General features: G+C 36.6%; 18 protein-coding genes and 1 non-coding gene across 38 annotated transcripts in view; 7 read left to right on the top strand and 12 right to left on the bottom strand.

Moving 5' to 3' along the window:
• Positions 1-89,631, bottom strand: part of LOC110382458 (dopamine receptor 2) — a 145,783-nt gene extending 56,152 nt beyond the window's left edge. For all 3 annotated transcript variants that reach the window (XM_064040884.1, XM_064040886.1, XM_064040885.1), the window contains exon 1: positions 89,322-89,631. The gene's annotated coding sequence lies outside the window, so the exon portion shown is untranslated. The remainder of the gene's footprint in view (positions 1-89,321) is intronic.
• A 4,924-nt stretch (positions 89,632-94,555) lies between these two features.
• Positions 94,556-94,627, top strand: Trnap-agg (transfer RNA proline (anticodon AGG)). Its single transcript has one exon. It is a non-coding gene; the product is annotated as a tRNA-Pro (tRNA).
• Positions 94,628-99,111: 4,484 nt separating this feature from the next.
• On the bottom strand, positions 99,112-113,467 carry LOC110376842 (endochitinase). Its single transcript, XM_049837535.2, has 11 exons — positions 113,381-113,467; positions 106,078-106,142; positions 105,100-105,269; positions 104,642-104,807; positions 103,102-103,324; positions 102,272-102,395; positions 101,740-101,937; positions 101,178-101,474; positions 100,607-100,894; positions 100,454-100,528; positions 99,112-100,312 (listed from the first exon to the last, which is right to left on the bottom strand). Exons 2-11 carry the CDS (start codon positions 106,133-106,135, stop codon positions 100,190-100,192), a joined length of 1,722 nt encoding a protein of 573 aa, XP_049693492.2. The 5' UTR covers positions 106,136-106,142; positions 113,381-113,467; the 3' UTR covers positions 99,112-100,189.
• A 4,805-nt stretch (positions 113,468-118,272) lies between these two features.
• LOC110376861 (putative mediator of RNA polymerase II transcription subunit 26) lies at positions 118,273-174,142 on the bottom strand. Of its 10 annotated transcripts, XR_007510636.2 has the most exons (24): positions 173,877-174,132; positions 166,633-166,832; positions 135,617-136,899; positions 135,252-135,459; positions 135,117-135,162; positions 134,773-134,858; positions 133,788-134,688; positions 133,019-133,708; positions 132,695-132,890; positions 128,043-128,272; positions 127,839-127,961; positions 127,511-127,687; positions 127,120-127,364; positions 126,880-127,037; positions 126,626-126,792; positions 126,151-126,283; positions 125,683-125,805; positions 125,106-125,327; positions 124,299-124,996; positions 123,723-123,899; positions 123,122-123,217; positions 122,311-122,407; positions 121,526-121,845; positions 118,273-121,379 (listed from the first exon to the last, which is right to left on the bottom strand). XR_007510636.2 is itself a non-coding variant. In XM_049837640.2 (23 exons), the coding sequence occupies exons 2-23, from the start codon at positions 166,716-166,718 to the stop codon at positions 121,270-121,272; spliced, it is 6,249 nt and encodes a 2,082-aa protein (XP_049693597.2). In that variant the 5' UTR covers positions 166,719-166,832; positions 173,877-174,133; the 3' UTR covers positions 118,273-121,269. The 10 variants fall into 10 exon arrangements, 9 of the variants coding, with proteins under 9 accessions (XP_049693597.2, XP_021191154.3, XP_049693598.2 ...); XM_049837640.2 differs by lacking the exon at positions 121,526-121,845 and having other exon boundaries at positions 123,723-123,896; positions 173,877-174,133; XM_021335479.3 differs by lacking the exon at positions 121,526-121,845.
• Positions 174,143-175,867: 1,725 nt separating this feature from the next.
• Positions 175,868-178,416, top strand: LOC110376840 (aurora kinase B). The gene is made up of 6 exons (XM_049837654.2): positions 175,868-176,048; positions 176,131-176,322; positions 176,428-176,584; positions 177,155-177,291; positions 177,764-177,995; positions 178,275-178,416. The coding sequence occupies exons 1-6, from the start codon at positions 175,981-175,983 to the stop codon at positions 178,362-178,364; spliced, it is 876 nt and encodes a 291-aa protein (XP_049693611.1). The 5' UTR covers positions 175,868-175,980; the 3' UTR covers positions 178,365-178,416.
• A 164-nt stretch (positions 178,417-178,580) lies between these two features.
• Positions 178,581-180,201, bottom strand: LOC110376841 (putative hydroxypyruvate isomerase). The gene is made up of 4 exons (XM_021335452.3): positions 179,931-180,201; positions 179,557-179,841; positions 179,265-179,395; positions 178,581-178,771 (listed from the first exon to the last, which is right to left on the bottom strand). Exons 1-4 carry the CDS (start codon positions 180,118-180,120, stop codon positions 178,595-178,597), a joined length of 783 nt encoding a protein of 260 aa, XP_021191127.3. The 5' UTR covers positions 180,121-180,201; the 3' UTR covers positions 178,581-178,594.
• Positions 180,202-180,838: 637 nt separating this feature from the next.
• On the bottom strand, positions 180,839-209,266 carry LOC110376828 (ecdysone 20-monooxygenase). Its single transcript, XM_021335437.3, has 9 exons — positions 208,991-209,266; positions 189,688-189,901; positions 188,629-188,827; positions 186,872-187,062; positions 185,370-185,565; positions 184,164-184,326; positions 183,633-183,866; positions 183,068-183,265; positions 180,839-182,738 (listed from the first exon to the last, which is right to left on the bottom strand). Exons 1-9 carry the CDS (start codon positions 209,039-209,041, stop codon positions 182,634-182,636), a joined length of 1,551 nt encoding a protein of 516 aa, XP_021191112.3. The 5' UTR covers positions 209,042-209,266; the 3' UTR covers positions 180,839-182,633.
• A 2,064-nt stretch (positions 209,267-211,330) lies between these two features.
• On the top strand, positions 211,331-213,045 carry LOC110376826 (pseudouridine-5'-phosphatase). The gene is made up of 4 exons (XM_021335435.3): positions 211,331-211,516; positions 211,601-211,819; positions 212,169-212,401; positions 212,561-213,045. Exons 1-4 carry the CDS (start codon positions 211,462-211,464, stop codon positions 212,738-212,740), a joined length of 687 nt encoding a protein of 228 aa, XP_021191110.3. The 5' UTR covers positions 211,331-211,461; the 3' UTR covers positions 212,741-213,045.
• On the bottom strand, positions 213,034-222,926 carry LOC110376824 (pseudouridine-5'-phosphatase). The gene is made up of 6 exons (XM_064040905.1): positions 222,817-222,926; positions 216,521-216,634; positions 215,995-216,213; positions 214,163-214,381; positions 213,801-214,033; positions 213,034-213,519 (listed from the first exon to the last, which is right to left on the bottom strand). The coding sequence occupies exons 2-6, from the start codon at positions 216,573-216,575 to the stop codon at positions 213,340-213,342; spliced, it is 906 nt and encodes a 301-aa protein (XP_063896975.1). The 5' UTR covers positions 216,576-216,634; positions 222,817-222,926; the 3' UTR covers positions 213,034-213,339.
• LOC135118543 (uncharacterized) lies at positions 217,129-219,944 on the top strand. The gene is made up of 6 exons (XM_064040895.1): positions 217,129-217,340; positions 217,426-217,637; positions 217,929-218,006; positions 218,671-218,736; positions 219,438-219,524; positions 219,742-219,944. Exons 1-6 carry the CDS (start codon positions 217,324-217,326, stop codon positions 219,927-219,929), a joined length of 648 nt encoding a protein of 215 aa, XP_063896965.1. The 5' UTR covers positions 217,129-217,323; the 3' UTR covers positions 219,930-219,944.
• Positions 222,927-223,343: 417 nt separating the features above from the next.
• Positions 223,344-233,797, top strand: LOC110376860 (myosin-6). The gene is made up of 19 exons (XM_064040904.1): positions 223,344-223,785; positions 223,894-224,002; positions 224,171-224,386; positions 224,519-224,592; positions 224,931-225,075; positions 225,436-225,593; positions 225,855-225,904; positions 226,058-226,124; positions 226,200-226,418; positions 226,714-226,849; positions 226,939-227,044; positions 227,915-228,137; positions 228,586-228,765; positions 229,575-229,839; positions 229,991-230,101; positions 230,267-230,472; positions 231,210-231,785; positions 232,061-232,234; positions 232,682-233,797. The coding sequence occupies exons 1-19, from the start codon at positions 223,666-223,668 to the stop codon at positions 232,763-232,765; spliced, it is 3,219 nt and encodes a 1,072-aa protein (XP_063896974.1). The 5' UTR covers positions 223,344-223,665; the 3' UTR covers positions 232,766-233,797.
• On the bottom strand, positions 233,786-235,270 carry LOC110376822 (aminomethyltransferase, mitochondrial). Its single transcript, XM_021335429.3, has one exon. It carries the CDS (start codon positions 235,041-235,043, stop codon positions 233,808-233,810), a length of 1,236 nt encoding a protein of 411 aa, XP_021191104.3. The 5' UTR covers positions 235,044-235,270; the 3' UTR covers positions 233,786-233,807.
• A 389-nt stretch (positions 235,271-235,659) lies between these two features.
• Positions 235,660-236,942, bottom strand: LOC110376823 (uncharacterized protein). Its single transcript, XM_064040903.1, has 2 exons — positions 236,696-236,942; positions 235,660-236,444 (listed from the first exon to the last, which is right to left on the bottom strand). The coding sequence occupies exon 2, from the start codon at positions 236,227-236,229 to the stop codon at positions 235,675-235,677; it is 555 nt and encodes a 184-aa protein (XP_063896973.1). The 5' UTR covers positions 236,230-236,444; positions 236,696-236,942; the 3' UTR covers positions 235,660-235,674.
• A 777-nt stretch (positions 236,943-237,719) lies between these two features.
• Positions 237,720-255,361, bottom strand: LOC110376814 (sarcalumenin). Of its 3 annotated transcripts, none has more exons than XM_021335419.3 (11): positions 255,204-255,361; positions 254,771-254,925; positions 252,152-252,238; positions 250,166-250,459; positions 249,171-249,874; positions 248,598-248,919; positions 248,350-248,522; positions 248,038-248,229; positions 238,944-239,207; positions 238,538-238,701; positions 237,720-238,456 (listed from the first exon to the last, which is right to left on the bottom strand). In XM_021335419.3, the coding sequence occupies exons 2-11, from the start codon at positions 254,850-254,852 to the stop codon at positions 238,246-238,248; spliced, it is 2,493 nt and encodes an 830-aa protein (XP_021191094.3). In that variant the 5' UTR covers positions 254,853-254,925; positions 255,204-255,361; the 3' UTR covers positions 237,720-238,245. The 3 variants fall into 3 exon arrangements, with proteins under 3 accessions (XP_021191094.3, XP_021191092.3, XP_021191095.3); XM_021335417.3 differs by having other exon boundaries at positions 254,771-254,949; positions 255,204-255,356; XM_021335420.3 differs by having other exon boundaries at positions 254,771-254,944; positions 255,204-255,329.
• A 2,426-nt stretch (positions 255,362-257,787) lies between these two features.
• Positions 257,788-258,667, bottom strand: LOC110376854 (DNA-directed RNA polymerases I, II, and III subunit RPABC2). The gene is made up of 2 exons (XM_021335467.3): positions 258,317-258,667; positions 257,788-258,141 (listed from the first exon to the last, which is right to left on the bottom strand). The coding sequence occupies exons 1-2, from the start codon at positions 258,522-258,524 to the stop codon at positions 257,954-257,956; spliced, it is 396 nt and encodes a 131-aa protein (XP_021191142.1). The 5' UTR covers positions 258,525-258,667; the 3' UTR covers positions 257,788-257,953.
• A 352-nt stretch (positions 258,668-259,019) lies between these two features.
• On the top strand, positions 259,020-260,911 carry LOC110376834 (small ribosomal subunit protein eS27). Its single transcript, XM_021335444.3, has 3 exons — positions 259,020-259,161; positions 259,505-259,724; positions 260,753-260,911. The coding sequence occupies exons 1-3, from the start codon at positions 259,156-259,158 to the stop codon at positions 260,779-260,781; spliced, it is 255 nt and encodes an 84-aa protein (XP_021191119.1). The 5' UTR covers positions 259,020-259,155; the 3' UTR covers positions 260,782-260,911.
• A 35-nt stretch (positions 260,912-260,946) lies between these two features.
• On the bottom strand, positions 260,947-268,058 carry LOC110376833 (riboflavin kinase). Its single transcript, XM_021335443.3, has 3 exons — positions 267,694-268,058; positions 267,040-267,191; positions 260,947-261,618 (listed from the first exon to the last, which is right to left on the bottom strand). Exons 1-3 carry the CDS (start codon positions 267,830-267,832, stop codon positions 261,406-261,408), a joined length of 504 nt encoding a protein of 167 aa, XP_021191118.2. The 5' UTR covers positions 267,833-268,058; the 3' UTR covers positions 260,947-261,405.
• Positions 268,059-268,482: 424 nt separating this feature from the next.
• Positions 268,483-285,055, top strand: LOC110376800 (uncharacterized). 7 transcript variants are annotated; one of them, XM_049837646.2, is made up of 13 exons: positions 268,483-268,911; positions 270,064-271,517; positions 271,586-271,711; positions 272,255-272,436; positions 278,386-278,531; positions 279,103-279,194; positions 280,664-280,756; positions 281,586-281,647; positions 281,910-281,972; positions 282,194-282,287; positions 283,425-283,621; positions 283,956-284,087; positions 284,652-285,055. In XM_049837646.2, exons 1-12 carry the CDS (start codon positions 268,785-268,787, stop codon positions 284,077-284,079), a joined length of 2,760 nt encoding a protein of 919 aa, XP_049693603.2. In that variant the 5' UTR covers positions 268,483-268,784; the 3' UTR covers positions 284,080-284,087; positions 284,652-285,055. The 7 variants fall into 7 exon arrangements, with proteins under 7 accessions (XP_049693603.2, XP_021191076.3, XP_049693602.2 ...); XM_021335401.3 differs by having other exon boundaries at positions 268,484-268,911; positions 272,252-272,436; positions 283,428-283,621; XM_049837645.2 differs by having other exon boundaries at positions 268,484-268,911; positions 272,252-272,436.
• Positions 284,230-286,421, bottom strand: LOC110376799 (uncharacterized). The gene is made up of 4 exons (XM_021335400.3): positions 285,972-286,421; positions 285,648-285,796; positions 285,076-285,187; positions 284,230-284,742 (listed from the first exon to the last, which is right to left on the bottom strand). The coding sequence occupies exons 1-4, from the start codon at positions 286,241-286,243 to the stop codon at positions 284,595-284,597; spliced, it is 681 nt and encodes a 226-aa protein (XP_021191075.1). The 5' UTR covers positions 286,244-286,421; the 3' UTR covers positions 284,230-284,594.
• Positions 286,422-288,358: the final 1,937 nt, after the last annotated feature.

The following is a 288,358-nucleotide window of genomic DNA, read 5'->3' as shown; positions in this document are numbered from 1 at the left end:
ATTTATAGAACAATAAAAAATTAACTATGTCTCGTGTACACTCCGATATACAATCCGATATACAATGTGCACTCCGATATACAACGGGTTAAAAAAGACGTGAAGGAATAAAGGTAGCCAAACACAACCGGAAAAGGTAGCAAGCACTTCAAAAATAAAATAAAAACAGAACTTAAAAAATATTTAATATTACCTACTTGTTAAAAACTGAGCGGGTATAAGTACCCGGTACTCGTGCTACTCCGAGAAAACGCAGAGAACTTCCGTAGAAATCGGATTAAGTACTTTTGCTGGCCGCTACTGTTCCGATGGTATTTTAAAGTTAGGCTGCAAAAAGAAACGAACGGTTTTGTACCGATTTTGTTTGCCTTTTCTAAGTGCCTCTTTAGCCTTTTCTGGTCAAAATATTTTGGTTTTCAAATGTAGGTACGGAGGTTTTTGGTATTAATTGCTTTAATAGGGTTTGTTTTCTCATTTTAAGCTCGATACTAGTAGTACCTATCAGTCCAACGGGCTAATGCATTTAAGTCAAACCTTTATCTAGAAGTAAATGTGCTTAACAAAAATATGCATTTACAATGTACTTATATTTAATAACATTCTTAAAGTACAAAACTATATTTAAATTCTCAAATACTGATATTTCGCGTTCAGTCACGAGCGAGTCCGGCCAAAATAATGATGCACTTTTGATAGCAAAGCACGTTAGTCGTGTCTCTTGCGGTTGGATTATCAAAGTCTTTATAATAACGATGTGAAACAGTATGAAATCCAACGTTTGAGAGTCACAAATACTTTCAACACCTACATAAATTCTGTCATATTTCAAACATGTTTATCGTAGTATTTTGAGATTTTCGTCACCTCGACAATTTAATCAATAAAACAGTTTACATAACATATTATTAAATATTAAAATCACAGTTTAGAAATGACAGCATTTTACAGATGATTAAACATAAACGGATTTCCTCGAATCAGCCATAAAACCGAGGTTTTTCTGTCTAAATCACACACAAACATGTTTTTCACACACGTCTACGGTGACCCGAACCATAGAGCTACAAAAACTATCAATCAACCACGTGTGTCGGGACTATGAAACGAGTAGACAAGACATTCATCACTGCGCGATCGTTCATCAGCTGGATTCTGCCCACAGCTGCCACTGTGACTATATAAAACAAAAAGTTACGCAAGATTTGTGCTGTCGACTCCATGTCAGTGATATGCGGTCGGAATTATAAACTTTTTCGTAACTGAAATGTCGCTATTGAGTAGTTTGATGCACAATATTTGATTTCGATAAATGCTTTTATGTAGATTTTATTAATATTTTCGATATCATTTTTGTTAAACCTAACGAGGCTACATAATAGCGCTCAAGTCTCAAGCAATAAAAAAATTAAATAAACTGAAACTTTATAAGACGGATCAAAAATGTTACCGTAAAACTCCGGTAAAATATAAAATATGAAAACGCATATTTCGGCGCTGGCCGTACATATTATGTCTACACAAAAGTAGAAAATAATACAATTTGCATGTCTTAGAATTCAATAAAAGAAAGCGATAAATATTAATCAAGTTAATCATTAAAATGAAATGTATTGGAATAAAACCAAGTTCAAACGCAGTCGATTTTTATCACCGCAATAAAATTCGGGGCCTTGAAATTATTAATATGAAAACTGGTCAAAAACACCATAAAAATGTCAATGGAATAATGAAATTAGATTAAGACAAAACTTACATAATTTATCTTTCTATTTCTCATAACAAACCTTGCTAATATTATAATGCCGAAAGTAATTCAATTTGTCCGTTGGTCTCACTTTCATGTCAAAACCACTAAACCGATTCAAATGGATACCCATAGTCTAGAGCCCGAGAAAGGGCATAAGCTACTTTTTCCTCGAGATGTTCCCTCGATATGCAGGTGGGCACAGCGAACGACTAGTAGGCTAATAAAAACAAATGACTGTCCAACTGACATAACCTGACGGCCTCATTACGTAACACAAATAAAGGCCTACATCATTAGCTTTAAAAATAGCCTAAATATAGCCTATGCAGGGCTAATATGGAAGTTCCCGGTAAATAATTTCAAACAGTGCTTCTGTGAAATGCTGTAGTTTGCTGATCGATAACATGTGGTAGAAGCTTCGTGGCCACATGAACACGCATTGGAAATGCATAGATATTGTTTTTTTATTTATTTCTAATAATAGGAAAAAATATGCTTAGAGTTAGTGCTTACGATTTTAGAACAATAGGCAATTATAATATTAGCAGTCGATAAAGGTCATAATATACTGATCTATTCATAGCGAAAACTGGCGAAAACTAACTGTAACTGGGACTAGGTTACTTAAAGTGTTCAAGCCTTAAATCTTCCACATATTAGGAGAGCAGCTTTAAAAACCGCGAAAATGATTAAAATAATGATAAAGTTCTCTCAATCAAATATTCAGTCACAAAAATATTAAATTTTATTACAAGACAGGTAAATGACACTAATTTCTTACAAACCACAAAATCAATTGAATTAACTTAATTGAATTTACTCCATTCCAAGTTCCTTCATCTACCAACTCCTATAAAAGTACAAATACTCATGTAAAACATCTCATTTGTAGGTGTGAGTCAAAAACTTGGTAACTCGGTAATTGAGCTTCGATCTGTGATGGCACACATTAAGTTGATTCGTTACGGAGCCCTCGGGAAATATCGTCGTGTTCATATCATTCATATGTACTTGAATAGGGACATCTATACGGTACGGTACGGTTAGTTAGCAAGGAAGAAAAGCATTTGTTATTTTGTCGTATTTCTAACCTTTAAGAGTGTCTAGGTGTAATGTTGTAGGATTACGCCTTTTCAGAATAAAACGATGTGAAAATAGTTTGTTAATACTTGGCAGAGGTTCCTACTATAAGGGCGTAGTCCAATATTTTTTCAATAAGAAATGAACTTCTTGGACATTTAAACATTCGAATATGAAAATAGAAAAAGCTTCTCACTTTTCAACATTATACTGAAATAATTATTTGGCCAGCATTCAACCATCAAACTAAAAACACATGTTTAACTTACCGTTTTTATCAGAAATTCTAAAATAAGGCGCTTAGTTGTATCGGTAATATTTTCTATGTTAAAAATGTCGACTTACTAGACCTGCGAATGAGTAACGGTCTGATTGATTCCAATGGTCGGTTAAAACATCGAACACTAAACACATATTATGGAGGACCTGCGAAAATCTTCAATTCAATTAAAATTCTACTTTAAAAAAACCGGGCCAACATACAACAAATACACAAGCTTATTTAAGTTGTGACATGTCATCACAGAGAAACAGATGTTTCACTGCGTATGTTTTTAGATTACTTTTTGAATGCCTACATGCGTGAATGTCACTTCAATGTGCTGTCACAGAGCGACCTATATTTGTGTTTCGTTATTAATAAAAGGCGCAGTTGTAATTATTATCGTGTGTAGTGTACATACTGTTTGTTTGATTGCACTGTGTGCGGTGCAATTGCTGTGTGATTTAGCTGGAAATATAATTAGGGCAGAATTGGAACTTATAGAAGCATTTTTGAAACTTTGTAAAAGAAGGATTGCCGAGTATTTTATTTTGCAAGAAATTATTTTTCTATTGAATAGATTATGTACTTACAGTGAAGCTATAATGGTCTGTTTAGCCTTTTCAAAAATATGTTCTTCCCGTCTTACCAGACGCATTTAAGTATTAGTAACGTCAAACACATTGTCAGACTTTCTGGCTTCTTACTATCCGTAGCGTCTACCAAATATAGTCAAAAGACAGCTAAGGAACTCGAGCAAGGTCAAATAGGATCAAAATATAACTTTGATCTCGTCACAGTCTCTCTGTCTTTCCTTCTATGTATTCCACATGGTGGTGGAGTCAGCTTTCCAAATTTTTCTTCTCCACTTCGCTCTATCGCAATAAAATATAAAAACCCGACCATATTTAAAATGTACCCACACACTTACAGCTTAAATAAATCCCTAGACCAACACCATTTAGACGCGTATTGGTTATGTATACGAGGATTAATAGGAATGAACTCGTGGAGCGATATTTATCGATAGTCAAACCCCGGCTTGATCGAGTGTCAATAAACCGCAAAGCTTCAACTTTGCTTGTTTTATTTAAAGTTTTGATCATCCATATCGCTGTCGTGTCAACCTGTGGCTAGTATTATTTATTTTTCGGTTATAAAGAAGCTGTTTTTTACATTTTAATCCGTATGTAGAGGGAATTTCTTCACTTTCCGGATGAAATACATAGCCTTTAAATCACAAAATATTGTGGCTTTTTCTCGGTAAAATCGTTTACAAAATCGGATCCGCAGATCAAGAGTCATGACAAAATCACAAACTTTTCAAACATACAAAAAAAGCAAAATTATCTTTGATTAGTTAATAGTTTCATCGTCATTTTGAATCGCTGAATACAAATAGTCAACAATTAAAAATGTTTAAAGATTAGATGCCACAAAAATACCAGCAAACCAAATATTACGGGCAAAGTCGTGATAATAAGCTAGTCATATTTATAAGCACTAAGCTATATCTTCCATTACCTAGACGAGACCGCCTAAAATTATTTTGCCGCAGCTGTCTTAAGAAATTACAATACATAAATATTTAATGCTTTTCCATAATAACAGTTAGACCGATATTACTTATTAAGGCCTGTCTAATGCTATGTTTGTGGCTAATGTACGATAGACCAATTGTTTTTAGATACGCAATCAATCTTTTGCTTGTCAACTGTCAGAAACAGGATTTTTCCAGAAAATTAATCGTGTGAGAGAGTCATGGAGATTTGTGTTTAGGTAAATAAATAAACATGTAAATAGATATACAGTCGTTTAAAACTTCAACTAATCTTATGTAATAATTTATTTATTTATATGCTTGGTCGTTTCTTCAGATTAGAATAAGGTAATTAAATACTAAATTTTCATAACCTACAGCAAATACATACATTATATTCCGTCCAAAACTGACATCTGTCTTAAAGCTGATTTCAATATGCCATCTATATTGATTTGCTTTGAGATACAAATTTAATGTCAAATTCCTATCTCTAATACCTAAACCAATTAGCAAAAAGATAGGTTATCAAAATCCTCCTTAAAGCAACTATAAAAAGTCAGTCCGCAAATACCCTGACCGTTTCTATAAATATTTCAAATTTGAATTTCGAAAATGGAAAAGGTAATTTTATCGATGGCAGTCAGATGCGGTCGGTGGCGCTTTTTCAATAATTGGAATGTCAATTGAGCTTTAAGCTGTATTAAGCGCATCTGTAGCCATAGATAAGATTGCACAGGTGATATAGCTCTGTGGATATCATTATTTATTTGCGATAATACTTGTTTGGATTAGATGTTGGTCGCAGCTTTGTTACTATTTGATAAAGACGCTAATAGTTAAAAAAAAATCTAATATACCTATATTTGTAAATGAATTATATTATAATGCACACGATTATGTAATTGTGCGCATACATCTTCCACATTTTTCTCATCTATGCAAACTTATAGTTTTCCATTTAATATTAAGAACCTCTGAACAATATTAAATATACCGATTAGCACAATTGTGTTCTAATGACATCAATCCATGGCATCACATGAGTGAACATTAAAAAAAATACTAATTTATGTTGACATCGACATCATTGCTTTTCATACGGCCTACTAAGTAGTAAGTAGCAATAATTTACAGGTCGTTACACTACTTATTAACTTGTTTGTGAATCATGTGTAATAAAGAGAAAAATTTCATGTTTGGTGAATTCATAATTGAATAAGTAAGTTAACGCAATAATTAAACTATCATATTTTATTTACTTTGCACAGTAACAGTTAGCTTTATAAAAACGTTAAGTTCACTCAAGTCTATTTTTAACGATTATTCATGAAGCTAACTACTTCTACCCTAAATGAAAACAAATCTTTGCTATCAATTTCTAGCCCGAAACCAAAATTCATTGATTCTTCAGAGTCACGTCAAAAACCGTCGAATCGCTCTATTTGCGTGGAAAACGCAGCGATTCAGATACCTATAGAATTGCGCGAGAGCGTTGCGTACTCATCCGCGACTCGACGACGCAACAAAAGTCTGTCGGACAATACGCGTCCGAGTCGCACGTACAAATTGACATATTTCTGACCATTTCGTTACTATGTACTGATACGTACATACAGTACGTGATACGTATCAGTACATAGTGTAGTACTGTATGTACTGTATGTATATGTACTGATATGTACTGATACTATGTACTATCTTATATTCTGATATGTGTGTACTTGCCGTTCCTCACTGTTTCACACGAGTTCCGAAAGAATTACTTCCTATGAAACCGGGTAAAAAGTAGCCTATGTCCTTGGTCAGACTATATGAGTACCATTTTTGTATACTTTGATATATGTATTTAACAAGATGGGCCAACCTCTCAAGTATGACTATGGTTTCGATTCCAGGTTAAGCAGTGCCAATATAACTTTTCTAAGTTTGTATGTACTTTCTAAGTATATCTTGGATACTAGACTAGTAAAATTAAAACAAGTTAATTTATTCCATTTTTTTATTAATTAACTAAATATGTATTTTTATTAACATTTTTAAAGTTCATAACAGTAGGTACATGTTTCATTGGCAGTGTAAATTTCTCAAGACGAGACTTACACCGACAAGTAAGAATGTTCATTACAAATTCCTAGACTTAAAGTCTTAACTCGGTCCTTTGGTGTCGTTCAACACGAATATTTTCAAAAGTCACCCGAAAATATAAGCACTTCATCTTTTAGCTTATACTTAATTAAATATTTAAGATCATGTACTGCTTAATTAACTGCTGTTTAGTGGCATAGCGAGAAGATAATAATGTTTTATCTACTTTTTTAAAAGAAGTAATAAATACGCTATAATATCATGGCATGGCTTAACTTAAACGGTTCTGTGGCGAACAGTAAGTATTTAAATAATTAAATGATAATGATTAGAATGCTTGAATTAAGCCGTATCTGCTATTCGCATGCCCTTTCAGATATTTTTCATTTGTAAAAACCGATATTGAACTCAATTACTTGTGACTATGTGACTAATGATATTGTTTTAACTCCCACGCTATCATCATATGCCTATCCTTTTCCCAAGTATGTTGGGGTCGGCTTTCAGTCTAACCAGACACAGCTGAGTACCAGTGTATTACAAGGAGCGACTGCCTATCTGACCTCTTCAACCCGGGCCGCCCAATACCCCTAGTTAAGATTGGTTGTCAGGCTTACTGGCTTCAGAAGCCGCCCACAAAATACCCACAATATCCCACGCGATATTTCAGAAAAATAAATAGATGCATCAATTCCCATATCTTATTTTTCACCCACATTCTTAGAAACTCAACCTCCGCTGATAAAAGTCATTCAACATCGCCCCAAGGATTGTCTTAGGTCCAAAATTCTCAAGAACCCACAGTGTGTGGGTTTATCTAAATTCAAACATCGATTGAACTTTAAAATATTGAATGAATTGTTATTGTTTCAGCATAGAGGTCAGTTATTTAAAGAAGGTTCCAATCGAAGCGATTGATTCAATGCTTTTAACTGCCAGTGATGTGCAATGTCAATTTGAGAATGAATTTGAACATTTACGTCATAGAGAAGTTATATTTTCTGTTCTTTTTTTAAAGCGGTTTTCAATAATCTATTTATTTGTTGGGTTATTTACTAACAGCCGGTTTCTTCATCAAAAGTGAAAGCCAAAGTAAAAGTCAAAGTAATGTCTAAAATAAAAGTAACGGTCAAATTCATTTTTTCTATTAGTTTTGCTGTCACTTTAGCCTTGAAAAAACGAATTTGACCGTTACTTTTACTTTAGACATTACTTTGACTTTTACTATTGATGAAGAAACTGGCCGTATGACTTCCAGATACCTTATTCACACACGGTTTGTTAACCCCATGGCAAGCTATTAATTATCCTTCGGGTCTCAACCGAAGACGATTACATTTTACTTGCAGCATTACATGATATGATGCTATCTTCGTCACACCTTTAAAGCTATAATATCTAAAAAAAAAAAGAAACCTGTATCTTCTGTCTCACTCCCCCCTACTCCCGAGTGCGCCCGCCACTGCTTGTCATTACGTGTTTTTGTGTTATCGGAATCACACCTACTTTCGTAACGGCTTTCAGTAATTTGAAAAATGGGAAAAAGAAAGCGGTCAAGGTCGAGAGATAGTGATTATAATAGTATTTTGCGGAAAGTTAAGAAGTTGGAATCAAAATTAAGGAAAAGACAGCGTTTATCATCATCGGAAGAAAGCGACCACGCGGTTCGTTATTATGATGAATATGAACAATACGCGGATATGCCAGGTAAATAAAAACCTTATTACAAGTGCATAATACTTATAAATTTGGTCAGTTTTCATGCAAATATAATTTAGTGATTACCAAGTACCCACAAATTGTAATATTTAATTTTGTGAGCAATTTGATCGTCGTAGTTAGCCATTCCTACATAATGATAAATAATCATAAGTACCCACTGGTAGCTCCATGTGCACCATGATGAGGAAATAAATATTTACTTCACGTAAATCGTGTAAGTACTATCACTGTGAAAACTGTGTATTAGTTTTTTCTCCGCGTACATCGTGTCGAGACTTGTTCGTGTTCTCTCCACATTCGTGTTGAGGCTACTTCTCCACATAAATTGTGTCGAGGCTTTTATTTCTCCACGTAAATCGTGTTGAGGTGTTTCTTCTTTTTCTCCACGTAAATCGTGTTGAGGTGTTTTTTTCTTTCTCCACGTAAATCGTGTTGAGGCAATTTCTCCACGTAAAACGTGTTGAGGCATCATCTCCATGCACCTATAGCATGTTGAGGCATCACTCCCACGCAAAGCGGTGTCGAGGGTGTATTTCCACGTTAACCCAGCATTTGCATTAATCTGATTGTCTGAGATCTGATTTCGTTTATTGTATTGCTTCCCCTTAGGAGAAGATACCGCAAATGAGGTCATAAACATCCACGATGATTCTCCGTCGGACCCAGCAGAACCAATCGCCGGACCGTCTACACTGGTTTCAGTGACGGCACCACCTACTGTGCCTACAGCAGAATCGGTAGCATCTGCGCAGGCTGGCCAGTCGATAACGATTGCAGAAGAAGCCCAAGCATCACCGACGGTAGATGAGAATATATTTACATTAGATCCAGATATTCTACAACTACTAGGCGAGGACCCTACCAATCAAAAAAATTATGGAGATAGTCTTCATAAAGACATTGCGTCAAGGTGGACGCATATATTAGTCAACGGGTTATCTAAGGAAACACAAATGGAGCTAATGAAATGCTACTTACCACCAGAAAATTGTCCCAACATGAAAGCTCCTAAATTAAATTTAGAAATCAAGGCAGCTCTGTCAGATGTTAATATTAAGAAAGATCTATACAGTCAAAGCAAACAAAATCAACTTGCTAGTAGTCTTGCAGCTATAGGACGAGCTTTGAATTGGGCCTTGTCATCTAATAATACAGTACCTCAGGATATTATTAAATCCCTCAGCGATGCCGGTCGGCTCGTATGTGATAGCCATTATAAAGAGTCGCTATCTCGGCGTTATGCAGCGCTTAGTACTCTCAATAGAAGCATTAAAGATACCGTCAAAAATACAAACATCGATGAGCATCTGTTTGGATCTGCATTATCAGAACATATTAAGACCTCGAAAGCCATAAACAAGACTGGTTCTGAAATTAAACAAAAAATTCAGCGTCCTCAGTATAGGACCCTGTCAGCAACACAAACTAGGGGTGCTTTAAACTCGAGGGGGGCGCCGCCGCACGTAGCAGCAGCGGTCCAGCCGCGGCCGACCCCAGCACCGCGTCGACCACCGAGGGACCGCCGACAGGAGGCGCCGCGAGTCCGCCGCCCACCAGCAACGCGCGGCACCAGACGCGGAGACGATAGACGAAGAGGACGTCAGACAGGTACCTGTTGCAGGCCGCTTATCATATTTTTATGATAAATGGCATGACATTACTAAAGATCAGATCATTTTGAGTTGGATTCAGGGGTATAAAATACCCTTCATTGTAGAACCCTCACAAACATCGGAGCCACAAAATAATGCATGTAACTCGCAATCACAAATTAAAATAATTGATCAATGTGTTTCTCAACTACTAAGTGCTGAGTTCATATCACCTTGCGAGTTTTGTGAAAACCAGTTTGTATCGCCAATTTTCACAGTGCCTAAGCCGAACGGAACTCATCGTTTCATATTGAATTTAAAAGAACTTAATAAATTTATTAAAACTGATCATTTTAAAATGGAGGATTACCGGACGGCACTCAGACTATTGAATCGAAATGATTTCATGGCTACAATAGATATTAAAGATGCATATTTTTTGATTAGAATAAATAAACCTGACAGAAAAAAGTTACGATTTCGATGGAAGTCACAATTATACGAATTTAACGTCCTTCCGTTCGGCCTTTGCACAGCACCGTTGGTTTTCACAAAAATTCTCAAGCCCGTCTTAGAATACCTACGTTTATCTGGTTTTCTATCAGTCAATTATCTTGATGATTTTTTATGCCTGGCCAGCTCGTACTCTGACTGCTTAAAAAACGTCAGCAATACCTGTGCTCTTCTGGAATCTTTAGGGTTCATCATCAATATTAAGAAAAGTGTCATGGTACCTACTCAGACTTGTAAATTCTTAGGTTTTATCTTTAACACCACGGACATGACTATTAAATTACCAGACGAGAAGAAAATTCGGATAAAAATCGAGCATCGGAGATCTTAGGTAAAACTAGATGTACCATTAGGTTTTGCCGAATTCATAGGACTTTGACTGCCGCATGCCCAGCTGTCAGTTACGGCTGGATGTACACTAAATTGTTTGAAAGAGAAAATTCTTGGCGTTAGATTATACAGACAACTATAACAAACTTATGAAATTAGAGGAAAGCCTTAAACATGATCTTTTATGGTGGACAAATAAAATTATGACTTCTTTTTCACCTATTCGTAAAAATGACTATTATTTATTGGAAATTTTCACTGACGCCTCAAGTACTGGCTGGGGTGCGGCATGCGGCAATCAATGTGCTAATGGCAACTGGTCATCAAACGAATTGGCCCTTCACATAAATGAAAAGGAGTTACAAGCCGCATTTTATGGGCTAAAATATTTACTACTAACTTACAAGAATGCAATATTTTATTACGAATTGACAACACAACGGCCATTTCATACATAAATCGAATGGGGGGCATTCAATACCCACATTTAAATGATCTTGCACGAAAGATATGGCAATGGTGTGAGTCAAAAAGGATCTTCGTATTTGCATCTTATGTCAAGTCGTCTGATAATATTTTAGCAGATCGAGAATCTCGGCGAATCAATATCGATACGGAATGGGAAGTTTCAGATTATGTCTTTTCGCAAATTATCAAGTCCTTAGGAGAACCAGAATTTGATCTCTTTGCTAGTGCTCAAAATTATAAATGTAGAAGATACGCGTCGTGGAAACTTGACCCTTATTCTGAGGTTGTAGACGCATTCACAATTTGTTGGAAAAATATAAACTTTTACGCATTCCCCCCGTTTTGCTTGATCACAAGAGTGCTCGAAAAAATTATAACGGAAAAAGCAATAGGTATCGTTGTGGCACCTTATTGGCCATCCCAGCCTTGGTACCCTTTATGGTCCAGGCTTGTTGTATCCGAAAAAATGTACTTCGGACCAGATAAATTCTTACTACTTTCTCCTTTCAGAATTCACCATCCACTCCATACGAGTCTTATCCTGGTGGCAGCCAGATTGTCAGGCAATCAATGATTAAGCGCGGCGTTCCACCAGCGTCCTTAGACATAATGATAGCTTCCTTTGCAGCTAGTACTTTAAATCAATATAGTAGTTCTTTTAAATCTTGGTGGATATATTGTAAAGACAAAAATTTGGATATTTTCGAAGCTGATAGTTCCAAAGTTTTGTCCTTTTTAACATTAAAATTTGAAGAAGGTGCGAGCTATAGTAGTTTAAATACACACAGGTCTGCTTTATCAATTATATTAGGCACTCATGTTACGGTTAATGACTGTGTCAATCGTTTCCTCAAGGGCGTGTATAGGCTAGCTCCTCCAACTCCAAAATATAGTACTACGTGGGACACAAATATAGTGCTGAACTATCTTTCAACAATGTATCCCTATGATAATATTGATTTAGTTGATTTATCACACAAAACTTGTTCTCTTTTAGCAATTGCATCTGCGCAAAGGATGCAAACTATTAGTCTTATAAAATTAAAAAATATATCAAAACATGACAATGAAATTGTGATTAAAATTAGCGATTTAATTAAAACTTCAAAGCCCGGGGCTTGCCAACCACTCATCAGATTGCCCTTTATTCGCACAAACCCCAGTATTTGTCCGGCTCTGGCAGTTGAAACATATATTGAAAAGACCAGAGATTTGCGGCATAATTTGCCTGAGGAACACTTGTTTATTGGAGTGCGTAGACCTCATAAAAAAGTTTGTTCTCAGACGTTAGCACGCTGGGTTAAAACAGTGTTGCAGGCAAGCGGCATAGATATTTCCGTATTTGGAGCTCACAGTACCCGCTCGGCTTCCACATCTGCCGCTTACCGATCTGGAGTTAATCTAGAGGTGGTCCGCAAGGCCGCGGGTTGGAGTAATACCTCCAACGTATTTTTTAAATACTACCGTAGGGATACTGCTAACAGTAATAATAATGATTTTGTAAATGCCTTATTCGGCACGTAAATAATTGTGATAATATAGCTCGTAACTGCAGTATCAATTGCATTTATTTTATTAACAAATTATGTTAAGAAAACGATAAATGTATATTGTCTGGTAATAAATGTTCTTATGTTATATGATTAAGCTGTACAAAATCTAGCAATTTTGTTCTTCAATTAAAATTTTCCTAATTTTCTAACGTATTTTTTATTTATTTTTTTTGATTTACGTTGCTCTAAACATCTGCAAGTAAAATGTAATCGTCTTCGGTTGAGACCCGAAGGATAATTAAGAATCAAACGAACTTACCTGGTGAAGTTTGATTCCAATTATGCGAGGGTCTCAACCGAAGACGATTACATCCCATCCCACCCTACCCAGAAAAATAAAAAATAAATATTTGCAATAACACAAAAAGTACTCTAAATAATGACAAGCAGTGGCGGGCGCACTCGGGAGTAGGGGGGAGTGAGACAGAAGATACAGGTTTCTTTTTTTTTTTAGATATTATAGCTTTAAAGGTGTGACGAAGATAGCATCATATCATGTAATGCTGCAAGTAAAATGTAATCGTCTTCGGTTGAGACCCTCGCATAATTGGAATCAAACTTCACCAGGTAAGTTCGTTTGATTCTTAATTAACTTGTTTTATGGGAGCTAACACAACTGATAAACTACAACACAGCGAGACCACAGCGCACAACCATATTCATATCACACAAATGTTGCCTGTACCCTGTACTGAATCAAACCCGTGATCTTAGGTTCGGCAGTCTGGCACGATGGCCATTGCGTCAACGGGGACGTAATTTGTAGATCAATGCATTAGCCCCCTAAAAGTCAAATTCCTATCTTTAATAAGCAATTCAAAAGACAGATAGGTTACTGAATTCCACGGTTAATCGCTGGTAATCGTATGATAATCTCCTTTAGATTAGTATAAGATGAATCGTGCTTAAATAACGTGAAATCGAAATCCTTCTTAATCTTGTTTCTTTGATAAAGAAAATCTCTTTCGAATTGAATTGACATTAACAAATTATTTTATCTTTCTTTTTTTTCGTTCTATTTTAGTATTATATTTCTTTCGTTTTTTTTTCTAGTTAATAATGATTTTATATTGTCTTGCTATTTAATTAATTGGGTAGTTGGTGAGGTCAAAATTAAATTCCATTGTCATATATTCATTTGGTAAAGCATCTTAAAATTTTGTCACTTTCATTTATCGTTTCAGTGGAATGATGTGAACAAATGCTCGCGTTTTCATACATATGTATTGCATAGATAATAAGCGTTTTTGAGAGTTCAAGAAATGTGTCAACTTGACTCGTTAGAAACTACCGTATTGTCAGAATGGATAAAAACTGTTTGGTCAGGAATCCTTTTCGTAACTTCTAAGTTTTCGCTTAAAAACAGTCTTCAAGTATCACCTACTGATAACGCCCCTCGCTCACTGTTGTTGTGTTCCCCAAACGAATCGCATTGATAACATTTAACGACTGTATCTGTCAACTGCGATATCTTTTTACAGCTCGAAAGCGCAATATGTTACGCTTTATTTACTACCGGCAATAAATTTACTTTTATGACTGTCTTATTTTCACAGGAAAAGTTGGGAAAAGCAACGCAGTGTCGGAATTTTCCCTTTTTTTCATTCGTTGCGAGCGTCCCCGTCAATAAACAATTTTATTGGTGTTTTGTGACGTGAAACGTCCACCCAACAAAAATCACCATCGGGTGAATGTTGTATTAACTTTAAAATTGCATTTTTGTACTTCTCCTGCGCATGAGTTTTGATTTTTATCTGTTTTAAAAAGATTTGCTGTTTAGGCAATCGACCTTTGAGACTTAACAGAAAATTATCCTAAATAACATTTATTTCGCTTATTAATTACGTATTATATAAAGGTATTTATTACCCACGACGGAACGGAGCAGGTATATTTGACATGTCTGCTACAAACAAAACGTTCGCAATATTCCCCAAAAATAACCTCCTACGGAATTAATAAAAAAGTTCAAAAATATTAAGTCCGAAACCAGCCAATCAGGGGCCGCGATAACATCACGAAACATTTGCATTTTATTGAAATACACTCCGATTTGCATCACAAAAGATATCGATACCCGATTATACAAACATAAGCCAAACGGAATCAACGAAGTAATTTAATATATATCGGCTCTGTGTGAAAATAAATAAATTGTAGACTTATCCTTCAATCAAATGTAATGGAATAAAGAATCGACTTTGATCTCGGAATATCATTAGTTTAATTATAAGGAAAATCTGGCAAGGAAAAACGTTTAATTTTGAATAAAGTCTTCTACTGGATATTATTTTCATTGTGAGGCTAGCTGAACTTTTTAACTTGGCACTGGTAACTTAATTTTCAGTATTAAGAGATGAGGTTTAAATGCCTTTCACATACGATATTCCATATACAGGAATGAATTTTAAGAAGAGCAAAAACTTTGTCAAGTTAAACAAGTTAAATAAGTTTTGTAGATACGTATATTTTTATTTTGTTGTGTTTTAATACAAAAAATAATAGCTATTGATAGCGACCTGTATACGAATTTGTAGCAAACTCGTAGCAATGTAGCCGCTACGGGTTTTTAGTTAATTAAAAAATACTTTTATCCGCAGCTACACACAGTTATTTTTATAGCCATAGCGGCCATACAAACTAAAACTTCGTTCAATTTCTTGTTAAGTTATTTTGCTTTAAAAAAATACAATTAATTAGTACTGTCTTTTACACAAAGTTTTTTTTTTAACTGCCTAAATGACTACAGGTCTTAAAAGCTTCACTCAACTGTAGTTATAAAACTGTAAAACAACCATGAATAAACTGACACAGTTTTAAAGTAACAAACGTAATGATACAAATGTATTGCCTATAAAACACAACATTGTTTAGGGAACAAATAAACCCAGTTGTATATAAAAGCTTGTTCACAATATACTTTCATAGACCACTAAACCCAAGTTGAGTGGTAATCCACTATGAATATAAACCGTTTCTGACAGACTGACTGACAAACAACTTCAGGACATCCAAGTTTTAGGGTGTCATAACATTTTTCATTGGTAATTTTTCCTTTAAAACATCACATACTCTGTATTTAAGGGAATATAACTTGTTTCTCGCAGTTTCAGTCGCGTTCTGAGCTACCTCCTTCCCTTAACCGGATAAAATATAGAATTACTAGCTTTGCTAGCTTCACCCGCGTCGAGTTCGGTTATATCGCGTTTCAAAGAAAACTGTTCAAAAGTCCGGTATAATAACTATATGTTCTTTCTCAAGGTCAACTCTATCTGTGCACCAAATTTTATTACAATCAGTTCAGTGGTTTAGACGTGAAAGCGTAACAGACAGAGTTACTTTCGCATTTGTAATATTAGTAGGGATATGACACTTACAAACTTAGCTTTCTATTGGTAAAATTTTCAAAATCGTTTTAGTACTTCCAGAGAAATCCCACTATAAAGTGGGTATCTTACAAACTTAACCTTTTTACAATATTAGTCAAAGTTGAAAGCACCCAAACTCAAGTTTTTATTAAAATTTCAAACTTCTTCCCTTCCCAGCTACAATGTTGGTTGTCTTATAGAACAAAAGAATTCTGCATCCGCAAGATGTCAATGACCTCAAAGTAGATAGAAAAGTGCATTTTGCATTCACTTTAATTTTCGTATTGAGGGCGAATATTACTAGAGGACACTTCAACTATTGTTGCTAACTCTATAGTGGGTTGACTATGGTAATCAGGACTTTATCTTGCCATATTTCTTGACAAATGTTTTATTTTAATAAAGTTTTTAGAGGAATAAGAAAGGGATGTAGAACAATGAATGTATAAGTTATAGGTGTATTGAAAGTTTTGTGTTGTTATTGTTTTTTACTTACTGTGTCGTTTTTACTAAATTATATTTTGTCATAATTGATAATGATAAAGGAGAACATTCATTTCGTACCCAAAATTGAAAGTGCCGGCCAGAAGAAAAAAATAGTAGATTCTTGTAGAGGATAATGCCCTGAAGATTTTTTACTATCACAAGAATTGTGTACAATTAACCCCCAGGCTGCTATTTGACTTTGAAAATACCAAAAAATCCCACAATGTTTGGAGCATTACATTACAGCCCCAAACTGGACAAGCCAGCCGTTGCCTTCAAACGACTCCTATTCGACCTGGGAAGTCATCAAATGACCCCCCTCTCGCCATGAGAAATTCAGATTCTTACTGACTAAAACCCATCATGGGGAAACCAGGGCCGCGATAATCCTTTCGAAGAATCCCGCATCCCCGATAGGCCTTGTCCCCGCAAAAATATCGTACTATTCTTGTCGAGGATGCCCTGAAGATTTTTTATATTGTAAGGAACGTCTTCGGTTAACCCTCAGACTGCTATTTGAGTTTATCGTGAATAAAAATCTATACTTGAATGTTACGGCAAATAACGTCCACAGCAGCCCCGGCAGGTTTTGGTCACCTGGGGTTTGCTGACTCTCTCTTGTCTCCATGAGAGAGACAGAGGGACGATGAGCCACTCGAAATTCTATATTGGCGAGGGGGAATGGGATGCCTTCGTCTCCTTCTGCGAAGCATGCCAGAGAAGGAGGCAGTGGAATAACTGAGAGTTCGCGCCTCTCATCCCAGCCGCTGAGGTGGACGTGGAAGAAACCACGCGCGTCGGGTGTCGAGAAGACTCCCGCCACAGTAGACGTCGGTCTGTGGGCGGTGAGTTTAGAGAGGCTCATCGTCCCTTCGCCGCCTTGGAGACTACAGGCCCGTGTCGGCGGCGAGCGTTGACCCAAGTCCTCCTCAGACAGTCAGCAGCAGTCCCACCAGGGTCAGAACCTGCCGGGGCTGCGAGATTGTGCGAAAGAGTTACCGCGGCCCCGGTACAATATCAGAAGGAACATGATGGGTTTAAATCAGTAAGTCTCCTCTGTGTAGTAGGAGGGGAGGTGGTAAATGGTAGACGTTCAATTAGTAAAAAAAATACTTTGGACGTTATTTGCTGTAACAGTCAAGTATAGATTTTTATTCACGATAAACTCAAATAGCAGTCTGAGAGTTAACCGAAGACGTTCCTTATAATAGTAAAAAATCTTCAGGGCATCCTCGACAAGAATAGTACGATATTTTTGCGGGGACAAGGCCTATCGAGGCTGCGGGATTGTTCGAAAGAATTACCGCGGGCCTGGTTTCCCCATGATGGGTTTTAGTCAGTAAGAGTCTGACTTTCCCACAGCGAGAAGGGAGTCATTTGATGACTTCCTAGGTCGGGCAGGAGTCGGTTGAAGGCAGCGGCTGGCTTGTCCAGTTTGGGGCCGTAATGTAATGCTCCAAACATTGTGGGATTTTTTGGGATTTTCAAAGTCATATAGCAGCCTAGGGGTTAATTGTAGCCAATTCTTGTAATAGTAAAAAATCTTCAGGGCATTATCCTTTACAAGAATCTACTATTTTTTTCTTCTGGCCGGCACTTTCATTTTTGGGTACAAAATGTTCGAGACTTGAATGATCTCCTTTTAGCAAAACTATTCCCAGTTACAAAAAAAAATCTTCTAGATCTTGTTAATAAATAAGAGATGAAATTAACTATATGACTAAAGGAAAAAACGTCGAAATTGGTCCCTTCACTTGACAGCATCAACGTCACACACAACGTAAAACAGCCAATCATGGTTTCACATTACAAAAGTCAACAGAACAAATTATAAAACATATGAAAAACAACATAAAATACAAAATTATTCAGCAGAGAACACGCCACGGGAATGACTGACAACCGTAATAAGTGTATGCAAATACAACATTCTTTATACTTGTACTTTTTAATTTAAAAACGCGGTTTTTGTAGCATTTTTCCTTTTACGGGGGTTTGTGTTATGTGTGTCACTGAAACACTCGTAAACATAAACAAATTAAATGTGTAAACTTACCTATCTATGCCTTTTAATATTATAAAACTGAAAGGTTTGTTTGCTTGCTAGTTTGAACGCGCTAATCTCGCGAACTATTCGTCCAGCTGAAAAAAATCTTTTCAGTGTATCTAACACTGAAAAGTTTTTTTCACGGGTTGAATTTTTTAACTAAACGCGTATCAACCGTGTAAAGTAATTCAATCTTTACTCTTTCTATGCGATCGAATGCAATGCAAAGGGAATATTAAAACTCCAGTTACTCCAAAATTAGCAATATGAATTCCGCAAAACCGTACAAATAACCCAATTCGAATGTAAATTCGTGTAAAAAATAAACCGAAAATTCGTATTACTGAATAAATCAATATTGCTTTATCGGGATCTCTTTGTGTTCACCATGATTTGACAGCTGCCATCAGACGTACCACAACTGTGAACGATCACACCGCCAGCAAGAAATACGAATAGAAAGAAAATCTTATTATATTACAATAATGTACTGAAGGAACTTACTTGTATTATGTTTCATTGAGTGGTGACATTGCGAAGATATAATACGTCGGTATGTAAGTTGTTAGACATTTTTAAGTAAGCAAAGAATTCATTTAAAAGAACATAAAATGAGAAAATGTAAAACATTAAAAGAAGTCTTATAATGATTAGATGAATTGAATTTAAGCAACCATGTACATAATGTACTTAATTAGAACTCCTTTGAAAATGTGGGTATGTAGGTATATCTAAATAAAATTAAGATTTTGATGAATCTTTTTTATACCTAAAGGCTCTTATTGCTATTATCTGAACCTCAATTAACGTAACCCACTCATCAACAAACTCATTATTTGAATAAATTTTCGCTCGCTCCCTAGCACACTATTTAATAATAATATTTTACAAGACACGCCAGCCTCAGGATAAAAGTACACGCAAACTGAAAACTTTTAGTCGCAGCTGATAGTTTGTTTGAGCTCATAAACCAGTATAAAGATGAATGGTAGTATAGATATCGGCACGAATCTTGAGCTTTGACCTACATCTGCGCAGAAGTGATTTATTAGCAAAGAACCAATCCCGAGTGACGGCTATCACGCGATGCACTGTGGGCCAATCACCGCTTTAGCGCGCCCCCGCACCTCACTTCATACCACAAAAGGGACCCAATAAATTAACAACACGTAACAACTATCAGGTATTTGTCCGGTATCAGACCAACTAAAAACTTTGATTGAATTCACTATTTTCTTCAAAAATATATTTTTTTACAACTACCAGGTCAACAGTTGGCCCACTGTTTAGTCTTCAGTGTGCGCGTAGGTTAAGTAAAGCAATTTAGAACATCGAACTCGCGCTCATAAGTAATGAAAATGATCCTATTTGACATTGCCGACGCAGACCCGATAAATAACTAGTCTTATAACAAAATAAATGTTTCAAATTATAACAAATGATTTTTAATTGTTCTCATTATGAAGATTCTGGTTAAATAACTACGGTTGAACTGGGAATTCTTGCTATTTGTTAACGTAGCTCTGTTAATACTATCATTTTAAATAAGATTTTCTTTTTAATGAACTGTTCTACAATACTTTGTTACGTGACTTTTTAAGTAAAACAAAAAGGTTGACAAGATTTTTGCTCGCGCCCTTTCGAGTTTCGATGACACTAATTAATATAAAGCACAAACGTAGGTATGTATCATGCTTCATGTTATAGTAGATCAAATTACATTAATATATTTCCGAATAAATAAAAAAACAAACTATATATTTCAAGCGTTTAAATACATATTAGTTGATATTAGTTACAAATATCATTACCAGTAAAAACCTAAATGACTATTAAACATTTCTCTGATTCCACGATAAAGCTCTGTTGACATGTATCCATTATAGAATAAGCAGAAAGGCACTCGTTCCATGTATTTGCCGATTGCAGTTCGCATGCGAGATGATAATTACGATTGCATATAGCTGCGAGTAAATACGACTGCATAGGAAATCATAGCGCGGGCTATTTGCAAACAAAACTGATTGTTGAAATACCCACCTTAATGCGGAAAATTGCTGTTCATTTAACATGCTAATTGAACTTTATTGAAGTCTGTGTGAAGTAGCTGAAATACTATATTATTTGATAAATGCAAATATCGTAAGTCCTCACTCATTTATTGAACGCAACTATAAGACTACAGTTTAGGAGGCTTTAGTTTACAAACAAAAAAAACTCTCTTTATTATGTAAGGGAAGATTTCTACATTCCACGCGGCTGTAATGCCACAACATTATATGACTAGGTACTTGGTATCAAACAAACATTATAAACGCAATTTGTATTTGTGTACTATTTATGGCTGTTAGTTACTCTTTCACGCAAAATCTATTGAAGGGCTCATTGATACGATACTCCTTATTTACTCGCTCATGAGAGAAGTCCCCGAAATTGCAACTACTATCCGAGAACACATGTTAGCAGTGACGCGACGCGGTCATTTTTTTTTCGTAAACAATTTTGGTGAAATTTCGCCATCTCGCCATTAGTGAAACTCAAAAATTCCTAGTGTTCTTGAGTTATAAAATTCTTAGTGTCATGTAAATAGTAGAGAGTTCCACACTGTCGGTGCTCACCGCAGTCACCGCTAATGAGAATAATATGGCCCACTTTGCCTGTCTAAACAAGAGTTTGTCTCAACCATACTTTACTAAAATGTTGTGCCATTAAGCTGTATTAACGAGAGAAAACATCACTAATCCTTTTCGTTCTACGTAATTCTGTAAGCACATTATGAACTTAAAATAAATAGTTAAGTAGGCAACTCATAATATTGTAAATGTGAGTTTGTTTCGTTTTCTCTGTAAAATTGCTGTACCGATTTGTATGCTGACAGTCAAAGGCAGCAAGCAGCATATACAGTAGGATGCGGATAATATTGATTTAATTTTCTGTGTGTAGCTAACATTAAGTTCAATATTCATCAATTATACAAATTCTGTAATTAGTATCAATAGAGACATCAACTCCATATTCCAGATTCAACTATTTCAAATTAAATACCATTCTAGGAATTAGGTTAATAAATGCACATGCTAATGCTATATTTTAGGAAAATTCTTGGTTCTATTATTGACTGTTTCGCCCACATAGCTGGGCGTTTAATGCTCGCTGCCGCGGCTGCGGTTGACCTCAAATGTACGAAATACGTTCAGTTACAGTATTAGCCACGATATTTTCAAACCATTTGATGCAGTTTCCGTACTATTGTTTAGCGGTATGTTATATAGGAATTTAACTTATAGGCGAATTGCTGTTTCACCGCGGCTTCACCCGCGTGTCGGAGGAACTTTTGCACATACCCGGATAAAATACCTACCTATGTTACTCGGGGATACAGGAAATTCCCAACAATTATTCTTTTTTAATCACTCCAGTTTCCAAGCCTTTAGGGTAGGTAAAGTAAACATCTTCGTTATTCGGATATCAAAAAGTATAGTTTTGTTATATCAGTAACTTTAAGACGATTAATTTAAAAAGGTCTGCCCATTTTTTACTTTTGTTAACCAGGTGAAAAATATAAGCAAATAAATACAGTATAAATCAAAGCAGGCTTCACGCGAACCCCTGTTTACATAACTACCCGAATTATGACTCATGCAATAATTTAATTATATTAGGTAAGTAAATAAATACACAGTTTCAGAGAATACTCGGTTAATTATGAGGTACAGGTGTGTTCTGACAGTGTACGATATATCAAAAGTATACTAGATTCTAGACACGCGAACATTATTCGTTATAAGCCTTTGATATAGTAGGTATGTTATTGTTTTTATTATAATTATTGTGCTCTGGTATGAAATGTAGCAAACGTCAAACAGCTTCAAATCAGGCAATAAGTGCGAGAGAAAGTTTAATGAGTTATTAACTTTGAGTGCATATGGGCATTTTTTTTGTTTAACTTGACTACAAATATGTAAACAAACTATGAATTTATTGTTATCAAAATTAACACTCATACCTTGATGGGTATATTCCATCCCGAGATCAAGCATTTCATTACTGAAGAACAGCTTAAAAGAACATACAAAATTACAAACATCCGAATTGAAAACCTCCCCTTTTTTCAGAAATCGGTTAAAAACCAACCTCATTGGTTCGTACCCACCCTCGCATTTTAGCTGATGATATCAAAACCTAGTTTCCTCTGACTGCACCTATTTCACATTAATTGAGCTATACATTAGGTTTAATTTATTGGAAAGTAATTACAGCTTATTGGAAATCGATTTCATTACAAAATATCGCAATACAGTTATTGCTGAAAGGTTTATTATTTTCCACGATCATGTCATTAAAATCACCTTCATACGTTTTCCTGGTAAAGTATAACTAAATAGAGAAACGTGTAAATAATACTAAGTATATATTGTACAAATTCTAGCGCAAATCAGGAGAAAATAATTTTGGAAACACGACTATTTTGTATGATATTTCATAAATATTTGATCATACGCTGGCCGGAGCTATAATTCTCTGCATCTCGATACTTATCAAATATGTAGACGTCACATTGATATATTTGCAAATAAAAATGAGTTATGGCTATACTTTTATAATTCACACCAGGATAGCACGATTTACTATTATTTAGGGTACGTAAGGGGTGTAAGGAGGAAAATGTGGGGAAACTTACTTCGCCCTGCCCCAATTGCCAACCTTCTGAAAAAACAGTCGAGGCTCTGGCCACCTGGTGGAGGTATAACTACCACGGAGTACCAAGTGGGACATCAAATGTATGTACTTATATATTCCCCTTAAGTACTACCTTATGTACTTCCTTATAAATTCCCCTTATGTTCTTTCTCATGTAATGTAATGTCCTTTCGTGTACTCCCCTTGTGTATTCCCTTATATACTTCCTTATGTACTCCCGTTATGTACTCCCCTTATGTACTTCCTTATGTACTCCACTTATGAACTTCCTTATGTACTCCCCTTATGTACTTCCTCATATATTCCCTATAAACTTCCTTAGGTTTTACCTTATGTACTCATACACAATGTCCAATTTAACATTTGTCGTTTTCATAAAAGAAACTGTAGAATCTATCATTTGATTCAGACATTCAGTTCTACGATGTTTTACATAACAAAAAACAATTGTAACTAGTTAATCAGGTCACATCGCCCAAAGTAACAGTCGTATTCGCGTCGCATGTCACAAAATTATAAAATAAATCATATTATAAGTGTCTAACTGAACACGAAATTACAGCACTCTGTTACCATCATAAGTTTAATTATAATGAACTCTATTCCCTTAAAATAAAGTTTATTATTAAGTGGAGGACTTCGGACTGGATTAAAAGCTTAGTGGAGCTCGTATTTGGCTGTCTCCGAAAAGAAAGGGTTAAAATTTGGGCCATGATGTTTAGCTTTTTTCTCATTTCTGTTTGGGTAACATTTTAATCCTAATGACACTTTTACTGTCTTATCACGATGAAGCCTCTTGCTTGTTTTTTTGGCGCTCTGATAAATTAATTTGTGTTTTTCTTCTGTTGGGCGCTAATGATGCTGTCTTGTTACTTTTGAGATTATTAGTATGTGTTACACAATAAACTATACCTGACAGTGTAAGTACATAAAGTTAAACAGGCATTTTACACGTGTCTAAGAAAATGTTTTTATTTATTACTCTCACTTACGGCTTATACAGGATTTAGACTCAAGGCGACAACGTATGTAACTACTAACATAAAAAGTAATCTTTATATGAAATCATATAAAGTATAAGATTTTATTAAAACACGTGTCTAACTTTTTTTATAATAACACTATATCATTTTAGGCAGTCCTTTTGATACATAAAATGATTCAAAAAGCATTTCGAAGATTTACCTACCAGAAAACCTGCCATCTAATTTTTATCGATAACTTTAAAGATAGAATTCCCCACAAGTCCCACTACTTAAACTGGAAACAAAACACAATATTGATACGCTATCCTCATTGATATAACCAACCAATAGTAGGTTCGATTCAATTGTACGTAAGTAGCCTTGGTGCAGCCGCGAGTGCCTGCAATACTAAGGGCTCATACGCACTATGCGGGTAGCCGCATTACGGCTAGCCGCGCGGCTGACCGCAAGCAGAATTATGTACGTAATATACATTTCTATGCGCACTGCGATGCGGCTACCCGCAGACCGCTCCGGTCGCTCGGAGGGCTGCGGCCCGAGTGACGGCCAGCCGGACGGTTGCTATACGCACTGTGCGGTTCAGTCTGCGGCTGCCCGCCATTGAGTGACTGCTTTTTAGTTCTTCGAAAAATATTGCAAAATGCTTGCTCTCATCTCGTGTTTGCAAATAAGGATGCACCCAGTACTTCTTTCTTTGTTTTTTCTTCTTTACGTAACGTGTGTAAATGTAGTAAATGGCTGCACCTTCTTCCACGTCCATCTTTGAAATGGATCGATATGACCGCAAATCGCAACGGTTCTTCAACCGCACGTTGCGGTTGCGAATGCGGCTGCCCGCGATCCGGCTGGCCGCATTCGCAACCACATCCTGCGGTCAGCCGCGCGGCTAGCCGTAATGCGGCTACCCGCATAGTGCGTATGTACCCTAAGTGTACCAGCAAACTGCAAACTTTAAGTCGGCCGATAGTTTGTTTGGGCTCGTAAAATAGTATGAAGGTGAATGGTAATACGCACGTTACAAAGATGAAGTATTTACCCGGTTTAAAGGTACGCTTTGTATTCTTGCTGCCGGCTGCGACTACCGACCGCAAATGCCGCGACTGCATGAGGTCGTCCGCAGCTGCACTACTAGTCCGTATGTATTTACATACATTTATTTATTTAAAACACCCTAAACTACTTTCAAAGAACATATCTTAATGCTACAGCTGAGAACTTAACATTATTTAAAAACTACATTATTTACAAACATGGTATTACCTACGTCTAAGTATTTAATGAAGTTTGCAGTGGCTACAGCACGTACAGTCGCTGTCAGATATCTGACATCTGACACCGATTTTTGTCAATGAACATTATTTTATTTTATTTTTTACATGTGACAGCTTTGTTGTCAACCAACGAGTCAACTGTCACTGCAACTCAGCAGTGGTACTCAGCACTGGTACTAAGCACTGGTACTCAGCACTGGGACTCAGCTATATCCGGTTAGACTGGAAGCCGACCCCAACATGGTTGGGAAAAAGGCTCGGAGGATGATGATCGGGTCAACTGTCGGCCGACTGTTTAATCTGCAGTCTGCAGGTTACTCTAAACAGTAGCAGCTATCTACCAACTAGTTGGTTAGCTGTTGCATCACCTCCCCGGTGGCTTCGTAGCTTTATAGCCACAAGGGGTGGTAAACTCGGGGAACTTATTTTTATTTCGTTCTTGTGGTTTCAGGGTGGTATTGTCGGTTGAGTTAATGTTATCCTACTAATGTTGTAAGTGTGAATGTTTGTGAGTTTGCATGTATTGATTTTCATATATTTTTTGTCAGTTTCAGTAAAGGGAGTTCTCCTGGGACGCGGATTTAACTGCGAGCCAAAACTGCTTAGTATTTGTGTTCTGTTTTTAGTGTACAATCGAATTCGGAAAACTATTATAAAAACAAGATATAAGTATTATTAAAATTCTATTATTGAGAATATCAAAATAATACCTAATTTACAAACTCGATGGATTTAAATAATGTAATTAATTGGTAAACAAAAGCGGCAAGTTAAAGTTAAATACCCAATGAAGTGAAAATTAACTCTATTATTACAATAATTTCGCCAGATTTACATTGAAACTTTCAAGTACTTATATTAACGTAACAGATTGGATACTGGTATATTAATAAGACTCCCACACTATTTCATGAACTGTTGATATTTAAATGTTAATAAAACCATATAAAATGGTGAATGTGGGCAATTTAGGCTAATAAACTCAATTTAGATATCTGTAGATTTATTCTCGATGTGGGTGGATAACAATTTTTGATCTCTTTTGTTTATAAAGGATTTGTATTAGAATCTCTCTGCCAATTATAATAAGCCTACCCAATAATGGCATTGATAAAATAACGATTCATAATTATGCAAATAAATTGAATAGATAATAAACAGATGTACTGACCTCTCCTATATAACATTTCATCTAAAAGAAGAAAAGTAGCGATAGGTATTTGTTCACGTAAAAAACAAAAGGCTTAGGAACAATATTGTCATTAAATAGGCAGTGTCTGTAATATTCGAAAATGGAATCAAAGGATTACATTCTGAATTGGTTTTGTTTTCTAACTGAAATATCACTAATAATGACATTGTAGTAGTCCTCATAAGTAATTTACTTACATCGTAATTTTTGTCGTACAGGTTACGAAGGCTTTTTTTTCTTTACATATTTAAATATCTGTCTGTTTACCATTCACATCGTGAATTTCGTGGCGTTCCCGGAAGGTGAGCAAAAGTCGGATGTGTGCATGTGTTGCAAATAGGGACGCGACGCTTTCAGAATTGCAATTGCCGCTGCATATTGCTGTATTTAGGGCTTGTGTAGGTATAAGATATGTATAACTGATTTAAGAAATAAACTAAGTCATTAAACAGAGGTATCGCTTAATAATTTTGCCAAACCATGAAAAATATATGAAAGCTTAAAGTCGAGCAGCATGTTTCTCTATAGATTTCAAATAAGCAAAGTAACATTTTTACTTTAAGTAGAGTCACATGAAAAATTCCTGTAAATGTCAGTCAATCGTGCCGCAAAGAGATTTATAGTAAAAGTAGTTTCAACAAAATAGCTCTATACCTATATAACAGCACCTGAGAACATACGAAATAACGCACAATTTATATTCTCGAGCTTATTCTAAATCCTAACAAGAACTAGGAACTCCCAAGCGAACAACTCAGATTCAGGTGTAGACGCAAAACTATTTTACATATACATACACAATTTTAACTAAAATGCTTTTACGCGAAAATGTTCGCGTTTCTAGCACAAAGAACTAGGTACATCTGTCTAAATCTTAGATCTGTATTGAAAAGCGTGGCGCTTGAATCGTTCTTCTTTTGTCGACTGTGTATGTCGCTAAATGCTTTTTGATGTACAACGTAACTGTACACTTTTGTAAACAACTTAAGCTTAAGCCAGCGGTTTTACCCGCGTCCTGTGGGAAATACTTCGAGTATTGGAATAAAAAGGATACCTACTTAAATAGGCAATCTAACACTGGAAAAATCTTCAAATCGGACCAGCGGTTGCTGAGTTCAAACAAACGACCTCATCAATATTTTCAATGCTTAAAAAGTTAATAGTCATGTAATATAAAATTCATACTTAAATTACATATGCGAAAGTAACTGTCTGTTCGTTTGTCGCGCTTTCACACCAAAACGTGCTGCTACTGTGTAGTTAGGGAAATATGCCTGAGTATGCTTACCCACACGTGATTCCAGGGTACCTAGACACGAAATCGCGGACACAGCTAGTATCTAAGCTATAAAATAAAGTATATATATTGTCCCCAATATTAAGCTTATTATACATATTTGTGGTTATATTTATTTATAGTCTATAATAAACTGTAAAATCTCATTTTATGCAAGTGATTCACTTTCGAGGAGTCGAAATAGCGAAACGTCGCGTCGCAATACAAAATACATACACGAACATTCACAGAACGCGCGTTTCTTTTGTTTATTAAGTCTGTGGATGGCTTTGTCGCGACTGTATGCATGCAATAAAAAGTTTAGTCCTTGTCATGTACCGTCGAAACGCTTTCATGACGGTAACATTGGCTCACTAGATTTATATCTGCTCTTTTGTGTTGTACGTCTCTAAAACGCCCCCCGTGCGTAGCTATCTCGGTTTAGTAGCTTTGCATTTTTGCATAAGTATTCGTATTGATATGTGTGTGTGTAAAATATTTTAGTTCAGAATTTGGATACTGCACATTACTGTACAATCCTTGAGGTACTGGGTAAGAATCCACTATTATAATTTTTTCATAAGGGTTCAGATTATACATATATTACTCTAGTTACGAGGTTTACAAATACAACTAATTCTTAATGATTAACTGGATACTTACATATTTGAAGTTACTTAGGCAATTCGTGTATTTTCCTTTTTTATTAACCTTTAATAAAAAAACGACTACGTATGAAGTACCTATTCATTACTCTGGCACCGAAACAAAACACGCTACTTGAAAATCGTATCACCAAAACAAAAACCTGACCTACAATTTCAATTCGCTCCAACAATATAATTTGTAATTAATTTTTACAATATGTCACGCGACAAAAGGGGAGGGAACAAAAGAACCAGATAGCCGAGGCTGGCTTACCGCGATTAATTCAAACCGGGTATGAAATCTGAAATATATCAGACAAATTAATTCATAAAAACTCGTTATTATGACCCTTTGTTTCATATTTAGAGGCCAAAAAGTATTTATTGGATTGTTTATTTGTTCGATTCTGTGATAACTTTGATGATGTGATTTATGTATATCCTAAAACAATATATGCTTACATTAACTGAGGGTTCGTGTAATAAAAGGGACGCTTTTGATCATATTTGACAATTATTTACAGAAAGATCTGTTTAAATAAGGTGTTTATGAAATAAGGAAATTTTATAAAGCAGATCGCTTTAATTAAGTTCCTAAGTAGATTTAATAAATCTCAAATAACGCAGCAGTATTGTTTACAATCAAAATCAATGCTCTATTCATCAAAGTTATCAACTCAAGTTAGGTAAGTCATTAATTCGCCACAACTGGTTGGTCAAACTTCAGTCTGAATTAACGAAACTCCGACTTTGACTTGTAACTTAACTTAAGCAAGTCAATAAAGAAAAGCTGTTAAATATTTGGATTAATTTATTGACATGGTTATAAATAATTTACCCGCATTAACGTTCAATCCCTCTCCATGTGAGAGGAGGCCTGTGCCCAGCAGTGAGACGATGAAAAGGCTGATAACTATGTTTATGAGGTGCGGTGCCACTAGCTTCACCCGCGTCCCGTGGGAATTCATCATCATCATCATCTCAGCTATAGGACGTCCACTGCTGAACATAGACCTCCCCCTTAGATCTCCACAGATACCTGTTGGAATTACTTCAATATAATAGCCTTCTTCTAACACTGAACTAATTGTTCAAATAGATCCAGTGGTTCCTGAGATTAGAGAGTTCAAACAAACTATTCCGCTCTGTAAGCAAAGCTTATTTACAAACATTTTCGCCCAAATACATGTAACTTATTTGCAGTAATTTGGTACTTCTGTGCTTCCACCCTTATGAATGTGCTTCAAAATTGCAAAGTCTTATAACCTAAATCCAGATATAGATTTCGAAAGACCGACTCACTAACCTTTAAATCACACAATGTCTGTTCGTTTATTAAATTTTAAACAAGCAACTCGTTAGCTAAAAATAAGTATAATAAAATCGATCGGGGCTTTAATGTCGTACCTACTATTTATGACCCTTAAAATTTCACTTCAATTCGACGGAGCCGTCCCACTTTGTTCAAAGTAGATTCGATGACTCGCTATTGATTTGATTGGCAATCCCGGTTCAACTTTAGCTTCGAAATATCATTTATAGCTTACCAAGAATTTATAAAGGCGGTCCGGCATTTGAAAATGGAATAAACTTTTTGCTTTTTATTTATTTATTGACTCGATCGGTTTTTCCAGATTCAAAAGCCGTGAAGAGATAACCTTTTTTCTTTTTGATAGAACGTTTCGTTTCGGTCGTTTCTAAGAAGGTTTTATTATTTTTAATTGGCGATTTGAGTATTCAAATAAGGCAAAAAGGCTGTATGATTACTTTTCTTTTATCCGATCGTTTTTATCCTTGAGTGTTCCTTGAGGTTTCTGCTCAATTAAGATTTTAAGGATGCTTTGAAAATTATGGCAGTAATATAAAACTCCATTGAAATGTATATTTTCCTCTCATGTACACATTTTTGTAAGGCTGTTAAGTAGCATGTTAGTATTTTCTTTTACCTATGCTAAAACGATATTAAAAACAGTACTCTATAAAGGTATTTTTCTCTGAACTGAAATGTATCATATTTGCAAACACACTAAATTGGAAAGGAAAGGCTCACTGCATCTTTCGTATCAAAATGTTACTTATGCCAGATGCAGTAAATTCACCTGGCGTTTCCACTCATTATGTATGCCTATGTAACTTGATGCATCTTATATTATTAACACGACTACTAGGTATACGATCACAATAACAAAATTAGTAAGTAATACGTACACACGCCAGCTGGTCAACCTACCCAAATCTATCAAATACCAATCGAACATTGACCTTCTACTACCTATTGTTATAAAATGAAAATCTGTTGAAAAAATTGTCAGTCTGTACATTACATGATGAACAAACGGACGTTCTAAATCACGCCTCGAGTCTTTGGTCTACTTCCAACATAATACTTCCAAATAAATACTCCTTGCTTTGGCAACCGAGAGCGACTGTTTAACGTGCCCTTTATAGAGCTCGTGGGACCTATAAACTTTTATAATGATTAGGTAAATACATATATACTCGTACTGTAGCTTTAATCATAACGAAGAGGTTTGGCATTAAAGGATTAGCTTTGTCTTTCAAAATCAGTTTTTTAAATTATTCTTGATTTTATTCATATATTATTTGGTAGCTACAAATTGTTCTAAAATGACGCTTGCATCTCTACATTTCTAAAAATTTTGTATAAAAAGAAAACATTGAAAATATAAAACAGTGACCCAATGGCTTCGGTAACATGTACCAATGAGCCCTGATAATTAATTATTGGGGAATGGGAATACTGACAAACATAAATAAGGTACCTATATTCACACTTATTGACAACCTTATATCATAACTTTATCATTCGATATGTGAAAGAGTGCTATGAAAATACACCCTGGGTGTGTTGACTCGGGCAGACGGCGCGGGTGTGAAGTTATCAAAATGTTATTCTACTTACATATCGATACGTTAATGCATTTCAGTAGGTATCTACAATTTTAACTTCACTCGAGGCAAAAGGCATAAGATAGGTGTTCTATATGTACTTTTTGTTGACATTACATAAAGAACTTTGTACTAAGTGTTTTGTCAGTTTTCTATCATCCATTTATGGTTATTCAGTTAAAACTTTTAACGAAGTATCAAAACATTGAAAAACTTACTCTCTATAAGTTTTTCAAAATCCTAAAGAAGTTGCTTCATTTTCCTCAATTACACAACTAAAAGACTTTAATATGGATTAGCTGTTATCGAAAAACAGGTTGAGTTAAAAAAAATATATATTAAAAAAAGAAAATTTATTGACATGGCGTTCTCAACTAATTGGGGAAGGAAATAAATAACCCCATAGACCCCCTGAACCGCTGGGCACGAACTAATGACCAACATGAGAACATCCCATGCCAAGGGTCGACCTTCGGGTATCTTATTGCTTACTCGAAAATTGCCCAGATCTATAGGCCTTAATGCTTTTTGTTCCAGTGATTATATTCAATAGGCTTTATTATATACCTTTTTGGAAAGGTCCTTCAAAAAGTTTAGGGGTCACATAACACTTTATGGCGATCCAGATTGAACCAGATTCTATTGAGAGAGAGAGATGGGGCTATACAAAATGAATAGCGGCGTCTCTTTTTCTCCAAATTGAGCTCAGTAAACCTTATCGGAGGTTCATAACATGGCCCGAGTGTTGGAAAGTACTGACATCTGAGCCATACAAACGTATCAAAAAGATATTTGGTGCGTTAACTCGATTTGTTCCCAGATTTATATATTTGTTTAATGTTCTTATAATTTCAAATTATCAGCAACTACATTTGATTGTAAAATCTAAAAGAAAGCATCGATTTTATTCACATTTGAACCGCTATTGAGAATCATTATGTAACCACTGCCGAAGATGTTCTTTTGTCAGTTGGAACCTACAGTTTATAGTGCGCTCCGAAACCCAGTCATTGGTGTCCAAGACATACTTAGAAAGTACATACAAACTTAGAAAAGTTACATTGGTGCTTGCCTTACCTGGAATCGAACCCACCCTCATATATAAGAGATTGGTTCTTTACCCACTCAGCCACCACGACTTTAAAAAATGCAACGTGAAACTTTTAAACAGTTCTCTTCAAAACACATTTAGAACAAAACTTATAATTTGCAGCCACACATTAAACGCATTAAAATCTACTAAAACTTTAAAGTCCCGCAACAGCATATCACATTTGCGTCATTATTAACGGGTATTTCAGCTAATGAATTTAATGTTCACACGTGGCTGTTAGAATTAAATAGGTTAAAATGATATGTTAGTATGGTGAAACAGAGTTTAGTGTAGTCGGATATTTTACGCCCTATTAAATGAGGTATTTTGGGCAGTATTGTGCGTTAGTTTGTTTAAAATTAAGTGTTAAGTTTTGAATTATAAATTATGAAAATAAATATTATGGTTCTTAGTAATTGTTTTTTGTGGTGTATGTACTTCACAAGCAATCTCGTCCTCACTCCGAAGTTAGATTACTCTGTGTAACGGGATAAAAATGCGCCTATATCTTAGAACAAGAATAATTTATTTATTAATGTTTTGGATTGTAAAAAAAAGCTTTACAAGCCAAATTTAAATAAAGATTGAAAGGCAAACACTATTCAAGCCAACATTTAAGTGTCATTGGAGCAGCAATCCTGGCATCCAGCATACATCATTATCTATGGCACATATCGAGGGCATATCACACTCGTGTCACATATCGGTGCGTCTATCACACCTCTTAGCCTTGCCGTTACAATGGAGACGTGCTAAGATGCTAAGCTAAGGATGTGGTAAGATTTTTGTAAGGTACAGTTTAGAATGCAGAGGAAAGGTATGATGGGTTTTTTATTAGCTAATTAAGGGGCATGTAGAAATGATCAGACTTATGGTTGCACATATTGACTCACATTCACATTTTTGCCGTAGTTTTTTTCCCATATCGATTTGAAAAAATAAACTTTTTGCTGCAAAAAGGACACAAATAAATTACATACAACTTATTTGCAGTTTAGTTCTATCGAAACAGCAAAAATAGCTTTCAGGCTATCTGAGCGGTATCTCATATCTTTAGTATAACCACAGCCTTATAAAGCTACCTCTATGAATTCAGCCTCACCAGCAATTCTTATCGTGATGCATAAAGCCTGCGACGGCGACAAACGCAACTTTGCAGTATGAAAATGCTCTTCAAAATTATTTCTTCCTTTGGAAAGATGACATGAATATGGATAGAGTGAAGAAAATGTTTAGATCTTACTTTCCTATATCAAACTTATGTGTTTTTAATATTCATAGATATTAATTTATTGCGAAACTAAGATGGATATTTTTAACAATAAATGATCTGACTAGAAAAAAGTTAATACATTATTTTCTTGAATACATGACGAACATCTGTTTAACTTTTTTGTAGTAAGTTATTTTATTATTTATTTAGATTTTTAAACTCTTTTGTGGATTTTTATATCTCACCGTATTCAACACCAATACAAACAAAAATTAAAAAAATTGTACTAACTTCACAACATCCGAAAACAATTGAATACGCCAACAAGTAGTTATACCTGAAACAAAAAACAAACAAATATTTCAAATGCTCTCGTGGTAAAATCGAATTGATATTAATCTAAATTGAATACGTCGAAAAAAATCAAGAAAGCCAAAAGGCCTTTAAGAAAGGTTTTGCAGTAATGGTGATATTATACAAACGATTGAAGAGCTATAAACCTTGGGTACGAATCAGCATGACGGTTCAGAACCGAGTCTATTTTTATCCGTTTTGTTCGGCAAATTCATGTAGTGCGTGGGTAACATAAGGTTTATTGTCTATAGCCAGTGCTTGGATAATATAAATAGATTTTACTACATGAGTTATTCTTTTCAGGCGTAGTAGCAAAATCACCCTCAATTACGAGTGTGCAGCTTCGATTCCACATCAAGTAGGTACCAACATAACTTTTCTAAGTGTACCTAGGAATTAATGACATGACGGTGTAATCGTGAAATAAAACATCTTGAGGAGAACTATATAGATTTTAAGAGACTAAAATCGCCAATGCACCTTGAATAAGCGTTTTGATTAATGTTTATTCTTTCTCAGTGCATTGATTGCGTTGGAACAATAAAAAAGCTGGTGATGTTAAACTAAGAAAAGAACCCGCATAAATACATTAATTTCCAGATAAGATAGGTAACCTAATCCAAGCTTTAAGCCCGTTTATAAATTACATTGTTCTTTACATCAGCTATTTCCAAATCGTCTATCTACATTTGAATGTGAGACCATGCTCGAGAAGGAGGAGGCGGAACGCCAGAGAGTTCGCACCTCTCATCCCGGCCGCCGCGCTGGACCAGGTAGACACCATGGGCGCCGGGTGTCGCGAGATGACTCCCGGCCACCGTAGGCGTGGGTCTGTGGGCGGTGAGTTCGGGTGGCTCATCGTCCCTCTGTCTTTCTAGACGACAGACCCGTGTCGACGGCGCGCGTTGTTCCACGCGCTCCTCAAAGAGACGTCAGCAACCCCAGCGGGGCCCAGCAGGGCCAAGGCCTGCCGGGGCTGCGGGTTGTTCGAAAGAGATACCGCGGCCCTGGTACATAAAAGGCCTATGACGGAACACGACGATTTTAGTCAGTAAGAGTCTGACACTCCCTCACCGCTGCTAACCCACAGCGGGAGGGGTCATTTGATGATTTTACGTCGATAAAAAAAAAAAAAAAAAAGACCAGTACGTTGCTACGCCGTAGCAGATGACGTCACGGCTACGCTAGTTATCAATTCGTAGCAAATTACCGATTTGCTACGCGCTGGCTCATTTCCCCGAGTCTCACATGTCAAATACAGGATTTTTCTCGATAACTTTCTAACAGATTAAATTATTACATTCAAGGTAATATTTCTTTATAGTCATCATTACATACATCATTCTAATTTCAATTACTGATAAAACGAATTTTATAAAAAGTAGCAAAGATTGTTTAAAAATATATAAATTTTATTTCAAAATGTCTGTCTCGCTGTAAAAATATTTATTTGGACCTCCATAATTTTACTTGAGGCCAAACTTTTTAACTTTATAAATCCAGGGCTATGTTATGAGGACATGAAGCTATGATTGTTGTGCCGGGAAATGTTTTCATATGTTTGTCTCATGGTTTATATCCTCGAGGAGCTACTTTATGTATCTTGATACAATCTCCAGACTGAATCTCTGTGAAAATTGCTTGTGTCAGTTCAGTAAAATCATAAGAAATAAAAAAAAGAACTTATACATTCAAATATTAACTAAGAATCATCAATAACAGATTCATCCATACTGGTGTAGTGTTATATAATATTCAATAACTATAAAACAGTACAAAGCCACCTGCATCGATAAATATCTCCTTATAAATTAATTCTACAATGTACCGGAGCGAACACAGCAACTTGTAGATTACCTAACGTAATTGACAATAAGTGTTACTGAGAGAAAATGCAGTGCACGTAGTATGCAACGATGATAGTCTGAGGGAAAAGTAGAAATTGTATACTCTATTAGTATTTGATAGCTTATGCTGCACGTGCTATGGAATATCTGGTCTTGGTATAAATTGTATAAGACTTTTCTTCGTAATTATAATATGAATTACTTATCTTACCTTCTTATCATGAATGTACACATCAAAATCATCTACTTTTAAAAACAATGAGAAAAATCTAAAACTTAGGTACAAAATAAGCGATTTTAATTTTGATTAAATAATAAACTTTAATTAAGCAATATTAAATAAGTTTCTTCGATATCATAACTGTTAGGAACTTGATAAGTAAGTACCTAATTTCAATTAGATTATTATTAATTATTGTTCATTGCTTCTTGATTCGGCATTAATCAAAGTTCTTTCAACATTACCATGTCATCTTCTTTTTTGTGTTAAAAAACTGTAGTTTTCTAGAACCAAATAGAACCTTTGTCGTCAAGACGCATCGTAAATCACGATCCAGCCTGTAATGGAACGTCACAATTTTTGCAGTTCACCGCGTAACGAAACTCAAGCGACGAGAGGATAATAGGATCGCGGTTATGTGGACCAAAGGGTTTAATTATATTACACTAAGTTTTAGAAAGAGGGTTTTTAATTAGTTAAAACCTCTCACAAATTACATGTGAGGATTAATTCTACTATACTGTGTGATTTTTCTCGTCGTGATTTATTTTAAGGTACTTATTTAAAGAGTAATGTAGAAAAATGTTCTTATCATAATCTGATTTATAGATAGATCATCATCTGCTTAGCCCTTTCCCAAACTATGTTGGAGTCGACCTCCAGTCTAACCAATCGCAGGTGAATACCCGTGTTTTAATGGAGCGACTGTCTATCTGACCTACACAACTCAGTTACCCAGGTTTGATATATTGATCATCCTTGTAGACTACTTTGACTTTGATACGTAAGCTTAAGAGCTTACGTATCAAAGTACGTACCAAATTTGATGATGCATTCGTCAAAATACGCACTATATAAATTCGTCAAAAAACTAAATGGTAGAAAAACTAAAATATTTTTCATTAATTAGTGGAGCAATCAACGTGCCTCCATTTTGAATTGCAGGAGGCACTCCGCGTTTTCAAGAGACCAAGTTGAGCCTCAAAAAGAGCTTAAAAAGGTTTCATTTTATCGAATGGATTACTTCACTGAACATTTTTCAGCAACTTTTAATTAATTATGAATAAAATATTTCGCATTTATTTAATCATTTTGAGAGTAAAAAGTCAAAATCAGTAATGAGACTGTAAAACAGTCTAGCGCTTCAAAGAGACATGAAGCCTCGTTTTTGTGCATTCAAAAAAATTAGTTCTAATTATTTTACTTAATTTCTGAAGAACGCAGATCATTTTTACATCAGATTATGTTCTGTCTGCTGATTATATATTTTTTAATGATAGAAACAAAAGAACTTTTTGACCAGGCCAACATTAATTTAATGTCAAAACCTTTTTTTATCATTCTGTGTCTATTTCAAAAGAGATTCAAAATATAGCAATCATCTACCATAAAATATGAGCTCAAACCTTGTGATAACCACATTCGAAACTTGGAAATTAAGTTTCATAACTGACAGACGAAGTACAGACAAGACGAATATCTTTACAACTGCAGTTTCAGCTTTTCTTTCCACAGTTATTCCGCCATTTTCCATTGTTCGTCTTCCACTCTAATTGAAATTTTCCATCCACTATTGTCATTTACTTTTTTAGGGTTCCGTACCCAAAGGGTAAAAGGAGACCCTACGGTTTTCGCTCCTCTGTCCGTCCGTCCGTCTGTCACCAGGCGGAATCTCATGAGCCGTGATAGTTAGAGAACTGAAAGAACAATGTCAGGTTTCGGCCCACCCAATCAACTTTTAAAACTAAATTCTCACGGACACAAAGTTCTTTACTACAACAATTTAAATATAAAATACTAACTTCTTATCAAATATTTAATTGTTATCTAGAACTTTTCCTAAAAAAAAGATCATTTTAATAAGTAATTATTTTGTTTATCAAATTCAGGTTTTCGTTTGAATAATTTGGAAATATATATACAACATACAACTAACTTATTACCTAATATATACACTTACTATAAATAAAAATATTTAAAAAATTGCATCAAAAAACTCCTCATCGCTGCCCACCGGGAGTGTACCCAAGAGGCTGGCAGCATTGCCACGTTGGATGGCAATGCTTATTTTTTGGCCAAAATAAAAACCAGCCCTTGGGTCACCAGAAGTGTGGAATTTGGAATTTGGAATAATTTGGTTTTGAGAAGTTCGATGCAAAAGTGGAAAACATAGAAAAGCTTCTGACATTAAACAACACAAAAAACTGTAAGAATTTTCACTGTACATGAAATATTTTTATTGAGCCTAAGTTACTATGGACGACTGGCATTGTTATTTTCACCCATGATGTATTTTTGTTGCCGCTATAACAACAAAAACTAGAATTAAATCAATATTTTGGGGGGCTCCCATACAACAAACGTGATAGCTCATTTTCCAAACAATGGTAGGTACGGAACACTTCGTGCGCGAATCCGACTCGCACTTAGCCGGGTTTTTTTCAAGTTATTTTGCTTGATTCCCATTGAATCCGCCCAAATTGAAAAGTAACGACGGGTACCATTACAATGGTTAATAAGGGTTAAAATTGAAAGTGGATTTTGGTCGAGTTCCTTAGATTTGGGAGCTCATTTTCCTTTTGTTGGGTTGATTCCGATCTTTGCGATCAAGAGACGAATGGTATGTGCTGCTTATAATACAATAAAAGGGATATCAATGCGTGGGATTCATTCGCTTGTAAATTAAATAACGACGTAGACATTTGCACAAAAGGATCTTGAGAGTCAGTACGTCATACGGGCCGATTTATAATATTTTAATATTTATTCATAATCTGTGTAGGTACATCGCTACATTTCGCAAATGAGGACATGATCAAAATTAAACGCATAGGTAAGCACTAGATATTCATAGAATAATAAATTGAACAACATGGAGCAATAGCATACAATACGCGTTCAAGTTTAATAATTGGCTATCAACAAAATTTTACATTTGTCGTTCTAAATTCTGAGATTAAGTTATTATTTTGTTAAAAACCAGGCTTCAAAATTACCAGTCACAGTTTATCACTACAGCTTACTCGTCGGCGCGCCTCAAGAAAAATGCGCCGTATTTTATTTTAAACTCAGTAAGCCTGATAAAGTAATTGAACAAGCATGTTTACATAGTCAACAGCTATAAGGCTCGAGGAAGCTCGTTAGCTAACGTGAGGCACCGAACTAACAGTTTAAGGAGTGTTAACATTTAGCCAGTCATAAAGTCTGCGCTTTCCTGAACATTATACGAAGGAAAAAGCTGCCTGCTTCGCCGAAACATCTCACTTGTATTGTGTTTTATCACTTCGACAGACATTAACTGAAATTTATAGCCAGCCAATTTTAGAAGGGATTTGAGTACTGTCCTGTTACCCGCATACTGTAGGCTAAACAGTTGGCCGATAGTCGGCTCGATGGTTAGGACAAGATTTATTTTATTAAAATCTTGAATATTCAATCAAAGTTTTTGTCAGTCTGATACCGGCCAAATACCTGATCGTTGTTATGTGTGCACTAACAGTTACCTGTCGCTGTCGCTCTTTACCGATCCCCTCGAAATACATACTAAAGAGTTGCTACCTAATTGCTACCAGCTACTATTAGTTGCTACCAATTGCTTTCATACAGATCAAACTGTCGGTCGACTAAAAGTTTGCAGAGTACGTACTCTTAATGTGCGTGACAAACCTTACAGACCAGTCGATTTTACAAAAGTGATGGAAACAAAATATTTTTATTGCCACGCTATCGCGACTCCGCCGCGGTCGCTCGGATATCGCTTTAAGCGAATATTTTGACAGCCAATGGAGGGTCTGTGTAAAAATAAAATAGCTTTAGAATGGTTTCTACGCTTGAGTGGTATCTGTGAGAGAATGTTAGGCATTTTGATTGTTCAACTAAAACCTTAGATTGTATCGTCTATGTATATCTGCTCTATGTGTAGATATAAATTGGTAAGCTTTATACATGTTATAGGATCCTAGCTATAAATAGGTTTTGATAGTATGTAAGGTGCTTCGGGATAACTGTGATGTAATACAACGCCTAACTCTATTTATATCAAATTATCTGCTTTAACATACCAAACTTAGTTAATATTTTTCAGATTTAAATAGTTTATTTCTAGTTAAAACCTTTAACCTTATAACATTATTACTATGTAATCACCTAGTCCTTCTTGTCATCATCCTATAAGTTTGACACTTAACCTTTCACATGTAATAGGTTAAGTAGACCTTTAATGGCCCGCACTATGAATTAAAGGATTTATTTAACTTTTGCTGAAGGAGGTTAGAAGCAGCAGGGTCTACCCTTCACCAAAATTAGCCACTAAATGATCCGTGAATACCAACATCGTTTAATGTATTTTTGCGTAAATATCAACAAACGCTTTTTTAATACCCATATTTCTTAATCTTAAACTTACAAATCTGGTTAATGTTTTGTTATAGAATATCTTTTGTCATAAAACCAATCTAACATTGACATTCTTATGCTATATTCAAGATTCAAGTTACTTAAAACTTACTCAAAACTCCATTTTAAATGGGTTCATATTAGCGCTAGATTATGTATATGTTACCGGCCGAACCCGATTTTAGGACAAACCAGTTTTGCCTAGGCTCAACTAGTTCTTCCTATACGCGTTAGGATTAACTAGTATAGCCTAGTCCAAACTAATTTGTCCTAAGCCCGATAGGACGGTCCAGTTTAGGCTAGGCAAAACTAGTTGATCCTAATATCAATACGCACACTCTAGGATAAACTGCTATGGCCTAGTCTAAACAATAAACAAATGTAGCGAGGTCGGAAAGTAATACTGTTGGATCAGGCCAAGGTTTTGTAAGATGCAGCTGCAACAAGAACTGTTCCACAAACAGATGCCACTGCAAGAAGGCAATGATACAACGACGAATCATTATAGTTTAATAAAGATGATTATTTTCTAAACACGGAGTAGTTTATTTAGTTCATCTATTTATTTAGACTTTTAGATATGTATATGTTTTGACTAGGCTATACCAGTTTATTCTAGAGTGTGCGTACTTATATAAGGATCAATTAGTTTTGCCTAGCCTAAACTGGTCCGTCCTATCGGGCTTAGGACAAATTAGTTTGGACGAGGCTATACTAGTTAATCCTAACGCGTGTAGGAAGAACTAGTTGAGCCTAGGCAAAACTGGTTTGTCCTAAAATCGGGTTCGGCCGGTAACATATACAAAATCTCCTTTATGCTTGTCGGATATCATGATTGTTGCACAAAATCTCTCTGACGATATTTGACCGAAACATGTTCGAACAGTGTTCAACAAAAGCTCACATCATCGTGATTTATCCACAAACACATGATTGGCTTTTCTGTAATTAACAACGCGATAACGTTCGCGTTGCTATCCGCAAGCGAAATCTTTCGATATTGACAACTAGCAATATGAAGCTGCCGGCTGTTAGTTCAATTTATTCACTACTGATTCGCTGAACCAATAATCTGCATCTAGTTGATATAGTCTGCGATGATAATAGCTGGGTATATCCTGTGGTGTAATAATGATTCATCCTCATCATCCTCCGAGCCTTTTCCCAATCACGTTGGGGTCGGCTTCCAGTCTAACCGGATTCAGCTGAGTACCAGTGCTTTACAAGAAGCGACTGCCTATCTGACCTCCTCAACCCAGTAACCCGGGCAACCCGATACCCCTTGGTTAGACTGGTGTCAGACTTTCTGGCTTCTGACTACCCGTAACGACTGCCAAGGATGTTCACTGACAGCCGGGACCTACAGTTTAACGTGCCATCCGAAACACAGTCAATGGTGTCTAAGATATACTTAGAAAGTACATACAAACTTAGAAAAGTTGCATTGGTACTTGCCTGACCTGGGATCGACCCCGCGCCCTCATACTTGAGGTTGGTCCTTTACCCACTAGGCCACCACGACTTAATTGTAATAATGATTTCCGTATCGTTATTACACCGCAGGAGCAACCATGGATTCTCCGATTCTGATAGGTACGAGTAAGTTTCTGAAATAAGTTGACGCATTTTGAGGTATCTTCGTCACTGAAGGCCCGAGCTATTATGAACTGAACATGCTTTATACCTATTTACATATCTATGTAATGTGATATAGTCAAAAGATAGTATTCTATTCAAGCAATAGAGAATGGTAATACATTGTGCGCAAAGCAAAATTTTATCAAAATGCTCACCACAGCTTTGGACTGCAACCATTACAGGCTTCTATTTGCGAACAAATCTGACAAAGGCTAAAAGGCGAGCGACACAAAAGGCGCTAACTACATGATATACGGATACCACGTGTGCCGTCCACTTTTAGTAACCTGAACTTTGACTTTTGTCATATTCATTGCACTGGGACAACGTTGAAATAAATAGGAACAAAGGTGCACTTTAACATATAAGACTGGAACTTTTGTAAAATAATTTTAAGGATAAAATGAAGGGGTGGTCGCGTCCCGGGTAACTTCTCGTACCGAGACAAAATATAGGCTAAGTTATTAGAGACGCTTACGCTCAGTCCTTCTCCGTGTGAGAGGAGGCTTGTGCCCAGCAGTGGGACGACAAATGGCTGTAACCTAACCTAAGTTACTAGAGAATTGTCTAGCTTTCTAAATGAGCGATTTTATTTGATTTAACAGATTGATTTGAGTTTCCAACAGCGAAATAATTTTTCAAATCCGTTCAATACTTTCGGTAGCTTTTATAAACAAACCAACACATCTTCCCTCTTTATTATATGAGTCTAAATCTCCAAAACTGATTACAGGCACTTATTTAATTAGTACATGTCGCGTTCCTAATGAAGAAACCGAAAGGGTTTTGTCTGGAATGTACAAATACTTTACACGTGTCTCCAACATTCAGACCAACGTGATAAATGTCGGCTCTTTATACCTAGACACCTATTAGTCTACACACACACATACTGAAGACTATTAGTCGGCCGATTGTTTGGGCTCATCAACAAGTATGAAGATGAATGACAGTATGCACATTATAAAGATCTGAACCCTTACTTATAAAATCTCTAATCACCTTCTAAGTAACATTTTAACTAATCACTACTTAAAGTCTTAAGTAGTGATTAAATATTTATTAAGACATGCTTAAGCAACGTTTATAAGTAAGAATTTTCTTAAACAGCCCTTAAGAATTACTTATATTTAATTGACGTTTATAAGTAAGAGGGCTGGTATTTAGCTGGTATCATACCGACTCAAAACTTTATAGACACAAGAAATATTTTTGGCAATTATCGGGCCAACTGTCGGCCGACTTTTTAGTCGACAGGGTACTTTTTGCCAACACGTGTAAATTGAACTTATTAATATTCTAAAGGACAAGCTATATACTTCTGACACCCACGTTTTGCAATATTATTACAATGTTGAGAAGTTCAAGAAAAACTTGCGTTCTCAGTACTGGGTTTTATATTTTACATTAAAAGACTTTCAACAAGCTCTTCAAACTATGAAAACAACTTGTTAAAAGTTCGAGTCATACTAAATAGCTCGCTTTTATTTTATGACTTGTTATGTGCAACGATTATTATTAATTATGATAAATTAACGTTTAACCTTCGTGTTTTTGTTTTACTCATGCAATACACTGATTCTGAAATATCTCTTATTTCATCGTTCACTCTCTTGGATCGTATTTGTAAAAAAAATAAAATTATATTGACAATATCACATAGTAATTCAAAGCATTTACATGACGTAAATTTTCCAAAATAGGCAATCGGCTATTCCACTCAATCTCAATACACAATACTAATAAACAAAAAAAATTTTTCATCACATCCCAACTCGATAAAAACAGTCTGTAGAAACAATCATAACTTCACATATTTCCGATATTAGACGAGGGGTTGGATTTTGAGGGTATTCTGGCTACGACATTTGGCGCGGCCCGTGTCGCCTCGTCACTTTATTGGCAATTCATGGCGGCCGGTGGGCTCCATGAAAAACACACGCTCCCGGACTACAAGCAAAATCTGATAAATGAAATGCGCCATTTCGTCCGTTCGACCGGCAACTGGAATCGGCAAAAACTTCGTGCCAACATGTGTGTGCTTTATTTCTGGATACAGTCGCGAAGGCCTGTTCGAGAGTGTTTTGTTTCCTTCTTTATAATATTTTACTGTTCTTGGAATTAGTACTTAGAGTAGCTCGTCTAAATTAAAATGTCGCCGTACCGCATTTTAAATAACACCGTACCGCACCGTAGAAGACAAGTTACGTCATATATCGTGAACAGTTTTAACGTGTCTTAATTTTTGCCCCCAGGAAAACTAAACATACACAAGGGATCATGCGATTATAGTCAAACCCAATTAAAAGATACTGACACCCAAAGCTTGCCACCAGCAATAATAAAATCGAACGTCACAAACAGCGATAAATAGCCAACTTTGTAATAAGAATGACAATCAATTAGCAAGACCAGAACCTTCCGGATCGCAGATCTTTATTAACCCCAAGGGTTTACTGGCAATTCATTAAGGAAATGGAATTTAATGGCAACCTTTTTTATAGCCTGCACTATATCAAATAGGGCCGCTTACATCGCATACACAACCTTCTTCGTGAAAGTACAGCTGCTTAGTAAAACTGCTCAAATATTAATCACATAAACTACGCTTACAGGTTGTCCTTAAAACCATGAAAGCAAATTTTAATGGCTGGCAGGTGACGTTGCGTTTATTCGACAAGGAAATAATGGAGACGCGTTAAACGTAAAGCCTTCGTCGAGCCGTTTTACACGCGTGCCGTATATTTAGAGCCGTATTATGGCACATAATAGCCCATTAATGTCTTAGGACGGAGGTACCAAGCTATGAAAAACTATGTTGAAGAAGCGAGCTTAGAGTAAACACAGTGATGTGTGAACGTACCTTTACTTACTAAAGCTTAGAATGTACTGTCGTTATTTATCTTGCGCGTGTATTCTCAGAAATGTTTTAGCCTGGGTGGTATATTATGGGTAAGTAGGACAGGCGAAAATATTAAATTATTTAACAGTAATTTTGAAAAGCCTGGGTATAAGAGCCACTTTAGACTATTTTTAATATTGAAAATGGATGACACAACCAATTAATAAAAGTTTGATGCCGCGTTTGAGTGCTTCTATCTAAACAGTCTAGACAGTTTCTGCCTTGAAACACCTTTTTGAGCTTAATAATGAAAACAGAAATCGCTTGAACGAGAAGCAGTATGTACCTACCTATCTTTATTTTCTGCCACAATTTTAGTTTTCTGTAGAACTTGGTCTTGAGTTCGTTATGGTAAAACACACATGCTGATGACATATTAGGAATTCGTGACCTCTCATCACCAAAACATGACGCCATTCGTACAAGATGCGTACATACACAAGTAAAATCAATTTACCCCGAATATACTTATTCCAATACTGACCTAAATCTGTCTCTTCGAGATTACGAAGCAATCTTCATTCACAACTTTATATGGAGAAACTCCAAATAGAATAATAATATAACTATCTAAGCTATGCCAGCGCAATAACTATATCATATTATTATTTCTTGCAAGGGATAGTAGGGATACTTTTGAGGATAATAGCCACTTTATTACATTCTTGGCTATCCCTTAAATATACCTAATTGTAGCTTTTCAACGACCCTTCGGAGGCCGAAAATGTTGATTCTCTATGCAAGCTGATATAGCTTATATTATCTTTTGTCATTACCTACTAAATGAATAACCACTTCATCAAACAACAAAAAAGTTGTTTAAATAAGATTATCTTTTCACAACCATTTCCATTTCTATATTATGTATTAGAAACCGAATCACGCATCCATCATATTTCAAATCGTGTGCAAGAAAATTCAGACGATCTCAAAATAAATAAATAAAAGATGCTTTGAAAGATAAATCTATACTTTGTTTGTTTCAAAGAGAATAAACCTAAAAACAATCGTAGGTATTTTATGATTAATGACTGAAACTAAGGCTTAGACCACATTTATTGGCTTCAGACGTCAGACCTTAGGTCAGACGACCTCACTAAGGGCACGGACATTTAATTAACAACTAGTCTGAACAGAGGCTTTAAGTTCAATTATATCATAATAACGCTCTTTAATATCATAGGCACATTCACTAACTTTAATAGCAACTAAAAACAAGATTTTTTGATTTATATTACTTCTTAACATCTCGAAAAAGTTCGAACATTTGACCTTTTAAATCTAATAGTTTTTCTTACAACTTCGTACATATATACAAAAAAATTCTCACGTTCTTTTTCATACTTAATACGTATTTATTTATATTCAACACATGGTGTCAGAAATATAATAAATTATAATTTTCCCGAATACGAAATAAAACTCGCTTTTTGGGATTCCAAATCGGATTACTCCATAATTTTTACAAATAATTTTCGTGTCGTATACATTTTCTTACTGATACTTTTAGGGATGTCAACTTTAGTATAAAAAATATCGACATCTTTTGAGTGACTGATATCGATGTTTTATCACTGACTTTGTGTATAGATCCCAGAAAAATGTATGCTTTATTTTCTTCACCAACTCTTTCTATTTATTAAGAGATTCATTAATTAAAACAAAATAGGTACGTTCTTTTCACACCTAACATCAAAGAAAAATGTTGAAAGAAAAATCGCTCGTCCTTACTCTTCTCGTGCAAAAAACCCGAAAAAACCCGAATGCATTAAGGCCATATCTCGCGAGGTCCTCACAGACGAGTAATGAGCAAAAAATACTCATCGACGTCACATCACTAAAAATCGATATGAGACTCGACTACTCGTCCTTCTGTGTAGGATTAAAAGTTGGGAACGCGGTGAAACGCGTCGCTTCCCTAATCCTGTGCCGCGTGTCTGTGAGCACTTGACGTTATGAACTTTATGATTCTACGTCATTATACAGATTACAACAATTATGAAGGTGCCTTTGGAAGTTATGTAAGGGTGGTGAAATGGTGGTGAATGTGTGTTCTTAGATACAGGTACGCTTTGTGTGTATTTCTTGTATTTCAGATTTAAAATTTTACTCTTTCTTGTAGGTACGTTTCAATGGCGAAGAGACACAATTGTTTCGATAAAATTAATATTTACGATAAATGATGTCAATTAAAATGTATATAACCGCACCCAATTAGTAACTTAATCTTTAAACAATATAGCAAGCTCGTCAAAGATACCAGGAAAATGCTATTTTCTATTACCTTGCACGCGTCATAAGGAAAAAGCGACATCGCCCACAACTTCCCTCAGCTGGCTGTCGTGGGCGATCTGTAATCGTGATGTCGACGTCATGTAAATGCGATTGATTCCGTTTAGCATGTCGGACTCGTTCACCATGTCGTAAGCTGCGACCCGTGCTGTCTCACGCGCAAAGGTCACACGTTGCAGTTCCTTTTACAAGGAACTACTTAAAAATCCAAGAAATATACATGAAATTTCTTGAGGAAAATCACTACATAGTATAAAACAAAGTTACTTTATTTATCCCTGTATTATATATGTATGCTTAATTTTTTTTTAATCCGCAACGGATTTTAATGCGTTTTTTTTACAAATAAAGGCACTGAAGAGGAATGCTTATATGTATTATAATAACATGTATCAAATAGGGGAGTATCAGCATTGCACTCATGTGAAGCTGGTCGGGTCGCTAGTCTAAATAATAAAAGAGTACTTCAATAAAAATTTACGAAGTACACGGATCCTATAACATTCTCATTCGGCGCCTAATTTAATAAAAATCTAATTAAGAAAATTCTTCGAGAAATTTCCATGATTAGAAATAAGTTTCGTTCATTACGCAATTTGCGATTATAAGTACGCAGAAACTCTTCGGATGAGCAACCCTAACTGAAGCCTATTTCTATAAATTAAGATTGGAATGCGTGAAATAATTATCTTTGCCTCGCTGTACGTGACAAACGCCGATGGCATTTTTAGGAATTTTCTGTTCTTTTTCTTTAAATTCTTTTTTGTCTTTTCCATTCTCCTCCATTTTGAGAATATGCTCGGCTAAACTATAAAAGCACATATACGACTAGTACATATCTGTAGCACTTTTAAATCTTTTTGAGACTTTGACCTACCTATCAGAGTTGTGTAATGCTATAGACATTCACTCGATATCCAAAAGTACATTAATTGTATCCGTACTTTAGCAATTATTTTTATTTTGCTTCTATTATGTAATTCAGTCCCTGGCTATAATTGGAATCGATATTGAATTACGAATAATGATGAACCGATAATTTTATGTTTATTTAAAAGCATTACCCGTACCAAGGATTTTTTGCAATAACTCGTGGCAAAACTAAAAAATATTTAGTCATTCCTTGCGAGAATAGTAATAAATCAGAAAATAGCAAAGTACAAACTATAGATAAAACAAGAGATTAGATTTCCAAATATTATGACTTCCTCTCGTTCATAGAAAATTTGATATTTTACTGCAAAAATTATTATCACTGCGAAACGTCAACTAGTGACGTCGATAAATTTTATCGAGTCGATCAAAGCGTTAGTCAGCACAACACTATTCCCAGCGGTGGGCAAATGATAGTGGCGTACTCAAAATAACGAAGGTCGACCTTCGGTTTTATTCAGTCAGGGCTTTTCAATTCTCGAACATGAAAATTAGTGGATTTCGCCCCCTCTATTTATGGATTCTTTAGTAGTAGTGGTTGGTACCCCTTTTCTATCTAGTTTATTCCTAGTAGGTATGTCGTTTTGAAAGAGTGATATTTAAGTATATTTAATTTCATTTTGTGTTTGTTTACTATTCAATTTAAGCTAGAATAAAATACAACTCGTTTATAATTTGAAATTTGACTCAAGTTCAACCCACTTGCAGTTATTCTATAAGCAGTTTTCATAAATATTGTGGGGCATTTCCTTAGTTCCAAACAAAAGTGCAAACAAAGGTTTTTGCAACCCCAACAACATAGAATAGTTGTTCTACTTTATATAGCACAGCAGGATACACAACATGTTTCGTCGAGCGGCAGTAACCATAGACAAATAGTGACAGCTGACCAGCAAATAGTCTGTACGCACCATATTAATCCGTTGCGCTCTGTGAACCATAGACACGGTGGAATAATGTATGGAACACATTAATATGGGTACTTGAAAGCACTATGGGGCTTTGTGAAAAGAATTGGCGCCTGTATTACAGTCTTTCAATACTGGAATTTTATCAGTAAGGAGGCTGTTTTAGTAACGGATAAGAAATGTATCAAGTACAGGTCTTATTTTAATTTTATGTATTTATTTTTGATTTCCAGATAAACAAGGTCGAGTCAAGGAGGTCAGATATACCCTTATGTAAAATACTTTAAGCCGACTAGATTAGATGGTGAGTTATTTTATCAAAAAATAATCATCATCAAATAAAAATAAATATGTCAAACGACGCTGTTAAAAAAATGATTTAGATTTAAAATCCAAAAGAGAAAATGACGCTGTTCAAAACAAAACTATTTAGATTTAAAATCCAAAAGAGAAAAAAGCTTTCATATTAAAACGTATATATCATTTCTTATGTTGTTGACAAAATACTCTAATATTTTGCTGTTGCATCTAAAATTCTTAGCCAACACTCTTGGAACAACCTGAATTCTTGTCCATTACCCAAAGTAACTCTTGACGAGCGTTATCTTACAAAAGGCACCGACCCACAAACCGTTTAAAACCTTCAAGCATCCGATTGCTTTCGACTCCAAGATTGTTTTCCCCGAAACTTCGAGAACACGGCAATGTCGAACTCAAGAATCTCCTCCTCATAATTAGTTCTTCTCGCATTCTATTAGTATAAAATCAAGACAGTTAAAATTAAAAGTTTAATTAGCACTTGGAAGTTTCTTCGAAGCGCCTATAACTTCGAGCCGCTATCTACGTTCTATGCACAATTGCGTCCAAGATATATTTTCGTTCTCATTTACTTCACACAATGAGTTCCAGAATGTTTTCTTTTTTAAATTAGCTGAGTTTGTACGGTTGAGGGAGATAAGCACGCAATTGTGGACCTTAATGCAAAGTAATAACGAAGTCTTGATTCAACATCATATACAGCCTGAAAGTTAGACTTGTAATAAATAAACCAGTGCAAGTTTGGTAATGTAGCTGTAACTACCAAAGTTGATGAAAGTGTTCAATTTATTTTATTTATCAGAAGCTGCCAGTCTGTTTTCTTTTGTTTCATTCAATCTTTGTCAGACGTTTTAATAGATGATTTAATGTTTGAGGTTCTCATAATGATCCCTAAGACTGTTTACCATCACTTCAGTAATCTTAAGCTAGTTTGTAACCTTATTATTCTTTAATTATGTTACATATATTGTTATATACCCGATCGAACACCAGCCTACCATATTCTCAGCAGCAATTTATCCAGATAATGTCTCCCTCACCTTGCAAAACGATCAATTTTACAAAACATCGACCTCACGTAGGAAGTTGGAGCGATTCTTAATCCGCTCTCAGTCGATCAGGCTCGTAGAGGATATCCCGAGACTTCAGCAGGCTATAGAAGGCTATACATGTCATTGAACATCCTTGGCAGTCGTTACGGGTAGTCAGAAGCCAGTAAGTCTGACACCAGTCTAACCATGGGGTATTAGGTTGCCCGGGTAACTGGGTTGAGGAGGTCAGATAGGCAGTCGCTTCTTGTAAAGCACTGGTACTCAGCTGAATCCGGTTAGACTGGAAGCCGACCCCAGCATAGTTGGGAAAAAGGCTCGGAGGATGACATGGCTATACATGAGCTATAGAACCCTGTCGCCTTCACTCGTCTCATCCAATTTATCCCGAGTATTTCTGAGGGACTATTCGTATATCTCAAGCGATAACGCCCTCTGTTAAATTGGGATTTCGCTTGATAGATGCTGTATTCGATTTATTGGGTATCGATAAGTGAAGAGTTACATAGCGTTTAGATGCACGATTACGCTTGAAAACTGTTTGATAAATTTTAAGGTTGTCAGTATTTAAAATTATTGACAAAACAATAGTTGTTTCCCATGATCCCTTAACGTTTGCCAAACGTACTTACATTTTTTTATTTGTAAATATGTTGATAATCGGATAAAAACATAAAAACCTTGACACGAAGAAGACATTTTTCTCCTGTCTGGACATTTCTTAACTCAGTTCTAGGGCTCGAACATAATATTTTTTACGTACCTACAATGAGAAAAGTTCGCTTTTTATTCTGATGCTCTTTGTCCTCAAAAAATTTGACTTGGTACTAAAACAATAACTTTAGAACCTTTATACGTTGATGATGATGATGACTCAAACGTACCTTGGTTTTAGTAACTACTCGTACAAGTACCTGTGTACGCAAGCAAAATAATCTTTCCCTTCCGTGTTCAAACTTGCTTTTGCAAAACAAAATACGTCTATATTTACCAAGCTTAGTCCTATCTTCCTTCAAACCTAGCACGCAGCATAAAATTAAAAAGATAACAAGCAAACAGTAGCCTGATAAGTATTATAATGAGCTTCCCGAAGGAAATTACTGACAATATCCAACTGTCGTGAAAAGGGCTTGTTTAGTCGTATTCACACCTCAACCTCCCTAGAGGCAGGGTTTAAACAATTCATTTCTGTACGAAACCACGGAGTAAGGAAAGATGAGCAGAGATGATTTTGATCATATAGGTAGGTCAGGCGCCTTCCTCTAGGTCAAATGCGAATGGTGGGACTGCACAAAACGATTAGTTAGGAGAGAACCAGCGAGGCGTTCGGGTTCCAAAGCAAGCGTTTTAGGGCGGAGATAGTAAGTAGTCTTAGTTCCTCGCATACTGGCGCGCGACTTAGAAGATTTTCCGTAATGGCACCTCCAATAATCATTTTCTTCTCCGTGGAGGAAACCCATTCCGGTTATTATAATTTATTAGCTTAAATTATATCCGTGTTTCGTTAGGCTTTGTATTAAGGAAAGGTCATCCGCAAAGGATCAGTTTTTTTCTGTGTATTTAAGTTACAAAGAATTCTTTGTCCTTCTTAGTACTAAGAAAGCTTCTTTTGGGCAAAGATTTAAAATATTAAACGATAGGTATCATGAAATAATGTACCTACAACTTTTTATGTAGGTATATCGAACGAAAGATTTCATTGTTTTGAATTTTTATCTGCGATAATAATTTACGATGTTTGCAATACTTTATTCAATACAAAAAAAACTAGAAAATAAAAAAATAGTTACTTACCTGTCAACCTACGTAGGTGGTCCCGGTCATATTAAACTAAAATAAAAACGTGGGGCCCATTAACTATTGCTGTAGTACTTTCTTCTAGAGGTATAATAGGTGTGGATTGCATCGACTTACTATAATCGTAACTGGAGATTTTGACAATCAATAATCAGCCGTAGCGGCTTCACCAGCGAACGCCGAGCTCATGATCTACCAAAGTATAACGATATGCTTTGCCATAGGTAGGATTTCAGAGGGGCCCCACGTTTTTATTTTAGTTTAATATGACCGGGACCACCTACGTAGGTTGACAGGTAAGTAACTATTTTTTTATTTTCTAGTTTTCAGTACACATAAGATAAAACCGTTTAACTTAAAAGTTTTTTTTACCGATTTTTTATTTTCTAGTTTTTAGTATTTAATGAAAATGCCTACCGAATATTCCTCATTCTATCTAATTCATTTAGTGCATCATTATTACACGGTCTCTTACCTGAAAATTTATTACAATCCAATTCCTCAATACATAGCCCTTCCAGATACTTTTTTTTGTAACGACCCCAAAAATCATCACATGACCTCTCCTGCTGTGGGTCAGCAGCGGTGAGGGAGTGCCAGACTCTTGACTAAAAATCGTTTTGTTCCGTCGTAGGCCTTTTATGTACCAGGGCCGCGGTAACTCTTTCGAACAATCTCGCAGCCCAGGCAGGCCTTGGCCCTGTTGGGCCCCGCTGGAGTTACTGACAGTTTTCTACTTGTGAAGCCCTTTCATTTGATACCCATATTGGTGGGATTGATAAAAAATTGTTATCAGGCATTTGGTAGCGGCGGCCATCTTAGATTTCAATTTTGCATAGTAAATTGTATTCTACTTGTTGAGACCTTTCATTTGATACCCATGTTGATGGGATTTATAATACCTAAGTTATCCGCCATTTTGTAGAGGCCGCCATCTTGGATTTTAATTTTATATAGTACATTGTATTCTACTGGTTGAGAACTTTCATTTGATACCCATATTGATGGGATTGATAAAACCTACGTTGTCCGCCATTTTGTAGCGGCCGCCATCTTGGATTTCAATTTTTTATAGTATATTGTATTCTGCTTGTTGAGCCCTTTCATTTGATACCCATATTGATGGGATTGATAAAATCTACGTTATCCGCCATTTTGTGCCGGCGGCCATATTGGATTTACAATGTTATTGATATTACTATATTGTATTGTCATCGGAATTAAAGGTGTATACAAAATTTCAGATTAATCGGTTGACAGGAAGAGGGTGAAATTTGAATTACTAAATTTGACCCAAGAATAAATAAAACAAACGGGGTGAGCTAAATAAAACCGTTTAATAAAAAATGTCTTTAATATGGAACAAAAAACCCTATACAATTATTGCATGTATGTATGGACTGTACATACCTAACAAGAAAATCTTAGCACTTTCCTAAAACAAAACATTTGCATAACCACAACAAGGTCAAACCTATAAAATATAACTACATAAGTACAATATCTTCAAGATTTACAGTAAAATATTTATCATACAAATCCGTTCCTATATTCCTAAGGACGGGCACATAACATCTTAAGGTTAAACAGGAGTGTGGGTTTCAAATCCTTTGGGTATTTGTCACAAGCTAAATTGCCATTACACAGGGACCAGTATTATTTTATAGAGTCGTTTGTTACGGCTAAGAGGGAATACTAAATTATTTCTTGTCTATTCCGAACGTTCTCTTTATTATACCTAATATTACTGTCTGGTCTGGTCTGTTGTACTGAGCAAAAATGTTTACAAGACCGCAGAGCTGAGTCGGGCGTTCCTGATTTATATAATGGTTTTATAGAATAGGATCGATTTCGCGTTTTCTATGTAGAAACTATATATTAAGGATCCTGTATAATTTAAATTGTATTCGTACAAAATTATCTGGCATACTTAAAGCATTATCTATTATTAAAATAAACCCTGAGAGGTTTTCGATGTATGGCTATTTATACATAATGCAAAAAAGTGTCTTAGAAATTAAATGTTTTAGGTATCCTTACTAATATTATAAATCGGAAAGTGAGTTTGTTTGTTTGTTTGTTTGTTTGTTTGTTTGTTCCGCTTTCACGCCGTAACTACTGAACCGATTGCTTTGAAATTTTGCAGACGTAAAGTTAAAAGTCCGGATTAAATAATAGGGTACTTTTTATCCCGAAAAAAATAGATATTCCCGAGGGAAAACAAAAATATTGTTTGCTTGATGGATGGATTGTAGATGGCGCTGTGTGTCGTTTAAAACAAGGTAATATATTGCAAACGAATATAAACATGTAAATTTAGAAGCTAAATGATACGATAATGAATCCCCGAAAATGAGGAATTCCCGAGGGATGATGTACAATTTGTTTAATCGTCTAAACTGTTTTTTTTTACATCCTTACTAATATTATAAATCGGAAAGTGAGTTTGTTTGTTTGTTTGTTTGTTTGTTTGTTTGTTCCGCTTTCACGCCGTAACTACTGAACCGATTGCTTTGAAATTTTGCAGACGTAAAGTTAAAAGTCCGGATTAAATAATAGGGTACTTTTATCCCGAAAAATAGATATTCCCGAGGGAAAACAAAATATTGTTTGCTTGATGGATGGATTGTAGATGGCGCTGTGTGTCGTTTAAAACAAGGTAATATATTGCAAACGAATATAAACATGTAAATTTAGAAGCTAAATGATACGATAATGAATCCCCGAAAATGAGGAATTCCCGAGGGATGATGTACAATTTGTTTAATCGTCTAAACTGTTTTTTTTTACATCTACTTATATATTGCAAACGAATATGAACATATAAATTTAGAAGCTAAATGATACGATAATGAATCCTCGAAAATGAGGAATTCCCGAGGGATGACGTACAATTTGTTTTATCGTCTTAACTGTTTTTTTTTACATCTACTTATCCTGAAATAACTATAATTCAACGAATTACTGAGGTATGCGATAGATGGCGCTGGGTGTTTTTAAAACGTGGTAACGATGTGTTTTTAAAATACGTAAGAAGTGGAATGATAGCTTTTTAAAACGTGGTGACGTTGTTTTTTCTAAGATACGTAAGAAGTGCAAACAATATCAAATTGTATAATTAGAGATTGCCTAACCACAGTCTCGAATAATCGTGGATTTTAGAAGTTTTAACCCTACTTCGCATGACTTAATATTTTCAATGGACCGAGCTGTAGAAGCTGAGACTTATAATATTGAGTGCACAGGCACTCAACAGTACACCTCACCTGAGCAAATAGAAACCCGTGCTAAGCAAGTTATATCGCGTTTACGTACGGACCACCTTAACGAGGAGGAGCGTATTAATTTAGAAAAGTTATGCGGAAAATATAGCGACATCCTTACTAATATTATAAATCGGAAAGTGAGTTTGTTTGTTTGTTCCGCTTTCACGCCGTAACTACTGAACCGATTGCTTTGAAATTTTGCAGACGGAAAGTTAGAAGTCCGGATTAAATAATAGGGTACTTTTTATCCCGAAAAAAATAGATATTCCCGAGGGAAAACAAAAATATTGTTTGCTTGATGGATGGATTGTAGATGGCGCTGTGTGTCGTTTAAAACAAGGTAATATATTGCAAACGAATATAAACATGTAAATTTAGAAGCTAAATGATACGATAATGAATCCCCGAAAATGAGGAATTCCCGAGGGATGATGTACAATTTGTTTAATCGTCTAAACTGTTTTTTTTTTTTTTACATCTACTTATATATTGCAAACGAATATGAACATATAAATTTAGAAGCTAAATGAAACGATAATGAATCCTCGAAAATGAGGAATTCCCGAGGGATGACGTACAATTTGTTTTATCGTCTTAACTGTTTTTTTTACATCTACTTATCCTGAAATAACTATAATTCAACGAATTACTAATTGGTATAAGTATTAGTTAAGTTATTTAGTTCTTGAGGTATGCTATAGATGGCGCTGGGTGTTTTTAAAACGTGGTAACGATGTGTTTTTAAAATACGTAAGAAGTGGAATGATAGCTTTTTAAAACGTGGTGACGTTGTTTTTTTTTAAGATACGTAAGAAGTGCAATGATATCTCGCGCTTTAACCTGTAGCTCATTGTTCAATCGCGAGCTTCCCGATAGCTCGATAGATGGCGATAAGGTTGATGGTGTTAAGGTTCGCCGCGAATTAGTCTTAACGTGTTTTGAAATCAGTGGGGCCCAGTAGCGCCAGGGCCAGCCGCGGCTGCGGGTTGTTCGAAAGAGGTACCGCGGCCCTGGTATATAAAAGGCCTAGGACGGAACACGACGATTTTAGTCAGTAAGAGTCTGACACTCCCTCACCGCTGCTAACCCACAGCGGGAGGGGTGAACCGAATTCCACGCGGGCGAAGCCGCGGGCGGAAAGCTAGTCTACTTATATATTGCAAACGAATATGAACATATAAAGGACAATGTCGGATTTTGTATGGACCCTGTCCCCACCCATCAACAGACTTCAAACTAGTGTCATCGGAAGCGCATTCTTCGATAGATCATGATTATCAAAACGATTTACTGCAAATGTATGGGGTTTTGGAAATACACGACATTTTAGTATCCTTAATAATCAATTAACTTCAAGTTTGTTAACCAATTACTCGGAGTTGCGTCGACCGATTTTGATTATTTTTGTTTTAATGCAAAGAACGTGTCTCAACGTTAGTCCGATATAATTTTCATCGGGATCTTTTTGGCGGATGAGGCGCATCCAATGACACTTAGTTGAACTCTGTTGGGGGTGGTTAAGGTGTCCTTACGAAGAACTACACTGTCTCTCCAAACCGATTATTTTAACCGAAGATAATTCAAAAACTGCTCAAAAGATCTTGATGAAAATTAAATTAGACTAACTGTGAGATAGATTCTTTAAAATAAAAATAAAAACATCAAAATCGGTCCACCCAACTCCGAGTAATTGGTTAACAAACTTGAAGTTAATTCATTATTAAGGACACTAAATTGTCTTATAGTTCCTAAACCCCATACTTTTGGAATATGTCTCCATAATAAGAAATGATCTATTAAATGAGGCGCATCCAATGACACCACTTTCAAGTCTGTTGGTGGGTGGGGACGTTTTTAGGCATTGTCCTTTAGAAGCTAAATGATACGATAATGAATCCTCGAAAATGAGGAATTCCCGAGGGATGACGTACAATTTGTTTTATCGTCTTAACTGTTTTTTTTTACATCTACTTATCCTGAAATAACTATAATTCAACGAATTACTGAGGTATGCGATAGATGGCGCTGGGTGTTTTTAAAACGTGGTAACGATGTGTTTTTAAAATACGTAAGAAGTGGAATGATAGCTTTTTAAAACGTGGTGACGTTGTTTTTTCTAAGATACGTAAGAAGTGCAAACAATATCAAATTGTATAATTAGAGATTGCCTAACCACAGTCTCGAATAATCGTGGATTTTTAGAAGTTTTTAACCCTACTTCGCATGACTTAATATTTTCAATGGACCGAGCTGTAGAAGCTAAGACTTATAATATTGAGTGCACAGGCACTCAACAGTACACCTCACCTGAGCAAATAGAAACCCGTGCTAAGCAAGTTATATCGCGTTTACGTACGGACCACCTTAACGAGGAGGAGCGTATTAATTTAGAAAAGTTATGCGGAAAATATAGCGACATCCTTACTAATATTATAAATCGGAAAGTGAGTTTGTTTGTTTGTTCCGCTTTCACGCCGTAACTACTGAACCGATTGCTTTGAAATTTTGCAGACGGAAAGTTAGAAGTCCGGATTAAATAATAGGGTACTTTTTATCCCGAAAAAAATAGATATTCCCGAGGGAAAACAAAAATATTGTTTGCTTGATGGATGGATTGTAGATGGCGCTGTGTGTCGTTTAAAACAAGGTAATATATTGCAAACGAATATAAACATGTAAATTTAGAAGCTAAATGATACGATAATGAATCCCCGAAAATGAGGAATTCCCGAGGGATGATGTACAATTTGTTTAATCGTCTAAACTGTTTTTTTTTTTTACATTTACTTATATATTGCAAACGAATATGAACATATAAATTTAGAAGCTAAATGATACGATAATGAATCCTCGAAAATGAGGAATTCCCGAGGGATGACGTACAATTTGTTTTATCGTCTTAACTGTTTTTTTTACATCTACTTATCCTGAAATAACTATAATTCAACGAATTACTAATTGGTATAAGTATTAGTTAAGTTATTTAGTTCTTGAGGTATGCGGTAGATGGCGCTGGGTGTTTTTAAAACGTGGTAACGATGTGTTTTTAAAATACGTAAGAAGTGGAATGATAGCTTTTTAAAACGTGGTGACGTTGTTTTTTTTTAAGATACGTAAGAAGTGCAATGATATCTCGCGCTTTAACCTGTAGCTCATTGTTCAATCGCGAGCTTCCCGATAGCTCGATAGATGGCGATAAGGTTGATGGTGTTAAGGTTCGCCGCGAATTAGTCTTAACGTGTTTTGAAATCAGTGGGGCCCAGTAGCGCCAGGGCCAGCCGCGGCTGCGGGTTGTTCGAAAGAGGTACCGCGGCCCTGGTATATAAAAGGCCTAGGACGGAACACGACGATTTTAGTCAGTAAGAGTCTGACACTCCCTCACCGCTGCTAACCCACAGCGGGAGGGGTGAACCGAATTCCACGCGGGCGAAGCCGCGGGCGGAAAGCTAGTCCTTACTAATATTATAAATCGGAAAGTGAGTTTGTTTGTTTGTTTGTTTGTTTGTTTGTTTGTTCCGCTTTCACGCCGTAACTACTGAACCGATTGCTTTGAAATTTTGCAGACGTAAAGTTAAAAGTCCGGATTAAATAATAGGGTACTTTTTATCCCGAAAAAAATAGATATTCCCGAGGGAAAACAAAAATATTGTTTGCTTGATGGATGGATTGTAGATGGCGCTGTGTGTCGTTTAAAACAAGGTAATATATTGCAAACGAATATAAACATGTAAATTTAGAAGCTAAATGATACGATAATGAATCCCCGAAAATGAGGAATTCCCGAGGGATGATGTACAATTTGTTTAATCGTCTAAACTGTTTTTTTTTACATCTACTTATATATTGCAAACGAATATGAACATATAAATTTAGAAGCTAAATGATACGATAATGAATCCTCGAAAATGAGGAATTCCCGAGGGATGACGTACAATTTGTTTTATCGTCTTAACTGTTTTTTTTTACATCTACTTATCCTGAAATAACTATAATTCAACGAATTACTGAGGTATGCGATAGATGGCGCTGGGTGTTTTTAAAACGTGGTAACGATGTGTTTTTAAAATACGTAAGAAGTGGAATGATAGCTTTTTAAAACGTGGTGACGTTGTTTTTTCTAAGATACGTAAGAAGTGCAAACAATATCAAATTGTATAATTAGAGATTGCCTAACCACAGTCTCGAATAATCGTGGATTTTTAGAAGTTTTTAACCCTACTTCGCATGACTTAATATTTTCAATGGACCGAGCTGTAGAAGCTGAGACTTATAATATTGAGTGCACAGGCACTCAACAGTACACCTCACCTGAGCAAATAGAAACCCGTGCTAAGCAAGTTATATCGCGTTTACGTACGGACCACCTTAACGAGGAGGAGCGTATTAATTTAGAAAAGTTATGCGGAAAATATAGCGACATCCTTACTAATATTATAAATCGGAAAGTGAGTTTGTTTGTTTGTTCCGCTTTCACGCCGTAACTACTGAACCGATTGCTTTGAAATTTTGCAGACGGAAAGTTAGAAGTCCGGATTAAATAATAGGGTACTTTTTATCCCGAAAAAAATAGATATTCCCGAGGGAAAACAAAAATATTGTTTGCTTGATGGATGGATTGTAGATGGCGCTGTGTGTCGTTTAAAACAAGGTAATATATTGCAAACGAATATAAACATGTAAATTTAGAAGCTAAATGATACGATAATGAATCCCCGAAAATGAGGAATTCCCGAGGGATGATGTACAATTTGTTTAATCGTCTAAACTGTTTTTTTTTTTTTTACATCTACTTATATATTGCAAACGAATATGAACATATAAATTTAGAAGCTAAATGAAACGATAATGAATCCTCGAAAATGAGGAATTCCCGAGGGATGACGTACAATTTGTTTTATCGTCTTAACTGTTTTTTTTACATCTACTTATCCTGAAATAACTATAATTCAACGAATTACTAATTGGTATAAGTATTAGTTAAGTTATTTAGTTCTTGAGGTATGCGATAGATGGCGCTGGGTGTTTTTAAAACGTGGTAACGATGTGTTTTTAAAATACGTAAGAAGTGGAATGATAGCTTTTTAAAACGTGGTGACGTTGTTTTTTTTTAAGATACGTAAGAAGTGCAATGATATCTCGCGCTTTAACCTGTAGCTCATTGTTCAATCGCGAGCTTCCCGATAGCTCGATAGATGGCGATAAGGTTGATGGTGTTAAGGTTCGCCGCGAATTAGTCTTAACGTGTTTTGAAATCAGTGGGGCCCAGTAGCGCCAGGGCCAGCCGCGGCTGCGGGTTGTTCGAAAGAGGTACCGCGGCCCTGGTATATAAAAGGCCTAGGACGGAACACGACGATTTTAGTCAGTAAGAGTCTGACACTCCCTCACCGCTGCTAACCCACAGCGGGAGGGGTGAACCGAATTCCACGCGGGCGAAGCCGCGGGCGGAAAGCTAGTAACTTATAAATTCAAGTCAATCGTTGTCACATTACCAAATGTAGCTGTGCAGCACCACAAAGAGTAACTGATCTGTATAAGCATCATTACATAATTTGAGCAGTTTTGAATCATATTAAAGCTAGCTGGCAGCTGGGCTAATAAGACCAAAACTCTCCGTAGCTCTGCAAGTAATATACCTAATACTCAAAGGTGCTGAATCTAACCAAAAAGTTTCCTCTCAACGTACAAAGGTTGCTACCCAAAAATCAATTTTGCGGTAGGTCAATCCCCGTCAATCAGCTGTCATTGGTATTGTTAGGGTCGCCAGATGCCTTATCTCTGCCCAGAGACGAATGAATACCTGTCTCTGGGTCCCTGTTTAATTAATGTTCCTTATCATCTCTTTGTTTTATGCTGATATTATTTTTGGAACGTCTCTGGGAAAATTAAAAAAGTTTAAAAATTAATTACCGTGACCTTCGCTTTGGTAATGAAGGCGATTATTGTTTAAGTTTTATATTATTTTAGTTTGTGTTTATCTGGTGAATGACTGTGAATTTTATAATAAAATTATTACATATAGGTACATAGATAGTTGATGTGGTGTGGTCTATGATCACGTAGTGATTAGTTAGTATTGATAATGTTAAGATAAGTAGACGATAGGAATGCCTCGTACAGAATAAGATATTTAATAAGATAATAATTAGTTAAGATAAGCACGTAGCTTTTCCTTTGTATAAATAGCGTAGTATACTCAATAAAGGTGTGCACTTCTTAGTAGGTATTGGTTGCCTTGACTATACCTAGACATGTAGTTCTGTTGTTTTATTAACACGTCTACCCTCATCAACACCTAAGGACCCTGCCTGTCGGAAGGTTGGCAAGCCCAACATCACATGGCGACCCTGCCATTCGAACGGACCCTGCCATTCGAACGGACCCTGCCATTCGAGCGGATCTTGTGATTCGAGCAGACCCTGCGAGACCCTGCGAGAGCGGTTGGACAATATCGAAACGCCATGGGAAGCACGACGTCCAAAGAAGAAGTAATAGTAGGCCAGACGGCAGCAGGAGGATCAAATGTCGCGACGGTGGCGAAGGAACAATTAGCAACGACCAACACGGTGCTGTTTTTTATAGCCACTTGTTTTGCGCTTATGATCATTGGCGTGGTATTCTGGTTATATAGAAGATGTCACCAGAACTGGATTGAAGAGAAAATACGACAAAGGGAGATGCAAAGAGTAGTGCAGACGGCCTAAGGAGCATACGGAGCGACAGGAAGATCTGAAGTAAGTGTTTAAATATGTACTAAGTGTTGTGACAATGTTGTGGTTTATTGTGAGTTAGAGACAATAAGTTTTTGTTCAAATGGAAGTATAGTTAACAACGTTATTTTTACAGTTAAAATTATTAAGAGAAGCTATTGTTAAATTAGGTCCCAGTAGGCGACAGGGACAAAACTTTGATAAAAAGATAAATGAAGCAAAAGCCCTTTATAGTAAATTTAAATGTATAATTGAAGGAACGAGCAAAGAAAAATGTTCAGAGGAATTAGTGCAATTAGTGAGTAACATAGAAAGTTTGTACAAAAATACTATTAAGTTTGAGAGCGAGGTCAGTAACGAACAGAAAATGGCGGCAGAAAAGTTTTCGTTGAAAACGGCGGTTAGCTTACTACCGAAAATGAATGGAGATGAACAAGTTACTCAAGATTTAATTGATGCTATAGGATTATATAGTTCTATGTTAGAAGGGACCGATAGTGTTCTTTTGATTAAGTTTGTGCTAACTACACGGCTTACCCAGGGTGCTAGGATTCGGTTGTCACCTACTTACGCGTCGGTAGACAGTCTTTTGGCAGATATGAAGAAACATCTTCTTACAGTAAAATCTGACGTTGCAATACAAGCTAAGTTAACACGCACTAGGCAAGATAATAAATCAATTGCAGACTTTGGAGCAGAAATAGAAAGGCTGATGACTGATTTGACTATTTCTCAGGCGGGAGAAGATTCGGAAGCTTATAAAATATTACAACCATTTAACGAAAAATATGCAATTAGGAAGTTTGCAGACGGCCTTCGTAATCAACGTCTTGGTACGATCATTACGGCACGGAATTTAACATCCTTAAAAGATGCTATTAGGGTAGCAGAGGACGAGAATTGTGCTTCATCGTCACAAGTCATGACGTACCAACGCTGGCCCTCAAGGAGTAGTTTTTCTACATTCAATAGAGGTCGTGGAGATAGTGTTAGGAGACATTCTGTAAAAAATTCGTACACGCAGAGTACGCGCAAAAATGTCAACATGGGGCATAACGGTGGAATGCGCGGTCGCAGCAATAATGCTTATCGAGGACGGCAGACTCAGCAAGGTAGAAGGCGTGTAGCATACTTTTCGCACGTGCGGAGCGATAATGATTCATTGTCAATGTCACGAAGTAGCGAAGGTGGACAGTTGAATGAAACGCAGTTTTTTCGAGTCTAAGCATATTTTAGCTTACGATAGTATTAACTGGGTTAATTTAGTGATAAATAGTATACATAGCGAATGGTTAATAGATACGGGTGCGTCGATATCAGCCGTAAAAAATATTTTTTTAAGGGATAACGCTTTGAACTGTAAGATAGTTAAGGATGAGTTAGTGATTAATGGTGTAGGAGGTAGTTTACGAGCTATAGGTTATGTACATTTAAAATTGGAACACAGACAGTGTTCATTCGTGCATAAGTTTTATATATTTGATGATTTGCCTTGTAAGTCAGTTGGCATATTGGGACAGGATTTCTTGCAGAAGTATGGAGGTATTATAGATTTTTCGACGAACAGATTGACTCTTAAAAATCAGGCTAGACAGTTAGTTTCGATGCCGCTAAGGACCTATGATTTCTTATTAACTATACCTCCGCGTTGTGAAGTAGTAAGGTATTTTCCTGTTAATAGAGCAGAAGATTGTGTAGTGATTAGGAAAGAATTACGCAAAGGAGTTTTTTTAGCTAGTGTAATGGCTAGGCCTAGGAATGGGATGATACCCATTAGAATTTTAAATACAACCTCTGAGGAAGTTATGTGTAGCATGTCGAATGTAGAAGTTTTCCCATTAAGTAATTTCGATTGTTGTAATTTTGTAAAACCTGAAAAGGACGTTGAGCGTGTAAAGAAAATATTTTCTTTACTTAAACTTGACTATTTGAGGTCCGAGGAGAGGTTGTCAGTTGAGCAAATATGCGCGAAATATCCAGATATTTTCCATATTCCAGGAGATAAGTTAGCTATCACGAATGTATATAAGCAGTCGATACGATTAAAAGACAATGTTACTCCAGTTTATAGGAAACAGTATAGGATACCGTATATGCAGAAAAAGGAAGTTGATAGACAGGTACAGGAGATGCTAGAGAATGGTATTATTGAAGAATCAGTTAGTGAGTGGTCTAGTCCTGTATTGATAGTTCCTAAAAAAGCGGATCGTAGTGGTGAGAAAAAATGGCGTGTAGTGATAGATTACAGACAGTTGAATGAAAAAATTCAGGACGATAAATTTCCATTACCGAATATAAATGAAATCTTGGATTCAATGTCAGGAGCTGTTTACTTTAGTCATTGTGATTTATCTCAATCGTATTATCAGTGTAGTTTAGATGAAGATAGTCGGAAGTATACGGCTTTTACTACGGATAAAGGTCAGTATCAAATGTGCAGGTTACCTATGGGATTAAAAATAAGTCCAAGTGCGTTTAGCAGGTTAATGACTGTAGCCATGTCTGGATTGAATTATGACAAATGTCTAGTATATTTGGATGACCTTGTAGTGTTCGGAAGGAATTTAGAAGAGCATAATCGGAACCTTATGTCAGTTTTTTCTCGACTAAGAGAAGTAAATCTTAAACTTAATCCAACAAAGTGTGAATTTTTGAAAAAACAAATACTTTATTTAGGGCACGTAATTTCAGCAGAAGGTATTTCACCAGACCCAGAGAAGGTCATAGTAATTAAAAATTATCCGCGTCCAACAAATAGTGAGGAAGTCAAGCGTTTTGTAGCATTTGCAAATTATTATAGGAAATTCATTCCTAACTTTGCTAGAATAGTTATTCCAATGACTAAGTTGTGTAAAAAGAATATGGTGTTTCAGTGGACCGAACAATGTGAGGAATCATTTTTATTATTACAACAAGCATTGATGAATCCTCCAGTATTAGATTATCCAAATTTTTCTGATAAAAATACTTTTATATTGCAGACAGACAGTTCAGGTTTTGCTATAGGTAGTGTCTTGTGCAATGGGAATGGAAAACCTGTTGCATATGCTAGTAGATCTTTGAATAAGAGTGAGTTAAACTATCCTATAATAGAGAAAGAATTGCTGGCTATAGTTTGGTCAGTTAAGTATTTTAGACCATATTTATATGGGAGAAAGTTCGTTGTAAAAACTGATCACAAACCACTTTTGTATTTGTTTAACATGACAGATCCTTCCAGTAGGTTGACTAAATTTCGATTGTGTTTAGAAGAATACGACTTTGAGGTCGAATATGTGAAAGGAAAGGAAAATGTATTAGCCGATGCTTTATCCAGAATAGTTATTTCAAGTGAAGAGTTAAAGAGCATGCATGAAAAAACTATATCTGTAATGACCAGAGCACAGTGCAAACAGTTAAAAAACTCGGATATTCGTAAGACAGACTCTGCGGTTAATAGGACTGATCACCCTAGGATCGTAGAAGTTCTTAAAAAACAAGGAAATGATATAGAAGTACTTCAGGTAGGTGTAGATAAGTGGGAAGAGTTGTTACGTAACAAGAAGAATGATTATAAAACGATATTTGCAAAGTCGCGTAATTTAATGTATATGCCAGAAAACTCGAGTATTTATATAAACTATGAATCTTTATCGGCATCATCGCGAGACGAGTTGTCGAAAGACATAGTCACATTTTGTGTGGAAAATGGAATAAAAGAAGTAGTTATTTTAAAAAATTGTTATAACAAAGAGATGATAGAAAAACTGGCAAAATATTTTAAAGAGAATAGTAAATCGATATGTGGAGATTTTAAAGTTTGTGTAGTAACGGGTGTACGAAGAGTGGAAGATATAGATGAAAGAAAGGTCATTATGAATGATTTTCATATTTTACCCACGAGTGGACATGCTGGAATACGTAGGATGGTGAACAATATAAAAAAGTATTATTATTGGCCATCTATAGAAAAAGATATCGGAGAGTATGTGCGGAAATGTGATAAATGTCAGAAACAAAAGTATCAGAAAAATATTAGGGAACCAATGACCATAACAACCACAGCATCATCAGCTTTTGAAAAGATTTATTTAGATGTAGTAGGACCTTTTGATAGGGACGAATATGGGAATGTGTTCATATTGACGTTGCAGTGTGAACTTACTAAGTTCGTTGAAGCCTATCCATTAAAAAACAAGTCGGCAAATGAGGTAGCAAGAGTTTTAGCAGAAAATTTTATTTTAAGATATGGAATACCAGAAGGCATTGCGACAGATAGGGGTTCTGAATTTATTTCAAAAGTTATGGTAGAATTATGTAGTATCTTGGGAATCAGGAAAACAACATCAACAGCGTATCATCACGAAAGTATAGGATCGTTAGAAAACGTTCATAAAACTTTAGGTGCATATTTGAGAATACAAACAAATAACAGTACAACATCATGGAGTTCTTGGATTCCGTATTGGTGTTTTTCATATAATACAACAGTTAATACCGTAACCAAGTATACACCTTATGAATTAGTTTTCGGAAAGATATGCAGATTACCAAGTAATCTACAAGGAGCAAGTGTTGAACCATTGTATAATTTTGATAATTACCCTTTAGAATTTAAGTATCGATTACAAAGAGCTCAAGCTGATGCTAAACAAAATTTAGTAGCTAGTAAAATATTGAGGAAAGAGCGTTATGATAGAAATATAAATCCAATAACTTATAAAGAAGGTGATTTGGTGTTAATTAAAAATGAAACGGGTACCAAATTAGATTGTGTATATGACGGACCGTTTGTGGTTGTCAAGGATGAATCACCAAATGTTGTAATTAAGGATAAGTCGAATGTAGATAAAGTAGTGCATAAAAATAGGACTAAGTTATATTGTAAAAGGTAAAAAAAAAAAAAAAAAAAGAAGTATGCATTTATTTATTTTTTTTCCTTTGGAAGGGTGATGTGGTGTGGTCTATGATCACGTAGTGATTAGTTAGTATTGATAATGTTAAGATAAGTAGACGATAGGAATGCCTCGTACAGAATAAGATATTTAATAAGATAATAATTAGTTAAGATAAGCACGTAGCTTTTCCTTTGTATAAAGAGCGTTGATTACGAAGGCCGTCTGCAAACTTCCTAATTGCATATTTTTCGTTAAATGGTTGTAATATTTTATAAGCTTCCGAATCTTCTCCCGCCTGAGAAATAGTCAAATCAGTCATCAGCCTTTCTATTTCTGCTCCAAAGTCTGCAATTGATTTATTATCTTGCCTAGTGCGTGTTAACTTAGCTTGTATTGCAACGTCAGATTTTACTGTAAGAAGATGTTTCTTCATATCTGCCAAAAGACTGTCTACCGACGCGTAAGTAGGTGACAACCGAATCCTAGCACCCTGGGTAAGCCGTGTAGTTAGCACAAACTTAATCAAAAGAACACTATCGGTCCCTTCTAACATAGAACTATATAATCCTATAGCATCAATTAAATCTTGAGTAACTTGTTCATCTCCATTCATTTTCGGTAGTAAGCTAACCGCCGTTTTCAACGAAAACTTTTCTGCCGCCATTTTCTGTTCGTTACTGACCTCGCTCTCAAACTTAATAGTATTTTTGTACAAACTTTCTATGTTACTCACTAATTGCACTAATTCCTCTGAACATTTTTCTTTGCTCGTTCCTTCAATTATACATTTAAATTTACTATAAAGGGCTTTTGCTTCACCTATCTTTTTATCAAAGTTTTGTCCCTGTCGCCTACTGAGACCTAATTTAACAATAGCTTCTCTTAATAATTTTAACTGTAAAAATAACGTTGTTAACTCTACTTCCATTTGAACAAAAACTTATTGTCTCTAATTCACAATAAACCACAACATTGTCACAACACTTAGTACATATTTAAACACTTACTTCAGATCTTCCTGTCGCTCCGTATGCTCCTTAGGCCGTCTGCACTACTCTTTGCATCTCCCTTTGTCGTATTTTCTCTTCAATCCAGTTCTGGTGACATCTTCTATATAACCAGAATACCACGCCAATGATCATAAGCGCAAAACAAGTGGCTATAAAAAAACAGCACCGTGTTGGTCGTTGCTAATTGTTCCTTCGCCACCGTCGCGACATTTGATCCTCCTGCTGCCGTCTGGCCTACTATTACTTCTTCTTTGGACGTCGTGCTTCCCATGGCGTTTCGATATTGTCCAACCGCTCTCGCAAGGTCTCGCAGGGTCTGCTCGAATCACAAGATCCGCTCGAATGGCAGGGTCCGTTCGAATGGCAGGGTCCGTTCGAATGGCAGGGTCCGTTCGAATGGCAGGGTCGCCATGTGATGTTGGGCTTGCCAACCTTCCGACAGGCAGGGTCCTTAGGTGTTGATGAGGGTAGACGTGTTAATAAAACAACAGAACTACATGTCTAGGTATAGTCAAGGCAACCAATACCTACTAAGAAGTGCACACCTTTATTGAGTATACTACGCTATTTATACAAAGGAAAAGCTACGTGCTTATCTTAACTAATTATTATCTTATTAAATATCTTATTCTGTACGAGGCATTCCTATCGTCTACTTATCTTAACATTATCAATACTAACTAATCACTACGTGATCATAGACCACACCACATTTTGTGTGTCAAACAAAATCCCACTATTTACCTGTTTACCATACTTTATTCTGTTACAAGTGTAAACAAAATGTTATTTTGTCGAATAACGTCAACGTCGTTTCTCCAAGCTCATACTTGACAAATATCCGGCGGAATACCGCCAGCTCGTGAATAATAAACAAAAAACAAAATAGGTAAGTAAACATATTTATTCAAAGCAAATATTTCAAAAGTAGACCTCAAAAAGAAAATACTTTGACTACCTTTAAAGACCTAAATATTGTGTAACAAATACTTACCCTATAAGACTTTTTTAGACACTAAAAAGTATGACGTGAAAAACGGACTTTCATGAATCTAACCACATTCTAGAGAACAGAGGAATGTACTACCAGCTCTTGTCTTTTTTTCCATAGGTCTATTTTAGTAGAACTAGTAAGTACCTAAGCCTAAAATTCTTCCCAAAGACATAAAACGAGAGAACAGGGTTGAACACGACTAAAAGACTAAACTAAGACTACAAATAGTTCTTTGAAAAACTTAAACATACTTTTATAACAAACAGTTTCCATATTTCAGTTTTTTAGATTTCTACTGGTGCTTACAATTGTAGGGGACAGAATAGACCTCAATACTCTATACCTACAAAAGCCCAAAAGCATGGTCAAATAAAAACAGCATCCACCCGCTATAACTTTGCGCGTGAGATAATCGGGAGATTTGTTCCATAATTTAGCAGAGCCCACATAAATAGCGAATAAACAAGCAACATGAATAAACAAGATAACTGTACACAAAGTCTTGCGGCCAGAATACTTTAGTGAGATAATTGCGGCCCTTGTTTTAAGGGCAGTTAAGTACCTTAAGGGGATTGTATTCGTCCCGGCTATGTGTTAGGCAATTAACGCGTTTAAAAACGCAAGAATCTTTACAAAAATATGTATTTTTGCCCTTATATAGGTCTTAGCTCGTGACTAAAAAATAGACGCACGGATCGATTTTTAATGAATTCTACACATTTATGTTTCATGAAGTAGTCACTGCGAGACACGGGTGAAACTGCTTGTGGAAACCAGTCAAATAATATAATTAATGATAGAATACTAGCTGTTTTCCCGCAGTTTCACTCGCGTCCCATGAGAACTACTGCCCATACCCAGAAAATGTAGCCAAGGTATGTTACTTGTAAATAATGTAGCTTCCCAACAGTAGAAAAAAAATTCAAATCGGTTCAATAGTTTCGGAACCTTTGCCCCTTACAATCAAACAATAGAATGATTCCTCTTTATTTTATTACCATAGACATAATTACAGAACATATTAGACTCCTCAGTTTTCCTCACAAACGACAATGTTTGCGGAGCACGTCACCTTAACATAAGTAGGTATCTCTAGGGAAACTTTATAGGTGTTACAGCTTTCAAACAAATAGTTAGATAAATCTTGTAGCTACGTCGACGCAGTTTCATTTTACAGTTTAAGTACGTTGAGCCACGAAACTAGCGACGCTCAGGACTTTGGATAAACCATTAAAAACAATGTATTTTTATATCCATAAGCGACGCTGTTATGAAGAGTTTAAAGTTATTACGTAGTCTTTTGAATTTGAATGGTAGTTTCGTATTTTATGACAGAGTTAAGAAAGGATTGTATGCAAACCGGGATATCGGACTCACTAGTCAGTATGGAGATTGATACTTAGTAAGTTGGTAAAATTACTATAATCAAGTAAGCGGCCAGGTCGGACGCCCAAAAATAATTTGATTGGATTCACGATTTCACAACCTTCAAATTAACTGTCGACCAACAGTCGGGTCAACCGATTATAATTGGACTAATAAAGATTGTGCTTGTTTAGATTTTAACATTTCCCATTGGAAACAAACTATGCATTTTCTTTCTTTATTACATAGTGTATAGTTAAGAATATTTTTTTCAGTATCCCTATATCCCTCTGTAAAAAATAGCTTCCAAAATAACGCTGTTTTTATGAGCCCTACTTACTACCTATAACTCAGTATCAGTTCACAGCTATAATTATCTAGCTAATAACAGTTAAGTACTACATACATAATTAATATTAATGACCTAACAATCCAGGAGATGGCTGCCATGTTATATCCAATGATAGTCGGAAACTTCATCAATTTATTATGATGGAAAAAGTCTTTGGAACAAGAAAAGTTGCGCGAGTAACGTTGGACAATTTTAGTGGACTGGGAAAAACATTAACGAGACCCTACTACGAAGTTTTTGGTGGCAAACTTTGTGGTGAAAAAACAAACATGGCATAAAAAATAATATATTTATGAACCTCTTTCTAAGACATCTTTTTTCCATGATCTTCACAATTTTTAACTATCGTGCACAAGCCTAAAATGCATTTAACACAAAAAATTACACGTAACGAAACAATCTTATGAACTGCCAAAATGATCAGATAACACTTAATAAATACACCATAAAGAAATAGTTACACGCAATAAAATGACACAAATATTGTTATAAGATGGTGTAGAGCATTTTATAGGCGGCCAAGCTGTTTGATATTACAACAATATAACTTTTGTCGCTACTCTACACATTATGAGAGTTGATCAAATAAATGGACATAATAAAGACGGTGATAAAGCCATCCATTTCCTAAACCTGCAAATAGCACGCCATACAAAACTATTCAAATGCAGTTTTTAGTCCGTAACAACTACAAAATCACAGTACGAAATTGTCAGAGTAAAAAATCACAAATCAAAATAAATGACCGAGCTAGCGCTGGTCGTTTATTCGTCTATTCACACTGAAAACTCTAGTTTCAGTTTTATTTAGGAATTCACAAAACCTCACTCCCATTTGTTTGTAAACCACTTTTAGTGTAAATGTAATAAAAAATACCATTCAATCAGTAGATTTGAAACACTATAGTTTTATGTGTTTCCACACAACAAAATCGATTTTTACGAAACACTCGTTTTGGTAGATGGAACGTATTTTCGCAAAGGCTATTTACCTTGATCAAAGAAAGGACAAAAGTCGTTCAGTATCCGTGTACGTGAACAAAACTGTGTCGTTCCACAGTAATAGGTTTTTTGTGTTGCATTCCGTCCCGAAACAGCGAGTTTTCCTCCACAATACCCCACTATATGCTTACATATACAAGCATAAAGTACAAAGCAACATCGTCTCAAAATTATTTATTCGAGCGTTGTGCTAAATATTTCCGTACATTACTCTTAATTAAATTCCTCGGGGGACTTACATGGAGTTTCCTTTGCCACTGTTTACATAAAATTATAAGAGCATTACATTTCTTTTTATGGACCGCAAGAAGCTATTACGTTAGAGTTGCCAGCATTATGCTGGTCACGTTCAAATATTAATTTCCTTTATTTACAAACTCGTTTTAAAGTTTCGCAATCTACAGTCGTGGTTGTAAATAAATGTGAAATATGCCATACAAGTTTATTCTGGTTTTAAAGTAAACTTGGTGTTCGTAGTGTGGTTAGAAGTAGCATTTATCAAATGTTGTGACTTTATGACCGTTTCATTGGTCGCGATGCTATAATCACAGTGTTACTGAGGGGGAGGACAAAAAGACTGGTGGGTGTTGCGAAAGCGATTTATTTAAGCTTGCAACATCGTGCGCGCAATATCCGGACTAGAACTAAATAGGGGTGCAAAAAGAGACTAAACAAAACAAAATCACTAAAGCTTAAGTCCAGTGTGTTGTATGTACCTAAAAAAATATACTTATACCTATGTAAGTACCTAAAGAAAGTATAAAGGGTCATGAATTCTTTAACAAAAATCAAGCAGACTTAGGCAGACAGCAGTCACAAGTTGATTTAATCCATTAATCTGCTTATGATAATAATTACATTACCAGTAGCCGTGTATGAAGCTAAGAAAATTCCACGAAGCGAATGAATATTAGATTATTATAATTTATCAATCTTATACCCTTCTCGGATCTTGAGTAGGTGTGTGGAAAACATGTAGTAGGCTTTATATCGCGTGTCGTCATCTTATAAAATGGTTTGTCGTGGGAAGTACCTACTTATATCAGTATATTTATATGTGTTTTTCTGAGAAAGGCGAGCTTTTGGACTAGATATACGTTAATCTCATTTTGTTCACTAACTCTTAAGTCAGAGGCTTTTCCCTAGTTTGGGATTACATTGTCACTTAATGATTTATGCTGCCTTTTCCTATTTAATTTCAAACCGTTAATTTTATCTATTGTAAAGCGATGACATTGCAAGAGGACTGATGATTGTGTCAATAAAACTATTTTTAGATAATATAACTGTATTAAAACCCCTTAAGATTTATTTGTTATTCTCTTTGTATATGTATAAAAATGCACCAATCTAAAAGTGTAAATAAAAGCTGCATAGCCACGTTTTTTCGCTCATTTTTCATTAGGCATCCTCATTTTATACACAAGAGATAAAGCTGGTCCATCTGTTTTCTGACACAATCAGTTTCACTGCACTGCAGTAGTCGAACTTTAGCCAAATAATCAAATAATATAATCTGTATTAAGAAGACTTATGAGTGACTTGTCATAAATTAAAGAAATCTAGACAAGTATGAAAATTTCTTTTTATAGGTTTTTTAGGGAAAGGTATGTGAACTCTCACGAATTATTATGTGACTAGAAGTTCGGTTTCACCCGTGTAGAGAATCACTTCTTGCAGCCGGGTAAAAAGTGTTTTTTCTCAAGTTCTAATCTGTGTATCTTCAATTAGCAATTATAATGTTAGCACAGATATCTAGATCGAGAGAACTTTGATAAAAATGAATAAATGATTTGATTTGAATTTAAGTTGATTCGGTAGTTTTCTCGTGTGAAAGTGGGACCGACAGAGTTTTATTTTCACATTTACAACATTAGTAAGGATTTTATATCCCAAATATAGAATTGTAGTTACTTAATATACTCTCTATTAATATAATCCGACTACGGGCCGTTATAATACATGTATATTTCAGCTTTCAGGAATTCATATCATCCTTACGCCCCACGTGGCACTTCATATCATCTTGTATGTTTATTTTATAGGACACCTTCTCATAAATCTTCCTTAGATATTTTTTACGAGAACATGAGATAATATGAGATATTTTCGTGTAAGCAAGTTTTTGTTATGCATGCCTTATTAAAATCTTATGAATAAGTAAAGGAGTCTGTTTGTGGCTGCCTATTTTCCTTGCACTGATAATTAACTAGTTATTAAGTAGAAATCTTATATGAAGGATTAGTCAAGGACTTTCTGTAATAGTAGTAGCTTTATATACTGCAGTTTATTCGAACAAAATATTCATCCGTTTGCATTTATTAGTACAAAATCTGGAAAATTTTCTAAATGAATCTACGCTAGCCTCAAATTCTTTGTAGTTCTGTCTGTAAGTCATATAAAACAAACATTCGTGGCAAGTAAGGGCAGCAATTTTATAAACATGTCAATGTTTTCATCAAGTCAAGCTGATCGTAACCTGAACCTTTACCCCTTTAACACACTTGTTTTACAGTTGTATCTAACAAAATGATTATGTGTGTAAACAACCAAAATAGCATATATCCAGAGAAAATTTCATGTATAATTAATATGATAAGGAAAATAATTAACCGACACACGTTTATGTTAAGGACGTCTTTTCCGGAACCTATAGAGTACCCTCTGTAGTCACTGTAGTCTTTTTTCTACTTTCTTCTAGTTTTTCCAATCAAAGTTTATAGAATATAGAAGATACCGGCTAAACATCTTTGTAATTTGTGTACTACCATACATTTTCATACTATTTTATGAGCCTAAGCAAACTATCGGTCGACCAAAAGTCTGCAATATGCGGGTACTCTTATGATCATAACAACTTAGGATATGGCCCTTCCTATCCTCTTTACTTTTTGCACTTCATTGGAACTGACGTGAAACAAAGTAAAGATTGTCGAAAAAGCGACAAAATAAGCCAATAATGTATTTATTACATAAAACCGCACTTAGCTCAAACCACTTTTGTTGAAGACACCCGCTTTATCTTCGATAGAACGTAAACCAATCAATTACTTGAGTTTTTCTTTTGGACAATAAAATATTTGAAACTACCTGAGTTGGGCCTTGAGGATAGGTCATTGGGGTTAGTAAAAGGATCTAATACTCTCTAATTCTTACCTCCTCCTTTTTTTTAGTTCGTAGGTTAAAAAACGTCTAAACCTTGTGACTTGGAGACAGAGATAACCTGCTATTAGTAATAATTAGTAGGGTCTCTCGGGAAACGGACAAGTCTCCTTTATCATAAGTATAATTTGCTGAAATTATCTTCCTCATACACACCAAATAACTGGGCGACAGGAGCTCTAACTGAAAATCGATAGCGTAAAAAAAGCCATCATTGTCAAAGGCAAGATTAAGTAGAGAAAAACATACATACATACATGTGTATGTACTTTAGATTTATTGTCCCCCGAGGCACCGTAAAGGCTGGCTCTCTGTATACGTACTAATGAGGCTTGGCTCCGATTAACGGTATCTTTAAAGGATCCAAGGAAAAAAAATGAATGAATATCGTCCCTTATTCCCTGGCTCTATAGAAACCTCTTTCCTGTAATAAATTAATCAGGCGAGCTTTTATGTTTTCTTTAAAAGTTTGTTCTTATTTTGGAGTATTTCGGTGACTAAGGATAATATAAGAGTAGGATTAAGATGAATTTATAATTCTTCCTAGTATTATAGAAAGTCTGTCTTTCCGTATGCAGGGCTTTTACGCGGGACCTACTAAACCGATTTTAAGGTAACCTAAATAGATGCCTGAGAAAGGACATAAGAGTTTAACCACGGGAAACAGCTAGCTATTTACGATTATAAATAGTCTCCTGATTAAAAACGGGTCATATTAAATTAAGGAAAAATAAATAAGTCATTTAAGTAAGTCAAAAGAATATACTAGATAACTTCCAAATTGTCACAACGTCCCAATTTGACTTTAACTAAAATATGTCAATGACTCCATTTTCCATGAGTTCACTTACTTAAATGTTATTCGATATATAACTGGGGTACGTAACCGTACGCCTAAACATTTCCTCTCGAAACACACTTTTGACTGTTAAATTACCTGTAACATTGCTTTGACAAAGTTTCAACTTCCGCGGTAAACTCCGGTTTATTCCAATGAAAAGGGTAAAATTAAATTAATATCATTAACACGATCCGTGTTTTGTTTTCCTTCGAATAAAGGATATATGTTATACTTGGCTGTTACGTTATATTAAACACACATTTCATGATAATGGGTATCACTTTTTGTACTTTTGATTTCATGTTATAATAATATGACATATTTACAATAAAAATTAAAACTATTACTAGGTATATTTACACATTATATTTAAACAGTAAACTACTATATAATTCTGTTATTTTATGTTAGCCAAGAAAAACAAGATTTTAAAACTGAACAGTTTACAGCCTAAGTCCAGACATGATTTACAAAATATATAAATGTAAAATGAGCTTAGTCTCAGAATTTCGTTGCGCCCGATAACTTTTTAATAAAAATCTCGTTATACACACTTTTCAGCAACTTTAGTATTTAAGTTTTAATATCAACAATAAAATTAAAAGGTGAAAATTGCGATGGACGAAGTATCTGGCAATTATTTTATGAGCAATATCATTGAATGTTTTATCGAAACACTCCACGCGAAGAAACAATTTTGTGATAATTAAGAATTATTGATTTGGCACGGGTATCTAAGTTTATGGAGAGACGGACCGACAAGGGTACTAAAATCACAAACTAAATAACCTATTCAAATTAGGCTGATAAATCAGCACTTTTCGAAAGTCAGAAACAAAAGACAGCCCCCAAAACGCCCTTCCCCCCTCACCACTCCCTATGTGTTTTGCTGGGAAGAAGAAGTGGCGCATCAAACTCCCCAGCAACACATATCTGTCTATTAGGTTGGAAGAACCAGATTTATACAGAACAAGTCAAATAAAAATACAGTATCAAGAATTTTCAAACTCCAACCTACGTTTATTACACCTACAACATAGAGCCTAGTAATTAAGTAAATATAGGATTGGAAGGAATATACCCGAGTAAGTTAGCTTCATATTACAAGCTCAGGATTCCGTAATTGCATGCAATTCAAACTATGAGTGCCGAGCCAGCAATCTGTCGACGCGTGTGGATTAACTAATAGTCAGCTCTCAAACACTGCATGTTACAAAATTAAATCAAACATACTCCTAGAGAGATCGATCTTACACGAGCCAGCAGAATAATAGGATAGAAGCAAAGATGATGTAAGATAGAAAGGTATGGAAGAAAAAGACATGCTACGCTGACCCCAAAAAAGAAATGAGTTACGGACAGGGGAAAGACCTTAAAAATTATATCAAAAATGAAATTAATTGTTAATAACTACTACTGCAGAATAATAGTTTTTGTTTTGAAAAGTTAATTTAAAAATATCGACAAAAAAATATCAACAATAAAAAGTAGCGTTACATTTTTTACTTTTAAAAACAATAGAAGTTTTCTTATCAACCTTTTTATTCGCACGACGAAAGTTGAATTCCAAAAACAAATGAAACAAACAAAAGGAATAGTTGTTTTAATGTACTAAAAATGCTTTTTCAAGTAGAATTTTGAATTTAAATAAAACCTGTTTGTGGTTAACTTAGTTAACGCGAGAAGCGTTTGCCGGGAACAAAGGTTCTAACACTTACTGTGGGTATGGTATAAATGAGATCTATAATAGTTCACGTTAATCTTACTACTGCTGTAGCTGTTTCAATAGCGTCCTGAGGGAACTTCTTCCCGCACCAGGATAAAATATATCCTATGTCACCCCAGGATAAGTTTATTTTCCGACATTGAAAGATTTCTTTAAATCGGCTCGGTATAGTCTAAAAACAGAGAGGAAAAAATTATCTAATCTTGGTTGAGAAGTCATCATTGCCGTCATCAATTCCCTACAGCTATTAAAAAGTAACTAAATGTAAGGGTTCATAAATATTACAAGGACTAACATTAACCTCCTGTATTTACATCGTTTCAAGTCTTCAGTATAACTAACAGTGTTATTACTACTTTACCTACCTATTGTAAACCGATTAAACTTTATGTTTTAGGTACACACAAGTTTCAGGCAGCCTTGATTTCAAATTATATTCATAACTCTTAAAGGTCACAGCGGCCATATTTCACGAAATCCTGACAATATAAAATGTTTTATTGAACATCACTTGAAATGTTATACACGTGAACAACTGAACAGTTTGAGATGTCGTAAATAAATGTCAGACCGCTTTGGTTCTGTTTTCCCGATAAAAGTGTACATTTCACATGTCTGAAAGAAAAATCGGGTATGTTGTCTGTTGTAAAAGGTAACATGTATAATCGTCTTATGTCATGTTTTGTAAACATGATCGATTTTAAGTATCTATACTAGTACTATAAAATGTTACACTTACACTTTCTGTACTTCGAATTGCCGAAACTCGAAGCTAGCCTCAAAAAAATGTGGCGCAAACCGAAACTGGACAAGAAAACTTTTTCGAAAAAAAAAACCGACTTCAGTAATACAGCTGATACTTAAAACCTTCTTCTAAATCTGATAAATGCTACGCTGCAAACCGCATCAAAAAGGTTCAGCCAAACGTGAGATAATCGCGCACAAACATACATACCTATATACAGGACAAACTTCGAGCCTCTATTTTTAAAGTCGGCTAACAACAGCATTACCTAACAGCTTACAAAGTCTATCTGATTGTGTACAAATAATTATCGCGATAATCGGATATTCAGACAGGTGCTCACGTTCGTTACGTACGCCATTAGATCATCGGTCTACTTTAATGGCCGGATTTATTAGTGAAAAGCAAACACGTAGGCTTCAGCACCCGTGAAATCTGCGCACAATTTGCTTAGTAAGGAATTAGATATCAAGTATGTAATGTACTATACCTACCCAGTCAGCATGTGGGTTAATTTGTAACTAGCTGTTTCCCCGCGTGTTCACCTGCGTTCTGAAGAACTTATTTCAGCGAATTCAGTCAGTGAAAGAATTTCTTAAATTCGTTCAGTAGTTTTGGAGACTTTACGATACAAAAGTATAACCAAAAAAATTGTTTACTCTTTTAAAAGAAGAAATACCTAACAACAAGTAACTTTACATCGAATTTCAGCATGAACTTATCTTGCGTATTAAATTAAATAATCAACTTATTTAAGCAACTAATATCTATATTAAATCAAAATTGTAATCACAAATAAATCGCACATACCACAGCTTCACTCCGGGAATTGAGACTGAACAATAAAACTGTCATCCACAGTTTCAGCATAATTTGTGTAAATCATACGCTCTCGTGGTTTTTATAATTCCTATTACAAATGAAGTTTGCACAGACTTAGCGAGGGTTCTTCTTGACTTTTAACTCGGCCAAGTCCAGTCTTAAGACCCTATTTCCATTTTTGAACTCGTTTTTGAGGAAAAGTCCGATGTACAAGTATAAACCTTGATCTTAATCGCGTCTAATGACAATGGTCTGTGCTGCCATCTATTGGCAGTTTCGTTTATTTAAAAAGATTTATTAATTTGCCGTCAATAATGCCCCATATTAATTATTATATAGGTTTTAACTGATGAACCTCTCATGAATATAAATAACATATCCAAGAGTTTTAAAAATATATAGGTACACACATGCACCCGAAAGACACAACCCTTCTTCCGCGATTGGGTAATAAAGAGAATAAAACGATGCGACCTATGTTAAGAAAAATGACATAACCTCTATATGCAGGCCTTTGCATAATCTTTCAACGTGATTGGATAAAGTCCCAAAAGGGGCCAAGGGTAACTGTCAGTGTTGCCATACGATAATAAGTTATCTCCCGGAAACTCAAAAAATGGTTAAGCTTTTTTATGAATAAATGCTGTGAAAAAATACGATTTGGGACTTAGTGATTAGTGCTTCCAACGAGATTTATCTCTGAGCACGGCCATTTTAAATTGAAAACCCTCTTCGAAGGGTGCTGATAAATCTTCACTAGGCAATAAGGATTGATTTTATGAGCATTTTCGGTAAAAGCACGAAAACAGAACATTGTAGCTGGTTTTTCTTTTTTTTTTTTTAAATATTATTTACGCGGTTGAATTAAGAACGTCTTCTTTTTTGTGAAGTCGGTTGAAAATTATAAGGTTTCGCGAATATTTCTAGTTTGCAAGGTTTAAATGTGGAATACAAACATCTTATTCCCATATTGGTGATATTTCAGTACAGAGCGATCATGATATTTCTCGTGAGTGACGCCAATTGACTGTTTTATCAACATTTGAGGGTATTGTGAGCGCAGTTATTGCTCGCAATAAATCGTGCGCTGTGGTGTTGGTGAGCGCTGGCGTTTTAATTTTAAAGAGTTATAGACAACGCCCTCTGTCGGGAGCTTCGCAAAATTATTTTATGTCGTTAATTCTGTTGTTTTTTTCTATTTTTTGTTGTTACATCTAACAAAAAAAAACTGCAAGAGACGTGGTTAACTAACTTGCACCATATCGTGGCATGTATTTGCTTGCAATCAAGACTACCTACTTCAAATTATATAATATACTAGCCGTTTCACTCGCATCCTGTGGAACTACTGCCCATACCGGAATAAAATATAGTCTATGGTACTCGGAAAAAGTGCAGGTTTCAGTAGTTTCGGGGCCTTAAAGGTACAAACAAATATATTTTTTTTCTTAGCTCGTGCTCTCACTACTGGGCAAAGGCCTCCCCATTTTGCCTCCACACCTGGTAGCCGCTGGGTGACGATGATGGGCCAAACAAAAATTGTTTCCTCTTTATTATAATAGGTATGTAAGTGAAGATTTTAATATTCATTTTATCCAACAACTTATCTACATACTGGCTTTTCATGTAAGTATCTGACGTCAATTTTACTTTCCTATGATCTTACAAGACAAGTGACGTCACTTGAAGCGCATGGAAGCTCATCGATTAGAAATCAGCTCACGTCATACACCACATTACATGAATTTTATTTAGTTTGAAGCCATTGTCAACTTTCCCTTGCAAAAGAAATGAGTCTCGCCTTGAAGATTTATATTGGAATTCATCTTCTTTTGTTATCTTTGAAATACAGTCAAAATCGTATACTTAAGTATCTGCTAAGTATCTACAAGGACACCATGATAATCGTTGTTAAAAGAGTCCCAGCTATTTCGTACCAGCTAGTTCGTAGAGCCAGAACTTTCGTACTACATCAAACCATCTTAATAACTGTAGCTACATGCTAATCTATTGACAATAAAGGTCTCAATTAATGTATAAATATTCTCTATCCTTATTTATTTTTTACCTCAAAATCTGTACATTATATTTTAAAATAAACTAGATAGTTTCTATATACATAGTCTCTATCATTATGATTTCAATTTTAGTGAAAATTTAAGGGTTTTCTTACTTTATTAAGTACCTAATTTGTAAGTTGATAGTACGGATTTCAATGCCTATTGTAAAGGAAATCCTATAAGGGACTAGCAAGGGATCCTTCTATAAGGTTGTGTAAAAAATGCTGGACATTCAAAGCAAAATATCAATGGGAAAGCCACAAACGGGCTTCGATAGCGAAAGGCGCACATTCTCAGAATCGCCATTAGTCTTGCAGGCGCCCGGCGACTCCAATCGATTTTATCATTTCCAACCGCCCGCTTTATCTTTGCGAATAATACTTTTTCAACAGAATATATACTTCTAAATCGATTTAACACTAGGATAATTATGTTAAAGTTTTTTGATATTGTAGAAATATGTACATTTAAATATTGTTGGGGAAGTATTCAGTAGTGCCAAGTTAAAATATCAAGTGATAATTAGCAAAGTTATAAGCTCAAGAGTGCTCTAATTCTGTAAGCCAGGCTAAAGTCATAGTAATCATACCAGACAAGCTTTGTCTTTGTCTCGTGAAGGATACCATGATGGTGCCAATCTTTTTTGTACACTACTAAGTAAATGTAACAAACATTTTCTTGTAACAATCCTCCTAAATTACACAGTAATAGATGAGCATAAGTATATAGCAATATAAGTACGATTAACTAGGCTGACGAGGTCGGGTAGGTACTCACTTCATGCAAACAATGGTAGGTACGCAGATGCATCCAGTTAGATTATAAGCCGATCCCAAAACAGTTTGTCAAAAGGATTCCTTTAATATACCTAATAATAAGATAAAAATTGTACCAGCCTTCTCACATTACATTGCTGAAGTAAGGCACATCCAAAAATACGTATCTATTGTGACCAAAATAACCGAAGATGTATCATGAAGACGTATGTCCATTAAAAGCATAATAAGGCTTCATATAGTTGGCAACCTTTATATTAATTACTGAAAGGTGCTCAATTCGACAATACAATAACCTACAAAATAGCCGGTAAAAGGTAATGTGACTCATAAACACGTCATAAGAATTTATTTTAGGACATAAAGTCTACAAGACTTTCTTTGTGTATTATTTATTATTTATGTATGTCATATTTTATTATGACATTTAATACACACTTAATATGGTGCAATTTTCTAATTTATTTGAACACAGCATTGCATCTAACTTGGTTCATTCAGCTGCTTATCGTTTCCACGTTTTAAATTAATCATTTTTAATAAATTTTGCTCGAGAGCCTAATGCTCTTAGCTTAAATTAGTAGCTGATCCCGCAGTTTCACCCACGGCATCACCTGTCGTGGGCCAAGTTTCATTTAAATCGTTTCAGTGTCGTGAAAGCACGGCAGACAGACAGAGCTATTTTCACATTTAATATATAAGTGAAAATAAACAATGCCATAATTTTCAGTTCTGTCTTCTACAAATTGAAAATACAAAGTGATCATTAATTTTAATAATTATTATTTATTGCACGTGCCAGAGCTTTATTCTCGAACATTGTCAGCTTATTATTTGATGCGGATGTAAGTTTGTTAAATTGGAATTAAATGTTGGCAACTTAAAGGTATTAAAATTAAGGGAAAACCGCTTACTAATATTCAACTTTAATTGTAATTAATCAATTTATAAGTCGTTACATATAACAGTGTATACCTACATTTAGTAAAAATGGTGCTATACTTTATCATAATTTGAAAAAAAAAACGTAATGAGGTGAACTCTCTCCATTGTGCGTACTTAGGTTATACTAGGTTATACATAGATTACATAGGCTTCATAGGTATTCTTCATCAAGGGTCTAGGGAAGTAAACAACACTTTTGTAACGTAATACACAATTTTTCTTCTCACATTTTTAATGTTCATTTCAGGTTACGAGATAAAATCTAGACAAGGCGTAATATTTTTAAAAAGGCCTTTTTTTCTTGAGTTACTACATCAGAGGTTGGCAAAATATCGCTGAAAACAGCCTACATTCAACTGAAGTTTCCACAGCAAATATAAAGGTGTAACCACATCATTCGTCGGTAATCATTCAAGATGGCTCCCTAACATCCAAGAGAACAAAATGACGGTTATTTGTAAGGTGCTTGAAAACGTTTCCTTCAAACAAACGTTCTTCAACGAGATCTAAATCTCGTGAGCAAATAATGAGGGCAGGCCTTAATAGTTGTTTACTTGAATTAAAACTGTGTCGAGCTACTGAACTATTTTGAGCCAAATATAGCTATGCCCGAAGATAAATTCATTATTCTGATTAACACACGCTTCTCTGAACATGTTTGTTTTGGACAAAAAAGGTTTAGACATTACCTACTTTTTTGAAAGGCTAATGTCATTCTGGTAGAACTTAAATAAGTTTATTACTAAAATGAATGTCATTTTATTAATTGTATTTAAAGCCACTATTTGAAGTACCTAGCGTGACTATAGAGCATGCTTTGCCTCAGTATGTCAGTTTAAAGCTATTGAGGAAGTGTTTCAATTCCCATTTACCTGTGTAAAGAGATTGGGTTCCAGTCACAGTATGTTATAAAACATTTAAAAGTACCAACCGCTTTCCTTAGATGCATCGGTAATATTTCCCTTTTTTTAGCCCACACTGTCCCACTGCTGCGCAAAATTTTTCCCAATGACCTTGGACACATCCCAATCTAGACCGCTTGTGTTCTATATCTTAATATTTTTATCCCGTATCTTCCCGTAGCCCGGGAAACTGGGTTGAGGAGGTCAGATAGGCAGTCGCTTCTTGTAAAGCACTGGTACTCAGCTGAATCCGGTTAGACTGGAAGCCGACCCCAACATGATTGGGAAAAGGCTCGGAGGATGGATGATCTTCGTATTCCACCAGCAAGATCACTAATTCTATCTCCATTATCCGGCCACTAATAGCTTGTTCTTCATTAAGTTATCTCATCACGTGATTAACAAGTTCTCAAGCACTTCTAACTGAATCAATATTGTTAGTCTACTGGTCAGAACGATACCCCGCTGGGTCCCCGCCAAACAACCGCGATAGGTCCCACTATATTAAATTATTACGTACTATAATGTACGTATTAGTACCCGCTTGCATTGTTTGGCAAAGCTCACATAAACTAGCTTATATGATGTCAGATTGTTATTTATTGATGTAGTTACGTTTAGTATAGTTTATGTATTATGTAGCTCAATATTTTGATACATATATCATCATAAGTGTATTAAGTTTTCTTCTGCTGGGCAAGGTCGAATTACGACCATAAAAATTGGTTCCTAATTTAAATAGTTCAAGGAGGATTTTCACTTTTTGTGTAACTGGTAGCAATAGCATGTAGGATCGTAGCAGTTGGCTTTATGTCACTGGCAACCAACAAAGAGAAAAAAAAAACAAATTCTCTATTCAAATCTGACGTCCTTGCCAAATTTTAACCGCCAAAAAACGGGTCAGATATAAACAGACAAACAAAGCTGTATAACAACAAATAGGAACAAGTATGTGCTTAGAGTATTTGTGCGGGATACTGTGTATTTCCTCGTAAGCCAGTACACACTTCATGTCCCGGGGGCACCTTTAGATCCTCAGATCTCGTGTTTGCTCGAGGTCGAACTATTTATCCGCCACCATTTTGTCAAGGGGTGAAGTGTACTTGTGGTAGGACAATAGGGAACACCGCAACAGATGAAGATTCGACGTTCAATAATAGAAATGTTATTTTTGTTATTCTTCTATTTTTTCTTTACGTTTTATGGCGTGTGAGAAATTTTATTTGATTAGTAAAGCAGAAGAGGAAAAGTCAAAATAATTTTGTTTAGATACAGAAAAATAAATTCACTTTATTTTACTCAAAAAGTGTGCCAAAGTTAGATACTAGAAAACGACCACAAAAATACCGTATTCAACTTCTATCATTCACGTAAAAGTATACCGACTTATTTATAGCAATTTTTCATAACACCCTTAAGTAATTATTAAGTTTATAACATGATTACAGTAATTAAAGGTCACCGTATATTTCTCGATGGCCTCACTTATCCTTTACTCCCACACTTTCCCGATAAGTAATATTGATTACAATAACTTTAGAGATAATTACATTTCACAACAATATTTGATAATATGTGCCTAATTGTTACTGTAAAGAGGTCAACTATCGTCTTTAGACAGTACATATCATTAAATTGGAAAATCTATAATATAAAAATGAATCGCAAAATGCGCAAAATGTAAGCGCATAACTCAACAACGCCTGGACCAATTAGGCTAATTCTTGTTGTGTTTGTTATTGTCAGGAGAAGGTTCTTATGAAAAAAAAATAGGGTAAAGTAGAAAAGTCAGTTGACGGGAGCGAAGCCGCGGGCAAAAGCTAGTACAATAATAATAACTTAGGGAAAAATGTATTTCTTTTTGGAAAGTCAAAGAAAACGCTGAACATAAATAAAAGTCGAAAAAATAACGTTTCCGAGTCATTGGATATCCACATTTTCCGTGGGTGCATAGATTAAGGATGTGGGCGAAAACAAATACGTACAAAAATGTAAAATTATATTTTTGCGGAACACATTTATCTCATGTTTATGTATGTTTGTCGTAGGCGTACCTAATTATGGAAAGTAAATACATTCCTTGCGATTGAAGGAAAGCCGGAAGACAAACTTTGGTTTTTCCAAGAAAAAGTTGTATGTCTCAGATCAACAGATTTTAATGTGGTATAGGAGCGAAGTTAATTTGTTTCTTATTGAAGAATAGCCACCTAGAATCACTGATTCGATTCGTGACAAAAGTATTAATATGCTACGCAGCAATCATCCAATAATTAAAAACATGGGAAAGCGCAATTTCATTATATCGTATGACAATTTACTTAATTGTTTCTCTTTATTTCCTAACAACTTGGAAATAAACTAAATGAGTTATGGAGGTCAGGCGACAGTCGTTTCATAAAACCATTAGCATTCTTTAATGCCATAATTTCTTTAATTATAGAGCTCTTAATGACTGCCCCATCAATCTTTCTTTAATTTCAGTTGAAATGGACGGTTACGTTTGAAAGTAATCCTGCACTGGTCACAGGCGTCCTAACGGCCGATTCAATTAACAGTCAAAGAGGAATTCCATTAACCCACCAGCGTGCAGATAAATTGGTGATCGTGGAAAAATCGATTCCAAGGGAGGCTGGATAACCTCCCTTTCACAAAAAGTAATCATTGAATATTCCTAAGTATGTCTGGCTATCTAAATTTAAATTACTCCACAAAATAGCCTCTTCCGGATCCTTATAAGCAAGACAGCGTAAAATTACAGTATTATAATTTTATACAAGGGACCCGTCGACCTTCGTCGAATTCATTCGTTAGTACGATTCTCGCAGATTTGGCAAAAAATTTGGCTTGAAGCCAGTGAAGCAGCACGCATGCCTACATAAAGAACAGTAAATCTTCCACTGACGTTACATACACGACCTTCTGCTGTATCTATTGTGGATGTAGATAAGATTAGAAAAATGAGTTTTTATGTACTGATTTGTTTGGTGGTTATTTTATATGTCAAGGTCCATTATTATATCTCTATGTCAAGGATGTACACAATGTCACACCCGCCCCGCTCGCTAACCGCTGAATAAGATCTATATCGTACAGAACCTTTTCTAAAACCCCACACTTTTCTATTCAATGCACCATCGAACTCGATTTATGGTCAGACTTATCACTTCGGGGCTGACACCAAATAATATTGAACGTAACAAAAGAGCCGCCCCATTTTTTTAATTTTCTCCGTGAAGATATTGCCTCTTGTGATTCATCTTTTAACCTCAATCAAATTATCGTTTAAGTGAAAATTTCATTTTTGATCAGCATCGATGGTGGATTTTCGATCAGAAACAAATACATAATCGAGTAGAATATACTCGACGAGGGGAAAATGTGAAGGAAAATTAACGGCTCCTTGTGAAAAATGAAAATCTTTATACGCTTGGAAGGTACGCGAGAGAGGTTACCATTTACGGCACCTGCAACACTGGGATTGCCGATGCGTTACGGTCTTTGTAAGACCCTTTCCATGTTTTTATTTAAAAATCTTATTACATAAACATGAGAAGGTACGTTGGGAATTTGAAACATTATTGAGATTTTAGTTAGAGACTTACAGCACGAACATTACGGTGGCCATTGACAACCGGAGTCGGGGCCATAAAACGCATTTGTTCGTCTTTTATTTTTGTGAGTCACTATAGCCATTTTAAGACGTTACCAGACAGTTTAATGTAAATGATATGGCCACGACTATAAAAGTAAAATTGGATTTTTATTTTGAATTTGCGGTGTTAGTAGACATTGTGATTGAATAAAATTTTCAACGGAGTAATATTGCTTTTCAATTATGAACGTAGATATAAAAGGCTGTTATAAAATTTAAGACCATTATTGCAATTTGAAAACGTAGATAAAATTAAACCTAAATAGTAAAGATAACATATAAACTGTTTGTAGCTTATATTTTTACTAGTCAAATAGATTCGATATTCAATGAAGCGAAAGCGATTGAGAAATTTCGAACGCGGAATAAACCAATTCAAGTGAAAATATTTGCCAATACTTTAAGTGGCCGTGCACAGAGAGCAGACCTTTTATAAAATGAAGCTCAATCTTGAATTCTTTTCAAGAGTCGAACCATGAATGATAAACGAGAATAGTGGAAGAATTTTGTGAACAAAACTGATATATTCGTGACATAGTCTACGTCAGCAGTTTAATTATGACTGCGATCGAAGCCATCAAACTCCAGGTGTTCAACTAAAGCAATTTGTCAAGCAATCGCACTTCGAAATAATTTGAGACACTGACGCGATGGACGGACTCTAAATTATAGTTAGCTAACTCCAATACAATTGCCCGTTTAACTCGCTCCTAAACTCCTAAACTTTAACCATTAGAACGCCATAACTCAGCCTTGTTTTCGTTGTTCTAGTTTTCATTTCAACAACCATTGGTCGAATAATTAGAACTGTAAATTCAGTGAGTGCTCAACGTGCTCCATCATCGGGTATACTCTGGGCCCACTGTTTTGCGTTTGCGTCCAAAACTTTTTGCTTTTTACGGCTTCATCCGTGGGTTTTTCTCTCATAATTGATTAATTACTTCGTAAATTAATTTCAATTTATTTCATTATACTGAGCTGTATTTTTACGAAAATTATTTCTAACTTTATGTCGTCTCGTAAATTTTAATCAAGATGAGTTGCGAAATGAGTTTTTATGCAGCGAACGTTTGTGTCTATGGCGTTACAGTTCAATATTATAGAAATCTATAAAATAATCTAATCTTAAATAATATATAAAATAGATTTTTATATATTTTTGTTATATACCTACATTTAAAAGAGTGTTTAAAAATGTATAATCAAATGCACATGAATATATAGGTTTTCTTCTATTTACTGAAGAGATACTGAATATCGCTAATCGCTAGAGAGATAATTATTAATCAATACAGAAGGTATTTATATTATATCTTATTACATATAATAAATAATATAATCTATAGAAACTGCGCTCTACTATAACTATGTGCAACTTACCTTTTATGTATAATTTTCCCTTCTTCCACAAAATGCACTAGTCCGTGACACAAAAACTTTTAAACCATAAATCATCTTTTCACATAATTCTTAACATTTTGCATGCTTATTTCATTTTTGTCACAAATAAATTCACCCCATACTGTCGAACTTTCTTATAAACATAAAAAAAAATGTGTTCAACCAGTACGCATTTTTCGAATGAGTTTTTATACCACCTTGATTTTTAATGTTTGTCTATGATAAGTTTTTCGCGGGAAAGCTCGGCAGTGGCGGCAAACGGTAGCGTGGGGTCGGCACCCGCGCTTTCCTCGAGCCTACTAGCGTTAGGAGCGGAGCCAACTCGCTTCGCCTGTGCGCGCCACGATGCGCGGATTCACATAACATTTGCACTTTTACAACGCACTTCTGAAAAACGTTTAAATTGCAACACTAGTATAAATTGTAGTAGTTTTACATGCAAAACTAATGTATCTTTCATAAATGTGAACAATAAAAATGTAGGTAAGTTAATTTTCCTTGACACAAAACCCGCAAATAGGTACCAATAAGTCGAGTATCCGTCATAATATTTTTAAAACTTATAGAAATTAATTGGTTAATTATTATTTCAAAATTATCTCCATTAGTAGCGGAAAAAATAAAAATGCTTAATAAAGGAGGGTCGAAATTAATTATTTTAATTACGTTGATATGATAATTTATTCAGTTACCTGTTGCGTTTATTTCATAACGAAGTTTCATGCTAGGTGTAGTGGCAGCTATTGCTAGTCAGCCATTAATTGCTTTCTATTAATAGCATTGACATCTTATCTAGATATCGTAGGCTTTAATGAAAAAATATTTATCATTAGATTATTCTGGATTTGGAGAATCCTTATTATTTTGTTACTGTTTTGTGGAAATAACTCAGTTTTATTTATTAATGTAAGATTTCGACCGACTTTCTGTATAAAATGTCACTATTACTGGTGTAGCTCTAAAATGTTTTACAAGTCCTCAAATGTGATAACTCTGTGTTACGTTGAGGACTTATAAAAAAAGTTCTGAAATATGATGCGCAGTAGTCACAAACATTTTTTTTGTAACCCTTTAATTTATGAGACCATGAACTATTTATTGAAATGTATGTAAGAATTTATGAGTAAGATCTCTTTTAATGTAGGTATGTTATCTACAGAATATGATAACCGCTGAAACCCAAAAAAATAAATTATTGTAAACAACGAGTATGGCTCAAAATTAATTCAATATCCGAAAACATGCATGTAACCCTCAGATTTAAAGTTGCATAGCTATAGCTACTCATATTTTTACTTTCAAGCGCCGAGGCTTGGTAGGGCTTTGTGTAATATTGTTCCCTGAACTTGCTCGATGACAAATCGTCTCTGCCCATGGAGAAACAAATGACTAACGGAGCTAACATAACGGAAAATCTTCTAAGAATGTAGCGAGCCAATATGCGGGTGTTCGCGGGACGAGGAATGTTACTGTCTCCGCCTTTAAACGCCTGCTTTGCAACCCGCCTATTTTTTATAATACCAAAAAGCGTTGGTAAATATCTCAAAGAATCCAAACGCCTCGTTAGTTCACTCATAATTGATCGTTTTAGTAATGCCCACCGTACGTAAATGACCTAGTAGAAGGCGCCTGACCTACCTGCACTATGGCATCTCCGCTCCTTTCCTTACTCCGTGTCTATGGCATTGTGCTGACGTCACTCTTCACTCAAACCATAGACTACATTGACGGCGTGACTGTACCACTAAGTTCAGAAGTGATTCAGGCCATTTTAGTGGCTAAAAACGGCTTTCAGTAGTTTCACATAGTCATCCGACCTACATATGAGTAAGTAACTTAGGAAGCTAGACTTTCGATCAAGAGGTTACCCTTTTTAATGATTCAGATATAGAAATATGGTACTTAGACTTTGCTGCTTAATTCTTTTACTGTTACTGTTACAGCCTTTTTAACCCACTGCTGGGCACAGGCCTTAAGGATTGAGCATTAATCTAATTGCTTAATTCTAAATTCAAATATTTTTTGTAAGTAAAGGTAACATTAATTTGATTCGGAATAACAAGAAACTAACTAAATAACTCTGTATTTTTTTATCTTTCATTTTATATTTTAGACTTAAAGAGGACCTAAATGAAGTTTTCTCAATTGGGTAAATGATGCGTTTTACACACATCTCTCAGCATAATATTGGGAATAACTTCTTTCCAAAAGAAATTTTGAATGGCACAGTTTTTGACAGGAGCATTATTTTCAGTATTCCCTTACAAGCATCAGCCAGTTTTTGTCCGTGTCGAGTGATACAAATGTGAGGGCAATTACAGACAGACAACAGTGTACACGCATCTGACTGACGACACAAAGCTATGACGACGCGCGTTCAACGTGACCTGTGTGTGATATTGGAGACTGACTCTTTACTGTTCTTTTATATTTTAAGCTTAGAGTAGACTTTAGAGAAGTTTTCTCAATAAAGCTGCGTCTTTTTTACACATACCCTTCATCAAAACCTTTCAAACTTCAAATAGCACAGCTTTTGACAGAAGCATTATTTTCAGTATTCCCTTACAAACAAATAACATTCCAGCTAGCCTTACTTTATGTCCGTGTCGAGTGATACAAAATGTCAGAGCAATTACAGACAGACAACAGTGTCGCACGCATCTGACTGACGACCACGGAGGACTACTGACGACACAAAGCTATGACAGCGCGTGTTCAACGTGACCTATGTCATATTGGAGAAGAACGAAAAAATATAATAAATAGATAAATAGGCCGATGATAACCACTCTAAAAATCGCTGTTCGTTTGTGCTCCACTTGTTTTGATTAAATTCCTAGATCAAAGTACCTATACAGTTAATTCTTTTTAGGAACGTTTCACTGATATTAGACAATACGATGGATGGTAACCCGCAACAGGCTAGGATATTTTATTATCCAGTATACACCTCACCTGCTTTACTGCAAATGAAAATATGCAAATGTCCAATATTATCATGTCTCCTATTTTCTATGTTTTTTCCCTACATACAGAAACTTTCCTACCAGAACCTTTTTGCGGATTAAATATCAAATAGCAGCATGGATATTGTGGATAATCAACTTTGTCCAATCATTTAGATAACACTAAAAATAACATGCGCCAACAAAATATTCGTCCTACTATCTGATGCTTACAACACTCATTGACAAGGCTGATAAGAAGATATTATTTCAAACATAGATAAACGAACCTTAGCGTCTTAAACATAAGGTTGAAATTTGCGTAGCTGTTGTGTCTGGCCAGTTATCGTTTCGAATTTCGACCTCATATTATTCCTCTTTAATAAATAACGTGCTCTCATTGGTCAAAGTGTAAAGAAGTAAAGCACACACAAACACGGCGAAGGTTCTATTCGTTTTTCAAATATTCAATGAATATTAATTGGTACTCGATAGAGTCCGGTCGATGGGCCTTTGACAGACCTCTGTGTACCATAGTACTTTCCAATTAAAATTATGAGCTTTATAAGTCTGTTTAGGTAATAAATAATTGAATTATAGACCAATTAGTTTTGTAAATCAATAGCCTGTACATAAAACATGAACATAATTAGGTATGGTATAATACCTATAGGAAAATTCTTTGATAATTATACATTGTTGACCACCACAACGTGGTACAGGTTTAATCAATATACTTAACTTAATGATTTAAGCTTTGGGTGTCTAGGTACTTAATTAAGGGAACAAATATAATGACCACCATAAAATGCTTTGATACCCTAAGTTTTGCAACCAGAAATATCTACTGAACACCAGAAAAATAAAGTCTAAAAATGTAATAGTACCAGCTATTTTAGTCACGACTTCACTTTAAATTGTATTCGACCACCAAATTTAGTAAATGATCACCAACTCTTGACGACCAAATTAATGTATTATTTTTGCCTAAATAAGTCACTGTGATTGCCATAAAATGTAGGCTTATTACCAAATAAAGTATTATGATGCCATATTAAGTTATGTGTCCGGCTTGCAATGCATGCGTGAGTGTCAGTATGACGAGTGACAGGGGAAAATGGAAGAAAATGACATATTGCGCCGACGCCAAGTAAAATTGGGAACAGGGCAGGAGAAAGAAGAAGAAGAATGTGTTTCTCAATACACTCTTATCGCACTGTTTAGAGGCATGCAATAGACAATTTTCCACGCTAGTGCAGGAAAAGGGTCCCCATAATGTTATTACATTTATTTTATCAGGCCGAACTTATTTTTTTGGAGTCAGTTTACTTAAACAGGATAGCAAGATGTAAAAACCTTTTTGATGATCATTTACTACTTTTGGTGATCATTTACTACTTTTGGGATAACAATGATTTTTTTGGACTCATTTTGCTTAAATAGGATAGCAGAATTTAAAAACTTTGGTTATAATCTTACTTTAAAATGGTGGTTTAATTTTGGTGATCATTTACTATTTTTGGCTTACGCATGATTTATTTTGGAGTAATTTCACTTAAATAGGATAGCAAAGTGTTAAAACTTTGGTGATAGTTTTACATTAAAATGCGAGTTTCATTTTGGTGATCATTTACTATTTTTGTCTGCTGTTTGTTACTATATCTGGTGATCAGTTAAACATAAGCCCTTAATTAATAGTAAAATAAATCTAAAGAATAAAATATTGGAGGAAACGAAAACCGCACGTGTTATGACGTCATCATGTGTCACAAATGGCCTAGAAAGCAGAATGAATCAGAATTGAATTTATTTTATGTTTCATTTCACTTCAATACCGAAGTCAGCAAAATTTATGTCTTGGTCTATTTAATTGATTAAGGAATTTTCCTATTAGGAACTTCTGCAAAGAATTGCAATAAGTAATTTAATCATAGTGGGTAACGCGGTAAGTACATAAGTAACATAACTCATATTATGTACCACCGACTAACAAAAAAAATTGATCTGATATAGCATGTTGCAAATTCTTTGATAAAAATCCAGAATATCAAATAATACATATTAAGCAAAAGATTAATATTTATGAAAACATAGTGCGTTAATAATGTAATAGGTCATTCACACATCGCGCATGATTTCCTACTGTTCTGCTACTATACTCTGACAGAACGGTTTAAAAACAACGATGCGTGGGCGATTTCTACCTTTCTCTTTTTAAATTTATGTGTGCATATATTATGAATTGGTATTTCGGCCTGACATACAAGCGGCTCGTTGGTCTAGGGGTATGATTTTCGCTTAGGGTGCGAGAGGTCCCGGGTTCAAATCCCGGACGAGCCCAAACTTTTTATACGTGTAATTTTTAGAAATTCTTGAAAATACTAGTAGGCACTTTGCCGATTACCTATTATGCTTATTCCACTTTTTTAAATTGATGTATTAAAATCCGTTTATCTTCCGTATCACTTATGAATAACTAGCTGGTGACCGCGACTTCGTCTGCGCAGGTTTAGTATTTCGAACAATATGTTTACAAATTGTAGCCTATGTGTTATTCTGATGTATAAGCTATATTATTGTAAAATTTCATTAAAATCCATTCAGTAGTTTTTGCGTGAAAGAGTAACAAACATCCATACATCCATACATACAAACTTTCGCGTTTATAATATTAAGTAGGATATTGTCAGTTTTGTCTACCACACGTTCGAGTCATTTCTATGAAACGGAGCCATTTATAGACGTGAATAATATACCTACAAGTTTTCCGCAAATAACGCGAATACAATGCCCTAACATTATGTTAATTAATTAAGCATGTTATTTACTACGTAGGAAGATGCTTACTCCTTGACTTTAAACAATAACAGAATATTATTGAAGTCGCGGCTAAGTCTAAAGCCCGCGGACTGATCGATCGAAAGGTTAAGCAACGCTTGGTGCGGTCGATCCGTAGATGGGTGACCATCTTGTCATGACGAGTTCTTCCGTGTATCGGAAGACACAAGAAATTTGTGGGTCCCAGTTGTTATTTGAACATCTTTTGCAATCATTAAGTGTAGTCAGAAGGAAAGGGAAACTGACCCCAACATAATTGGCAATAGGCTAGGCAGATAATGATTGAAAGTAAGAATAAAGAACAACCCACCAACGGCCCACCTACCATACAAACCAGAACCCACGCATTTATCCAAATAACACTAAAGCTTATAATATCAACATGATTAACTAGTTAAAATAACGTTAATAACGTTTTAAATAACGAATCACAACCCTTAAGGGATTTGTCAAAGTTGGTTCAGGCAACTTTGAAGTGTGAAAAGGCGTTTTGAGATCTTATCATGTGGCATGGCATACATGTATCTTTTCTTTGTTTTCAACACACCTGAGTGTTAAGAACAATTTGAGAGAACGTGTAGTTCGAGACTTCTACTACGAAACATGTTTCACAAAACAGTTTTGTTTGAGTTTTGATAACAGTTTGATGTTAATAAGTTTTCATTAGCTTAAGTTATTAACATAATCTTGACAGTATTTAATCTTATTGAATAAGATAGTAAGCTACATAGCTTATACTTAAATGGGAATATAAGCAAAAAATCCTGAAAAGTACAATCTAAATAGATAGGTACATAAGTGATAAATACAATACATTTAATTTGTTGATTCAATGAAGTAATTTCAATATAAAACTACTACGTTTTATGTTGAGGCAATTTACTTGATAGGTAACATGATTAACCTATGAAAATCACTGAAAGTTCAGAATCAGCCAATTTAATAATTATCTACTTGAAAATATATAACAACGCCCACAGAATATGTAAATTAAGTTAAAAATAGCCTTTCTCTACGACCATGTTTCTGTGTAGGTAACGTAATTTCAAGACCACCTACGTTCATTCATTATGATTATAATAAATTCATTAAGCTTCCTACTAGCTGAGATTTTTCCACAACATATAAGAAAGGTCAGATAGGTACCCAGTATACCTAATAGACAATACTCATAAATGCATCCCACGGTAGGGTGATAAGATTTTATTTTCTAAGAAGATCTTACCAGAGAAACAAAGCAATCATAAGTTTTAAAGAATCTAGATAAAGTATTTCGCTTTACAGTTTATTAAAATTAGCCAAGTGAGAACTTTAATTTGTTTAATTAAGTCTCATTTTCAATATGAAGCGCTGAGAGTCCATGGAACGTTAAGTTTATAAAAATTAAGCAAACTTTTCAAATAGTTAAAGAGAAAGAAGTACAACCAAGATTATTGTGTAAAGTCGGTATTCAAATGGGAACGAAAATAGCCTTGATTAAACGAATTCATTTACCAGTGGCGTAGCGTGGGTATCTGCCGCCCGGGGCAGTTGTCGATTTTGCCGCCCTTTCCAGTGTATTTTTTTTTACCAGTTTTACTGGCCGTTTGTCATTTTTAACCGACTTCAAAAAAAGGGTTTTTTTGTATCGACGTTAAAAATCATCAAATGACCCTTCCCGCTGTGGGTTAGCAGCGGTGAGGGAGTGTCAGACTCTTACTGATTAAAAACCGTCGTGTTCTGTCGAAGGCCTTTTATATTTTATGGTAACTCTTTCGAACAACTCGCAGCCCCGGCAGAAGGGGGAGGTTCTCAAGTAGATTTTTCTTTTATATCTTTGTTACTTGATTTCTGGAAGGTTTTAAAATTCCAAATACGCGAGCGAAGCGAGCGGGAAATTTTTATCGGACTTAAACCAAAAATTACGTAAAAGGAGATTGGGCAAGAATGTATGAAGTCTGGTCCAAATGTCCACCACGAACGAGACCTATATAATTAAATAGTCCACTTAATTTAGAGTAACTTTTACTAAGAAAGTAAAAAAAAAACAATGCCAAAAAAAAGTTATAGGCAAAAATGTATTCTTAATTTTCGGTAGTTTTTGTATGTTATCATTATATTTTTTTATTTTATTCCACTTCCATTTCCGCACTTTATCTAAAACTATTATCTAAAACTAAGATGAGTGATGAGTAAGACACATTTGCATATAAACAGCCCATATTTTTGCCCGATGGATGTACGAATCGCTAACCAATTGAGGCGCCAGAAGTGCTTGAATATACTCAGCGGTTCCTGGTTCCAGCGGTAACTGGTGGTGTCTTCTCTCTAATAATGAACAATTCTATTTTGCCAGAAGTTACAGAAAGTACGAAAATCGAACATCACGAAAAGTAATTGAAAAAATGAAGTTGAAAAAATCTGTAAAATGTTGAATTTGATTTTTCTATAAGTTTTTCTGGCATTATATTTTTTTTTACTTTCATAACAAAAAATGTTCTACATTTAACGGGCTATCTAGCCATATAGGTCTCGTTCGTGGTGGACATTTGGACCGGAATCGCCCATTGTCCTTTAGCCCAAACGTACTTAACTTTTTGTTTGTTGACAAATGCAAAAATAAGGGCATATAGTTTTTGAATACGCGAGCGAAGCGAGCGCGAAATTTTTATCGGACTTAAAACAAAACGTAAAATTTAGCCCAAACGTACTTAACGTTTTGTTTGTTGACAAATACAAAAATAAGGACCATAATACAGTTTGTGAATACGCGAGCGAAGCGAGCGCGAAATTTTTATAGGACTTAAACCAAATATTACGTAAAATTTACCCCAAACGTACTTAACTTTTTGTTTGTTGACAAATGCAAAATCAAGCGTATACAGTTTCTGAATACGCGAGCGAAGCGAGCGCGAAATTTCAATTATTTTGTATAAGATATTAAGTAAGAGTATTAAGACTCAAAACCAAAATTACGTAAAATGTAGTGTCACGTGTGTTTTAAGTACCAAATTTTAACAATAATTAATTTTAAGTTTCAACTTGTTTAATGTTTTGTTATTGTTAGACAGTTTTATGTAGCGGCGCAGATACTAGTTGCGCACATTTTTTTTATGGGGTAAATTTTGCCGCCCCCTAAAAGCTGCCGCCCGGGGAATGTGCCCCCCCTGCCCCCCCCACGCTACGCCACTGTCATTTACTTATTATAATTGGCTGCTCGGCACAGATTCTGCCGACGGAGTCAGAACTTTGAATGGAGTAATTAATAGTTTGGGCAAATTAAACAAAAATATTTGGCAGTCATTTATCACAGGGCGCGTAAAATGTCGGCGTTGTGAAGACGAATTCAAATTAACTTCATATATGCTGCTTCGTTTATTATAGTAGCTAATGCATTATGTTATGTTTATTAATAGACGTAGGTACGCTAAACATTCTAAATAAGTAAGCACAGTCAAAAAATATTAGCTTAGTTACAAACAATCTTAATCGACATGCGTTGTACGTAAGAATAAAAGCGCCTGATGCGTAGCACGTAGCAATGTGTCAGAAAGCATCTCATTTCGTGTAGAGATGATTCAGAATCAGTATATCAAAAGAACAGTAAGTTTTTTCTTTTCTGTGAAATATACAATTACTGTTACCTATTGAAATTTATGAGTTCAATGTGAAAGGTACCTATTCGGTATTTATTATTATTTTACCTTTGGTTAGATTTAGTACCTATCTGCTACCATTCACCGACTGACTAATCGGTTTTTTTGTTTACTGTGTAGGTAATTTGTACAGCATGTAAAGAGAATTTGTAAATAATAGTTGTGTACTCTTCCAGGAGTTATCAGAGTAATAATATTTCGAATAACCTCGTTTCTCTCGCAGATTTCCTATAACTATATCAATTGGCTTTGTACCACAGAGAACTCCCAATTATGCTAATGCAGGCAGTCTTATTTAATCTATTAGTTTAAAATCCAAACTCTTGAGGGTAAACAACAAAAACTCAGGCAGATTTTTACCATAATTTATTGTCTTAAAATTATTAAAATAAATAAATTACACTGGGAATGTTTAAGCGAGCGACCACCCGCGACAAGTGCGGGGGAAATTCATTTAAATCTCCTAAAGCCGGGACCAGTCTAATTGGCTTCCAGTCGAAACAAAATTTATAAAATAAACACAATTTCTGCCATAACTTCATAACAGCTGAATAGAGTTATCGGCGGAAACTGCAACAGTTCTTAACAAACTAAAATGAGCAAATAAAAATGTCCATGTTTCTAGAACTTTCGCAAATATTTTCTGTTGTTCGAATAAAAGATGGAAACAAAGATAAACTTAATAATTAGGTTCTTATTTTATATTTAAGTCTAGTTGATGCAGTCTTGTACACGATCTAAGGCATTATATAAGTGATACACTAATAATCTCATTTTTTTTCATCGCCGATTTCTTACCAAATTATGCTTCACCTGGGATTATATTTTTGTGTTTATCATATTCCCAATAAAATGCATCTTTTTTATGTAAGAAACTCACTATGTACATAAGTAAATACAGTCTAAACATCACAAACCTACCCAATTATAATATAGAGACACGAGAAAACATTGGCGTATTATGTTGCAGCATAACAAAATACGACAATATTGTTCAGTAACCTAAAACTTCGTAAATACGAACATTATTGTGATTCATTGCGAAGAGGAAAGATACCGGTTTATCAAAATCAAGCCGCAAGCTAGACCACACAAAGCGAGGAGACCTCGCATGGTTCACTCCTATATTGAATTTAATTAAACTGAATAAGTCTAGATTTGCTGGTGAAGTTTTGAGACCAGATGTACTTCAAGACGTCTCTGAGTGTAACATTGGTCTCATTTAGACGAACCCTCATTTGCTAATTGCTATTACATTGACAGCCTTGTTTCCCCGCATACCAATGTCGGGCGAGACGCCAGATTGAACTGAGATGCAACCCGCAACGGAGCAACATAATTTATCAGCTGTCTTGCAAGGCGAATGCGATTTCAATCAAACGGTATCTATGCAATGACCACTAAGGCGTCCTGTTCATGAGCCGACATTTTAGGGCTCGCAGTCACTACGGTCGGCGTTGTCAGGCCAGTCGCAAACATTCAACTTCACGTTAAACACGGTTCCTGGTTGGCATGTGAACAGCATTCCTTGTCCGTTGACGCATCGCCAGTACTGTAAAAACAGAGGAACTTATTAATATTTCATAATTGAGGAAGAAAGTGGCAGGTGTATCACGACACTATTAAAATATAATATTTAAAATTCAAGTAGGTACGTAAAAACGGTATGCCAAAAAAAAGAGCTGAACTGCACCTTATCGCACTTTTTCTTGTCAGGCACGTAATCCTCTTCAGAATTGCAAACGTCGTGGTTATCTATTTCATTTTCCTGGAAGATAAAAATTATATTAAAACCAAGCTACAAAAACTTCCTCAAAAATAAAATGTTTATGTTTTTATAACTTACAGTGGGTGTTTCAGCAGATTCAGGAACTTCAGGCACCACAGGGGTTTCTGGAGTTACAGGTTTTTTCGGAGGTTCAGGTCTCACAGCGATGTCATTCTCATCATCTGGAATTGTTACGACTTGGGGTGCCTTCGTGGTGGTAGGTTTAGCCGTCGTTGGCTTGGCCGTGGTTGGCTTGGCTGTACTTGGTTTCGTCGTAGCTGGCTTCGCAGTCGTGGGCTTGACAGTAGTGACGATCTCCCCCTCAGCCGGGTCGGACGTCGTCGACGGGGGCCGCGCCCATTCAGGCTGAGATTTATATCAATATGAGTAATGGACCATCCATTTGTTTCTGTTGCGATTAATCGCGCGTGTCTACTTCGTTGAAATGTTACGAAACTTTGTTAGTCAGCTGTATTATGGTTTTATTTTGGGAATAAAAAGAAAGGGAAACTATCGTAATTCTTTATGAAAAATTGAATGTTAATATACTATTTTCAATTTAGAGTAAGATAGTCACAAATAAATAAGAAGTCCTTAAAATATCAGCAGAAGAAGAATGAGCTGAAAGAAAATATCAGAAGATACTTACCGTAGGAGTAGTATTTCCAGAACGAGGTGGTGGGACAGTATACGTGCTCATATGCTTATGCAGGAGCTTAATCAGAGGATTCTCGTCTCCACAGAGACCCTTGAAGTCATCCATATCAATGGCCCAGGTCATGGCCCCCAGGTAGCCCTTCTCCTTGATCCAGTTCATCTTGATCTCCACACTGCGAGGGTCCTCGTAACCGACCCACTGGGTGCCCTTGTAGGCGTAGGGACATTTGCCGGCGTCGTCCCATTTCTTGGTCCAGCCTGAACCTTCTTTGTCGACTTCGGTACAGATCTAAAAAAATAAAAAATATTGTTAAGAATTAAATATAGTGATTTTAAAAACGTTATCATAAACTTGGGAAAAAATGTTGCCCGTTTTATTTCGACCTACATTCTACTGTCTACCAGAGATAAATAAAATAAAAATAAACCATCTAATCAAAAGGAGTATGATTTTTTTGAGTATCAAATTGTGTTCACATCTTATTGAATTCCGATCTAGACAAAGCCAAATCACACTAATCTGAAAAATACAAAAAGTTTAAAAGTCAAAGTACCTCATAATAAGCCCAGAATCCAGTAGCATTGGTGTAGGGTGCAGGATCGCCACCTCCAGCCTCCTTGTTGATGTAAGTACCAAGTCCGTAGTTGTTGTTACCAGCTGAGAGAGTGAAGGAGCGACCGTAGAATGGAATGCCGACGACCAGTTTGTTGCTTGGACAGCCCTTCTCTTCCCAGAGCGCTAAGCCATCATTCTGAAAATAAAAGTTTAGTGTTAGACAAAATAAAGTTGTATAAACTCATTAATAAATGCTTGTTAATGATTCTGTAAACTCGACCATGGACACATAATACTATAGCTTAACTCCTTTCTATTTTAATTGCAGCCCCATGAAGTAAGTGAAATGACATAAGTACACACACTGCACGTTTGTAGTTAATCAATGCAAGAGAACAATGTTTAACTATGATCTAACGAAGCAACTGTTTTAAATATTTACCCGCTGCCACATTAAAAATGATAATATTTTAAAATACCTAAAGTGCAAAAGTAAGTATATGTTAGTTATCATTGAAGACACTACTCACCACATTCAATTTCTCATAAGCCCACTGGTCATGAGGACGCTTATATAAAGGTGAATGCACATCTGCAAAGCCGGCCCAGTTGCCGCGCAAATCGTACGACATCACGTGGATAGCATCCAGCTCTCTGCAAGAACGCGTTAATCTTAGCACTCACAACACGGAATAAGGGAAGATGAGCGGAGATGCCATAATGCAGGTAGATCAGGCGCCATCTTCTAGGTCAAATATTGGCATGACCAAAATAATCAGTTACGAGTGAACTAAGAGGCGTTCGGGTTCTTTGAGACATCTGTCATATATATGTTTGGTATTAGAAAAAAATTGAGGATTTCAAAGAAGGCGTGTAAGGGCGGAACAGGGACGTTCCTTGTCCCACGCATTTTGGAGCACAATCTTAGGAGATTTTCCGTTATGGCACGTCCGCAGCCTCCGCTTGTCATTTTGTTCTCCATCCTTAGCACTCACAACTACAAGTCTTAGCTTCTAAAGTACTCCAGAACAATATTTGTTTTCGTTTTACACTTCCTTCCACTGTTATTTATGTTGAGCCAAGTTACTTCGGAGCGATAAAACTGTTTCAAACTATTAAACTGACTGAAGTTTTTCGTCGTTACAAAATGTGGAGTTAATAGGTTTTGAAACGTATGGATAGTTTTTAGCCTACTGCCAAGAACGAGTAATATTTTGAATATCATCATCATCATCATCTCAGCCATAGGACGTCCACTGCTGAACATAGGCTATTTATATTCATTTTGAATATATCTCTGTCGTAAAAATAAGACAATTATTATGACACTTATCATGAAATCATCAAAATCGACACTTACTGGCAAAGATCAGGTACATGGTATCCCTCCATCAGTCTGAAGTTAGCGAGAGGCACAGCAGCAGTCAGTTCCCATCCCCTCTTCTCCCTGATGAAAGCTCTCCTCAACTCCTGGACGAGGAAGAGGAACCGATCCTTGTCGGAGAAGGAGCCACCACGGTCAGCAGCACCAGGGTACTCCCAATCCAAGTCCAAACCATCAAAGTCGTATTTCTTCAGGAAATCTAGAAAAAATAAAGAATAATGTCAAACTACTGTAGGATTAATCTCCAAGTTTTAATAACTTAAGCTTCCCTCTTACTACACCGTTCGGTACAACGTCTAATCTTTCATTTAAATACGATTTTACAAGCCACTCCCAACAAGGGATTCTAAAGGACTTTAATTCCTATAATATGTCCTGCGGTTGGTAGATAACAGCTGGGAGCTCTCGCTTGACTTAATCAAGAAGTTCGAACGACTGACATGTCTAGACAAAGGATCACGATCTAATACAAGAAATATGAAAAGACACAGATTTTACGTCCAAAGTTAGAAAAAGCTGTTTTGATACCATCAAGTTATGATATGTTGTCGAAATACGATATTTACACACTCGATTCAAGAATATCGATATATTATTTTGTTGACTCACTTCAGGAGATGTTACGCGTAAATTGAAAAATAGATTGAATACCAAGTCCCTTGATACAAATTGCGTGTCTGCTATTTAATAAAACAATCTCAGTTCATGTAAGGTGAAGAATTTAGATAAACAAAATTGTTTAAATCGTTGTTGTTGTTTTACTGCAACACCGTAAAATCGATGTTCCAAGATTACAGTTCATTGGTGTAAAGCAAACATTTTCAATCAGCGATGTTTATTTGTTATTGTTACTCGACTTTCCACGCAACAAGTACTGGAGTTTCTCAAGAAACATTTGCAAATAAAAGCATTTCCTAATATTATTAGGTTTCCCGCTCACTGCAATTCTCTGAGAAACTACTATCTACTGAGAAATATCCACTCTACAAACAAATTCCTCCCTTCTGTATTTCCTTTTATTTTCGCTGCGGGACTCGACGAAACTATGTTAACAATAAAATAAAGAATCTTCGTATCGTATGAGGAAATATATTCCGTAGCAGTGCATAAGTTACGACTAGATCGTGAGTCACACTTGATATATTTTATTTGCCAAACGTCCTTGTACTGTGGAAGGCCTATTGTTTTCCTGGACAAATTGCTTTCCCCGTATCATGGATGCACGGTGAATGTATATTGCGCGTAATGATGATTAAGGATACTTATGACTGCTTATGAGAAATGTGATGAGACAGCAATGCCATATCTATATGTGGTTAGAGAGACCTACACCTCTAACCTACAGACAGACATGTGTTGCTGGGGAGTTAGTTGCGCCACTTCTTCCCAGCAAAAACCATAGAAAGTGGTGAAGGGTGGGCGCTTTGGGGGCTGTCTTTTGTAAATTCCTGACGGTCAAAAAGTGTTTTTTGACGAATAAATGATTTTTTATTTTGAGAGAACCTTCTAGACTTACCTACAACGCTCCTAACGAAAGCCATTCTGGTTTGCTTCTGCGCAACCATGTGCGAGTACTTCGAGCCCCCTTCAGCCCAGCCACCCACAGCCACTGTGAACTTCACATTGGGGTGAGACTTCCGAAGAGCTGTGAAGTTCCTGAAACCGTTCTTGTCTACGTCCAGCTGTCGAATAAGAGTTGTTGATCAGTCAATGCAAGATAGCGTACTGCCACAATAACAAAATATACATTGACCGTGAGGAACATCCACTATGTAGATTACTATGCAAGGTGGTGTAGTTACCATCTACAATATCAATAGTTTACAAGAAGTACAGGCTAACGAAGGGCCGTTATTTTTAGAGCTTTATCCTTTAGATAAGCAGTTGCTTATGGGGACGGCATCTTCTCACACAAATAGTGAGGAAATAATCAGGAAGGAACATTATATGGCTGCAAAAAACTTGGTTGGTTACCTCAGGATCGATGATGAGAACTTCATTGCTCTTCTCAGTGACGCCGATGAAGGAGTAGATGATGTGCGTGCAGAGGTCCACGGGGATGTCCTCGATGCCGTAGCGGCCCACGCCGGGCCGGTACACCGCCCAGTTGCTGAAGTAGCATACTATGCGCGCTTTGCTGTCCGCTGAGGGGAGAAAACAGTTCGTGTATCAAGTTTCAAATGGTACAGATCAAATGTACAAAACGGTGTTCAAATGTACAGTATATCATACTGCCGTAGTTTGCTGTAAAAATGACCCCTTTTATTAAAAGGAGTTTTTTTTTAAGAGTAGAAGAATCTTTGAGAGGAACTACTATTATGTAGAAAATATATACAGTACAATTTCGTAAAAGAACAAAATAATATAGCTTGTCGCCAATTGACACAAACTCTACAAGAAAATGTGATATGTTTTGACTTTAGACCGTCTGTTTCAAATCCAAAACTGGAAACCAAATCTGTCAATACAGAGAGGTAACAGTAAGTTAGTATAACAGTTGCAGCACAAGATAAGCAGGGTTAAGCCAACTTAGCCGGTTAAACGGCAGATTGATTTATGTCGGCTAACCCTTTGTTATGAGGGACCGTTAATCCATCGCCGCTGTAAGCCACAATGATAAGCTTTGTGCCAGATAAGTCACCTTCAATGACGATGGGTTATGAATGTATCTTTGTAAGAAGGAGAATGAAATTGTAATAATTTGATATCGTATTGTCGACATTTGTAGGATTGGGAAGTGTAGTAGCAAGATGGGGAAGCCTTTGTCCAGCAGTGGGACATTATAAGTTATAAATAATAATAATGTCAGGATGTTTCTCTATCTTAGCTAGAAAGAGGAAGATATTAATCCAAAAAATATGTATTTCACTTAGCCTTATACTCAGCCTTATATCTAGCCGATTCGAGTAACTTCGTAGTTAAATAAAAAGTTTTCTGAATTTAAGTTCTTACCTTCAATTGCAGTCGTTGCGACCGCCAGGACGGCCAACGTCGCTAGTATCACTCTCATTTTGAACCTGATGACAACAGAAATACAAAAAAGTAGGTAAGTAAAGAACCAATAGAAAATGGACAACCAAAAGGTCTTGAAAGGAAATTAAATTCTATTTCTTTTAGGTATTTCAGTTCTGTTCTAGAGATTATCGCAATCAAGCAAACATACAAACTCTCCAGGATTATTATAATACACCCACACCACATAGATAAATTAACTCATAATCTTAAAAGACCCCTAGAAATATCTAGCCAGTTCAAACTCCGCTGATTCACTCATAAATAAAACATAAACAGTCCTTATTACGAAAGATGAAAAGATTCCCAACCAGTTCCAACAACCTAGGCCAAACGAGTTTGTCTATCTTCCTCATTAAATATCTAGAAATTAAAATAATGATCTAGCTTCGCGAGTTAACAGCATCGTTATTACTACAGTTACCCATTTCCCATGGTAGTTAGTTGATGGGGTGTGTTACAAGCACGCTGCAAACTTTTAGTCGGCCGATAGTTTGTTTGGGCTTTTTAGTCAGTATGAAGATGAATGGTACTACACACATTCGAAAGAGCAGGTATTTAGCCGGTATCAGAACGACTGAACGATTAGATTGGAATCAAGATTTAGATCAAAAATTGCCAACTGAAAACATTCTGCGCCAACCCCAAATACATTTGGGTTAGGGGCCGCAATATATGATGAAGATGATCAGGCCAACTGTCGGGCAACTTTTTAGTCTGCAGTATGCGGATACTCTAACTGTGCAGTAAGTATATAACGGGTGCCTGTCATTGGTTCTGCATTCCTTGGATTATTTACTGCTTTATAATGAAGGGAGTTTATTTTGTTTGTCGGTAAGGAGTAATCTCTGTAACTGACAAGTCTATAAAATGCTGTTTACGAATATGAAATAATCGAGTTTTCAATGGAATGTAAACCTCATATAAAAATAGTGTAAATGATCTTCACCAACTTTAAGTCATATCCAATGATGACACAAAAGCAAACATATCATTTTTAACGTGCTTTTTATATAAACAAGAAACTACTTTTTTTCCTAAACACCTTTTCAAATCCAAACAAACAAAAAACTACTAACTAAATACAAACACATTAAAAAACTAACACACCGATTATCACGTTAAAGTGTCAATAATGATCGCTCATAAAAACAGCTCTATTCCTAACTTGCGCAGACGCAGCGACAACTAACGGGACCGTTGTACCAGATGTGTCACCCACTGACCTGCACCAGTATTGTGATAAACTAGGCTTCGAATACCTACTTAACGATACACAATGGATGACAACCGTCGTGCTAAATGCATCTTAGTTTTTTGTCAACTATCACTTTAATGTCTAGTCGATAAAGTAAAAGTCATATTGAATTTGGAACGGTGACATTCATTTTTTTTTATATAGATCAACGGGTCATCTTAATTATATCTTATAGAAGACTGATGTATAAGAAAAACAGCTGTTTCAAGGATGACTTAATTGTGATAATAAGGTGCACATGTACGCACAGTAATTTTACACAAAGGGCACATTCCAAACTATGTAATAATACTAGGCAGTAAAAGGTCTGTGAATACAAAACTTCTTGCTTGTGTTTAAGTCGCATTTGCTAAAATATTTACAGAAAACTTTACATCTGTAGAAAGTATAATAAAAATAAGCGTGTTTATAATTTATATAAATAAACGATCTTAATGTGAAAATCAGCGGTCAAGCCATTAAAACAAACAGGACCAAATATTCGCATTCTGCACCATTAAAAGTAAAACAATGACGAGCTAAAGCTCTTAATAGCTTGGCGGAAAATAGCTTTTCCCAGTCGCTTAAGTTCTTTGTTTGATCGTTTGTAACAATAGCCGAAGTGCTACTGCGCTAAATATCTATACTGAAGACTTTAATGGAGAGCCTTAACTCATAAAATCTTAGCTAATATTACAAAGAGAACCATTATTTTGCTTCTATGTTTGTACCTTAAAAAACAACCTTACTGAACCATTTAAAAAAAATATTAGCTTGTTGTGCAGCTACATTATTCCGGGTATAGCCTGGTAACATAGATTATATCACCTCTATTTCACCCGGGCAGTGGAAGAAGCTACCCTGGATGCGGGTGAAACCGCGCTTAACCAAAAAGTCTTAGCGACTGAAAAAATCGCAGATTAAGATATCCATATTCAAAAACATTTAATTTGAATCAATGAGAGGTATCGTGTTTCGTGAAATTATATTGTAAACAATAGCAAACAATAGCAGTCCCTTGTTAAGCTATGTCGCAATAAACTAAAAGGCGTACAGCCTTGATATTATTTGAGCATCCCATTCTCGATCCTCGCCAAGTATTTCTTGTAAAATGTCGCTTCGCATACTTTCGTAAACTGTTTATAAACAATGCCGGCTACACGTCTTCCTCACTTCACATTCTATGTAAATTAAACATAACTTGATTAAAATAATTCTTGTCAAATTAGTATTCAATGCATCAACGCAGTTGTCGGGCAGAATATAACGATCTCATCTAGTGCCATTAAGAGCCGGCGTGCTGACATGCGTGGCGTCTATTCCGCCATAAACTAAGATAAACCTAATAAAACTGTAAACAAACATTCAGACACGACTTCGTTTTATTGTTATTTTGTGCATTTTACGGTGGAACACTCAGTAGCTTTAAATAAAGGAATCCTATGAAAACTTCAGCTTTAAAACTGTCCCATCATTTGCGTAATCATACATTTAATGATTTTATTTATTAAAAAGTTTTTTAACTCTCGCAAACTTTTTCAAGTGATATGACTAATCTTGGACACACGTGCAAACACATTAAGGCAGTCCAAAATTAACATTAATATTGACAACTGGTGACATCGGGAGTCGGTGCTGATTCTCAGAACAATAAAAAACCGGTTGAACATCTGTCTAAACTCCTGGGGCCCATCAGCAATGCAAATTCAAAATCAGGGCCTGAGTAAGGATAATATTTGGGCGACTTCGAAGTAAGTAGATAAAGCATTAAATTAATTTTAATATGGAGACATTATGAGGTAAAGCACAAATTATCTTATTCCTCTTTTTAATTGAATATTATTTAGGGTCTAAAAAAGCATAGCATAAAATGCACGATTGCAAATATGCCTACCACATCACTTTTTTATATATATCTCAAAATAAAATTATCAAAATCATTATTTATCTATTTGTGGATACTATTACTTGTTTTTGTGTTGGTTGATTTGTTTGCATTTTACAAAACAAGTAGCAGAACCAACAAAATTCAATTCCCCGTAGGTATTGAATTATTTATAGATACGTAAAACTCGGGAAAATCCAAAGTTTGTGTTCCAAGAGGAGCTCGCCAAACTGTTGACATGTTACCCGTGTTTATTTACCTTACCTACAGGTAATGCTTCAAAGGTAACAGGTATACTTATTTACCTATATTAACACTACATAAAATCACACTAATACATATGTACATATAATAAAGAGAAAATATTTTTTTTTCTGGAAAGTATTGCACGGATTTGAGTGTTATATTTTTTATTTAAAAGCAGCTTGTTAATAATATTTCTAAATACTGTATTCATAAATATAGGTACCTGTTTATTTCAGAATACTCAGTGCTATTTATCAATATAACTGCAGATATTTAATTTCTTCGTAATATATTATACTCCATACAAGCGCCATTGTTCATAGGATAGAACAATAATGAATACAAAGACCTCATACGCCCATAACAATAAAAGGATAGCGGAACCATACACTTCCCTTAGAGTATCCACACACTGCAAACTTTTAGTCGGCCGACAATTTGTTTGGGCTCACAAATCAGTATGAGGATGGATGGAACGCACATTACAACGGTCAGATATTTAATCGGCATGAGACAAACTGAAAAGATTGAATTCAAGATTTTCTTTAAAAAATTTTGATGCCATTCATCGCGTCGACTGTCGGCCAACTATTTCGTCTGCAATGTATGTATAACCACGAAGTACTTTAGTCTATTGGCAGTCGAATCGTTCCGCGGCACTCAATTACTAAGAAGTAATAAACTGCCAAAGGCTTCTATACTAAATGTCAGGAATGTCCCATCGCCCTTCTAAAACGCCCTATTGTATTGTGGTATTTTATGAGGCTTTTTAGACGTTTAATTATGTTAACAATGCTTTGGGATGAGATGATTGTATGTAATTGAAGTTTGTCATGTCATTGCGAACTACTGTTTGGATTTAAACACTTAATTAGCGCTAATTTGTAAATGTCAAAGCTATCATGTAGTCAGGCAAAGTAATCAAAGAAAATATTGGAGATTTGTGATTCCTGATTGTTAAGATTTTCCAAAACCTATGCAGTTTCTCAGTTAAAAACGAAAACTTTTTTGTTTGCATAAGGACATATCTTTCCGATGACTTCGAATACCAATATGCACCGATTTCCTTTACAAGTAAAAGGGTAAATATTTTCCTACATTTTGAAATATCAACTCAAATATTTTCGGCACGTTTTCTGAACCCTTTTACCGGTTATTCTGCCAACATTCGTTAGTAATGTCAATAGCTTCATGTCAGTGGACACTATTCCACGTGCGGGACATTGCACCGCGAAACGATGAGTGCGCATTGATACATTGGCACCTTCCCTGAATACTAAGCACCTGGTGAGGTCACCTGGTGTCGTTATCCTGAACTTGAGGTCACCGGCCGAAAGTGAAAACCCTTCGGACATTTGCTACCATTGAAAGACAAAAAAGTAGCCAAGTGCGAGTTGAATTCGCTAAAAAAGGGATCTGTACCAAAGGAACAAAAAAAAAACATTGTCGTTTGGGAGCCTCATCATCATCATCATCATCTCAGCCATAGGACGTCCACTGCTGAACATAGGCCTCCCCCTTAGATCTCCACAGATACCTGTTGCAGGCGACCTGCATCCAGCGTCTTCCGGCGACCTTTATAAGGTCGTCTCGGAGTCTAAAATATTTATTTTATTCAAACTTTCTGTTTTTGGTTTTACAGCAGCAACAGAAATACATTAGTTTTAAAAATTACCTACAACTATCACGGTTCATGAGACACAGCCTGGTGATGAATGGATAGCGAATCTTAGTAATAGGGACCCGTCTTACCCCTTCGGTACGTAACTCTAAAACCATGACATGTCTGCTAGGCTATTGTATTATGGTGCGTTTCATAATAAATATTACATGTGTACCCAGTATGAGTGTTAGAAGGCCGTGAGCAGAACTTTTATGGGGTTCAAAACATGATATGGTTTCCGAATGTTTTTTATAAAGAAAAATATCGATGCTATTGTTTTCTAATGAGCATCAATGGTGCAATATAAAAGTCGATTTTCTTTTCACTTAGGAAAAATTTTATAAAACAAGAAAATTATCTTATCCATTGTTAAACACAATGAAATATTTATTTCATTAGAATATTTATGAAATGCACTATTTATCTTGTCCTATACCTATACATGTTATTGTTTTGTACTCGTACTCTTGTTCTACGTCTGTTGTAATTATCGCCCTGAAATTTTTAAGGCACTGTGTGGCCTAAATGAAAATGCATTTGGAAGCTTATGTCTGATAAATAGTTGAGATTTATGTTACTTTCAAAGATACTTAAGTACTCAGTAAATAAGATCGTAAATTATTTTCGTCTTCAAGAGACGAATTAAAGAACATTTCCTGTCAACATGACCTTATTTGTATGTATGTATTTATTTATTTATTTATTATATTTTATGTTTTATTTATAGGTATATATTTTATGTTATGTAGGTTCATCTTTGTTTTGTTTAATGTTGTGCACTTAAAATTTTCTCTTCCCTATCGCATCTCTCTATCGCTCTAAGGTTTGCTATTAGAGAACCCAGTTCTGGGTTAAGCTCGCCTTTGTACATGTCTTCTCTGTGTTGTGTTTGTCTTTTAAATGTTTTTGTGTACAATAAAGAATAATAACAATATAAAATCACTGTAAACATTCAAATATTAATGTTTGGAACTACAAAGAGTCGTAAAAAAGCCTATTATTCCCTGAAGGGTTAAAAAAATCTGCGTGCGTGTCTACTGCCTATTGTTATTTAGCCGTACAAAATATAAGCTACGGAAAACCAGCGAGAATTCCCTAATGGAAAATACCAATTAACCTACCCGAGCCGGGGATCGAACCCAAGACACCAATCATGTGTGCGATCAGTTAAGCAGCGATACCGTCGACAAAAGAAAAACAAAAGTACAAAAGATTTCTTAAATAAAGTTCCCTTGTATTTACGGAGGTATCTTGCAAATTTAATTTTCCTTTGTGTTAAGAAAGTATCATAGAAAATGTACCTATATTAGAGTATGTTAGTAAGTTTATATTGCACAAGCTCGCAAGAGTCACATACGTAAATAGTTTGATTTGTATCAAATCATCATTAATGTTCCTAATTAAATTAAAAACTGGTACTCACTTGCATCCGGGCAGATATTATTTAAATAATAAATCAGAAGGAGAATTAAAAAATAGGAGTTATTCATTGAGCTGTTTTGGGAATGTTAGATTGTTCCCATTTTCAGTTTATAATTTTCCTAAACGGTTATAGGATATGAAAAATCGCGACGCCGTCTTTTCGTCCGGGATTAGATTTTTTTTCAAAGCAACTAAAGAAAGTCCCCTTCCTTATTTTATTTCCGCAGAACATTTTGAGCACACACTAATTTATTCTAAACCACATAACAAGGAGTAGACTAATACAAAAATAACTAACGAAAGTCAATAAAATTATCATAAAACAAACATAATAACACTTTCACTAAAATTCACTGTCAAGTCCAGTAGAAACTGTTGCCATAAATATTTATTTGTTTTGCGAAATATATGATAATTAATTGATTAAACAAGCAGTTGACTGCCTCTTCTTATACCGGTAAAATTTTCTTTGTCAACAATTCCCGACTAATGAAAATAATAGCTTAAATTAGGAGGTTGTTGAAAACAGCACAACTTAAGCGAGCTAAGATTTGATCGTTAATTATTATATTATGGCAATGTTTACAAACACAACTTAACCCTTTTGTCCCATGCAGGAATCAAACCTGCAACACGCACTGTATTTGGAATGTTGTTTTTGCGTGTATTTTTAAAACAATGACACAAAATAATATTTCTAATAAACGCTCTGAAGTTACATTACAAACTTAAAGCTTTGTTTATTATTTTATCGTGTATATTTACATCGTAAGTATAAGTTAGTACTCACAGTTGCGGTGTTGCGGCGGGCGGCCGGCGTGCGATTGTGTGTCGGTCGCCTCTGCATGCGATTATATGCGCCCGCGCACCGGCCTGCCGGCTCCACAGGGTGTAAACAAACGCTACTTTTTTCCTTCTTTATTTTCTTAGTTTGCGACAAAATCGTAAAACGAGCAGTTCGTGCTATGAATTTCGATTGGACCGTCACAATATTCATTCCTGATTCTTTCATGTACCTACGGTATAAAAATTCGTGTTTAAGGAATTATAAGATTTTACTTTTACTGTACCTATTTGTTCAAATATTTTTTGGCCTACTGCTTCGATTTTGCAAGGCGGCTAAGGTCAATGTTAAGCTGTAGGTTCTCAGCTTGATAAAGCGTATCAAGTAATGAGCATAATATACAAAAATCAGATACTAATAAATAGTAATAGTAAAGTTCTAGATAAACATTAACACGAGATTGTGACAACCACAGCCTGTATAGTGGTTGATCAATGATGCTGCAGGCGACGCTCCCCAAAAGTGCGATGTATCAAACAATGAGATCAACGGTGGGTGCTCGGGTCGACCAACGGTCCCCAAACCTGTCTCCACGGGGAAAGGCTCTAAATACCTTATTACATTTAATTTATGCCAATGATAAAAATGTCCCGTTCGTTTTTTTCGTTCCCGAATTAAAGCGCCCCTTGCTTGAGTACTCGCAATTAATGAGACTGCTTTTACAAGATACTTACAACTGTACAGTTGCAGAAATTACACGTGTTTATGTTAGTGTTTTACTTCGTTTTTATTGGTATTTTTTGTTGCCGAAAATATCATTTTTATGTCAATAATAAAATTATTTAAGTTCAATGTACTGGCTCTGTAAGCTTCTTAACCGCTAAGTTTGTAGAGGTATATGTATGTACGTATATAGTATGATAGAGTAAGTCATAAAGTGACACACTAGTGCTACTTAAGGGAAGGTAGATAAATACTAAGATGTCTAACTTCAAACTTAAGCACTAAAAGTTCTCAGAAGCTTTCCCTTTTAGCTTAATATCTGCTAGCATTACCTACTTGCATCCACAAAGTAGTCGAGAAGTGAAAATATTTATGCGAAAAACAAGTCTTATAATGACCTAGTGGACGGAGATATTCTAATACTCTCATTTATTATGTTTTTACCTTCTCTCAGATAATAACAACGCCTCTCGCCAACCGTAAAATTACGATGTGAAATATTATAATTACTTTTGTACGCTTATCCTAATTTGGACTTAATGAAACCCTATTTGGTGTGTGTCAGGCCTAAGTAGCCAACTAGGTGTATTTTCAAAGGGTACATTTAATTCATAACGACTGTTGTTCGTACTTTATTCAGCGTGCGGTCCTGTTGTTTCGAACGAGCTAGTAGTACGGAACTATGAGCGAGAGTATTTGTTAATTTCACCTCGGAATTGTGTACTATAGGTATTGTGTACCTATATTAACATAATAAACACGGTCTAGTATAAAGTTATATTTCGAATGTCAGCCTAGTAATGTCTATGTCTACAGAAAAACTTAGATAATGCGCTATTGACCTAAATTCCTGCTCCGATTAGAGATACCATAACTTTTCAAGGGTATGAAAACAATCTAAGTGATATTACGGAAAGTTTAACACGTGTTTAAGAAAATGTTGTATGAGAATTTTTTTAAACGCTTGTCAAGCAAATGCCTGTTTAACTTCTTTGTAATATTAACATTGAATGGTGTCCTAATTTATTTTTATGTGGCTTTTTTTGTAAATACGGGCTACAAGAATAGTTCTATATTGAAATTATAGGTAGTTTTCTCCTTCCATCTGCCCTGTTCCCAATTTTATTTGGAGTCGGTGTAATATGACATCCTCTTCCATTTTCTCCTGTCACTCGTCATACTGACACTCACTCCCTTCCTATTCATGTCATCTTTCAGGCAATCCATCCATCTTTTTTTAGATCTTATAAAATTATAGGTAATATATCAGCCATTTGTCTTAAGGTATGTCTGAAATTTATATCAGCGCAGAAGTTTATATTTACAAAACTAGGTTTCTCACAGTCGCAGTTAATTCAATAAAATATCTTAACATAAAACATTCACATTCTTCCATAATCTTTAGAATTCTTCTAAACAATGCTATCATCATAATATAAGGAAATACGTTTTGCATTAATGCATAACAGTTCATCATATCCCGTGCGTTTTTCCCAACTATGTTGGGGTCGGCTTCCAGTCTAACTGGATGCATCTGGATACCAGTATTTTTCAAGGAACCACTGCCCTATCTGACCTCCTCAACCCAGCTACCCGGGCAACCCAATACCTCTTGGAAAGTCTGGTGTCAGACTTACTGGCTTCTGACTACCCGTAACGACTGCCAAGGATGTTCAATGACAGCCTGCACCTACAGTGTAACGTGCCCTCCGAAACAGTCATTGGTATTCAAGATATAGGTACTTACACCGTACCTTAAAACTTAGAAAAGTTTCATTGGTTCTTGCCTTACCAGGAATCGAACATATTGAGAGGTTGGTTCTTTACCCACTAAGCCACCACGGCATAACAGTTATATTTCAATAAACACATTGTAATTGTGTCCCAAATCATACTTATTTAAAATATACCGTATGATTCAGAGAACAGAGACGAGGGCGCTTATGTGACAATCTAAATTTGCATTCTATTGGTATTATTTGAGATGAATCGTCGCACGCGCCGATTGTCTCCGGAGCCGCGAAGTAACGGAAGGAAGACTACGCGGCATTGAACTGCATCCACGTACGCCCGCCTCCTTGCTCACGCGCACCGCATGGCAATCACTGCGGTGCTAACAAAGAGTAGAAGTTAGTGCTATACTTACTTGATGGATTTACCAGGAAATTGGTACTTTAAAAGTATTTTGAAGTTGTTTGTTTGTTTATTGTTTTTAGTATTAAAAATCTCACTTAGTTCTTCGTACTTTGGTTTTCAAAGTTGACAGTTCATTTACCGGTAGGTTAGAAAATATTTAATGATACTTAGTTTTGACTTGAATTCTTTGTTAAGGATAATAAGCAAAATATTATTAGAATTAACGTCACAACATAACTAACCGCACTTTCGCACTAGCCGCAAAAATCTAAGCAACTGCGCGTGCGCCGTAAAGTGCTTTCATGAGGGAAGGGTAAACGGAAGAGTAATTAATAATGTCTTGCTGATTGAACTAATTGAGATTATGTAAACTCGATACTAAGTAGATTGAATATTGGTATATACCTATTTAAGTAATACTTCGAATAGATCGTATCGATCGTATTTTCTGTTAGTAAATCTAATAGTATCACCTACAGAGAATAGAACGACGGTTTTCACCGAATCTATGCTTTATATAACTTTCCTTGTACTAGTTCTAAAGCCTAAAAAAGGTTTTCGTCTTAGGCATCTATTCCAGAAAAATATCTATAGCTTATAATTATATGCGGTAAATAGTTTGGATGACTAAAATATTATGATCTTTATAAATAAACGTAAAAAAGTAGTAACAAGTGAATTTGATTATAGACGCAGAATTGTAAAAACAGATCGTAAAACTACTTTCAGAATCCACCAATTTTTCATGACCTGCCAAAATCATGTTTTATGAAGGATCATACATATTTATGACAATAACTTCTTTAGAAACTTGTTATAGAATAAACTGTAAAAAGAAACGGCTGACTAACTTTATTATAAATACGCATGAGTTCAATAAAATGAAACCAGATACACACATTATTTTCTGCGCCTTGACTTTAGAAAGATACCTATCATTTGGAGGAAAAAACCTACTTAACAGCCCTAATTGTCTTAACATTTTAAAGCCACATTCACTATTTACAGACCTTGACCATGAAATGGAAACCATAAACAGCCACTGATGGTAAAAATTAATCTAAGACTCACAGTTTAAGTTAAAACATCACCAACTAACCCATATTCTCTGAACGTAACTTTAAACTTTCAACAAAAATAGAGCAAATACTTACAAATTGATTTACTAACTAAACAAAAAAGCTAAAACAGTTTTTAACAGTACATTTTCAATTCATCTTTCTCACTGAAACGTGCAAGTAATTGCAAGTAAAATGATAGAGATAAACGATGGTTTTTCTCGACTGTGCAATCAATCAAGATCGCAGCCATTCAATATGCGATGTTAACGGCATCTTAACGATCATTAGTAGGTTAATACGTAAACGCTGGGATTTTTTTCTGTCGAGTTATGATAACGTGAAAATAAAGGAAGCTCCAAGTAGGATATAAACAGATGTTTTGGTCCTATACAACAGGTAAACTGACAGCATATATCATTTTATATCTTTATTCTTGCGTAAATTATGGTCTTATTAATTAACGGTAGCTCACCGTCGATAATCTTGTGCCTCCTTTCTGCCATCCATTAACTGCTACTATATAATATATGATAAAAGCTTCATAGACAGCTTAAATTCGTCTTTACTAATAAAATGAAGCTGAAGGCTAAATTATATTGATTAAATAAAAGCTCTAATCTCCAGAATTGTATTTCAGATATGAAACACTAGATAGTCTATTTAACGGGGAAAACTAGCTACTTTTAATTTATTTGCGTACAGTAGTTCTCGTAGGATGCTGGATGTACACAATATCAACTAAACGATTAAGCTTCTGTATTATTTTTGTTGAAACAGTACCGTTTCTGTTTTTTTTAACATGCGGACTTTTCAGTCGGCCTACAGTTTGACGGGACGCTTGATAAGTATGAAGATATATGGGAGTGCGCATAAGGTATTTGATCGGTTGCAGATCGACTAAAAACTTTTTTGAATTCAGCATAATATAGTCTGTAGTATGCTGGTAGGCTCGAGGGCAGAAAAAATAAAATAACCACATAATACAGCATATTATTTATTTTCAGATGTGAACAACATACGCGCTATAATTACAAGGATTGATGTAAAATTGGATAGTAGAGTCAATTATATAAAACAATATGCACAATTCCCTGTAGGTATTTACACAACAACTCATTCTAAGGCAGTCAAAATAGTACATCTAGTATGGGGCATCTGTTAGGCTATTTTATAAAGCAAGCAGCTTCAAACATTCAACTAAGAAAATAAACATAGATTAAATGAATTAAAATATTCAAAAATATATACTGAAATATGACGTAATTTATACTGAAAAATTTATGTTAAAAATCCTAAGATACAAGAAAGCCGCTTGCTTCTTTCAAGTGTCTCTAAGTAATTAATTTTGTTTAAACAGTCAATGAATAAGCTTTAGCATACAGCTAAATATAAAATGTATACAGAATCATTCGTTGAATACAAGGGGCTACAGTTCTAACACCTATCTCTAAATATATAAATATTGAAATAGAAATAATTCTTGAATAGGGCAGTCTACTAATAAGGCGATATATATCATTATTTGGGAATAGCAAGTACTCTAATGCTCCCTTATACATGTTCATATAGTTTGTTACATAGTTTAAATGTGTCTAAGATATTTCAATAACTTTTATATAGGATTTTATAGGAATCATTCAACAATCCGACAGAAATTGCAGTTTTTCAGTTAATTGATATTTGCCATAATTTGAATACTTACACGTATCCAATGAGACGAGAACTATTCTATATTATTATGCGTTTATAAGTATCTCCTACAGTACAATAATTCGGGAGAATCCAGTGTTTCAAAATCAAAATATTTATAAACATTGAAATTCACTAGTAAATACATTTTTGGAAGTTAATATATTTTAATGATAGGATAAAGTTATCTAGGGATGTATAATTGACAGTAAAACAAATTGATTTTGACGAAGATGGGACAGTCTTAGGGGTTTTAAGGAAGTAATTGTCAAAAACTAAGTAGAAAGGGCAAAATGGTAAGGTATTACAAATTAGCTCTATGAGCTCTTAATATATTTATTTTCTTCTAATATTTAATAGGCAAACGCTGAAAAAATAGCAATAACCTCATACAGTACAAATGCAAAACCATGGCACTAAATTTAAAAATTGGTTTTTGTACAAAATTATTATTTTTCTTCAAATTCTAACACAATGTTGATCTAACCTGCGATTTTTAACTACAAACGCTACCAAAATGATTATAGGCAGGAATATTTAAAGCTTTTATATTTTATGAACATCGATACGTAACTACCTAAGTATAATACATAGGAGTGCCTAGCCACTTAAGGACTTCATTTTGCAGTCAATATTCATATTTTTTTTAAATTTCCCACCACAGTTGTTAAACAATATAAAATCCAATTAGGCTCATGAAAGTAATTAAAATGTAAGCCACAAAGTTAATTCGAATATAATCCTAATTTGTTCGTAATCTTCTGCAAAATATAGCCCAACAAATTAATATTTCTAATCCTGAAATTGGATATAGCTTTTAATCTATTGAAACATTCAAATCTTTGTCACTATTTTAATCCAGAGCATTTGATACAAGATAAATACCGCGTACATTTGAATCACAAACAGATTCGTTGCTTCAGCTACGAAATAATATGAAGCAGATTACATATTGTTGATACATAATGGTCTCACATAAGTTCATACAATACTAGGTACAAAAGTAATTGACGAGCTATGTGCATACAATTAACACAATGAAGATATAAGTACACAACTATTAAAATAAGTATTTAATTCAATAATTCATATTTACATGTAAGTACACAAAAATAACGAAATAATACTAAAACGCATTGTAATTCGTTATCTAAAACTATTAATGTTGAATATAATCATGTGCACTTTCTAATTGATAAACATGGCAACTGTATACATTATAATGTCATCTAGGTACATTTCGCTATTATCTTAAATCTAAAGTAACAATTCAAGGCCCTTTACATAGAAGACTTGTATTATATCTATATACCAAAAATAATCTTTAAAAACCACATGACGTTAAATCCAATATTTCACATTGACGAGTTTGTACGTACTTCTACTTAAACATCTCTAAATGGTGGAAAGCCATTACCATATCCAACTGAGCAATGATGTGATGTATTGAATGTAACGACATGGTAAACTGGCCAAAGTAATAGTATTCCAAACAACCTTTCTATTTGCTTTCTACTAAAGAAAAGAACGCTAAGGAATGTCCACAAAATTGAGCAAGTGCTACAAAAGATACCAATTCCTATTACCTCCTAGCAGTTAGTTACATTGTATGTATGTATATGATATTTTGATAGATATGTGGATCGCACACTATGAGTAATTTTCAATTAATTTCGTTTAAATATCTATAGTCCTATACATAAAATGTCATCCACAAAATATCAAACCTTTCTGGTACACATGAAACAATAAAGTAGAACAATGTTGATGTTCGATACTGCAGTCAAATTATAACCGGAGCTTTTCTCATTTTCTCACAAAAACATTTATGTGACTATAAACACCATAATTTTATTTACTATAAAAAGTAGAATACATACCACTATTTTCCTATAAAGGATTTAAATATTTGATTTATAATCACCTATAAACATACGAAAAACGATTAGACACAACAATATTTTAATTTCTATTAATTGAACATTCTACATTGACCGCTTATATTTTATTTAAAGCCCAGCTTGATTATATGTTTCAATTTAGGTTAAGGTGTTAATATTATCACATACTTTTGTATGTCTCGAGTATCTAATATTTTATTCATTGTAGATTTTCTAAGCCAAGGACAGCCAAACACCAGTATCGTCCAACAGACGTTATAATTTCATTATTTTAAGTGATCGTAGATATCGTTAAAGAACTATACCATACAGAGATTAATCTAGTATGTTCTTTAAAAGTTTTGTCATGTCCATAATATGTATCATACTTGTTTCCATATGGATTCTAAGTAAAGAAATTGTCTCTTTGTTGATAGATGGGCAACTCAACATCCGGAGAGCGATCGTCCAAGTCGTCAGCATTACCGTTGTGAGGCAGTTCTTCTAACGCTTTCACTGATAATAAAACAACAATATCAGAAACAATTCACTAAATAAACAAATCCAGTTAATACAAATCACCATTCACACAACAAAATGCAAAATAAAACAATGCAACTATCAATGGAATTAAACTAGAAATAAAAAGTGTTACTACTCACAACAAAATGCAAAAAACGAAACCATGCCGCAACACACTGGGGTAGTGGGTCTTCTAAGAACCGTCCGATAGCCAATTTACTTACATAATATATTTTTGGGGGATTTGAAGCAAATTATAATTTGAAAGGAATGAGTTCTAAGCATTCTGTAGCTTTTAACATATTTGATGATATTTCTGATGTTATAGATGCAATAGCATCTAAAGTGAAATTAGTGGGTGGGTATGTTTAGAATGGAGAAGTGAATAGTGCTAGTGTAAAATGTAAGTGTATGGCTAATCAGTGGTTGGATGCGGACGGTCCTTGCTCAGTGTTGGTTCCTGCACAAAACGGTACAAACGACATCAAGCATAAGGTTACAGGCGTGACACACAGTGGGTTAGTCACATCAAACACAACAATTGCTACTTTGAATACTAAAATACATCAGAATGGCAATTCTGTGAGAAATTAAAATAATGTGAAAGTCAAACATTTTTTCAGTGTAATTTGTGGAAATATTGCAAACGGTGATATTAAACATCAACTTGCATTATTTAATTATGTTTGCCCAATAGATTCTCATATTTATGAAAAATCGTATAAAAGTAACAAAAATCATATCCAATTTATAAAACAAGCAAAAGACAATTTAATATACCAAAGTTATTTCATAAATTCTTCGAATAATATTGTGATCATCGAAGAATTATGAAACAGGCCAGAATAATTGAAACCAACATCAACTAACTATAAATACAGGTAAAACAGTGAAGGGCAAAACTAGTATAAAGCAATTTCCTTACCGGCGATGATTTTGCTCATCTCAGTGACTTGCTTGGCGAGTATCTGGTTCATTTGTAGCAAGTGCTCCCGCTGCCGTTTCTCGTCGGCGTCCGGACTCTAACGTCATCATACAAGCACACACATGTAGGGTTGTGCTGGATTATATATTTACAGCCAACATTCGAAGCGGTTGTACAAGCTTCTCAAGTATTTACTGATAAAATGTCATTTTTGTGTACTCAAACAACTGCAGTAATAGCTACATAGAACAGCAAATAGTCATATGTCAAAGGTTTTAGGTACATTTTATCAGCAAACACCAAACTATTTATATTCTATACATTATTTTCAGGTATATAGATCTAGAACACTAAGAAATCCGTATAGAGAAGAATGAACATGCAAAAATTACAAAAAAGTTCATTCCGAAAACATTGAAAGCAGAGCGAGCGAATTTAGAGTGCAATGTTCAATATAATAGTGAAGTAATGAGGACTGCATACACTGATGTACAGATTGTACAATAACAACTAGGAGAGGAAAGTAACTACGTTGATGATGAACTATTTCCAACTGATTACAATGAAGGAAAACTATGAAAAAGCGTTGCTTAAAAATCTTTGAGAAAAGTTGAGAATCTTACATAAAAATGGATGTACGGATTAGTTCAGGTCAATAAAGTTGAAACAGTTGCAAGTAGTAATCGGAAATAGTCATAATTCAAACATTCACAGAATGTATTCCTCGTTATTCATATAGTTGAGGAAGTAACGCATCGTAAATCTACATCGGAAGTGATAGTAAATGATGCAACATTGATATTATGCGTACCTTGTTGGGGTCAGCCGATGTGCCCGTCAACATTTTCTTTATCGACTCCACTTTCTCTTGCCTCTTCTGTTGTTCTTCGGGAGACAATTCTGGAGGCTGAGAGAAATATAACACCCTTAAGATCTATGTATTTGATTGTATCATTAATATCATTACAAATGTTTATTAACTTCAAAAACAAAACACTTAAAAATATTGCTATAGTTAACTATGCTTCACTGAAGCGATTAATTACACACAATTTATGCATGACCGACTACGCATGCATGATCGGGACTAAAATTGATAATTATCGACTACTTGCATAGTCTACATCTTTATCCGTCCATGTTAATCTTTTGTTGAAAATAAACCTCCCCCTTGATTTATCTCCTAGGTAGGGTTTTGGAAAATAGCCAGGAATCCCATAGTTAACGATATTATTCGTTGCAATTCAAAATCAGAAGACAACAGCCGCTACACAAGCTTTTAGAGTTTCCATTTTTTGGACTCCTACCACATACTGTCACGCATTGTGGAACTATCAAACGGTAGTGGGATCCCAAATCTGTGTTAGACCATTCAGCATCACAAAATTTTAAGTTTATGAGCATATACTCACTTTCTCCGGAATATATCTCTCGGGTATGAGTATCTTCTGTGGTGCAGCAAGCAGCTGGTCGATGGTGTTGTCAGCCAGCCGCAGAGCTTGCGGCGGCAGCGCGGAGCGGACGACGTCGGGCGCGGCGCCGCGGAGCGCGCGCTCCATGTCCGCGTCGTCTACTGAACGACCCAGCTTCTGGGACAATAGGAAATTTTGTTGTAGGGTTTCTCTACAGATCGAAGGTGGTATTTTAATGTTTCGTTAATAATTTTAACATTTCAAAGTTTAAAGATATTCAGACATATCAACACCTAAATCGAAAGTAAGCCTATTTCTAGTACTTGAAAATTTAAAGATATCGATGTATCACCATCTACCTACATCAATGGATATCAATCTGTTTCAATTTCAACAAATTTTTTAAATTTAAATTACCAGGATATAAAGAAAGTGAGGATTTTTGTTTTCAAGAATTCTTTAGACGGCTTCATGTTTTAAAAATGTCATATAAGTTATTTGTTTTTCTTCTAATATTTGAAAATATTGCAAATCATATGTGGACTTAGAAAATAATTACACACATCTCATACTTACATCTTGATTGTACGCATCCTTAGGCATTTCATTCAAGGTCTTAGCACTGAGATGGTGTGGTGCAGTATAGTGGCGCCTCTTCTCCTTCGGCACTTGCCTTCGATGCAAAGACCCGTTCTTCGGAGCATCCCCAGACATCTCCGTAATAATCTGCTTAGCGGCCTCACTCTTAAATATCGGCGACAATTCCATGTGTGACCTCGTCAAACTGACAACACTGCTGGTCTTCGACAATGGATCATTCGTCAAAGTTCTAGAACTGTCTGTAGGGCTATTCAAGTACTGCGTTGACAAAGACATCGTTCGATCGTATCCGGACCTATCGTAGCTCTTGTTGTAACTACTGCTCAAGGAAGACATGTTCTGGGAGTAGTCGTAATTGGAGAGAGATGGACTGGATACATATTTGGGGCTCAAATCCATGTTTGGCTGTAGATAGTTGTTATGTTGAGTATCCCGTCTCATGCCGTACACTTGTTCGTATTGTTCGTTTCGTGGTACGGATGATGCTCGGGAATAGTTCAGGGATTGAACGAGTTCTTCTTCAAGGAACTGGTCTAAGTTAGCTGTGATGTTGTTTGTAGGCCAGTCAGACATGGGCTGGAGTGAACGTTCTCTGTCTCGTTGGCGTCTTTCACTCTCCCTCTTCACTATGCGCACTGTTTTGATTTCTTGTTTTTCTACATTCGTGAGGTTACCTACAAAATAATGATGCGTTACTACAATGCTTCATACTTATGTCAAACAAAGAAGACCAGACCTTATGGTTGAACATCCAAAATTAGTATTATTATGGGGTCTACTCACTGAATCCAGCATGTTGCAAGTCCTCACTGTTAAGAGGCGAGGTAACATCAGCACCGGGTCCCCTAGTATCCACATACAGAGGAGTCTCGACGTTGGACGGCTCGTAATGTCCGGGTGGCATTAGAGGTCCTACGTCATAATCGTAATCGGAATGTCCGTGGTCGATAGTGTGGCCTGTGTCGAGGTTGGTCTCTTGCCATGAGGACATCGGCCGACGTTTACCTGAAGCAGATAAATCAATTAATGACCTATTTACTATTGTAGAGAACTCATTTTTGGAAACAGAGGCTTTTTGGTACCTCGACAAATTCCTTGAATTTTCATAAATGCTCTTATCTGAGAATGCCTTATTGGTTAAGATGCTACGAAGCCAACTGGGCCAGTTTGAACGTTCTTTGCATCGTCAGTATATAACAGCATATTCAAGTTATGGCCAATTTCAATAACCTATTTGTGTGTCTTTAGGCTAACTAGAGCTAGAACTTTGAGAGTAGCCCCATACAAGTAATGTCACATCCTTATCTCTAGTAGGCAATACACAACAGATATAATATTGCAAAAAAGTGTATGTGCTTACCAGGCATGGCATCATGCGTATTCTGCAAGGCATGCGACTGTTGAGTCAGATGCCTGACAGCGCGGCTCAGCTCCTGTCGTTGTCGCTGCAATGCTGTCACCAATTGCTGCACTCGAGATACTTCTGCAATCATATATTTACTTATTAGTAAGACATTCACTGTACATGGCGAAGAAGGTTTTTAATAACCTTGTATTTTTATTTTTATCCCTGGCAGTAACTTTTAAGTTTCAGTAGAGGATTTATTATTCCGATTTCAAACTTTTTTCGATATGGCTAGAAAGAACGTTATTTGTAAGATGACGGCAGACAGAAGAGTGTAGAAGAAAAAAACATGCTGAGCCGACCCAAACAAAATTGCGATAAGTGCACGAGGATGATAATGAAGGGGAACTTTTTTGATCTCGACAAAGAAAAACGTCAAGATAAAGGAAAGGTATAATACCAAAAAGAAGCTAGTATACGAACCATCTTCTAGCATAGCTGTGGGATTGGTAGCGTGATGCTGATGACCAGCCGCTCGCCTCGCCTGCAACGCACGACGCAGTTGTTGCAACTCGCGCTCCAAGCGAGCGTTATCTGCCACTGTCTGCTCTAGTTTCTGTTAAAATATACGTAACTTTAGTACGGAAAAATATAGATCCATCAACAAACATGCAGCATTCAGTGGTAAGTCATGCCTGCGATTATATACACCGAGAATCCCAATATTCAAACCGATCACATTTAACTTACAACAAACATACTCTAGTAGGTACAACTAATAGGTTTACTTTGCACTATAACAAAAATCAACATTGAAGTTATTAAGTTATAACAACACAATCAAGCCTTCTCAATATGTACAAAGTAGTGCAAACACATAAAATCATTCACTGATAACCATATAAATATAGCTACGATAAATAAATAAAAAATAAAAGTGCATGATATAGACGAAAACCTTATAAACCTTAGAATTGTGCGCCAACATTTGTTGCACGCGCGCTAGTTCTTCCTCGAGACCTCCTCCGGTGGTGTTAGGAGGGGGCTGCCTCCGAACATTGTTGGCAGGATTCATATCAATATTAATATCACCTTTGTGGACACTGTCTAATTTACCACGGACACCTGAAAATGTAACAATATTAACTATTATATTTTCACTTGTATATACAAAATCTTTGATAATAATTGTAACTTTGCTTCATATCTTACCAGATAGTAAGTTTTCTATAGCATCTTTATCAGTTTTCAGTCCTTGCAGAATAGCAGCTTCGTCCGATAGTTCTTGTTCTAATGCCCATAGTTCAGCTACTCTTGCCCTAGCTGCTTCGGTTTCTAAGGATTTACCGGCGGCAACACTTTCTAGCCATCTATAAAGCAACATTTTTTTTTTATAAAGTATATGTTTTCCAAAAAATAAGCTTTGATCGTCATAAACATGACCAGTTGTACCTTTGTTGCTCCAGAGCGTGTTCAGCTAAGACTTTTTGTCTTAACCTCTGGTTTCTCTCAAGTCTCTCGATAGTGGAACCAGGCCTATTGTACAGGGACCCTAACTTCACCATATTGTCCACCAACTGTACGAGAGGTTTGCTTTTCTCGTACTGGTGTTCCAATTCCATCAATTGATTCTTGAGAAATTCGAGCCGTTGAAGACTCTCTTCACGTTCCATAGCTTTCAAGGAACTGATGCAATCCTGCAAAACAATACATCTTGTAAAAATAGTAGCCATAAAAGTTCATTTATCTGTAGAAGAAACATTTGAAAATATAGTAGAATAAAAAAAAACATGCATAAAATAATGCAACTGAACAAATAATAATAAAAAGCATTAACAAACACCTCAATGCTACTGATTTGAGCACAGCACTGTTCGATGGCGCGATGAGTGGCCGCATGACGTCTCCGCAGTTGGATCAAGAGTAACACCAATTCTTCGTGAGTTCGACCAAGAAGCTCGCCAGCAGTGGGAATCTCACCTAATTGCTCATTTTGATTCGGCTGCTGCACGCCCCTTTGCTAATATGATAATACAAAACGTAACACAAATGATAAAGCAAAATGCACTAATAAACAAAATAAATAAATATTGTGAAACTAACAAACGCTAACTAAAAATTCAAACACAATGAACACAAAAAAACTACATACTCAAATGATAACCACATACCATGTCGTCTGTTTCGGTGTTCCTCCGAACTCTTGGGCTCACTGCTCTGATAGGTTGCTGAGAAGCTCTAGATGGAGATCTAGCCGAAGCCCAAGAGTCCTCTGTAGTACTTAATGCATGTAACTGCAAAAATGTCATTAAAATTTATTAGGACTTAACCAAAGCCTTTGATGTGCTGACACAGATGATTTGAATGGGTCTTACATTTTGTTGAGATGTTGACATTTGTTGGGAGCCGTAATGATCATTGGACTGTTTGTCTTCCACCCATCTGACCCTCGGGCTCACTGCACGTACCGGTATATTGGCGTCCCGGCTGTTCCTTCCAATAGATGTATTACTTCCAAGAAAAGCTTTCTTTGACAATGCTTGCTGATTTGTCGTATTATTGTTTGTTCCAGATTCCGTATGCGCGCCTGACATTGTCATAGAAGCTGCAAAAATGATTCCCGTAAGTATGAAATGGCAATATATTAACCTTACTGAGTAAATCCAATACATTTAATTTGTTTGAGAAGTAAACATGATAAAGTGTGTATCAGTGCGTGTATTAGTAGAACATGTTGATTACTATGTACAAATAGAACACAATCCATGTTAAATTCGCATGCTTGGTATTTCTTAACACCTTATCGTGTTTCAACCCTTCCATTGAACCAATTCTAGTTTTCAAATTAAACTGATAGGTAAACACATAAAAATGCCAAATTATTTACAATTCAGTTTTTAAATAATGACTTTGCTTTGCTTTAATATTGTAACAGAAATATAACTTACATAGTGTACCTTACAGGACCATAGAATGTTAGAGGATACCTTCATTGCTTGCACTATCAGTTCCAGTGTCCGTACTACAGGCAGCGTCTCCCCCGCCCGCACTCGCGCCCGACCCCCGCACGCGTCCTACTTTGCCTTTCATAAAACCACTTGACATCAAATCCCACTGCCTAAGCTTTTCTCTATCAATTTCAAACCTTTTTTTATTCCTGGCATCAGCTTCACATGGTCGACTCGCATGTGTCGAAATAATTGAATTATTTGGTTCAACGGCTAATTGTTCATAAACACCTTCATCCGATTGCTTTAACGACATTTCCGCGCTTTCAGCGAGGCTCACGTACACATCATTTTCGTCTAATTTTTGTTCTTCCTCTAAAAAGTGGCAATGGAAACTTGGTCTACTTTCTCTACTTCTTAAAGCTCTTCCCTGTATATCGCAATTAACATACGTTACATTTCTACTTATTTTACTTGTTCCGTCTTTCTTAACTCTTTTGATGCTGCTCATGCCACATGCTTCGTTTATTTTAGATAATGATGATCCTGCAGGTACAGTGTCTAAATTGTCCATTGATCGGGCATGCCTGTGTGACACGCGCCTCAAATTATCTCTCCATATAGCATCCTCATCCCAATGTTTGTCTCCTTGGCACACGACATTTTCATAAGCACCAGCATCTGCTTCGGCATCATAATAAACAGTGTTAGATGAATTTCCGCTGCAGTGAGATGACATACTTGTGCTAGATAGTTTTATTAGTGAACTTGTATTTAATTCTGGTGAAGAATTATCATGATTGCTACTTGAATTCTTTTTACATCCAAGCCCTGATAAATTCATTGATTCTGGAATTTTAGAATTCTTACCACCTGTGGACTCGTATATATTTTTCATATCAATTTCAGGATCCTTATCTGTTGCACTCAAAAACTCAACAGACACGCTTCTTGCTGTAGAAGCTAATTCAAATGATGGTTCTGATAATATAAGTTGATTGTTACGGATAGGGTTATGAATATGGGAGATATCATTTTTCTTATGTAATGGGCCCCTTCGCCGTTGGTTATTTAGTTTCCGATGAAGGTTAGTGTTTTTCAGATAATGAGAAGTAGGTAAAACATTAATATGCTCTTGCGAAGAAAGATCAGAGTAGTAATAAGGAGCACTGTGTTCTGTAGAACTTTCCCTACTATGAAAGCCTGTAGAGGTAGAAGATGCATTTGTCTCATTGCCGGTGCGAAGTGCTATCTTCTCATTTTCAAATTCCTTTACCTTGTCAGAGAGGGCGTCGCTGTTTAAATTTTTGCTCAATAGTTTTTCTTCGTCATAGTTCTTACAATAATATGACATTGGTGACCTGGGTATTCCGGATGAACTGCAAGAACTTTGAGAGCCTGTGTAGCTAGACGTCTGTTCACTGATGTGTCGAAATTGCTGGCCAATAGAATTTCTGCTCCCATAACTATTTAATCTACTATTGTGATTTATGGGAGTGCTCGAAGAACGAGTGTGTGTTGTAGTTTGTAAAGCAGCTTGAATTACATTATCTTTGTAATTCGATGTTTCTGGTGCTGAGCTATTCAATTGCGGTCCTTGACTGCTCTCATTGTGCTCTTCAATGGTACTTACTTGTAAATTATCCAAATATCTATCTAAATCAACAAAAGTAGGAGCATCATTATTCAAAGGCAATTCGGCCTTGACTAGTTCAAATAACGATTCATCGGATAATGGTCTTCTTTTTATCATCATTTCTAAATTTCTGTATCCTGGGGAATGTCTATAATCTATAGCTAAATCACTTTCGTTCAAACTTGTGACTTCAGATGATATATTTGAAGGTACTAAATCAAACTTACTACTAACGTCTGATTCAAGAGACAGTCGAGACGAACCTTTTTCTGCACTGTAACTTCTTAAAGAATCAGTTTCAATACTACTTGACTGATTGTATTGGTCAAGTAAACTACTGCTTAGTAAATTACAAGAACTTTCGCTCATTTTATTCCTATCGTTAGTCAAACTTGCTCTACTATTTCGAATTTTCTCACCTCTAGAAAGTGTATCATGAATAGATGTCCGACTTCCATAAATCATTAATGATGTTGTTTTCCTTTTCACAGTATTCATCTTCTGATTTTCACAAGTTAACATTTTTAATATGGAATTATCGTACGACATATCTGATTTATCTAATTTTTCTAAAATATATTTGGACAGAGCATCATCCGACAAATCATCGCAAGGAGGAGAAGAACTCGGGACAGGTGGAGGTGAGACAATTTCACTATCAGAACTATCATGAACATCTAAAGTACTTTTACTACTGCTTAAATAATACGATGCTGGTCTGAATGTATCTGATATACTAAATCTACTGAACGGAGAATCCAAAGATACGATATCTTTATTTGAGTCATCGTCAACATCAGAACTTTCACATTTGTCTTTGGAATTTTTATCAGTCTTAGAAGCTCTTTTCAAAGTATGATTTTTAGAATCAGCAAAATTAGATGCAGTGTCCAGTAATTTAGTTTCATCTGGAGATTTATTTTCATTTGACGATAAATTGCTTAGTTCCATGTATACAGGTTCAACTTTTCCATTGTTGACACAAACAACTTCATATGTTTGTGTATCTTCATCTTCGTTTCCTATATTCATTTCTACGTATGGATTGTCTTCATAACTTTGGGGCATAGATTGATCAAATACACTTAAACTTTCGAATATAGCTTTATGAGGTGGTTCCACCACGGATACTTTACGAGGACTCATGGGTAAATAATGATTCTCACCAGAACACACTGGAGGAGTCTCTGACTTAGCTTCAGTTTCTATTTGATGTGTATCATTATTTTCTGTGTGACTACTATTGTCTTTAACGTCGCAATTAGGTTGCATTTTTATATGTTCATCTTCAGACTCCATCAATACTTCATCTAAATCATTGTCAGTGTATTCCATTTGCGTTTCGGATTCCGCTTCGCTGTCTTCTGTTTCACAGCCATCTTCAGAAACTGTCGGCGGGCCTTTCTCCAACACATCCACTTGGTCTGATTCGAAAATTGTTTTTTCATGATCATTACAATTATCTTCCAAGTTTACTTTAGGAATAGATATTGTACATAGGATATTTTGATAAGTGTTTTCATCGGTACTCTTGAGTTTCGTCTCTTCGTTAGAAGAGTTTTCCAAAGTATCTGTTTGAGCATTGGAGGACGCGTGCGGAGTTATAGGTCGCATAATGTTAGGACTTGTTAGGTTCACTTTACGAGACCTTCCTGCCTGCATATCTCTGGGTTTTTGCAGATCAGTGCCCGATGTTTCCTCTGAGGTGCAAAAGTGAAACCAATAATTACTATATCAATAGTAATTATTTAATACATAATAATGGTTCATAGAGTTCCTTATGGTCACCACAATGTTAGTATTATATTTGGCTTGGGTGTTAGAGTGATGCAAACTACTCAAAATAAACCAACAAAAAGTATAATTTGTATCCACCACCGAATAATAGACCAGTATAAAGTTAGTGGCACAATATCCCCGCAGGCAGGAAGGTACCTCTCCGCAAAGCGAAGTCATCATAATGCTACTGCAGGTGTTCCATGTATATGATAAACAATTAAACATTAAATAATGAATATATTATACTTCTTATTAAATGGCATTTTCATTATTTGACTTATAAGGAAAACAGTACTGTACGCGTTTTAATTAATTGAGAATGTATGATCTTAGGATTTTAATAGCACTTATGAAATTAAAGGATGATATCGAATTTATTGTTGCGTAAAATAATGTTTTATTAGAATGTTAATGCTATACAACATTTTAACACAATATTTTTCAATTCCTATATAATATAAAAGACGTTCTGACTGTCTTGTTCATGCATAAAATAATAATTTAAATAATAAAATAATCAGTTTCATGCTCCTTCCACAATTGCATTGGACACCATATTTTCAACCATTCTTCGTAAACCATGCTACAAAATAGCAACTACTTACCTACACACATCATAATATACAAAGGAAATATAAACTTTAATCTAACTGTTGTCACATACCTTCATCGTCAGAAGAGTAGCTGTTATAGGAAGCATTCGTATAAGTCTTGGGCTTATATTGATCAGATCTTAGTGACTGTCGACTATGGTTTAGTGACCTTGCCAGAGAAATTGTTGCAGGGGTACTCTTCCTTGTTAAAGGTGATTGCAACATTCTTTGTTTCCATTCCAACAGCCTTTTCATGGACTCTTCACGCTGAAAAAGTAAAATACATAGTCACTTTTTCTTCATTAAAAATTGATTCTTCAGTATATATACTAAAGATATAATTAAGAAAGTTACTCTGTCCGGCTTTGTAATTTAACTGAACATTATTGATTTACCTGTTGGACTTTCTTTTCGCCTTCCTTCTCTGGAGCTGTAGATGGTAGCCTCGCACTAGCAGACCTCATGAAACTATCAGGGTTAGTGTCATATTTAGCTGCCTCCTTCACGTATCCACTTACATTTGACCCATCGCTCATCACACTCCCACTTCTATTCAAATACTCTTTCTGAATTTCCTTCTCTTTCAAAGTCCAATTAGAATTCAGTGCCTCTACGTCACCATACTTTGAGTTATAGCTAATGTTATCCCGACCCGCACTAAATTCTGCTTCATAATTGTTATTTGTCATCTGAGAATACGCGGTACTCAGTTGTTTCTTTGCTAAACCGCTGGCGTATTTTGCAAGGGGTATCTCCATATTTTTGGGAGTCACACTTGGAACTAAACCTTGCTGCAAATATTGTGCTGATTGTCGCATCTTCTCAGCATAGCTTTCCTCTGAATAATACCTATCGGAACTCGGATCATAGTAAGAATTTATGTCTAAACTGGATTTAGGTCGTTGTGGCTCCTTGTATGTATCATAAGCCGATCGAGTAGGTGCAGTTCTGCTCATCATTTCAGCTTTAGACTCGTATTCAAGAAAATCAGCGCTATGTGGTCTTGGCATCGGAGGTTGAATACCACTTGATTGCATCTTTTTCCTCCGTAAGACTGACGGTCCACTGAATGTTTTCTCTTGAGGCTGAAAAAGTAAAAAATAGAATTTTATTATCTTACAAGGATTTTTAGAAGATGAAGAGTCTAATCATAATCATACTTACATAGTTTCCTGTATACTTTTGTTGCTGCTGCTGCTGTTGTTGTTGTTGTTGTTGCTGATGACTAGATGCTATGCTGACCCCATCGCGATCTTGAGATGGATTCGGTGATTTAGCGTACGTTTTACCGTATTCGTTTTCAGTTGCGTATTGTGCATACACATCTTCGTAATCTCCAATTTTGCCTTTATTATAAGCAGACATAGTTGTCGATCTTCCATAAGCATCCGGCGTACGTCGCTCAGCTAACAAACGCTCATTAATAGCACTCCCTGCCCTTCCAGGTCTTGAACTTAGCTCCCCATACACTTCTCTGTTGTAAGCGTTCATGTCAATGTTAGATTTACCATTATTTCTACTTTCTGTATTCATTTCATTGTGTACCGACTGCGACCTGTCTTCCCTCGCTCTTTCCTCCCTCGCTCTTTCTTCCCTTGTATTACTTCGGGAATTCCTATTTTGTTGTTCATTACGTTCGTCTTTAGGAGTAACTTCATTTTGAGGAGTCGTATCTTGAAGGAATGGATTCCTCTGTTGCGGTTGTCTATCATATATTTGATCCTTGTTTTCTTGTGACGCTTGTTGCTGACTTCGATTCCTATCAAAGTAAGGTGACTGCGGGTTAGACTTATACATTGATGATGTACTGGGTTGATTGTTTTCAAGTTTGTCGGTAACTGTGTTTGTTAATGGCAGAGAGAGATGTTGCGTATCATAGGGTGGTCGTTTTGTATGATACTGTGTTTGCTGCTGTACGGGCGGTGGAGATTGCGGGCTGCGAGTGTATGTAGGCTCTTGGTTTGGACTGGCGGGATAATTTGCGTGGTCTTGATAACGTGCGTGACTAGTGCCTTGACTGTAGTGTGATGCTGGCTTTTTGAGTAAGTCATAGTTTGGATCATACCTGTAATGCATGGAAATGGTATGGTATAATTTTGTTTTGTTATTACTCGTTAATACAGTATTAAAATAATTAAATAAATCATACATGTCAGGGCTCGGTGAGTTGTAGCCTTCATTAGAGCGTCTCGGCTTAGGTGGCGCGTTGGCATACGTCGGTATTTCATCGGCATCCTGCAGCAAAATAACTTCATTTTAATCAACATTCATAAAGCACGTTGTTGTTAATTGAAACCCAACAATTATCCGTGATGCATTTATTAAGTGCATTCCGAACAGGTTGTTAAATGTACAATCAATTTGTGTCGGCGTCGTCGACGCTATTATCTGCAGTTATAACGACTATGTAATAGCTGTCCTTGGTTCCGCTCTGGCAAACTAATTGTCGATCCCCTGAACCGGTACATTATACGTGCTTTCAATACTACCCACCTCTGTTTTAGCAGCTGTCCGATCGCTCTGTTTCTGCGGCTGTTCACTGCGAATAAGAAATAATCCATTTTAGAAAAACAACTATCATTAAAGTGGAGCAGGTGTGAATAAAAGAAATTTTGTTCTAGATCTTACTTGGGGCTTTGCATAAGTGCGGCCATGGTCAGTGCCTTCACCCATTTCATCATGGCTTCCTGATCAGGTGCCGCGAGGATATAAGTTCTCATGTTAGCATGTTCCAGTTTGAAGGCAAACTTCCGAAGTACTTTATCTTCCGCAGTACAACTTGATACTCTGTATGACGGAAGTAGCACAGAGCCAAGTAGTTTTTCTTCGTCTTGACCTATAAACAGAAAATAAAATCTCAAAGTCTAAACTCTAAGCACACGCGTCCCGTGAGAACTACCTACTTCGTAGCCGCGTATAAAAACTAGCTTAGAAAAGATATCTAACTTTATCTAGATCTTCGGCGAAACGAATAAAAAAGGTAGAAAACTTACTTTTGTAGTAAAACAAACAGTACTCCGACAGCACGAACCATCTTTTCCTCCAAACTTTCAATCCATCTGATCCTTGTTTATATAGAATGCCGGACATAGTGACGGGAGCTGAAGGTATGCGCTGCGCTATGGGAGAGCGTAGTGCTTGGTTCCCACCACTACTTCTCCTGCTCTCCGAGGACGGAGACTTCACGCTAGGAGTACTTGACTCACTAGACTTCATTGGTGAAGCAATACTCATGTTGTTCTTTTGACTTTGGTTGTTATAGTCCGACGGAGGGGATTGGCTCTTCGCTTTATCGGCTTCTATTTGCCTCCGATACTGTTGTTCCTGTTCTCTGTATTCGGCTTGCTGGTTCTGATTCCATTGGGCTTCATATTGCCTGTTTTGTTTTTCATATTCCTGATACTCATTGTTTTTGGCGTAACTATCGATGTCTTTTTGTATATCAGGACTACTATATTCTTTAAAGTCATTTTTACTACTGTATCGGTCTAAGTCTCTATAGGAAGAACCATCAGAGTAAATGCTATTTTGTAAATTAGGTGGCGGTTGAACTCCATGGATTTGTTGCAGTAACAATTGACGTTCAGCAAACTTCTGCTGTTGATGCATTTGTGCCTGATTCTGGTAGTGAAGTTGTTGTTGCAGTTTCATTTGCTGAATTTCACTGTATTGTCTGCGCAATAACTCAGTATTACTCTGTGGTCCTATTCTATTGGAATATGGAAGATATGGCTTTGATCCATACTGATTAGGATTAACGTTAGGCCTATACATAGGTTGATGATTTTGGTATATTTGGTTGGTATCTTTCGGTGGGTTGCGTTTTAAATAATCTTGATATACTTCAGCGTTATATCCCTTGGGTATATTGTGGAGTAGCTCATGATTAACATTTTGATCTGTGTGCACTTCTGTCCGTTCGTGCCTCGGAGGTGACTGCGGGTAATTATAGTTATCGTTTGCTCCGTAATGTCTGGCGTAATCGTGATTGTGTCCCGTGCCGTATAAATCGTGTCTGTTTTCAAGGAGCGGAGATCGCGCATTCATGTTGGACTGATACTGACTCTGCAGTAACTGGTGCATGACGCCGTTTGGATGTATTTGGCCTGTTTGTGTGGAGCTGAGGTGGGTGAGTTGTGGGTGCTGCTGGGAGTAGATCTGCTCGGGGTGGACATGGTGAGCCATCAAGTGTTGCTGCGTGAGCGGCTGCTGCGTCGCCGGTGCTATCTTCTTGTTCTCCATTTGGTATTGGCTCTGTGCTGCTGGTGGATCAAGCCTGAAACAAAACAAAATATAAATATAGCTATTATGTTATGAAATAGCTTTATAAAATATTATGTATGTACTCGATAACAAGTAAACCTAATCGATTCGATTTGAATCGCTTAATCGAAATGTTATCATCGAACATCTTGGGTTTGATAAGGTACTCGTAGCTTTGAATACGTTGGTAGTGTAAGAACATTTTGTATTACGTAGAAACACGTAACACTTTGTGATGCCGCATGCCACCAACAACAAATGCGAAGCATTCCGATTCCAATATTGTTATGATGTACTTCACTTAGGAATTTTAAGACGTGAACATATTCTTTAATTATTGAGCAAGTCACACCTGATGCAGTGGTGTACTCACCACGGAATCACAAACACAGTTCGTGATGAAGTAAGTACCTATTCTGAAATTGTTCATCATTAAAGACGAATTTCGGATTAGTTTTTGAAGCGGTGGAAGAGTTTGCAGTGATTTATCAACTAGATTAACTGACAAGTAACAATGTCACAGTAGAACTAATGAGATCGTTTTGAAAGTACCTATATTACTTGTGGATCCATTCCCTCAATCTTTAAATCAGCAATGTTTCATGATAAAGTAATAAACAATATATTTACACAGATTGTCTGTCCGCCTGCGTGTTGCCGTGTTGTAAACACGCAACCCTTATTGTTATACCCACACGTAAAAAGCTTATTTTCATGGGAGTGTTAACACGCAAAATAAAGCTAAGTTTTTTATGGTAACTTCCCACGCAAATAAGGCACGCTGAAAAACTTGTCTGTATGTGAATTTATTAATATTCTAGTTTCTTATGACAACTTTATAAACGACTTTTTGTTACTACTTACTTGTAGAATTGAACACGAGTTCCCAAGACATAAATTAACTACACTATCCTGAGGTACAAATATTGTATTCCCAACTTTTATTATTGTACAGATAAATGATTTCTTTTAGCATTGACAAACGAATTTCGAACCGAAAATTATTATTCACATTCTTTTGTTTGTAAATCGGGTCAAATATAGCGACCTAAAATGACTCGGAAGAATACTTGAAAATAGATTAAGAAGGATTACAATGAAACGATTTCAATCGTGCGTTGGCAAACAACGCTTAAAATAAAGGTAAACAAACAGTTTACAAGTGTCATCGACCTTATTCATTATCTTTGATTATGTCAATGGTTGAGGAAAAACCGATAATAGGATATGTGTCAGGGAACATCTATGAATGGCCTTTATTTACTTAATTCATATAAACAGGCAAGTAGGTAAATCTTGGACACCAATGGCTGATAAAAAGATGAAGAAAAACATCTTGAGGAAACCTGGACTATAAAGTTAGAAATCACCAACCCGCATTGAGCAAGCGTGGTGATTAATGCTCAACCCTTCTCCGTGTGAGAGGAGGCCTGTGCCCAGCAGTGGGTCGATAAAAAGGCTGTAACAGTAACGGTAGGTATATAAACAGGCTGAGATGATGTCATCGCGTCATCAGAGTGCTAGAAATGGCCAAAATATAGTGGCGGTCTAACACAAACAATACAACTCTCGCTTTTAATTACTTTCATAATATAATAGAGAAGAAAGTTTTCAGAACCTTATCTGATGTCTACCAAAATCTACACACTACAATTAACATAAGACTTTAAACTAACACAATGCTCGTTCTAAACAAATAAAAAAATATATTACGCTTGCTTCAGTGAAAGCAATAAGACACATAAATCAAAACTATTAATTAGTTATCAAACAATCAATGAAAGAATATCCGAAACTACTCATTACACGCAACTCATCAATCTTCCTGTCCGCCATTAATTTTCCCAACTCGCTACAAATATCGATGTTACTCTCATCCTGATCAAAGTCGATAATGATTCGATCCATCACCGACTCGTACGCAGCATCCGGCATGAAAGATCTCCTCGTCTTAATGACCGGAAGATGTGCGAACATCCCAGTCGGCAGTCATTGTACTCATCTAGTCTGACACTTCCTTTATGTAACGATAATGAGTCACGTCAATCGTTTGTACGTAAATAGTCTACAAGAACTTTGAGAGCAAAAGCTGTTATATCCTACATTAATGCTAAAATAGGTAATTGACTATCGGGATGTAATCATATCAGTCGTAAAGTGATAGGAAGACCAATGATTAAACTTAAACCCGACTATGGTTAATACAAGTAAGTTTAAACTGATATGTTTCAATTTCAATAGACATGTCCAAAAATATGTAAAAACATGAGAACCTTTTTTGGAAGTCGGTTAAAAATTATATGAATGAAGATAGTGCTCCCTAGGTGATTATAATCACCCTGTGCAGATCCATAACCATTCGAAGCATGCATCGCACGGCTAACTTATCCGCTATTAATCCACTAACGTCCCCGCATAATATATTCACATGTTTAATAATAAGTCTCCGTGAATATTTAGCATTCTTGAAAGCTCTAACTTCCGGCTAATTACTGAGTAAACAGAAATAGGTTTATTGACGTAGGTAACCCAAATATACTTTTGCTGGAGAGTTTATAACGTGTTTGTGTGCCAAAGTGAATTACGAAAGATTAAGATAAAATAACCTCTGATTAACAGCTTTAACGCTATCTTGGTGTGAATATGGCTGGCAAAAAGTGACGTGGTTCTTAATATAATAGGGCTTTTATAGGCCCATAATAATGCTTTCTGCTCATAACAATCTATAGCTCGCAAGTAGGTGCTTGCGGAATTGGTTTCTTCTTTATTGATTAGTGATATTCCACGACTTTCTTTTGCCGATATTCGTTATCGATACTAGTTACTATTAACTAATATTTGACATGAACTAAATACCAAGACTGACCGAGACAGACATTACAAACGTTGGCAAATCATCAAAATTTGCGTGAACTTAAAATAGTCCAGACGGTCCCAATATAAAATTAACTGACGCGTTCAGTTTTTGTAATTTCGAGTGTTAATATCTAGGAATTATTCTGGAAGCCACGGTTCTTAGTCTAGGTCGTAAATAGTACAATTATGGGTGATATTGTTTGCGTTTAGGCGCGGAGAACTGGTCTAGTTGGCGGCGAGCCAACAATCTGAGCCGCGTTTACACCTCGAGACGACGGGAGATTAATCTACCGTTCAATGTCAATCTTACCTAAGGGTGGCCTACATTCAGTACTACGATGCTCTCATTCTTAGATCAAAGGTGATATTTAGAAATGCGGTTACGATATCACTGTCTATTGTCGTATGCGTATACGATGTCTAATTTTATCGCAGCAGTTAGCTTGTATACAGAGGGAACTATTTCTTGTGCGTAGATAAACATACCCGAAATTGAACCAACCTCGATAGTATTTCCAAAGAATATGTAGTTTAACGTAAAGTACTTGGGTAAACTAGAGGTATGGCCGCATTTTATAAAGCTGACAGACTGACAGAACTTTCGCATACATAATGATAACTACTTGAAATCTTTTTATAATGTCTCTTTTTACGGTTAATGTTGTTTAGTCTGTAGATTTGGAGATTACATAAGGTGTTAATGGATTATTCGTACGCACGATCAAAATCATAACATTGTGTATCAGAAAGCTTTACAGCATCAAGCTTCATCAACTGACAAGCCTGACAGCTGACGTTTCAAATTGTCAGTCACTGTCTTATACTGCATGTTGTACCTACCTCTTATGTTAACGTGTAATGTAACACCCAACTATTATCTAACAATCTTATGAAATAAAACATAATAACTCAGAGTGAAATTATGAGGTAATTATAAATTGTTTACATTACTAACACCTGTGTAATTATTTATTTTAATTGCGTATGCATTACCATAACTAAATATAAATGAGTAAATTGACGCTGAACTCGTAAAAAATACTCGTGGCCTGCTCACCTATGCAGTAATATTTATTACTTACTGCATAAAATAATAAATACTATTGTTTTTATGATCCTATTTCGCACAGTATCTTGCAATTACCATACAGAGATAAAGAAAGTCATTAGATGTTGTAATCCTGGATGAATTGTAATTCTCAACTTTACTATAAGACATTGCTTAAATTGACTACTGTATGGTATAAACCTGGTTCGTTAAAAATAATTCTTAGATGTTGTAGGATAGTCTCATTTCGTTAATCCATTTGAACTTTCTCAGTAATTATCTTCGACTGTTGTCAAGCTAACAGTATTTCACACTTATCTGTTGATTAGATACTTAGGGCCTTACTACAAAAACTTTAAACCCTGTTTTACACTTGTCTAATAAAATTTTGGCTGCAAAATGAACCATATGTCAACGTCATAATTTGACATTTTTTTAGACAAGGCATAAACTGACGTTTAAAAGTTTTTGTGGTAAGACGGTTAGCGTCAAAGTGCTACTCTACGTCAACAGCCTGACGTATGTATGTCCCATTAACTGTCTTTCGCAACTAAAATAGTCGAATAAACGTCGCCACGTCGTAATAACACCGTTATTCTTTGAAAATGTTAATGCTACTTTAATAGTTGTTATAAAATGCTAGGTAATCAACGCTTTAACCTGTACTACAGCACAGCACGCACATCCTAGGTAACTTTCTGCGAATAAGGAACATAATGGTAGTATTAAAACTTCTAGTAACTTTTCTGTTATTGTAATGGTATACAATGTAAGTGAGTTATTGAGTACGTAATGTAAATGGACCACAAACACGAAAAGTACACAAAACGCCGCAAGAATAACACATACGGAACAAGAATTTCAAATAACACGTTCATTTGTTTATTTGTTTAACACAACCATTTTCATTCACAACGCAGTACCAATTGAAAGTTTAGAAATCTGTGACTCAGTGTCACTTTACCTGCAAAGTCCGGGTTTTAATAGAATTTCCCTTTAGACAATGACTAAGACGGTATACGATTTAAATGAATAAAAGAACGTCTAGAAATACAAAACCTTCAACTGACCCACATTATACCGAAATGCCAGCAAATCAAATTGATACTGTATCTAAAAGAGTATCGAATGACATCATTGATGAAGCCATATTTATAAGGCAGTCGACGCCTAAGTTAATACATAAGGATCGTCGTGGTGTATCGCCTCAAAGGAAATAATTAACAAGACAATCATTAGCTAGGGACTGGTTGGACTAGATAATGCAGTGTTTCCAATGCCTAGCAGTTAAAATAGACCACATCCTGCAAAATTATGGTTAAGTCGAAGTGCAGTTAAATGCATGCAAATTGCTTACTGCGTTAATGGCTGAAGAATATTAGTTATCAATTAAGGTTGCATATATTATTTAGTTTTTTTTTTTATATACAGATAATACATTATGTACTTATATGTAGTAGATATTTGTAGGTATTGCTCTATCGTATGACGAGGGATCGATGAAAAAGCTCAGTTTTGCAATACATAAACCAAAAAAATATAATAATTATGACTAACATGATGATATTTAACCAAATGTAACATTCAAATACAATGTTCTTGTTGTTTCTTAAAGGGCAATGACCTATTGACATTGGAAATGCCAGGACTGAACGCCATTTTGTAATGAATTTCCAAACGTCAGATTTAAATAAAGAATTAAAAAAATATCCTTAATTATCTTTGCTTGCATTTCAACATTCTTTTGTTATAAGATACGTACTTACAGCATGAAATCAAATATCTCGGTATGTGATTGAAACTTATCTTACGAGAAATGATACCTACGTGTCATATTATGCACAGAAGTAGATAGGTAACTATGGACTAGTCAGTATGCTTGGCAAGCATTTGAGTCTATAAACAAATGTCAAAGAGCTGAAAAATGATATCATCCCACACATATTTACATTCCAGTATCATTTTTAAAAATAATAATATTCCAACATATCGCATTTTCTTGAAAATATAAGCTATAGTTGCGGCTTATAATAAATCATAAAATGCATCCAATGTAATGACTAGTTCAAGTTCTATGAAACTAGTGGGCACCTACTTATTATTCATTCATAATCGCGACTTGCACTTGGCGGCCGTGCAGCCTTTCAAAGCCAGTAAAACAACAAATAAAACTCTATGAATGACTTCATCCCACGAATACGACGTTTGAAACAAACAACACATCGTAACAGAAAAAGATTGACGAGAAAAAAGGTGTGGGGAAGATCAAAGCTGTCACTGGGGAGCGTCTGCGCGGGCGCATCCGTTACCAATTGACAAATGTTGGCGACAACGCGACGGCTGAGTGGTACCAGCGAAATTCCATTGACAGTTGGAGTAGGTATGTGAGATATTAAGGTATAAGATTGAACGCAGTGGAATGCTGAGGCAGTGTCGATTGGCCGAGCCGGTCCCGCACCGCAAGCGCTGGGTTCCCGCGGCGTTCCCGCGCATTCTTGCGCGCGAGGTGAACAACCGGCGCGCACGTCGTCGTCCTTGGAGCCGCGTGCTCCTTTCTACACAGCCTCCATCGACCCGCGCTAAGGGTTGCCACATTTCCGTTCAAACTGGATGCTGCATAGGTCCGGTTCTCTGCCTTCCAATTAACGATGGTAATTACTATAGATACATGTGTGTGGACTCGCTCGGCTAATGGCTTGCGTGCCTAACGGAAACTGTTTTAATCATAGCGAAGAGACAGATATTTATGTTACACTGAGAATGTTTTTTCTATCTTTGATGTTCTGATGAAGTAAGATACGCATCATACCTATTTATTTAGGATATCTAATAAAATATCCACCCAATATTGCTATTAATTTTGTTGTATATGCGAAAAGTGGCAACCCTAGTGAATGGTAGGACCCTACGTGGTTAGATAATTCACATGTCGGTGGTAAACTGTAACCTGAGTACCGTGACTATGAACAAGAAGTTTCTTTGCGTACAACTGTGCGGTGTGAGAAATTTTCTCACATCCACTACAAAGTATCGGATGGCTTTTCGCGGAAATATGACACAATTTCTAGTTAGGTACAACAATTTGGCATATCTTCGCAAATTGAAAGGAACTTTCACCAGATCCTTAGAGCTATCCCCAAAAGACTACTACTACTACTAGATAAATCTCGGTCAGGGTTATTAGTAATACTTAATCAAAAATGCAGTCTATTGAAACCAGTAATTTAACGGATTAAACAATTATAATTTTATGCTAATATTCACGGCACACTAACCACTTTCTTTAAGTCCAGGCACCGTGGAAAAATTCTGACATTCTTCAAATTTTCTAAAGTAAAAACTCGCAGTGAAACCTGGGCTATTCGCAATATTTCGCAATTATTAGTCTCGGCATTTTGTAAATTCTTTTTCACAGACTGGTCTGATGTGTGTCGTCTAAATTGTTCACGTTTTTAAAGTAAAAAGTTGACTCAGGTAAATAATTCTGCTTCATACAGAAGTACTGGTAGATAAATATAAGTAGCAAGCTAGCGTACCCAGCGTTGGCCGTTTTGATAGACTCATGAAATTCAGTAGACGGAGTCACTTAAGATCCATTAAGGGCGCTGTAAGTGAGCGGTAATTAAGCAATTACACACCTTTCGCCCAAACGTTGTTAAAGAGAAGTTAAGGAGTAATAACATTAGTGAACACGGAACGGCCGGCAGAGCATGAAAACTTGACAAAGAGATGCCCAGTGCGGCTACAATAAGTGATGTTTTGTTGTGCGATTGTACCCGCGCCCGGCGGCCGCCAGTGTAGAGTTACTGCGTTACAGGTCGGAACTTCAAACAAAAAAGCCAAGTCTGCCTCCACCGGGTTCACTAAACCAAAAACAATGGGACAAACCAGAAATTAACGGTGAATGTTTGTTTAAGAAAAACAAAAGACAGATACAATACCATCAGCGGTCTTTTTGTAAATCGAACAGTATTTACTTTCGTTGGAATCATTGTTTGTCACAAATGTGTGTAACTTGATTGCTGCGGTAATGAGGTTAACTGTATTTCAGGTTAATGGCGCATTAAAAACTCGTAATACGATTCGAATGAAGTGTAATATTATTAATCCATTACAAATGACGTAATATAAAATTAAATGCTACTTTAATACCGTATCATTATGATGCCTACATGATGTTATATAATCCGCAGATTATAATGTAAGTACAATTAAAAAGTTGGTATTGCTCAAAATACGTTTAAAAGCTGACATTTTATGGTTTCTTGTCAATGAATGTGGGACTAATCCATTAGCTCCTCAATAAGCGTGTTGACTAATTAAACTTACGTAATGAGGCAACGTTTCACAATTTTCTTAGTAATGCAATTTCTTTTTATCTGTTCCGTGCTGGTAATCAAGCCATTGAATCAGTTTAATTAGGTGCAAGTCCACCTTGAGCTTATTTACAGAAACATTGCGAAACTTTGGCATAATTTACTGACATTATCATTGAGATAAGAACAAGATATCCTTTTATCTTACTTACGAAATAAAAAACGTAAACAATTCTTTAATTCTGTACAGAGGTAGATGCTTCAATTCATATTGTTGATTTAGAAACTTTACATGTAGGTACATAAAATTGTCTTTGATACTCTGAAGTAAGATCGGAGTAAAATACACATATTACTTATATACTACATGCAAGAGTGCCTTTGACCAGGGAATTAGCATAGCTATTAAACTCAGAAATTCTACAAGTCTTCTCATAGCATCGTGTGTGGCAAGAAGGAATTCATAAATCGTCGTTTATTTTTTATTTTATTTTGGCGACATAATTAATATGCTATTTTAGTATTAAAACAGTTTTAAGTTCTATAAGTTACACAGCATTATCAAAACGGATGCGTCGACGTTGATGTGGGTTTTATCAAAACCATTAGCATACCGAACTAGCGACGTTTGGTAAACTGGTTCATGAGATCGAAGACGAAGAAGATGGAGCATATCTCCTAACTAAGAAATGTTACACTTTTTTGTCATAGAAAGAAAAAATACTCAACGTTAATTAATATGTTAATGAACAAGTTATTTCAAATTCATGATACGTACGAGTTCCTAATACTTTCAGTAATAATAATAACCAAATTCATCAACAACCGACAAATTACCAAACTACGTGGGTCACATTGTGGATTAGGTAAATGACCTTACTTCATCGATAGAACAGGTGCTAAAAGGAGATAGATATAAATGTAAATTTCCATAATTTCATTCGTTATTTGTTTCATTTTGCACTAATATCCAAAAAGGCTAACTTAATCCTAAAAAGCTTTATGAAACCAATACACGGTTCTAGTTTCAGCTTTGAATTACACGAGAGTTTCGATACAATATTTTAACAAAAGCTTAAAACAAAAGAATTAATAATCATAATTTAATCCGAATAAGAGATTGATAACTTGATATTTCTATATTGCATTGAACTAATAACAAGGATCTATCGACACTGACTTTCCTAAAATGAGCATAAAAGAGAGACGATGAACTTGATTCTATGTTAATTTAATATTGGCAATAGGTTATTTATAATAAATGAGTTTGGTATTTGTTATTTGAATAGATCTGCGTGGGATCACCTCTTTTATGCTCGCGATGCAGCGCATACCAACCTCACCTCTATGATGTCACTCTATGGTGTTAACAAACATGATTTATTGAATCTCGACGAATAATACAGGTACCCATTAATAAACTTATTTTTATTTATTTATTCGGTTGAATAGGTCCTCAATACTCAATGCATTTTGGATCCGGTAGCACTGTTGACTGGTAAATATTTGTTCTAGGTAGGTATGAAAATGACAATCAAATAATAGACAAGTCATATACCTATGATATATATAATTTATTTACTAGAAATCGTGTTCCGTGGTTTTAGTATTGAATAATAAAAGACACGAACCTCCTCACGTCACGACAGACCCGATCGAACACACCTGTTACTTGTGAATAAGCAGCTATTGCTAGATAAATATCGAAACTAAATTATACAGATATCCTTCACCTGTGGCTTGATGCTAAGCTAAAAAGTACGAAAATAGAAACAACATTTTTATTAAGATAACGAATCTCTACAACTTAAACAATTATAACATCATCTGCTATTCAACTTCTCATCGGTATCTCAACTGAAAGGCGATTATAACAGGACCAAATAGGTCACCTTATCATCCCATAGATCAATTGCTTCATGATTAAAAACCGTTGCAATGAAAAGTATCCTGTCTACGCATCGGACTTATAGAACTCGCATATCGAATTTGTAATATGACTTTACTACGCATTAGCGAATACTATGTATGACATATCCGTACATTGCATATACACATGCAATCCATTAGCCTCAAGCAAACAGGCCACAGTGCACTCTGTTTTAAATGTCCCGATTACAAGATTGACTGGTCGATGGTTTGTTTATACTAAATCATCTGCCTAGCCTTTTCCCAGCTACATTGGGGTTGGCTCCCAGTCTAAGCGGATGCTACTGAGTACCAGTATATTAAAAGGAGCGACCTCTATCTATCTGACCTCTTCAAACCCGGATGACAAAATACCCCTACTTAAGACTGGTTGTCAAACTTACTGGCTACCCGTAACGACTGTCAAAGATGTTCAAATGACAGCCGGGACTTACAGTTTATCGTGTCCTTCAAAAAACTGTCACTGGTGTCCAAGATATACTTACATACACAAGTATACAGAAACTTAGAAAAGTTGCATAGGTATTTGCCTGACCTGGAAGCGAACAAAACTCATACTTGAGAGGTTGGTTCTTTACCCACAACGACTTGCGACTGTTTATTTATACAGAGGGATCAATACTGATCAGTAGGGACCAGTTAGAGGTGGCAATAAGCCAGTCACGTTTACTGAAGGGCTCGTAGAACGTGCTAACTGCTGTCGAATTTAAATAGATCGACAATGGTGTTTAACTCAATGGATAGGGCGGAATTTGTCACGCTTTAGATGTCCTGTTGAAAGACCATTTAAAACGTGGTCTTAAAAGTACTGCCTTTAGCTCTGGGTTTAAATTTATATTCGAAGAAAGTATATGGTTTAAATCTACCACTGAAAATTTAAAAGCGAGTTAATTTAAAACCATGTATTTTAATAGCGTGTAATATGGGTGACTTGTTATTAAAGACCTTATCCTTAAAGATACAAATCTGTTGATCAATATTAGATCGGATAAGATTAACTACACAGAAGTCGGTATCTGTCAACGTGCACAATTATATCAGTCCACAGTCTGAAATAATTACTTCTCTCGTACTAAGCTTATGTAGGCGACTGGTATGCAAGGACAAGTTTGCCCAGCTATGTAATACATAATTCATTACAAAATGATCTCGCCACGCGCCTACAAAGCGTGCTTTTTAACAACAATGATTGATTTAGTGTGGATTTCAATAACCGATCTATCCATTCTTTCGCAATTAGAGATTGTGATTTGACATGAGCGATATGAAGCTAATGTCAAAATTCAATCTCTAATCCACGGATAGTTTATTGAAACGCACAGTTAAGCGATTACACGCCTTAAAGAAACGTTACCAAAGTAACTAATGATAACAATCGCTTGTTGGTGAAACAATCTATTATTATAGCGTAATGTTTCAATCAATCAATCAATTTGGCCTGTCGTAGGACTTGGCGTTCAGAACTAAGTTTAGCGCACCCTATGAGTGAGATTACATCTGTAGACGGAAGCCGGTGAAGAAAAGTAGTGTAGCAGTGACTTGTGTGCGTGTAGACAGTGTTCAACATAAGTATATATAATAATAATAATAAGCCCCGCAGGGCATCTGAGGCGGATGACGGGGAGTAGCGACCCCGCGGGGCTATATATCCGAGTGCTCCAGGGAGAGTATACTGTCCCCCATCTCCGGCTTGCCGGAGTGAAGCATGACGGGGGATAGGTCTCCCGCCTCTTGGCTTGCCTTCATCGGCCGGTCAGAGTGGAGTCGCTAGAGCAAGGTTAGTCCTGCTCGGAGGGTAGGTGCCTCGTGGTAAGTGGCGAGTGGGCCGGTGATGCTGGACCCACAGGGAGCGCGTGATCTGCGTTTAAAGTCCACCGAGGTATCCTCGCCCTTCTCAGCCGCTCATGTCCCTGTTGCCCTCTTGTTGCTTTTCAGTGACTGATTCCCGGGGGCCCAGTAAGTGAGTTGGCGAGTCTCCACCTGCCATTTTAACATGTATTTAATACATTGTCATCGGCAGGTGCCATAGTTCCCGTAGTTTCCCCATTCCTAGTCCATTAGCATCCCATCACAATAGCCCAAGTAGTTTTCATCCATAGTTAGCAATAGTTTAGCACAGAACCGGGGATTGTCCTTGGGTACGTTTCTATAGTGTATACAGGGATAATCGTCGGTTTTGTGTCACCATTTCATTAAAGTTGTCTCAAAAGGGCTTCAGCGTGTTGGCTTCGGCCCCACGTTCGCCTCCCAAAAATCCGGGACTCTATAGTCCCGAGGCCTGGTAGAGACATACAAAATAATAATAATAATAAATTGTTTATTTGTTAACGTAAATTATTCTAACAGTACCCTTGCACTGGGCGTTTAGGCGTTTGTCCAACTTACGAGCTCATTCTCCATACATTATCACACATTATTTCATACCTAAGTAGTTTATTTGAGCGGGCCATCCATCAAAACAGACTTTTGAACAAAATCAATTTACTTTTTCGTGATTTGAACTGCTTATTTCTAAAATTATTGCCAATTGCAGTGCATTTAATTACACCAAAACATTTACCTGCTACTTCACATAGGTATGTCAGTAAGGAAAAAACGTAGTCCAACGGAAACTCTTACACTCGACAATCATACAATCGCAATACTGTAGCACCCTAAGTTCAACTAGTATTGTATTCAAACGGTCTCCTCGCAGTCTGCCCACCCCGCTTTCCGCCGGAAATGTAACCGTCTAGTGCGTTTGATGAAGATATTAAACTTACATCAACTTTAACGGTTACCGTAACAAAACAACAAAACGAGAAGCTCATTTTTGGTATACAAAATTACCATAAGCATGTAAACTAGAGGTAAATATGTGACTCTAAGCTGCGGTTAAAGTTTATCGTATTAAAAGCAACTGTGGTTTGAGAAATACTGGCGACCAGCCCTGGCTTCGCACGGGTGTAATGGTGATATTAAATACACTAAATTTTACATGCAAACCTTCCACTTCAATCACTCTATCTATACTATCTATTAAAAAAAATCCGTATCAAAATCCGTTGCGTAGTAAACGATTTAAGCATACATAAGGATATAGGGACAGAGACAATGACTTTGTTGTAGTACTACACTAGTGAAGGTTGTTAAAATTAACTAAGCATTATATCATAAGAACTTTATGTAAATGTTTATGAGTAGGTACTAAGAAGGTTCCGTGATCTCATCCCAGCAAACCACTCGTGCCATAATAACCGGCAACAAAATAATAAACTTAACAATGAGCAGTTCGTGTTTACATTCTGCAGCCAAATCGCATGCGGTTAATACATAACAGTTTTACCCTACATTGTGACAAAATGCAGTTACGACCCACTTGGCAACACTCGTAGTTCTAATCGTGGTTTGATTTGCAGCAGTACATGACTTAACGAGAATATTGGGACGAACACTTTATTAATAATCTAAGAAAATGCAAGATAAGCTAAACATGTAATTCCCCACATAGGTGATTATTAAATTTTGTTACTTGCCTTTATGAGACATTAACAATTCCTGTGGACCATGATAAAAAAAGAATGATTAAGTTTTGACGCATTTTTTCAGAGCAACCCTAACAATTTGATTGAACCAAACACCAAAGCCAATTCCCACGAAATGTTCCAGCTAATACGAACATATCGATAGTATGTATAAAATGTATTCGAACATTTTATTAGCACTCGAAGCGTGATAATAAAACAATATTTTCGGTAACTAAAATATAGACTTCAAAATTGCACACGGTGGTCATAAATTGCAAAAACGTGACTGTGTTCTGTCTAGTTACAACCGCCAGCTATTCATAGATACTAATAATACCTAATCATATAGTCTACAGGTAGAACAAGTATATGAATGGATGCTACAACTGAGTTAGTAATAACAAAGACTTAAATTGACGTAAACAAAGATAAGAATAGTAATTCGTATTCGGAGCACGTTGAGGCTAACCAGTGTCTCGTAATAATTCAATACAAGGTACTTTAGAGGTGGCAGATACGCGTAAGCGCCTCACAATTCAAACACTCCATCATTGCTCGCTTACACAATATTTTATGACAAAAGCAACATTCCAAAGAATTAAGGTAATTTGTCGTCATTTTTCACGACAATTCTGTGTATGTAAAGATAATGCTGCGAAAGAACAAAACGTTTTCCTTAATGTAGCGGAAGGTACAGTTAGCATCGTAAATAAAATTAATGTGTTTTATTTTAATATTTCTCAACCTTCCCACAATTTGTAATATTAAAATACTGTCGAGAACATTGTTTATCTTGACTGTTTTCCTACTTGACATCGTTCACGTGCGGAGGTGATTACCGTAACGGCCATTTTTATTATAACGAGAAAATGTCGCTATCACTCTACTTAATATCACATTAGGGACATTACAGACGTCTTGCTTATTTCATAGAGAATACGTACCACCTGCCAGGCTGAGATTCACACGTCTCGACTATAATGTATTCCACAATTTCCACAGCGTTGAGAAAGCTCGCTTAGATTTACATTGCATTTTGAAATTGCACTGCAAAATACTCGGAAATTTTGTAGATCCTCACGAATATATTGCATGCGGATGTTTTAGACGCAATTTTGTTTATAAGCTGATCAGTTATTATTAAATTAGCGGCTGTACCTAGTTTTCGAGTACTCCTATTTAAATCTGAATCGTAACTTTCACGATACCAGGAAAAACTAGGAAACTAGAGCGCCTTACAATTTAAAATAAATTGTAAATTCATATAATTCTCGTACAGTACATACGTGCAGGCATGTGTAATTGCGTATTTAATTTAAGTAACACGCCGCGAATTGAGACAAAAGTCGTGAGAGAAGAAAGTTATAGTCTCACCAGAGACCGACTGCCTTCATTACATTTCTTGTAGGCAGGTAATTATATAGCGGGAACCTTATGTAACGAAAATTTCGTAATATTTGATAAACTTGTGTAAAACCGGTATAAAATGCCAACTTTTACTGGCCTGAAAATGATTTTCTGTTTCGAAAGATTCTTATCATTAAAGCTTCAAGTTAAGATAATGTAGAACCTAACAAAAAGTAATCTACTTTGTTTAAAACTAAACCAACCATTCATTGTTATTTGCATAAGAATGGGTGTTTAATTAACCCTCTGCAGCTGAGGTGGTAGTCTCACAGTCACCGCAAAATACAAAATCAAGTTTTTTACCATCATTTTTCAAATTCGTGCGCCAGCTCTTCGAGTACCTTCCTATAAAGGGCTTGCGCGTCGGACAGTGTGCGGGGGGCGGTCACAGTGAGCTTACTTTAGCGTGGAGGAAGGAAAGTGTCCACGGGACTACCACGTCAGCGTCAAGGTAAGTTTCCACGAGACTACCACCTCAGTCAAATGGTTATATCTTCATAGTGTCTCCTAAACTACCACGTCAGTAACCTAGTTTAAATGATTAATTTTTAGTGTTATTTTCAAATTTTCCTGAAATATTACGTTAATATTTTAATTACTTGTCAATTAACTTGAATGCCAAGCTAACTGGTGTTAAGTACCGAACAAGTTTTTAGATGGACATCTCAAGCAACAACCCTAAACCAGGGACTTCTGCTCGTAAAAGAACATCGGCTGAAACTCTCCAGAGACATGAAGGGGAAATATTGAACTAACTGTAACAGGAAAGTGACGATGCCTTTTAGTGTTAGATATTGATGATAAAGATGGAGATCCATTAGTTTCGATCCTGAAACCGAACGCGATGAAGATGACGCCATTTCACGTGAAGAAGAGTTTTAGGCATGGATAGGGGGTCCCTCCATCTCCAGTAGTTAGATCTGTTCCACTGAGTGACAAAACATTTTGTTATATTTTTCCAACTTAAATAAAAAGACAAACTAAGTATCGTTGCTGTGATTGTTCGAAGCCAATTTGCCTTCAGTTCTCTAAGCCACTGTGTGATAATTGCCAAAAAAAGGTGTGACTTTGAATCAGTCTAGTTTATAATTTGACCAACGAATGTATCTCATTTTTCCAACACTGATTCATATTATTGTGAACTTTTAAAATATGTAATTGAAAATTTGAAAAAGTTGATTTTGTTACTTTTTTTAGTTCATAAATGATTAAGTAGAATTTTTCAGACTGATTTGACATAAGTAAATTAAACTTGTTTAATTTTGAAAGTACATTTTCTTTTTTTTATTCCAAGTTAATTTAACATTTAAAATAGGCTATAAATCTAATAAATATCAATAAGTTAGCTGTATAGTTTAATTTTACAAAAATATTTGCAGTTGAAGTGGTGTCTCGTGCACTACCACCTCAGTTGAATTGTAAAAATTTGACCACGTCAGTTGCAGAGGGTTAACCGGCTTCGTAGTAGGTAGTGAGATTTCGTACTGAAGTCGTCAGTTTTATCTTCACGGACTAGTGGAACTGGCTGTAGTAGATATTATATGAATTAACTGCTATAGCCGGTAGCCTTGGTTACGTGCTCTTGTAGATAACATCGTCACGTCAGCCGAACAGAGTGACACAGAATCGTGAGAGATGAAAGTCATTGTCACACACACTACTCCGAGTAATAGAAACGGTAGATAGGAACTCAAATGTGCTTTATCTACATTTCGAACAGCCTTTAGTTAAAATTATTTTCAACTCTGTAGCACTGATTACAAAAATTCCTTTACTAAAACACTTTTTCGTAATTGTCGTGTTCTATCTTTATTGCGGTATTTTTATAGGAGATATTAAGCAATTCGTGTTTTGTTAGAATAATTAAAGGAACAAGTAATCAAATTAAGTAATAATAGTTGTAACTGAAGTTTTATGAATCATAATCAGAATTATTTGAGAATTAACGAGCAAATACCAATCTTAAGCATCTGTAAGCAAAGCAATGCAATAGATTTGCATAAAGCATGCAAAAACAAGTGAGACATTTCTAACCTCCGTGCGAACTATGGCATTCGCACTGACGCGAATACCAACGTACTAAACAAAACAAATTAATTTTAATAACTCATATAAACTACAGGTACTTTGTCCGACGAAACTTAGTCAGCATTTTGTGTAGTTATCCCAGCAAAACATCTTAACATAATGTGCGCTTTATTATTATTATGAAGTGACCCAACCCTTGGGTATTCTTCCTCTAAATTCTTAAGTGGCTTTAGCTAAACGAGCGATTGCAGGTCAGGATTACCCAGACCATAACGTTTAACTACTCATTTTACCACAATACCTTTGCATTAATAAAATGACTTTAAATTAACCTTTGAAATTGGTAGAACTTTTGTAAGATAACTGCAATGTCATCTATTTCGTTAGCATGCGTCGATGCAAAAATCGGGTACCTAACTCATATACAAAAACAACTAGGTACTCACGATCAGTGCAGGTAACTAAGCCCTAAATCACTCCGGCTATAAAAACGACAAGCAATATAAAGCTAGGTGTACAATGTAGGTGCAAAGTTCCCGCAACATTCTGACACAATCCTTATCAGACAGCATCCGTCACGTGTGTTTTAGCCGGCTTAATGTTAGGGACCCAGTTTGTAATGTAAACAGCCTTGCTTAGTGGGTGTAAGGCAAACTTGGTAACTGTAGTCGGCCGTAGTCGGCTTGTTCCCACTGGCTCCACAAATTCTTTCCCAGCGGGTCCAAAACGAAAAACAACTCTTTAAAAATAATAAAATCCTTCCCCCTTTTTTTTTTTTTTTTAACGACGTAAAAAATCATCAAATGACCCCTCCCGCTGTGGGTTAGCAGCGGTGAGGGAGTGTCAGACTCATACTGACTAAAAGCCGTCGTGTTCCCTCGTAGGCCTTATGTGCTAGGGCCGCGGTACCTCTTTCGAACAACCCGCAGAAAATCCTTCCCCCTGGATCCAAGATTTAAAGTACAAAGGCGTAATTTTGATGTTTTGCTTTACACACAATTTTGGAGCTATGTGGAAAGAATTTGAAGGTATATTTCAATTTATTTCGTTTTACAAAATTTTGGACCCAATTAGGAAAAATGTATGAAAACTTTGTCAACAGAAAATAATGGATTTCTGACATTTACGCGAATATTAGACATTTAAACAAAACTTCTTTTTAGGCTGCCCCTGACCATGGATGCTGTAAAGGATCCGAAAGGTCGGGATTAGATAATATTAGTATAACCGCGAAATAATCCTTAAAAGTAGTTTCATTTAAATGAAAACAATGGGATTGGAGTAAATGGGAACAAGCCCTGTAGTGTCGAGATAAACGGCTCTACGGCTAGGGCCTCCGGCTGCAGGTGTTACGTAAACGACGCAGCCTGCAGCACCTATCGACCGGTCACTGGCTGCATACCAAGTTGATGAGGGGATATTTATCTCGGATCATATTCTGACTTCTAACTTTTAATACTGCGTTTTGTGGGTTTTGTTGTATGAGGATAATGTGATTTTGCACCATCAAACTCGGTATACTTGTCCTACCTATATCTCCAACTAAGGTATGCCCATTTGTTCAAATAACAGACAAAGTTCAGCATTAAAAATGAGCGTGTCTGAAAATTCTGAGTGCAGTGCTCGTAAGAGATTATCGTGCTAGACATTTAAAGTAACTCGTAGTACTACGAGAAACATGCTGTAAAACTGTTTTATGTGATAAGGGTAATAGCAATAGTCGTGTAGGTTGATACTACATGTAGATTAAGGTACATATAGCTATGTACAGAGATCTTATATCTGTTTATCGCCACGTCAAGCGAAACGCTTTAAAAGGGTCGAGATCGCATTTCGTTCTAAGAAATAAAGTGTTAAATCCGACATCGAAGCAGGAAGCTAATCTCCTACAGCACAGCCGCGCTTAGAAAGAGGAAATATCTTATTCCAGTTGACCTCAAATATTTAGCTTTTACTAGGAAACGAGTCTAGTATCGACTTTCCGTTTAAATGATAGAGGAGACCTTTGCACCGTAGACATTGTTGAACTTAATTACCTGCCAACGTAAAACTCGGAAACAAATTAAGTATCACATAAACAAGAAACTGAATAAGCTGAAGAAACAAATATGACATACCTACAACTAGGTATTGTTTTAATTGGGAAATCAATCTGGTAATGTCTCTCTATTAAGGACATGTCGTCTTACAAAAATACCTATTAGTTTATTGTGCCTCTTTGACATGACATTTCAAAACAGCCTAGACGATATAAATCAAACAAGCAAGAATTCAATTTAAGATAAGATACATAAAGGTTGGATAGAATGGAGACGTCCGTTGCATTCCAATAGTCCTTTCACGCTTCAGAGTGCTTCGCAATAATCTGCGCAATGTGCCATCGGTTAAATGTCGAAGAACAGATTGCTCACAGCGGCCTCACACCCATATTGGAATGGAATATTTGCTGAGATTTATAGCAAGGCTTATTAAAAATCATTTGCAGTAAAGTTAACTAGACATTCTATGGTCAAGGAATCGCTGCATAGTTTATTATAATTATAATGATTAAGTGGTTCTACATTAATACCACTTCCTTGATCATTATCATGATAGACAAGATCAATCAGACCTTGAATAAGCAAGTCCTTTTCAAGGAAACAAACATTTGCATCGGCAACTGCACCGGAATAAAACGAAACCAGATTACAAACACTAACAAAAAAGATAAGCATTTCAAACGGACAAGGGCAAATCAATTTGTATCGAAAACTGATTTGAATCATTAACTAAATTGGTGCCCTGGAGGTATTCAAATGACTATTGGAACAAACGCAACAAAACTGGAAAGGAAAGGAAGAAAGTTTTTTGTTGAACAGTGATCGTTGTGGAAGGCGGAGTGCGGGCGCGCGCGCCGGGCACTCACCCTGCGGGGTGGGACGCATGGGAGGGGGGCATGCCACTACAACCCATACCTTACCTCAGCTGTGAACCACGGAAGTGCCTCCTATATTGCCTCTCTTTGATAAATCCTTTATAAGGCTCATCCGCTAAAGTGATTTATGAAATTGTCTTCCATAAAATATGTTCTGTCATACAGAGCAAGTTTTTCTGGATGTGTCGTTTAATGTTCATGCCTTTTAAGGGGTAGTATTTAGCTAGGAACTGTAAGTTGTCTTTATTTTTGTTGTTTTTTTGTTTATTTGCAGCTATCCCTATTCTCATAGTAGGTTTTCTTATTGGGTCTTAATCACGGGCTGACCTTGCTTATTTCTACCCTCAATCTTTCAATAGTGTTTTTTTTTTGCTTTTATAATTTTGTGTGCCTGTTTATAATACGGAAGAATCCAGTCCATGTTAGTGGCGAAGCATGAACCGTATTGGTAAAAGATTGCAATCGTAAAGGACTTCTCACATGAATTGTCTCTAACTTATTCTTAGAAAAGCCATAACGTCATAATGCAAATGTTGAGCAGGTTCGTAGTAACAAGTGCTTCCTAAACAAATCTTAAGCGTTGAATATCCCACAGCCATTCAACCAAACAAAGGTCTGTGGACAAAAAAATCTTTGCGTGCGAAAGGTCCGTTCAACTACCTGCTTTAGAGACAAGTCGGCGTAAGAAAAGGCCTCTACGAGGTAGAATATGAGAAATGATGTGTCCCGCACTTCGCAGTCGATGACACATCGCCCTGGCCATATTTGATGATGATTTGATGTTCCCAAAATGTTTGCAAATAATTTTGCCTACATGACCGCTGAATTGTCACATAGAATGACTCATGAGCAGAATAAAGAATCTCTTTTGAATACGGGTAATGAAGCCTCACGTGTATCCGGCAATGCAAAAAGTGTAAACCATGAAATTTGTTCGAGTTTTGGCAAAAACGAATTCCATAACCAATTGACCATGTGCTCATGAATACCATTATTGCCATACTTTTGTTGGACTAAGATAGAAAAAATCCATTACGAATTATGGAATGTTGGTTAATGGTAGCAACCATTAGATTTCTACTGTGTTAATGTTTATCAATCTCGTTCCAAAACTTTTCTTCGAATACGATGATAACCTTTGATATTCAGTTAATTGTAAAGTAGGTCATTCTTAAAACGTATCTGTTGCACTAATTTCTGTTCAATGCTAATCTTTATTTAGTTTAATGTTGTAAATAACATTCAAAACATTAAAGAGTGCAGCTACTCTGACTATATCCTGTGGTCTGTTGAGGATCTTTCAAATGTTTATGGTGAGGTATAATGTTAAAAACAAACGTGTAAGTGAAGCGAGTCCACCTGTTGGCGAGACACCTGGCGCACAGGGGTGGCGTGCACTGGGCCACTCCACCACCAATGTTTATCTCATCTACAAATATTTAACCGTCGCGTGACTAAACTTGAGATGGATTCGAGCCGCCTCGCCTCGGTGAAAATTCTCAACAACTTAACAAAGATAAAAAGTTCAAATCCTTTTTCTAAAGCCTCTTAATACATACCGAGTATAATTATACTAAACTAGTCAAACAACTGTCTAGTAACTAGTACAATATCCGGTTTAGCGTACCTTATTCGCTGGCGGCATCAAACACTCTTCGGCCTCGGAGGTCTACAGGTATTGCTTCATTTACTACAATCTTTTAAATAACACTAAGTTATTGAAACACTACTGACACTTTTCACTAAACACAAAAACTTTTAATCCGATTGCTAACTGCCATCTGCAGTTCACTGTTTCCTATTAGTTTTGTTTCATTTTTTTCGTACTTATCAACTACTTTTCATTTATGTTTATCACTTTTATTGTTTTGTGTTAGCGCATTTTAAATTAAATTAATTTCGATTAGTGATTGTTTAGGAGAACGCTCGCGGCCGTCCGCCGTCGACTGTTGGAGTAGTAACGTACTCGCATCGCGGCAACCACCACGCTGAGTGGGAGGAGGACCATGAGACAGTGCTATGGACTACGTGTGCGTCAGACAGAGACGGCCACAGACGTCATCACTGCCACATCTATAAAGCAACTAATGAAAACTGTCCTCCAAACAAATGAAATAACTCACAAAGTTGAGGGTCTCCATTTTAACAGTATAATACAGGTTTTACCTGTGTCGGACGGCGTGCCAATAAGGTAATTTGAATTCCTGTGGAGTGAAAAAGACAGAGATTTGTGTCGAAGGCTCTATACACGAGTCGCGAAGGGTTACAGTTCGGAAAGAAAATGTTAATAAATTAAATTTGAATACTGGGTTCGTTAACGGTCACAACGAGTCACACAAGTTAAACAAGAGGTTTTAATACCGTCTAGTGTTGATAATAACAAACCGGTTCCATCTCATTTAGGTAGATATCATAGATAGTGTCTGTACCTACGTAAAGTTTTACGCCTTAAGGTTTTTCCTTCAGTTATTTTAGCACACTGTATTGTACCTACCTTCACTAAATGACACTGCGACCGCAATATTTACTTCAAACCTTTTTTGAGTCATCTAACTGTAGTTTTCAAAACTAAAAAATACGGACACTTTCTCAAAATGTTCCAAAATAAGTTCCGAATCAGTTAACTCAATAATCACGTAACGGTTACTTGAACAAACACCAAATAGTTACGCAAACCTTAGGACAAGGCATTGGTTGTAGCTGCAGTACCTTCCAGCATGATTCATAGTACAAAAACGCGGTTACACTTCTATTTGAGGCCTTTCTTAGGCCTAAATACACCGACAATACAAACGTCAGTTTCTTAAAACCACTGTTTACTATGAATTTTCACATCCAATTTGCAAAGTACGCAGTTGTTTAAAGAATAACGGGCGTTTTTGCTGTTGGTAAACTCGGGCCGTAGTTCTGGGTAAAGAAAAGCTTCACTTTTACCAATTAGCTCAGTGGCCCATGAGCGATCGACAGAGGCGGCTTTGTTTCCCAAAACAAGTGAAAATCTATTCGATATCGGCATCGGCACACTTTCGATACATCCGCCTGCAAAGTTCCATTGTGTAACGTCAAATGTATCACAGTGTTCATTTGTTTATTGTTTTTTGTGCACTTCGAAGGCAAACTTAAAACGTTTGGCACAAAAACTGAAATGATATGATGTTCGCAAAAAAGTACTTGTAGGCAAAAGCTTATTATACCTAAGTGCGTTAATAGTTTTAAGCATCTTTAGTTCCGTCATGGATAACATCAATACCCGTTAAAATAAACAGTACCCATATTCGAACCTAAAACTCTTTTGAACTGTAAGATTATGCAAAACAGGGTTTTCCTCTAAAACCGACTTCTTTATTCCAAAGTTATCGAAAAAGACATCTTATCTTAAAACTACGCATGTTTCCTAAGTAGCTATTATGTTTATCTTTCTTCAATGCAAATGAAATGAAAACAAAGAACTATAAGAAGCAAAAAGTGTGCCATCAGGTGGCTCGTATCCGTAAGCTTTCATTGTTTCTCGCAGTCCCTTCCAGTTCTCGCACCTACTGTGTTATTACTATCGCTTTAACATTAATTAGTTGCCTCAGAACTGGGTGGTGCTGCCCACAGAAACATAATGTTGATTGATTGAAAAACTTGCCTTCTCTGGAAATATTATAATTTTCACACACATCTGTGTTATTTTCTTGATGATAGCATTACTAATTATAACTTGTACGTTTCTCTACAAACCTACGAATTACAAGAAAATGATCTACTTACACGAACGACACAAAGTGAGAACAGTGAAAGTGATTCACTTTCGGATTTCTACACCTTTTTTCGTGAATAAAAACCAAATTACCTTGAAGAAAAACAATCCCGTCGTAAACTATGCGGACGTGCATAAAATTCCTTGTTAGTAGATTTGTTTCGTATTGATCAAAGAGGCGATTAGAAAGGAGCGGCAAATAAGTAAATCAGCTTGATAAATAGGTGACAGTCACGTCGACAGTTTTCACTGATGACATTGCTATTTTGAGTAAACAGAACACAAAAAGGGGCGATGCTTGTCACAATATATTTTTAGGTCTTATTTGATTTGAAATGGAAGTTGACCGGATTCTCACAGAACCATGTCTATAAGACCTTCAAGTCAGAATATATTAAAGCCTAAAAGGCTCGTACATTGTCCGTGAGCCGGTTAATAACGGATATGATCTGAGTGAATGGAGTGCGTCAGCTTGGGGTACCAATTTTCGCCAGATGTCAGCGCGTGATCAGCATAAGAGTGAGCCAATGGAAATCGAACCAGCGCCTGACCCCTTTCTCTGATGAATAGTAATGACCCTACTTGGATTGTTCGTGGTGCGTCATGCCAGCATATCGATTATATATGCATCAAATCCAAGCTTTTGTGGGTTACGACGTGCCAAGAGATTCGTCATAAACGTGTCCACGTTGATGATATCGAAATACACATAGTTCTTACTATGTAACATTACCACTTCCAAAAACTTCTGATCTACCAGATGTTAACATTACGCTGCACTTAAAAAAATTTAATACCGTATATCAGTATAAGTATACGTAGTATCATACGCTAGGTACTATTTTTATTATTCATAATTTCGCAAAACATCAAAGCTGAAGTTACCTGAAAATTCGTCGCTGAAGCCTGAGTAGAGGCTCTCAAATCAAATCTGATACAATAGTATTTTCAATAGCATTTGACCTAAAAACTGGAATTCTTTGTCGTCGTTTCTGTACGCAAGTAAATGCACTCAAGTTTTTATCATGTAATTAACGTCTTATAAGGCGCACGTGCAGTATTTTAAACGATACGTGTATGTAATGAAGGGCTTGCTTGCCATGATCCAATCTCCTAATTGAAGCACATTTATACTGCCATTTGCGGCTAGCGTCGAGTTCCAAAGGACGATGGGCGTTTTGGTACCCTGTCCAACAGTGTTGAATCTAGTACCATTGCGTAGGTCTTGGCAAGGCAAAAAATGTTTACTATGACGACTAGTCCCAAATCCTTGTCCATTTCGCGTGACATCGATTAATAGAATGTGTAATGTTCATAAATCATCAACGTAGATGTAGTTCTTAAATCCAACTGGATTTAATAAAAACTGGTAAAGTAACAAAAAAACAGGAATTTGGCCTTCTTAGAATGTTTGCCTACCGATTGCTTTTGAAAAAAGACTGTGCAAACCTTTGCAGTTCACGCAGAACTAGCTTATGTATTTGATGAAAGTCTTTCAGTATTTACAATCAATTGAGGTTGAAAAGTCAGGAGACGATATTTACATAGTACATATTACGACTAATCTTGCTCCTCAAGAGGTGCTGAGATAATGATGAATTTCTTCTTAAAAAAAGATGAATAAAAATGTTTTGAACTTTTGTCAAATCAGATGACGATTTTGTTTCCGTAGTATGACTCCATAGACTATTACAACTTTTAGATTATAATAAAGTGTATCTCAAACAATGTAAAATGTCTGTTAACTGAGTTTAAAATTATTACACTGACGACATATGCCTCTTAATGAATTTGTATATATGGATGACATACTTGTTTCTATGTCAATTCAATTTTCATCGTTACTTGGATCGGACAGCTAATTGAGGCAAGCCCCATAGTTTTTATTATTCTTCACGTAAATACCTTTCTAATGATATATCATACGTTACTGTTGGAGCGGGTACCAAATTCCATACAAAGTGCCCATTGTCCTTTCCAACTACGTTTATTTAGGGCTCCGACAGAAGCCCAAAAGCGAAACTAAAAATACTTACTTACATAAATATATAATAGATTCCGGTATTGATCGAATGAGACAATGTACGCATTACGGTTCTGTCTAATGGTATATCGAATGAAAGCAATTTAATACATATTATGTTTATGATGTACTGATGGAGAGCGTGCCAGCAATTCAGCTCAAAAATAAATGTATATTTTCTTTGAAACATAAAAATATGAAAGCTTTTGTCAACGAAGTAGGACAGTCTTAGAAAATTTAATTTGACCTTTGGGAGTGGGAGCACTCAGGATGTGCACTTCCACAATAGAAATAAAAGAAACAAGAAGCTTTTGCTTTCTTAGTAAAGAAGTCTGCTTACTGAAGCACTCTTGAGTAAATACTGCTTTGTTCACGTCTCATGAAGATATCAACATGCGTAAAAATATAAAGTTCGTCCGTGGCATAGGTATCAAATGCTGCACCCGGATAGCATCTCACAGATGAGAATTCAAATTGAACATGAAATTACAATTTCGCCTCCATTTTCGTAGGAATCGGATACTAGTGCACGACACCTAAGTTGAAACGTATCGATTTAAAACTATTTAATCATTTACTTTCCCCAAAACGACGTTTGATCTAAGATTAGATGAACGCCATAGATTGTGACATTATTACTGCGTTATAAAAGAAACACATAGACCTGTTTTGCACAATTAGCGAAGGAAATAAACGTATCAGGCTTAATGGGTTTGTGCAATGTTTCTGTAACGAGTTAGTTAATAATGTCATTTTACGGCCTCGATGAGGCTGTTAAATAGTAATTGGAATAAAATGCGACGCGGAATATATCACACTAGCTCATTTTCTATGGTTTCACATGGCCTTGGTTTCAAGTATTCACTTTATGTAAGTACAAAGTTGTTAAAGGTTAGGTACCTATACTCTTAATCGTATGCAGTCAGACTTTGTCCTCCGTGAGTCAAACATTACTAGATAAGTTTATTGTGAACATAGTTTCCACTTCCAAAGTCAAAACACCGAAAAACACTGCAGTATACTGCATGCATATTCATCATTCAAATCTACTAACTGAGCTGGGAAAATATTTTAATTTCTTCAGCATCAAAATTATTATTTCATTTATTAAATGGACCCGAAAGACCATTTCTCTTCTAAAACCACCCTGTCCGAATGCAGACGATATGAATTTCCTGCACACAACTCTAGACCGGCTGCGTGAAGTCGGCTCTTTCTAACAATGCGTCTAGCAGTGGCGTAGCGTGGGGGGGGGCAGAGGGGGCAAATTCCCCGGGCGGCAGCTTTTAGGGGGCGGCAAAATTTACCCAATAAAAAAAAATTGTTTGCAACTAGTATCTGCGCCGCTACATAAAACTGTCTAACAATAACAAAACATTAAACAAGAAAGTTGAAACTTTTTAAACTTTAAATTAATTATTGTTAAAATTTGGTACTTAAAACACACGTGACACTACATTTTACGTAATTTTGGTTTTGAGTCTTAAATAAAAAATAATTAAAATTTCGCGCTCGCTTCGCTCACGTATTCAGAAACTGTATGCGCTTATTTTTGCATTTGCCAACAAACAAAACGTTAAGTACGTTTGGGCTAAATTTTACATAATTTTTTTTCAGTCCGATAAAAATTTCGCGCACGCTTCGCTCGCGTATTCAAAAACGATATGCCCTTATTTTTGCATTTGCCAACAAACAAAACGTTAAGTAGGTTACGTTTGGCCTAAATTTTACATAATTTTTGTTTTCAGTCCGATAAAAATTTCGCGCTCGCTTCGCTCGCGTATTCAAAAACGATATGCCCTTATTTTTGCATCTGTCAACAAACAAAAAGTTAAGTACGTTTGGGCTAAATTTTACGAAATATTTGGTTTAAGTCCGATAAAAATTTCGCGCTCGCTTCGCTCGCGCATTTGGAATTTTAAAACCTTCAAGAAATCAAGTAACAAAGATATAAAAGAAAAGTCTACTTGAGAACCTCCCCCTTCTGCCGGAGCTGCGGGTTGTTCGAAAGAGTTACCATAAAACATAAAAGGCCTTCGACGGAACACGACGGTTTTTAGTCAAGAGTCTGACCCTCCCTCACCACTGCTAACCCACAGCGGGAAGGGTCATTTGATGATTTTTAACGTCGATACAAAAAAATGCCCTTTTTTTGAAGTCGGTTAAAAATGACAAACGGCCAGTAACACTTGTTAAAAAAAAACACGGGAAGGGGCGGCAAAATAGACAAATGCCCCGGGCGGCAGATACCCACGCTACGCCACTGGCGTCTAGACTTTTCATTACTCGCCGTACACTCGGTACACTAGAGCTAGACAGTGTGACACCATGGACACAGAATAGCTGACGCACTAACAATAGAAACTTTTAGTTTGAAGTATTACACAGGAAACGGACGTTTATTTTAGGAAACCTTCGAAAATGGAATGGCGTGAAGTAATGACATCGTACTTTTCAGTACAATAATAGAGTGAAAAGCTTACAGATTCAAAATATGCATTTAAGTAAATGTAAATATCTACTCTCGCAGATTCGAAGCTAAACCTGATATGAGCTTTCAAAGCTTTTTGTAAACCGAAATATAATTCCTTTCATTTTGTATTAGATTGTATTATTCTGAATAGAACACAAAATAAACAAACAAGAATTAATTACCGCCCAAAGCCTATGTCAGCGTAACAAAACAAAGGAACGTTGTGAGATGTAGTTCTATTTAGTGCGCGGTTGAGAGAGCTGTGGCTTTGTGGCGGATGAAGCGACAGACGACAGTTCCCGACACAAGTGCTGGGTAAACAAGAGCCAGCTGACAAGACTGCTAGCTCACAGCCAACGAAACCACTTCACTAAACTTTAATATCTCATACGAAGACACAATAGGCGGCGGTCACCATTGCCAGGAAAATACGTTCCTCTGATAACGATCGATAACTACGTCTGAGTATTTTTAGCTTTCAGCTTTCCTAAACATATCTCAACAATGAGAATTTATGTGAATATTCTCCGCCGGGATGCTGTGTGTAAATGGAAATATCGACACATATGAAATATGTAAATAGAAAGTAACGGGAAAAGCTTATATGAAATATTTACATGCGCGAGACCTTTAACTTTCTTTATCTGCTTTCGACGTATTCTGCACCACGTTATAGAGATATCACATAGGAAGTTTTATACGTTTTTTCATAAAACCACATCATTTAAGAGCTGTACTCATCGTCTATGGTAGCAAGTTTCTGCCATTAACAGACCGGATAGCAAGCTTTAATGATCCAACCTTTACTTCTTTAATAGGAAAAGTCGTTTCATAGCCGCGCCGTGGTAGAACTAATGACGTGTTTTAAAAAACTTTAATTTGTATGTGAAGTTACTTTCAATAATTCATCCTAATTATTACAGTCCTTGTGTTTTTTATATTGGACGAAACATTAGTAGGTTTGTCAATTAAATTCCGATTAAGGAGTCGATCAAACTCATTACCTAATGGGTAATATACACCTCACTATTTTGTTTCCTACATAATGAATGAATCACTATCATAATATCATCAACATTTTATTCTACTTATTCAATACAAATGGTTACAAAAAAAGAAATAGTATGTGTTACAATAGTGTTATGATATCTTCATCTATCTATATGATTGAATAAGTAGTGTTACACGTGTTCAATTGTTCGGTTGTTACTACGTGTGCTGCCTTAGACAAATATTTGAAGAAACTAAGTTAGGTATAGGTACCCAGTGCCATTGTAAGATTTTGTATATTATTCTCAAATTAATACAATTTGAGAATAATATACAGAATCTTACAATAACACCCAAGAAGCTTACAACACCTAAGAATAGTTTCTTTTTTGCTTTTCAGTGTTTTTGGGATTCGATTTTAGTTGCCATTAAAATAGTTGCAGAAACTTGTCGCTTTCCTAAAAAAAACCTCGACAAATCATAAAGTAAACTTAGGTAAAGAAACAGCACTCACCATTCCCAAAGATGCACGAGGCAGTCGAACATGACACATCCATGTTCCGTGCTCATGCACGAAGCTGCTGGGGCCGCGGTCGCCATCTTGTTTTCACGTTTCACGACTGTCGCACTACCCTCGCATCCGATATAATTTCACTTACATACAAGTCCGACACAATCCGATGGTGACGCCTACCAATTTTGTGAAGACAATCTCTGGAAAGAGAAAAGTGCCAATTAGATTTGATAAGGTCGTGAACATTGTAATGAAATGAGATGAAAGTGAAATTATAGGTGTTCTTGTGAGGTTTTCGTGTTGACAATTCTTTTGAGAGGCATTCTATTTTCACAGTTTTTCTATTGTGTATATATTCATTACAGGGATAGCTACAATAATCAGAAGACAAGTCGTAATATCGTATTAAACGGAACATCAGATTAATAATAGCGACCAGTCGATCATAAATCCAGACTTCAGGTTGTTTCTCAGAAATGACACTATTAGAAACTCATAACTGCTCAATCATAACTACTTAACTATTAGCGATCTCTATAAGGGATGTTTGTTGTGCACACTTAATCATTACAAGCTCACTGAAAACTCGTCAATTTGTATGACGCGAAATCTTTAGGCAGCCCAAATAAGGTCTGTTTCAGTATCATTCCTGGTTTATGCTTCATTCTGCTAAATACTCCATAAAAGAACACACCTACACCTAATTAACAGCTAAGTTCGTAAAGGAATCAATGCTGAAATAATAGTCAGCAATTAGTTCCTTAATTATAAACATGAAGCTTATCTAGGAGACCATTATCGGAGTGTTAACTAGATACTCGGGTAGTAATTACCTATCAAGCTGAACCTAATTAGACAAGTAGCTCTTTTACAAGCTACCTGTCTAAGCCCTTAGCGGAAAAACGAAGCAATCACTATTTTTAAATTAATCAAAATGCTAAATATTGCCTACTATCTTAAAATACAGCCAGACGAGCCATTTAAGATCTTGCTATTAATAATATTCCTAGATATCAGTTGGCACAAGAAACAACTCTTTCGAACAATACTGCAAAGCCATAAACCAAGTAGTGTTATCTTTAGATTCACAGAATTCCATTGGGAAGCTCCTATACTTTCATCGACCGCAACAATAATTCACAAACGAACAGGTATTTGTGGCAAAATAACGGTATTTTAAAGTTATATTCGTCACAACATAACTATTACAAGAACCTATCAAAGTATTACACGATAGTTAATGTTTTTATGGAAAACTGCAGCATGTCATAACAGCATTTGGGTCACAGTAATAGCGCTAAACTTGCTTCAAAGAAATTAAATGTTGCAGTGGTCGTAAACACTCATTAGTGTTACATTAACACGTTTTATAACTAACTGAATATTCGTTCTGAGACGTTAAAATCTAATTAATTGTTGACCTCATTTGATTTTGCGAAAATCCAATTTCCGTTAAACATGGTATTTCATATTCATATTTATTTTCATACCATAATGTTACTATGATTTCCCGTGGTTACTAAAAAGAAGATATATTATTACCCGTTTGAAAAGTCTTTCAACAAAATAAGCTATTGATTATATTACCAACCATTAAGTTAAGAGGTTCGAAGCCACATCTACTACCATTTTCATGGTGTTTTAAAGTGTCTGTTACATGACGCATTTCCATAATATACCGTACCGTACATACAGTGTTCTATGTCTCTATGCCGTACAACATTTACCATAGACAAGACCGGAGATAGTGGGACACTTAATAATTTACAATGAGCTGCCTAGCGGTCGGCGACCGGCGCGATTTGCTCTATTTCAAACGGTCGACCGTCATCAAAGTTGCTATTAAGTAGGTACTATGTACTTACTTGCAAATCAAATCTAACTTCATATAACACGTTCCGAACTTCCGCTTACTTATGCTTGCTAGCTTACTGCGCTTCTGGCTGGGCAATGAAGATAGTTTCCAGACATTAATTAAAACGGTATTGAAATTGATTCAGAACTCGCAATATAAACTCCTTAACCAATAATCAATTTTCTCGGAAATACCGATGGGAAAATTCATTCATCATTTTATGTAAATACGATTAAAGTTGTTAATTAACAAAAGATTAATGTTATTAACATTACACCAACTGGATCTCCAGTAGGTACCTACCTGTCAAAATACATGATACAATACAAGTTACCCATGAGAAATGGTCAGTTTACATCATACCTACAGCACGACTCATCATCCCATAAATAAATAATGTTAACGGAAGCAATATCTTTCTTATATCTTGAAATAATAGAAATATTCAAATGTAGCAGTCATTATTTGGTTCTTTTAAGGTTTACCTACGCTGTTATTTTTCCATAAAAAGAAGAACGCTTTTTTTAAACACATATTTCAATCTGTCCTTCTCGTTAATATAGTGCTTAGGGCTTTTTTTTTAATTTCGCATATCATGCAACCTCATAAATTGGAAATAGCCACCATAGCAATTGAACCGTTGCCAATAAAGTGCACCCTTATCTAATGCGGAGGGGGACGCCCTTGGAAAATTTGCGAATTCGGATGCTAACGAAACTAGGGAGTAGGGATGGTACAGACAATATCCTGAGGCAACTGTTTGTAGATTGGGATTCGGTTAGAATATTATTTTCTTCCGTATTTACTTTAATCCTACGTCTTCAACATCCTTACTTATGTATGTAGGTATCTATACTAATATTATAACGCTGAAGAGTTTGTTTGTTTGTTTGAACGCGCTAATCTCAGGAACTACTGGTTCGATTTGAAAATTTATTTCAGTGTTAGATAGCCCATTTATCGAGGAAGGCTATAGGCTACTTTTTAGGGTTCCGTACCTCAAAAGGAAAAAACGGAACCCTTATAGGATCACTTTGTTGTCCGTCTGTCTGTCTGTCTGTCTGTCTGTCTGTCTGTCTGTCTGTCTGTCTGTCAAGACCCTTTATCTCAAGAACGCGTGGACGTATCAAGCTGAAATTTACATGAAATACTCAGGTCTATTGTCCCTTTAAGCTGTGAAAATATCAAACTTCTAAGCCAAGCCAATCAAAAGATACGGCCGATTATGTCGATATTTTCAACAAATTTTCGACACTCGCAAAGGAATCAAAACCTACAGGATACTTCCCGTAAACTCAGAGTCTTGAAATTTGGCATGAAGCATTGTTATATAATGCAGATATAGGAAAAATTACGAAAATTTCATTTTTTTAGTTATATAATGTAAAAAAAATATTTTAATAAAATGAAGCTTACTACCTTATTTCTCACAAACGAATAAAGGTATCAAATTGAAATTTATACCAAATACCTAGGTCTATTGTCCCTTTAGGCAGTGAAAAAATCAAACTTCTAAGTTAAAGCGATCAAAAGATACAGCAGTTTTACCGACACCTTAGACGAATTTCCGTCACACGCTAGGGAATCAAAACCTACAAGGTACTTCCCGTGAACTCAGAATCTTGAAATTCGGCAAGAAGCACCGTTATATAGTACATATAAAGGAAAAATTGCGAAAATGATAAATTTGAAGTTACATAAAATATTAAAATATTATCAAATCAAATCAAATATTTTCCTCATTTCAATGGGGAATTTAAACGACCAAGTTTGACGGATTTGAGAAAACATTTCTTTGTAGTAAAAGAGTATACTCGCCGTTTATTTCCATTGTCATCAGGTCAGGATCTGATGATGGAAATCCTGAGAAATCGAGGGCAACTATCAGAAATTGTAGGCATGCATAGGATTAAAACTTGATTCTCAGATATGTCTGGTGATACTATCAAACAGTGAAGGTTTAGAGCTTACCTGATGATGGAGACGTGAGAAAGTCGAGAGAACTCCTCAACGGTATGTTTTAGTAACGTCGTGTTTGCGCTTATATTATTCGTATTGATGAGAACTTTTCAGAAAAGATAAAAATAAAAACTTTTTACAAAAAAAAAAAACAACTTCTAAAAACAACAAGAAAACTGTTTATATGCATCGGTCTAGATCTCGGTGGTTAAATAAATATAGATGCATTCTCTAGACACCGACTTCTAGACCGATGCACTTATCATCTTTTTAATTTCTTTCTTGCTTTTGTTTTCTTGTTGCTTTTTTATATGTTTGAAGTTGGATTTGTTTGTAAAATGCTACAAAATAAAATAAAGCCGACTTTATAAAACAAAGAAAAGGACAGAATTACACTTTTGACAAGGCTCTAGAAACGTAAAGCCAGCAGCCCCGAATCCTACACTCTAGCAGTCGTTGTTACAATTCGACAGTTACAAGTCGTCAGGCAGTTTCGAAAAAAAACCTGAAACTGGGGCTCGTTAGGTGATTAATCCCTCAAAAATAAAAGATCCCATTAGTACTGAATTCTCATCACCTAAAATAAAATAAACTCCAACACAAGGTTACGTTATAAATTGTAAAGGAGTTCCCATAACTATATCTGATCTTTGCTATCGATTCCACAAGGGCAGTCAAACTTATCTATGTGGAAAGTCTTCGCCAATACGAATAAAATAAGCCCAAACACGTGGTAGTTGCAACATACCGTTCAGGAGTTCCCTCGACTCTCTGTAGTCTCCATTATCAAATCAGCTAAAAACCTTCACTGTTTACCAGTATCCTCAAAAATACACTCACATGTCTGGTTTTGACTCGATGCGTGCCTACAATATTCAAGAGTTGCCCTCGATTTCTCAGGGTTTCCAGATCCTGGTCAGTTCTCATCAGATCCTGGTCATCCGAATTGACATCTTCCATCTTTATGAAAAGTCTTTAACAATAAAAACTAGCATTGCAACCTGTACAATCCTCTGAAACTGCTTGTCTTTTATATTTTTCAAACGATCCTGGACATTCGTCTCCATGGAATTTTGATAAAATATTTATATTCAAAGAAACGTCATACCATTCTCCACGATTTAAAACTACTTTGATTCATGTCCGCCAGTTTTTACAAAATGGGTCAGATATGCCCAATGACCTTAATTAGCTATTTTCAATCAGATTTCTGAATGATGACTACAAAATGTTGTATATAAATAACTTTAATAAAATAACTTTTACAAGGTACTGGCCTACTATTTTAGTTATATTATAAAATAAAAAATATTAACTATTTTGGTCTCACAAAATAATCATAACTATGATTGTTCTAAACTCAACGGTTGGCGCGAGACTCACTTTTTATCTATACAGGATTTGTACGGAACCCTCGGTGCGCGAGTCCGACTCGCACTTGGCCGGATTATTATATTATATATTCTTCTTTTTATATAAAGCAAGTTTTCAAGCCAAAACTTCCGAACTGTAAATGAAAGGTAAACACAAGATATTCCATAGCCGGGAAAAGGGCATAGCCTGCTTTTTATCCCTGTGCGTCAAATAATGCCTAAGGATATATAGCCGCTAGAAACAGCTAGTTCGTGACAAACGACAAATGAACCGAAGAATGTGTAATGTCAAACAAAATTAATTTACACTTAAAGTACATAAAATATTTAGTGAAAATGCTCGCCCACAACTTCTACTAAACCTCTTAAGATTTATTTGAATAGTTAATTACAGGATTAACACGCTTGACCGATAAGTACTGCCGGAACGTAGGCAGGCAGTTACCTTCGTATTGTATTTGTGTCAAAACTGACAGTTATCAGATGATCGGGGCGTGCGGCCAGACAGTGAAAGTGTCCCTACCGAACGGTTAACGGTACTTCAGTTAAGTACCTTCAGGCTAAACAAACCACCTTTCTGTTTTTGTCGAGACTTCCAAAGTCTGCAAGTCATCTTTTTCACAAAAAGATTAGAAAGAAGAAAGCAATCTGAAATGTTTAATTCCGAGACAAACTTTAACGGCGGTATTATAATTCAAATGTTTATTGCATTTCGAGTAATTAAATTCCCATGCTTCATTATGCTCATAAATTCTACTGCGTTTACCGTTTATAGGGAAACTTCAATTTTATGATGACAGCATTAAAATCTATGCAGTATAACCAGTTGTACAATTTCTTGCAGCCCAATAAAATGCTAGACAACTTTAATTTTCCGTTTTCCAATGTTTCACTCATCCGGTAATAGTAAGAATAGTTAATGGTCACCCTAGCCAAGCTTTTCTCTCGTGGTTATAGTCGTCACACTTGGTTCTATCGATGTTTGACTGGTTACCGTCGTCTGTCGGTAAACAGCTTTCGTCGCGAAGGGCCGCTGACTTTCGACCATTCGTGACCAAACAGTCCTATATGTTAAAATAAATTAACAAATGATCAAGAGTGAAAGCAAAAATGCAATTTAATCACGTTGTTTCAGAACGAAAGTAAATCAACGCTGCAGACTGTGGTATTAAATAATCAATTTTTACGATCACATAAATGATTCACTTTATCTTCCCAATATACCCAATCTTCATTTTTAACTTGATAAGTATTCAATAAATTGAAAAATCTCCCTATATGGCTTAAAAATAACCAAATATCGAGGGCCTTTTACAAAATCATCGACAGGAAATTAAAGAACAATTGGAGATAATTGGAGATCCGAAAAGCAGTCGTTTTGGCTGGTCGCCCCTATCCCAAGCGCCGGAGGTGACGGATTTGGCACGCGAGGAGACAAGGGTGGCAGTGGCAGCGTGCCACAGGCTCACGGTCAATGACACTCACGATTTCAGAACTTACGAGGGGGTGGATTTAACGAGCTCGCGTGCAGTGATTGGATAATGCGGCAATATTATTTAATTGAAATTAAGTTTAGAAAAAGTAAACTAGCTTATCAACGACAAAAAGGAAACTAAGAAACGTAGAGAAGCATTACGTAGCATTAGGTACATAAGTATTTTTCGGATGATCCAGCAACATGTTTAAAAACTCCTAACTCGGATGACTCGCGAAAATTGCGCGAAAACCCACAACATAAACTACGTGAAAGCACGCAGAGTAGTTTTCACTCAAACGTGAAGTCAATTCTATTAAACATAAAATGTATTTGCGCTTTATCGGTTATTAGAAAATTTTATTTATGTACCGGTAATATAATAAACAATAGAATTATTCAATAAACTGATAAGGAACAATCATACTTTCATTCGTAAACTGCGTAGAAAGCTAAAATGTACTTTCAGTTCGATATAAAACTGACCACTACTATGAAATGTACACGAAAATCCAACACAGACATAGGTTCTACCCGATGGCGATAACTAGGTCATCTCAACGTGCTAATAATTATTACTTACCTAGACTGAAGCGGTTTTGCGACGCACTTGTTTATGGTTCAGAACACATTGTGGATGCTTAACTAAATCACTGACACACGAAATTATATTTACAACAAAAAACATAAGGAACTGTTTGGTTGAATTTATGATGTTTTGGAGGAAAATTGTTGATTTAGTCGTACAAAAGCGGTGTATCGATTGAGCGGCGCCTCACCACGGAATGAGCCCGGCCCGCCACCCCATGCGCGCGTTTTCCACGCTTTCCCGCCAGTACACCGTGCCGGGGGTGGTTTGAAAACTCTCGCCGCGCGTTCTACTGCGCATTTTGTTTGTTTTATATTAACCTATAACATCATCTGATCTTGTTACATTTATGAAAACGTTATAACAACATCGTATTGTAACGAATTACTTTTTTATATGTTTTTGCATATCGTTGCTTCATGAAAATATTTTATTAAGTAAGAGAGACTAAATCAATTAATTTTTATCAAATCAAAATTTCTACTAACTAAACACTCACAGAAAAATCATATTGCCTAGGTACTTACCTACATCTACCTAAATATTTTACCTATTTTCAGTTTCGATTAGCACTGTTCTAATGAAATCAACTTTTCCTAAGCTTTTCATATTTTCAATCAAATTTTGTGATTGTTTTGATCATCTTAACTAATTGTTTATTTCAGTTATTGAAAAAAAAAACCCTAGGAAAATATGATCATTTTCCATAACTTCGACACCATAAAGAAATAGAGAATCTTTACCATTCTCTATTTAAAAGAAAATTCTTCCTGTATTCTTTATCAGCCAGCTTTTAAAATATTGAAAAGGTTTTAATTATGATTCGTAAAATAAGGAAAGTCATTACTTTTACCATATGTTTGAATACCTATGTAAAGCATCGTTGACTTTAGCAATAAACAGGTCCAGCAGGGGTTGAGTTCTATGAGGTTGGGGTGGGTTAGGGAGCACCCCCGCGCCCCGCAGCCTCCTCTCTTCTCCCCTCAACCAACAACGAGTGTTTTCACAACAACGCACCCACGCTGCACTAACGTCCTCTTGGCAACTAAGTACATCCTTTAACTTCACTTGAGCATCATAATTACAGCGACGAGGTTTTTCGCTAGTTTTTATTTTTATTTCAAAGTGATCGTTACTTTTTACGAGGATTTAGATTACAGTTTTAATGGCAGTAGAGTTTCATCGCAATTTCCCCAGCTTCATTATTGGACGCAATTGAACAAAAATGTGTCCTTACTTTATTGGAAATACATAAGGGATTACATAGGCCTAGTATAGTGGGTAGGTACATAAGAGGTTTCATAAGGGAGTTGAAGAAAGATAGACTGTCTCAAAGTGACGTTTTTTTACTTTCATGAAACTGTTATTTATTATTAAATATTTTGAATTATAATTTTAAAAAAAACTCTCGGCTGAGCAGAACAATAAAAATATTAATATTATAGCAATACGTTGTTATTCATAATATATTATGTTTTATTAAATGAGAAACATCTAATATACATAAACAACAAGTGGTATGAAAGAAATGGTCTATAATAACAATAACAATCTTTCAAAACAATTGTAATTGTTTATTCTATTGTTTTTTTTTCTTAAAAATAAAGGAGAAGGGCCCTTCAAGAATTATTTTTAAGTTTTATGAAATAAGAATAGAAAAAAAGAATATTGTGCGACCATGCTCCACAAACAGAAACACTAGTTGATGCGGCATACGTCGCCGTCGGGACAGAAGACTTATTTGAATTTCCCGCAAAATATATCGTAAACCCATGTCGTCGCAAACGTAAAGGAAAAAGATATTGAAAAATTTCCAACTTGAAGAATTTGCCGAAGTAAGTTTTTTATAGGTAAAATTTTAATTCAATGTTTTATTTGCATTTCACCGAACCGAGCCGAGCAAACAAAAATATTTTTTACGTCTTGTAACCTAAAGTTCAAAAGCTAGCAACATTTTGTTATACTGCCTGTCTGTCTATGTCTGTCAAAATTTTTAAAATCCAACGGCTGGCTGTAGGACGTTGTGTGTGTTGTGTTGTTTATATTGTTCTTTGCTTGTTTAATTAAAAGAGTACTGCAGATATCTTGAAAGTTTATTATGACAATGAAGAGCGATGTGCTAGATCTCGAAACCAAAATCATAAACCACGATGCATATGGAACTTCGTAAGTAAATCTTGCCGAACAAAAAGTACAAGATGTTTGAATTTTGAAAGCCATTTATATGCTAATTATATAAATATTTCAGATATAAATGGTCTCCTAGAGACTTCGAACTCGGTTCACCGCTTGGTCAAGGCAAATTCGGGAATGTTAACGTAGCCAGAGAGAAGAAAACTGGTTACTTAGTTGCCATCAAAACATTATTTAAATCTCAAATAGTGAGGTCGAAATGTGAGCGGCAAGTGCTGCGAGAGATTGAAATTCAATCGCATTTGAAGTAAGTAACGAACTTTTTTTACTTTATCGCTGTTAAAAGTTACAATTTGTATGCAGAAGTTACATTAGTTCCTGTACTTAATACATCATGTATTGTTCTCTCCAGACATCGGAACATACTGCGTCTGTTGACGTGGTTCCACGACGAGCGTCGTATATACTTGGTGATAGAGTTTGCAGCCGGTGGAGAGTTATATAAGCATCTCACTAACTCGCCCAAAGGCCGCTTCCCTGAAGCCAGAGCTGCTCGATACATTTACCAGGTAATAATTTTGTAATTTTCTGTGATTCAATGAGATTTAGTCATAATATTTAAAATAGATTTATTTATTTAGTACAATGTGGAAGACTCACAGCTATATTAAAACTTGAAAAAGAAAGTATTCATGGACTACAGAGAGCCAACAAGTTCTCGCAGTAGGATTAGGCTCAATTAGAATTCAATAACATTTCATTCAATAGAGAAAAATGGGAGAAGATGGAGGAGGCCTATACCCATATGGGATCCATTTTTTTAAATCAAAAATTAAAACAAATAGTAATTAACATACTATTGTAAAGAAATGGAAATAAAAAGGCTTTAAATAATAATAATAACATTTCATGAATCTCTTAACTGTTCCTGTGATTTCACCCTCATCCCTGGGTGTACTTCTTCCCATACCTGGATAAAATATAACCTTTGTTAATCGAGGACAGTATAACTTCGTAAGAGTTACTTAATTTTTTAAATTGGTTCAGTTGTTCCGGACACTTTAATGAACATACAGGTCCTCTTTACACATAGTAAAGATACAGAATAGGTGTATGTATCTGTCAACTGTATATTTCAGGTAGCTGATGCAGTAGAGTACTGTCATCAGCACCATGTGATCCACAGGGATATCAAACCAGAGAACATTCTGGTAGCATTCAGTGGAGACCTCAAACTTGCTGATTTTGGCTGGTCTGTGCATGCACCTTCAGAAAGGTAAGACTAATATTTAAAAAAAAAAACTTTATTTTATTTCTTTACTTATCAAACCTCTTTATTATGTGACTGATTTGTCATTTTGAATTATTCTTAGTATTTTTCTGTGTGCAGTAGCAAATGTACTGGATGATACTCCAAACCAGAATTTAGTTTCTTTGTGGTAAACCTATGCACTGTAACCTTTTAGGCTGTTCAGAATGATAACTATTATACATCACTTTACTCATCAAAAACTGTTTTACCTAGGAAAGCGGGTACACTTGTATTCCATGGCAACTACTGTCTGTACCCTGATAAAATACAGCTCATGTTAATTGTGGATAATATACCTTCGCGACTGTGATTGTTCAACTCAATTTCGTATTTTCGCAGCCTTTAGGTTACAGACAAACAAAAACTTTTTCCTCTTTTTATGATATTAGTATAGCTAACTGTGTCCTAAGTTTAATCATGGTTCTATTCTCTCCAGACGTAAAACAATGTGCGGTACATTAGACTACTTGCCTCCTGAAATGATCAAGCGTGAAGTCTATGATGTGTCCGTCGACCACTGGTGTATAGGAGTCCTATTGTACGAGTTCCTAGTGGGCAAGCCTCCGTTCGAGAGTGAGGGACAGGATAAAACTTATGCCAGAATCCTTGCTTTGGACATGGTGTATCCTAGCTACGTACCTGAAGGAGCTAAAGATCTTATTTCAAGTGTAAGTATATTAATTTGCACTGAACTTTTATTGTAGACATGTTGTTTTGTGAAGATGGCTATTGTCGGATTTCTGTATAGATAAATGAAAGGATTTAGATGAAGCTTGGTGGGCAGATAGCTTTTGGATCACTGTCTGGTAATGACATAATTTTACCAACAAATCTGTAGGAATATATGGATTTTCCACCAGTACACCTGCAATCAATTTTAAAATGAACACAATATCTAAATTAATGATAATGAATTCTGGTTATACATTTGTTCATATTTGTTGCAGCTTTTACGGCAGTCAAGCAAAGAGAGGCTCTCACTTGATGGTGTGAAAAAGCATTACTGGGTACAACAGTTCCAGACAAATGGTGCATAGCATTCACATAGACGTTGTTAAGTTAGTATTAATTATAATAATTATTAATTCATTATTATCTTAATCGTAGCAATAAATGTTTTTATGCCAACAACTTTTTATTATTATAAACATACATAATTTCATTTTTTTTGATCAGTTCTAAGTATAAATAGCTTTTACTATCACAAATTCGTTTAGTATATATTTTATATCTTTATATTATCTCTTAAAGTTGAAATATCTGTATATTATAGACTATATCCATAATTCTTGATCCACACAAGTCCGTCCTTAGAACTCTTCAAAGGTTTGTACTCAAGGCCAATCCAATCGTTATAGCCATTGTCATTCAACTGTTTGAGCACATACTCATAGTTTATCTCTCCTGGAGTGTCCGGTTCATTGCGGTTTGGTACTTGAGCAATCTGTGAACAAAATCAGTATTCATATTTGTTCACGCTGATATTATAAAGCAAATATTATTTATCACATATCAATATCAGCACAGAAGCTTAAACTAGTTTTAACTAAATATATGTAGATACTGTAATATCCTTTTCATAATTAACTACTTGGTTCTTTTAGATTTATTTAAATTACACTATAAAACTTGGTCATGGAAATGCAGTATTTTAAAAAATCTTTGTTTCTGATTACTGTATTATTGGCTCAATAACCTTCATCGTCATTCATTTTATGCCCAGTCTTCACAATGAAATTATCAAATTCAACCTCTTGTATGCCGGTGCACAGATCTACGCAAAACACCATGGATTTTCTCTTGTTCTCTCTTGATTAGCGGCATTCAAGAAGTTAAGAGTTTCATGGTTATTGAAGAATTTTACATAGTTTTAGAGTCTAAAGGCTTATATTTTCTGCTAAGATTTTCCTCATATTATTGCTGAAGTAGAAATTTACCTGTACATGACCAACATAAGGCATGAAGTTGGTAATGCTGTGGGATATATCACCACATATTTGTTGTAGATGGAACACATCCAACATCAACTTCAGGTTAGGGCTGTTGATGCGTTTTATGATGTCCAAAGCTGGAAAATAAGTACATTAATTTTTTTTAACAAATCTAAAAAATTCTTGTCATTGTAGTAGTAATAAAATAATCACAAAAAATAATTTTATTTATAAGTAAGGAAAAAGCAATCCTAGGCTTTAAAAAATACTGTCATTATCCTCTATTATAATAAAATACCTTTTTTGAAGTCACTCAAGAAGTAATTAGGAACTGAGTATTGATTAATAGGTTCAATAACACCAAGCAGGTTTTCATTCTTCAGAACATCGGCTGCATATTTCAAATTGTTCTCATAAGTTTCCCAGTTTTGTGATGTGGCGTTCTGGAGCTTTCCAGCCATGATGTGGATTTTCTTAGCATTCAAGGCTTTTGCATAGGTAACTGTCGTGTTAAAATTGTCTTTGAATTCATTTTCTTTTCCTGGCACTGCTGTTACTCCTAATTCTCCCTTAGTTACATCTCCTGTTAATCCAAAAATAGCCTTGTTAACAATGCCCTATCTACAATTAAATTATATTTAACTATGATAATTACAATCATTATTTACATACCTGTCTTCAAATTTATCAGCACTTGTTCAACGCCGGCTTTTTCCTTAGCCTCTTTCACTTGTTCTACCGTAAAACCGAAAGGGAATCCGGTTTCAACCGCTTTAAATCCAGCCTCCTTTGCTAAAGCATATCTTTCTAGTATCGACGATGCTTCAGTGAACATAAAAGATAAGTTAGCACAGAACTTCATGTTTGAAAACAAATGAACTTAGAGGTTAGTCGTTGCCTGTCAGAATGCTATCGTTGTTGTGTGCGTTCCGTTTTTGTTTTGGTTAAGTGGCTGCGAATTCATTATCAATGGTTGATAACCTATCTCACCACAAGTTGGTGCGAAACCTCAGTTTGTTATCTCTTGGTTATGTAATAGATTGTGTCTTAACAGAATGGTTAACTAATTTCAATATTTTTTGGGAACCACAAGGAAGATAAGGCCTTTTTGTGGTTGTGTATCTATGGGTACATATGTCCAAAATGCTATTATAAACTTTGCTTAAATCTCAAGTAATTCTACTGAACTATTATGATACCACAAAGAAAACCAAAAGAAACCAGGTTTTGAGCTTGTTCTTTTTTTTGTATGAAACAATCCCTAATGGGCACATCATCCATGTATAACGCCCTCAAAATGTTTAAATGATCCAAAACACTATGCAGGAATTTAATTTGGCGACAGCCCATTCTATGGCAATAGAATCAAATAAAGTGCTCTTTCAAAGTTTTCTAAAGATGTTAACAAAGTTTTCATTATAGTTTAAGAAGTGGAATATGGGTACTGCTCATACAAAGTTTATAGTCTCTTTTTGAATCGCCTATTCAAAAATAAACCAAAAATAAAGACCAACTTACCAAGTGCTTGAGAAGTCATGTTGCTATAAAGAAAAAACAGGCACACAAATTAAACCCATACGTTTTAGTTTCTGTTCTATTTATTGGAATATTAGGTTCAGTTTATTATTTCAAAATAATTTAATTGATAACAATATCCTCATCTATGTATGTATGTTAACTATATATTGATAAACAAATAATCCATTTAAAAGCTAACAAGGATACAACGATCGATGTCTTAGCTATACAACTATAGTTATTTCGCGATATGATTATCTTCCTAACAGTTCTAATTTATCCCTGCCACACAAACTTATGAAGTCCCAATATTGTTTATTTTTAAATATTATGTCTGTTTACTTTAGGTAAAAGTAATACAAGTAGCTGGAAAAAAATATAACTGTAAGGGAAACCATCATATCGCGAAAGAACTGTAACGTCAACATAATAATTTTACATTATAAAATAATCATAGGAAATGGCCACTTCTAATTTATTTTTATTTCATCATAAATGTCGAAGCTGGTATTACCAAAAACTTATTTTAAAATGGAATGATTGTAACGCTAAACTTAAATGTTTACTCTTACCTAGATTTAAAAAAATTGCATTAAAATCCTGACAAATGCATGTGCTGGCAATACACAGTCTTATAACAAGAGGTATTTGCGGTTATAACATTTTATATAAATATGTTTTTGATATTAACACAGCCATATTTTTATAATATTGTGTAGCTATAAACTAGATCAGTATTCTACGTATATTACGTTCCTATATAATAATTTGTGAACAGTTCTTTCAACAATTAGAAAGAAGTGTGCAGTTTGAGCAGATATTGCCAATACCCTGTAACGCACTCCCACTGAGCTGTCATGGCAACCGAGTCGTTTGGAAGGAAATGGAAGGTAATGTGGACCAGCCCAATACACTTAAATAACATTTACACATATGGTTCATTACCCCATTTATCTATTGCGAAAACCGAACCATTTTCAGTTGTCAAATCGCTGATTTGACCAATTACACGACTGCTTGTGGTTTGGTTATCATTATAGTTAAATGGTGCAACGGACCCTTAAAACAAGCATATAATAAGTTTTCAATAATGTTAACTGAGCAAGTGGAAGACATTGCGAACACTCGCTTAAAAGTAAATAGCAAGATATAAGACGGACTTTATTACAGTCATTTAAAAATAAACAGCTAATATTAAAGTAAATGACGCTCTCTTTAGTCATAATAAAGCTTTGATTATACACTGTTATATCGTAACATACGCCATTTTGCAGAGAATAAATCGTTACTATTATTATAACGAACTATCCAAGTTACAGAACACATTTATATGTTTGGAGCACAGAATTAAAAATCATTAAACATCCCAAAATAAACTTTTAAAATTATTTTTCCAGGCAGGGGATCTAGAAGCGTATTATCCAACCTAATGGTTAGACCTTAACTATCTTGTCCATATTTCTCCATCAAAGGGCGTATATTACGAAAATACTTGTATAATCTAATTAAAAGAACTTTGTAAGAAGCAGAAGTACAATAAACTTTACACATTACGTATAACGCGGAGTCCTGCGTGAGCGACGAATGACGCGACGATTCAAACGCAACGAACGCGATCAACCACAAATTGGCCAATTCTGAGAAAACTTCCTTCTAAGGAAGACGATCAACTCGATCCTCTGATTGCGGCAAATGAAAATCTGCGGCGAAACGCGACATTAACGCATATGTTTTGAAGGGACTTTTGAACAAAATTGAATTGTTCTAGAAGTAATGTGAAAAATCACGTGGAACATTTGTCGCGTGTAGCATCGCGTCGCATTCGTCAGTCACGCAGGACAACGCTAAAGGAAGCGACTACCATTCGACCAGTCGCAGAGACACTGGTGACTTTGGCGCCAGTAGGAAGTCGAACTGGATGTCCAACTCACCGTCAAACTCCACGCGCCATTTCTGCATTATCTGTAAACATGGCAAGAATAGTTTGACTTATGATGATTTGGATGTTAGCAAAATCATAGAATATTATGAAAAGATGAAGAGGAATGTTTGGTTTAATCCATATTTAAGCAGCTGATGATACATATACTGGATAGAAGGAAGACTTAAACTTGGTTGAACAAAATCGCAAAAGCGGGACTTATAAGTCAAACCACATAATGGCATCCAAAAAAAAAGATGTAATTTTGTATATGCGCCATAGCAACGTTAACGTTGGAGAAGCCTACTAACGTGGATGCGTGAGAGAGAAGTTGTGTGTCGCAGTGGCACAATAAAGAAGTCTGAAATACCTTAGCAAGAAGCAAATGCAGTTCAAGATCAACGAATCGTTTCCCGGGACACATGCGGCGGCCCCTGCCGAAGGGAGCTACAAGAGCAGGGGCATGCGGAGCCGTGTGCGTGAGCCAGCGCTCGGGGACGAACTCCCGCGCGCGGTAGAAGTTCTCTTCACGACGGCAGGCTGCCCCTGTGTGGGCTAGCACGAACGTCTGGAAATAACATAATTGTTCTATGAATAAAGACTACAGTTTTTCTCAATGTAATAAGTATTGGACTGTTGCATTGTGAATTTTAAAGTTTAGGAGGTTTAACTGTATTCTTCTTTCAAGCCTTTTCGCAAATATCTTGAGAAATACCAAAGCCATCATCCAGCTTTTATCTGATGGGTGATGAAAAAACCGATTTTCAGATGTTAATCAAAACTAAAACTGTAGCTGCTAAACCGCAAACTATTTACAACGTATTAAACGATATGACAATTCACATATCATTTCCAATTTGCCCTTACTGCAAAATGGACAAGAAAATGGTCAAACAGTCAAATCATCACCTAATAATATCGATAGTTCCACTTACCCCAGCCGGCAATTTATGTCCCCCAACAGTCATAGGGGTATCCAGGACCCTGGCCAAGAAAGGTGCTGTTGGCAGCAGTCGGAAGGCCTCATATATCGCAGCACGGACTGAGGGAGCGGCTGCCAAGTCTTCGGCAGTCAGTGTGCTGCAGGACGGCAGCTCGGAGCGGATGACCCGCTGCCAGTCTGGGCGACCGCTCAGCAAGTATAGCAGGAATACTAGGCTGTTCGCTAGCTGTTGACAAGTCAAGTTGGAACTGTATATTGGGAAATGAGATGAGTTATTGATGAAAGTATTTTGCTCCCAAGCGATATATGACATTAACGTCATCATGATGGAACTGTGTGCCTCAATATTCTGTGTAATATGTATGTGTACATAGACCCAGGTATGCATAGACCTTGCATTGTAGGTATAATGAAAGGATAACTGCAATAACCAGGAGGTGTAGGTATTGGCTATTCGAGGCACTCGAAAAGACGTCACAAAAACGTTAGGTTTAAAAGCATTCACATAAAAAAGCATAGGTACCGTCTCAATGCCAGCCGTGATGAAGTCAATGACAGCAGCCTTCTTGTCCCTCATATCGACGGCAGGGTTTTCCAAGATCCTCAGGAAGATCTCTCTCATGGCGTCATCATTGGCAGTACCCTGTTTCTTTGTCTTGGCTTCCTCCATCAGCTCCGATACTATCCTGCCAACAATTTGGTTTTATTATTGCTTGACCGCATGTAGCGTGGTTAACTCAAAGCCGCGGGTATCGATCGATCATAAAGTTAAGCAACGCTTGACGCGGTCAATTCTTCCGTGTTTCAGATGGCATGATAAATTGGTAGGTCCCGGCTGCCAGACGAACATCTTTGGCTGTCATTAAGAGTAGTCAGGACTCAGTTTTACCAAGGGGTTACCTGGGTAACTGGGTTGAGGAGGTCAGACAAGCATTCGCTCTACATAACTCACGGATACTCAGCTGCATCCGGTTAGATGATAAAGTAGAGGTTTCTCGATCTATTCGGGACAACTATATTTATAACACCGCCTCATAATGATTCAAAATTGATTTCTACTTGTAACGGCCTTGTCTTGTCAGGATATATCAAAGTGCAACCTGCACCTATTAAATGAATGGAACTAGTAAAATGCTCCGAACCAGTTTTGGTAGTAACAAATGGATTGATTAGAAGTTCTAACAAAAAATTGCAAGTGTCAAGGCTGATCTTATTTAAACGTATACCTTTTGTACAAACCACAAAAAGTTAGGTACCTAACCTTCATCTATATATTGACGAAAAAATTGGCCAATTCTAAGAAAATCGCTTAAGGAAGACTAGCTTTTTTCTTCAATGTTTGATTATCTCGTTATAGAGCGGTCGAGTTCAAGGATACCTGCCATTCATTATCCGAACTTATGCGTCATCTACAGCTTATTCAAAGGGATGATTGATCTTCGGAACAGTTTGAGAGCCTATTTGTGTATCCATAATGATGTTCATAAAACATATCCACTAAGGATAGCTATTCAATTTGAACTTGAACGATCGATAAACAATAAGCTCTTTATATTGTACCTACATAGGTACACAACGTTCAATGTCACAATGTAGTCTTACTGTATCGTATAAAAAACCCTGTCTACATGTTGTGATTGATAGCCTATCAATCACTGAGTCAATAACGTAAGTCGTAACTCCTATATTTACGCATTGCTTCATTATTAAGATAGGGGAACTAACTCACGTATGAATGGTTTCCTCGCTCTTCACGAATGTCCTGTAGAGAGTGGTGGGGGCGAACTTCCATAGGGGAGCTCCGTAGTAGGAGTCCCTCTGGGCCCTGAAGTGGGCCTTCACGGCGGCCGCGAGAGTTGCCGCACGGCCCGACATCCATCGCTCTAAGAAGCCCAGTCTTGAACCAAGCATCAACCCACAGACAGCTGAAATAAAGAAATAAAGTCATTTTATATAATGACATCAGCACTCCAGAATAAGAGGATTACCAGGTCCAACAATTTTCCTGTTTAAATTATTTGGTATAGGTATGATTTGTCACCGAATTAGCTTTTGAAAGCGATTGCATTTTCCTGTGTTTTGGTCACAATATCAAAATGTTGCATCATTGGTGATGCAACTTGTTTTGTGGGAAACAACAACAACAAACTTTTTCAATCTACCACGAGTACACCTACCTACTCGCATAATTAATGATTATGTCATTGCAACAAATATAAACTTGACATAATTTGTCTGCACCATATCCTCACTAAACCCTGGAAACGCCATATCAAGCAAGAATGTAAGCACAAAGAACATTTGGAGATTGACGACATAGCTTCCGGCCATTAGCTGATAACATTGAACGCGGCGCAGAATACTTCTATGTAATCTGGTGTGGTGTACAATTTCATAATGCATTTCTGATGTTGATTGTTGCATTCCTTGAGCGACGCTCGCACGCGAGTACGTTGCCCGTCTAACGCTATTTCTTCCACATATGACCCACATTCTTATCTCGAGGAACGTCATTTTCTCGTCACTATTATCGCAGCTCTCTGAATCTATTTAAGACCCACTGACTTTAGCATTTGAACTCCACACGACAGCTCACTGCACAATGTAATTATGTTAGGAGCATACATTTGATAAGAACTACGCAGAGTACAAGGCTAGTCAGAATAGGTATTATTTACGTCGGAGATATTAGTGACTGTTTTTTATTTGTATGCTATTATCATAGTACTCATTAAAACGGCTATAAAGAATAGGTCAATAATGTGTATCTGTTCAGCGTTTAAAACCTAACATATACTTGGAGACGTTTTGCCGTATTATCTAAATGCATCTCATTTTCCTCAAAACTTACGTGTCTTGACCTAGTGCTAGTTAACATTACTTCTTTATCTCTCTACTTACGCAACTTTTATCTTAAATTCCTATTGTAACGCACTTGTGACTCATGCTTGCGCCATGTCTGCTGGTCTACACATTAGACGAAAATGGTCTAATTATCTAGTATCAGTAGCAATTGGGAATGAATCATTTTTCAAATCGCCTTTAAATTGCATCATTTATCAAACAATCGATCGTCGACAGCACCAAATCATCTATAACCTATTGAAAGTGATTTTCATCGTCTACGTTATCGATATCATTTGACTTCAGTCAGCTGATTCGAGACATGTCAAAAAACGCTCCTAATATTGACGACCCAGGTACATTTGCTAAAACCAAAAGTTTACTTACATTCCAAGCCCATCCTGTTAGTAAGTTGATCAAAGCCGGCAACAGTGCCGTCGCTTCGTCGGCAAGACTCCAGAAGTTCGAGGAAGTCGTCACAAATATTGTTCAGCTCCGGTAGGAAGCCCTGCATTGTGTTAGGACTCGTCAGCTCTGCGGTCAGGTGACGACGAAGATGGTGCCATTTTTCGCCTTGTCTGGAAAAATATTAGGACAAAACTACATTTTTGCATCCCCAATTTTTAAATTGCGGGAATCATTTAATTTTTCAAGTACCTAACTAATATCATAATCATATCATATATATATCATAAAATCTCAATAGAGCACCTTGATTATATTATTTAGAAGAGTAATAGATAACTCTATCTATTCACTATCGAAGGAATGGAAGGAATCACTATCGATTCCTACAATATCGTGTTTCAAAGACAAAAGTTTAAAAGCTTTAAAAACGAAGCTCTTTGAAAAATTAACCTACCATCAAAATTCTGAGTCATACCTTCCGTCCGCACATCGATATCAATCTCACACGCCTATTACAAACCTCACGAAAACTCGTAAAGTTGCAACCTTGACCGTGCAACGCCTTTTGACTATCATTACCATTTTAGTAACGTTTAACCTAGCCAGATCTTTAACAGTAGGTTTTATATCGTAATACTTCCAGCCTTGAAAAGTCTACCTGCCGAATAAACGTGATCGTTTTATATAGTCGCTATTTAGGCAGTAATAGTTAGGCACACTTGCTTAGTTATTTCCTTTTCATCAAAACAATAACCTTTAAACGTTACCTCTATCGAGTATATCGTGACATTAATTCTATCAAATGGCAGATAGGAGCATCTTCAACAATATTTCAACTAAATAGTTATTATGCACCATTAACGATCTAGCATCTGTGTCATAAGATGTAGATCCAATCATTGAAATCTATAAGTTCCTTCGATTGAAAAGGAACATCAAATTAGATTGTAATCGAACTGATGAGGCATGGTTGAACACCATGATGAAACTGTCGGCATTATCGACAAATGTTTTCAAACTTACAGGAAATGACAACATTGCAATGTCATTAAAAAATAGTTCCAATGTAACTGCGCATTTATATTTGAAGTCTACGTGACTTGAAGTATAAAGTCTTGCCAAATCACGAGCACTGAACACAATGGACCTGTTAAGTCCCAATACTCGAGGTCACACCACCCGCTGCTCGCAAAAGCCCAATGAATACTTACTTAAAGATAACCTAGTCTATCTGGGTATCTATGTCAATTACTCTAGTCTTGAAATATGAGATGATTGGCGTTATCTATAGTCAGGCTGTCTACTTATAAGTTCTCATTTATCTAAATAAGGTAATGGATAACCTTGTAAGTGAGGTAGGCACAGTAGGTACAGACAAGCCCGACATAGAACACGTGGTCGTCAAAGTAATTATTTAATAACTTGCCGAAAACTAATACAATTAACTCATAGTCACGTTCATGCTCTATAATCACATTAATATTAATGGATAGCTTTTGTATAGACATCGGTGTTTCCCAGGTGAGGGTGACGTAAGGCTGTCGATCTTTATCATAACAAATGAACACATGTTTTGTATTAAGCCGAATGCCAAGGCTATGTGTACTAATTCGGACCGCGAGGACTTTATGCGCTTCATCCCTTTGACATAGAAAAAGCTACGCTGTATAAAAACAGTTCAATAGCAGTCCCAAAAAGGGGGAACTCTTTTGAACAATAGTTAAATTCTTACTTACTCATTTACAAGTCCTGTAGAGGCATATCTGTCGGGCCTACTCCTGCGGTACACTTGCACGATCTCGGTGGGCGGACGGTAGGGCCTCTTGGCCGGGGCCCGCAACACGGCCTCCAGGGCTGCTCTCTCCGCGATGGACACCACAGAGGCACCTCCCGGAGTGGTCTCCACGAAAACCGGCCCGTAACGCCTGAACATGTCTGTGTGCAAATCTCTCATTGTGACCGTACACTAGCTTTTACAACTATAGTTAACACGACAATAATGGCTCCTGTACCTATCAATATGCAGGTCCATTAGACCCATTTTCAAAATTAGGATATCTATGACAAATCTGTGTTTGATGGCGAAAAAATGGACTGACACTAGCCTTGATGATTTGCTAGTGGCAGACTACCTTTTAGCCCTTGTAAGGTATGAAGTCGGTAATGCCCTATCAACCCGTTGTAGTTGGCATGATATAGTTTGAAAATTACCTCATACTGATAAATTGTTTTAGGTTTATGTGTAACCCACTTCTTATTTGTGTCAAATAACATGTTATCAAAATAGCACAAACTGCAAACTATATTGAAGTCTTCAGAAACTAGATCGAGTTATTTATAGCTGACATCTGAATTAATTATGTATCTCGAAACCTACATGATTGTTCGATGATGTTGATTAAACTTCGTCTAGACAATTCTGTGTCCCACAACAATGATACACAATGACAGTCGCTATGCACCCAGTTAATACAATACTTTGTTGTCGTCTGGTCGAATCCAGATATTTGTAAGTATTCAGTAGGAGATTTGAAAGACTTGGAAGTACCATCCTTGATATTTGGGGGCTAAGTTCTATGTCTGTTATCGCTTCGAATCGATACAGATCTTGGATAAATTGAAAAAAATAATTGAAAACTCTTGGAAAGAAGGAGGATTCAAAATTGAAACTTGTAAAGTTTTGCTGCTTGCAACTTACGCAAGGGGTATGGGCTACATGCGCGTACCTGTGTTCTAAAAACTCTACTCAGTTCTCGCCGGCGATCACTAACCAATCATGATTCATAAAAACTCACCTTCATAAGCTTCATGCAGCTTATTCATCTTGTACCGGCCCCAGAAGAGCCACCGGGTGCCCAAAAACGGTAGTGCCTGCGGGCCGGGCAGCCGAGTGGCCTGTTTGCCATCAGCCGCGCGCGCAGCTAACGCCGTCGCCGCCACCACCACCAGGATCACTGCCAGCACCAGCGTCGGCACGTACGACCAGTCCACCAGGGGCGGCGGCGTGCTCTGCAATAGAAAAGTCAACGTTAGAATTGAGGGTCAAAGTAATTCTTGGGCCTACATAACGTAAAGGGTTGGTAATATCCTATAACTGTTAAGTAATCTGTGTCATAGCGGTAATCCTGAAATTGCTGTTACGCATAATTTGAGATGCTAGCATCACATTACCTATCTCTATCTAGTTACTCTAACGGTGAAATAAGGCCAAGATTATTCTATGTTCATGACACACGAAACGTTATGAAACAATAACAAAATCAAGTTAAGTTTATTGACCGCTCTCGAATAAGTGTGTGTCGATTCTTTTAAATGTTATTGCCAATATCAGATTCTCAAATCTTTGTTCAAGTTTTGGCTTTAAGATTTGTTTGGTTTGGTCAATGACCCCGCGTGCGGGTCGGATGCGCGGCGCGTGCGTCGGGTGTGCGGTCTCGACGCCGCCGATGGCACAACGTTGACGCGGCGCTCTTGACATTGGCTTTGCGTAACTGTCTCTCTCGTTACGTAACATAACGCTGCGCTGGACACGAACGCGGCGTCAACGGCCGACCAACTACTACCTAACTGCACTCAGTGACAGCTTAATATCTGAGAAATTATCTCTCCAGGTATCGAGCGGTGGTACAAGTTTTTATTGCCATTTTAACGGATCCCGCATTTCACAAGAATACTTCGCAGTAGGTACTGGAATTTAACGGGATTACAACTTTCGCAAACGTGTTGCCAACCGTCAGTTACAACTGTACCTAATGTTGCATACCAATGCAACAGATTACATCCGTTAATTTGTTTGCCTAATGATATCGAAATCGAACTCAATATGAAGGTGCACTTCAGTGTTGTCCTTAGAATGAAGGCCGCGGTGCGTCAAGTAGCGGACGTGCATCAAATCCACCGGCAGCGAAAATGCAAGCTGTAGAGTTGTTAATTATAGATTTACACCCATCTATATTTTTGCCCTCATAAAAATTATATGTCAAACAAAACTTAACTAACAACTCTTTGAATATTTTTCCTTTCACTACAAAGTAATATTTATTACAGTTCTTTCTTACATATGAAGTGCATGCTTGGCTGCTGCATGTTACTGCATAACTACTGAGCCCGCTATAGCACACACACGTACATCTATAACATAACTCGTCCAGTTTATGCTCTTGTTGAAAATCGCTCTTATCCTTTGTAGGTATTAACTGCAGTAATTAATGAAGGTTTGTAAGTTCATGGTTGACTAAGATAAATCGAGATACATATTTACTAATTTGTGAGGGACGAGACTCAATTAACCAGATAACTAGGATGTTGTTGACAGTTTCACAACGAAAGCTTGATACTTGAACTTGATTTAACCTATGTATATCTTATAGGTAGATTAAGTACCTACACACAATTTCTAGAAAAGACCCATGTTGCGCCTTGGCTCCCAAGAGTTTAAATTGGGACAATTGGCCTTTTTTGTGACTGACGATTAGCCACCTTTCTATTGAAAAAATAAGTGTTATAAATAGAATCTATACATAATCATGTAGATTCTTAATCGATACCAGAAAAAAATCACAAGCCTTGATAATATGTGAGTGTGTCATGTGGAGAGTGTCATGTGGGTAGACTGACATACACACGTGAAATTATTAGCTCTGTATATTTAAATTATATAAAATAGTAATCTTGTGTCCGGTTCGACCTGTCAAGTAAAGAACGCGTATATGCAAGTGTCCGAAATAAAAATACGAATAAGTGCGACAAATCTAGAAATTCGTGCGTGAATAGTGCATCTAAACACCACTGTGCTTGCCTTGTACAGTATCCACTATAACTCAGGGGAAAATAACAGTATTTAGTGCTAAAAAACAGTGAATTGCGAAACATTTTGTGTACAAACATATAACTACATACAGCAGAAAACGAGTCTCGCAACTGACTCTAACGTCAAAGTCAAAACACCACTTCCGACGTCTGACGTTTGACATTCAGTGTTGCTACTCGCAAAAAACCGAACACACCAACGAGTGTTGCCAGAGCCAAGAGAAAGCTACCAAATAGTAGAAATAAAAACAAATAATAGAACCCTGGGAAAAATGGATTCACAAATCACCCTCTCAAAGCTAGAAGAACTATTCGCAAGACAAACAACTCTAATCACCAAAAATGTCACCGAAGACGTCACAGAAAAAGTAACTAAAAACCTCTCTGCCAATATAGATGGAAAACTTAAACCACTTATAGAAGAAAATATGAAACTAAGAAAAGAGGTTACAGTTCTTACAACAAAATTGCAAAAAATGGAAAGGGAAATAAGGAATAATAATATCATACTGTACGGAGTTAAAGAAACAGAAAATAATTCTAACGAGCTTCTAGGCCTGATCATTCAAACCCTGAACGCAGCCTGCGAAAAAACCGACTTAGAGAAATGGGACAAATGGGAAATTAATAACTTTTACAGATTGGGAAAACCGATCGAAAACAAAACAAGGCCAATCCTGATCACAGTTACTCTCGCATGGCGCAAAGCAGAAATGCTTAAGAACAAAAAGTATCTACCGGAGAATGTTTATATTAATGAAGACTTTCCAAAGGAAATACTTAAAAAAAGGCAAGAACTAAAGAAACAACAACAAGAAGAAATCAATAAAGGAAAACTGGCTTACATTCGGTACGACAAATTAATTATAAAAGAAAAACCTTCAGAAAAGAGAAAACGATCGCCGACAAATTCACCTAAAACAACAGAACATCCAGACGAGCAAATAACCCCTGCACCACCAATTAAGATAAATAAAATTAATAAACTAGAACAGGTGCACCGCGCCAGATCAAGTTCACTTTCATCAAATGGGCCAAGTAAACAATAGCAACTACCGAAACAACAGGACCGGAAGACAAACGACACAAGCAATAAAACGGAAATAACGATTTTAACAGAATTAAACCCTCCCCCAAGCCGGCCGGTCACCGTGGGGGAACACGACCAACACCCTCCAACAAATCTGCCATCTAATACAAGACAACGGACACGAAAAAGAAACAATCTATATCTGTGTACACTAAACACGAGAACCTTGAGAACACCAGAGAGTCTGGAAGAGTTAGAGTTAGCTATTAAAAACATCAAATGGGATATTATGGGCATAAGTGAGATGCGAAGAATAGGAGAAGGAATAGATGAGAGAAGCAATTTCATTATGTATCACAAAGGCGAAGTTGCTGGTCATAGAGGAGTAGGATTTTTAGTAAAACTAAACCTTAAAAGCCAAATAACTGGGTTCGAAGGGATATCTGATAGAATAGCTGCGATCCATATACATCTACCGAACCACTCTAAAAATTGGACAGTCATTCAAGTCTACTCGCCGACAGAACAAGCGACAAGAACGGACATAGATAACTTTTACAACAACCTAACAGAAATTACCGAAAAATATTCGGAAAACAATTTAGTTATAATGGGTGACTTTAATGCTCAAGTCGGCGCCCGAGCACCTGGGGAAGAACAAATAATAGGGAAATACGGGAGTGGCAAAAGAAGCGAGAACGGAAAAAAACTAGTAACATTTCTGCTTGAGAATAATTTAACTATACTGAACTCCGTGTTCCGCAAAAAACCGAAAAGCAAATGGACTTGGCTGTCTCCCGACGGAAAAACTAAAAACGAGATCGACTACATAATAACAAACAAAGTAAAGGAATTTAGTGACACAGGAATAATACAAAATCTAAACTTCAACACCAACCACCGTATGGTACGCAGCTGTCTATGTGAAAGTGGTACAAAAAAACCCAGACCAAAAGCAATTCAAATGAACAAAACACAAATAAGCAACGAAATTTGGAACCCGATCACTGCCCCAGAAGATTTAATGACAGTTGCTACCTCAGATATAGACTTAAAAGAAAAATATAACAAAATAGAAAACAAGCTCAAAGAACAGACAAGAACAGATATTGCAAAGAGTCAACAAACCTATTTAAGTGAAGAAACTATAAAACTTATTGAAGACAGAAAAAATCTTATAACAAAAAAGGACAAGAAGGAAAACCAAAAAGAAATCTCTAACCTTAGCAAACAGATACGTGAAAAAATTAGAAAAGACAGAATTGTTAAGAGAAACAAAACTCTAGAGAATTACATCAGCAAAACAGGAGGCACCAAGAAGGCGCTCAAGGAACTTCGAGAACAGGGGAAAGAATGGATAACAAAATTAAAAGATAAAAATCGACCAACTATATCACGCAACAAAATACAAAATATAGCAACAGACTATTACCGCTCAATATACAAAGAACAGAATCCAGACCAGACAAAAACACAATTACCCGCTAAACAACAAAACATTTACAACATCAACAAGATCGAAGACATACCAGAAATATTAGAATCAGAAGTAGAAAAGTCTATAAAAAGTCAAAAGATGGAGAAAGCCCCTGGTCCAGACAAAATAACAAACGAACTCATAAGAGGTTCAATTGAAGAAATAACCCCGATACTAACAATGGTATTTAATGAGATTCTATTTACGGGCAGGTTTCCAAGTCAATGGGCAGAATCGCACATAATACTTCTGCACAAAAAAGGTCCCAAAGACGACATTGGAAATTACAGACCCATCTCTCTCATATCCAATGTGTACAAAGTTTTTGCCAAGATAATTTTGGGAAGAATATCACGTACACTCGATGAAAACCAACCTGTAGAACAGGCTGGGTTCAGAAAAGATTTCAGCACCATTGATCACATACATACACTAAAACAGCTAATACAAAAATACAACGAATACAACAAAAATATCTACCTGACCTTTATAGACTACTCCAAGGCTTTCGATAGTATCTCACACGAATCAGTATGGCAAAGTCTACAAGAGCAAGGCATCCAAAACGCATATATCAATATCATCAGAAATATCTACAGTCAAAGTAAAGCCAGAATCAAATTAGAATCTATAGGAAATGCTTTTCCAATTAATAGGGGTGTCAAACAAGGGGACCCACTCTCGCCAAAGCTTTTCACAGCAGTGCTCGAACACATGTTCCGAAAATTGGAGTGGGAACACTTAGGAATAAACATAAATGGATCACGGCTGAACCATTTAAGGTTCGCTGACGACCTTGTCATATTGGAAGAAGACCCACAAATACTACAATCCATGGTACAAACCCTTGTAGACCGGAGCAGAGAAATAGGGCTGGAAACCAACATGAGCAAAACCAAAATGATGACTAACTCGGTGCCTGTAGACATAATCATTAATGGACAGAAACTTGAATATGTCAAGGAATATGTATACTTGGGCCAGATTATATCAACAGACGACCAAATGTCCAAAGAAATAGAAAAAAGAATTGCAACTGGTTGGAAAAAGTATTGGAGCCTAAAAGAAGTAATGAAGAGCAAAGAACTGGGTATGAAGATCAAGAAGAAGGCGTTTGATACTTGCATCCTGCCCTGCCTTACCTATGGCTGTGAAACCTGGGCTCTGACAAAGCAACACAGGGATAAACTAGCAGCTTGTCAGAGAAGCATGGAAAGGAGCATGCTAGGTCTAAAACTAATGGATAAAATCAGGAGTATAGACATCAGGAACAAAACAAAATTAACAGACATACTGACACGTATTGATCAACTCAAATGGAGATGGGCGGGACATATGCTCCGTTGCAAAAAGGAAAAGTGGAGCAAACTGATTACAGCTTGGTACCCAAGGGACGGCTCTAGAACCCGAGGTCGCAAAGCTAGAAGATGGGAGGACGACCTGAAATTGACCTTAGGCCCCCTTTGGCTAAGAATAGCAGAAGACAGAAAGCAGTGGAAAGAGTTGGAGGAGGCCTTTGCCGTAAGGCACACCGAAATAAGGGACATTTTATAACATTTTGTAAATTCAGTGTAGCATTTAAATATTTAACTTTAAGTTCACATGTTGTTTATTCGGAAATAAAAGGCTTAATTATTATTATTATTAATCTTGTATTTTTTTATACATTTATGTGTTAGTCATCTAGTAGACCTACCGTTGCATTGAATTTTCCTATAAATTCTATCACAATCCAACAAGTACACTGTATCAACACAACCAAGATGGACAACAAACTGATTAAAAGTCTTGAAGAGCTGGAGAGTTTTTTTAGTTCCCGGATGAGTGAGTATGAGGATAAGCTGCTTCGAGCCTCATCAGTACCAGATCTTGCTCATTCCGACATCAGTGCACTTTCCCGGGACTTCTCAGATTTTAAAGTCTTTGTCTGCAAAACACTGGGTCACTTAAAAACTCAGATAGAGCTGCTATCCTTGGGACTTGACAGTCATGAAACAGTAATGAGAAGAAAGATTTTGCTGTTTCATGGTATTGCTGAGACACCGCACGAGAAATTGAATGGCACCATACTGAATATTCTCTCCAAGCATCTCAAGTTAGATGATATTCACGCTGATCACCTGGATGTGTGCCATAGGCTTGGATCATCTCAAGGCAAATCAAGACCTGTGCTGGTGCGGTTCAGCAATATGGAGCAACGCCGTTTAGCTTGGGATAGTAAAACCGCACTTAAAGGGACTGGTATAACTATATCCGAGTTCTTAACGAAGACGCGGCATCAAGTCTTTATGGCCGGCCGCAAGCACTTCGGCGTCAACAACTGCTGGTCTGCTGAGGGAAAGATTGTGGTATTGACGCCTGATAAGTCGCGCCGTAAGATTTCGACCATGGGTGAGCTTGAAAATTTAATATCATTACATCCTGCGTGCTCATCGATGCCCGAGAATTCTGATGCTGCACCCAGTACATCCACCGCTAAAGCTACTGGTCCTTCTCCGAAAGCAGCGCCTCTGAAAGCTAAAGTTTCCAGGAGGGGTCGTCGTTGATTCGCGCTACTCGACTATAGCCAGTTTTTACTTTTCTTTTGCGCCTACCTCCTACGATTTGTAGAACTATTAATATTCTTTAAAACCGTCATTATTTTGTATAAAATCATGGGCCGGTAGATGTTTACTATTATTGTGCATTTTTTCACTTCACTCACTGTGTCAGGTGTCAGCTGTCATACATATAGATAACGTAAATAAGCAACTGTCATCTTCTATAATTTTTTTTTGGTTTTGGCACCTGGCATTTTAATCTAATTTTATTTGGTGTTGTATTATAGTGACTGGAAGTTCTTCTTAATTTTACTTAATTTTTTATGTGTTTTTATTTTGTATAATTGTTTCACTTTTTTATTGTTTTCAGTTTTATTTTCCACTTCTTTATTATAATGATTGTTATAAATCTCTCCCAGCTGCAGCGTAAGGTCTATTGGGTAACGGTGCATCTTGCGTAAGTTTTAAATCGTACTCTTTTTTTTTTTTTTTTTGTTATCTTTTCTTTTTGTTTTATTATTACATTTTATATATAATTAATATTATATATATATATATATTTAGTACTATGAATGATGTTATTCCTGACGATGAATATTTCTCTTGTTCTTCTTCATCCAGCAGTTTTCACAGTGTGGAGAGCGATTCTTCGCCTCCATTGACACTTGGCGATCAAATCTCCTCCCTTCTTGAACATTATCCTAAAAACCTTAATATAGCACACATTAATGCTCAAAGTGTTCCTGCTCATTATTCTGATCTTCTGGCTTCCATCAACAGTGCCCATCTGGATGCTTTGCTGATCTCGGAGACTTTCCTAAAACCGTCGTTGTTATCGGTTCACTACGCCCTTCCAGGATTTGTTTTGATCCGTAACGACCGAACGGGAAAGGGAGGTGGTGGTGTTGCAATTTATCTACGTGCTGATATTTCCTTTAGGGTAATTAGTGCATCACCATCCTCTTATTCGGGTTCAGCTGAGCATCTTTTTATTGAAATCTCCCTGTGTCACACAAAAATGCTCCTGGGTGTGATGTATAGCCCGAACCTTGGTGTGGACTATTTTGACGGACTTGATTCGCTTTTGTATGCCTTTCGCCCTGTCTATGATCGCGTAGTCTTGATGGGCGATTTTAATACTTGTATTCTCAAGGATGACTGCCGTAGTCGCAAACTTCTTTCCCTCTTAACTTCTTATGATCTTAGTATCCTCCCGCTATCTGCTACGCACCATTTCCCTAATTGCACCCCTTCTCTCCTGGACCTTATTATTGTTTCTAAGTCTAATCATGTTTCTCTTCACGGTCAACTAACTGCTCCTTTTTCCTATCATGACCTTATTTTCATTTCTAATAAGGTCCGTCCGCCTAAACGAAGGCCGAAATATATTCCCCTTCGCAACTTTAAGGGTATGGATCTGGAGGCATTGGGGCGTGATGCTGACTGCATCGACTGGAATCCTGTCTTCGAGTGCACTCATATCAACGACAAAGTCGATGTTTTTAATAGGGAATTAATCAGTCTCTACGATCGTCATGCTCCTATTCGTCAGGTTAAAATCAAACATATTCCCGCTCCTTGGCTCACGCCTGCTATTAAGGATATGATGGCCACCAGGGATAGAGCCAAACGGAGACTAAAGCGCTGTCCTTCAGATCGCAACCTCTCTGCGTATAAGGAGCTCCGTAATCGCTGCAGTCGTATGTGTAGAGATGCAAAGAGACGCTACTTTCATAATTCTCTTGACAACCGTAACCCGTCTGAAGTCTGGAAATTCCTCAAATCTGTCGGCATTGGCAAGTCTCATGCTGTTTCTAGTGGTGTTTTTGACGTGTGCGCCCTAAACACTTATTTCTCACAACCCCCTATTATTTTAGATCCGCACGTCAAATCCTCTACTTTGAATAGGCTTGACTGCTTGCCGAAGCCGCTGTGCTCACCTTTTGAGTTTGATGCAGTAAGTGAGGAGGGTGTTAAGAAAGCTATTCTTGCTATCTCCTCCACTGCTGCAGGTAATGATAATTTATGCTCAAGAATGATTTATCCAATCCTATCTTCTATCCTCCCAGTTTTGACTCACATTTTTAACTTCTCCTTATTTTCTTGCACTTTCCCTGATGCTTGGAAATCAGCTAACATTATCCCCCTACCTAAAATACAGAATCCTGAATCATTGACCGATTTCAGACCCATTTCCATCCTTCCGTATCTTTCCAAGGTTCTTGAGCATATTGTTCATTGCCAACTTTCTAGCTTTCTTTCTAAAATTGATCTTCTTAGCCCTTTTCAGTCCGGTTTCCGACCTGGTCATAGCACTTCTACAGCACTGTTGAAAGTAACTGACGATATTCGCCAGGCTATGGACCACAAATCCCTTACCATACTTGTCTTACTTGACTTCAGCAGCGCCTTTAATTCTGTTGACTTCGATATTCTGCTTGGAATCCTCAGATCTTCAAATTTATCCTCTGCTTCTTTAGACTGGTTCGAGTCTTATCTCAAGGGGCGCTCGCAGCGGGTTCGTCTTGATGATTCTTTCTCTGATTGGTGCTCACTTGTCACGGGTGTGCCTCAGGGTGGCGTTCTCTCTCCTCTTCTCTTTTCTATTTTTATTAATACAGTCACCACTGTCATCTCCTGTAACTTCCATCTCTATGCCGACGACTTACAGCTTTATCGTCACTTTGTGCCGCATGACGCGGAAGTTGCCTTGTCAGCCATGAATCATGACTTGGAATTAGTTGATCAGTGGGCGCGTTCGTTTGGTCTACTAATCAACCCTACAAAATCCAAGGCCTTGATCATCGGTGGCAGAAATATGCGGAGTAGGCTTGATTTTAATGTTTTAACCCCGCTCTGCCTTAATGGAGTTAATATTGATATTAGTGCTACGGCTAAAGATCTTGGTGTGATCATCGACTCCAACTTATCCTGGACAGCTCAAGTCGCTGAAGTCAGTCGGAAGGTATATTATACATTCCACTCGCTCAGGTGCCTCCAGAACTTCTTACCCTTGAAGACCAAAATCTCTTTAGCCCAAACTTTAATCCAGCCCATTATTGACTACGCTGACGCCTGTTATTTGGATGCCACCGAGGAGCTCTTAAACAAGCTTGAGCGTCTGCAAAATATCTGTATACGTTTTATCTTTAATCTTAAAAAATATGATCATGTCTCTAGCTTTCGCAGCAGTCTCAAGTGGCTCCCAATTCGACTTCGCCGGAACACTCGCATTTTGTGTTTATTATTCAACATCCTCTATAACCCTAAATTTCCTTCGTACCTTCGAGAGCGGTTTTCCTTCATCCGTTCTAGTGATGCGCCTTGCAGGTCACATCTTAGAACGATTCTAAAATTTCCTTCCCATTCCACTGACTTCTATTCCTATTCCTTTACTGTTCACGCTGTTCGGTTATGGAATTCCCTTCCCCATGAGATTAGAGATTGCCAAACTGTTGGACTTTTTAAGAGGAAAGTTAAAGAACATTATCTGTCCATTGCATCATAGTTATTTTATTTATTTATATATGTATCTAGGTATATATTATTTTATTTTCGGGTATATATTATTTAGTAGGTATATATTGCTTATTTACGTATTGTTTATGTAGGTATAATATACAATATACAGCTGTTTTCTTCCATTTTAATTTCTGTTTCCCTTGCTTTTTACACACTGTCTACATCTCTTTTATTCCTTTTCCATTCGCAGGTATGCTGGAAGAGATTTCTTTAGAAATAAGCATTACCTTTGTAAATTCTTTCTTTCCTGTCATCTTTCTTTATTATGTGTGTGTACAAAAATTTGTAAATAAATAAATAAATAAATAAATAAATAAATATGAAATCGTAATTGAATGTCGGCTTCGTCGATGTAGGGATGTTTTTCATAGCGAGAGCCGCTGGTTAATTATATCCTGCGTTGTACATAGAACGCTAAGCCTGCGTGGCCCACTTACAAGAAAATTTCATACTAGCAAGTTTGTATCACTTCGCCAGTTTTTCGTACAAGCTTTAGACTCTTGTAAACAGAAGTTGCACTTGCAAGTTTATCCCACCTGATGAATGAGCTTTAGGGATCTATTAACTCGTATCTACATCGTAGAAAATATCCCAAACTATTTTAATGCGTAAGTTAGCTGAATAGACATTAGTTTAATGGACCATTTAGTGAAGGAATTTCGACCGAAAGCTTTCGGTCTATACCAGGAGTTCCAGACAAAGGTTAACAATTTCTTTGTACCTATCCCTAATAACTCATAATCTTAGACAGCCCTTGTATGACACGTAGAATTGCATGAAGTTCAACTTATTCGAAGTCCACTTTCATAACCATAATCCTATAATCAAAACCTATACTCAGTGCTACGTCACTTTCTCTAAAAATGCACTCTCTAAAATGCAATACAAGTCATTAAAGTAATGAGCAACAAACAGACACAACCCCAGACGGTACTGTTCTTAATCACATCACCTAGTGATTTTTAATCGATTTACTGGAGCATACACTAAATAACATTTGAATTACAAATAAGTTGTTGATGTGAATAATACGTATCAGTTCGCTCAGGTGCGAAGTGTTGTGGAATGAACTTAATGCAAGTTGAAGGACAGTTCAGTTTCAACAAAGAATCCCCAGAGCACCTATTGGTTACGCGCGCGAGGACAACAAGATAAGATAAAGCGGTTAGTAATCAAACAAATAAACAGTCTAACCCCTGTATCTTTATCTCGGTATCATCTCTGAGTGCTCCACATTTAAAGTGATCTCTCAAGGGCGTCTGGCCAGTCTGAACCGGTGACAATCAATCCGAAGAGAATATTAATGTGCAATAAACTAATATAAAAAGTCATAATTGTAGGGTACGATTATACCGGTGGTAATGTTAATGTGTTCGCGCGGTGATTGTCTGTATCAGGTATTGACTAAACAATTACCTACATGTTCATTGAATGCACTGGTACAAAGTCATCATTGAGTTTCAACACCGTCATACTTTCAATGCAATTTGATGTGATTACCTGCAGACTTGACTTGGCTTGTGTATGATTTCGTTACTCCTATACGTTAGTTCAGTTACGCGAAGATTTATAAACTTAAAAGGAATCAAAGTTGAGCAGTGTAAAGATTTGAGACTTCATAAAAATGTTTTAGGGCCTAAGATAATTGCCCCTGCAACATACTGGTTCCCATAAATTCTATCCTGAACTGCATCTGATGTTATCACAAAACGCCGGTCAAAATGATGGTGTTGTGGAAAGTAGTTTTTTTGTCTCAACTAATCTCTACGTCGAGTAAGGAAGAGTAAGCTTATATGGCCTTAGAGGTGGATTGAAATTGGAGCAAAAACCATACTTCGCGGACCCCAAAAAACTTGGGCAGGAAGAAGGAGTGTCTTACAGATGGATTAAGCTGTGAGATAGTGCTTCATGAATATCATACCGTACCATACAGATTATCTCTGTTAACAAAATTGACAAATGTGGGAAATGGGTAAACATTCAAAAAAATATTTTTGCCAAAATACGCAATATTTTTTGCCCAACCCATTTTGCAAATGATAAGCACACGACCTAAGATTTTGAGTAGGTAAACTGCCTATGCCTGGAAAACCATTTGCCTATAAATTGCTACTTAAGTTAATGGAGTGAAAAAAACATACTCGGAACATTTGAGTACCTACGATTAGCAACAGCTGTTTAGGAATATAAAAACAATTAGGACGAATTTGGATCGTGTTCTTTAAAGAAGATTTGAAAGTGCATCTTAGCATTATGTCTAATTTCTCCAAAGTTTAATCCAATCGTTTCTACAGACTACAAAATTTTTTGTGCATGTTTTTTTCTGACCACGTCAACTTCCAAAATGTTTTTTTTAGCAGAGGTTATCTAAAAAAGACCAAATTGATAAAGTATCTAAATAGTCATGTTATCTTTCCTATACTTAGTAACGACTCTGTTTTCAACGAAGATGTTACCTGGGTCAAAAACCTCGTAAAATCCATCGCAGCCGATTTTCCCTGACTTCAATGTCATTTCTGCTATATCGTGAATGTATTTACCAAATAAAATTCGGGGAAGTCAAATAATTATGTATTGCTCAAAAAACAGCTTATTTGGAAATCTCCGGAATTTTTATATAAAATTAATATGTTTCATGTCCCAGAAGTTAAATAACAAAAAGTAATATCTATAGACTCCATGAGCATAGATAGATACAAGATCCAAATATAGGTACCTACACAAATCCTTCGGCTATACAAACTTACTAAAGTAAGTTTTAAAAACCGAGTGGAAAATCTTCCTGCTTTTAGTAATATCGTAATCAATGAATCCAATAAATATACAACAACTAGATCATCAATGTATCGAAGTGTAATGCTTACCTGTCATATTTTTATCACAGCTTGCATTTTTCCAATATTTATTGAAACGTTGACAAATATGCTCGTACGCGCAAACACTTGACATTGGATAAGAGACTATTTCTAGATATCCTCGCTATTTACGTACTTAGTGACGAAATCAATATCAAGTAGGTACTTAAATATAACACTATTAACAAATAGAATCACCTATGTAAACCGAACTTCACATAATTCTATGATAAGTCTATCTCTCGTAATTAAAAACCTCATTGTAAATATTTAGACAAACCAAGTGGAAGTCAAAAGGTTATCTTGTATTGTTTTTAAGAAAGACAAAAAGATGAATGGTTTCTGCGTCTTAATTTGGAGGAACACGTTATTTACAAAATCGTAATAATATCGTATGACTTTGAACTTCTAATTTAAGTATGAATGAATGACATAAGAAATTCCTAGAATACATTAAGAATAGGCACATGATGATTAAAACTGGATTATCTAAAACAATACCTGAACATTACTAACGTAGTACCTAATGTATGTCTAAAGCTCCCGACAATATTGGAAAATGTAATGTAAGAAAGCACGAGAAGAAAGTGTTTTCAGGATACGCGTTTGTAGATTCTGATGACGCACTCCGTAAGATAAACGTGTGTTTCTAGAAACCCCTATGACCGATGTGACATAAGCAAACAAACTCTTATCTCGAACTTTTTTCAAAATAAACTGTAATACTTAGGCAGCTTATCTACCCTAAATAAGTATTAACATTATCAGGCTTCGTCCTTTACTTGAGATACCGAAATGCATTCACTGTTTGTAAGCGGCAGGAAGTTAGGGACTCGGTACAAATATGGGGAATTAAAAAAAAAACAAACAAATATTCGAATTGAGAACCTCCTCCTGGGAAGTCGGTAGAAAAACAAAGGCAAATATGAAAACAAGATCTGAAATTGTCAGTCTTACTCATAATCGCAATTTTTTAACGCCCGACAATACCACTGGACAGTGGACATGCCTTAAATATAGTAACGGAAATCATAAAGAAAAAAAAAACAATAATTAATCATCATCTCCATGATTAATATTAATAAGCATATAAATAAAATTCACGCACACATTTAAATTAGACTTCATTGAGAAGTAACCGTCGTAAGGTCAATGAATTAAGGATAGATACACTTGCTCGCTAACGATAATATTGTGAGAGTAAATAAAAAAATCTTATGTAAACAGAGTAGGCATAACGCGGGTAAATAATGTAGATTTACTTGTACATATTATAAAACATCTGAAACCGACTCATGTGCTAAATTATCTGCTCACTTATTTTAGTTTTGGTGCCAGTTCGATTGCGTTTAGTAAACTTTCGAAATCAAATTATGCGTGCGAACTGCGAAAACTCAAAACATTTTTCAGTTGCTCATTTGTTTCAGCTTACATTTCCTCAACTGTTCGTCCATTGTTCATTCTTCGTAATATTTGAGTATTGACGTCACCGTATCTGCGTATACTTGAGAGTTGCACATAATTTACATAACTCTATGACGGCGCGTCTCGTCACTCTGTCAGCTGCATGATGCATCGTCGTCTTCCGCGTATATTGAGGCCGGTTCATGAGGTTCATCGTCGCTTTAATTGATTGCACTCCATCGCTCCTCACTGCTTGTTATTGCGACCCTAAGTTGCATCTGCATCTTTAAATGTTTCTCACTTATCGACAAGAGTACTTTGGACCTAACTGACGGTTAGTGTGACGCCGATTGAAATAAAACTCTGTATGACAGTTAAGTTTTCAGACTGTGGGTGTTATTTCAGCCATTTTTCTAGAAGATCGAGAGTATGAGTGATAAGTTGCTGTATGTTCTTATGGAGTATCTTCGCAAATGTAAAGTAGCTACGTAGTGTACTGAAACTGAAATCTGCGGCGAATCAAATACCTACAACATTAAATAAAAATCAATCCATACTTGGCTAGGTTTATCATAGCTTTATTCATAAGCATTCTCAATTTGCCAAAACCAGATCTGTTTATTCATAGATCGTCTGTCTGGCGAAGCTTGTCGTATTTTCTCCTCATTATACATGGACGAGTTACTTAAAATCGTCTTATTTTTAATTTTAAAGATCAAAGTGTCAATTAGCCAGTTTGAAATTGATAAGCAAATATGTAATGATTTTGTTTTCGTGATGAAAAGAAGAGAGAACTCAGCTCAGAATAAATTAATAAATGATTATGTTATTATCGCAAGTATGGTGAATCTAGAAACACTGAAAAGTGCAGTTTCGCAGACTGTCATTTATATGAAATTACGTAGACGGCTAGTTAGATGTCGAGACAACATTGTAGAGCTCAAAAGCTTTCTTCTCCTACAGACGACATCTATTCTTCGCGGGTCGATACACAGCGGTTACGATATGACCTTTCACCAGATACGGCTCTTTTTAATAAGTACATAATTACTTCGTTGTTCTTTTATTCCACCTTCTTTTTATCATACCCAAACATTTAGAACCCTCTGATAATGTCGTCAAAGTCACTGCCATTAATTAACATTTTAAGAGTCGATTCAAGGATTTACCCAACGAGAGTCATCGAACGCTTTGGCATTATTGGGTATTTGCATTCATAGAACAAAAATACATCAAGACTGAGGCGTCTGCAGGTCAATTCTTTCGCCGATAATACATTTGTCATTGAAATGTGGATAAAGAGCAGTCGATATGACATTCATTGATGTGTTTAATGAGATATCAAGACGGCTGTGCGGTTGAAAACTTTTCAGATCAAAATATAATTGGAGATTGTAGGTAGACTGGTATAGACAGTGCTTCCCTGCAGATTGGCGCGGGCGTCCGAGGGCGGCGCGCGATTCGTTTTGCTCCCCGAAGGCCGACCAGTCCCGGCCGTCTCGCCGCATCGGATATGTGTCACTATAACACTATACATACGTCTGCTTCCCTTCGGGTGACTTCCACACTCGCACTTCATATTAAAACAGACTCCTGTGACCTTAAGCTCACCTATCATATTTCGGGGATATGGTGCAAAATCTTGAGAGAGATCCGCATTGCCGTCAATGCACGTTATTAAGTGTAAACTCATGCTACGATAGCTAATTTGGTGATATGCTCTGCTGGTTGCTCTATCCAGCAAAATGCATGCAGCAAAAAATGCTTTGCATTAGTTACGCAGTTATAGTAATAATTGTATTATGTAATCTTATTATTGAAACGTTGCTACAATTAAAAGCTGTATCTTCTTTGAGGTCAAAAGAACAACGAAACTATTTTGGTAATGTATATCTAAATACGTAATTAACGGTCAAAAATAAAGACGTCTCACGTCACCCAATTGAGGTAAAATGATAAATACGTGCAATATGCATTCAATGAGAACTGAATACGTTCTTCTAATATCCATGGACGGTACATAAGTTTACTTGATTTAAAATCAACAAGAGTTCAACACAAACAGGAACTCTATAAGTTTCTCAGAACTCAATCAAAGCTGACAAACTAGCTTTTTGTTATTTCTATAGAACGAGAATATCAATGGAGGATATTTTATTACCATTCCATCATACGACTATGAGACAGCTCAGTTTTTTGGGATCCCAACAACGCGTAGGCTTTGTAAATACATTTATGCTGTAACATGACGTTAAAACACATTCGCTTATTTTTTTATCAAGAATTTACAAAAAAGTTTCTACTCTAATCAACAAGAAAAACAATAACATTAAAACATCGACATTAAATTGAATAATAAAAACCGTGTCCTTGTATGAGGTTCAAGGCGAACAGTGGGCCCGTGGTGAGCGTCATCGGCGATACAAAATTTTGTACAGGCGTCCGATGGTTTACGACCCGACTCGGCAATCCATTATCATACTAATAGGGTAGTTTTAGCCAACTAACCAGTTGTGGAAGGCCATCGATACCGCAAAAGTGAAGTAATAAAAAAACAAAATCTCAAAGTGCGATCATATGTAGGTGGTTTTATCGGTGATCGAAAAGAAGCTATGGATTTATTACGGCCATGTTAATTAGCAAGCTCGTTTAATTACTTGAATTGATCTTTGTTTTGGTGCTTTTTAATTTTGGTTCGTAAAAGCAGTCGATACAAAACGCAAAATAAGGAAATAAAAGAAAGTAAAGATTTTGCGGCATCCCCACTAACGACGTGAAATTTTTCGTTTAGAATTCGCAATCATAGAATAATTTTCAGGCAACGCAAATGACTTAGGTGTCTAATATAATAAATTGATGATGTCTATCATCGACTCTCGTAATTTATGACGGGGTAATAAAGATGATGAACATCCGGCCCGGCTCTAGCTTAACATGTGTCTAAGCGAGCTGTCACACGTGATAGGGACCACCAAAATATCATCCCGCCTTCGTAGCACAAAACTTTTTTCACAAAATCTATGATTAAATTGAATAAAGAAACAAATGAAGAATAATTTTATCAGCAAATACAATTAGGTAAGTACACACAATCGCTGTTTTCTAAACCAATCTTGTGCGACGAACTTATATCGTTCGAAACATCGTTTGCAATTATTCTTAATTAGTACCGGGCAAAAAATTAACCTTGAATCAGAGGCAGAGGAGTAAGCGACCGATTGAATATTAATTTTACAGCGATGAGTGAACAAATGCTGAATATTCAACGTTTCGGTCAGGCAGTCTCACGCACTGGTGTTGCAGCTGGAGAGAACGCTTGTTTGGCAATAGGAAGCGACAGCCGCACAATCATATTTCTATGAGGCGACACAAGACTAAAAGTAAGTAATCTACTGCCCTTTCGAAATTTCCAAATAACTTGATGTCTAGTGAAGTGAAAATAAAACTGCACGGCACGGCCAAAAAAATCAAATTCAATTGGTGCATCGTAAAATCTCAGTTCATTAAGAAATATCTCCCGCATGTAGTTGATTCATATTAATGAAGTAAAATGTGGGCTAACTCTAAATATAGGTCGCTATTTGCATTTTAATGATAGTTTCTGTAAAGGTCAGAATCAGAACCTATCATCCAATTAAGTTCCAGCACACGAAGGAAGTAGTGAACTTTAAGAAAGTATTTCAACCGTAACTATAGTTATGGATGAATTACCCAGTTTGCTTAATTGTTCGCAGTAGGTCCTATAAACTATGTGAATCAAGCATTGTTACTTATTATCTAGGTAGGTATAACTCAGGCTACATTTAAAATGCTTACCCAAGCAAAGATTCTATAAATTAATTGCGCCTCATAAACCAAACAGCACCCGTTTAGCGAGCACTTTGGTTCACTTATTCTTTTCACAACGTATAGGGCAAATTTTACATGCAACAATTTAAACATTTTTTCGCGTCATTCGTCTGAAGAAAAAACATCTATTAAAAATTAACTTCCAACATAACTTCTCCAAAACACGCAAGCTAGGCGTAGCGCTTCATAATTCGCAAGAAAAATGTCTGAATAATGTATATTTTCTACTTGCAGCCGTAACTTCTTACACTTTATGCCTCGGCTGGATCTTTGTGTCCGGGATAACGCAGACAAAACTAGACACATAAATAAAATAAATAACATTATTAATAACTTAAATAAGAACTCGTCCATATTATGATAGTGTTATGATAGGGTAAGCATAATACAATCGAGTCTGGATTATGCACTCGTGTTACCTATTTCAGACGCAGTCTATGAATTAAGTGCAAAAAAATAATTACCTACGTGCTTGCTCGCTTGGTTCGTACGCTTTATTAAAAATTAAAAAAGATTAAACCATAACGACCATAAATAAAATAGGGATACCGTGAGTAAAGATAATTTAAATTTTTATAAAATTAAATTTTCAATGATAGGTAATAAACTTACCCAAAAGCTTTCTACGTAGTGAGAAAAAAGGAAAACTCCCGGAAGAGACATCGTAGCCAGCTTAACTTCACAAGTAGACTGACAGAGGGAACACGCCGCGCTTTTTATTTATACACTTTTTGTTTACTAACATCACATAGGAATTCCTTTATCTGTGTCGATAGGTAGCTCATACACGAGGTCGCTCACGGGAGTCGCCCGGGCAGCCCGCGAGCCTCGTCACTAACGACTGAGAATCCGCCAACACGTTGCGCCCCTATATACCTACTTACTTCTTGTTTTGCCTGAATGCTTTATTTCACGCTCTATATCCACGAATTAATAATTATGGATTGTGGATATCGAACAGCAAGCGTTCATTGCATACGAATAGTGCACACGTGACTAACAATCATCTCGTTCGACTTTCTTACCGGGCGGTCATACATACTTTAATTGTATTGACCTAATAAACTTATCTATAGGGAAGGGCACGATTGTGAAAAAGCAAGGAAATTAGTTCAAGGCCTAGTGTATTACTTCACGAGGAGAGACCATAACCGCGCATAACGTTTATCACCATTCTTCACGCGAAGATCAGGCAAAACTATGACGCTAATGTCATGTGCTATTGTATGCATATATGAGATCTCCTATCTTCGTAAACAGTCCATTAAATAGTACTTATGTGATTAATTACCTGTACTAATATTTATTAAAATAATTTCACATTCTTGATAAAATTAAGGGTTAACGTACCAAAGTTTCTCTACAAGGTCGTCAGTAATTTCTAGATGAAAATATCAACTGAGTCTGAAACGGATATTATGAACATAATTTTTGTTATTCATTGTGATAAAAGCCGTTTGTTTTGTAGATAAAAATCGTAAAGATTTGAGTAAAATAATGCAGGTGTTTCGGGTTTGATAAAATTATATTTTAAGGAATGAAACAAACTCAGGATAAGGCCAAAAAATATCGCGGTCATTATTGGTCCTTGGCAAATGGTCTAAGGTCACCTTCGTTCCAGCTCCCGATAAAATGCGTAGCTACGTCGCTGCCCGGGTAAAGTCGTACCTGCGAGCTACATCCAACCCGAATTAACCCTTCTTCTTTTTTATGTGGACTGTCACTTAATAAGCTTTCGACTTTAATACTTTTCACGTTTATTATGTAGATTAGAATTTTAAATGTTTTAAAATGCAGAGACGTTTTTTCATCCAAGCTTCTGTAGCCCATATCAAATTGCGATTAGCGAGTATTTAATTATAAGATTTACATGGTCCATATTCATAAATTTTCTTAGTACTAAGTAAAGTTAGGATTTCCTGTAGATAAGAGACGTGTAACGCAATAATAAAATCAAAACAGTAATTATATGCTAAGCTAATCATGCTCTGCCTGAATTTCCATTTGAATTACTCAGGGCAAATTTGTAGTTTAAGGCATTGTAGTAAAGCCTACTGACTACTTGACCCGTAGTATAGCCAAGATAGCTAAGGACGGGTGCCACGTTGTTATAATTCGCTTAGTTTTCTCAAAGCTTGCCTCGATTTGCGGATAGGTAGAAATAAGTACAATCTCATCATCTGCCTAGCTTTTTTACAACTATGTTGGGGTCGGCTTACAGTTTTACCGGGAGCAGCTGAGTACCAGAGTTTAACATGGAGCAGCTGCCAACCTGAACCCCTCAACACAGTTACCCGGAGAACCAGATACATATATTGATTTTTATTTATGAAATTAAATAAATAATCTGAAACTTATGTCATGAAATTATTACGAAAATAGAGGTTTTCGTATCTTATGCTAACCCAACGTGGAATATTTAACTGATGTACATGGTTATGTAGTAACCATACCGTAAGTAGCTTCATACATACCGTAAGGGTAAGACGGCCGGCATTTCGACTTTCCAGATTTCCGGATTTCAAGATCCCTCTGGGGGATGCCCCAGATCAGTCCAAGAAGAAAATGCGCTTGGCGTATTGGTCCAGTGGGTAAGCAACGACTGGGAAAAACATGAAAATGTAAAACTTAAATGCTTTTCTATCTCTCAATATTTGCATTTCGCTAGCTACAACAAAGTATGATAACATAAGTTTGTAACTTCAATCAAACCAAAAACTACAATATTCTTAATTAAAAAATACCGCCACTTACAGTACGTTTCGTTACGCAAAGTTTTGTCAACAGCACTTTGTAAATACGATAAAATATGTAATGTATAAATAAATGCAATAATATAATCTTAATCAAGCCTAATGGCTTGGATAGCTGTACATATTTAACAAAAAATATTTCTAATAAAACTACTGCGGTGAACTGAAATGTCAACTGAAACTAAATTTATGTCAAAGTCAATAAGTCAATGTCAAAATTCATAAAACTACTGTAGCGAGTAGCGACCGACGAATGCTGAAAATTAAAAATAAGTGGAAAGGATAAGACTAAAATTTTCTTATACACATATTTTTGAGAAATATTTTATAATGCAATTCAAAAATGTTACTCACGTATTGTTCGACTTGGACGGATTACTTCTCGGTTAGTATTAGTTTTTTTTTTAATTCACGAGATTTAAAGTGCGGAATGGATGATGAAATAATTTCTGTTATGTATTTATTTCAGATTCAGAAATCTTATATACAGAGGCCTTTACTGCTGTATGCGCTAAATATGGCAAGAACTTCACCTGGGAAATCAAAGCCAGCCTCCTGGGATTCCAAGGTCATGAATGTGCTGAAAAAATTATAAAGACTTTGGATTTACCTATCACCAAGGAGGAATTTATGAAGGAGAGTTTCGAATATTATGAGGTACTGTTCCCTAAAGTGCAGCTTATGCCAGGTAAAATTAAATTTGGTTTAATCAAAATGTTAATGAACTGCATGATAAGTGTGTTTTCAATATTTCGTAATTAATTACTCATATTGGGAATTTTCATGATCATCCTAAAATCGTTATGTATGTAAATTCTTCAAAAAACCCAAGCACCTGCTAAGTAGCGTAGGTAATAAATCTAACATTTCAAATTCACAGTACCTATGTAGAAAATGCTAAAACACAACTAACATTCACTGCTTGCTACAAATTTCTAAAATCTCATGTTATCTCTGAACTGGTATTTCATAATAATGTTGATGTTCTATAAAACAAATGCCACTCAAAAAGTACAATTGTGAAATTAACATTTCAGGCGCACAAAAGTTAGTTGAGCACTTGCACAAGAAAGGAGTACCTATTGCTCTAGCTACCAGCTCTAGTAAGGATAGCGTGGACATGAAGATGCAGAACCACAAAGAGTTCTTAGAACTATTCCATCACCTCACCATGGGGTCAACTGACCCAGAAGTCACTAAGGGCAAGCCGGATCCTGCTATATTCCTTGTCTGTGCTTCTCGTTTTCCTGATAAGCCGAAACCAGAAGATGTAAGTAGATAAGTGTACCTTTTGTGAAGTATATTTAAAGGCCATGAATTTAGGGCACACCAGTAAGGCAAAAAATCAACTTATATAAGGTCAATCATTTGGTTAAAAACCAGCAATTGTGTGAATTTAATTGGTGGCTCACTGTAACTTTATTTCCAGTGCCTTGTCTTCGAAGATGCAGTGAATGGAATAAAAGCAGCAAATGCAGCCAACATGCAAGTTGTGGCCGTGCCTGATCCTCGCATAGACGCTGATCAACTACAAACCGCTACATTGGTCCTTAAATCCCTTGAGGACTTTAAACCTGAGTTGTTCGGTCTTCCAGCTTATGATGATTAGAAAATCATTGTTATTAAGTATTTGTTGGTGCTTGTATTTATAAAACTGTCAATTGTCTATCATCACATGATCTGTACTTATGTTAAATCCACTACTTAAGTAGTACCTATATTATATTATTTTTTTGGTGTTAAACAAATGTTGTTTGAGAAACATTTAATGTTTTTCAATTAATTATGTAATATAAGATTAACAATGTAAATATAAAGGCAGTATTACACCATATTACAGTACCTGAGTGTGTTAACCATTGACCTCTTATATCTAGTCATATTTAAATAAAAATACAAAACTTCACAGCACCATTATGACGTTTTATTCCAACATTCCAATATAGTTTTTACAATATCCACATTATATACATAATTAACTAAATATACACAATATAATTTTCACCGCATGGTATAACAGCAATGTTCCACAATATTTTTGAGAACCTATTATTTGAAGTATCAACACAGTTTAAAATATACGTACTATTTGCGCTATCCACAAAAAAAAACAATGTATGGCAGTTTATTTTAAATACTCTTAATAAATTATTCAAAATAAGTAACTACACAAAATTGAGATAATCAATTTACCTACAATTATTAACTCTAATTCTTATAAGGTGGTAATCCAAAGAGTTCTGGTTTGAAGTCGGCAACAGAGTCTAATATGAGCGTGGCTTCCGTCGCCCGCGCACGATCAAGCCGCGGATCCGGTACCATCACCACTTGCATACCCGCCGCGCGCGCAGCCTTCACGCCGTTGATGGAATCCTCGAATACTAGGCACTGAAAATGTTTATGGATCATTTGTTTTTTGTTTACAGAATTTATTCGAAATTCATTAAAAAGGCACCTGCTACAAGTGCAGTTCATTTTAAACTCTATGTCGATGCGTACAAAGATGGAAATGCTCCACCATTTGCGTGTTCTAAAAAATAGTCTGAAATACTTAATAATAAAAATATGTTCAAAGTCTCATATTTTAATATTAGGGATTTACTTAATTGATTAATAGCTCTGTATCTTCAGTTACTATTATTTTGATAAATAAACGTATCTGTCTGTACCTTCTCAGGTGCAGGTTTATCAGGAAACTTGTTGGCTGCAACGAAAAATATATCTGGGTAAGGTTTGCCTTTCTTCACGTCAGGATCAGAAGTCCCCCAAGTCTTGCATGGAAAGAGGTCGAATAACTTCTGATGGTTGACAGTCTTCAAATCGTAGGACTCCTTACTGCTGCTAGTCGCCAGTCCTATGCCGACGTTGTGATCGTGAAGATGGCGGATGAGTTTTTCCACTCCTGTAAAATATAATTAAGTCATTAGCAATGGGAATTAACCAAAGTAGGAGCGTGCCATACGCCCATGCGTGCCTTTTCAGTGCAGAGGCTTTCCTCAGACTTAGATAGGTAGAAGAAGCTTAAACTTACCAGGCATAATCTGGCACTGAGGAAATAATTCATCGAAAATTGCTCGCGTCTCCGACAAAAACTCATCAACAGTGAGCGGCAAGCCAAGGTCGTCGATAATAGTCCCCGCAAACTCTTTGCTCTGCTGACCCATTATTTTACTTTTCAATTCAAATGTAAACTCCTTGCCGAACCGTGAAGCCACTTTTTGGAATCCCACTGTATACAGATCTTCCGTATCTGAAAGATATTATGAAATTAATGCAATATCATTATTAAATAGGTATTAAGAATATGAAGTTGTTAAATAATATTGGAAAACTTACTTAATAACAACCCATCCATATCAAATAAAACATGTGTCACTGGTTTAAACATTTTTATTTCTGTTAAATAACTGCTTTATTTAGAAGAAATTAATAAGTATCTACACTTCATAGCTTCCTAACATGTGCCGCCCGGGAGATGTTGTTATTCCAATTTATATCTTATCTTTGTCTGTTCAGGCCTTTATATAACTAATGCGTAAGTAGGTACATAATTAAAACAGTTACGGTTCTGTATAACTTCCGATATTCTCAGATAGTGCCCAGTTATAGACTGTGTATTGAGAAGATAGTCTTCGGTATGTGAAGGTAGGTATGTATGTTTTGTAATTTCATTTTCAATTTACGGGCTATAATTGTGAATTAGACTTTGGATTGCAGTATGCAAATTTTCCACTTTACAGGTGATATCAATACTCAAATGGAATGACGCGAAATGTGTATGTTGGCTGTAGTTCAATTTCATGTGATTGGATTTTGCACACCTAGGTACATCGTAAGAGTTGCATTACTAATTACTACGAAGGTTGCGAGACGCCCCGCTAATATGAAACATCGATTGTAATTAACATGACATGGATGTTCTATGAAATATATGTATTAATACATATACTGCAAAGTATAGACGAACTAGAAAATAAGGTCAGATCAGGCATGGGGGTCATGCCAATTGCCATTTGCAAAGCCACACCAAAAATAAAAGCTATGATAAAATTAAAGTATTTAATATCCTTCTGATTCTTAAAGTATTACAATTTTTATTTTGTACTTGAATGTCATAACTTGGTTATTTTCTCATTTTATATATAGATACTTTGTACCTTGTAATATGATAATTACATAATAAATGCACCATTGTTAAGGATTCCCATTTATGAGGTAGACAAATCAAAGAACTGAATAAAGTTTCCTATTCATCAAATGGTGGTAACCCAAACAGCTCTGGTTTGAAGTCAAGCAAAGAGTTGATGACAAGAGTAGCATCAGTTGTCAAATGCTTTGGTACTCTGGGATCTGGTACCATTACAACCTGCATACCAGCTGCCTTGGCTGCCTTCACTCCATTTACTGCATCTTCTAAGACTAAACACTAAAAAACAATAAAGACTTTATCAGTGAGAATTATAAACTTTTTTCTTTGTATACAGACTAACTAGCTTCTACCTTATTGAATGAAACATTTCATACTATAAATATGATTTAAAGATCTTTTACCTGTTCAGGTTTTGGTTTATCTGGAAATCTGTTTGCAGACACCAAAAATATATCTGGATGAGGCTTCCCATTCTTTACTTCAGGATCAGATGAGCCAAATGTCTTGTATGGGAAAAGAGAGAATAACTCTGTGTGATGTTTGTTCACTTTCAAGTCATAACTGTCTTTACTTGAACTGGTTGCCAGTCCAATCGGAACATTATTTTTGCTCAAGTGTTCTATCAGACGCTTTGCACCTACAAAAAGATTTTGTGGTAAGATGTTACTGTTCAAAAATATATGTAAGTACTTCGAAATTAGTAATCAGTTTACCTGGCATCAGTTGCGTGTCAGGAAATAGTATTTCAAATTGCTTTTTACTTTCCTCTATGAATGTTTCAGTGCTCATTGGTAACTCAAGTTCAGATATTACCATTTTGGCAGTTTCATGTGTTTGAAGCCCCATCAGTTTAAGTTTCAAATCGTAAGTGTAATTTTTGCCAAACTGTGACACAATATTTTGAAATGCCACTGTGTACAAGTCTTCTGTATCTAAAAGTAAAGAAAAAAATATTGATTGGTCTACCTCATAAACAACTACTGAGACTACTAAACATTATTTTAATTACTGGAATATGTATAATGTAAATACAGAAAAACTACATATAAATACGCGAGTCCATTGCTGTAATTTGCATCATGGTATGTTTCGAAGTCGTGTTTTATTTTACGTTATTTACAATCAGCCTTTAGACTGGTTAAAATGAAATTAACCAACAGGGTTCAAAGACCAACCGGTCAAGCCGAAGATGGCGATAATAAAATAATTATAACTGCAAAAAATTGCATAAAAACTTACTCAATATTAAACCATCCATATCGAAAAGCACGTGGGTCACAGGAAGAAATGCCATTTTAGATAGAAATTTTATAGATTGTATGCACTCAAAATATTTTGTCACAATATTGTTACCAGGGGTGACAATCTTAATAGTGGCAAACGAGAAAACGTATCATTATAGGTCTGCAAAATGAAGTGAGACAGTAAATACATTGAGGTCCTTACATGGAAGTGTCATTTTAATTTGGTAGTATTATAATGTAAGATATTAAAGAAACTGAAATATAGATGGCGTTATTTGTAATGACGATGATGCGCGATTGCGTAGTAGTTATGCTTAGGTGTGTAAGAGGGCGCTATCACATCTTTTATTGGTTCTACTCTTACCCTATCTTTTTTTTCAGCTAAAATAAAAAAATAAATAATAAAAATTTTGAGTTGCATATTGAAGCAATTACTAAAATTTAATGTTTATTATCAATTAGCCAGAAATAAAATAAAATTCAAGAATTTATTTTCTACTGGCAACATTAAATCCATTTTCTACATGCAACATTATGCAAAATTGTCAATCAAACAAATTTGGCTGCCGGTTTGCGCTGAAGTGCTTTTCGGTGTCTTGTTTGTTTTTCCAGATTTTATCCCTATTAGTGCTTTATCCACCTAAGTCCGTTAAGTTGAGCCTCTGCTCCTTCGGCCGTGTCGATTTTGTGCTTGAGGTGATCGAAATCTTGTGAATTTTGTGCTTGAGATAGGACTCGTTGACCCGTTTTGTGATAATTAATATTTATCATGTCTAATAGAAAGTGTTGTGTTCCCGGATGTACAAATGGCTTAGGTAAGCATTTATCAACATCCTTAAAACAAATAGTCGTCATTTTGTCACGACTCCACTGAATTCTAACTTGTTACCCTTTTTTCAGACACTACGGGTATTTACATAAATTCCCTAATCCAGATAAGGATAGGCAGCTATTTAATACATGGGTCTTTCATATTGGTGGTGACATTTTGCAACTTGAAAATAACCATATTTTCAAATACCGCCGCGTCTGTAATGATCATTTCGAACCAAAATATTGGTGCCGGAATAACCGACTTGCCAAAGGAGCTGTACCTACAAAAAACATGCCAGGTTAGTTTTAGTAAAATACCCAAATTAAGGTACCTGTTTACCTTAAAGAGTACCTAAGTCTCAAATTTCTAGAGTTGATGTTAGAAAGAAATAAACAGTCATGTTATTTGAGTTTAAAGTAAACTTTCCAAATCACAAAATGAAAAGCTGCAGTAAGTCTAAAACATCTGAATAGAGATTTCTTTGGAGCCACAATTTCTGTATGTACGCAGTATGTCATACAAGAGTTTCTATATTACATTTCAAAATTTACTATATTTATAATTCATATTATTTTATCGTTGTTTACAGGATTATCTTGCTCGAAATTCAGCATTGAAAAAAGAGCACTAAGACCTCTTCAGATTTCAGGACCGTCTACATCAAAAGGTATATTTTATCATATACATATAAACAAGCAATTCATTTTTATACATACATACATACATTTACATTACGTATGTACTAGCTTCCACTTGCGGCTTCGTCCGCATGGTGTATTGATAAAAAGTGGCCTATGTCTTAATCCAGGGTATCACCTATCTACATACCAAATTTCAACCAAATCGGTCCAGCCATTTTGAGTGAAGTTATTTCAAAGATCATTTATTCCTACAAATTAGGCTGAAATTGAGTAACTTGAATGTCACATTTACCAAAAATCCTTTGCTATTTTTAATTTGTTGTAATACTTAAATAGCACTGCATTACACAATTTTGGTACCCTCTTGACTGAATGAATAGGTAATGAATCATAGATCAAATGTTCCAAACATAATATGTGGTATCCATAACGTCTAGTTTTCAAGGTACATGTCAATTATGATTTCTACTACTCTCACTTAGGCATACAAAACCATTACCATGTCTGAAATAATTTACTTTTGTATTACTTTGTTTTGTTTAATACTTGTTTCTTTTCAATAATGTCAACATATTTGTGCATAATATGCGGCACCCATGCGGACAGCATATAGTGTAATTGATAGATAGACACTAGCAATAAATGATGTAATAATAACATATACTAATCACTGAATATTATTATTTACAGAACCTGCGCATCTACATATACACTCACAAGGTTCAATTGAAGATGTACAAATGAAAGAGAATCTTGGTGAGTGATCCTACATACAAGCATTTAATCAGCAATTATTTTACACATATTCTGTCCTGGAACTCCTTCATGCGCGGATAAAATGTAGCCTCTCTCGATAAATGTGCTAATTTACCTTAAAATCATCTTAAATTGAATTATTTTTGTTGTTCCTGAGTTATAATTTTGCAAACAATTAAAGTAAACTAGCCTCTCTATAAACCTATCCCTTAAGACAAGAGTGATTGATGAAATACAGTTTGTTAAATTACATTTATATGTCATATGCATAAGTCCTAAAATGTTAACATCCTTATCACTACATAGTATAAAACAAAGTCGCTTTTTCTGTCATGTGTCATGTTGTATGTCCCTATGAACGCTCAAATCTTTAAAACTACGCAACGGATTTTGATGCGGTTTTTTGTAATAGGTAGAGTGATTCAAGAGGAAGGTTTTATGTATAATAACATACATTAAATACTGGGAAATACTGTTATCCCGTGCGAAGCCGGGGCGGGTCATAGTTGATATTATAAACTATATAAAAGAAAAAGTAACTTTGTCTAGTAGTGGGCTGGCTTTAATTAATTCAATATGATTCAAATAATGGTTACTCAATATGAACTGCTACATTCATGATGATGGTAATGATCATCAGCTTAATTGGTTTGTATATAATAGGCACACATTTCTTACCAAATATGTTAATGACCTTTCAGATCCTGTCACTTCAGAATCTCAGTCTGTACACAGTGATAGACAGCCTCATAGTGAAGAAGAAAATGTTGAGGTGGTGAAAGATCTTGGTAAGCAACACAATTGTAATCAAACTTAATAACTTCAAAGCTGAGTTTGCTTGTTACACTCACTATCATGGTTTATTAACTAGGTACTGATTTATAGATTTAATACATATTTCAATCATGGGATACTTTCACACACAACTAGCTTTGATGCTATCTCACTCATATGTACTCTTAAATTCTGCAATTTTTATTCATATGATTCTTATTATTTTTTCAGTGCATCGCAAAGTTAAATGTGTTAGTAAGAAGGCGGTAAAACAGGTTGCTGTTACGAAAACTGAGCGTGCTCTGTATCAGAAAATGCTGCAAGTTGGTGTGAAACTCAGCAAATGCCGTAGCAAGGTTAAAAAGCAGGCAATCAAGATCAAGGCCCTGCAAAATATTACTACAAACCCTCAATTTTAGAAACTCTAGACAAAATGTCTAGCACATCAAAAATTTTAACTTTGCTGCAGTTCAGGGAGCACAAAAGGAAAAAAGGCCGGCGTTTCACATTAGAGGAAAAATTGTAGCTTTGACTATCCTCAAGCAAAGCCCAAAAGGATACAGATTCCTGAGGAAAATCTTTATCCTGCCATCACGCCAAATTTTAATAAAATTAATTAATATGGCAGATATAAATGCTGGTATCAATAAAAATTTGATGGCACAAATAAAAAAAGCCACACTTAAAATGAAACCAGAGCACAAATTATGTGTGGTTCTTTTGACGAAATGTCACTAAAACCGAATGTGGCATACAATGAAAGGAAGGACAGAGTGAGTGGGTTTGTAACCAATGGGCAAGAGACACTGCCTGAGTATGCAGATCATGCGCAGGTATTTATGATAAGAGGACTTATAAAAAATTATAAGCAACCCGTTGCATACACATTTTCTCAGTCTGCCACAAAGGGACCAGAACTGGCAAAACAATTAAAGGCTGTCATCACAGAACTACAAAATGCTGGTCTTAATGTGGTAGCAACAGTGTGCGACCAAGGAACAAATAATGTTAACTGCATTAAATTCTTGTTACAAGAAACAAGAGGTATTCTGTTAAGAAAATCAGAAGAACCTGAGGGAAATATTATTTTAATAAATAAACAGGAAATCATTCCCTTGTATGACCCACCTCACTTAATGAAATGTATAAGAAATAATTTAATAACGAAAAATCTACTATATAAAAAAGACAACAAAATGCTAATGGCAAAGTGGGAACACATAACTGCACTGCACCAAGAAAACCCAGGCTACAAAGGCATAAGACTGGTGCCAAAATTAACAGACTCCCACTGCATTCCCAGTAAAATTCCACGGATGAAAGTTAAATTTGCTACGCAACTATTCAGCCAAACTGTAGCATCAAATATGGGCTACCTAGCAGGTAAATAAACTTTATTACATAATGTTTTCACATTGCATTATTTTATCGATACTTATATATTATAAAGCTGAAGATTTTTTTGTTTGTATGTTTTCTTAACCATGCTAATCTGAAGAACCAATCCAATCACCAAGGTCGATCAGGTCTAATTTGAAATAATCTTTCACCGTTAGATAGCTCATTTATTGAGGAAGACTAAAAGTGACTTTTAATCTGGGTGCGCGAAGTAGCTTTCACGGGATGCGGTAGAACCGCGGGCGGAAGATTGTATAGTAAAAGTTTTCACAAATTAAAACTGCTCCCAGTTCAGATTTAATAATAACAAGTTTCTTATTGATGACTAGATGCCATAGTAGCCAGTGTATCTGCCTGCCACAGGAGGTCGCGGGTTCGATTCCCGCATAAGTCAAACATTTATGTGTGTGGGTGTTTCTACATATGTACACTATGTTATGTTATTTATAAAATATTTATATTTATATAAGTTCATTTATTGGTTGTCTGCTGTACCCAAATTACAAGCAAGCAATGCTTTGTTTGGGACTAGATTGCGTTGTAAGAACGTGTGAGGAATATTTATTAATATTTTTTTCTTATTTTTGCAGAAAAGGAATAATCTCTCAAGATGCGCAAAATACAGCGGACGTCATCTTGTTTTTGACAAACTTTTGACTCCATTAACGGAAGCTTCGGAAAAGGAAGCACAGTAAACCACTGCTGGGACCTGCGACGCCGAACTCAATACATCACAAAACATGGATGGAGGCAAAAATATTTTTAAAAATATGAAATTTGTGAATGTAAAACCTCGAATGTGGAGTATGTTCCCACCTTAAGTAACTGGGTATGGACACTAGAAGGAATAGAACTGCTTTTAAAAAATTGCTGCGAAGTACGGAGTGACATCGGTTTGGTTGCGGCATCTGAATCAGGATCCAATAGAAAATTTTTGGATCGATAAGAGTCAAGGATGCCGCAACGTAAACCCTACTCCAGATGGATTTGAAGCAGCATTTAGCAGCCTTTTAATAAACAGCCTATCTAGTGTCCATGCCCCAGGGACAAATTGTGAGGCAGATAATTGCCACGCTTTGCATGAAGTTCTCATCACAAGCGGGGCCTGCAAAGAACAAATAAATTGTGAGCTCTCTGAGATTCCGGACATTGAATTTACAGCCCTTGAAGACAAAAGCGACCCCGTATAATTGGGGGCTACAATATGTTAGCGGTTATTTTATTAAAACCGCTAAGAAGAAAGTCTTCAAGGGTTGTAGTGAATGTAAAAAATTTAATGTCCGATCAGGAACACGATTATTTAAAATATAGAGAGTATGCTAATAAAAAATGGCTTTGCAGTCCCAGCGACTCTCTCTTAAATTGTGTTTCGAATCTGCAGGATATAAATTACACAATAATTAAAAATGTTTGGAAAAAAAATATTTAAAAGATTTCATCAAAACATTAATATTTATACATTTGAAATTCGATTTCATAAAATGTGAAATTCATAAAGAAAAATTAATAGACTTTTTAATCAATATATCCTGCAGATTCTTTATTTACAATTACTGTAAAGATATTAATAAAATATTAATAAATAGGAGAGAGTGTGATGATGATACGGATTCCTATAAGCTAAAAGCGAAAAAATTATACATGAAATGTTTTAAAAGAAAAAAATAAATTATATTAAAGGTTATCAGTGTTTTATTTATTGAAAAACATCTTATAAATATTAAACAAAAAGAAACAAAAATCTACCTAGACCCAGTAACCACTGCTTTATGTAGCTATATGTATATATATTGACAAATAGTTTCTTAAACCTGCGTTCAGAAGGCGCCACTTGTCTTACTTAGTTTGGTAGTCGAGTTGGACCTCTATTTCATAATATAAAAAGTACTCTGTGATTGTTACTTTTTGTTTTTGATTATTTTATAACCTTAAAAATGAAGTCCAAATAAATATCGAGTGACAGTTGACTGACACTGACAATAGGATTCACATGACGTGACAGAGATTATTATTATTGATTACCGTTCAAGTTCGATTAATTTCTCGATTCCTGAAATAGTTCACAAGTCACTTTCAGAACCTACATATTTTCTAACAGTGAAAGTTTTTCAAAGTAAAAACTTGTCAAACAACAAAGATTGCATGTCTGGCTGGATACTGGCAACATTTCGTAGAACTGTCAAGTGAAGATGTTGCCAAGTAATCATTGACCATCAAAATTGGTAGAAAAGTATTGTAAAGTTAAGTTTGCCCCTTATATTGTTATTCATAGTCTCCATGTTTTGAAAACCTTACACTTGATATTACACTTGTTACAAATTGCATGTCTCTAGTCAACCTGTTTTAAGTAATCAAAATATATTACCAACTGACCTACTGAATTATTACAGAGTCCTTTTTGGATAATATAATCTTTATAAGACAATAAGCTGCTCTTTATTTCATTGTAGTTTGAAAAATACGTTTAAATAAGAAATTAATAGTAATATGAACATGATTAATAAAGCTAACGAAAGTGGTAAGATAGTAGAAATATTTTATAGATTTCTACCGTACGCATTGTTAGTTGGTCACATTGATGAACGATTTTCAAAAACTTGTTTTGGTTATTATAATTTACAAAAAATCTACGTAATGTACATGTTATAGAGGGATTATACTGTTACGATTGTTTGTTATCAAGCAATAAGCTGTAGTCTTATGTAGTTTTGTGGAAATTTCGCTCTGGCCCCTACAGAGGGACAATAACTATTCGATATGGATGGTCCCGGAATGAGTTTGTTTCAAGGCGCCGCGAGTATCCACATAAACAACAGTGCTCAAGATAGACTTGAAGAACAGGAAGAACTCGAAGACCAGAAACGTAGAAATGAGGAGGTAAATATAGCTAACCAATATCAGCTTTTGTTTAATTCTTATACATTGAAATTTTCTTGACAATAACATTACATTCACTTTTTTACACAAAAATGTTTATGTTTTTAGCTGAAGCACAAATTAGCAAATGCGTTTGACGATTTGTTGGATGACGATGAAGCTAGCTCTGTAAATAGCAGTGGCAACTATACATTAGATCCAGCTCAGAGCAATGGAGGTACACTTTTATTAAATTATGTTTACCAACTTTACTGTCCTATAGTGAATCAAACCATAATATTACATTTATCGTCTTTGTAACTTTTCAGCTTTTAGTTGATGATGTAAAAAATTTTTTTTTACCATAATTTAAACTTTATTGTACACAAAAAAACTTACTCCACAGTACAGCAACCAAGGACAGGTTTGCCCCCAACATATGTGGAGTCTCTCAACCACTTGAAGGAGAACCAACATGGCTCGGAGTCCCCTAAGATGTACTGTGAAACCCCTAAGAACCACATGGGACACATGAGAATGCAGGAAGAAGCTTTGAAAGCACAGTTTAGCCCTTATGGCGCTGGCGATGGGCAGAATCATTATTTCCAACAAGAATTCAGAGGTATAACAATATTATTAGAACACTAATTTAACTTATTTAAATTTTCAACAACATAATTGCAAAAATAATGCAGTCATATTTAAAGTAATTTAGATTATGGCTGTTGCTTTTATTTCTAAACATATTTTTCAGGTCATATGAATGGCATCAACAATGTTGATAGACAAGAGTTTAAGAACAGTGAGCAACTCAAAGTAATGTATGATGTAAGTAACAGTTTAATAAGATTACAATGTCAAAAAGTTTTCTCTGTAGAACATTTGTATAGATAGCATCAGTTTTTCAAACATTTTCACCAATTTATTACTGTAATCAGTGTTCAACCATTTTAATCTATAAGTACTCGAGTACTAATATAATGCCCATTATTTTGTTCAGCTCCAAAACTTATGAACCAATTATAAAAATTCTTTCATTGGCACTGTTGGAAAGATAGACTACACCCGAGTAACATAGGTTATATTTTTTCCCAGTACTTTAAGCAGCCAGTACCCCGGGAAATAGCAATTGATGTTTGAAATAAAACATTATATTTTGCTTTCAGCTCCGTGTGAAAGAATGTCAGCAGCTGGCTGGTCAGATGCAGGAGTTAGACACAGAAATAGATAGCTTAAGAGCTCGACTTGCAGCCGCTATCAATGACAGGGACAAAGTGGAACTGTCATTGCAGGAGGCTCATCACTTGCTTGGTAACAACATTTATGCTGCTTTATACTTATAACATCGAAATCAAAAAGGCATTTATTCAAAGTAAACTGAATAACAATGATTTTCGAACATCAAAATTACATGAGACAACCGAAAAAAAAGTCCACCTTTCACCACTTCCTGTGTATTTTTGCTGGAAAAAAGAAGTTGCCCAACAAACATGTCCATCTGTTAGATTTGAAGAATCTTGGTATAAAAATAAGACATTCATAAAAAACTCCATAATAAGGGCATAACTTCTCATTCAATCCTTGTCATGTATAAATTATGAAACCTTGGAACTATCCATAGGTATTTACTGAAGTTGGCAACATTTTAAAGTTAGTTAATATCTTGAACAGCATCTAGCAAGCACAAGCTGATTGAGCTAGAGCAGCAAGTGAAAACTCTGACAGAGAAGCTCATAGAGAGTGACCAGGAGAAGGAGCAGCTGAAATTAGAACTACGCTCGGCTAATATCAGTCTGCAAGATGTACAACAACGTTTACATACTCTACAGGTAAATTGTAGCTATTTAAGTAGCTTTGCGTGTATGAAGTTGGCTACTAGTGACTGCAGAATAGTCAACAGAATAGTCAACATTGTTTTGTATGCTTCAAAAGGCTCATATAAGAACGGCAAAGTTGTTTGATGAAAGTAGTGGTTATTCTTACACTTTGACTATTGTAAGGTCACAAACTGTAGATAACTTCAGACTATCAAAGTGGAATTTATTTCTGATTATAATAAGGTTATTTATAAACACGTTTGTTACTTGCAGGTTGCACACACACATGACACTGATGCCTTATTTAGAGAACAACAAGACAGGTATGTGTAGATTTTAACTCAATGGATTACTTGCATAAAAAACATAATTATGTATCAATTAGAAAACAGCCCTAAGTTTAGAAATCTACATGAAATGATCATAAATACTCAGTGGTGCTTTTATTTTAATGAAGCAATTTTCTATTCTTTTAGACACAGAGAAGAAATGGAACGCCTACAAAATGATTTGACCAAAGCCAAAAGTAGACTAGATGAAAAAGTAAGTCATTCTCTATTCAAACTTCTCATTCATTTTTTTTTAATGCCACTAAAATTCCATTTTCAAAATCTCCAGGACAATGAAGTAAAGACTTTAGAACGGAAATGCATGGAAAAGGATAGAGAAAAAGAGGATATATTGATAGAAAAAGGTGGGACTATAAACAGACTGGCCAGTGAGTTGGAGGCGGCACAAAGCAGGCTCGTTAACGGCGAGACTACCCGACTGAAGGAAAAGGTATCGCAATTGACGACAGAAAGGAATGCAGCTAGGGAACAAGTGAAGGAAATGGGGGTGAGTTGATGTTGTGGCGAATTCAACTTTATTTTATGTGTTTAGGTTTATTTTCGAAGTTAAGGTAGTTTTTATTATTAGTTTGTACAACAGTTGAATTTCTTAAGAGAAATGGCCTATATCCCATTTTATGATTGTTATGTATTATTTTTACTCTAGCAAGGCTTCTCTTCCACATAATGGTTTTTATTGAATTTTCTAGTATTTATTCAGAAAACCTTAAACAATAATTTCGTAGGTTGCTAAAATATGGTATGCCGACATAACTGATAAGGAAAAATTCTTTGTATTACAGTCTAAGCTGGAATTGACAGCCCATGAACTAGTCCTATACAGGAACAAATTAGCCGGCACTCAGAAAGAATATGAGCACTGGAGAACTACACTGCATCAAATTCTCATGGAGTCTCTACCGGAAAATACATATATTGGTATGTTTTAATCAAATTATAGAAGAATTCTTTATTAGACGTTAGGCAAAATATATCATTTTATTTATTTTTAATTTATTCTCTTTCAGGTGAACCACCCTCTCCAGGGAAATTGTCAACACTCAAAGAAGTTTTGAGTCGATATAAAATACAGATGCAAAAACTATCTACATTACAGGAAGAAATTAGTAAAAGGTAAATAAAAACTTTAAATATCGCATACCGCATATGTTGCGTAGGTGCATTCCACGAATTTACAAACGGGTTTTAATTTAATTTTACTGAGTTAAAACAAATCGGTCCAAAAGGACAATGGGCGATTCCGGTCCAAATGTCCACCACGAACGAGACCTATATGGCTAGATAGCCCGATAAATATAGAACATTTTTTGTTATGAAAGTAAAAAAAAAATATAATGCCAGAAAAAAGTTATAGCAAAATCAAATAAAACATTTTATAGATTTTTTCAATTTCATGTTTTCAATTACTTTTCGTGATGGTCGATTATCGTACTTTCTGTAACTTCTGACAAAAAAGATTTGTTCATTATTAGAGAGAAGACACCACCAGTTACATCGAACTTTCTTAGATCCAGGCACCGCTGAGTATATTCAAGCACTTCTGGCGCCTCAATTGGTTATGATTCGTACATCCATCGGGCAAAAAAATATGGGCTGTTTATATGCAAATGTGTCTTACTCATCTTAGTTTTAGATAAAGTGCATAAATGGAAGTGGAATAAAATAAAAAATAATAATGATAACATGCAAAAACTACCGAAAATTAAGAATACATTTTTGGCTATAACTTTTTTTTGGCATTGTTTTTTTTTTTACTTTCTTAGTAAAAGTTACTCTAAATTAAGTGGACTATTTAATTATATAGGTCCCGTTCGTGGTGGACATTTGGACCAAACTTCATACATTCTTGCCCAATCTCCTTTGGCACACAGTTTGATGCCCTAGAGAATCAGATATAGGCTACTTTTCATGCGAGCATGGAAAGTATTATCCTCAATACACATTAACACATTAAACAGCTATTCAAAATCCCTTTTATTTCAGGGACAAGAAAATCGAACAACATCGCAAACAAGAGCTAGATCTTCGAGCTAAACTTGAAGAGCAGAAAGGTCTAGAAATGCAGCTAAACTCCCGGATGGCAGTCTTACAGAATAAACTCGAGTTGTTAGGCAGTAACTCCGACAGTGAACTGCTGGACAGCTATAAGCAGCAGAATGAAAACCTGCAAGCCGAGATTGAGGAAGTTAGGAGTGAATTGAAGAGTGTGAGTAGTGAAATCGTTAAAAAATTCTTGTTTGTCATGTTTTCTGAAATAACGTACTTTTATACTACATCGTACATTTTTATCGTATCTTTAAAAAGTAGCGTTGACAGCGCGTTTCAAAAACGCGCTGTCAACGCTGTCAACGCGGTCAACGCGGCGTGCAACGCTCCTAACATTATTGATTTTTATTTTACTTATGGCATACTTTTTTTGCCAATTTTATATTCTATTATAATTACAATGGTTGCATAAAATAGAAGTTTTGTACGTACATAATTATCTACAATAGGCAATGTTAACCGTGCGATTTAACAGTCTTCAAAATTTCACAAATTGCTTTAAGTGATTCTTAATTAGACTTCCAAGGAAGTCCATTTTACAATTTTTTATTGTAGGTACTGTATCGAAACAAAACGAAATTATGCTTTTTTTTTAAATTATCCTTCAGTTGGACCTCAAACACACGCAACTAGAGCTAGATTACGACAAACTGAAGTCCGAGAAAGGCAGCCGCGCGTCCATAATGCAGGAGGCCAACGCCGACCTGCTGCGAGAGCTCGAGCGGTACAGCGGACAGCTCAAGGACACGCTCAAGGAGAACGGGGAGTTGAAGACTTTGTATTTGCAGGTATTGGGGACGTTTTAATTGTTATGTACTTTTTTTTCTACGTCAAAAATCGTCAAATGACTGACTAAAAACCGTCGTGCTCCGTCGTAGGCCTTTTATGTACCAGGGCCGCGGTAACTCTTTCGAACAATCCTGGCCCTACTGAGCCCCGCTGGGTAGTTATGTACCTACTAATGGCCATATGTTTACGGTCATAATCGCTATGTTATTTGTTGTTTGGTCGACCTCTGCGGCGCAATGGTCACCAAGCCGGACTGCCGAATCTGAGGTCCCGGGTTCGATTCCCGGTTCGGTCGACATTTGTGTAATGAGCATGCTTGTTGGTCGTGGTCTGGGTGTTACAATATGTTTTTATAAATATGTATATGTGTAGTTTATCAGTTGTGTTAGCACCCATAACACAAGTTAATTAATAACTTACCATGGGGCTAACCGACCGTGTGTGAAAAGGTGTCCCGACATTATTTATTTTATTTATTTGGGTTCGAAATCATCTTTGAACCAACAAAACTTATAACAGATTACTTTTATGTGAAACGTCAAATATATGTGATTAATTTAGGTATTAATTGATAGAGGAATATATAATCCTTACTTTAAACTCTATAACCACGAAAGTAACTCTTTTCTGTCTGTCGTGTATGTCGCGCTTGCTCGCCATAACTCCTGAACCGTTTTAAATGATATTTGGTACATAATATAGTAGTATAAACCCTATGTGAGATGTAGTAGCATGGGAAACAGGAAATTTTAGAATACGCCTTCAATAACAAAACTGGACTTTTATCCTCATGTTTTACAATCTACAGGCATGCAGCTCTCGAGACACAGTTTCAAGAGAACTAAAGGACATGCAATCCAAAATACAAAAAGAAAAGGAACTTTACAAATCTCAAGAGAAGGACTATGTAGAAAGAATGGAGAAACAAAAACAGCAGATAGAGAAACTAACGTTAGAACTTAGCAATACTAAAGAGGAGTTGGAAAGAGCTAATAAGAGAATATCGGAGTTGCAGCGAGAGTTCACTGATAAACAGAGGGAGTTCACTGAGAAACTCGATAAGTACTTACAAGGTATGACTTATTTATAGCAATATTTGTATTATTTTTAGAGAACAAATTACTAGTGGCGGTGGCTTTTTTGCTTCGAAAGTTCTTAAATATTCTGTTGTCCATTATGTTTTATAAGGAACAAATATTTATTTTTATTTAATTTGTTCACCAGATGAAAAGACTGCCATGCGCAAAGAGAGGGAGCCGTGCCTACAATGTGAGAAGCATGTTAAACATATTAAGTACTTAGACGATCAACTTAGCAAATGTACTATTAGATTAGGTAAGTTTAATTTACGATTATATGATAAATGTTTATTTAAATAAAAAATGAATGTTTTATGAGTTTTGTGACAAACGAAAGCGTTTTTATTGCAATGACAATGAAGTCGGGTGTTCTTTTTCTTACATTATTATGTCTAATGTCATCATCTGCACACATTTGCAGCTTCACAAGAAAGCAACGAGACCCTGATGAAGGAGCTAAAAGGCAAGGCGGAGTTCTTCCAGCAGTACATCATAGACCGGTTCAACAAGCTGCAGGAACAGCGCAGCGTCGCCACCAACACCGAGGAGTTGCCTCCGACCTCCCCCGACCAGCACTCCAGCATAGAGCAGCTGGTGCAGGACTGTGACGATGCTGTGGCTGCCAAGGTTTGTTACACTTGCGTCTCTGCAGTCAGCCAACACCGAGGAGTTCCTCCGACCTCCCCGACCAGCACTCCAGCATAGAGCAGCTGGTGCAGGACTGTGACGATGCTGTGGCTGCCAAGGTTTGTTACACTTGCGTCTCTGCAGTCAGCCAACACCGAGGAGTTCCCTCCGACCTCCCCCGACCAGCACTCCAGCATAGAGCAGCTGGTGCAGGACTGTGACGATGCTGTGGCTGCCAAGGTTTGTTACACTTGCGTCTCTGCAGTCAGCCAACACCGAGGAGTTGCCTCCGACCTCCCCCGACCAGCACTCCAGCATAGAGCAGCTGGTGCAGGACTGTGACGATGCTGTGGCTGCCAAGGTTTGTTACACTTGCGTCTCTGCAGTCAGCCAACACCGAGGAGTTGCCTCCGACCTCCCCCGACCAGCACTCCAGCATAGAGCAGCTGGTGCAGGACTGTGACGATGCTGTGGCTGCCAAGGTTTGTTACACTTGCGTCTCTGCAGTCAGCCAACACCGAGGAGTTCCCTCCGACCTCCCCCGACCAGCACTCCATTATTGTAAGAGTAGATCATTATGGGTAATTTAAAAGTATATAGAATTTTATATTAGCTGTCGAGTTGTAGTAGATATTTGGTGCAATTATATGGTGTGCTATTTTGAGCTCCTATGTTTACAATGACAAATAAAAAACTTCCAAACGTGAGGTATCTTGAATATACATTAATGTTTTCAGACGGCTCTCATGATGAAAGAAAAAGCAATTCGGGATCAAATCGCCGAAAAATTCACTCTAGAAATGAAAACAGTCGAAATGAACTGCGCGAGACGCATCAAGGAGATTGAGAACGAACACATAGAAACTGTCACTAAGATCAAAGAACTTCTGGAAAGGAAAGCTAAAGAAGTTAATGCTTTAAAAGAGTTTATACTCGCCGAGAGAGCAAAAGTCACACAGATACTCGAATCTAAGGAGAATGAAATATCAGAGTTAATTAAAGAGCATAATGAGTTGCAAGTTGAATGTCAGAAGGCAAAAGATAGTATTATTGACTGGAAACAGAAGGCCGAAAGGTATAAAGAAAGGGCTTCTCGTCTTGGGTCTTTGGAAGACGTTTTGAAGCACGAAAGGGAGGATTGGAAGCAGAGAAGTAGTTCTTCGACTAAAGAATGTATGGCTATGAAAGCGAAGGCGTCAGAGTTACAAGCGAAACTAGCTCAATTAGAACAGAAGTATGAGAAGTTGCAAGCTGAACAGAAGATCATTCAAGACAAGTATAAGAATGCTAAGAAAACTATTTTTACTTATAAGGTGAGTAAAAATATTAACTTAAAACCTCGTGCGTTTCAGCGTTTCACCTAAAGCGTCAGTGTTTCAGACGAAAAGATGGACAACGCATTTAATTTTACTAGTGTGTCCTCAAAGTTTCGTTAAAAAAAAACAATATGACACTTCAACATGGGTGGTGTTCTAATTTATATTTTCATTGATATAAAGTATGTTATATTTTTTTTGGATATCTGAAACGATCTTACAATTTTTGTTTTATCAAAATTTCTATCACTTATATAAATTCTTTGTCACAGGATTACGTAACGAAAAAAGACGCTCACGTGAACAACGAAATGAACCGAATACAGGACGAGTACCGCAAGATATTCCTGAAGCTGCAGAACCAGCTGAACTACCACATCAACTGCCGCCTGCAGGAGGAGAGGAAGGGCAAACAAGCGCAGGCGCATGGCTCGCAACAAACTGACGTAAGTACAGATGCTCTAATGGCGCTTGAGTTATTTTAAAAACGCTTGGTTAGAATATTATAAAAATAAATACTTTTTGAAATCGGGGTCCAATTGGATCTGGTTGGATCCTGAGATTAGCACGTTCAAGCAAACAATCAAACTCTTCAGCTTTTTAATGTACAAGCCGCTATTTTATTCGCATATCAGGGATCTTCACGTTCCCGGACTAAAGCCTATGTTGCTCCGGGTCAGTCTATCTTCACAAGAGTGAAATAATTTTTCAAATCGGTTCAGCAGTTCTAGAGTCTACAAAAAGCAAACAAAAAATGTTTCCTCTTTATTATATAAGTATAGATTTTTGTGACGTAAACAGCTTAAACAAAGAAAATCAGGGTTAAATAAATCGTGTTAGCTCACTTTTACGATTTCTAAACAACAAAACTATTTTTTTTTAATTCTTTTCAGTACACAGACAGAATAAACAAGCTGAACGATGATTTCACGCGGCTCACGCAGTCGAACTTCATGGACGGACCCGACTTCAAGTGACATCCAGTCAAACGCACATTACAAGTGGTCGTCACTAAACGCCAGTGTTTAGTCTTCAAGTAGAACATTTGCCCCAGTTTGTACTTAAAGTAGTATTTATGTAAACAAAAGTATTATTGTTAACGAGTAATGGATGTTCTCAATATTCTGTCTAGCTGTTATTTTGCTTACTAGTGAAAGGAATTAAGGCTGTCATTGAATATCCTTGGCAGTCGTTACGGGTAGTCAGAAGCCAGTAAGTCTGACGCCAGTCTAACCAAGAGGTATCGGGTTGCCCGGGTAACTGGGTTGAGGAGGTCAAATAGGCAGTCGCTTCTTGTAAAGCACTGGTACTCAGCTGAATCCGGTCAGACTGGAAACCAACCCCAACATAATTGGAAAAAAGGCTCGGAGGATGATGATGATAGGAATTTAACATTACTTGTAGGCGGCTAATGTCAACAGCCTATCTGTAGTAAGTAAAACAACAGAAGATAGAATATTGGGAATAGCTGTTAATAGAAGGGTAATGCAAGGCATATCTCTCGAGGAGAACTGATGTAACGTCAAGACTGCGTTTTACTATGACAATCGCTCAAGCCCCAACTAGAATAATTTCATAGAATGTTATTTTTTCAATGTGAATTTAATTAGATAACTATCATTCCATTAACCATTTAGTGAATTGTTCCTGTGATAGTTAAGTACATTGTAGTTTAATGTAATGTAAAACAGTATTAATTACACAATAAAGTGCAAAATATATCTCACATTCCTCATGACGTGTCCAGTTTGACTATACTGATTATGTGAACACTACAGGTAAGTAGGTGTACATACATCTTAATGGCCTTTATCATAAAAAAGACTTGTTATAATGAATTTAATGTTAATTTTCAATTATTATTGTGTTAAATAGTATTACGAATCTGAATTGTTTTCGTTATAGCTCTTGGAAGTAGTTGGAGTAACGGAATTTTATTTTTAATGCTATGGAAGATTATATCTGTTATGTAAAAAGTTTTGTAAATAAAAGTATCATTTCGTAAATTAGATTTTTTTATTATTTTTTAATGTAGTATTTTGAGGGAACGAAGGGCATTTTAGCGACCACGCAGGGTACGTCTTTGCCTCTGATGTTGACTAACAGTTCGGTGCCGGCTTTTTTGAGCGCTTCGCTGATGTACCCCATGGCTACATTGCCGCCGAGTGAAGGCGCCGGGCAGCCACTGGTCACGGAGCCCACGGTCTCTGAAGTCTTGGCGTCCTTCAGAACTGCTCCCTTCCTCGCCGGTGGACCGCTGTCCATTCGAATACCCACTCGCCTCTTAGACACGCCTTCCTTAATGTGTCGCAGTATTATCGACGACCCCGGGAAGTTGCTATCGGTGCGTCTGCGTTTAGCTATCAGCCACGTAAGGTTGGCTTCGACGGGAGTCACACTTTCGTCGATATCATTGCCGTAGAGACACAGTCCGGCTTCTAGACGAAGAGAATCTCTTGCACCTAGACCCGCGAGCTTTGTATCACTGGACTGTAACAGAGCCTCGGTCACATGTTCTGCTTTGTCCGCGGGTATAGAAATCTCGACACCATCTTCCCCTGTGTATCCGCATCTTGTAACACGACAGTCGACACCGGCCACTTTGCCCAGTCTGGAGGTCATGAAGACTAAATCCTTTAGAGGTATATCGGTTAGGTCCTGCAAGACCGACGCTGCTTTAGGCCCTTGTAACGCGATCAGAGCTCTCTCGCTGGTGTCCCAGAATTCAACATTCACATCGTTACCTTGTTTTTTAAATATCTCTGATGTTTCTTTCATGTGCTGCTTATCCACTTCCAATCGCCCGGCGTTCGAGACTATGTACAGAGTCTCTGCATTCACTTTGGTAACAATCAAATCGTCTATAATTCCACCTTTGTCGTTCAAAAACACGGTGAGGGAGCTAGAGCCATCCTGCATTCCTTTCAAGTCGACTGGACATATCGACTCGAACCAAGACAGACAGTCTTTACCTCGCACATTCGTCTGCAGCATGTGGGAGACGTCGAAAATCGAAGCACTTCTTCTAGTAAACAAGTGTGATTCAGATAGACTTAAGTCTGAATATTGTACTGGGAGGAGAAATCCGGCGAAATCGACCACTTTACCTCCATATTTAGTGTGCAAGTCGTATAATGGCGTTTTCCTTGCTTTGGACTCGTCACTATACAAACGCGCGGACTCCGCTCCGAGTATTGGTTTAGGAACTATAACTCTAGGAACGAGGAGAACACGGCTTAGTGCTATAGAACACATTTTCACAGGTCAAACTCTTACTAATATATGATTACAACATCTGAGGGAACAATATCTGTAGTGGTTGGCATAACAAGAGGTCAGTGGTCAATCGGTAAGTGCTGATAAGTAATTACGTTATGTTCTATCGGTAGAGGGGGTATTGTTTACTGATGTGTTTAATGCTCTCGAAAAATAAATAGTTATTACTGATAATAGATTTTGTTATTTGTTTCAATATACTTTTGCCATAACGACATTTTTCTTTCTTGTCTGATCAACCTTCAATCTGATAGAAATAATAATTGATTTTTAATGACTTGATGTAGGTAATTGACTGTTAGTTTTGCTATATTACCGAAGTAAATACATGAGGCATGATCTTATCAATTGCGGTAATAATATTACCTCAAAGTAATTTTTGATATCTTTGTGAACCCTGAAAGTTCTTACAATGAAAATGAAAACTGATAAACTTTTTAATTCAAAATATATATGATTTCGCTCAGCAATATACATGCCTAGCCATTAGCATGTTGGCTTTAGGCAAATCCTGACCAGCTTGGGGAGGCATTTGTCCAACAGAGGTCATTTTAAGCTGACACAATGTGGATTTCATAAAATGAAACAACATCAGTACATTAAAAAGTCTCTATTCTAAATCTTTTGTTTCACAACGATTCAATACTTCTAAATACTCATCATGAGTCAATAATTCACTTTTAGTGGCTTCAGATATAGCTATACTTGACAGAATAATAGCAATGTAGCCATCAGCATCCGGATACTGCTTCAGAAGCTCCGGTTGATTCACCAGCTCTTCATTTACTTCAATTAGTGTACCCTTCATGCCACAGGGCACGTCAAAACTTGTGCCATCTTTATACTCTATCTTGCAAACTACAGACTTGGGGTTCAGAAGCTGACCTCCTTTCTTGCTCTTGCCTTTGACAGCATTTCTCAGCCTGTCCACCTTTCCTGCAGTAAAATTAAGTTTGTACTCTTGATCCTTACTGAAAAAGAAATGACTTGGAGCCAGGCTCAATAGAGCAATCCTGTTCGAGTGGAACATTATCATAATATCATTATTCTTTATCCCATCAATATCTGTAATATATCTTTTACTAAAATATCTATCAGTGAATGACTTCAAGTTGTTTAAATCTGGTATTGAATCTAATATCTTAAACTCTGTTGGTGTCTCCATTGTATTGTATAGTTAATAAATGCTCTTAGGTGCAATTTCTCTATATTTTAGTGGGCAGCTTTTTCTTGAGCTAATATTCTGGCTCGGATCTCAGCGTGACGTCTGCGAGAATCATCCAAGTTAGCTTTTTGTCTTGCAAGGCGCTCAGCTTTCAAGCATTTCCTCATATCCCGATCATAGTCATTGCAATATCCCATGAACTTTCTAAATGGATGCTGGAACAAAATGCATACATACAAACATGTTAGACGTGTATAAAACTAAACATTGTCTGGTGACAGCGATAATTACATGGTAATTAAAAAAGTTTTAACATTCCTAACCTTCAAATTAGGTTATCTAGATAAGATATAAATATCCGAAACTTATATAACAATCTACATATAACAACATATTATTTAGGATGTATTTGTTGTTTAAACTTTAACTACTTGATTTGTTATGCAATTAATTTTTAACTTCTTACCTACCTCGGTGTGACAGTCCATCAACTTTCGTATGAAAACATTACATTCGGCAGTGTGTAAATGGGGTGCTAAGTCTGTGTGCATAACTATGTATTTATTAAGTTATGGTGTTTTTAAATATTTATATTAGTCCAACCGTAGTTGGTATATATTAATAAAGGAATTAAAACAGCCCAACAAAAATCTGCAGCAGATTTGTCCGCGCTTTGACGTCTATTTCAGTTTCAGTGTCAGTCACAGTTAGTAATGTCGTTGTCAATGTCATGTCACTAGCTGTTTACAAAGTACAAATGGTAGGAAGATAATACCAAGAAAAAATTGTGCCGATCCCTTTAGTGGCTTGATTCAAGAAAGTCAAACTGGACTTATTGTTTTTAAAATCTCTCGAGACATTTGGATAATAATCTGACTGACTTCTTTTTTCCTTTTATTCCATTTTTATTCCCTATTTTTTTATTGTTTAATGATTGTTTATGACAAGTACGTTTCGTTATACGATCTCCAAATTATTTGACGTTCCAGTTACGTACCAAGATCAGCGCAATAAAGGCATCGGCTAGGAAAATAATAAAAAGAAAATCCCTTATTCTCGGCAATAATGTGGAGCCGTCATAATAGTAAAAACTTGAGTATCGAGAGGACCTTTCGGATGTTGTAGATTAGTATTGAAAATATAAAATATTACACAAAACCCCCGTCAGCCAGCAATGGGTAAAGTGTCCTAAGACGACCCACAGACTCACTGACCAAAGTGTCGACTTTCAAAAATGTGAGAATTGCAATTGCAGGAATTAAACAGGCTAAATTTTGTATTACATACATAAACAACGAACCATTTGTTTCCGTTTTCCAATATAACTATAAGGATGAACTCATTATTCTCTTATTAAAAAAAAAAAACAGGCATTCTGTATAAAAAAAATATTCTCAAGAGAAAACACAAACAGATAGTAAATATTCGCAATAATTAACATGTTTTCAGGTAGATGATGAATTCTGAACAGGATTTAAATAAAACACTGATGATTTTTATTTAGTTTTTACTTAAATACATAGTCACATTGTGTCTCATTAATAACTAACAAAGAAATAATAACGGCAAACACCGCTCAAGTACGGGATTTAATTAGAACTAGTAGTAGGAATACCTACATTGACATACCTTAGAATAGATACAAGAGTAACTAACAACTTCAATAATGACTAGTAATTTATTGCATTTTTGAGACATGTATAAAAAACACCTTGATAATTAGGATTGGAAGTTGTCTTGCGTTGTCTATCATCACCACTAATAAACGCACGAAGAAAATCACAATAAATCATACGATACGACATCATTCATCTCAAAAACAGGAACAAGCGAGTATAAAGCAAAATAAATTACAGATAAATAAAGAAATGCGATGTAACGAAAAATAACTAGTGATTTGATGCCCGATTAGATGAAGAAATGCAAAATGTGCCCAAAATAAATGTCCAATCCAATTGGCTAAAATTAAAAAGCGGGTGTGTAGTGTGGTGCGGGGTTCGTTCGTTCGCGGAGGCATCAACTCTTGGGCATGCCCTGCGGCGTAGCGGTCTCCACCATCTTCTTGTACTTGCCGACGAGCTCGGGCAGGTCGTAAGCGATGGCCACGTCCAGCCGCGTGATGGGGCAGCCTCGGAAGTACGTGCACGTCGCCGATAGCTGCTGGAACTCGAACAGGGGATTCAACCGGAAGAAATCCCGGTACGTCTCGGGGTCGGGCAGGTCGTACCTGGACACACGAAAATATTTTATCAAGATTTTTCAAATTAACTCCTTCTTGCTAAATAAAAGATAAAAAATAATATCTTACCTGGAAATATTGGTGAGTGTGCTAAGACCCTCATAGATGTGGTAGTTCTGGGGGTTTTCAATGATGGCGTCGGCAATGATCTTCCTGTTGCCGAATATCGTCTTGTGGTTGTAATACGTGGTCAGGTAGCAGTCAACCATCTTAGCGTGGTTCCTCACGCGAACCTGTTGCAAACAGAAATAATATGAAATTGAATTGTTACCTCATCTTGTTCTAATACATGATGATGGGCAACAAGAACAACAATAATTTATTTGCAACACACGCACAAAAATTTATTAAGAATTCATGCAAGTAATACATTGACAATTATTTCTTATTATTTTGCTGACACATTAGCCTGAATACCATTTCTTCCTTCTGTGAACAGCCACACGCATCAAATAACAAAAGACAGTCTACTCACAGCGAATCTCCTAGCGCTTGCGATCTTATTCTCAATGCGCTTATCGATGGCTTGCCGCAAGTCCCTCAGGAGTTCTCTCTCCTGGGCTTGCAGTAGACGCACGGGCGCTCCGGCCTCGTACGGCATGGACCACAGTGACACCGTGTACATGACAGGCGGCTGCGCGGAGCTCATCAGCGGCGAGATGTTCCAGATCAGCGCGCTTTGTACGCGCATCAGTTCCTCCGGCTTCACTGTGTCGGCCTTGTTCAGCACGATGCGTGTCTAAACGGACAATGGGTAAGTTACAATCAAGGAGTTTCTAGGATTTTTTCCACGTTATTTAAATCGGGACTTGGGGAATCATCAAAATCCTTCGTGGCTCGTGCTGTATGAAAGTTAGAGGACATTCAGTCCTCATCAGTAAGTAACTAAGTTTTTGTTCTTAATAATTATTCCACTACCCCCATTTAGACTTGTATAATTAGATCTTACCAAATGAATGTGCCTAATTATAAATCCTACTTGGTCGCATATCGATCATTTATTGCATTGTCGATTAAAATATCCCTGGCAGTTCTACTCGATCATCAGGCGATGACAGATATACTATTCACGCATACTCAATACTATGGGTCGAATGCTGGCATGCAAACGTATTTCCTCTTATTTATAATGGGCCTTATAGCCCTAGCGGAGCCCTACACACGATGGGCGTCACTAAACTAGGCTATTTAACGAATGGAAACCACTGGATACTGTTTGAGTTTAAGTTTATTCAAAGAAAACACGGTTATACAAACGAAACAGTACAGTTGGACAACAACCACGAATGTTACAAAACTAACTAATGAACTAAACCCTGAGTTGAAACAATGGGGCGAGCGTATTCAACTACATGACGAGACTCAAGCGAGGCGCATCCGACGCGCACTCGCGGCACACGCTTCTTGCTCACTGTCGGCGTGAGCGGCTGCGCGATGTCGCGTCCCCTTCCACGCGCCCTCTAGCGGCGCGTGTAACTAACAGGGCGGCAAACTACTTGCGCGACATACAGCCACACGCTATACACTCCCCCTCGAGCTCATGAGAACGTCCCCGCTCATGAACTCGCACAAAGGAAACACTACATACAGGACAAACATGTTTTCGAGGACGTCCTCTCTGCCGTTTCTGCACTACGGGACGAGGAGGCGTAATGTCCCTAGGATGAAAACGAGTTAGTTCTGATATGTGAAACTTGCCTAAAACTTCCTCAGATGAATCTAAATTACCTATAAGATACGCTGTAGGGCTAACTTTCTTCACAACAACGTAAGGACCATCTCTCTTAGGAACAAACTTAGAAGTAATGTTCTTGGCTGCGTTGCTCAGAACATGCGACTTTAATAGTACCTGATCACCCACCTCGAAGACTTCACCTGGTCTTTTGGATTTATCGGCACATTCCTTACGTCGATCCTGTTGTGCTTCGACCCTCTCTCTGACAGCGATAAACGAATTCACAAACCTTTTCAAATAAGGTGTAATCTGAGGAACAAAATTATCTTTACTGAGCACGGACCTAATATCGTGGTGCATTTCGACTGGCGAACGAAGTTCCCTAGCGAACATAAGGTATGCGGGGGTTACTCCAGTAGTACCACAAACTGCCGAATTCATGGCGAACCTTATCGCGGGAAGATGCTGAGGCCACGATGAATGCTCAGACTCAACTAAACGAGACAAATGAAACTTCAAGTCTCTGTTCTTACGCTCAGCTGGATTAGCTGACGGATGGTATAATGGTAACAACTCTTGACCAATACCTAAAACAAACATACATTGCTGCATTACAGCAGAAACGAACTGAACGCCATTGTCCGAAACAATGCGTCTTGGCAGTCCATAACGGAGGAAATACTCTTCAATCAACGTACGAGCACACGCCTCGGAAGTAGCATCCTTCAGAGCGTAAAGCTCGGTCCAACGAGTCGCAGTGTCTTCGACCAACAAAATCCACCTTTCCCCATTTTCTCCCGCAGGAAGTGGACCAAACAAGTCTACGGCTAACACCTCTCCCCTCTGATGGAGAACAGGAGTCTGTAACAAGCCGGACGGTTTCGTGTTTGAAGACTTATAACGTTGACAGGCAGCACAACTCTTGACATACTCTGTTATGGCTCTATGCATACCTGGGAAATAAAAACTCTTAGCGACCTTGGCATATGTTCTATCAACTCCGTGATGACCAGCAATGTCAGTATCATGACACCCTTTTAAAATTTCAGGACGCAGAGAAGCCGGGACAACCAGTTGCGGCTCTTCACTATCTACATCCGGATTATACCTATACAATACGCCTTGCTGCATAAAATAACCTCTTTCTGACCAACGCTTCATACCTACAGAATCAGCATCAGAAGTGTCCTCTAATTCACTAATAATCTTCTTAAGTTCCAGATCCTCGAGTTGCGCGCAACGGAGATCAGCCGGACTACGAGCAGGTAAGTCAACGACGATGGAACAGACACCACACTGATCTTTATTTTCTTCTTTACAGGTTGGTCGACTGAGTGTATCAGCAATAACATTGGCCTTTCCAGGCGTATACTGAAACTGAATATTAAAGCTCTGAAGCTTAAGAGCCCAGCGAACGAGCCTACCTGAAGGCGACTTTAGGGTAAGGAGCCACTTTAACGGCTGATGGTCGCTCCCTATAATGACCTCATGACCTTCAATATAACCCCTAAAACGTTCGACGGCCCACACCACAGCAAGAGCCTCACGCTCGGTGGTGCTGTAATTCCTTTCAGCTGCATTGAGCAGACGGCTAGCATATTCAATAGGGCGTTCTTCTTTACCTTCGCCCTGTAACAACACAGCTCCTAAGGCATAATTGCTAGCATCAGTCCTTAACACAAACGGCTTGCTATAATCTGCCTGAATAAGAATCGGTGCCGAGGAGAGACGAACCTTGAGCTCCTCAAAGGCACGAGCCTGGTCTGAACCCCATGACCACGGCTGATTCTTCTTTAGCAAGCGTGTTAACGGCTCAGCAACAGCAGAAAAACTAGGCACAAACTTTCTAAACCATGAACAAGTCTGAAGAAAAGTTCTTAAGTGCCGAAGCGAAGACGGTGCTGCCATATCCAAAACAGCACGAGTCTTTTCATCATCAGGAGACACACCATCCTGAGTGATAACGTGACCAAGGTATTTTACCTTCTCACGTGCGAAGACACATTTCTCCCTATTGGCGCGCAGTTTAAACATACGCAGTCTCTCAAAAACGGCGCGCAAATCTGATATATGCTTCTCAAAGCCCTCAGAAATCAGAAGGAGATCATCTTGATATGCTAGAAGGGTAACGTCCTTAAGACTGGCACCGGAACGAAGTCTATCAATTAGACGCTGGAAGGTAGACGGAGCGTTCTTGAGCCCGAACGGCATGCGATTAAATCGATACGAACCGAATGGCGTTAAAAATGCTGTCTTATCCCTATCCTGTTCACGTACACTCACTTGCCAAAATCCACTTCGCATATCAAGCGTACTCATAAAACAATTCTTTTTTGTTGACTGTACAAGCTCGTCTATCAAAGGCATCGGATAGACGTCGGACTTTGTTACCGCATTGAGCTTCCTATAGTCGACACAGAAACGAACCTTACCATTTGCCTTCGGAACAAGTAGCGCTGGGGAACCCCACGCGGACTCACACTCCTCGACTATGCCATCTGCCAACATCTTATCGAGCTCTTCTCGCATAATGTCCTTTTTGGCAGGAGTCAACCTATAAGGAGGGACGGCGATAGGAGCGTGATCGCCAGTATCTATAATATGCTCGGCGAAAGGAGTCGCGTCTCCCCCTGGCTGAAAGATATCCTCGTGTTCGACAAGGAGACGGGCAAGTACCTCACGTTGTTCTCCACTAAGCGAAGTCGCCTCATCATCCCGCAGCACATCCAGAGCTGAACACGCAGGCACAGGTGACACACCTTCAAATTGCAATGAGAATTTATATTTATCATTCTCGGCAAAGTGCCACCTACTTTCACCAAAATTGAAGACAAGATTAAACGAGGTAAGAAAATCTATACCTAACAAGCTTTCATTATTATTAGCTTCCGGAAATATCAAAAACTTTACGTCTCTAGTTTTATGTCGGAGCGTCACCTTTACCACTGTGCTAAGTACATTCATCTCCCTACTAACACCGTCCGCCAACCTAACAATTTGTGTCGACGGCACTAACGGGTGTCCTAACCTGAGTAGGAGAGCGTAGAGCGTGTGACCGGCAATACAACTTTTAGCTGCAGAATCTACGAGCGCGGTGCCACAAAACCCTAGAATGCCTATATTCAACACAGGGCGACGAAAAGGTACATTATCGCAAACATTACCGATATTCTCACGACTATTACAATTATTTCCGTAATCGTTAAAACTAGATACACACATATTACTCTTACGAACATTGTCAAAAAGTATACGACTATCACAATGTATACGACAATTACAATTACTATTGCTACCGCAATCAGTACAACACGATACACGAGTATAAGTGTTACGAACATTATCAAAATTCTTACGAACATTACAATTATTTTTACGAATATTACAATTATCTTTGTAATTCTTAGAACAAGATAAACAAATACAAGAGCACATATTAGCGTCAGTGTTACGAACACATTGATCGTCTAGAAAACAATTACATGAAACACCCGCGGCACGCGCAGGGTTACCTTGTACAGGCATGAGCACTGACGGGTCGGACGGCGCGAGCGGTTGCGTAGCAACGACGCGAGCGCGGGCGCGGGCCGCGCGGGCGAGGCGCGCCCGGCGCCGCTGCCGGCCGCTGCGCCGCCGCGGCGAGCGCGGGGCCACCCCGCGGGGCTCGCTCGACGGCCTCAACGTACCTACAACTCCGCCATGCGATGCGTTTTCGACGGAATAAAATGCTTGTTGGCCCGAACAGTTTTTACACTTCGACTTAATAACGTTCGGAGCACCACAACCGTAACACTTTATCTCACTTTTTAACTTTATAACGCTATTGCTCGTATTATTATCACGATCACTATTATCACGCTTTAACTTATAACACGCATTTTTCGAATGACCTGAGCGCTTACAATAGACACAAAACTGCTGATTATTACTCTTCGAAACGACGGCGACACTCTCGGCGGACTCAGCGGCGCCGGCGCTGTTGAGCGGCGGCGGCGGCTGCGGCGACGACGATGATGATGTCGCGGGCATGCTCGTCTGGGTCTGCGGCTTTCCTTGAGAAGTGTTACTACGTGTTTTGGAGCTTTCCTTAAGCGAGTCTTCTATAGTACGGCACTTTTTAAGTAATTCGTCGAAACTGTTTAAACTTTCTCTAGTAACACGTTTCCGAATGCGTGGGTTAAGGAGGCCGAATGCCATATCTAGCTGCACTTTTTCTGACAAATCCTCTTTAGGTATTTTAGCCAGCAGAGCTCGTACCTTGGCGATGAACAAATCCGTATGTTCTTCCTCCTGAACCAGCGTGAATAACTTCCGATAAAGACGATGGGGCGGGTCATGCTCGGCGAATGCACCTTTTATTCGCGAGAGCGCCTCCGACCACGTGCCGGTTGATCTCTTCACCCCTTGCCACCAAACCGCTGCAGGTCCTTCCAACAACATTGAGAACCCGCGGAGAGCGTTCTCGTCGGTCATATTTACGCATTCCTTATACGTAGTGATGGCGTCTAGGAAGTTTTCTAACGACTCCTCCGGGCGTCCGCCATAACGCGTCCTGCACTTGGCGAAATTTCCACTCACGCCAAACATACTGTGCGAATCCGAAACATTCTGCGGCGTGGACGAGCGGACCTCACGGAGTAAATGCACCAGAGTCTCGTGGGTCATTGTTACATTGGTGGGGGCGGCGCCGGCACTCGCGGCGTCGACGTTGTCCGAAGTTTCCAGAACTTGCGAGCGTGTTAACGGCATTTTCACGGCGAATAACACGCGAAGTTTTCACTGAGTTCGTTACTATCACACGTTGGGCAGCCAATTATAGCCCTAGCGGAGCCCTACACACGATGGGCGTCACTAAACTAGGCTATTTAACGAATGGAAACCACTGGATACTGTTTGAGTTTAAGTTTATTCAAAGAAAACACGGTTATACAAACGAAACAGTACAGTTGGACAACAACCACGAATGTTACAAAACTAACTAATGAACTAAACCCTGAGTTGAAACAATGGGGCGAGCGTATTCAACTACATGACGAGACTCAAGCGAGGCGCATCCGACGCGCACTCGCGGCACACGCTTCTTGCTCACTGTCACAGAACATATATACCCTAAAGGGAAGAATAACGACTCCGTACAAATTTTATGAGGAAATTTTTCCTTACCGGCCGGCGCCATCTATATTCCGCCCACGAAAACTAGAGAGTAGAAGCTAGGGCGGGAGTTTCAAACTACAGTATATTCTATAGGTCATTTTTATTGCATTTTATGCACAAGTACAGGGGCCCGATTCTCCTAAGTTAATAATGTTAAAATCGAATAGAAATTGAATCGCAATATGATCGCAGTAGCAGTTTTAACCATATCGGGCATTCTGCTACTAATATAAGACCAATCGTATTCCAACGACATTCGATTGGTTTGCGATTGGTCTGCTATTTTGGTGATTTTGGTCTATACGGTAGTTTGCTCTACAATCATATTGCAATCGTAAATCATTTGCAGACAAAATGATTCATTATTGAATGACAGAAAAGGATAAAAACGTTTATTTCAAAGAAAAATAGCGGAATGCCACATATGCTTCAATCGTAATTGAGTCGGGATTGAATCTCAGTCGAATGTGAATCGACTCGACTGAATCGTAAAATTAGGAGAATCGGGCCCCAGTGGTTCGTCGATTATGGCTGAGCAAGATTATCACATTTTGCTCAGCAATAATCGACATGAAACACAGTGTACTTGTGCATAAATTGCTAATATTTATCTTTATAGAGCAGTGCAGCAGTGTAATAAAAGGAAGATTACAGTACAAGAGTTTTTTATTTAGCATGTTAATAATTATAATTTATTTCCAGAAATAGGGTACAAAAGGTGTTCATAAATCACAAGTATGTGCACCTATGTAATGAATTTTAAAATACATGAATTTAATCAATTTAGGTAGGTATTTCAGACATTTTCGTCCAAAATAACAAGTATGGATGGGCCTATTGCATACAATTTCAACATCAAAACATAAACAAACAAAAATTCTAGTTAGTTTTAAAGTGTTACTATTATAAAAACAAGACTATGTTATTATACAATAAAGAATACTATCGATTTGTTTAACAAACAACAAGTTTACAGACATGGTTTAAATTATTCTATCATATTGTGTAATAAACGTTGGTGTTATTTCTTCTTTATTATAGAAATGATTAGGAAGAGAAAGACACTAGACCAATTATATTTTGATATTTACAAACATTTACTACATCAGGTACAGCTGTTCTGAACAACTTCTTCTCATTAAAGCATGTGCTTTTGAAATGTTTGCTGCATAGCATCTTATGTTGTTTATGGAGTGCGTCCTGGAATTTTGGTGAAGACCAGGCTTCGTTTGGGAAGCAATACTTTGCCCATAATTCACAACTGAAAATTAAAAATATCAAAATTACACACTCATCATCAGCCTTCTAATGTTCCCACTGCTGGGACACAGCCTCCTCTCTAGGAGAGGGCTTGGGCCATAATCCACCCTGGCCCAGTGCGGATTGGTGGATGTCACACGTCTTCGAATTTTTTTTTGGTTCTAGGACATGCTGGTTTCCTCACGATGTTTTCCTTCACCGTTTTGAGAGCAGTAGTGACGAAATAAATTACACAAAGTTATGCGCCAGATCGGGTTTGAACCCGCGACCTACCACTCGTAAGTTGGGGCAGTTACCACTCGGCCACCACTGCTCTCAAATTACACACTATTTTAATCATTTTCCGAGTTAAGATATTATTATATCATGTCAGTGGGTAGTCTTCGCTTTGATTGAAAGAGATGTTATATTAGATACGGGAATGGTGTAAGCAAGAAAACTTTTTATAGTAAGTACCTAATGATTTTTGGCAAGGAAAGTTGGGACTTAAGTATATAGGTATATATGTTACGTGAGTTTGTGGTAGTTAGAAGCGGAATTAACAATAAATGTGGTATTCTATGTCGTCTAAGACGAATAGCATGGAGTGTACATACCGCAGAGCATTTTAGTGCCAGGCTTTGGAAACCGATGCAAAGTGATGCTGGGATCTTTAGAAGGTGAAGATCCACACAAGCAGCAGATTCTTGTGTTTTCTTTTTGTGAACTCATCGCGAATTAAACACAAAACAAAATCAAACAAGTCACTGTCTCAACACCGAGTCTATATCTCACAAATACACACTTAATTTCACCAAAACACAGCAACGGAGGAGCAAGCTCGACTCAACGTTATCAATGTATGTAGAATTAAATGGAAGTAGTTTATTTATTACAAATAAACATTAGTACAAGATAAAATGGTGCGCAACCGGCCGCAGACATTTTTCTTGTGACGTCAACAATGTCAAAACCAATATGGCGTCCGGACATTAGTGTTGCCACACATAATCCCCCATATATATTTTCTAATAAGTAATATTAAATTTTATATCTAATATTTCTCAACTAAGTATATTTTTTGGCATTAGAATAATAGCTAAAAGTATCTTCAAGGGTAATTTACTTTAAAAATCAATTTATACGCTCATTATTAGGGAGAATACGAAATTGTATTTTTGGTGGCAACATTATATATTTATCTCTTTTACTCTGATGTCGTTGACTCTCTCTTGTTTTCAAGCCCACCTTAATGCAATTCGTAGAACAAACTTGACAGACCCTGCTCACTGTCGGCGTGAGCGGCTGCGCGATGTCGCGTCCCCTTCCACGCGCCCTCTAGCGGCGCGTGTAACTAACAGGGCGGCAAACTACTTGCGCGACATACAGCCACACGCTATAGCCTGCAATATTCATCTTTCATACTTTAAAAATATATCGTGTTCTTCGTTTAAATGTGAATTTGAGAAGGGCTTTATCTAGGAACTTGTAGTAAGCTTACCTGAGACTCCCTGCCTTTGAGTTGGTCGAGTATAGCTTCAGTCTCGGGACCCACGTCCAGTTTGGAAGGATCGTAGACCAGGAAGATGATGTCGGCGCGGTCGATGAACCACTGGCAGGCGTCGTTGAAAGGGAATACACGGGACACTTGCTTCCTTACTTCCAGTATTCCAGGAATCTCCACGATATTAACCTGGAAACAGACATTGATAACTCATACTTAGAAAAATTGAACAATCTGCTTCCTACGTTATTCAGTCGTGTTTGATTTATTGCAATCTAGAGTCTCGATCATCAATGTTGTAAAACAAACCTTTTCTAATATTTTGCTGGGATATCTCAAGCCCCTCAGACGCTCTTCCAGACCTTGACCGAATTTCTGAAGACCCGAGAAAGTCCAATCAGCTGCCAGCTGTGTGCCGTCCAGCACTTGTGGTTCTTTGCCGTGCATTAGAATGTTGAAATATGCAGGTGATGGTTCCGCCCCTATAAATAAAAAATACGCCTCAAATAAGCCAGCTTTTGTTACTGGTACTTCCAGCAAAATAAATGATATCTTACCAGTTCTAAGAGACCATTCAGTAAACTCCAGCCCCGTTAAGTAGTTCAGGATGCTAGATTTTCCACCGCTCCACGGACCCATGAAGAGTACCAAAGGCTTCGAGAATATCTCAGGGTCGCCAAAATGCCTGTTACTCAGATCCCTGTACTTGTAAAGACCTTCTAATGGTTTAATGGAGTTCTCGTATAACCTCTTCAAATCTCTGAGCACAATGTCTGCGGATTTTTCAACAGTTAACTCATCTTCGCTCGCTTCTTCATCTAGCCTTAAAATTTTGGTGATATGGTCACGAGATCTCAAGTTTTCAGGAATATCAATAGTCTGTAATAGAGAGCGGTAGCATTAGATTTACCAATTTTTTTATTGTTTTTATGTGCGCAATGTTAATCGGGCATTTGTGGCTTATTAATTAGATCACTTTCAAAATTACAAGTTTTACTTGGGCGACTATAGGAGATACATACATAAAAAGTTGTACATGTTGTCCTAGTTAAATGGGAATTAAGCATTTCCTAAAATGTATATGGGTACCTATGATTCTAATATCGTACATTACAGTACGTTATACTTACAATCAATAAATCTTCTTCAGGCGCTCCTTCCTCCTCCGAATCTTCATCTCCGGCAGCTTCAGCCTCATCCCCGGCCTCAGAGGCCTCCTCGGACTTGTCTCCATCTTCCTCCTCCTTGCTATCCTTTGCAGACTCCTCCTCTTCTTGCGACTTGTCTTCTACCCCTCCTTCAGCCTCTTCTGCAGACTCTTCTTTCTCTTGTGACTCATCTTTCTCTTCTACTGACTCCTTGTCATCTGCTGCTTCCTCAGTATCCTCTCCAGAATCGGCTTTCTCTTCACCAGACTCGTCTTTAGCTTCTCCTGAATCATCTTTGTCTTCAGCAGTTGTGTCTTGGTCTTCTTTTGATTCATCTTTGTCCTCTGCTGAAGCATCTTGCTCGCCAGATTCATCGGCAGCTTTCTCTTCGCCAGATTCGTCATCTTTAGCTTCTTTAGAGTCTTGTTCATCGTCTGCGTCTTCTTGAGATTCGTCAGCCTTTTCTTGAGATCCATCGTCTTCTTCTTGTGTCTTATCGTCATCGTCTTTATTTTCGTCAGATGCGTCTGCAGCTTCAGCAGACTTGTCGTCGTCATCTGCTTCTTGACTAGCTGCTTCGGTTTCTTTGCTATCCTCTTCCTTCACTTCCTGGCTGTCTTCTTCGGATCCTTCTTGGGATTTTTCGTTACTGTCACCCTTGGTCTCGTCTTCAGCTTCTTCACTCTCTAAAATTATTTAAACATATAATTCTTATTAAAAACAAGTCAAACAAGCCTGGACACAAACTGGAAAATTGCACCAAAACAATATCGTAACAGTAAGTTTGCAAATACGTTTTAACTATAATTATTAAACTCACAAACTACTACTTTTAATAAAATATATTCGTATAATATGACACCTAAATGGAAGAGTTTAACGCAACATTCATAAACTAGCATCTAGCTAATACATATCTATTTACGGTTCTCATTCCAGAGTTCAGGAATTACCATGCTAAATATAGCGAAGCCCACCTTGGTTCGTTGTTTCTTCTTCAGCAGATGCTTCGCCACTGTCTGCATCACCAGCCTGTTGTTCCTTGCTGTCCCCATCGTCTGCAGCCTCTCCCGAGTCAGTGTCATCAGACGCAGCTTGTAACTCCTCGACGGACGCTTGTGAAACGTAAGGCTCGTCAGCTATTTCTACTGACGGTGCATCGTCTTCCGCGCTATCCGCTGCTTCTCCGCCATTTTCTGCTGAATTGTCTTCTTTAGTGTCATCTCCGTCAGCGACACTTACTTCATCACTGTCGTTTTTTTCGGCAGAGTCTGTAATTATAGTTTGTTTTGTTATAAATTAAACCTTCTTCTTCTTTCGTGTCGATGACATGTCATATATTGAGACTACACTATGTCAGCCCAATATGCCGCCACAGCGAGAAATTAATCCTGATATGTGCTTTCTATTTGTGCACTTTTACACATATGTTCGACCCAGGTAGAATAGGTGGACTATGTACCGATAAGTGTATAAAAAACAATTCAGAAAATTTATGATATTTTTTCTACGCTCTTTATTATCGTTCTTTCAATAATGGGAAGTTCGTCACTATTGAAAGTTTCTTAAGATATAATTCTGCTGAACGTTAAAAGTTGACTTGCCAAAGTCCATTTAAAAGTCTATTTATGATACATCCTGTTCAGTAGATTCTACCGTGAATATTTCACTTACTTGTTACTCACGTTGTTTGAGTTGTGGGTGATCGCAAGAGTACCAAGCGGATACAATATCGACTATCCAACTACACTAACCCAGTTTCAAAATATATTGCTTACATTTATCAGTTATTGTGTTCTTGGAATTTATTGATATATTCCACAGAAACTTTGTTACTAAGGCTTACGTAATGATTCATCAGTTTGGTTCGTCCTTGACTGTCTGTCCAGTCGTTTCAAAGTCGCGATTTCAGTTCGTCCCATCCCTGGTTTGACGCTCTCAAGTGAAATACTACGTTGCGTGGTTTATAAATAATTGTTTAATTTTAGATGGCCCAGCCTCAATACGTTTTAGAGGACAATGACTATTAAACAGCATGTTAATAATTCTTACACATGCCCCGAATATAATAATTTTGTAACATATCCTAGACGTGTTGCGCAAAGTTTCGTCTAGCTTTATTGCCGACAACAATGATGTGGATGGTTTGGCTGCTTTCCTCTTTTCAAAAAGGCAGCAGTAAAAACATTATATTTTGCGTGCCATGTGTGTGATTATAGTGTTCCATGGTTTAATATAACGATCCATGGCGAGAGATCTTATCATCTTCTAATCTTAACAATTCAATCTAGGAATATTTTTTGACATATCAAAGTATGTGTTTCCCTATTGCATAACTTTTCTTTCAGCAAGCCGTCATTCACACATTTACACTATTCTTTAAGCATAGATGAATGAAAATAATTAGGTACAATGGAAAAAATATATGCGGTGACCTAGAGGCGGTAATATCGATGACGCGCGAACGTTACTGCAATTAAAATAGATCCGACATCTCAACACCAGCAAACTCGTGTCAATCCGACAGTATTCCTGGTTCCGTTGAGGTCACGTTAAATAAAGTTTACTACACGTTCATCACGCAAATAGTAGCTGAAAAAAATGCGAATAAGTAAATAGAGGCTACGCGATATGCTTTATTTTCAGAAGATCATCGAAAAAGAGGATCTAATTTTCATTAAAAAAAACATTCATGGGTAGGTCAATATTTTTACTTGTGTATCGGCAAAGAGGAGGAACTTAGGTACTTTTTTTATTCTTTGAAAATCCTTCATTTTACTAAATATCGGCAGGTTTTAGGGCCAAACTTTCCTGTATACTGTACCTACATGATTCATGCATTAATTGGTCGTGTACCTAAGTGAGATCTGTTACTGTTACTGTTACAGCCTTTTTATCGTCCCACTGCTGGGCACAGGCCTCCATGATTTTTAATAAATGGCAAGCAATTTAAATGCTTTTACCTGGTTCCACATCTCCTGACTCCAGCTCCTTGAGAGCTTTTTCGATGTATGGCCGGCATTGTGACTCAGATGGTACTTCGTCGTCGGCTGGAAAAAATTGAAAATTAAGTTACTTACATAAAATCCACAGTTAACAGCATCTACTATCATCTACTTATGTAGGTATAATGACAGTTGGAAGAACAAGAAGAGCTCTATCAATATTTTACAAGAAATATAATAATCTATTTGAAACTCCTCTCTGAAACGGGATGTGTCTATTTTATTGTTTCGAGTACAAATAAACCTTTAATAAAAATTCTAACAGCGGTCTAAATTAGAATTAAAATAAATAACGTGCCCCACAAAATTCGTTTGTGAGTTCAGTCTTCAGTCAATTTTTATGTTACCTACTTTTTCAGAGATTGTTGGCTGAATATTAATTTCCCTAGTCAATCGTACGGAGATAAATTGATTCACCAACAAAATAAAGACTATATTAGAAAAGGATCGAGTGAGTCAGCCTTGCGTTTATCCACGTTGCGTGTGGAATGCATGGCAGCCATTGCAGCATTATGGAAGCCTGTTTTGTTAAACTCAATCTTTACCTTTAAGAATTTCGAAAGACAGGAAATGGGTGAGTTACATCCCCTACCATTTTCAACCATGATTGCTAAGTACAATTGGAGACCATAATTGCATTTTATATCGAGAGACATAGTCCAGTAGATAAGCTCGTTGCAATTGCAATAGGCCGTCCATATAGTACCTACCTATCTGCGGAGAAACCATGGCCGACAGTAGTTCTATTGCAAAGAAGGACGGTTACCAACGAAGTGGTCAGACAAAGGTTTAGCATTGGAGGTCCCAGAAAGTAGGGAATGCTCGTAGCTGTTAATAACATAGTTTTCCTAGCATGAAGACTGGAAGTCTGCTAACTAAACAAACCGTGGAGTATCGTGTTTCCAATTAGGTTTGAAGCAGATGAAAAATAAATCTTCCTATGTAAATAAAACAATGGCGTTTACTATAGACTAACGCCTAATTTAAACATAGTTGAGAAAGGGCATGGCAAGAGGCAAAGGCTACCTATCTAACATCATATTGTTATCATCAACTTTGAGATTTCGCTCATGAGGTGCTCCATTTTAAACAGTTTATGAACTTCATGGGCCTTACTACAAAAACTTTAAACCCTGTTTTACACTTGTCTAATAAAATTTTGTCTGCAAAATGAACCATATGTCAACGTCATAATTTGACATTTTTTTAGACAAGGCATAAACTGACGTTTAAAAGTTTTTGTGGTAAGACGGCATAGGTTTTTCATCAACAGAACCATCATTAAATCAGAATTTATTGTGCTCGCTTGCGTCATCACCAGCTGTAGATACGTCAAATATGAATCATCTTCATTTCTCATCTTTGCTATACTTCTGTCTATCATAAGTAGGTATAGCCTACAGTTCATTAATCATTATTCAATCCATTAGCCACCTTCTTATCTTTTCATTATAATTTCTGCGTGTTTATTTTGTGCAGGCCACGTTATTGCAAGTCAACGTTACATGGTTTTAGTACCTACCTAAAGTCTCTTTGACATTGGAGTGGTTTGAAAGCGACACGAAAATAGTAGCAGCACTTATCTTTTTCTCATTCATTAAAATGTAATTTCAAGCGGAATGTAAAATTGTAGTTGAGAGATATGTTTGAGTCTTCTTGAATTTTCACATTAGTATTTTCACCGAGCGGTTTATTGCCGGCCTTGGTATGTCGCTCTTCAAAGTAGAGCTGTTTGTGTTTTATGTTGCCTGCTATGCTAGCTGACATTGACTTACATGTGGCTGCCTCTAGCGACCGAACATACAAGCCCACTGAAAAATATATAGCAAATACTTTCTACTTTGTCCGCAAGGGTGTTTGGGAGGGACGTTTGTGATCTGATAGTTTCAATTGCAACATTTTGGGGACGTGAAAGGCAGATTTTTGATTTTTTCCTCAGTTCACTGGTACCTGAGTACCTTCTAAATAACCATGTGAACAGTATTTCAGAAAAATCTGCGCGATACAAATTGAAGAACAGGTTAATTTAAATTTAACGGCCACCTAGAGAGTTACGCTGCTCTAGGCGGTCTAGTTGGACGTAAACCAAATACTGATTTACTGTCTACATATCTGCATTAAGAAACATTTAGTTCTTAACTTTGGGTATTATGTACGATTACGAGAATCAAGAGGGTAGCATGCAATTATGACGTGACCTAGATCCATGTCATACTTTTATAATGTCGTCACGATCCTATCGTTTTTCACAAGATGGCGACGCACAACGACAAATCCCTGTATTTCTATTTACGTATCTAGCTTTGCGATGTAACGAAGCGGCTGGCGGCGCTCTACCTTCACTCAAATCTGCCCGATAAACACAGCAGAGAATAGACAAATCCTGTTTATAACTCGGTCACTAGATCATTTTGTCATACAAAACTTCACCTAAGGTTATCGCCAAAAATAGAGCACATACGTGAGCTTTTTACATAATTTCAGCGCAAGTTACGCCGAAAATAGCAACGATGTAGTGACGCAGAGTTCGAGCGAAGATGTGCCGGCTCCCACTCTGCGAGCGGCGGCTGGACTCACCTCGCACCGCCGCGGCACAAGCCGACACCGCCAACAACATGCACAGCATTATCCTCCATAGCGTGAATCCTTTGCTCCACATGTTGTTCAAGTTAAGCCCGCTGTGCTGGGCTATCAGTCATTTGCACTCACACTCGCGCACCTGGTCGGCCGATCTAAGGACGTTGTACACATCTACACTGAATGAGCGAATCCACTTAATTCGTCGGCTAACACGACTCGCATTCCCACAGGAATGCAACTCGGGTTGAGACCGTTACCATTAAACCGCGGTTAATAATGACCGAATCGAAAGACGAGTAGCCAAATAAATAAAGTAGAAAGACATAAATTGTTAAACGACAACTCTATTATTAACCGCGTTTCAATGGCTAAAATATTGGCTGCAGCGGCAAGCGGTACGCGACACTGCACGTAAAGACGACGGACGTACTCTATTTCCGGAGACAGCACAGCATCGCTGGTCGGAGGGGTACTGGCGAGAGCGCGAGGCTCTCCCCGCGCCGGAGCTTTCAGCGACATTCAGCGCGGTGCGCGTGCCAAGCGCAGCCCACGGCACGCGGCGGCGCCCGCGCTTCCAGCCACCACTACCTGGACGCCTCAATAAAGCTTATTTTGTTTATAATCCACGTGTTCTAATTGCATATTATTGTAACCTACAGCTGGTCTAATACTCAACATCTTGCCCATCATAAAGACACAACGACACTAAGAGAAACAATATATAAACGATAAAAAATAAGACTCATCACGTTTAAGAGAAGACGCAAATAATTTCGAAAACCGTTTTTGAATGGAAGAAATAGCTAATAGTCATCATCAACCCAACACAGTTCCAAAGTCCAATCTGAATATTTGGGAACTAACCGCACGCTTTTCCACAAGATTTTCACGAGACACGTTATTCAATTATTTCAGGAGGCAATAGTTTTCCGCATCACGGTGCTGATGACGTCTGCCGACATTAATTGTGATTTAATTTTGTCTTAGATTAGATAATATACAAAAGGAACGCGCCAAATGGCTTTGAATAACGTAATAAGACAAGCGAGATGTTGGTTGCGTTCACATAGCATTAATACTTGTCGACGTACAAAATCTGTTGGCTCGTGGTGAAGCCCTGCTCGTGGTGAGATCCACCGCTATAATATATCAGCATGTCGCTTGCGAAATTACTGCACTTGGTGCAGTGACATCCTCAAAGCCATTGCCTACGCAAATATAGTTTTCATTCGTGGCTATTTGTAGATAGTCCTTGTGCCGTAGGTGTCATAACAACACTTACCTACTGGTATGTGAAGATAATAGTTATATGTTTTCGAGGAAAGACTCATACTTTACCTGGAAGGCAAACTGTTAACTCATAAATTATGGAAATCATTTCATTATTTATATACTGTTCTGTAAATTCCAGACATAACGTCGGAAACTCGGAAACCTCTGACAAACCATCTCTAGGGGTATTACAGGCACTTTAACTAATTCAAAACTAAACATATCTCAAACTAAATGCACATATGAACCCTTGTTATTTATTGTATGGCTTACCGATTTAATTACCTTTCAGTTATATAGTATTTAATGGCATTATCAAGAGCCAAACGCCGCCAAAGTATTATCGGTATAATTACACAAGTAGACAGATTTTCTTTGAACATGTACCCAAGAATATAAAGCCAACCACCTCATAAAATCGAAACAATATTCAACGATCGTGCGGCTGTTACTATAACCACGAGTTCCTCTTTTTCTACTTTTTGCCCTGTTGCCAAGTTTATTTGGGTTACGCGCAAAAAGTCTTCCACTTCCATTTCTTCCTGATACTTGTCATACTCATACTCACTCCCTTCTTATTCATGCCATCTTTCAGGCAGCCCACCCATCTCTTAGGTCTTCCTATCACTCTCCATCCATCTATATTCATACTCAGAGCTCATGCTACATACCTGCTTACTTGGATCCATTCATAAAATTATCATAACGAAGGTTCCCAATAAGAGTACCTCAAGAAACAGTCCTAGGTACCATTTTTTTATTTTTATATAGACTGAACGTTTCAAAAACCCCAAATCTGACAAGGTGCTAGAACCCTATCTTGGAGAGCAGGTTAAGCCTGTCGGCCCTGCAAACTTCTCTTACTAATAATAATAATGGCGTCCACGGCCGATTTCGGCCACGTCGGCTGTTCTCATGTAAGGAGATCAGCCAGCTGCGCAGGACATATTATAGTGCACGAGCATTTCCGCAGACACAGGTGCACCCACTATTCCTTCACTCTCATAGCCCGATGGGACGGCAATCCGACACTACCGGAGAGAGATCAGGCTCAGGAGCGACAGTAACGTGCTCTCCGATGCACGGGTGTATGAATCGCCAACTTCCAAGCTCCTGGTTGCTAATTGAAAGTGCCTACCCACAAAGCGATTTCGGCCGACCCGGAAATCGAACCCGCGAACTCGTGCACAGTAGCCGCGCTATGCGACAGCTAGCCCAACGAGGCAGTCAATTACAGACGTAAGTAGGTACAGTTTTCATGGATTATAGTTCTCATCAAACATTTTGGCCTCATGGAACTCTGTATACCATTTTTAGGTATCAGCACATATGCTATGTACACTAACAGCCAGTTTCTTCATCAAAAGTTAAAGTTATGGTTAAAGTAATGTCTAAAGTAAAAGTAATGGTCAAATTCAATTTTTCTATTAGTTTTGCTGTCACTTTAGCCTTGAAAAAACGAATTTGACCGTTACTTTTACTTTAGACATTACTTTAACTTTAACTTTTGATGAAGAAACTGGCCGTAAGGCTCAAGAATTTAGCTGTGTGCCCAACCAATTTTGTAGTGGAGGAATCAAATTAATAAAAAAGTCTATATATAAAATCTTAATTTATTACTTACAACTATTATATTACCTAAGAAAAGAATTAAGGAAAAACATTCATTTTTATTAAGAACATGAGATAGTGCTTTCTGGAGTGTATGTATTGATATGTAGTTTTATGAAACTTGCTACGGATTGTCTCTAATAAAGGTACATTTTGTAACTAACACAGATATTATTAAAATGTTTTACAGAAATCAAGCTGTCTTAACATTAAAACAGAAACAAAAAAATCCAAATTGGTCTTGGCTTTGAAGTTCCAACATTTTAAGAAATTTACAAGAGCTATATCCTACTGGTTTTAATGATCTATTATGATAAGTTCGTCTATACTCCAGTCTTCATAGGAATGATCCGGAAGGTACCGTCTTATGATGATTGGAATCTTGCCATGCTTCAGTTCTTTCATTGCTATTTGTAGAGGATCTGTTTCACCTTCCAGCTCCACCATTACTGGAGCACACATCGCGATTTGTAATGCTCTTGTACCTGAAAAAATTCAATAACATTGTCATGTAAACAAAAATACAGTGGACACAGTATATTAATATCTCAGTCACTATAATTTGCAGTACTTTTATTCCATAATTTTAAAACTAATAAAATTGGTGGGAATATGCTGAATTCGGCCTTCGAATTTCAAGTCATGAAACCATAACCTTACCTAAAACTCTAGCTCGTTCGTATTTAGTCATGTACCGCGTAGTGATGCGTTTAGATTTCTCGACGCCCCCTCCAGCTTGACCTGGCGCCAGGCACTGGACGTAACCTTCTTCCTCCTGCTCCTCAGTTTCCTCAATGTTGTCATCTTCCTCAGCGATGTCGTCGTAGTCTGCTCCCGCGTCCTCTGCTTCGTATTCCTCGTCAGCCATAGTATTTAGGTCTTATTAACAATCGAAGTAAAATTAAAATAACAGTTTCTTAAATTAAAAGCTGTTTGTTTTCTGTATTTTAGAAAACAAACTAAATTTTTCGAGGTTAGCTTTATAACCACAGAGCACTTGTCGAATTAAGAACATGACATTGACAATAAATAAGGATTGACGTAGTTTCGTGCTGTCTGCGCGTATCGCAGCAGTTCTATTTTTGTTAGTTATGTTTAGTAATTAATGTAAAATGATAGTTAATATGCTTTTATATTATATTGGTTTAAAATAATTAAAGATTATTATAATTAGTATTATGTTATAGATATACCATTTGAAATGCTTCACTGTTGAAAAGCTACAGGTACTCGGGTGACAGACTATATTTATGTATTGGCCGCGGGACGTGTTTGGAGAAACCGCGAGAAACAAGTACCGTCAACTAAATTAAGCAGTTTTTATTCAACATGTTCTATTTTAATAATATTCTTTTGGATAACGGTTGGTAAACCGTAATTGGTTCTAGATTTTTATGAACGCACCCATATTCTTTTGTCCATTGCTCTATGGTTAGTTCTCCTTGTCGTTGGGTTATTGGCAGCCTTTCCTTTTCCGGTTCTGCATCAAAGCTGTAACCATGCCGGTGTGTATTTTTATTTATCTGACTAAAATATCCAACTGTGTTCAATAAAATCACAAGTTTTCTGTGTTCGTTATTGTTTGGCGATAATTCTGATAGTTTGTAACAGTGCCTCCTAACATCGCAATGGAAACTCGTTATCGTCGAAACAAGCGGATACACATGGCAGTGCCTGACATGTCAGATGAATAACTAACAAAAAACCTACGGATTTATCTTACTGTTTTAAAGTCTCGTGTGGATTGTATAAATCTCTTTATCCCAAGTGTTTTAAGCTCCCAATTTTCCAAAATAAAAGTACTGCGAAGTGACAAAATAACCTAAATGTGCGTTTTCGGTTTTTCAGCTCGCAATTGATTTATTGCATCCTTCTCCCGCGTCGGAGAAAAGGAAACACAAGTTGAAGAGGCTGGTGCCACATCCGAACTCATACTTCATGGATGTCAAGTGCCCTGGCTGCTACAAAATCACAACTGTTTTCAGTCACGCGCAAAGGGTGGTCGTATGCGCAGGTTGCTCAACGATCCTTTGCCAGCCCACCGGTGGTCGCGCTAGATTAACGGAGGGTGAGTTTTTTAACCTATAATTCAATATCTAAACTAGCCAAAAACCAATGCTTCATCAGACCTGACAAACAGGTTAATGATAGCACAGCATAGATTGCAAATTGTGAAACTTTCTATTATAATTTCACCACATTAATACATACACTCATAAGTATCTCATGATAAACAAACTAATGTTATTGATAGGACCGAAAACCTTAGTGCTGTATTGCAATCATACTAATAAGGGATAATCATCATTGCATCCTGTTGAGGAATCAATATTAATAACTATTTCAGGAATGGAAACTAGTTTTGTGTACCACATGAAATCAGTGATTCATATCAAAACAATGTAACACTTGATTGAAAATGTGAAATTACTATCTAATATACTTGAAACCAAATACATCTTAAACCAGAAGGTTGATGAATAAAATTATTATCATTAACTAAATATGCATCTCTAACAACAACTAGACTTATTCGGGTTACTCTAACAACAATTTCAAAATCTATGCATACATTGTGCAAGACTGCAACTTGTATTTGAATTGCATTTATTATGCAATACTAATAATGTACCCTTTGTGTGCAATTAGATTATTGCCCTTCATAATAATATACCACTGATATTCAAATTCTATTGTTGTTCGGAAAAGTGTTATTGAACTGTAGATATTTTTATCTTCACAAACAATATAAGCAGGTCATGTTTTTTATTGTAAAAACACATGTTTTATTCAACAGATTTCAGATTAGATAAATATTATAGTGGAACTGAAATCTTGGAGCAAGCATGCATTTTGTTTATTTTATGCCAAATTACATCTAATTCAGTTTAGCAAGCCAACCCTTAACATAATATTATTTGTGTATACTTTCTTATGACTTCGTGGTAAGGTTTTTACAAAGCCATATCTATTTTACATTTGGTTTGCATATTTAGATTTACTAGTAATGGAATATTTGCAGATCAATCAACAAATATTTTATAACTGGTGAAAGAAAGTTTTATTTATGCTAACATATGTTTTTGTTTGTTACAGGATGTTCATTTAGGAGAAAACAACATTAACTATTCCTGGAGAGAAGCCCTATTAATTTAAGATTCTTTTATTTCCATTGTGAGACGGAGAGATATTTTACAAAATTTGTTAAAATGGATCCAGATAAGCTCTACCAATAAAAGGCTTTTTCAAAGGGAATGTTGTGGTTTGATTCTTTTAAATAAATTTAACAATACTGTAAATAATGTTTATTTTCTTATAACTAACTGCATTGCACACTCCTTCCAAAAATATCACATAGTTAAGGAATATCCCTCATATATTACTTGAATATTTTAATGATTATTATCAATTGGTAAATTCAGTTAATTTATAATTTTAGCTGGTGTAAGCTAGCATACAATATAATTATAAGCTAGCTCTACATACACATGTTAAACTTTACATCTATTCTACCTAAAAAATATATGAAACTAATTTGAGCTACTTCTAACTAAATCAACAAGGGATATTTCTAAATTAAATACATAATTGTATAACTGACCATAAGGAAAATTCACTAAGGCAAGATTTTTCTGTAAAAATAACATTCTTATTATTCACATAAAATAAATAACATGTCAATATTATAATAAATTCATAACAGTATAAAATATAAAAAATGGTCTATAAAATGGCTAAAAAGCTGTAAATCATACACTTTTTGTAAAATATTGATGTGCCTTCACCAATTGTGCTTCAGGCAGTTCCAAATGCTCATCAGCATTTTTGATATCTTGCTTGATTGCTTCTATAAGCTCGTCTAAAGAGTTAAAATTCTTTTCTCCTCTCAAATATCCCACTAAGCTCACTTTCAAATGTGATCCATAGAAGTCTTCGTCAAACTTGTGCATCACGTGGGTTTCCTGTAACAAATAGAAATTGGAATGAATAAAACTTAGTCAAAATTAAAAAAAATAACATTTGACATCAATATTATAAAATAGGGAAAAGAAGGGAAAACTCCCTGACGCAAATAAAAGGGCAAACCCCGATCTCTAATGAGGTGTTCAGTCTCAAACGATAGTGTAATCGCGTGGTACTTCCTGGCTGCCCACAGTTGCGGTTGTTAGAAAACGACGGACATTGGTACGCAAAAACACATCAGAATTGAAAATCTACCCCTTTTCTAAAATCTATATCAAAGTGTTCAGCAGTGATGAAACGTATGTCATATGAACAACGGCGGATCCAGGGGGTAGGTCACAAGGTCATGACCCCCCCCTGGGCCAGGTTCAGGACCTAAGAGGACCACTAATTGAAATGGTTAAACACGATGTTTTATGTTTTGTTATAAGTTTAAGATAATTTTTATTCAGAGTGAATAGGTAGATACCTACATAGTTACAGGTAGAGTAGTTTGCTGAAGAATTCGTGCTAGCAACGCTCGCTCTCTATTCTTTATTTACTCTTTATCCGCACCCAAAAGGAGGAAGCGGGACCCTGTTACTAAAAATCCGCTGTGCGGGTTGTCTACATTACAATGCTGTATCTAATGCAGGGCCGTCTTAACCTATGGTGCAGGGTGTGCGAATAACTCGGGCGCCTCGATATCAGGGGCGCCGCGGGACGCCCCACCACCAGGAAATTTCGAAGAAATTACACCCTTTCGATAAGGAAGTTCCACATTGTATCATGATGCTGACAAAAAAGTCGCCTTCGCTTTGTTGGATTGATCATTTTGATTATTTTTAACTTTTAACATCCTCCAACTAAGTGAAAAAATTCTAGCTCGCTACGCTCGCGAGTCTATGAGCTATGTCTATACTGTATTTCTGATTGTTGTTATTTTTATTGACGCACCGAATCAACGAACACAAATGGCACTCGCTCTAATCACGATTCCTTTTTATTTGTACGTAATTCCCAATCTGATTTGTGAGTCTTCAAACATATAATTTAAAAAAGTTCGCGCTCGCTTTACAATATACTTAATCAGGTGCCTTTGTGTTATAGGCTCAAAAAATTTCGCGCTCGCTTCACTCGCGCAATCCTAATCCTAACTAATATTATAGATGTGAAAGTAACTCTGTCTGTCTGTATGTCTTTTCTTCACGCCTAAGCTAATGAACCGATTTGTGTGAAATTTGGTACGGACATAGTTTGGAACTTGAGAAAGGACATAGGATAGTTTTTGTTTCAAAAATAAAAAATGAAATTTATTCCGGACATATATCAGTCAAGCGCCATCTATTAGTCAAGCCAAAAATCTGCCAGAAGTCACTTTTCCACGCGAACGAAGTCGCGGGCAAAAGCTAGTATTATATATATACCTTGCCTTGATGACTTCATAAGTCAAATATAGAAAAAAAAATTATGGAGTCCTCAAAAACAAAACAGTTCGCGCTTCCGACTGCTTGTTACTTTACAGCGCTTTTTAAAACTTATGAACTTTTTGTGTCCCAAAATTACAAAATTTGCGCGCTCGCTTCGCTCGCGCAAATTTTTGCAATTACGTGGTCCTGTCTCGTCTTTCATAACTTAAATCTCGCCAACAGTATGAGCCTACAATAATTTAGAAAAAAAAATTTAAGACCAAAAAAGTGACTTTCGTTCGAACGTTCTTATTTATATTCCTTGTAAAGTACTTCGATCAATATGTACTACTCAAAATCTTTCAATAGACACATAGGTGGCGCTTGGGTGATGATTGCACCATTGCACCCAGGCGCTACATGAGCTAGAAACGGCCCTGATCTCATGAACCCATACCAATAGTAAGACAATTGAAGTGTTCACCGAAAATGTTTACCGATGCTGCAATAAAAAACTTACGCGCCTTTTTCTGCGTACCTACACAATACTTTTCAAACGTTTAGTCTTCAACCTGAAAAAAATCTTGCGCTTGCTATGATCGCGCTTTCTTGTATTTGTGCCGTATATTTTTTATACAGCAAGAAAGCGTTTTCATCTACTTTTAGTCCTCGAACTGAATAAAAATTTTCGCGCTCGCTTCGCTCGCGCTTTTTCAATTACGCATGTGTGATTATGTCCAACAAATCGCGTTCGCTCAGCTCGGACCATTTTCTACATAAAAACACTTATTTAGCCTAAGTCCTTGACCTGAACAAAAATTTTCGTTGTTTGGCAAGTGCGTGTAGTATTACATAAAAACGAGTATATGCGCTCACTCTGCTCGGGCCATTTCCTACATGAAAACACTTTTCTTAACATTCGTAAAAAGTTCGAGCTCGCTACGATCGCGCTTTTTGTATTTATACTACTACTTTTAATATTAAAAGAAGTATACGCTACAATATAATATTTTTTGTGACTTGACCACGACTGTGTGACCCCCCCCTGGCGCCGAAGCTGGATCCGCCCTTGCATATGAAAGCTCTTGATGAGCACTTTATTTCATTCTATGGCATAGCAGCTAAGTTTAATTCCAGCGCGAAAATTGTGCTTTCGACCATTCAAAACATCCGAATTTGATCCTTTCCTTTATCATGTAGGTAATGACTCTCACTATTTCCTTATTACGGATAGAACGAACAATATTCGTACAATTGTTTACCATTGAGTTTGCACGTTTTTATATCCTACTAGCCGTTTTCCCGCGGTTTCACCCGCGTCCCGTGGGAACTACGGCCCGTACCGGGATAAAATATAGCCTATGTTACTCGTGGATAATGTAGCTTTCCAATGGTGAAAGAATTTTTAAAAATGGTCCAGTAGTTTTTGAGCCTATTCATTACAACCAAACAAACAAAGTTTTCCTTTTTATAATATTAGTATAGATTTGTTGCCGATTTTTTAAAGTACTATTTTTATTATATCTATTTAGTGCAATAATGACCAAGTACGACGCTTATACCCGCCCCTTTATAATTATTCATATCCTAAATTAAACCGGTACTTATCTATCTAGTATATGTATATAGCTCCACAAAATGTATTTACTTCAACAAAATTGCTATAAGTAGGTACAATCTAACATAGGTAATTGGCACAATGTTAGGTAGGTACCTACCCAGTCAATATTTACATACAGTTTTGATAACGATTAATGTAGAAGTAGATAGACAATGGCATGCACAGTGACCTAGCTAGTAACTACTTCTGATTATTTGTGGAGATCCACTTAAATATTATGCTTGATACTACATTTCAGTGTTAAGTGTGTGAGAAGAATCATTAAATAATTAGCTTACCACTATCAATACATCTATACTACTATTATAAAGAGGAAAACTTTGTTTGGTTGTAATGGATAAACTCAAAAACCACTGAACCGATTTTAAATATTCTTTCACCATTAGAAAGCTATATTATCTGCGAGTAACATAGACTATATTTTATCCCGGTGCGGACAGTAGCTCCCACGGGACGCTGGAAAACGGCTAGTATTTGATCAAGTTATAATAACTAACTTGATTTGTTGTACAGTCAGCATCAAAAGTAGCTGAACAAACCAACATTTTTATAGGTGTCTAATAGGCTTGTTCAGCAATTTTTCATGCTGACTGTACCATAACTACAAAATACTTAGGCAAATCCATCTTCTAGCACTACATCCTAAATAGGACCTCTAAATTCACGACTTTACTGAGATAAAGTCACCAAATAAACTCATTCTACATCCAAAGGCATACATTTTATAGCTTGATTTCCGTTATTTGACTATCTAATTGTGTCAAGATGAGCCTGTTAAGCACCTACCTACATAGAACTACGGTTGATTTCATGTGTGAGTTAAAGCAACCAGTTAAGTCACAACTAGGTATCTCTGTGTGTGTGTGATATAATAGCAATAAAATTATACGTTTATGATTATTATCTAATGAAATTATACCTACCTATACATCTGATCACTGATTTTGTGTTCCAAATGACCTGATAAAAAATACGCGACTTTCAAGACATTCTTTGATCAGTGTTATCTGTGTATATTTAAGACATAATTAGTAACTGTTTGAAATACGTAATCAGTGTTTTTTTTATAACGCACTGACATGAAAACATCGCTTCTTTTGTTTTACCTAGGTCAAGGTAACGAACGATTAGGCATATCAACACTGAAAAAGGAGAATCACTCGCGGCGTTTCACAGGGGTATGTTCTGGGTCCAGTTACTATGGACTTTATTAGCAAATTAAGATTCATATTATCGCCTTATTAGAAAATGTCTCAAGATCTCTCACCGAGGGCGTTGCGGTGTTACCCAGGGCTATGTTGTGGGGCCAGATCATAATATGCGAATTATTACTCTTGAGACGCTAGGGATGACAACTGAATGCCATGAATTCCAAATTATATGCTCGTGGCGAATAAACTTGTGGCGTTTAACAGTAGAAGTAGGACTTAATAGATAAGGTGTCAGCTGCGCTTGCAACTGTAGCAAAGACAACATCCTGTACCGGTTACTCAACAAGAGCATAGTGTACACGACTAGACAAATACAAGTTTACAAGGCATCATGACGCTGCAAAAGTAGACTCCATATGACATGACCAAATTTGTGGCGACTCAACGAATTACGTCAATCGGTGACGGTAACTGGGTCATCAATGTAAACACGGAGTGCCTCGATAGATCGAGTACAAGTTTAACATCAGCGGTTTTGCCTACACTAGACCACAAAGGAGGAAGTGACTGTAGAGTATGTGCTTCAGAAGATGACATACACCAAAAGAGTGAAGTTCCTGGAGTCTGTCCAAAATATATCAGTGCATAAAAAATAAATGAAGATAAAGAAGCAAGCACTACTGTGCAAAAATTATGAATCTGATCTTTAAACTGCAATAATGAAGTCTAATCATAATCATCATCTACATCTTATCTAAAAAAGTATAAAATGATAAAATATAATGTTTGTCTCATACAACAATTTAATTTATTATGCACATATGTAATTAATTCTATTAAAAAATTTAAAGCTGAATAAATAATATATGATGATCAGTAAAATATGTAATATTAAAGAGATAACATAAAGAGTAGTATTGATTGGTTCCCATGGTGTCTGGCAATGATCAATACAATTTATATCAAGGACCCCGTGAGGACCAGCATGAGTTGCATAATTTAAAACAAAATTATTGTTACTGGAAGCCTGTAACTGATGTCCTGAATTAGATGTTTTTGCTGGCTTAACCAGCATCCTGTGGGACCTACTATGATATAATATAGCCTATGTTACACTGGAAGAGTGTGGCTTTCCAGCCGTAAAAGAGTTTTTTAAATCGACCCAGTAGTTTTTGAGTTTATCCGTTACAAACAAAAATACAATTTTTTCCTCTTTATAATATTAGTACACATATACATAGGTAGATGAAACTTGCTTACCACAGACATCTGCTTGTTTTGATAGAAGGGGCACCACCCAATGTTTGCCACCATCTTGTATATTTGGCTCTGGTTTATCTGTGCCCAGCCATAGTACACTCCAGGTACAAGATCTTTGGGTAAAGACTGCACTACCTCTAGTGGGTAGTTTGCTGTGGAAAAGTAGTTCATATTGTTAGTTTTATAACTATAAAAGTTAAACAGATGTTTGTCATGAGTTTTAGACAATGTATAGAGAACATTATTTAAAACTTTTTTGTATTAAAACTATATTAGTTTTAAGTGTTTCAGCATTTTTTTATAGGGACAATTTGTAAGCCTCAGCGTTCTTAAAACAACTTGATGTGTAAATGTAATTTCCAACTTGAAAAATGAACAGTTTCATTTCAGTGTGGTAGGAAATGGTTTTAGAAACTTAACACTATTTTACAAAAAAATCCAATCATATTTTAAGCCCCAATTATTCTCCATTGAATTTTAGAGTAATGAGAAAACATTGTTTGCAATATGATTTAAGACTTAAATAAGTATTTTAATTACAGTAAATGTTTTATATTATTATCAAAATTATCTAAGCCCACTACAACTACTATCTACCTCAAGGCAACACTTGAGTTGTGAAACTATGAAACCTTGGAACCTTTTTAAAATTACCTGTAGGGCATCCCAGGTCCTTAGAGCCTCTGCCAAAACCTTTTACAACCTCTCCTTCAAGGAATAATGGTAAGTGCTTCTGTGCCATAGCTTTTTGAGTTATACTTCTAAATATTCTTCGTTCAATAAAGTTTACCATGCAGTAATACAAGTTAAAAACCTTGGGATAAAATAAATAATGATAACTGTTCCAAAGTATTTGCAAAGGTAATCAAGTAACTTCAATCAGACACTGAACAAATGAAGCACTTTAGACCGACTTCTATGTAAGTTATCTACTTAAAATCTTGAGTTTTATCTACTTCAAAGTCTGATCAAGACTGAAACGATGTCGATAAATTAATTTGATTTTATTGACAAATTTTGACAATGATAGATATCTTTCATAAACTGACGTGTTTGTCTAGTAGTCTAGGGTTGTCACAATTTAGTCAATTCCTCAGTGTCAAGAACATAGTCGATTTTGTGACATAGCTCTTTTTTTGTTTGCTTGTTTGTACGTACCCATTCAGGTAGATAAGACTCGATATATTGTCATCATCGGCATTTTATTCATAAATTGTTTTTGTGACTAAACTAAGCATTTTGGATTATTATATTTATTTTCCATTAATGCGATGGGTTTAAGAAGCGTGTACGAGTACAGCGTAGACAGAGTATAGGACACTGATACTATACATCTACAGAGCACAGCATTTATAAATACTATAAATATCGACTAAAAAAATTCAAAATTTAGTCGATTCAAAAAAAAAAGAAAAAGTTTAGAATATTTGTCAAAAACTCGTAGTTGTCACTGGTAAAATAATCGTCTCTATCTGTCTCTATTGATACCTATACAGACAATATTCAAGACAAGTTTTATTTCTGTTTTTATACTAGATTTTATTCGCAGCATTCATGTAGCTGAAACGCTTATATTCTTGTGCTTATTATACATAATTTAAAAAATACATCAACATGGTTAAAATAAAGTGAATATGACTTCCTTCATGTCGGATGTTGAGTGTTGACAATAGCCAGAGTTACGAAGTTACCTTGTACGTTTAATCTTAGTTTGAACATTATGGCACAGTGTTGTTGATAATAAAATGACCGAGAAGGGCTTCGAAGGCGATCAAGTGTCGCCGTCTTGGGATATCGCTGGTCCATCATCTCTGGCAGCCATCCTGGATACTGTGTTTACATCTGCAACTTCTGACAACCATCAGAGAAATGGTAAATACTTATGTATAGCAGTCTGCTTGAGCTCCACGTTGTTTATCTCCCTGCTAGTCCTGTTTAAATAAGGAATAATATCAGTAATGGGTATTTCCTTGAGTCATGCAGTACTGTAATATATAAATAAATACAGTATGTTCTTTTGTGCAATATTGATATGAAAATGTGAAAGGTAGGAATACTATGGATTATGAATGCAAGTTTAGTCCTAACTGTAATTTGAATAAAATGCATTAAGTTGATGAAATGCATACATTCTAAAAATAGAACAAACTCATAATTATTAGTAAACAACAACAACTGAATTGTTCACTTATTTTATGGAACAAATCCATCAGAATTTTGGTATTCTATATATCTATTGTATACATAAAAATACTTTTTTTCACAAAAAAAATACCATCGTTTGTTACAAAGAGACTCATAAACATTTGGAAATGGTCCTTGCTAAGTCTGTAAGCCATATCAAGTAGTTAGTTATTTTGTCTGCTATTTAATCGCACATACAGGAAAGTCACTGTTTTAAAGCAGGACAGCCACGTCCCGTGGGAACTACTGTCCTTACCGGAATAGGGTACAAAAACAAACAAAATAATGCTTCCTGTTTATTATATTAGTAAAGATCATATCTCAGTTAGTTTAAGATTAAAATTGTTATATCAGGTCATATTGTGTAATTTTTCTAGGGATAGTAAATAATCCAAACATAATATTTATATTACAAAAACCGCTTTTATCATTCCCCTGTCCTTATCCATATTTTTATTAAGGGTCATCATAGCTTGCTTTCTTCTTCAATGCCTCCTTGACAAATTCAAATGAACAAAATTTCTATTCTAATTACACTCTTTTTTATTAAACAAGCGTGTATCAACTTGATTTGATCATTTCAGCTAAATGGAAATCGAACAATGCATGTATTTACTGTTAATAATGACTGGTAGCAAATTCAACCAATGTAACCATTTTTATCAATACTAAACTAGAACGAGGATTTTTTACACACAGCGCATGCCCACAAGACCCAACCTTATTTTTTCTTTATTGCACACTTAACAATAAATATATAAAGAATAAAGACAGTTTATGTACAACGGCGAGCTTAACCCAGAATTGACTTAAGACAGTTTATATTGTTATCTATTTCAGAACAAATGGAGTGTGATGCTCTGTTTGCAGAAAGTGATGATGAAGTAGAAGTGCTACCCACAACAACTGAACCAGCTGCTGTAGTCCCCACGGCAACCGAAACAACTACCACTGAACAAACGCCAAAACCTGTGTCATCAAATTATGTTAACTCAACAACACCCAACCAACCGTATGAAGTGAACCTGTCATCTTCACACCCAGCTGACTCACACACTCCAGTCCCTGAAGAGTATCAACCCTTACCAGACAGCTCTAGTTCACTGGATTACTCTTTTGCCACCAACAACCCTGACAGTACCGACGGTAATGGCCAGAGGAGACTCCCAGACATAAACATCCGTTATCAGCCGAAACCACAGTCACTGAACCAACACGGATATTTCTATCCAAACTACGCACATTATCCTAGCTTACAACCGCCTAGAGAATACGGGCCGCCTTTTAATAATGTTATTGTTCTGAATGACAACAGAAGCTTCCCGATAACTCATCCATTGCCGTATGCAATGTCTAACGGCATGCAAATGTCTGACAATCATCCAGAGTACGAATATTTACACCCCCGGTCAAATGTTTACAACCAAGGCCCCACTGCAGCAGATAATGCTAATCAGCGAGACCTAGAACGGCCCAGTCGCAAACTCAACATTTCTCCTCGGAGGCGACATTCAAAAGAAAATGAGGTTCCAAATCTAATAGAGGTCAGTTCAGAAGAAGAAGATAATGTCGCCTCGCCCAGAAAAAAGCAATGTGACAGTGGTGCCGGGTATCAGCCTACAAATGGGAATGCGAGCGGTTCAGGTAATGGAACAAGTGGGCCGCCTGCGGTTGAAGTCAAAGAAGAGCCAGGCAGTCAACCTTCTAGACCTGGTGTATCATATGGTAATAATCTACATTTGCCAACTGTAGACAACCGTACAACAACAGTGCAAGTTAATACTGCAACTGTAAAAAAGCAAATAAAAAAAGAAAAGCGTGAAAATGAAGTTGAGTGTGAATGCGGTCCGAGCTTGGAAGAGACGGAGCCCTGCCCTGCTGAAACGACAGCAGAGGGCTACAGACCATGTCAGAGCCAACAAACCCGATGTCCCGGGAACAGGACCATTGACCAGTCTACTAGTAACTCAATCACTTGTGGCGAGCCTCCAAGTTGTAGGGTAAATGTGAAACGAGAGCCTTGCTATATAAAACAAGAATATTCCCCTAATCAGGACGAAAATTTGTCATTGGTAAGCACTATTAAAACAGAAACAGTAGAACCTTGTCAAGTAAAAATAGAGCCTGGTACAACTGCAAGTGTTAATGAAAATGTTGAAGTAAAAACTGAGCCTGACAATGCAAGAAGATGTTGTAAAGTAGACGGTGCTGGCGATCGCAGACCTAAGGAGAGTTCTCCTCAGCCGGGGACTAGTTCGGGGAGGCAGGCAACTGATAACAGAACCAATACTCAGGTTTGTGATTCTGAAGATCTATTTGTCTTGCTGGAACGTGATTGTTATATGTGTGCTCTGTGATACAGGACTCGCGCGGGAATGACTCAGTGCAGCCTGGTAACGTGCTGGCGGCACCGGACTTGCAACTGGACTGGGTGTCCGACACCAGCTCCGATGATGGCGTGATGCTCGTAGGAGACGACAACAACTCAGTAAGTATTGCGGAAATTACGACAGTTTCAGAAACAAACTGAGACACTTGAGGACTTGAGATTTTTCCATGATGTCCTTAATTTAGCCCTGAGCTTAGTAGTATATTAAAAAGAATTAGCTGTAAATTCCATAAGTGCTCCAAAGATAGTGTGAATGCAGTACCGGAAGCAAGTCCATAGCTTAGCTTAGTTTCTTTCTAAACACAGGTTGGTTGGCTGTAGACGCAGTTTCGACCACGTCCCGTGGGCGAAACTTCTCGAACTAGGCCCTCTTTATATGTATACTAGTTGCCCGCCCTTGCTTCGCTTCGGTAATAGAGTTATATCATAGCTGATATTATAAGTGTTTCACTACTATATTATGCATGTATTGTACACATAAACCTTCCTCTTCAAACACTCTATCTGATAAAAAACATGAAAATCGGCTGCGAACTTTGAAGATTTCAGCTTGTAAAGGGACAAGGATATAGGGATATAAGGACAGAGAAAGCTTTTGTTGTTTTATACTATGTAGTGATGTATTCCTATAATTGTCAGCAGCAGGAGGTGATTGACCTGACGGGGTCTCCGGGGCGGGTGCCGGGGTGCCCGCAGCCGGGCGACCCCCAGGGCAACGTGTGGACCGGGTCCAGGACCATGCTGGGCATGCCGCGTAGATGCAGCTACCCGCCACATCTCGCCCACAGCGACATACCGCCGCACGCGCATATTATGCGAACCAGGTTATTGACCTTTCGATCATTTTAACTTAGGAAGACACACACATTTGTCTCATCTCCCGAGCCTTTTTCTCAACTATGTTGGGGTTGGCCCGAATGCGGCTCAGTACCAGTGTTTTACAAGGAGCGACTGCCAATCTGACCTCATCGACCCAGTTACCCGGGCAACCCAAACCAACCCCTTCGTTAGATTGGTGTCAGACTTACTGACTTCTGACTACTCTCAAGATACACTTAGGACATACTAACTTAGATAAGTTCTATTGGTACTTGCCTAATACTTGAGAGATTGTTTTTTCCCCACTACATATAGGAATACACACATCATCATCCTCCGCGCCCTTTTCCCAACTATGTTGGGGTCGGCTTCCAGTCTAACTGGATGTAGCTGAGTACCAGTCCTTTACAAGGAGCGACTGCCCTATCTGACCCCCTCAACCCAGTTACCCGGGCAACTCAATACCCTGATTTACTGACTACCCCCAAGATATACTTAGAAAGTACATACTACCTTAGATAAGTTGTATTGGTAGAATCATCTGCACGAATCTTGAGCGCTAACCTTCACCTGCGCAGAAGTGATTTATTAAAGTCAAAGTCAAAGTCAAAATCGTTTATTGAAAATAGGCTAGATTCTAGCACTTTTTCACGTCAAAAAAATACAGAATGACAGCACCCCCAAAACGCCCCCCTTTCACCACTTCCTAGTGTTATGGCTGGGAAGAAGAATTGGTGAAGAACAAACTTCCCAGCAACACAGCTGTCTATTACAACTCAATTATAATTAAATTACAATTATACAATTCAATATTAGTCACAAAATATATATATGTATAAAAAACACTTGTTGTCCACTTCAGAGCTGCCATCTGCGTGTATCTGTGAAATAATCATTAATGTTATAATACGCCTTTTTAATCAGAATATCCTTAATTTTGATTTTAAAAGAACTGTCCGTTAGTTCTAGCAAATGAACTGGGATTCTATTATAAATGCGTATACAAAGGCCCACAAACGAACCGTGCACTTTCTGCAATCGATAGTTGGATGCGGTTAATTTATGTTTATTTCTAGTATTGAAATTGTGCACGTCACTCTTTTTACTAAATAACTCTATGTTTTGCCTTACATATATTATATTGGCATAAATATATTGAGACGCCACAGTCAGAACACCAATATCCTTAAACCTTTCCCTTAGGGAGACTCTAGTACCTAGTCGGTATATAGCACGGATAGCACGCTTCTGTAACACGAAGACATTTTCTATGTCGGCAGCATTGCCCCACATAAGAATTCCGTAAGACATAACACTGTGGAAATAACTGAAGTACACTAAACGCGCCGTGGCTACATCGGTGAGAGCTCTTACCTTTCTGACAGCGTACGCAGCAGAGCTTAGTCTATTCGTGAGGCCAGTTATATGCTCACCCCATTGAATTTTGGAGACTACAGTTATTCCTAGAAAAGTGGTAGCTTGGACCGTTTCAATTTCCTCATTGTTTAAAACTACACTGGGGCCGAGATTTTTCACGTTTGGCAAAGCAAATTTAATACATTTGGTTTTCTTCGCATTCAAAACTAAATTATTGGCTGTGAACCAGTGCGTTACTAACGACAGACACGAATTCACGTCATCAAAATCTACTCTATTCCTATCAACTTTAAAAATTAGAGACGTGTCATCAGCAAACAATACTACATCACACAATGATTTTAAATAATATGGCAAGTCATTAATGTACACAAGAAACAAAAATGGCCCCAGAATCGAGCCTTGCGGTACGCCCAAACAAACGGGTAGATTGGAAGATTTGACACCATTAACGTCAACACATTGCATTCTGCCGCTTAAATATGAGCTAATAACACTAAGTGCGCTATCTCTAATGCCATAGTACTTAAGCTTCTGGGTAAGCGTTTCATGTTGGACGCAGTCAAACGCCTTAGAAAGATCACAAAACACCCCAATTGCATTCTGCGACTTCTCCCACGCGGTATAAATGTGCTTCAGTAGAGCAACTCCGGCATCCGTTGTTGAGCGACCCTTAGTGAAACCATATTGTTCCGCATGTAAAATATTATGTAAATTGAAATGACGCAGCAGCTGATTTAAAATGATTTTTTCATAAATTTTGCTTAACGCGGGTAAAATTGAAATCGGCCTAAAGTTGCCTAGGTCATTCTTTCTCCCTGATTTAAAGAGTGGTATAACCTTACTGTATTTCATAAGTTCGGGAAAGGTACCTGAGTCAATACCCTCATTAAATATACTAGCCAAATAGGGTGCAATATCGTCAATAATACAGTCTATAACTTTTACAGAGATACCCCACAAGTCACCTGTCTTTTTTGAATTTAATGACTTGAAGGTTCTAACTATATCATGAGGTGTAATATAACTAAAAGTAAATGTGGCTTCACATTGGCTAACACTACTTCGTAAAAATTTTTCGGCGTTGGTGGTAGAGGAGTCTAAGTCGCTAGTGGTCTTTATTGCAATATTAGAAAAGAAGGTATTAAATTCTCTAGCTACATCCGAATCTTTCTCATAAACTTGATTCTCATTAACGATTTTGTATCGAGTATCACGCTGTTTATTTTTTCCAGTCTCACTATTAATAATATTCCACGTAGCTTTAATTACACTATTACTGTTCTTGATTTTATTACTAAAATACATTGATTTTGCCGCATGACAGACTTTCTTAAACAATTTGGAATAATTTCTAACAAATGTAATAAAATTTTCATCAAATTTATAATTTTTCATTTCATACAGCTCGTACAACTTAGCTCTACTCTTGTAAATGCCGGGGGTAGCCCACTCATTGAAATTAGCGGTTTCTTTTATTACGAAAGTTTTGGTTTTAAAACTAGAATTAAATTCATATTTAATGATATCGAACAGAGCTCCGTACATTAAATGGGGATTGTCATTATCTAATATCTCATAGCCTAGTTTTGCAATTATATTATTTTTGAATGTATTAAAACGACTGGTTGTTAAGGGGCGACATGTTATTTCCCGTTTGATTTTATGCTGTCTATCAGGAAACCGTGCCAGTTGACCACGGTGATCGGAAGAAAGGCCATTGGTAATCAGAGTCTCCGTGGCGGTACAATTACTAAATATATTATCTAAACAGGTTGACGAGGTTGCCGTAATTCTTGTTGGTTCTAGAAATAAATTAAACAAGTTGAAAGATTTAAATAAGTTAAGCAACCTTATAGTTAAGGGAGATGATTCTAAAATATTAACATTGAAATCACCGCAAACTAAAAGTGTTTTACTACTTGAATTTAGTTTAGAAAGGGAATTTTCCATTACCGATTCAAAGATGTTAAAATCCCCTGAAGGAGGCCTGTACACACAAATTATAACAAACCGCTCCAGTTCAACACATGACAGTTCTATGTTGCGCTCCACTGATAATTTAACTATATCCAAACGTTCTTTACACTTTATATTATTGGACACAATTATAAGAGAGCCACCATGGATGGCTTCCTTTCTAACAAACGCACTTTGTACTGTGTAATTACTATTATTAAGGAATATTATTTCAGAATTTCTGTGCCAGTGCTCAGTTATGCACATTACTTGTACCATATAATGCTCAATGAATAAACTTAATTCTAGATCCTTGCCGGAAAGGCCCTGAATGTTTTGATGTACAACATTCAGTTGATGTGGCCCACCCTTTGTCGCACCATGTAGTTTAAACTATCAGGTGTATCAATACTTGTATTAGTAGAACTACTAATGTTACTAAAAGAAGAGGTTACCGTAGTAGAACCCGGGTCAATTTGTATATTATTTGCTATCAATATAGCAATTTGTCTTTTATAATAAAAACTAAGATACATTGTATCATTTGTCATTACAAAATTATTTATAAATTTATTTGTATCAAAGTACATTATTCTATTATTGTAATGCCTAGTTGTATTGTACATTAATAGATTTAAATTAAATATGTACTGATTTTGTTCTTCAGTAAAATTTTTAGAATATGGTAAGGCACAGATGATAAACTTGCAATTTGTTTCATTATTTAATTTTATCATTAATTCAATGCAATCTATTATATTTTGTTTATTGACTGCTAGACTATCTCCAAATAGCATAATGGCAGATGAAGTGGTATTAAGATTAGTCAATTTAATTCTTTCTATGATTTCATTGTAGCTGGCACCGGGTGAACAATTGTTTATTATATTACTTTTACAGTATTGAGAGACTAATTTACCAAAACCTAGACCAAATCTATCAGAAAATATTTGTGATGAGTTTTGATTTCCTGAACTATGTTTATGTGAAATGCTTGATGGTGGAATATTGCACTGAACAGCGACACGAGGTGGTATTGTGTCACTGTTCACAGCTGACTGCATAGTACTAGGCGTTGTTAACTGTAGGTCAGCTTGTACTGTTGGTTGAGAACAAGTACAGTTGTTATATTTGTTTTTAAGAGAATCAAGACGGTCCATATTTTCACTACCTAACTGGAGCAGCTCATCGGTAGCCAGAATATGTTCCTTAATTTGATATTTGGCTGCCTCATAATTGTGTGTTATCTTTGTTAACTCACGCTGCAGATCAAGCATCTCCTGTTGCAGAACCTGTGTATCTTGGTCATACATTAGCCTACTTTGTAAAAGTTGATTAGTGCACAAATTTAACTGTTGTTTTAAATTAACCTTACTTTTAAGTAAATTATTTAATTTATAAGTCGATTTTTGTTTATGACACACTCTCTTAATTTTTTGAATCAATTTGTTTATTCTAATGTATTTTTTAATTTTTTTGTGACTCATATTTAGTGAATTTGATGCAACAAGCTCATTAAAAAGGCGATGAGTGTCGTCACTTTCTTTTTGTTCTTGAATTTGCTTGAAGCATGTCAACGACTTGTGAGCGTCATTTAAGCTGGTCTCTAGTTCAGTAATGCGACTCAGAGCCCTCTCATGAGCATCACTACATTCACTAAAAGAACCTACAAAAACCTGTAACCTATCCCGCTGATCCAGAATATCCATATATTGAATGTGTAACTCAGCAAGTTGAGACTTTAATCCTGAGTTTTTATTAATTATATTCTGTATTTCTTCCTCGCTCTCATCACGTTCCCTCAACAGTTGACCACAGAGCTCCTTAGATGTTTTCAGCTCTTCCAGGGTGTCCTTCAGTTTTACCTCCATGTCTTTGACAGTAGCCTTTCGTGTCTTAATGGACATGGTGTCAGGTATTTATTGTTTAAGCAATCAGGAGAAAGTTATCTTTGGTTTTTACTCGCTTTTTATTTTTATTGCAATGTTAGGGTAGGTTACAAGGTTGACTTTGTTTTTTACGTAAATCTGATATGTAATGTAAATAATACAATCTGCAGTTGTGGAACTGATGCAGTAAAGTGTGACACAAATATAATAGAAAGATACTTCCCGTTAAAATCCAATTAATTTGAATTGAGCGGTTGACAGCTGACCGCCTCCGTGTGATGTAGATTTTTATCAGTTATCCTTCTACAATGACGCCACAAACATTTGTACACTATATTTATGACCACTACTACTATATTAAATACTTTTAAGGGCTATTTTGACTATTTTTCTATTTTATTTTAATTATAAATTACACAGCTGTTTTTTGACAAGTCACCCGGCCAGTGTTGCCAGCCAATCGTCAACTCGTATTAGCAAAGAACCAATCCCGAGGGACGGCTATGACGCGATGCACTGCGGGCCAATCACCGCTTTAGCCCGCCCCCGCGCCTCACTTCATACCACAAAAGGGACCCCATAAATTACTTCTGCGCAGGTGAAGGTCAGCGCTCAAGATTTGTGCCGATGATTATATTATTGCCTAATACTTAAGAGATTGTTTTTTCCCCCACTAGGTCACCACGACATTGTGTCATAATATTTGATTGTCTGGTACTATGTCCGCAGGGTCCGCGTGGGCCCGTGCACGGGGTGCCGGCGCTGCTGCTGCGGGCACGCGGGCTGCGCGTGCTGCGGCGTGGCGCCCCAGCAGCCGCACCCGCCGCCGCACGCGCATCCGCCCCATCACCATCACCACGCGCCGCCCGCACACAGTCTGTATCTTTCATTTACACGCTTATATACAACAAACCCAAGATGAAAACTCAACGTCTCAAAAACGTCCCCACCAAACGACCGCAACATTCAGGGGCCCGATTCTCCTAATTTTACTTAAGCGCCATTTATTCAATCTTAATTTGACCCACATCTCGGTCTCCCGATTAGGTTGAAATTTTGCACACGCTCTGAGTTCTGATGACAATACATGACTAGCTAAGAAACGTCATTACAAATCCAATATGGCGGCCTCCCCAAAATGGCAGACTAGCTATTTGATATATCCACTCCCGTGATATGGGGGTGTTTTTTAGTTATTCAAACTATTATTTTAAGAGCCCGGCTCTTGTTGATGCAGTTCCTTCCATTTAGGCATTACTTACCTACTCTGATTTAAATTGTCATTTAGTTATTTTAAAATTTTATGTGATGTTTTCAATTTTTTTATATTTTTTTTTAAGTTTCCTTTGCAAGAAATGTACCTACAGTGATGTATGTAATTGACTTTTGAAGTCGTGTAAATCAAAAAAACAAACAAATAAAAGTATAAAATGTTGCATTTCTCAGTGGGTGAACGTCAGCGGCGAGACGTGATGTCGGCGGTAGCGCCGCCCTATCTAGTGCACGAGCGACTCTGGCAACGGCAACACCACATGATGGTAAGTGCACAATTATATATGGCAACACCTTGCCGTTTTCCCGCGATTTCACCTACATACACACACTTCTCGCCCGTACCGCGATAAAATATACTAAGATACTCCGGAAGCGTGTAGCTTTGCAACGGTGAAAGAATTTTTTCAAATCGGTTCTATAGTTTCGGAGCCTTTTTAGGTTTGTACCTCCCAAACAAAAGAATTTCTTCTTTATTATATTAGTATCGATAGCTTGTCAATTTAGTTAGTGACACTCACAAAGAACAAAAGAAAAGACAAAGAATAAAATCGGGCGATGCTAATAATAATAACGCACCACTAGCAATCCTGTCCTACCTACCCCCACCGCTATCCAATTATCATGGGAGTGTCCCTTTCAAATTGGCAAAACTATAGCCTGCACTATTTTCTTGGTATGAAATTTGGCATCTGCACTTAAATATTTATGTTGTAGTAAAACATATTCCTGAATAGTAAAGTTATACCTATAGACAGATGAAGCATAGCTTTAGTTTTTTTTTTTCTTTTCGAAATAGTAGTAGTAGTACTTGAATCTTTTTGCCTTGCTTTATTGTAGTCTGTAGTCTAAAATTTTTGTTGTTATTTGTAGTTAGTAGTTTCTTTTTCTTTATAAGAACACTACTTACATACAATAGACACGTGGTGGCGGGAGCTTGTATCGGCTTAGAAGAGAGAAAATATAATAAAAGGGTATACCACAGAACCATGGATAATATACCTACACAAATCATGGTTTGTCATGTATATCTCAAACTACTACTACACTTGAAAACTTAAGCAATAGGTTTTTCGACATACTTGAAAACGTTGGATAAAACAGCAAGAAAGGCAAATGAAACTCAAAAAAATATTTAACAATTTCACTTAACTAAAAGTAGTGTACCACTTACAGTGGTAATTGGGTAATTTATTTCACTTTCGCGTACGGTCTTGACTATCGTCACGGTTAATCAGAAGCCAGTAAGTCTGACACCAGTCTTGGTAGTCTACCAAGGATTATTGGGTTGCCCGGGTAACTGGTTAAGGAGGTCAGATACTTTTTCCACAACATATTTTCCAGCCAGCTATCATACCTAATCCTTAAAACTATCCGCCAGTTACAGAAAGGTTCATTAAAGTTAAAGCCTCTTTAAATCTATGGCTGACTCTTTCTCTGTCAACAAGATAAAAAGCATAGCATAAAGAGAGGAAGTAGGTTGTCTTCATACAAATGCGCCGCGGCGGCTCTTGATTTAGTTAAGTGTGCGTGCAGCGACGCGTAGACACGATGGCGCACACATACAAGCCGCGCGCGGCGCATTTATGTGAAGATAACCTATTTCCTCTCTTTATACTATGTAAAACTGTTAGCAATAGATTTAATGAAGCATTAACTTTAATCGATCTTTCTGCAAGTGACGGTAAAAAGAAACAAACAAGGCAGTACAATGGGTATGGTGTTGTATTTGCAGGAGCTGCAACGGCGCACCATGATGGGCGAAAGCTTTCCGCCCAGCTTCGTGCAGTACCCGCCCGCGCCGCCCCCGCCCACCACTGTGCTCGCTGTATACACTATACTTATTATACCGACACTTACTAACACTTGTAGAAACATTTAGTATACTAACACTATATTAAGTAGAGTCGTTTAGTATGCTAACACTTTATATAGATTCCTTTGTTATACTAACACATTGACACTATACTTTTTTTTTTTTTTTTTTCTTAGCCCTTATTGTCCCACTGCTGGGCAAAGGCCTCCCCATTTTGTTTCCACACCTCTCGATCCTTAGATTGCTCCCACCAGTCAGGGTTGTAGGCGTCCAGATCGTCACGCGACACTTTACTTAGATTCATTTATTATAACAACCAACACTTGCTGACACTTGTAGAATACTTTATTATACTAACACTTAATGTAGAATCATTTATTATGGTAACACTTTATGTAGTAACATTTAGTATACCAACACTTGGTAGCACTAAGTAGATTGATTATACGAACACTTGCTAACACTTTATATAGTATCATTTATTATATCAATACTTGTAAAATCATTTACTGTATTTACACGTGCTCACACTATGTAGACTACTTCTTTATACCATCAATTACTAACACCTTTATTTAGGAACTTTACCTTTTGTTGCATTTGTTTGATTTTTGTGTTTGCATGTGAATTGTGGGTTCGACTCCCAAATGCACGGTACCTAGATGTTCTTCAGTTGGTTCGCCCATTAGAAGCCCAAGAAAGAGGCCTACTGATATAACTCTATTTTTATCCCGTACTGAAATCTCAGGGACCAATATAATATATCATGTTTATCTACTTTATATCGTTCAATTGTTTAACCAACATAACGAAAGATGATAATCTGGTATTGGTATTTCAGTTCCCTGATGAATTGGAGCAACGTGACATCGCAGCACCCCCGCCACCGCCGCCTATGATGCTGTGAGTAACTCTGTCCACTATTAATAAATAATTGTTACACTTGCATTTTATATCAACATCTAATATATTTACCATTTATGTATTTATCATACTCTACTGGCCTAATTGATATTTTGGTGGCGAGCATTTCATTCAATCCACGGTCTATACTTGACTAACAATCATTCGTAACTTCGGATTTGTGGCAAAATATCGATAGACTCGTACTGTCTAATTTGCTTTGAGGAATACGCGAAGCGAGAACACATGTATTCGCTTCTAGGCGGCGTCGAGCGGCGGGCCGGGTGATGGCCGCCCTTCGCGGCCCGAGTTCCGTCGCAACGAGGTATCAGCATTTATTCTACAAGCGATGCGTATTTACAAGTTACATGTTCATTCAGCGCAATCTTACGTTCTACTTTATTCAACTATCTTCTCTGCGATTCTACAAGCATTTTTTTATATAACATTTCGTCAATATCTGCAACTTAAAAAGAAAAAAATGAAAAATTCTTCGTTTTAAAACTTTGTATGGTTGTCTCACAAAATGTAATGTTTTTTTTCCAGTGACAGGCAACATATACACCACCATATGCATCACTACATGCAGATGCATCCCTCGCCGCCGCATCTCCACATATCTATACAGCCGTCGTTCATGGTAAAATATTTTTATTTTATTTCACTTCATTTTATGCCGCATTAATTTTTTCTCACATGGACAAGAATTGCAAGCACCTTTTTCGTAGGCCTTTTATGTATTTTACCAAGTGTTGTACCAAGGGTCGCGGTAACTCTTTCGAACAATCCCACAGCGCAAACCATGTGGTATATTCCCAAGCGCCTTGATTTTGTTGTTTGTCAATGTGTCAAACGCGAAGATTAAGCCGTTTTATGCCAGAGCGCAGATACGCGAGACATAATAGATTTTCTATTGTTATATAATTCAAAGTAAAGGTCAAAAACGTTTATTGAAAGTAGGCTAGTTTTTAGCACTTTGACATCAAATTTACAAAAGGACAGCACCCCCAAATTAGCGAAATACAAGTAGTTAATTCCCTTTATGTTGATGATATCCTGTTATCCCTCATCAGGGACATAGGTCTCGCAGAGGGTTTTGCCGCTCCTTTCGATAATGATCAGCAAGTTCGATGCGCTTCAAGCCCAGACCAGTAGAGCCAGCCTCCTTCTCAACTCCGCGATTTTATAATAAAAGTAAATGAATTTTTATTCATTGCCCATTGGTAGTAGGATCACAAAAAATGTATGGAGCAATTTGAGCCAATTCGCAAAAATCGTAAATTCTCATAGTTCTATGTATGTACTTTTGTGGTGTATCACATTAGGAACAACTTTTTGAGGTAACCGGTAACAACCCTCTATGCCGTCGCTGTTGACGTTAACATCTTCTGTCACACACAACTAAAGGTCATGCATGGCACACGTGTACGGCGAAGCCCTAATCGAGCGATCAACTTATTTTGCGTAACAACAGCTACCTGTGCTTTGCCGTGACCTTTAGGCTGGTTTTCCACCGGAAATGTGCGAGGTAAATGTGTCGTAAGAGGATATGTACCGGTGTGCACATTGCTCGCTTATTTTGTAAAAAACCTCGCTCCTCTAAGCCGTTTCCACCAGAGCTATGCGGAGCGAGGCTAGGTAAATGAAGTGATTCTATTGGCTCTTGAAAAACACATACCTCGCAACGCATCCTAGCACATCACTGGTGGAAAACCAGCCTTACTCGGTGGTTTTATGAAGTGTTTCGATGTTTGGTATGAAGCAATTTGCGTTGAAGCAGGGCACGGGCGCCATGGCGGCGGCCATGGTGTACGCGGCGGAGACGGAGGCGGGGCGCGGCTGGCGCGGGCGCGGGGCGTCGCGCGCCGTCATCGAGAGCAACACCTACCGCCACGCCTACCGCCCCGCGCCGCTGCACCAGGACGAGAAGTGCACTATATGCCTCTCGCTATTCGAGGTCGATTCTGACTGCAGGTATGTTACATCCCGGGTTTACACCTGATGGATTCTACAACAGGAGCGGTAGCTGAGGTATTATCCATCATTTCAGACCTTGAACGAAATAGTCCTTATCCCACAGATTTTTTGTAGGAGAAAAATAGGACACACATATAGCAATAGAGCAGCGCACTAGTCCTAAAAAAAGTCTGCCAGAAAATTCTAGTCAGATATTTCAACAAAAAATCGCCCCGATAATATCCTACAAAAAGTTGGCGGAAAGCCCTGAAAACGGGCAGAAAGATGTCTCAATAGACACACTGGATGTATAGAGGTTCGTTTTTTAATGGTAGCTTTCGTGATATTACAGGCGGTTACCATGCATGCATCTATTCCACATGGAGTGCGTCGACCAGTGGCTGAGCACTAACAAGCACTGCCCCATCTGTCGCGTCGACATCGAAACGCATCTCAACAAGGATGCTACATTTTAAACGCCCACGTAAGTCACTTGATATTACCCCAACAGTCTTGGACACGAATGGGCATTAATTATATACTCTCTTATGAATCCTTGATGAAAGATTCAGTTTTGCAACAAACTGATGCGGGTTTTATAATAGTAACAGAAAGAAAACAATTAATATTCTTTCAAAGTTTCTTATTGTCTAGGGCACTAACTAGATTATATATACAGGTAATTTTGATAGCAGATTCACTATGATGTGTTTCCCTCTTTAACAAATTTTTAATGAAGTTCCTATTGAATTTGAAAAGCAAATCATACTCGTTAAGATTTCGTATATAACATTTATCCAATTAGCAAGTTTGCATGAACACAAACAAGAAAGTAATCACTAGCTTGAATAAAAATTAATGTAAATCATAATAAATGCAATATTTATATACAAGCCACTAAGTACTACTTGATCTATGCTAGAATTAGTTACATCTATGAAAGTCTATAGGTGTGTGAGCTTAAGTGAGTTGTAACGAGTGACAAACAATGTCAGGTCTGCAATGTCTTTTTCTCGTTCTTGATTTCATGTTTGAGTTTGTCCTGCAGCTCCTGGGGCGCGCTGAGGATGGCCTGCTGCTGCAGCTCGAGGCTCTCTTGCTGCAACTCGTGTGTCAGCTGCTTCTGTGCGTTGCACGTCCTGCAACACACACACTACTGCCACTATATGTATATACACACAATATCAATTAACTATAAGAATATTTTTGTTTATAAAATTTTGTTACTTTATATCATTATTACAATGTTAGAGGTCAAAGAAGTGACTATTGTTGTTTTACATATTAATGCGCATATTTAATATTAATCTGTATTAAATTTAATTTAAACAAAGCAATCTGTTAATTTTGAGCACTCCTAACTAAAAAAAATATATGTAAAAAATGAAAACATTGTAAAATATTTCTCATAAAAACATAACATGCTTTAATAAACTCATTTTTTTTGTATAATTTTTTGTTTATTTGTTTACCTGCATGCATGATCAATTCTCTCACATATGGCATCTGATGCGGCAATGTTTCCTGATAAGTATGAAATTTCTGCTGCAACTGTTGCTAACTTTTCTGCATAATCCATATAACCTAGAAAGCAATTAATTAGCAAGTCTTATCAACTCAATTGGTAGATAATAACCAAATCGAAAAGCGGAAAGGGAAGTATAAGAAGACAAAACTACTATCAAACTAACAAGGTTGATGATGAAATCTAAGCTTACTAACAAGATATGTCATGGCAGCTAATACTGTTATTTCTTATCCTTATGAACAGGTTTAAAAAATCATTGTCAAGCATCCCCAATCCCCTCAGAGATTAAAATATATTAGAGTTCCAGAATATTAATTTTATTAGTAAGTGCTATCAGGTAGCCCGGGTAACTGGGCAAAGGAGGTCAAGCAAGCAGTCAGCTGCTTCCAATTAGAGTAGCAGCAATTTTTTGATGGGAGGAAATCCTCGTGAACATCCTCTACTAGGGGAAACGTAGACATGCTGGACTTTAGTTGGGAAGTCTAGGCAAATGGTCCATTAGGCCTGTGAACTTACTAAACAAAGTGTGAAGATTGTGTCGTAAGTCACACAGTGATCCTCTCACGGCAACCAGCTGGTCCCAGTGGTGTGGAGGAGTGCCATCCTCGCCCCACTCCAGGGCTTGTTTCACCAGGCAGATCTCCCTAGTCAGTGCATCTCGTAACCTATGTTACAATTAGTTACATTAACTTTCAAGTAAGTGATGAATGAAGCAAGGAATTTCTTAATCTGTCTTGTGATTGTCGTTATGAAAGAGTGAAGAGGGTTGGAGGAGTGGACCATTTTAATTTCTGGATTTCATTGAGTGAGTCCGTTCAAAGGGCGCATAAAGTTGCTTACCTTTCACTGGTATCTTGTATAGCAACTAACGTAACAGTCAAAAGTTGAGTGGCTGCGTTTACATTAATGGTAGTAGCTTGTCGAATTAAAAAGTCATGTTCCAGACTACCTGCATCCCACAGTACATCAAACTCTTTCTGTTTTTCGTCACAATAAGCAGTGGTTAACAGCCCCATAGTTACTGGAGCATAATTTCGAATTTTTGTGACAATGGTCTTACGCTGAGTTCGGAAGGCAGTCCTGAGAAAGGTCGAAAGCCCGTATCTAAACATTATGTTAGTGGGATGATCAAAGATAGTCTGGTACGAATTTTATAATAATATTTTTACACCATTGTTCTTTTTTGTAGGAGAAAAATTTGACAGCCGCCGAAAGAAATATTTGACTTATTTGAGGTTATGTTTGTTCTGTTTTGATTTCTTTCACACTTCATTTTTTTGTTTTTGAATTTTGTCAGCCTGTCAATGTCATGCCTAAACATAGATATAGAATAGTGGATAGATTGGCTATCGAATGAATAGAGGCCACTACAACCACCTTGATTTTGATCATAAAAACATTTTTCCGAATTATGTGAAAAGGCTCTAAAGCGCCGTACTCACCCATATAACCATTTTTGCGAACATAACGTAACCGTTTCGACACTTAGCGTCGACACTGATCTATCTCGAAACATAATCTCGTCGACGTTCCGTGTTAGCGCCGTCGCTGCAACTAAAAATGGGGAAGATCTCGACACAATAAACAAGTAACATTTGGTTTCTAATTTACGTCGCCGTGTCGTAACATTGTTACCGTATTTTAACCAGAGTTAGCACTAATCATTCAATCATTCATTCGTTCGATCAATTTCGTTGGCTCGTGTGTGAGTGACACGACGAAATAATACAAAATACAAGAAATCCCATAATGATGGTTGAAGTATGATAATGATAATGAAGTAAACAAAGTTTTAGTTTTCATTTATTAATAATGCTCAAATCTTATTGGGAAAAAAAGTTTACTGTGTAATTTCGTTGAATATGTTGATATTTCCAACGCGCCACCGTAATATCATGTTTTAATAATTCTGGCGAAAGAAAAACTTTTGTTAAATAAAATAAAAATATAAAATGATGCACATCGAGTGCTCAAAAGCTTCCATTTAAATACAATATCAAATATTTTAATCCTAATACAAATTATTTTAGCAAGATTTACTCATAAAATTGATAAATAATGAATTATGAAAAAACATTTTTGATGTTTGTTATGAAAAATATGCTCGTCGCAACTAGTCACAAAGTTACGATAATGTGTCGACACGTGTCGACATGTTACGGTAAATTGTAACAAAATTACTAGATTTTTAAGATGGTTTCTCTTAACATTTGGTTACAGTGTTTTCCAAAGTTTTTATCAAGATGCCTTTTTGCATTGTTCTAACCAAAGAAGGCTCATCAGAATTAATATCGCTTGTACCGAGTAGGTACTTGGGTTAAAGACGAAGACGTCTTGTTTTGGCCGAGAAAAAGAAAAAACAGCGATTTGGAGCTCGAAAGTTGAAACTTTGGCACTAGGGTAGGGACTAGGGACTATACCAATAAGCTCCTCGGTACGAAATTCCGTACTGTTTTCCTGTAAATGGCCTAGAAAATAATAAGTTTTAAGTTCAATAAAATGGGTAAAATTCAATTCTGGAGGGTAGCAATTAGGTAGCAACTCTGGGTGAAAAAAAACTCAATACTTTTGCGCCGTTTCTTCACACTGGGAAAAGTGACGCCATCCTGATATCAGAATGGCTGTCACCTTAGGATGCTGAATATCTTCAAAACCACGAGGGTAGCAATTGGTAGCAACTAATGGTAGCTTATTGATTTCTGACACTTACGCGAATATTAGACATTTAAATAAAACTACTTTTACGGATTTTATCGCGGTTATATTATATTATTTAATCCCGACGTTTCGGATCCTTTACAGCATCCATGGTCACGGGCAGACTAAGGTGTTGGTCGTCTTGATATATTAGTTACAAACAGCTACCCTACAATAATAATGGTAGCTGTTAGCAATTAGGTAGCAACTCTCTATATGTATTTCGAGAGGATCGGTGATTTGTGACGGCGGTCCTGATGCAGACGAAAACATAGACAGTTTGAGAATAACTGGCTCTCGTCATGTTTTTATATATGCAAGTTAGGTTAAAGTGTTCTGGAACATCGACTACACATGTTACTACCCCGTTACAACACAATTGTGTCAACATTGCACACTGGTTACAAACCAAACGCAAAGTTTCTAAAATGTGTGGTTACAACTTAAGCTGTAAAGTATCGAAACAGCGACCACACAAAGTTACTGAATCTAGTTTCCGTCACATTTTTACGGAACCGTTACAACACATA

The sequence above is a fragment of the Helicoverpa armigera genome, chromosome 23, assembly GCF_030705265.1.
Source record: "Helicoverpa armigera isolate CAAS_96S chromosome 23, ASM3070526v1, whole genome shotgun sequence".
NCBI lineage: Eukaryota > Metazoa > Arthropoda > Insecta > Lepidoptera > Noctuidae > Helicoverpa > Helicoverpa armigera.
This window is presented reverse-complemented; position numbering and strand designations above follow the sequence as displayed.

What these genes read in the sequence shown, in the direction of transcription:
- LOC110376824 (XM_064040905.1), bottom strand. Translation starts at nt 216,575, where the DNA reads ATGGCATTTCTTCCTGTGACCCACGTGCTTTTCGATATGGATGGTTTA. An exon ending in TATGGATGGTTTAATATTGA is followed by an intron (nt 216,214 to 216,520) that starts GTAAGTTTTTAT and finishes CTTTACTTTTAG; the next exon opens with ATACAGAAGACTTGTACACA. An exon ending in TGACACGCAACTGATGCCAG is followed by an intron (nt 214,382 to 215,994) that starts GTAAACTGATTA and finishes AATATCTTTCAG; the next exon opens with ATACGGAAGATCTGTATACA.
- LOC110376834 (XM_021335444.3), top strand. An exon ending in TCGCGCTAGATTAACGGAGG is followed by an intron (nt 259,725 to 260,752) that starts GTGAGTTTTTTA and finishes TGTTTGTTACAG; the next exon opens with GATGTTCATTTAGGAGAAAA.
- LOC110376799 (XM_021335400.3), bottom strand. Translation starts at nt 286,243, where the DNA reads ATGTTTAGATACGGGCTTTCGACCTTTCTCAGGACTGCCTTCCGAACT. An exon ending in CAATCTTCACACTTTGTTTA is followed by an intron (nt 285,188 to 285,647) that starts GTAAGTTCACAG and finishes ATTGCTTTCTAG; the next exon opens with GTTATATGGATTATGCAGAA. An exon ending in AGAATTGATCATGCATGCAG is followed by an intron (nt 284,743 to 285,075) that starts GTAAACAAATAA and finishes TGTGTGTTGCAG; the next exon opens with GACGTGCAACGCACAGAAGC.
- LOC110376861 (XM_021335477.3), bottom strand. Translation starts at nt 166,718, where the DNA reads ATGGCGACCGCGGCCCCAGCAGCTTCGTGCATGAGCACGGAACATGGA. An exon ending in CTGTTTGTTTTACTACAAAA is followed by an intron (nt 135,460 to 135,616) that starts GTAAGTTTTCTA and finishes TTCTGTTTATAG; the next exon opens with GTCAAGACGAAGAAAAACTA. An exon ending in GGACAGCTGCTAAAACAGAG is followed by an intron (nt 134,859 to 135,116) that starts GTGGGTAGTATT and finishes ATTTTGCTGCAG; the next exon opens with GATGCCGATGAAATACCGAC.
- LOC110376822 (XM_021335429.3), bottom strand. Translation starts at nt 235,043, where the DNA reads ATGTGTTCTATAGCACTAAGCCGTGTTCTCCTCGTTCCTAGAGTTATA.
- LOC110376841 (XM_021335452.3), bottom strand. Translation starts at nt 180,120, where the DNA reads ATGAAGTTCTGTGCTAACTTATCTTTTATGTTCACTGAAGCATCGTCG. An exon ending in GCTGATAAATTTGAAGACAG is followed by an intron (nt 179,842 to 179,930) that starts GTATGTAAATAA and finishes TTGGATTAACAG; the next exon opens with GAGATGTAACTAAGGGAGAA. An exon ending in CTTATGTTGGTCATGTACAG is followed by an intron (nt 178,772 to 179,264) that starts GTAAATTTCTAC and finishes TTTTGTTCACAG; the next exon opens with ATTGCTCAAGTACCAAACCG.
- LOC110376826 (XM_021335435.3), top strand. Translation starts at nt 211,462, where the DNA reads ATGCAATTCAAAAATGTTACTCACGTATTGTTCGACTTGGACGGATTA. An exon ending in CTTGGACGGATTACTTCTCG is followed by an intron (nt 211,517 to 211,600) that starts GTTAGTATTAGT and finishes TATTTATTTCAG; the next exon opens with ATTCAGAAATCTTATATACA. An exon ending in ATAAGCCGAAACCAGAAGAT is followed by an intron (nt 212,402 to 212,560) that starts GTAAGTAGATAA and finishes CTTTATTTCCAG; the next exon opens with TGCCTTGTCTTCGAAGATGC.
- LOC135118543 (XM_064040895.1), top strand. An exon ending in AGGACCGTCTACATCAAAAG is followed by an intron (nt 218,007 to 218,670) that starts GTATATTTTATC and finishes TATTATTTACAG; the next exon opens with AACCTGCGCATCTACATATA. An exon ending in TGAGGTGGTGAAAGATCTTG is followed by an intron (nt 219,525 to 219,741) that starts GTAAGCAACACA and finishes TTATTTTTTCAG; the next exon opens with TGCATCGCAAAGTTAAATGT.
- LOC110376814 (XM_021335419.3), bottom strand. Translation starts at nt 254,852, where the DNA reads ATGTGGAGCAAAGGATTCACGCTATGGAGGATAATGCTGTGCATGTTG. An exon ending in TGAATGGTCTCTTAGAACTG is followed by an intron (nt 248,523 to 248,597) that starts GTAAGATATCAT and finishes TTTTATTTATAG; the next exon opens with GGGCGGAACCATCACCTGCA. An exon ending in ACACTCACCAATATTTCCAG is followed by an intron (nt 238,457 to 238,537) that starts GTAAGATATTAT and finishes TCGTGTGTCCAG; the next exon opens with GTACGACCTGCCCGACCCCG.
- LOC110376800 (XM_049837645.2), top strand. Translation starts at nt 268,785, where the DNA reads ATGACCGAGAAGGGCTTCGAAGGCGATCAAGTGTCGCCGTCTTGGGAT. An exon ending in AACGGCAACACCACATGATG is followed by an intron (nt 279,195 to 280,663) that starts GTAAGTGCACAA and finishes TTGTATTTGCAG; the next exon opens with GAGCTGCAACGGCGCACCAT. An exon ending in CCACCGCCGCCTATGATGCT is followed by an intron (nt 281,648 to 281,909) that starts GTGAGTAACTCT and finishes ATTCGCTTCTAG; the next exon opens with GCGGCGTCGAGCGGCGGGCC.
- LOC110376840 (XM_049837654.2), top strand. Translation starts at nt 175,981, where the DNA reads ATGACAATGAAGAGCGATGTGCTAGATCTCGAAACCAAAATCATAAAC. An exon ending in GAAATTCAATCGCATTTGAA is followed by an intron (nt 176,323 to 176,427) that starts GTAAGTAACGAA and finishes TGTTCTCTCCAG; the next exon opens with ACATCGGAACATACTGCGTC. An exon ending in GTGCATGCACCTTCAGAAAG is followed by an intron (nt 177,292 to 177,763) that starts GTAAGACTAATA and finishes TATTCTCTCCAG; the next exon opens with ACGTAAAACAATGTGCGGTA.
- LOC110376842 (XM_049837535.2), bottom strand. Translation starts at nt 106,135, where the DNA reads ATGAGAGTGATACTAGCGACGTTGGCCGTCCTGGCGGTCGCAACGACT. An exon ending in GATTCTGGGCTTATTATGAG is followed by an intron (nt 101,475 to 101,739) that starts GTACTTTGACTT and finishes TTATTTTTTTAG; the next exon opens with ATCTGTACCGAAGTCGACAA. An exon ending in ACAAGAAAAAGTGCGATAAG is followed by an intron (nt 100,313 to 100,453) that starts GTGCAGTTCAGC and finishes CTGTTTTTACAG; the next exon opens with TACTGGCGATGCGTCAACGG.
- LOC110376833 (XM_021335443.3), bottom strand. Translation starts at nt 267,832, where the DNA reads ATGGTAAACTTTATTGAACGAAGAATATTTAGAAGTATAACTCAAAAA. An exon ending in GGACCTGGGATGCCCTACAG is followed by an intron (nt 267,192 to 267,693) that starts GTAATTTTAAAA and finishes ACTTTTCCACAG; the next exon opens with CAAACTACCCACTAGAGGTA. An exon ending in AAAACAAGCAGATGTCTGTG is followed by an intron (nt 261,619 to 267,039) that starts GTAAGCAAGTTT and finishes TATTTGTTACAG; the next exon opens with GAAACCCACGTGATGCACAA.
- LOC110376854 (XM_021335467.3), bottom strand. Translation starts at nt 258,524, where the DNA reads ATGGCTGACGAGGAATACGAAGCAGAGGACGCGGGAGCAGACTACGAC. An exon ending in CGAACGAGCTAGAGTTTTAG is followed by an intron (nt 258,142 to 258,316) that starts GTAAGGTTATGG and finishes GAATTTTTTCAG; the next exon opens with GTACAAGAGCATTACAAATC.
- LOC110376828 (XM_021335437.3), bottom strand. Translation starts at nt 209,041, where the DNA reads ATGTCTCTTCCGGGAGTTTTCCTTTTTTCTCACTACGTAGAAAGCTTT. An exon ending in TCTACAGGACTTGTAAATGA is followed by an intron (nt 187,063 to 188,628) that starts GTAAGTAAGAAT and finishes ATATTTTTCCAG; the next exon opens with ACAAGGCGAAAAATGGCACC. An exon ending in TGCATTTGCTTCTTGCTAAG is followed by an intron (nt 182,739 to 183,067) that starts GTATTTCAGACT and finishes CCATGTTTACAG; the next exon opens with ATAATGCAGAAATGGCGCGT.
- LOC110376823 (XM_064040903.1), bottom strand. Translation starts at nt 236,229, where the DNA reads ATGGAGACACCAACAGAGTTTAAGATATTAGATTCAATACCAGATTTA.
- LOC110376860 (XM_064040904.1), top strand. Translation starts at nt 223,666, where the DNA reads ATGGATGGTCCCGGAATGAGTTTGTTTCAAGGCGCCGCGAGTATCCAC. An exon ending in CAGGAAGAAATTAGTAAAAG is followed by an intron (nt 227,045 to 227,914) that starts GTAAATAAAAAC and finishes CTTTTATTTCAG; the next exon opens with GGACAAGAAAATCGAACAAC. An exon ending in ACTCGATAAGTACTTACAAG is followed by an intron (nt 229,840 to 229,990) that starts GTATGACTTATT and finishes TTTGTTCACCAG; the next exon opens with ATGAAAAGACTGCCATGCGC.